The 288358-nt window shown below is 39.2% G+C and overlaps 1 protein-coding gene and 2 long non-coding RNA genes across 6 annotated transcripts; 1 reads left to right on the top strand and 2 right to left on the bottom strand.

Moving 5' to 3' along the window:
• Positions 1-69582: 69582 nt before the first annotated feature.
• On the bottom strand, positions 69583-250687 carry kiaa1549lb (KIAA1549-like b). Of its 3 annotated transcripts, XM_082182861.1 has the most exons (23): positions 250096-250687; positions 210179-210520; positions 201777-202265; positions 200848-200963; positions 191548-191767; positions 189786-189919; positions 189441-189609; positions 166436-166495; positions 165340-165491; positions 160316-160487; positions 158252-158415; positions 157967-158002; positions 154227-154417; positions 132891-133021; positions 122656-122780; positions 121983-122212; positions 100187-100319; positions 85113-85493; positions 82676-82773; positions 79853-79989; positions 78111-78262; positions 77718-77792; positions 71247-71373 (listed from the first exon to the last, which is right to left on the bottom strand). In XM_082182861.1, exons 1-22 carry the CDS (start codon positions 250274-250276, stop codon positions 77763-77765), a joined length of 3843 nt encoding a protein of 1280 aa, XP_082038987.1. In that variant the 5' UTR covers positions 250277-250687; the 3' UTR covers positions 71247-71373; positions 77718-77762. The 3 variants fall into 3 exon arrangements, with proteins under 3 accessions (XP_082038985.1, XP_082038986.1, XP_082038987.1); XM_082182859.1 differs by lacking the exon at positions 77718-77792 and having other exon boundaries at positions 69583-71373; positions 250096-250686; XM_082182860.1 differs by lacking the exons at positions 77718-77792; positions 157967-158002 and having other exon boundaries at positions 69583-71373.
• On the top strand, positions 114271-117495 carry LOC309508547. Of its 2 annotated transcripts, XR_014209532.1 has the most exons (4): positions 114271-114638; positions 115211-115328; positions 115475-115637; positions 116160-117495. It is a non-coding gene; the product is annotated as an uncharacterized lncRNA (long non-coding RNA). The 2 variants fall into 2 exon arrangements; XR_014209533.1 differs by lacking the exon at positions 114271-114638 and having other exon boundaries at positions 114836-115328.
• On the bottom strand, positions 218794-219725 carry LOC309508713. Its single transcript, XR_014209686.1, has 2 exons — positions 219292-219725; positions 218794-218931 (listed from the first exon to the last, which is right to left on the bottom strand). It is a non-coding gene; the product is annotated as an uncharacterized lncRNA (long non-coding RNA).
• Positions 250688-288358: the final 37671 nt, after the last annotated feature.

Here is a 288358-nt window from a genome sequence, read left to right as displayed (position 1 = left end):
CTTATTTGGAAATGAGACATTTGTACCAGTCGCACTGTGACATTTTAAATGATACTAAACATGAAACATACTCTGTGATAATCATTCACATTAAACTATACATTTTCTTGTGTTTCTTGTGATAAGGATCTCAAGTACGTATACCCACTTGATTTTTTTGCGTCAAAATTCCATAATCTACTGTCATGTTAGCTACTCCTTGAACTGTGTGTCCAATGCTGTTGCGTAAACTCGCGATTCTTTGATGTAATTGGTACATTAGCACCTCTATCATTCTACCTTTTTCCACACATTATCAACTGACAATTCGCGCTGCAGTGAGAGAACTCCGCTCAATGCCGCTCTGTATGCATAAAAAGGAGACGACGACAGTGAGGGACGAGGTAGGACCAGGCCTGTACTTTTACGTTATGCCACCTTTACTTTCGTTTTGTTCCATAATTCCATAATAAAAAAACACAAAACGAAAGTAAAGGCAGCAGCCCCTCATGGACGACTGCTACACACACATAAACAAAACATAATGTAAAGGTACAGGCCTGGTCCTTCCACATCCTTCACTGTCATCACTCCTCCTTTTATGTTTCTGAAGCTCCTTCATGAGAGATATGAGACCGGTGCAGCGTGCAGGTGGCACTAATCAATCACACCACCGAACAATCCTCTTGTTCGTTAACATTGTCAGGGTCTGAATTGGGCTCGAAATGGTTTCTGCCAATCACAACACACTGGGACAGCTAACCAATCACAGCACATTTAGTATTTCAGAAGGAGGGGCTTCATCAAAAATGACACGTTCAAACAGATTGGGGAGAAAGGAGATGTAATAATATAAAATATGTGAAAAATAATGCGTTTTTCGAACAATCAAGCATGAAAACATTTTAGAACTCCCAAAAACAAAATCAAGACTTCATAAAAGGGCATAATAGGACCCCTTTAAACACTTTAAATCAGTATTTAGTATAAAATATAGCACTTAGAGACATATATTTCCAAGATTTAAACAATGTCAATCAATAGCCGATAGGATTTGAGTGTTCTTCTTGGCTGCGCTCACTGAGAGAAACCAAAAGTAAACTGCATAAATATAGTGCAGTACCTTAAATGTCCAGTGGGAGGTGGAAAAAAAACACAGCTAGACATAAACAACAGCACATTGAGTATGTCATCCTGTGGCCCCCTTAGAAGTTTGCTGAGGCCCACTGGTTGAGAATGAGAAATACTGATTTAATAGAGCACCTTTAACCCTCTGGGGACCAAAACCGCCCGCGCGTTTTGCTCGTTTTTTTTTTTAGCAATGAAAAATAAACACAAAATGCTCTGTTAATTTTGATCTTTCATTTTCGTGTAATACATCAATCGATCCTGTTCAGTTTCTATTTTTTTTCTGTATACTCACAATACAAATAAAGTGTTTTGCTTTTTGACAAATAAAGAAAAACTAACATGATGCTATTTCTGCCTTCTCTCTGTCAGTAAACTCCCATTTGAAACGCGTTCGAAAATTATCTATAACTCCGCGAAAATTCAGTCAAACAGGCAAACAGACCCACGGGCATAAAGCTTGAGATCGCAGCTTTTAAATGAAGTAATTTATATAAAAAACAAATATTATCAGCTTCTGTAATCTGTATAAAAAGAGAGCGACTCCAGTCGAGCTCATTAGGAGCCATTCAAAAGTAATTTGACCACGCCCCGGAGAGCGCGTGCTATTCAAACGCAAATTCTGAGAACCATTTCAGTCTGTGAAACGCCCCCACATCAGCTGTAAACAAAGAGGCATAATATAGCCTACCTTATGGAGAAAATTTTCCGTGCTGATATGAGGAGCAGATCCCGCTGAGGAGTGAGGTAGGCTAAGTTATCCTTTCTCAAGTGTTAATGTGGAATAACGTTATGGAATAACGTTGTAGGCTTATGTAAACAAAAAGATGAATCGCGTTTCTATAATATGAATAGCGTTTCTGTGAGATGAATGAAGGGTACATATTTGTAAAGACTGTTTAGCCTAAATATGAATCGCGCGTCTGTGTGTGAAAGAATAAACTGCTTTTACAGTTACAGTTACTGCGTAACAGTCAGGCGAAGTATGAAAGACAACATTTTGTTGACTAGATTTGGGTACAGTTTTTACTGTAGAATATACTGTCACATCAAATAAGCTTTTCTGCTCATATATATAAAATACTATTTTGTCAAAAATAAAGTCATAGACTAAGATGTTCCAATGTTGGCTATATTCAAACTAATGAATACATATGATAAAATGTAGGCCTATAATCTTTTTTTTTTTTTTTTACAAAGAAAGAGTACTTTTTTTGCAGAAATATTGCTGAAATTGTAATTATTGTTGTAATTGTAACCTTTTTAATAAAATAGCAAAACATATTTACAAGATAGATGTAAGCAAAATCTTAAATGGTCAATATAAGTCTTCTTCTAAATATATAGGCTATTTTGTCCTTGCATTGTGGCTCAGTCAGTGTCACACCTGAATGAATGGCTAATTATGCAGAGTCATTATGCAGAGTGGGTGGGACTGGGTAATCTAAGGTGTAAACTACTCCTCCCCCTCGCATATTGGCTTTCCAAGCAAAACCTGTTTTACACCATTTAAATCAATGTATTTTTTTTTTGTGAACGATAAAGCAAGACTATTTTCACATAATTTTGAAGCTAGAACTCCAAGAGAAAACATCCATTAGTCAAAAGTCTTGTGGGCACATATTTTGTATGAGTTTTGTGGTCTTATTTCAGCAACTTTCATTTTTATTTTTTTAAATAACCACGCATAAACATTATTCTCTTAAAAATACAAACATCTACATACATGTTGCTCGCATATTATGGTAGGCCTGTTTGTGCTATATAGAGTGAATTTACACCTTTGCCATTAACATGTTTATAAATAACTGAAAAAAGCACAAATGTCAGAGCATGTCAGAACATCTCAAGGGCCCCAAAAACAGCTTGGTCCCCAGAGGGTTAACTTAAATTTGCCTGTTAGAGTAAGAATTATGTTGATGATTACATAACATTTGACATTACCCATAAACATGAATGCTAACCTATATCGCACACCTCTATGTTTTGTCTTTGTATTCCATCAACAGTTGTATACATACTTATATGAATTTGACTATCATCTTATCTCATGCAGTTTTATTAGAAACCTGAAGCAGGTCATCAATTCTGATTCTATTTTGATTCTATTTTGAAGAAATCATTGTGCTAATGAACTTAATAGAAGCCTACCGTATCATTGTGGACTGCCAAAGCAAGTGGAAGGTGAAAGCCTTGCAAGAGGAGACTGTCCAGCCAGAGACATCTTGCACAGCAAATTTCTGGAGTTGAAAAATCAGGAGTTAGGCAAAAAAAAAAGTGTGAAAGAGTTAGATTAGAGTTTATTTTTATGGGATACTCCCTGGTTGTGTTGTATTTTGGAGTTCATTCATTGGTGTTCAGGAGCGTGTTTTAACACTACATCCAGAGTTAAATGTTGAGAAGTGCGCCACACGACCCTGGTTCTTCAGCACAAAAGTCACATATGTAACCCTCGTTCCCTGAAACAGGGAACAGAGACGTAATCGACATGTCAACTGATTGGGATCGCGCTTAGGGAGCCTGTCATCTTTGAGTATTGTTAGAACAAGCCAATGCACATTGGCGTGTGCGAGAATTGCATCACACGCTCCGCCCTGCAGCGCGGGAATAAATATGGAAGTGGATGCACGCACAAGTTGTTTTTTGCTGAGGAGTCGAGCGGAGCCTGGAGTCAGCGATGGTCCAGCAATAGTGGCAACGGGACTACATCTCCATTCCCTCCTTCAGGGAACGAGGGTTACATACGTAACTGAGACGTTCCCTATTAGTTCGGTCACGTTCGACATAGTTCGACTGATTGGGATCCTCTATTAAAACGCCACTAGAGCTGCTACCTCCCAGTGCCTAGACAAAAGCCTTCTGATCCCCCCGCATTGAGTCGGAGATAGGACAGGGCTTAGGACAGGGCTTAGGCCAGGGAAGTCACCGCTGGTCCACAAGACCAATGGGAAAGCATTCCCCTTTCGTTGGAAGAAATATGCTGCAGAAGCCACATCTTGCCGTAGGGAGGTAGCATGTGGGGGTTGCACATATGGACTGGGCGATTACCGGGCAGTACAACATATGAAATGTCACTGAGGTGACTCTAGCCTATAACGGGGGGAGACTCAACCGGTCAGTGACAGCAGAGCAGGCTCTGCCAAGGGAAGACACAGCCTCGCCGCAGGGAGCCATACCGTAGGAGAATACACATATGGGATCGCCGTAGGGATCACAACATATGGACCCTGCCTAGCACAGGTTCCACCAGTGCATACGAGTGTTAGGCCGGGCATCGGACGCTCCGCCACGTCCATTGCCGAAGGGTGTGGAGGAACTCAACAGGGTTCGGCTAAAGAGGAACTCTACTGGAGCAAGAATGGCGCACGTATCCAGTCCATAGGAGGGGAATGGCGCAGCAAGCCGACACTTCGAACCGGGCTCACAGTGAAACTGGCTTCATGTGAAGGGAGCCCACGGGAAGCAACCGGCTCAACACATAGGCTATTTTTCTAGCGAAAGTGTTGGTGTCGCCCAGCCCACAGCCCTAAAAACATCAGTCAGCGAGCCACCCTGTGTCAACACCCAGGAAGGAGCTACACCCTCTCTTTAGAGAGGCTCACCACCCAGGGGGCACCTTGGATAATACACAAGAAGATGATGGCAACCACTATCCAGTGGGCCAATCTCTGCTTGGAAACAGCCTTCCGTTCTGCTGGTCTCCGTAACAGACAAGAGCTGGTCTGAGGTCTTGAGACTTTGCATTCTGTCCAGTTATAACCGCAAGGAGCGGAAGGGACAGAGAAAAGCCAGGGCTGGGTCTGCCTCCTCCGGGGCAGTGCTTGCAGGCTCACCACCTAGTCCCGTTTTAAGGGAGAGGTAGGAACCTTGGGCACATATCCAGGCCGGGGTCTCAAGATACTGTGAGAGTTGGTCGGCCCGAATTCCAGGCACGATTCATTGACCGAAAATGCGTGCAGGTCCCCCTACCTTCTTCATAGAGGCAAAGCCAAAAATGGTTTATTCAAAAACAGGATTTTTAACTCAGCTGCCTGCAGTGTCTCAAAGGGAGGTATTTGCAGTACAGTAGCACCAGAGATAAGTCCCAATAGGGTATAGAGGGGGTTGCAAAGCGGATTCAGTCTCCTTGCTCCCCTCAGGAACCTGACGATCAAGTTGTGCTTCCCCATGGATTTGCATCCACTGCATCATGATGTGCGTTAATATAAAGGCAACATACATTTTGAGGGTGGAGGGAGACAGCCCTCGCTCCGATCCATCTTGCAGGAAAGAAATCACGGAAGTGATCTAACATCTTCGGGGGTCTTCTCGGTGAGAAGAACACCACTCAACGAACAGGTTCCACTTCAGGGCGTAAGCAAGCCTCATCTTTAGAGGGTGCTCTCACAGAAGTGATGGTGTCTATGACATGTTTGTGGTAGATCACCTAGAACCTCTGCTTCGGGACCAGACATGGAGTTTCCAGAGGTCTGGATGTTGATGCCAATGGTGCCCTGTCCCTGAGATGTCTCAGAGGAATGGGTCAGGAAGGGGCTGTCGAGAGGAGCACAAGTTCGGGGGAACTAGGTCTGGTTGGGCCAATAAGGGGCAACTAGGAAGACCTGCTCCTTCTCCTCTCTGACTTAGAACAGTGTTGTGCAAGAAGGCACACTGGGAAAGTGCATCTTTGCGTAGGCCCCGGGGCCAGCTGTGTGCCAGAGTCTCCGTGCCAAGGTTTTTCCGCTCAATCAGGGAGAAGAACAACTGGAAAAGGGAGAAGAACAACTGGAAAAGGGACAAGTCCGGAGAGGCAAACAGATGTAACTGTGTGGTCCCGAAGTGATCTCCAACTAGCTGGACCGCCTGGGGATAGAGTCTCATTCTCCCTGGCCACAGGCTGTCTTGAGGCCTCGTCGGTGGCACAATTGAGCAGGCCGGAAAAATAAGTGGAATGAAGTGACCTCAGAAGCTTCTGATTACAAGGAGGAGGTGGCGGGCGAGTAGCAACATGTGAGGGAAGCATAGCGCAATGGTCGAAGTGTTGTCTGTACAGACCAGTACAGGCTTGCTGAGTAGCGGCGTCTCAAAGCAACTCAAGGCAAGTGATGCCAATGCAGTTGGAGGCCCGCCCAGATCCCCGCTACTGCAAGCCCGTTGTACGTGGCCCCTCAGCCGGTGTTGGTGGACACTTGTTCTAGGGGTGGCTGGCAGTGCTTGAAGTGGGGGCCAGGTGTTGAAACCATGGACTCAAACACCCGGATCTCCCGAAACAGCATATTGTCTGCTTCAGGCAGTGTTGTGCCTCTCTTTTGAAGCATTCTTGAGAGATCACTCAGTTCTGTTAGGGCATCGTACATAACTCCAAGATTAAACACGAAAGACACCGAGGTGAGAACGTCAAGGAGTCCCTTATATTTTGCTCTCTCTGTTGAATCCCTGGTGACATCATGAGCAGCACTAGAAAAGTGTGTCTGAAGCGCTCTGTAATTCTCCCAAACAGCCTTTACAGTCCTCTCACTTGAAAGCTACCCAGCGGATTGACAAAACATGGCCAATGACAAGGAGACGCTGCCCAACACATTGTATGTTGACGCAATTCTCTTTGGTTTCTGGGTGAGGCATGATATAAAGTGTATAGCTTATCAAAAAAAAAGTGTCTTGAAGTGATTAAGACCACTCACCTCCTTGAGAACATCCCCAACTGCCAATTCTAGGCAATGATTTAAACAGTGCCACACAAACAAGTCTGGGAATCCATCACATACAAAGGCCACAAAACACTCACTCAAAAAGTGGTCATCGAATCCATATTTGTTGACATATTAAATAAACGATTTTTTTTACTTCTTTCTAATTTTTTTCAGTTTAAAACAACAAACGTAGAAAAGGTCTCTACCTAAACCGTGGCCAAATGGCATTGTTAAACATGTTGCCTAGTAACCATACGTCCTTACGTTCCCGCGCAAGGAAAAAAATGTCGAAGCGAGTGGCTCCTGATAAGATTACGGTCTCGAAAAAATTAAGAAATTCTCAATTGAGTGCTAAATACCGGGCTGAACAATACCCCAACGACTACTATGAGTCTGGACAACAACTTTTTTGTAGGTTTTGTCAACATACTGTTGACTGGACCCGCAAAGACACATGTAACGACCATTTGATATCAAAAGTTCATCTCAAGAACAAAGCTAAATCCACAGCGGGCAAATCCCTCCAGGTTACCATTGAGGCAACGACTAAATCAACAGAAGCAAGGCGTGAGTTTGTGGAAGATTTTGTTGCAATGTGTGCTGAAGCTGACATACCGCTTGAGAAAATGAAGAGGATACGTCCGTTTCTTGTTAAACATTGCAAGCAGGGAGGTGCACTCCCAGAAAACACCAGCAGCCTTAGGCAGACCCACTTGCCACGGGTCTTTGACCAGCACATGCAAAAAGTGCTGCAAGAGATCCGTGGAAATAAATTCTTCGTTGTTGTCGACGAAACCTCTGACAACCGAGATCGCAGTGTCCTCAACATTGTTATAGGTGAGCATCCAATTAACTTTTATTTTAACTAGGGCTTATATTACATTTTAATATACAGGGATGCAAACAGCGCGCTTTTCAGTATGCGCGCAAGCGCGAACCACTAGTGTTTCTTCTTGCTGCGTATCTTTTACGGTCTATGGCAGGGGTCTCCGTGGCCTGATTGGCGGTAACTAGCTCGTCAAGGGGCCGTTCACATGTCGTGTCTTTTGCGTGCTCAAGTTCATTATTTAAAATGTAGGCGCGCGGTAAGTGCGCTCATAATTGAAGCGACACGCTCATTTTTTCCAGGCACAGCGAGATGAAATCACCTCAACTTTTCAGAATGCCGCAAACGTACTGCAGTTCATGTGACAAAAACCAACATATCAACTTCACCCTTTCCGTAACAACATTGAAAGCTCAGTCAACATAAAGGATGGGGGTGCACTACAAACACTACGGGTGTTTTTCTCTTTTCCATAAATAAATCTTGTAGCAGAGCAACAGCAAGCGTTTTTCGGTAGTGGAAAGCTATTAGCTACTAAAACTTCTTTGTCGTTGTGGAGAGTGCAGTGCACGGTTGCATAGCAACGACAGACGCCTCGGGAAAATCGGACATAATTTTACTATTAATAATAAAAGATAAGCTAATGTGCATTGTATTTGTAAATGTCAGTAATGTATCTTTTTTGACTCTTTCTTTTTATAAAAAGGATTTAAAGGATTAAATATGTGAGGTTTATCTTTTTATAAAACATTTTTTTGTGAAAAATTATTTAAAGGCTGAAATATGAGAGGTTTATCTTTTTTATAAAACCTTTTTTGTCAAAACTTATCTGAATTTCATTTTACCATATGTGCCTACTAGGGGTGGGTATCTGGATATTTGCCGCAGGGCGAGGGCTTCGATAACCTCTCTCTTTTTTGACCATACATGTGTTTGCATCCCTAAATATAGTAATATAATAATTATATATACTATTCTACTAGCCTAACCTACTACATTCATCATTTTAGGAGCAAAGATAGGCAAAATAAATAAATAAATAAATAGATAGATAGATAGATAGATAGATAGATAGATAACTTTCTTCCCTTTTCAATTCAACAGGCACTGAGGGAAAATACTTTCTAACTGATGTCATCTTCATGGAAAGCTGCAATTTTTCGACATTTTCACAGGCAGTACTGCAGTCACTTCATACCAGTCAGTTGAACTTGAATGACATTCTGGCAGTGGTGACTGATAATGCATCATACTGTCTGAAAGCCTACAGAGAAGTGCTAAAGGGAGTCATGCCTCACAGTGTCCATACAACCTGCTTATGTCATGTCATCAATTTGGTGGGAGAGACCTGGCAACACTACAAATTCTTCAGTAAGGCTACAGCTCTTGTGATGTGGGTTAAGTCTGCCTTCTTCAAAAAGCCTGCAAGGAAGAGAAGATGGTTGTACTTCTTGACAATGAAGGAGGCTGAGAAACCCAAGGTACCCCCTGAGCCTGTAAGCACAAGGTGGAATAGCTGGTTTGAAGCAGTTCAATACCATGCTGAACATGTCCACCTTTACAAGGAGTTCTTCTTAGCCGAGAAGTCTTCTGCTCAGGCAGTAAGAAACATAATTGAGCTGGTTGAAACCGATGAAAAACAAGAGGCCCTCCACTTCAAGCTGACCTTCATCTCTGAAGGGTGTGGGAAACTGGTGACAGCTCTGACAGTGCTGGAGGGCACCCACACTCCTGTAGCAGTCTCTGCATACAACATCATGGAAGAGCTTGGTTCCTTTTTAGTCAATGGAACAGCCAAAACCCTTGGCTTTGGGGTCAAAACTGATGAGCTGCTGAACCAAATGAGAATGCCAAAGAAAAGGGATATGTTGGATCACCTTCATGATGTATTTCACATTGCATTTGAACATTTTTCAAAGCACTGGGATGTCCATCCTGCCAAAAAAATATACAAGATGATCAGAGGTCATGATGATCAGATGATCAAGATGCCAGCAGCCCTATCACCCTGTAGCCCAAGACTGGTTGCCCACTGAAGCTAAGCAGGGTTGAGCCTGGTTAATACCTGGATGGGAGACCTCCTGAGAAAACCAGGTTGCTGCTGGAAGAGGTGTTAGTGAGGCCAGCAGGGGGCGCTCACCCTGTGGTCTCTGTGGGTCCTAACGCCCCAGTGTAGTGACGGGGACACTATACTGTCAAAGAGCACCGTCCTTCGGATGAGACGTAAAACCGAGGTCCTGACTCTCTGTGGTCATTAAAAATCCCATGGCATTTCTCGTAAAGAGTAGGGGTGTAACCCCGGTGTCCTGGCCACATTCCACTCATTGGCCCTTACCAATCATGGTCTCCTAATAATCCCCTTTCATTGAATTGGCTCTATCACTCTCTCTCCTCTCTCCACCTATAGCTGGTGTGTGGTGAGCGAACTGGCGCCGTTGTACTGTGGCTGCCGTCGCATCATCCAAGTGGATGCTGCACACTGGTGGTGGTTGAGGAGAGATCCCCTGATATGATTGTAAAGCGCTTTGGGTGTACAGTAGTACATATGAAAGCGCTATATAAATGCCTCATTCATTCATTCATTCATTCATTCATTCAGAGTGTTTGATCCCAGACAGGCTCCTGCTATGGAAAGGCATATTGAAGCCTATGGCACACTGTGGGAATTGAGGACCCCGGCATCTCCAGAGCTCAGTGAGCAGTGGGCCGCATATCAACACTGTGTCAGAAATGAAGGCATCTCAGCTTCCTTGGACCTTGCTGACTACTGGAAAGGTACAAGCCAAAGATTTCCAGGCATTGCAAACATTGCCATGTCCTACATATACTTCCCAGTCAGTTCTGTGGACTGTGAGAGGAGTTTCAGCAAGTACAAGACACTGCTCACTGACAAGAGAGAGTCTCTTACTGAGCTAAACACCAAGTGCCTTACCATCATGTACTTCAATGGAGATGTGGGCAAAAGATGGGAAATGCCTTAGAAAGCAACACATGCCTGCTTGTATCCTCAAGAAAGTACTTTTAAGTTATGAAATATTCTATTTTGTCTGTGTTCTTTGGACATCGATCTGCACATACATGAAGAAAAGTACTTTGCTAAATGTTAAATCGATGTGAAATCGATATGTACTTATTACACAGTGTAATCCGGCCTCTTTCCCCTGATGCCCAGTTACAGAGAGCCATGTTGGAGCACTAATGTAATGGAAAAGGCCAGTTGATTCAAATATGATGTGATTTTTTTTGTAGATAGAAAATAAATTGTTCTGCTTACATGGAGGGGTCACTGATGATGATGGGTTAACACTGTACTTTTAGGCTGTAATGTCATTGTGTTGGCTTTCTGTCAAGCACATATCGTTGTTTCAATGTTTCTGTCTCCCTGCAGCATGGTTACAATTATTCTTTAATTTAATATTCATCAATCCTACCTTGTAACTGTTACCTTCAGGTAACTGTTATTTTTGGCCAGAGAGTTGTTGAAGGTTTGGCAAAATTTTAGAGAATTTTGAATGTGCTTTGCTGAATATATTGACAGTTTAAATAAAAAAAGCTGAATTGTGAGTTTGTGTAACTGATTTTTTAAAGGTCAATACTGCTTAGAAGTGAAAAGAAAACAAGCAAATCCGAAAAATCCGAAAGGGCTAAAAATAAATGTAAAAAAAAAACAAAACAAAAAAAACAAAAACGGAATTTGAGAAAAAATAAAACGGATTTCATAGGGCCCTAAGCATGACAACGTCTCTGTGATAGCATTTGCTGTGGTCCCTTCCAACTCCAGCAGGTCAAAAAAAAAGTGTCAGGTTCTTTAATAGCTGTCCGCAAACAGACAACCAACACAGTTTTCCCACTGATCGTCGTAGACTCGATCAAAAAGCACACTTTTCTTTTGTTTACAATGATGTCATCGACCATCTTTTTCCTCATCTCCGTTGCAATATGGTCAACAATGTCGGCACGTCTTGTCGGAGTGCAGAACTCGGCCCATGTTCACTCCATTCAACTCTTGCAAGATTTCATCCATTCGCATGTCTTTGAATGAACGCCTGTGCTTGCCAATTTTGTATGCAGTTCGGAACACTGAGATGTAGTTTCGTGTTCAGCCCTGTGCATCCTGCACAGCTCATTGCGGGATGCCATCTCCGCTATTTCGGCTGCCTTAATGTGTGCTTTTGAATCTCTGTGGTCTTTCAATTTTTTGCGCAGTGACTGCTGTTGCTTCGCCTTGTCTGTACCAAAGGCTTGAATTAAACATTCCCTCCATTCTCTTGACAGCTTCAGTCCCCTCTCTGTCTGGGCAGCAAGTGACGGGATGCTGCTACATGTTTTGCAGCCCAGTTTGTTATCTTTAAAAACGAGCCAGCTGTTCGTGGAGCAAAAATACATAATTTGGTCCCTTCCTTGACCAACAGTCAGGCCATCCATGTGCTCTGTTACTCACGTTATTGTTGACGTCGGTGTTCTTGACTAAGGTAACGTTAAAGTTGGTAGCTGCAGACTCCTCATTAACGCTAGCTGTTCCACCCACATCAACGCTAACGTTAATTTGAAGCTCATGAATTGTACCCAATGTTTCTGTTGACGTGTCTGGCTCTGGCACACACATTATTTTAGTACCTTTATGAAGCCAGGCTAACATATTGACTTAAACTCAACACACTTCTTTTTCTAGGTTTCTAGGTTTTCAATTTCAGCAGTGAAAAATCTGTTACGGTCAGGCGGAAGCCGCAGGCATCAGACAGCTTCTGATAGGGTGGGCCGACTGCTTGCCTTTACGTGATTCGTCAAGATCTGAAATAAGTCACATAGTGCCCTCTGGGTAGCGCAGTTTATGTAACGTTAGGTCATTAGCAATCTCTCTGACACTGACGCTTTTTCTGTCATCTTGACTTCTGTCATTTCACTGTCATACTGAAGCTGCATCTACCATATGCCCCAGGAGCCTCTGAAAAGTTTCAGTAGGACCCTTTTCTCACTTCTGAACAGCACCGACCAGACACGCTCCTCTCAGGAGACGTGTTGGACCGAATCCATCTCCATACTGGAAAAAGAGATCCTCAGCCCGTGGAAGAGTTTACTGTTTTCCCAGTTGACCTGAATACCCAACTGGCTGTGTAGCACTCAAAGGGAAGGACTTTGTACTGAAACTTTGACCCCTCGAATGCAAGAACACAGGTATGGCCTGCGTTGCGGAAGGAAGTACGCGTCCTATATACGTTAAAAAATAAATTCATTTTATTGAAGACTGGGAAATGAAAACTGCGTGTCTCCAGACCAGCTATTTTCCCCAAGACCACACCGGGGAGCATATAGCTGAAACCCTACAAGATGCACTTACGAAGCTCAACGAAAAGGGATTGGTTGCTATAATGACCGACAATGGCAGCAACGTTATCAAAGCGGTGGAACTGCAGAAGTGGCTGAGGATGCAGTGGTTTGGTCACTGACTTCATCTGGGCATTGGTAAGTGCTAAGTTCGTATTTGATTCGGGAAAAAATTGTTTTGAACTTGAAGCATATTGTGCTTAGTAAAATAATTGTTTGCAGTAGTAACTGCTTAGTATGCCTAACCGGTATAACAAAAAAATATTTGAAATGTTAAAGCAACATTTAAACATGTAGTAGTTTTATCACACAAGTCTATATTAAACACAGGTGATGATCTTCCTATTCAAATAAATTAAAAAAAGTAAAGAAATATATATTTTTAACCTCTCACTTGCATATCTCTGATGTTTTCACTACTTTGTTACATCAGATGTACAAATGTAAATGTGTGACTACAAATGCATATACAACTGCTGTAAGTGTTGTTTATAAACTGCTGTATAGCTCAATTAGTTATAAATTATTTGAACATAACATTACTATAGTTGATATAGATTGGTGTGCATTTCAAACTTGCCTCCAATGTTTGGTTATTTTTTATTTTTCATTTTATTAATGTATTTCTTTTGTTTTAAGGGCATGGCATGAATGACAACTGCATCACCCAGGTCATTTCTCTGTGTAAGAAAGTTGTCAGCAGCTTCTCATATAGCTGGAGGAAGAGAAGAGAGCTTGCTGAAGTCCAGATTCAGCTGGGTCTGCCAGCTCATCACTGAGTCAGCCACACGCTGGGGATCACGGCAGCAAATGATTGAGAGGTTCCTGGAGTAGCAGGGAGCAATCACAAAAGTCTTGTCTGCTGACAAAAAGTCTAGACATCTTGCTCCTACATGGCAGGACATTGAGGTCCTGGAGTCAATCCAAAAGGCTCTGAAACCCCTTCAGGACTTCACAGATGCTCTGTCAGGTGAGGAGTATGTCACCATCTCATATGTCAGACCTGTACTTCACCTTTTCAACACAAGTCTCCTGGCACATGAAGAGGGTGACAGCGAGCTGTGCAAATCAATCAAGACCTGCATTGTTGATTATCTTAATGCCAAGTATGCTGACCCAGCAACTAGTGACCTGTTGGACATGGCCTCACTTGTGGATCCACGGTTCAGGGCAAATACATACCAAGTGAAAAGATCAATGCAGTGAAAAAACAAGCTGTCTTAGAGAATCTTTGCTGGCCGATCAGGGCAGCTGTCAGCCTGACCCAGCGGTGCCCACTGTGGCTATGCCTACAGACCAATTAGAAATAATACCACCAGCAAAGAAGTAGTTGTCACTGGCTAGCTTCTTCAAGCAGAGCACAGCAACCACAATCAGCACAGCACTGACAAGGAGGGAGCCAATTGAAACAGAACTTTCAGTTAACCCTCTGAGGTCGGCAAACGTGCCCCCGTGTTTTGCTGGATTTTCTTCACATTGTAGCACAATAAACTTAAATTACTCCGTAATTTATGGTCATACAGAAAAAAGAAATAGATTCTTTTTTTATGTGATATTTCTACTTTTGTATGTGTCCACTTACAATCAACTCAAAACATTGTGCTTTTGTAAAATAAAGAAAACAAACAGGGTGTGCTTTCTGCCTCTCCGTCGCGGTGAACTTTTTTTTCTTTGTGCACGTCTATAAACTGAAACAAAACTCAGCGAATACTTGTCACACATTTATGAGCCATATACCTTTATAAACATTTAAGTGTGTACTTTTAAATGATCGGATTCAAACTGAAAACAAATAATCTCTGTTTATGTAATTTGTATAAAACCAACAGGATGTTCAGTATCTCAAACGCTTGCTAATTATTTTTAATTCGACCACGCCCACTCGCGCAAAAGTGATTCACATGCAAATCTCCACATGGAACGCGATCGCGCTCATTACCTCAAACACAAAACACCAAAAAACTTCACAAGTCTCTGCTTTTCGTCGAGTTTAGAAGACACGCTGTGAGCTTACATTGGATTTACCTCAGAAGAAGAAGAACGCGATTTGAAGACAAGAAAGATGTAAGGTAAGAAATTCGTACTTATTAGTTTATGGTATTGTTGCATAAACTTCACATTGCAGTTGAACTGTTGCTAGATATATGGTGAATATTATAATATTTAGACCCGTGTTTACTGTTAAATACTGTTTGTGGATATCTGCTCAAACGTAGATATGTATAATATGGTAACCATAATGTTTCATATTTTGGAGCGCAATCGCGTTTGAATGTATATTTTGGAGCGCGATCGCGTTTGAATGTATCATATTTTGGAGCATGATCGCGTTTGAAAAGCAAAATGCACCAAACAATAGGCTTTATATTTTTATTATTATCTCATTTCATATCATCATAACGAATGGAAACATTTGAAGTAACGTACGACAGCACTGCGCATAGCCTATGCCTACAAGGCACAACAAACCTGGTGTTCAGTATATTATATATTGTTGGAAACATTTGTGTGTGTGTGTGTGTGTGTGTATTCTGTGAATTTTTAAAAAGCAATTTTAACCAGAAAAATCTAAAATTAATTCCCAAAATCGTGCAGGCCTAGTTTCTCTTGATACCAGTATGTTCACTTTTTTTCTTTTATTTCAGGGACCAGATGCAACTGAGTCCTGCTGACTTCAACATTCACATGAGTCTCTGTACATGAACATGGTAAAGTGAAAATCAAACACCTTGGAAATGGTATGTACAATGTTTTTAGGAATGGCACAAAGGTCTCTGTCTTTGGATCATTGTTTTCAATGTGCTCTTTTGTCATTTGTTGTGTATCTTTGGATTATGTTGTGTTGTAAATAAATCCAAACAATCTAAAAGCCATTCTTTTTTAAATCTCCTCATTCTTTGTGCAAGGTTGCTCTGAATGACAGGGCCTGATCGCTCCTAATAGGGCAGTTAGGGGAGTGTCTTTGTCTTTCTCAGGTGTTAAAGGCTTACATATTAATGAGATGATCACGCCTCTTCGCATATGGCTTTCTCACACAAAACACGTCTTAGAAATTTTAAATCAATATATTGTCTTATCTGAATGAGCAGTCAGGGTGATTTTCACATAGTTTTGGAGCAAATATTCTAGGCTACGTGATACAATTTTCAAAAGTCTTGTGAAGAAATAATCAGTATGGGTTTCATGGCCTTATTTCAGTGACAATTTTTTTTTGGTATTTTCACAAACCACGCATAAATGTCATTATCTCAAAACTACAAACTTTTACATACATGCTGCTGATATATTATTGTAGCAGAGTTTGTGCTAAATACAGTGTAATAAGACTTTAGCCATGACAATGTTACAAGTAAAAGAAATAAGCACAAATGTCAGAGTATGTCAGAACACCTCCAGGGCCAGAAAACAGCTCAGACCTCAGAGGGTTAATGCAGAGAGTGACACCGATCCTCTCAAATGGTGGAAGGAACATGAAACACTCTTTCCAGCACTGAGCCACCTGGCAAAGAAGTATCTTTTGGTACCAGCCACCAGTTCCCCTTCTGAAAGGGTTTTCAGTTGAAGTGGTAACATTGTTACCTGCCACAGGACATCTCTAAAGCCTGAAGCTGTTGATAGGCTAGTTTTCCTTGCACAAAATAGGCTAGTTTTCCTTGCACAAAATCTTTAAGTGATACTATAAATAACCTACTTGTTCTGACTACATAGTTAAGTTTTCTACTGTTCTGTTTACATTATTTGCACATCAGAGCTATGTATTTAGTTAACCCTCTGGGGTCTGAGCTGTTTTCTGGCCCTGGAGGTGTTCTGACATGCTCTGACATTTGTGCTCATTTCTGTTACTTGTGACATTTTCATGGCTAAAGTCTTATTACACTGTATTTAGCACAAACTTTGCTACAATATGTCAGCAGCATGTATGTAAAAGTTTGTAGTTTTGAGATAATGACATTTATGCGTGGTTTGTGAAAATACAAAAAAAATTGTCACTGAAATAAGGCCATGAAACCCATAATGATTATTTCTTCACAAGACTTTTGAAAATTGTATCACGTAGCCTATAATATTTGCTTCAAAACTATGTGAAAATCACCCTGACTGCTCATTCAGATAAGACAATATATTGATTTAAAATTTCTAAGACGTGTTTTGTGTGAGAAAGCCTTATGCGAGAGGTGTGATCATCTCATTAATATGTATGGATTTTCACACCTGAGAAAGACAAAGACCCTCCCCTAACGGCCCTATTAGGAGTGATCAGGCCCTATCATTCTGAGCAACCTTGCACAAAGAATGAGGAGATTTAAAAAAGAATGGCTTTTAGATTGTTTGGATTTATTTACAACACAACATAATCCAAAGATACACAACAAATGACAAAAAAGCACATTATTGAAAACAATGATCCAAATACAGAAACCTTTGTGCCATTCCTAAAAACATTGTACATACCTTTCATTTCCAAGGTGTTTGATTTTCACTTTACCATGTTCATGTACAGAGACTCATGTGAATGTTGAAGTCAGCAGGACTCAGTGGCATCTGGTCCCTGAAATAAAAGAAAAAAAGTGAACATACTGGTATCAAGAGAAACTAGGCCTGCACGATTTTGGGAATACATTTTAGATTTTTCTGGTTAAAATTGCTTTTAAAAATTCACAGAATACACACACACACACACAAATGTTTCCAACAATATATAATATAATGAACACCAGGTTTGTTGTGCCTTGTAGGCATAGGCTATGCGCAGTGCTGCATAAAATAATAATAACAATAACCTATAGCAGCCTATAAATCTTCCAAAAGATTTCAGTAACAACTACGCTAGAGAAAAATATATTGATTATCATATGTTACTTCAAATGTTTCCATTCGTTATGATGATATGAAATGAGATAATAGTAAAAACATAAAGCCTAATGTTTGGTGCGTTTTGCTTTTCAAACGCGATCGCGCTCCAAAATATGATACATTCAAACGCGATCGCGCTCGAAAATATGATACATTCAAACGCACAGCATGCTGCAAAATATGATACATTCAAATGCACAGCATGCTCCAAAATATAATACATTCAAACGCACAGCATGCTCCAAAATATAAAACATTATGGTTTAGGGATGGGCATGATTAATCGACGATCGATAATTGATCGTTAAGAATTTCGTCGATCACGTTTATTTGTTATCGATTAAACTAATGCAGGTTGCGTTGCGTAGTGTGAGTCTTGAAGCAATGGAATTAATTTTGGCGCGGAGGTACCTGCGCATCCCGGCAACGTCAGTCCCCTCAGAGCGGGTGTTTTCGGTGGCTGGACTGGCTGTCACCAGGTTGCGGTCGCGTCTGATCCCAGATCATGTCAACATGCTTATCTTTCTCAACAGAAATCAGTAGACTGGTGCAGAAGTTCTATGGGAACTTCATGCGTTTTCTCAGATCGGATAGCTATCTGATTTATCAAAACGATTCCATTTTCACCTGGTCACATAAATGTGTTTTTGCAAAACGGATATAAATCCGATCTTGAATTCCCGCGCTATATGCATATTTAAATTGTTGCACGTCATCGAAAGCAACTGATATGAGCTGCATTTTATTGATCATCAGCGAAAATTTCTAAATCAAAGACCGCAACAAGATATTGCAGCAACAGCCCTGGTAAGATCATTTCGGTTCTTTACTTTTAATGAAGATGATTGTGTGTTGATGAATGACTTTAACTTTGATTTGCGATAGTTTGCACGTTGGCTTGATGAATAGATGCTCATCTGTGGTGATGTGTGTTGAAGTAGCGTCGTCATATCTGGATATAACATGACATATAGCCTATAACACGCTCTCACACGTTTATTTCTTATCATTTTTGGGATAAGTCAAATTTACATATGTGGTTTCAACAACCAGATGCATTTACTCTTGTCCAGTTTCGTCTGGAATGCGTCTCAGATCTCCTCCTGAAGTGGTTTGAGCGATCGGATTTAAATCCGTCTCGAATGCGTTTCGGAGGGCATTTAGATTTGGTCTTTTCACGACCGGATAGCTATCCGATCACAGAAAACGGATGAAGTGGCCATGGGTCTCTGTTTAAGAACGCCGGCTCGCAGCTGCAGGTTCCGCTGGTTTAGAGCACCGCAGGAATCTTCAAGTCTACCGAACGTCCAGTTTCACTGCCACAAGTTGATCTTCTTGTAATAAAGATCTCATCGAGGACAAACAAACTGTATTTTTGTATTTTCATTGCATTTTTAATTTACAAAAAGTTAAAGAAATAATTAATTTCAATATAAAAATATTAATGATTAATCGATAGTCGATCGTTAATTCTCCCGACGATCGACTAAGAAAATTTTATCGAATGCCCATCCCTATTATGGTTACCATATTATACATATCTACGTTTGAGCAGATATCCACAAACAGTATTTAACAGTAAACACGGGTCTAAATATTATAATATTCACCATATATCTAGCAACAGTTCAACTGCAATGTGAAGTTTATGCAACAATAACAAACTGATAAGTAAGAATTTCTTACCTTACATCTTTCTTGTCTTCAAATCGCGTTCTTCTTCTTCAGAGGTAAATCCAATGTATGAATATCGCGTCTTTCAAACTCGACGAAAAGCAGAGACTTGTAAAGTTTTTTGGTGTTTTGTTTTTGAGGTAACGAGCGCGTTCGCGTTCCATGTGGAGATTTGCATGTGAATCTCTTTTGCACGAGTGGGCGTGGCCAAATTAAAAATTATGTGCAAGCGTTTGAGATACTGGACATCTTGTTGGTTTTATACAAATTACTTTAACAGAGAATATTTGTTTTCAGTTTGAATCCGATCATTTAAAAGTACACACTTAAATGTTTATAAAGGTATATGGCTCATAAATGTGTGACAAGTATTCGCTGAGTTTTGTTTCAGTTTATAGACGTGCTCAAGAAAAGAAAAGAAAAGTTCACCGCGGGCAGAACGCACACCCTGTTTATTTTCTTTATTTTACAAAAGCACAATGTTTTGATTTGATTGTAAGTGGACACATACAAAAGTAGAAATATCACAGATTATTTTTTTATATTTCTTTTTTCTGTATGACCATAAATAACGGAGTAATTTAAGTTTATTGTGCTACAATATGAAGAAAATCCAGCAAAACGCGGGGGCGCGTTTGCCGACCCCAGAGGGTTAAGCATAGCTGTCATCTCTGGATCAGGCAATCAATCTCAACATTGCGATGGTGTAACCTCTGTCCTCATCCACAAAAGCTGCCTCAGCGTGCTTTAAGCCCAAACACGTGATACAACTATTGTGACCGTCAGAGGGGGACAGAGCCCTACCGCACCCAGAAACAAACGGATGGAATGGCATCTTGAAAAAGACGCAAACGCACCCGTGTTGCTCTGTCAGGAAATGGGACCCGTCACCAGTGCCGGAGCACACAGGGAAATGACCGCGGCAAGACTGAGTAACAGTGAAGCACTAACTTCTTTTGCCCTCAACCAACCACCAACAAACACAGAAATTTGATCAGAAAGTTGAGAGCTTCAGAAGCTTGCGATCACCGCTGCACTCTCGCTGTAGAAACCACCAGCACTGGGAGAGCCTTCCAGAAGAACACCGACACACTCGCTCATTGTACACAACAACACTCTTCAGAGACATCGACACTGATTGGCTCCAAAGCGAAAGACAACTGGTGCGTGCATCCACTTCCGTATTTATTCCCGCGCGTGTGATGCAATTCTCGCACGCCAGTGTGCATTGGCTCGTTTTAATAATACTCAAAGATGACAGGCTCCCTAAGCGTGATCCCAATCAGTCGACACGTCGACTATGTCAAACGTGACCGAACTGATAGGGAACTAATGGACTTAAGTACTGTGTCGTGAGGTAGGTTAAAGCGAATTTATATATAAAACAAAACTATTTCAAAATGTTCAATATTTTCTGACAGAAACACGTTTTGTCATAGCTGTTACGTTATATACTGTGTACTATATATAGTGTATAGAACTTCTATACACTATACTTCTATACACTGAACTTCTATAATAGAAGTGGTGACTCAGCTCAAGACACCTTTTATTTGGCTTCCATAAACTAATGCCGGTAATATCTTTTATCCAGCAATGCAGCCTTATGTCTGTCAGATAACCTAATGTTTTACAGACGTGGCTACTAAACTGCAGTGTCTGCCATGGCTAATAAGATCATAATTGAGCAGTGAAAGTGTAGGCCTGCAATGTTTTGAATTGTAACAGCTATGATAAATAAGTTGTGACCCATCATGAGAGTGCATGGTTTTCAGCTTAATTTTTTTTTGCATTCTCAATCACACTAACATTACCTGTTAACTTAAATTAGCCTACATGTTTTCTCTTTAATATCAGGTCACGATGTTGATAAAAGTGCAACATGGAGGGAAGAAGAAATGAGTGAAAACCTACCAAGGAAGATACTGATCATAAAGGGAAAGATTAAGACATTTCAAATCTTTTGATGACCAAATGTCATACGGGTGTAATTTACAATTTTATGTTGTATCAGAGAGTTGTATTATCTGATTTCTTATTAAATGAGTTCAATGTAAAGTTGTTCCTTGTTACTTTATCTGATGTGTCTACCCAGAGACAATTTATATAAGAGACATGCCACTTCCTCAATCCTCAATACAACTATATAAGGAAAACCCATAACGGCAAAGATGGCGGTTGTATGCACATGTCCCGCCCCTCCCGCTGGAAAGCCAATCATCTGTTTTTAACAATCAAGCCGGGAAATATTTAAGCCTATCGTCTGGTTCCACTGACGCATGCGCACAGTTGAGGTTTTGCGACAGCGGAGACGATTTGGCGACAGCGAGTTGTGGTGTGTGCAAGATCAGATGGAATCCACATGGAAGAGAGTGATAACAACGCGAAAATAAAGCATTTTATATCGACCACAAATGTGTTACCTTACACTCTAAGTAAAAGACACAAAATATGTCTTATTTGATCGGTGAGTAATGTAGATGAACTGCTGCGCTTGTGACAGGGTGCATATTTAACTGAAAGAACGAGCAGAGAGATAGAGAGAGAGCCAGTCGCGCGCGCGCACTCTCTCTCTCTCTCTCTCTCTCTCTCTCTCTCTCTCTCTCTCTCTCTCTCTCTCTCTCTCTTCGGAGCCAGGCGAAAGTGTAAACAAGACTTCACCGTCTCCAAATTAAGCGCTGTCTTGCTCTCTCTCCCTCGCACATATTAATCAAAATAAAACGACATGATGGTAAAAGGTCGGAAGTCCAACGTTTCATGTGGAGCATTCGGAGATTTTTTTTTTTCCTGAATTACCGCTGGGTGTGAATTGTGCTAAAATACGTTGCCTTATCTTCTCTGAAATGCGTTCCGTTCAGCTGGCATAAAATTACTCTCTAAATAAACGAAAAAACCTATCCAGTGATGTAATGTTTTCTGTGTTGACACTAACCTTGTGGGATTGACGTCCAATTCGCGAACTAATGACTCCTTTGAACCGATTCATTTTAATGAATAGTTAAAACAACTGATCTATACAATACATTGTTATTACTGATAAAGTGCAAACCTGCTTATATTTAAATAATGGAGAACAATATTGACATTGAATATTGCACAACACCGGCATTCTGGATAGAGACGTAAATTAAGTTGGTGTCGTGAACCCTTGCGCATGCGTAGTAAAAGTATAACCTGTGGGGAAAAAGGCGTTTTAAACCTTATTTTCGGGCAAAGTCATCAAACTTTTTCAGCGATTTTTATCATATTTTACTGCTGTTTCTATACATGCAGTTTTTATGTCCCGGTGACCAGTGAAAATGCAGTTCTGACTCTGCCCATTCATTTAGATAGGAGCCTGGTCTTGTTAGTCCGAAACAGCTGCCTGGAGGCGTTGCCAAGATGGCGGCCGAGTGGCACGACTTGCCTAAAAGGACTTTGGTCTACCTAAGGTTACACAATCATATGCTGCACTACTGTTTTTCTTTTATAATCATGCAGGCTTGATTTTATATAATTCAGTGATGAGTTGTTGACAATGTTTTATACAATAGTACTAAACATATTTAGCTGGCACTCTATCATGTATTAAATGTAAATGTTTTGCTGTTATATTTTACAGTATTTTATGACATAAATTCATTTCAAAGTGTGTCCATGCATGGAATTTCTAAGCCTAATGTGGATTTGCTCTGAAGGGGCTGGATTGGAATCCACTGCTGCTTCAATGTATATGAGTGATTAATAATCAAGTATAAGCATTTCTACATAAATAATTTCTATATTCAATGAGTGATTCAAATAGGCTATACTTTTAATCATGTTTGCTATGAATGATAACCAGCTGCTTTTAGGTAGCCTACATTCTTATGTGACCCTCAAACAAGTGTTTTCTATATATCTGTTTCTAGCTGACGAGTTAAGGTTACAGGGGTCCAACTATACGTGACTTCACCTGATTTACAGAATTGTACCTCTTTCATGTGTATTTCTCTACAAACTAAAGTGAATAGTAGGCTATCTGTACTTCTTCCTGAGGAGGGAATGTATTATCAGTATGTTTTGGTAGTTTGTCCTGATGATAGTTAGCTCAGGCCCTCTTCAACCTTGGAGAAACTGCGATTCCCTAGTGCTTTTGTGTGTGCGTTGGATGTTCTGTGCAGATCTTTTATAAGAGCTATGGGACACTTCGGCATGCAACAACAGACCCAAAGACGCCTTTCTCCGACCTCCGAGGTCACCGCAGACCTAAATCTAGGAATTGTGCGACAACTACCTTGACTAATGGCGACATGTTCTCCTATCTATCCATGTGTGGAAATTTGCTTAGACTATATGTGTTCTTAGCCAATCAGAAACTGCAACCTTAAGCAAGGACATAGCTTAGACCTTGGTGAAGGCAGCCTACAAACTCTGAGTATTGAAGCAAACTTCTGCTGATGAAACTGCAAAATATCTTCAGTAAATCTTTTCTTTAAGTTATAAGGCTATAATTCTGACTCCGGGTCTTCATTCATCATATCTGGTTCTGGGTCTTTGACTGCAAAACCCCTTACAGCTCAGATAAAAGCAGTAAGTCGAGAGTATGGCGTTCAGTGAAGTAATTTTCACATAAAACATTATATTGTGTTAACTAAATGTTAACTCTAAGAAGTGTTAAATGAAATATTTTTACACTCGTAAGGAGTTCATATTATAAATAACTCGATTTTAGAGTTACAATTACTCTCCGCAGGATTAGTATTTTAACTCAGGACTCATAAGTATTTTAAAAAGTGTTAAAGATTCAACTCCAAGAGCAGAGTTATTTTAACTCTGCGCTGGAGTCTTTTTGATGGTCACGCATGTACACTCAATTTGAGTTGTTTTTAACTAACAGGGAGTTTATTCCAAAGACCAGAATTTGCTAGAATTAATTTATAGTCAACCACACAAAAAAGCAAACACATAGGAACACTCTAAATTCCCTATTTTCCCTATAAACTGCTCACTAGACACAACAATGTACACACATGCATTAACACACTTTACAAGTATTAACATCATTCAACAGACTCTTGTGCAAAGTCAAAGAATACACAGTCCAGACATAAGCACTCTCAAGCAGGCAGTGCACTTGCCCATTTCTGCACACAGTTCAATAGCTAATTATAAAGCTGATAAATGGCATAGACAAAACTGATAAATAGCATTGTGAGTCCGCTCTCAGCCATACTATAATGGGTCATGAACTACAGCACTTCTGTCAAGCACACTGGCTGCAATCTCTTTCCAAACAAAAGGAGTTAAATTACTTATAATGTGTAATCTGAGAAGCATATAATGTGTTTGCTGTAATTCCCATTTGATTACCAAGATATTAGATTTAGATTTGCTAATGTAAAGATAGTTTAGTTTATGAAGCAGAGCAATTTGCACTAAAGTGATCATCTGTGAGGTTAAAACAGTAGGTTACAAAGATTTAGAAGCTGTGTATGGCAAAAGGCGCTAGGGATGCGCGGTATACCGGTACTGCAAAAATACCGGTATATATTATATTTCAAACGGTACAATATCATAATTTTGCTCAATTCGGTATTTGATGCGCTGCTGTTTCGAAGTTCACCGCTAGGCGGCAGTGCGCTACCCAAACTGACGCGGGTCACGCAAAACCGGCAAACGTGACAACGGAGGAACACGATGGATCAAACAGATGAAGCTCATTCTACACATACTGTCTATGATTCTACACGCCCGAAATTAATAAATAAAGAGAGCAGTAGGAGTGAAATATAGCATTACTTTGCTTACAAAAGTAATGAGAAAGGTGAAGCAACAGACCTCAATGCACCACTCTACAAACGCTGCTTTAAATTAGCCACGGGAGGCAACACAGTCTGGCTAAGCACTTGTCACTTGCTCATCCTGACTTGTTCAAAGAGTTCAGAGATCGACAGGTGAGCATCATTCAACTGATTTAATTTAGACTTCTATTCACAACACTGATCAGCGCACATACATAAGAGCTTATCAATTAAATATGATACGGTAAACACGAAAGCTCAAATGTGCTTGCATGACACGCTAGAACCAATGAAGTTTAGGTCTCATAATTTTTGCACATTCAAACAATCATATATTAATTGAATTTGAATGAATAAAGAGATTAGTAATATTCATTTTAGTATTAGTGCTAGTAAAATTGCTAGTGTGGCGACCCCTAGGAATCAGCCGAGAGAGAAAGAGTAATAGTAGTAATATGGATATTACTAATATGAATGTTAGAATAACACTTTACAATTAAGCTACATTTGTCAACATTCATTAGGTAACCTGACCTAACAGTATTATAACATGTATTAATCTAGATCAATCAGTAATTATTATTTAAATATACTAATACATGTTTAGCATGTTAACATTAGCCTACTTTATGCAATGCATTAAACTAATATGAACCCAAACAGTACTCAAACCAAGATGAATAAATGCTATAAATGTTGATAATTCTCTGTTGACAGCTAATGGTTAACATGTCATTTCATTATTCTATTATTATTCTATATTAATTTATTATTATAGATATTAACCTATTTTAATTGTATCATTTCAGGTTTTTTCTTTTCTTTCCAAAATCAAAATTTAACCTAGGCTACTGTATGTTCCCTGACTGTTTTTTTTTTATTTATTTTTAATTTTTTACATTTTGATACTTTTTGTTTGCATATTCGGTACTGCAGAGTTTCAAGCAGTGTTTTTTAATAAAATAGTTTCAATTCACTTAAATTTTGAGGCCGGTTATTTGTCACCTGTGGTATCGATTTAGTATCGATACCGAGGTATTAGGTTCTGGTATCGTACCGAAACCAAAATTGTGGTATCGAGCCATCCCTAAAAGGCGCTGATGTATTGTTCTTCAAGGAAGACAACTATTGTTACAATTATCATTGAAAGCCAGTGTGTTGCAGAATAACAGTACAGTTTGTTTGAACTTAACATTTAGAATTCACTGCTTTAACACAGTGTTGTGAAACATGTTAAATGAATTTGAGAAGTATGAAAACATAACGTCTGTTAACTTCAAAATTTCTGACAGAAACCTAGTACTGCACCAATGATATCGAATTACTTTTGTGCCAATAATAATGAACGCAACTTTTCAAGAAACTAATGAAAATATAAATTGAAACTGAATAAAATAGCTTTGAAACTGAAAAAGAATAGCCTAAATTGCATGCAAACTTTTTGACTTCATGTTTTTTAATAAAATGCATGTTTTGCTAACCGTTTTCTCATCTTTCTTTCTTTCATCTTTCGATCTAAACTTACAAATGCGCTTCCAGAGTTTTCATTTTCGGTTCTGAAGTTTTCGTTTACGCTCCCTGAGTTTTCGTTCGCTGTTCTGGCACATAGCTCTCGTGGGGGTGGGGCTAGCAGCAGTGTGTTCTCATTGGCTACTGAGTTTTTGATTGACAGCTTCTTGACCTGGAAGTGAAGACATCAGTGTTGTGTATGTGTGGATGTGAGCATCTGTAAGCTCAGCTTTCTATTTAATTTTAGTGATATTAAGTTTATATCTGTATTTATTTGCTGCTACACTATTGTTGAGATGATTTCTTATAGAAGGAATAGTACAGACGAATGATATCATTATCATTAGTCATCGTCGCTATCAGGATACTGGATAGCCTACTCGTGGCAAGTCTGATTTTTTATTTTTATTAATACTATACTAATACTATTTATAATACAGTACTTGCTTTTTTCAGGTGGAGAGGCATTTTAGAGCTCAGTGAGAGCCCATAACATTATACAGCTGTGTTGTCTTGATTTAACTGTTAGCCCAATCATTACATGACGATTTGGTTACAGTCTTCGATTAGATCATATTTGCTTCAATTAGATCATATTTCCCCCCAGCCACCCCAAACAACATGGGGCAGCTAGAGCAGGGGTTTTCAAACTGGGGGCCGCGGCCCCCTGGGGGGCCGCCAGGGGGCGCCAGGGGGGCCGCAGAAAGTTGAAAAAAAAAGCGGAAAAAAAAGTTTAAAACGTCAAAAAAAATAAAGTGTTAATATGAGTATTGTTATGAAATAACATTATAATAATTTGTTGCATAGCCTATCTGAACATTATACTTTTAATGCTAATCTTTTAGAGATGAACTGATTGATCGGCTGGTGACCAGAATTTGCCGATTTTCGGGCGATTTTCAGTCTGACATATGCCGATTCAAATGCACTTGGGCGCCGCATGATTAACATCGCGTAACATCAGCATCACACGTGCACAGAACGCACATGTAGGAAACCTTGTGAATTACGGCCGTTTCAGACCGCAAGCGGCGCGTGAGCAGCGCAAATTTTTTTTCGCCGTGCATGTTCATTGAGTGCGTTCACACCGCGAGCAGGAGCAGCGCGTGAAGGCCAATTTATACTTCTGCGTCGGGTGCGCGTAGAAGGTACGGCGTAGCATACGCATTGACGTGTACCATACGTCGTACCCTTCGCCGTACCCTGACGCGCACCTCAAAAATGTAACTACGCGTCGCGGCGACGCGGACCGCAAGATCTGTGATTGGTCGGCTGGATAGCATCGCGTTTCCTCCTACGCATTTCCGGAATGATCTTCTGCACTCTGCACCGCCCGCCCGCCATTTTTAAATTCCGAAGATCAGTGAAGAGCCATGGAAATAGACCAAATGACCGAGAGATTGCTTGAAGAAGTGCGGAAATACAGCCATCTGTATGACTCCTTCAGTCGCCATTGCTCGTAGAAACCTAAACTCAAAACAGCCGCGAGGAATGTAAACACAGTGGAACTGGAACATTAAAACCCACCCGCGCCAACTAGCGTTTCGGCGGTGTAACTGCAGAGCAACACAGACATTCGCAGAAGTATAAATGCTCACGACGGCGTCGCCTACGTGCGTATCCTACGACGTACACTACGGCGCACACTCGACGCAGAAGTATAAATTGGCCTTGAGCGTCAAGCAGGAGCGTCGCGTGCCGTGAGCAGCGGAGGGTTTCGGCGCCGTCTATTTTTGCTGCGCTGCTCACGCTCAATTAAAGCGAAAGCACACTTTTGATGGACAAAATAAATATGATTTCACACAAAAAGTACCAAAAATGCACATAATTTGCATGTAGGCTATAGTGTGTTTTAACAAGAACTGGAGTAGGCTATGTCAGAAAAGAAAATGAAGACTCAAAAATATTTATAGAAAATGTACCCATTTAAACTTGTTTTTATTAATCAGTTTGGGTAAAAGTGGTGTTTTATAAAAAATATATTTATAGAAAATAAATATTTGTGTGTGCTGTAAAGTGGTTAGAAAAAATGAAATCAGAATCGGCTAAAATCTGTATCTGCAGGTCAAACTCAATGAAAAATCGGAATCGGTCTTGAAAATTGTAATCGGTTCATCTCTATAATCTTTCTGATTGGCTGGTATCAAACACCATCACATAATCTGATGTTCACCTAGATGTTTTATTTATTAGGGGTTCAAGCACGAAGTGCTGAAACCCTATTGTAATCGTCCTGATTTTTAGGGGTTCAAGCACGAAGTGCTGAACACCTATTGTTATTGTAAGGATTTTTAGGGGTTCAAGCACGAAGTGCTGAAACCCTATTGTAATTGTAAGGATTTTTATTATTAGGGGTTCAAGCACGAAGTGCTGAAACCCTATTGTAATTGTCCTGATTTTTATTATTATTTTTCTTCTGCCGTAAAACGCATCGTGCAGCCTAAACCGTAAGTGCTGGAAATTTGAAACTTTGCCAAATGGTAGTACAAAAATCGAGGAGAGGTTCAGAGAGTATGACCCCGATTGGCCCATAGGTGGCGCTATAGCAACCAAAAGCGCGAAACTGCTCATAACTCCTAGACCATATGTCGTAGACTCAAGTGTCTTATATCATTGGAAAGCTGGAACACTGAAGAACAAAACGTATATCTCCGATTTCATTTCCGGTATGCAAATTTTTCCGCCATTTTGAATTTTGTCAAAAACCTACTTTTGCGAACTAGTCCTAGGTTTTTCGTTCGATCGGAACCAAACCAGTGCAGAAATGTTCTCTGGAGTCTGAATATCAATAATTATCGAAAAAAAGTTGAAATTTCGATTCTCGGTCGCTAGGGGGCGCAAAACTATTGTTGTGGGAGGAGCCTATTTTACTAAATGGGCTACAACTCAAGATGTAAATGAGGTATCTTCACCAAACTCGGTCCACATGTGTAGGAGTTCAATCTTGGGTCACAGTAAAAAAATCGCGACGATTGAACACTAGGTGGCGCTATAACATGAAAAAAACATGAAAAGGGCTATGACGACCTGACCGTTAGTCCGATTGACTTGAAAATTGGTATGCAGTGTCTTGGTCCAAGGTGCCATGTATGTCTATGAGGACATTGGCGTATCTCAAAAAACATGGCCGCCATCGGCCAATGAAATTTGAGCACCTATTAGACAAGGTTTACGGAGGCTGATCGGAACAAAACTCGGTAGGCATGTTCGACTCATGGCCCTAGAGGTCTGTAAGAATTTTGAAAGAAATCGGCCACTAGTTGGCGCTAACGAGTTTAATGGCTCTGTAATCACGTGGTGTTACACTTATTGTCACAAAATGCATACCATTTGATAGATCTCCTCTTGTTGAACAACTTTGCCTCAAGAACCATTGCTGTCAATCAAACCGTTCATTAAATATTCGTAATTATGTTAAAAACCTACTTTTGCGAACTAGTCCCTGGTTTTTCGCCCGATCAGAACCAAACCAGTCTAGGACAATTCTATGGACTCTCTAGGTCAATAATTATCAAAAAAAAGTTGAACTTTTGCATTTTTCGCATGGGTATATTGGGTCATAAAGAAAATGGGCGTGGCAAAATGCACTCAAAAGCCTATAAAACCTAAACGAAAACACAGAACTTCACAAAAATGTATGCGCATATTTGTCATAACATGCTAAAGAAGCCTGGAAATTTGTATGGAGATCGGACCAAAGGTGGCGCTATAACTGTTAAAACACTTTAAAACCATATATTTCCTATGGTAAATTGCCTGTATTGGCTGTGAATGGTCTTTTCCTATGAAAAATTCCATAGGAAATAATTTGATCAAAATGAAATAATTTTCATATAATAATGTTCATGACTCTTAATAAGCATGAAACATTTCAGACAGATCAGACAAAATTTGCCTCTATAACAGTCAAAAAGGTAAAAATTATATAACATGTCATTAAGCCAATCAGTGGTATTTTACTGCTTTTATTCATGCCTGGTGTAAAAATTATGACTAGTACTATTATACAAAAGTTGAGAGTACAGGACATTAGGAACTTTAGACACAGAGATATTTCTTATAAAATAAAGCAGAGAGACAATCCTTGAGAGACCAGTGCATTCTTAGTATATTAGCTCTTCTATAACAGTTTAAATTGAGTCGTGTCGATCTGTTCTGGACAAATTATATTTTTCAATCAGTTCTTTTTTTTTTTCTTTACTTGATGCACTCGATTACACCACTGGGCAATAACACACGATTCATCCAATCACTGATTGTGCTGCTGTGACTGACACCCCTGAGAGCCAACAGAAGCGGCATATTCATAAGGCCCGCCCACAGGTCGCGCAGGCGCTGCCGCTGTCAGCATAAACAGAGAATCAGATGAGAACAGATCAAATGAGACACGGAGCATTTCTCCAGAAACTCCTTGCACTAAATGATAATCATAATCTATCGAGAACTGTGATTGTGTGCACTTGTAAACTTTGGATGCTTCAGCCTGGAGTGTTGTCGTCAGAGAGAGGTGAAGTGGAAATCGGAGTAAAGATTTAGTGGATCCCAGAGCGGTAATCTTTATTGAATAGTCTTTTTTTTATTGAATATGTGATGCAATCTCGTTTTGGTGAGTGACATTTTTTTATCATATGTTATCTTATGAAAGATATGTCAATTTCAGAAATGATTTGATATGAGCTGAGTGTAGGCCGCACAGCGCGAGCTGAACTAATTAGCCGTAGGCTAAAGCTATCACGTATAACAATGATCATTGTGTCATGAGTTGAGACAATGGGTCTTATTCATGAAACACGAGCAGAACGAATTTTTGTGTAAATCGTGTGTAAAGTGGTTCTGACGTAAATTTTCGGATTCATTAAAATGTTCGTATTTTCCAAACGTTAGTTGGTACGAAAGAGATCTACACCTGCTCCCAGCCACGCGTAAATAGTGCGTTTAACATCCGAACGTTTTGCTCATTAATAAGGCTGCATTTTAATTCACCTTAATCGTGTACATATTTACACAGCGTTTTGAAAAAATATTAGGTAACACTTTACAATACGGGTGCACTAATCTGCATTAATTCATATTTAACTAATGCACAGATAATCATGTGTTAATGTATGACTCATGAAGAACTAAACCATTAATTAATGATTACTGCATCAGCAACTAATAAAGATTCTAAATGATTAATAGATTAAGTAATATATGAATTGTTATTAATTAAATGTGTCAATGTATTAATTAATTAATAACTTATTTTATTAACTAAAAGTGTAAATGAATGCGTTAATTACCACAGTTGGTCAAAGCAATGTACTTCAACTTCCAGTTGTCTGCTTTAATTAATCATTAACTAATGATTTGCAAATGCATCATTATGTTATGACTTTACTTGTTGAGGCACATGACTATTAACTAATTGTTAAGTAATATGCCATTTATGGGTTTTGACAGTTTGCACATGCAGTTAATGTAATGTCGGTGAATGTGTTTGAAGGATGGGTGAGTTGGGCTGCACACAAATATCAGCACACCAGAATCTGAACTCCTGAAGCTGTTATACTGTGTTTACACTGGACGAGACCAGCTGTCTACACCTGGACATGACAGACCATCGCAAGTCCATTAGTCCTTCGTAACAGAACTAGCACAAGGGCTCTGAGTGCGTCAGTAATAGAGTGTGGCATCGGTTTACTGACTGGGTTTTGTCGTGTAGTGTCGCGACGCATCCAGTGTAGTATCACTGACTATAATGGACGTTCTATTGTCTTTGTCCAGTCTAGACACAGTGTTATGAACTAGCAGCGCTTAACCGCATGTTCTCAGTGTATGTTAACCTGACATAGTCCTGTGCCATGAACAACAAAGTTCATCGGACTCAGTGAAATCTTGGTTGTACATGGTTGGAAATTGAAATCCATGGCTTAGTGTGGATGTCAAAACCAAAATGGCATATTACTTAACAATTAGTTAATAGTCATGTGCCTCAACAAGTAAAGTCATAAGATAATGATGCATTTGCAAATCATTAGTTAATGATTAATTAAAGCAGACAACTGGAAGTTGAAGTACATTGCCTTGACCAATTGTGGTAATTAACGCATTGATTTAGACTTTTAGTTAATAAAATAAGTTATTAATGAATTAATACATTATGACACATTTAATTAATAACAATTCATATATTACTTTATATTAATCATTTAGAATCTTCATGATGCAGTAATCATTAATTAATGGTTTAGTTCTTCATGAGTCATACATTAACACATGATTATCTGTGCATTAGTTAAGCATGAATTAATGGTTATTAGTGCACCCGTATTGTAAAGTGTTACCAAATATTATATATAGTAATTACATACGGTTTTTCTTTTTACTTTTATTACGACAGCCAGTAATTACGAGAGCCATCTGCAAACGGAACAAAAGTCCGCAAGTTTTTTTTATTAAATTTTTTTATTCAAGCTGTTTATTCTTTTACAAGTCCGCAAGTCACAAATAATGCAGTCAAGCTTCATGTCAAACCATTTTCTTTTCACTTCTAGGACTGTTCGATTAACAGATGAAACTCCATTAACTGCATCTATGCTGCCAAGCTTCCTATTTTTTAGGCCTGATACGCCACTATGTACGCTTGAAAACAAAATGTGGCGTTTTGAATGAACTTCTGATAATAAACTTCAATTTCTGCATCTGAGAAATTTCTCTTCTTCATTCGTTTTTGAGAAGACAAGTTGAAATCCTTCGTTTGGTGTCATAATATGATGCCCATATAGCCTATAGTTTTCAGTCGGTTTTAATGGGCGGGATTTATGGTAATTTAGAGAATGAGCGTGCACACGCGTCCCATTTACAACTGATTGGAATTCATTAACACACACACACACACACACACACACACACACACACACACACACACATTTCACTATCACATCTGACGTTTACGAAGTATTTCTGAATCAGGAGAAGAATTTTCGGGAATGTCGCCTTTACGCGCAAATCACTCACATATTTACTCGTATATTTACGATTTCATGAATGAGACCCATTGAGTGATTAATGAGTGTCTGTGTTAAGTAACTGTCGAAAAGTTCGATTAATGTGTCATTTGAACTGTGCATGTATATGATTTGTTACTGAAATGTTGAATCAGAAATGAATTATTGTACGTTTGCCTTGTGTTTTCCAAGGCTGCGTTTTCTTGTTCTCTGTTTTTTTTCCTATGTGAACGTGATCGGCAAGTGTATCCTGTTTTGTGCCATAAATAATCCTGTGGAGGTGAATCGCCTGCCTATTGAATACAATTAAATATGCACAAATGGCTAGCTGACCAGTGCCCATGGACCGGTTTCCACTTTGAACCATAATTTGAAACCATCAACTGGTAGGATAATTACAATTTTCTTTTGTTTTTCGGACTCACAGGACTTTTAATTTGTGAAATAAATTTATTTATTTTTACATCTGAAATGGAGAGACTTCAACTGATCGAGAGAAGTCTGAACAACTCTTTAAACTGAATCATTTGATTCACGAACTCTGGTCAGCTACGTCGTTATTCATGTTGTTGAACATACTATTTTACTATACAAAGATAAGGTGGTTAATTGGAAGGAATGATGAATCACATTGTCTTTTGAGTCAAATCCGATATCGGATTACTAGTATTTCTTTCGTCAACAAAAATTATAACTAAATATTGTCGTCAACGAACCACGTGACGAAAACGAGACGCAACGTAAATGCTGGTCATGTGACAATAACTATAATTAAATGTATAATGCAATATTGTTGACGAATAAAAACGAGACTAAATGTGGTTTACAAAATAAAAACTATGTTAAAATGTCTCTTCATTTTCGTTGACCAAAACGAGATGAAATGTTATGACGCTATTTCGTCTTGTTTAGTCACATTATTATTATTATTATTATTATTATTTTGCAGTATTTCTGTTTCCCGTGTCTCACTTCAGGGGCTGCATCAGGGCGCACTGCGCAGACGACGTCACTTCCTCAAGCCCCACTCGCGGCATTATTTAGAAGATGCAGCTGCGGTGAGTTAGCGTAAACGACAACAAACAAAGTTAAGTCTGACGCCCGTTTCACACATAGGGCCCGATTTTAACGATCTGAAACGCAAGTATCAAGCGCGAAACGCAAGTAACTTTGTGGCCGGGTCTTGGGCGCTGTTGCTATTATACCGGCGGGATAAATTACTCTTGCGCTCAACGCAAATCTAAAATGTGTTGGTCTGCAGTAGCTTCATTACTCATAGGTGTGGTTTGGGCGTAACGTGAAATAAACCAATCAGAGCGTCATCTCACATTCCCTTTAAGAGCAGACGCGCTTATTCTATAGCGGATTCCTATTATAACGGTGGATTTGCCAGACGCGCGCCAGCAGCGATTCACAGCCAAGGAGACCGACGTTCTCATCAGGGCCGTAAAACACAGAGAAGTGACATTGGGGATGGAGAAACACACCCAAATTAACTTCGGTTAAACAGGCGTATGATAATTTGGGTAAATGTGTAAACTAGAAGTATGCTTTTATAATTATCTATCTATCTATCTATCTATCTATCTATCTATCTATCTATCGTAATGTATGATTTGCAAAAATGAAAACGGCTGCTTCTGTGTGAGAGAATCAAAGTGTATGTGCGTTGTGCACACGCTACATTGATTATGGCCAAGCATGCGCCCTTAAAATAGCATAAGAATAACATGTGCAACGCGCCACTGACTTTAAACTAGATTTTTTCAGTTAGTGGCGGAATTGTTTTCTAAACGTGCAAAATAGCATGAGGGAACGTTTGCGCCGGAACACGCCTCCTCTTTGCGCTGAACCGCCCCCTGGAGCGCAAGTGTATTTCTTAGTTAACCGACGTGCGTCTGTGGAGGGAAAAGTCCGCTGTGCGCGGGTGCAAAATAGGAATGATACATGCGTCGGTGTACAAAGTCAATTGCGCTGGGTGCAAGATAGGGCCCATACTCCGTGTGCAGTGCATATGCGGTGCAGGAGCAGCACTCGCTATAGTGCTTTCACATATGCTGCGTTTGCAGTGCGTAACTGATCCACGGCTGAACCACAAACACATACTCACTATTTTTATTTCAAATCCAGAAGTTATCAAATACTTCTATTTAAAAAAAGTTTTGTCAGCATTACGATTCTCTTTGTACACACATACTCTTTAATGGTCGTAATTCACTTTTAAGCACAATTTAAACAATGTATTCAATGCACTACTTCTATCTAGATTTATTAGCAAGTGGTAAAATATTTAGCCATATAGTTATATTAAAATGACAAATATTTTAAATTAAAACTTAAAATTGACAAAAACAACCGACTCTCATGCCTTTTCTTTTGCATTTAAATTAATACAGTAAATCTTGGATGTCAGAAAGAACTTGTTTTTCAACCTCCACGAATGAGACGAGTGTTACTTTTCTGTTCACTATTTTCGCTATTTTTCCATAGTGATACACTATATTGACTGGGTTAAATAGAATTGCATTTCTAAAAAGAGACTAAAATACAATTTTCATTGACTAAAACTAGACTAAGGGCGCTTTCACACTTGGTTCGATTGCCTGTTCCTAACCCGAGTTCGATTGCTCCCCCCCCCTGCCCCCGATGGACTTGTGTTCACATATTATTTGTATCCGAACCGCAGTATGCTTGTGTCATCAAGTTGCAGCTGGTGCGTAATCGTGTTGCTTGGTAACCGCTATGAATGAAAAGGCGTCAAAATGGATAGAATTGCTCGCTTCACATTTGTTCTTTTTTTTTTTTTAACCTTTGGTTTTGTTTTCAAAGAAAAGATCCAGAAAGAGAAACACATGTGTTTGTCTGCCGCAAAAGTACTAAAATCGTTCCAAAGACAGCGGGCTGTCCGCCGAAGACAATTTTTGCGGAGGTAGCCAGAAATCATCTCTCTGCTTGCAGTGCGTCAATCCCGCTTTTCATCAAGTTAAGTGTATACATGACGAGAATAATTCCTGTTAGTGATCCAGAGCGCGATCCATTTAGACGCCGACAAACTTTATTGCTGCGGATAAAACAATAAACCTCCGCAGAAGCATTCCAGAGGTACTCCGCGAGGAACAAAACATGTTCCAAACATAAAACAGGCTATAACCACCTGACCGTTAGTCCAATTGACTTGAAAATTGGTATGCAGTGTCTTGGTCCAAGGTGCCATGTATGTCTATGAGGACGTTGGCGTATCTCGAAAAACATGGCCGCCATCGACCAATGAAATTTGAGCACCTATTAGACAAGGTTAACGGAGGCCAATCGGAACGAAACTCGATGGGCATGTTCGACTCATGGCCCTAGAGGTCTGTAAGAGTTTTGAAAGAAATCGGCCACTAGTTGGCGCTAATGAGTTTTATGGCTCTGTAATCACGTGGTGTAAAACTTAACAACTTTTGATGCTTTTGTGCTTAAAGTCCTTAAAGGCCTTAACTGCTTGAACCCCGATAAATGCTGCTTGTTATTATTATTATTATTATTATTATTATTATTCCGCCCTAAAACGCATCGTGCAGCCCAAACCGTCAGAGCTGGAACCTTGACACTTGGCCAAATGATAGTGCTCAATTTGGGGAGAACCTATCAAAATATGGCCCAGATTGGCCAATAGGTGGCGCCATAATGACCACATTTACTAAATTGGTCATAACTCCTACATAGTTTGTCCTAGAGGCTCAAATTTAGCATCACTGTGATCCCTGGCTCCAGACGAACAACCTGGCTATCTCCAAATCCCGATTTGAGCAAAAAAAAATTTATATGGCCACTTTTGTCCAAAGCCTACTTTGGCAAACTAGTCCCTGGTTTTTGGTCCAATCGGAACCAGACCAGTCTAGGACAATTCTCTGGACTGTCTAGATAAATAATTATCAAAAAAAAGTTGAACTTTTGCATTTGCCTGGCTGTAACAGGCTCATTTAGGAAAGGGGAGGGACAAAAAAACACTCAAAAGCCTATACAACCTAAGGGAAAACCCCAAACTTCACAAAAATCGATGAGCATATGTGTCCTAACATGGTGAAGAAGCATGCCAAGTTTCGTGAAGATCGGACCATTTTTATTAGGGGTTCAAGCACGAAGTGCTGAAACCCTATTGTAATTGTACTGATTTTTATTATTATTATTAGGGGTTCAAGCACGAAGTGCTGAAACCCTATTGTAATTGTACTGATTTTTATTATTATTATTAGGGGTTCAAGCACGAAGTGCTGAAACCCTATTGTAATTGTACTGATTTTTATTATTATTTTTCTTCTCCGCTAAAACGCATCGTGCAGCCCAAACCGTAAGAGCTGGAACCTTGAAACTTTGCCAGATGGTAGTACAAAAATCGAGGAGAGGTTCAGAGAGTATGACCCCGATTGGCCCATAGGTGGCGCTATAGCAACCAAAAGCGCGAAACTGTTCATAACTCCTAGACCGTATGTCGTAGACTCAAGTGTCTTATATCATTGGAAAGCTGGACACTTGAAGAACAAAACGTATATCTCCGATTTCATTTCCGGTATGCAAATTTTTCCGCCATTTTGAATTTTGTTATAAACCTACTTTTGCGAACTAGTCCTAGGTTTTTCGTCCGATCGGAACCAAACCAGTGCAGAAATGTTCTCTGGAGTCTGAATATCAATAATTATCGAAAAAAAGTCGAAATTTCGATTCACGGTCGCTAAGGGGCGCCAAAATGTATGTTGTGGGAGGAGCCTATTGTACTAAAACAGCTATAACTCCAGAAATGAATGAGGTATCTTCACCAAACTCGGTACGTATATGTAAGAGGTCAATCTGAGGTCACAGTAAAAAAATCGTGGCGATTGGCCACATGGTGGCGCTATAACATGAAAAAAACATAAAACAGGCTATAACCACCTGACCGTTAGTCCGATTGACTTGAAAATTGGCATGCAGTGTCTTGGTCCAAGGCCCCATGTATGTCTATGAGGACATTGGTGTATCTCAAAAAACATGGCCGCCATCGGCCAATGAAGTTTGAGCACCTATTAGACAAGGTTAACGGAGGCCGATCGGAACGAAACTCGGTGGGCATGTTCGACTCATGGCCCTAGAGGTCTGTAAGAATTTTGAAAGAAATCGGCCACTAGTTGGCGCTAACGAGTTTTATGGCTCTGTAATCACGTGGTGTTACACTTATTGTCACAAAATGCATATCATTTAATAGATCTGCTCATGCTGAACAACTTTGCCTCAAGAACCATTGCTGTCAATCAAACCGTTCATTAATTATTCGCGAATATGTTAAAAACCTACTTTTGCGAACTAGTCCTAGGTTTTTCGCCCGATCGGAACCAGACCAGTCTAGGACAATTCTATGGACTCTCTAGATCAATAATTATCAAAAAAAAGTTGAACTTTTGCATTTTGCGCATGGCTATAATAGGGTCATAAAGAAAATGGGTGTGGCAAAATGCACTAAAAAGCCTATAAATCATAAATGAAAACTCAGAACTTCACAAAAATTGGTGGGAATATGTGCCATAACATCTTTAACAAGCATGCCAAATTTTATGGAGATCGGACCATAGTTGGCGCTATAATTGTTAAAAAGCTTTAAAACCATATATTTCCTATGGTAAATTGCCTGTATTGGCTGCAAATGGTCTGTTTCATCTATGATCAAATAATTTTCATATCATAATGTTCAAAACTAGTGCAGTACAATTCTCTGGACTCTCTAGATCAATAATTATCAGAAAAAGTTGAACTACTTCATTTGGATGACTATAATAGGGTCACTTCAATACGTGGCCTTGACCAAGTGTCCCCGAAAGCTTATATCTTTTAAGATGCTCAGACCTTCTTAAAAACAAGTCAGAACATGTGAAATATCACTCTAAACATGCATGAACATTTTCAGACAGATCACACACACACACACACACACACACAAATGTTGTTTTTTCAATGCTATTGGGATATGTCATTATGAAAATATATTTGAATGGTCTATAAACACTTCACAAAGTCTTTGTAAACTATTAATCAGATTATTCAGAATTTATTCAGAAACCTAACTTCACATAATTGCTAACAATGTGGTAAATCATGGTAAATCACGCTAAAAACATGGTAAATCATAGTAAATAATACTAGAATGTGGTGTATCAAGGTAAATCATACTATAATCCTGGTACATCATTCTAGAACATGGTATATCATGGTACATCATGCTAGAACATGGTAAATCATGGTAAACGTTGCTAGAACAGGGTAAATCATGGTAAACTATGATAAATCATGATAAACTATGGTGAACCATGCTAGAATCACAGTAAACAATGGTAAATTATACTAGAATGTATGGTAAATCATACTAGAATGTAGTATATCATGGTAAATCCTGCTAGAATATGGCAAATCATGCTAGAATCATAGTAAATAATACTAGAATGTGGTAAATTGTTGTGGGAGGAGCCTATTTTACTAAAATGGCTATAACTCAAGAAGTAAATGAGATATCTTCACCAAACTCAGTACACATGTGTATGGGTTCAATTTGAGGTCACAGTAAACAATTTTATGGAGATCGGACCATAGGTGTCGCTATAACTGTTAAAAAGCTTTAAAACCATATATTTCCTATGGTACATTGCCTGTATTGGCTGTAAATTGTCTTTTTCATCTATTATGTCAGTGGTTACATGCTTGCTAAATAAAACTAATAACTTTTGATGCTTTTGTGCTTAAAGGCCTTAAAGGCCTTAACTGCTTGAACCCCGATAAATGCTGCTTGCAGCTTTAATTAGGGGTTCAAGCACGAAGTGCTGAAACCCTATTGTAATTGTCCTGATTTTTATTATTATTTTTCTTCTGCCGTAAAACGCATCGTGCAGCCCAAACCGTAAGAGCTGGAACTTTGAAACTTTGCCATATGGTAGTACAAAAATCGAGGAGAGGTTATCAAATTATGACCTCGAATGGCCCATAGGTGGCGCTATAGCGACCAAAAGCGCGAAACTGCTCATAACTCCTAGACCGTATGTCGTAGACTCAAGTGTCTTATATCATTGGAAAGCTGGATGCCTGACGAACAAAACGTATATCTCCGATTTCATTTCCGCCATGATAGATTTTCCGCCATTTAGAATTTTGTCAAAAACCTACTTTTGCGAACTAGTCCCTGGTTTTTCGCCCGATCGGAACCAAACCAGTGCAGAAATGTTCTCTAGAAACTGAAGATCAATAATTATCGAAAAAAAGTCGAAATTTCGATTCACGGACGCTAAGGGGTGCCAAAACGTACGTTGTGGGAGGGGCCTATTTTACTAAAATGGCTATAACTCCAGAAGTAAATGAGGTATCTTCACCAAACTCGGTACACATATGTATGAGCTCAATATGAGGTAACAGTAAAAGAATCGCGGCGATTGGCCACATGGTGGCGCTATAATATGAAAAAAACATAAAACAGGCTTTAACCACCTGACCGTTAGTCCGATTGACTTGAAAATTGGTATGCAGTGTCTTGGTCCAAGGTGTCATGTATGTGTATGAGGACATTGGCGTATCTAAAAAAACATGGCCGCCATCGGGCAATGAAGTTTGAGCACCTATTAGACAAGGTTAACGGAGGCCGATCGGAACGAAACTCGGTGGGCATGTTCTACTCATGGCCCTAGAGGTCTGTAAGAATTTTAAAAGAAATCGGCCACTAGTTGGCGCTAACGAGTTTTATGGCTCTGTAATCACGTGGTGTTACACTTATTGTCACAAAATGCATACCATTTGATAGATCTCCTCTTGTTGAACAACTTTGCCTCAAGAACCATTGCTGTCAATCAAACCGTTCATTAAATATTCGTAATTATGTTAAAAACCTACTTTTGCGAACTAGTCCTAGGTTTTTCGCCCGATCGGAACCAAACCAGTCTAGGACAATTCTATGGACTCTCTAGGTCAATAATTATCAAAAAAAAGTTGAACTTTTGCATTTTTCGCATGGCTAACAGGGTCATTTAGAAAATGGGCGTGGTAAAATGCACTCAAAAGCCTATAAATCCTAAACGAAAACTCAGAACTTCACGAAAATTGATGAGCATATGTGTCATAACCTTCTTAAGAAGCATGGAAAATTTTATGGAGAGCGGACCATAGTTGGCGCTATAACTGTTAAAACGCTTTAAAACCATATATTTCCTATGGTAAATTGCCTGTATTTGCTGTAAATGGTGTCTTCTATCATATAATGTTCATATCATAATGTTCAAAACCAGTGCAGCACAATTCTCTGAACTCTCTAGATCAATAATTATCAGAAAAAAAGTTTAACTTCTTCAAAAGGTGATTTTATATGAATATAATGACATATTAAGCCAATAAGTGGTATTTTACTGCCCCCTGCTGTCATTTCATCATACTACTCCCTAATATTGTTATAAAATTCATATTTAGACTTTATAAAATCATTATTTTAACATTTACAATCACATTTTGTCAAAACTCATCTATTGAGTATTACTATTGACAATTGTGTTACACTGAGATATGGAAATGGACGAAAGTAAATGAATGAAATGAAACGAAAGTATAACGGCATTTAAGCCACGCCCCCAAATACAAATTCATTCATAACTTGAAAACGGAAAGTCGTTGCGCGCTCAAATTTTGATGGTGAGGACCTCTCGGGGCTCTTGATCGAAACGTGTCGTCGCGGGCCTCGGGAGCGCGCCCCCCCGCGCATCGCAAGCCCGCGGACCCCCGACTTTGAACGACCGCAACTCCCGACCCAAACCACCCCGAACCTTGTGTGAGAGCTCGTTGGAAAGGGCGCGTCCTTGGCTAGCTTCGATTCAAATGTGGTGTTATTTGCCCTGGGCATTCCAGAGATAATAGCCCGAACAGATATGCCTTATAACAGTCGTAACTCCCAGCTCCAATCGCCCAAAAACACCTTGATGGTCTCATTCAACAGGGCTCCTCAAGCACTATCTATGCTCTGAGTTTCAGAATTTTTCGCCTTTTGGTTCCTGAGATATAAGTAAAAAAACAAATTCCCATTCATTCATTCAAACACTTCAACTGTAAAAAAAGCTAAAATACCACTGTTGTCCACTAGAGGGAGCAGCAGGATTACGCATGATCTTTTAATTCGCTTTCAGTATTGGGAAATAAACAAATGCTTTAAGAAGCAATCTTTTTTATTACGATGTTTTTTGTTTTATTATGATATTTGTATATATTTTATTTTTTTATTATGATTATGAACGGTTTGATTGACATTAGTGATTCTTGAGGCAAAGTTGTTCAAGATGAGGAGATGAAGATATTTTCACAATATCACATCATAAAAACATTGAAAACATATTTGTCTTTGTGTGTGTGTGTGTGTGTGTGTGTGTGTGTGGATGGATGTGTTTGTGTTTGTGTGTCTGTGTGTGTAAGCATGCTTAATGGAAAGAACATGGAGAAACTGCTTTGTTTTACTGGTGGATAAAAAAGTCTTTCAAATGAAAGTGAGTCAATTAGTGGTCTTCTACTGCCCTCTGCAGGACATTCTACTTAATAAAATATTTTCATCTGTGCTTTTGCATTAGTTTTTGGACTATATAAAATTACTTGCATGAAAATCACCTATTATAACACAGTCATGTTTTGTCAAAGTTTATCACTTCATTTTTACTGAGCTCTCAGTTTGAACAATTCTGCCTCTCAGTGATTAATTTGAAATCTGAAAATGGTGTTATACAGAGGAGATTTGCAATTATCATTTTGTTACCTATCTTTTATTTTAAATATCTACAACTACAAAAAAAATGTATGTGTGTGTTCAAGCATGGTTAGTGTATTAAGTATTATTGTTTAAGTATTATTGTTTTCATTTACATTTTAACCACCAGAAGAACACTCATTGGTTCATTCTGCTCACTAAAATATTATTTTTCATTTTTTTTTCCATTTGAAATATTGTTTAAACTTAATAAAATCATTAAAATAACATTTCAAATCATATTTTGTCTGTTTATAAATCCCACAGACTCACATTGGCTGCAATACTAATGTTTTTGTAAAACACAGACCTGATAGTCTAATCTGTGTGTATTGTGCATATATTATTGATATTATTACTATTGCAAATCATGTTATTGTAACTCATATCTTAATAGAATATTATTTGTAATTTTAATTCTTTATTTCTTAATTGTTTTTTTATGATTACTACAGATATTATCACCAAAGATATCAACTACACCTTCACTTTTAGTATTGACACGCTGCACACACAGCACAATCACACACTCACTAATGCATTCAAATAAATGTAATCTTACTGTGCTACTTTATTTGTACATGATTAGAATGAACAGAAATCTAAGACTATTTTTCTTCTTTTGTTAAAGCCATTTCAGACTCCAAGTAAGCATTATATTACTAATCATCTATTTTAAAGGTGCCATACAATTGAAAACTGTATTTATCTTGGCATAGTTGAATGATAAGAGTTCTGGACATGGAACTGACATACCGTGAGCCTCAAACACCATTGTTTCCTCCTTCATGTGTAAATCTCCTGTTTGCAAAAGACCGCTGAAAAATGAGTGAATCCCACCATAACACCGACTGTGACGTTGGAGTCAGGATCATTAATATTTATACCCCCCAAATTTGCATTTTCCAGTCCATGTTCTAGGCCAGGCAGTGTTAATGTGGACATGCACAGCCGAATCATCAGAAGATCTGCAGGTATTGTGAAGAAGCAAGCAAGGACAATAGTGAAAATGGCAGATCATGGATATAAATGCTATGTCTGAGGCTGTGCTGCGGATTTGAGAACTTTTCATTCCCTTCCCACAAAAGAGAACTGTCAACAGGCATGGTTGATGTTTACAACAGGATACCTCACCATTTTAATTCAAAGCTGTTAGTTTGCTCTTAACGGAGGCCGATCAGAATGAAACTCGGTGGGCATGTTTATATGGCCACTTTTGTCCAAAGCCTACTTTGGCGAACTAGTCCCTGGTTTTTGGTCCAATCGGAACAAGACCAGTCTAGGACAATTCTCTGGACTCTCTAGATAAATAATTATCGAAAAAAAGTTGAACTTTAGCATTTGCCTGGCTGTAACAGGGTCATTTAGGAAAGTGGAGGGACAAAAAACACTCAAAAGCCTATACAACCTAAGGGAAAACACCAAACTTCACAAAAATCGATGAGCATATGTGTCCTAACATGGTGAAGAAGCATGCCAAGTTTCGTGAAGATCGGACAATAGGTGGCGCTATAACTGGCAAAAACGTCTCTTCTTATTAGGGGTTCAAGCACGAAGTGCTGAAACCCTATTGTTATTGCCCTGATTTTTATTAGGGGTTCAAGCACGAAGTGCTGAAACCCTATTGTAATTGTACTGATTTTTATTAGGGGTTCAAGCACGAAGTGCTGAAACCCTATTGTAATTGTACTGATTTTTTTAGGGGTTCAAGCATGAAATGCTGAAACCCTATTGTAATTGTAAGGATTCGTAAAACGCATCGTGCAGGACAAACCGTAAGGCCTAGAGACGTGAAACCTGGCCAGATGGTAGGCCTCAATTTGGGGACAACCTATCAGAGTATGACCCCAATTGGCCCATAGGTGGCGCTACAGCAACCAAAAGTACTAAATCGCTCATAACTCTTAGACCGTTTGTCCCAGGATCAAGTGTCTTATATCGTTGGAATCCTTGGCTCAAGGCGGACAAGATGGCTATCTCCGATTTGGATGTAGGCAGGGGAAATTTTCTGCTATGTCGGATTTTGTCCAAAACCTACTTTTGCGAACTAGTCCCTGGTTTTTGGCCCGATCGGAACCAAACCAGTCTAGGACAATTCTCTGGACTCTCTAGATAAATAATTATCGAAAAAAAGTTGAACTTTAGCATTTGCCTGGCTGTAACAGGGTCATTTAGGAAAGTGGAGGGACAAAAAACACTCAAAAGCCTATACAACCTAAGGGAAAACACCAAACTTCACAAAAATCGATGAGCATATGTGTCCTAACATGGTGAAGAAGCATGCCAAGTTTCGTGAAGATCGGACAATAGGTGGCGCTATAACTGGCAAAAACGTCTCTTCTTATTAGGGGTTCAAGCACGAAGTGCTGAAACCCTATTGTTATTGCCCTGATTTTTATTAGGGGTTCAAGCACGAAGTGCTGAAACCCTATTGTAATTGTACTGATTTTTATTAGGGGTTCAAGCACGAAGTGCTGAAACCCTATTGTAATTGTACTGATTTTTTTAGGGGTTCAAGCATGAAATGCTGAAACCCTATTGTAATTGTAAGGATTCGTAAAACGCATCGTGCAGGACAAACCGTAAGGCCTAGAGACGTGAAACCTGGCCAGATGGTAGGCCTCAATTTGGGGACAACCTATCAGAGTATGACCCCAATTGGCCCATAGGTGGCGCTACAGCAACCAAAAGTACTAAATCGCTCATAACTCTTAGACCGTTTGTCCCAGGATCAAGTGTCTTATATCGTTGGAATCCTTGGCTCAAGGCGGACAAGATGGCTATCTCCGATTTGGATGTAGGCAGGGGAAATTTTCTGCTATGTCGGATTTTGCCAAAACCTACTTTTGCGAACTAGTCCCTGGTTTTTGGCCCGATCGGAACCAAACCAGTCTAGGACAATTCTCTGGACTCTCTAGATCAATAATTATCGAAAAAAAGTTGAACTTTTGCATTTGGGTGGCTGTAACAGGGTCATTTAGAAAAGGGGCGTGGCAAAATACACTAAAAAGCCTATAAATCCCAAATGAAAACTCAGAACTTCACAAAAATTGATGAGCATATGTGTCAGAACATGGTGAGGAAGCATGCAGAGTTTCATGGAGATCGGACCATAGGTGGCGCTATAACTGGCAAAAAGCCTTCATTCTTATTAGGGGTTCAAGCATGAAATGCTGAAGTCTCACCTTTCAAATGTAGTCACTTTTTAGAGACATTTAAACAATAAATACTGTTTTGTGACTCTTTAATGTGTCTGACAGATCGCTGTAGACTCGAGGCTCAGTTAAAGCTGCTCGTGAACCAATCATCTCTTCCTTCTAGTTAATTTATAGCATTAAAATAAACATGAATGAACATAAAAGGAATGTTGTTTTAAAGTGCTAAGACGTCAGTACACTTTGTTTTTCAAATTTAAATCCTCCAATGTTAATCTACTAACTCTCCTGACTGCTTTGTGGGACAAAATGGCGGATTATGATTAGTCAGATCGCCTGTCAATCAAACTCCCTGCAAATGGTCAATTGAGAATGCCCGTGCGCACAATCCTGATCTAATCGACAACTTTGCAGTTGCACATAGGAAAGCCCGGAAAATCCCGCTATAATGTAAGAGAGCATCTTTTTTATGTATTTGGACCTAGGCCTAACAATGTGTTATGGTGCGCTATCACCAGTGTTTTTTTTGTTTTTTGGTGAGCGTAGGCTCCTCCTGATTTTGTTAGTCATCTCATCTCTTATATGCTGTGTATGATCATATCCTGCCCTATTTATGGTAGCCTACTCGCTGACATTGCGTCATCAATGTCATCAATTGCGTCATCAAGGGGCCCGCCTTGATAATCCTACTTAAAGGAGCTGTATGTAAGAAATGTATTTCAATTAATCATAAAATGGCCCTGATATATCACTAGACATTAAGAAATCATGTTCATTTCAAATACTTATATCACTGACAACAGTAGTCCGGGCAGAATATTGTCATTTTAAAATTGAAGTTGCAGCCCTCAACTGATGTTGATGTTGTCATGTTGTGTTTTGGCCTGAAGCGCCACCCTCCACCTATCTACCAATCACGAAGTCAGTAGTGTTTCGGCCTCAGGGTTGCCAGTTCTGCTCTAGTTACCACAGCTACGTAGTAGCCTACGTTCCTGCTGGATCCTGCAGCCTATCTGGCAACCTCGAGTCAGGGGGAGGGGGAGGGGATACACCGCTCTACAGTAATTTGAAAGTGATTGCAGTACCAGTTTTGGCCACAATCTTAGGAGCCGTATGCCGTGTGTTGGCTCGTTATGCCACTGAATATAATTGTCTAAACTCCTTATCAAAATTACATATTTACAACAAATTTGACACATATATATGGGCACACTTTGAGTACTACTAATAAAAGTGGTGGAGATCAGGCAAGACTGTAAGAAGACTCAGGCAAAAAGGTGCAATACCTGTCAAAAAGCTTTGAAAACCATATATTTCCTATGTTAAATGGCCTGTATTGGCTGTAAATGGTCTTTTCCATCATATATGTCAGTGGTTAAATGCTTGCTAAATAAAACTTAATAACTTTTGATGCTTTTGTTCTTAAAGGCCTTAAAGGCCTTAACTGCTTGAACCCCGATAAATGCTGCTTGCAGCTTTAATTATTATTATTATTATTATTCTTCCGCCGTAAAACGCATCGTGCAGCCCAAACCGTAAGTGCTAGAGACATGAAACTTGGCCAGATGGTAGTACAAAAATCGAGGAGAGGTTATCAAATTATGACGCTGATTGGCCCATAGGTGGCGCTATAGCAACCAAAAGCGCGAAACTGGTCATAACTCCTAGACGGTAAGTCATAGACTCAAGTGTCTTATATCATTGGAAAGCTGGACGCCTGACGAACAAAACGTATATCTCCGATTTTATTTCCGTCATGATAGATTTTCCGCCATTTTGAATTTTGTCAAAAACCTACTTTTGCAAACTAGTCCCTGGTTTTTCGTCCGATCGGAACCAAACCAGAGCAGAATTGTTCTCTGGAGTCTGACGATCAATAATTATCGAAAAAAAGTCGAAATTCCGATTCCTGGTCGCTAGGGGGTGATAAATTAAGGTTGTGGGAGGAGCCTATTTTACTAAAATGGCTATAACTCGAGAAGTAAATGAGATATCTTCACCAAACTTGGCACACATGTTTAAGAGGTCAATCTGAGGTCACAGTAAAAAAAATTGCGTCGATTGGCCACATGGTGGCGCTATAAACAAAAAAAAACATATAGACACCTGACCGTTTTTCCGAATGACTTGAAATTTGGTATGCAGTGTCTTGGCCCAAGGGGCCACCTATGTCTAAAAGGATATTGGCGTATCTCGAAAAACATGGCCGCCATTGGCCAATGAGGTTTGAGCACCGTTAACGAAGTCCGATCGGAGCGAAACTCGGTGGGCATGTTCGGCTCAAGCCCCTAGAGGTCTGTAAGAATTTTGAAAGAAATCGGCCACTAGTTGGCGCTAACGAGTTTTATGGCTCTGTAATCACGTGGTGTTACACTGATCATCACAAAATCCATATCATCTTATAGATCTGCTCATGCTGAACAACTTTGCCTCAAGAACCATTGCTGTCAATCAAACACTTAATTAAATATTCATGAATATGTTAAAAACCTACTTTTGCGAACTAGTCCTTGGTTTTTCGCCCGATCGGAACCAGACCAGTCTAGGACAATTCTCTGGACTCTCTAGATCAATAATTATTGAAAAAAAATTTAACTTTTGCATTTGGGTAGCTGTAATAGGGTAATTTATAAAAGGGGCGTGGCAAAATACACTAAAATGCCTATAAATCATAAATGAAAACTCAAAACTTCACAAAAATTGGTGAGCATATGTGACATAACATCATTAACAAGCATGCCAAATTTTATGGAGATCGGACCAAAGGTGGCGCTATAACTGTTAAAAAGCTTTAAAACCATATATTTCCCATGGTAAACTGCCTGTATTGGCTGTAAATGGTCTTTTCCGTCTATTATGTCAGTTGTTAAATGCTTTCTAAATAAAACTTAATGTCTTTTGATACTTGTGTGCTTAAAGGCCTTAAAGGCGTTAACTGCTTGAACCCCGATAAATGCTGCTTGCAGCTTTAATTATTATTATTATTCTTCTCCGCTAAAACGCATCGTGCAGCCCAAACCGTAAGAGCTAGAGACTTGAAACTTGGCCACAAGGTAGTACAAAAATCGAGGAGAGGTTATCAAAGTATGAGCCCGATTGGCCAATAGGTGGCGCTATAGCGCAAAAAACAAAAAAAAATCACTATTTTGCTCATATCTCAATAACCATTTGTCTCAGCTTCAAGTGTCATACATCATTGGAATCCTTGGCTAAAGCCGAACAAGAAATATAGGAGGTATTTTATTTCCGGTATGCAAATTTTTCCGCCATTTTGGATTTTGTCCAAAACCTACTTTTGCGAACTAGTCCCTGGTTTTTCGCCCGATCGGAACCAAACCAGTGCAGAAATGTTCACAGTAGTCTGAATATCAATAATTATCGAAAAAAAGTTGAAATTTCGATTCACGGTCGCTAAGGGGTGCCAAAACGTTTGAAGAAGGCGGAGCCTATTTTACTAAAATGGCTATAACTCCAGAAGTAAATGAGGTATCTTCACCAAACTCGGTACACATGTGTAAGAGGTCAATCTGAGGTCACAGTAAAAAAATCGCGGCGATTGGCCACATGGTGGCGCTATAACATGAAAAAAACATAAAATGGGCTATAACCACCTGACCGTTAGTCCGATTGACTTGAAAATTGGTATGCAGTGTCTTGGTCCAAGGTGCCATGTATATCTATGAGGACATTAGTGTATCTCAAAAAACATGGCCGCCATCAGCCAATGAAGTTTGAGCACCTATTAGACAAGGTTAACGGAGGCCGATCGGAACGAAACTCGATGGGCATGTTCGACTCATGGCCCTAAAGGTCTGTAAGAATTTTGAAAGAAATCGGCCACTAGTTGGCGCTAACGAGTTTTATGGCTCTGTAATCACGTGGTGTTACACTTATCGTCACAAAATGCATATCATTTGATAGAGCTGCTCATCCTGAACAACTTTGCCTCTAGAACCATTCCTGTCAATCAAACCGTTCATTAAATATTCATGAATATGTTAAAAACCTACTTTTGCGAACTAGTCCCTGGTTTTTCGCCCGATCGGAACCAGACCAGTCTAGGACAATTCTCTGGACTCTCTAGATCAATAATTATCAAAAAAAAGTTGAACTTTTGCATTTGTATGGCTGTAATAGGGTCATTTATAAAATGGGCGTGGCAAAATACACTAAAAAGCCTATAAATCCTAAATGAAAACTCAGAACTTCACAAAAGTTGGTGAGCATATGTGACATGACATCATTAACAAGCATGCAACATTTTATGGAGATTGGACCAAAGGTGGCGCTATAACTGTTAAAAAGCTTTAAAACCATATATTTCCTATGGTAAACTGCCTGTATTGGCTGTAAATGGTCTTTTCCATCTCTGATCATATAGTTTTCATATCATAATGTTCAAAACTAGTGCAATACAATTCTCTGGACTCACTAGGTCAATAATTGTCAGAAAAAGTTGAACTACTTCATTTGGATAGATATAATAGGTTCACTTCAAAATGTAGCCTTTACCAAGTGTCCCCGAAAGCCTATATCTCTTTAATGAATGACTCAGACCTTCTTAAAAAGCCAGTGAAATATCACTCTGAACATGCATGAAAATTTTCAGACCGATCGGACAAAATTTGCCTCTATAACAGTTAAAAAGGTGAAAATTATATGAATATAATGGCATATTAAGCCAATAAGTTGTATTTTACTGCCCCCTGCTGTTTAAAATTTATAAAATCACTATTTTAACATTTACAATTACATTTAGTCAAAATCCGTCCGTTAAAGTATTAGTATTGACAGTTTTATCACATCATATATTTCAAATGTCTGTATCTACAACATAATGTGTTTGTGTAGTCTTAGGTTTCTGAATAAATTCTGAATCTTCTGATTAATAGCTAACAAAGACTTTGTGAAATGTTTATAGACCATTCAAATATATTTTCATTATGACATATCCCAATAGCATTGAAAAAACAACAACAACATTTGTCTTCGTGTGTGTGTGTGTGTGTGCATGCATGATTGAGTTAACATGGAAAAACTGGTTTGCTTTAGTGCAGAAAACTGCTTAACTATATAGTTATAACTATAAATCCTAAACGAAAACTCAGAACTTCACAAAAATTGATGAGCATATGTGTCATAACCTGCTAAAGAAGCATGGAAAATTTTATGGAGATCGGACCATAGTTGGCGCTATAACTGTTAAAACGCTTTAAAACCATATATTTCCTATATGGTAAATTGCCTGTATTTGCTGTAAATGGTGTCTTCTATCTATTATCGTATAATGTTCATATCATAATGTTCAAAACCAGTGCAGCACAATTCTCTGAACTCTCTAGATCAATAATTATCAGAAAAAAAGTTTAACTTCTTCAAAAGGTGATTTTATATGAATATAATGACATATTAAGCCAATAAGTGGTATTTTACTGCCCCCTGCTGTCATTTCATCATACTACTCCCTAATATTGTTATAAAATTCATATTTAGACTTTATAAAATCATTATTTTAACATTTACAATCACATTTTGTCAAAACTCATCTATTGGAGTATTATTATTGACAATTGTGTCACACTGTCTGTCTGAGATATGGAAATTGAAAATGAAAGTAAAACGGCATTTAGGCCACGCCCCCCCAGTACAAATTCATTCATAACTCGAAAACGGAAAGTCGTTGCGCGCTCAAATTTTGATGGTAAGGTCCTCTCCGGGCTCTTGATCGAAACGTGTCATCGCGGGCCTCGGGAGCGCGCCCCCCACGAATCGCAAATTCGTGGGACCCCCGATTTTGAACGGCCGAAACTCCCGACCCAGACCACCCCGAACCTTGTGTGAGAGCTCGTTGGAAAGGGCCAGTTCTTGGCTAGCTTCGATTCAAATGTGGTGTAATTTGCCCTGGGCATTCCAGAGATAAAAGCCCCAATAGATATGCCTTTGAACGGTCATATTTCCGGGCTCCAATCGCCCAAAAACACCGCGATGGTCTCATTCAACAGGGCTCCTCAAGAACTATCTATGCTCTGAATTTCAGAATTTTTCGCCTTCTGGTTCCCGAGATATAAGTGAAAAACCAAATTCCCATTCATTCATTCAAACACTTCAACTGTAAGATGGAGGCTGTAATTCCACTGTTGTCAACTAGAGGGAGCAGCAGTATTAGACATAGTATTAATCTTTTTATCAGCTTTCAGCTTTGGCCAACAAACAAATGGTTAAAGCTATTTTTTTTTGTATTATTATTATTGGACTGATAATATAGATCACAATGAAATATATGAAATGGTTAGACCATTAAAATATTTTTTTCACAATAACACATCCTAAAGACATTGAAAACATATTTGTATATGTGTGTGTGTGTGTGTGTGTGTGTGTGTGTAAGCATGCATTATTGAGTTAACATGGAAAACACTTATATTACAATAACTATTATAACACAGTCATATTTTGTCAGTGTTTATCACTTCATTTGCACTGACACTTCACATAATTGCTAGTAATGTGGTAAATCACGCTAGAAACATGGTAAATCATAGTAAATAATTGATGGTCTCATTCAACAGGGCTCCTCAAGCACTCTCTATGCTCTGAGTTTCAGAATTTTTCGCCTTCTGGTTCCCGAGATATAAGTGAAATACCAAATTCCCATTCATTAATTCATTCAAACACTTCAACTGTAAGATGGAAGCTGTAATACCACTGTCCACTGGAGGGAGCAGCAGGATTACGCATGACCTTTTCATTAGTTTTCAGTATTGGGAAACAAACAAATGCTTTAAAAAGCAATCTTTTTTAAAAAAAATTTTTTTTAATATTATTAGATCACAAAGGAATTCTAATAGACCAATAAATATATTTTCTCAATAACATATTCCAAAACATTAAAAACATATTTGCATTTGTGTATGTTTATTTCTGTGTGTGTGTGTGTGTGTGTGTGTGTGTGTGTGTGTGTGTGTGTGTGTGTGTGTGTGTGTGTGTGTGCGTGTGTGTGTGTGCGTGTGTGTGCGTGTGTGTGCGTGTGTGTGCGTGTGTGTGCGTGTGTGTGCGTGTGTGTGCGTGTGTGTGCGTGTGTGTGCGTGTGTGTGCGTGTGTGTGCGTGTGTGTGCGTGTGTGTGTGTGTGTGTATTGAGTTAACATGGAAAAACTGGTTTGCTTTAGTCCAGAAAACTGGTGAAAATCATGAAGTTTAAAGTGAAAGTGAGCCAATAAGTGGTCTTCTTCTGCCCTCTGCTGGCCATTCTACTTATTAATGAAGTCTTTTCACATGTGCTCACATTCATATTTAGACTCTAAAAATCACTTATATAACAATAACTATTATAACACAATCAGATTTTGTCAGTGTTTATCACTTCATTTGCACTGACACTTCACATAATTGCTAGAAACATGGTAAATCATAGTGAATAATACTATAATGTGGTGTATGAAGGTAAACCATGCTAGAATCCTGGCAAATCATTCTAGAACGTGGTAAATCATGGTAAACTATGCTAAAACAGGGTAAATCATGGTAAACCATGATAAACTATGGTAAATCATGTTAGAATGTGGTATATCATGGTAAATCATGCTAGAACAGGGTAAATCATGGTAAACTATGATAAATCATGATAAACTATGGTAAACCATGCTAGAATCACAGTAAACAATGGTAAATCATACTAGAATGTAGTATATCATGGTAAATCATGCTAGAATATGGTAAATCAAGGTAAACTAAGATAAAATCATGGTAAACTATGTAAATCATGCTAGAATCATAGTAAATAATACTAGAATGTGGTAAATTATTGTGGGAGGAGCCTATTTTACTAAAATGGCTATAACTCAAGAAGTAAATGAGATATCTTCACCAAACTCAGTACACATGTGTATGGGTTCAATTTGAGGTCACAGTAAACAATTTTATGGAGATCGGTCCATAGATGGCACTATAACTCCTATAAAAAGCTTTAAAACCACATATTTCCTATGGTACATTGCCTGTATTGGCTGTAAATGGTCTTTTATGCCATCTATTATGTCAGTGGTTACATGCTTGCTAAATAAAACTTAATAACTTTTGATGCTTTTGTGCTTAAAGGCCTTAAATGCTTGAACCCCGATAAATGCTGCTTGCAGCTTTAATTATTATTATTATTTTCCCCTAAAACGCATCGTGCAGCCCAAACCGTAAATGCTGGAGACTTGAAACTCAGCCAAATGGTAGTCCTCAATTTGGGGAGAACCTATCAAAGTATGACAACGATTGGCCAATAGGTGGCGCTACAGCAAGCAAAAGTATGAAATCAGCCATAACTCCTAGACCGTTTGTCATAGACTCAAGTATCTTATATCACTGTAATCCTTGGCTCAAGACGGACAAAATGTATATCTCCGATTTCATTTCCGCCTGGAAAAATTTTCCGCCATTTTGAATTTTGTCCAAAACCTACTTTTGCGAACTAGTCCCTGGTTTTTTGCCTGATCGGAACCCAAAAAGTGCATACATGTTCTCTGGAGTCTGGTTATCAATAATTATCGAAAAAAAGTTGAAATTTCGATCCACGGTTACTAAGGGGCGTCAAAACGTTTGCAGGAGGCGGAGCTCATTTTACTAAAATGGCTATAACTCGTAAACGAAATGAGATATTTTCACCAAACTCGGTACACATGTGTAAGAGGTCAATCTGAGGTCACAGTAAAAAAATAGCGGCGATTGGCCACATGGTGGCGCTATAACATGAAAAAAACATAAAACAGGCTATAACCACCTGACCGTTAGTCCGATTGACTTGGAAATTGGTATGCAGTGTCTTGGTCCAAGGTGTCATGTATGTCTATGAGGACATTGGTGTATCTAAAAAAACATGGCCGCCATCGGCCAATGAAGTTTGAGCACCTATTAGACAAGGTTAACGGTGGCTGATTGAAACAAAACTCAGTGGGCATGTTCGACTCATGGCCCTAGAGGTCTGTAAGAATTTTGAAAGAAATCGACCACTAGTTGGCGCTAACAAGGTTTACGCCCTCTGTAATCACGTGGTGTTGCACACATCAACACAATATGCATATCATTTGATAGATCTGCTCATGCTGAACAACTTTGCCTCAAGAGCCACTGCTGTCAATCAAACCGTTCATTAAATATTCGCAAACATGTTAAAAACCTACTTTTGCGAACTAGTCCCTGGTTTTTCGCCCGATCAGAACCAGACCAGTCTAGGGCAATTCTCTGGACTCTCTAGATCAATAATTATCGAAAAAAAGTTGAACTTTTGCATTTGAATGGCTGTAATAGGGTCATTTAGAAAATGGGCGTGGCAAAATACACTAAAAAGCCTATAAATCCTTAATAAAAACTCAGAACTTCACAAAAATTGATGAGCATATGTGACATAACATGCTAAAGAAGCATGGAAATTTTTATGGAGATCGGACCATAGGTGGCGCTATAACTGTTAAAAAGCTTTAAAACCATATATTTCCCATGGTAAACTACCTGTATTGGCTGTAAATGGTCTTTTCCGTCTATTATGTCATGCTTGCTAAATAAAACGTAATAACTTTTGATGCTTTTGTGCTTAAAGGCCTTAATTGCTTGAACCCCGCTAAATGCTGCTTGCAGCTTTAATTATTATTATTCTTCCGCCGTAAAACGCATCGTGCAGCCCAAACCGTAAGTGCTGGAGACTTGAGACTTTGCCAGAAGGTAGTACAAAAATCGAGGAGAGGTTATCAAATTATGACCCCGATTGGCCAATAGGTGGCGCTATAGTAAGCAAAAGTATAAAATCGCTAATTACTCCTAGACGGTTTGTCGTAGACTCAAGTGTCTTATATCACTGTAATCCTTGGCTCAAGACGGAAAAAACGTATATCTCCGATTTCATTTCCGGTATGCAAATTTTTCCGCCATTTTGAATTTTGTCAAAAACCTACTTTTGCGAACTAGTCTGTGGTTTTTTGTCCGATCGGAACCAAACCAGTGCAGAAATGTTCTCTGGAGTCTGAAGATCAATAATTATCGAAAAAAAGTTGAAATTTCGATTCAAGGTCGCTATGGGGTGCCAAAATGTTCGAAGGAGGCGGAGTCAGTTTTACTAAAATTGTTATAACTCGTGAACGAAATGAGATATCTTCACCAAACTTGGTACATATATGTAGGAGGTCAATTTGAGATCACAGTAAAAAAATTGCGTCGATTGGCCTCATGGTGGCGCTATAAAACAATAAAAACGTATAGACACCTGACCGTTTTTCCGAATGACTTGAAATTTGGTATGCAGTGTCTTGGCCCAAGGGGCCATGTATGTCTAAAAGGATATTGGCGTATCTCGAAAAACATGGCCGCCATTGGCCAATGAAATTTGAGCACCGTTAACGAAGTCCGATCGGAGCGAAACTCGGTGGGCATGTTCGGCTCAAGCCCCTAGAGGTCTGTAAGAATTTTGAAAGAAATCGGCCACTAGTTGGCGCTAACGAGTTTTATGGCTCTGTAATCACGTGGTGTTACACTTATCATCACAAAATGCATATCATTTGATAGATCTGCTCATGCTGAACAACTTTGCCTCAAGAACCATTGCTGTCAATCAAACCGTTCATTAAATATTCATGAATATGTTAAAAACCTACTTTTGCGAACTAGTCCCTGGTTTTTCGCCCGATCGGAACCAGACCAGTCTAGGACAATTCTCTGGACTCTCTAGATCAATAATTATCGAAAAAAAGTTGAACTTTTGCATTTGGGTGGCTGTAATAGGGTAATTTATAAAAGGGGCTTGGCAAAATACATTAAAATGCCTATAAATCATAAATAAAAACTCAGAACTTCACGAAAATTGGTGGGCATATGTGTCATAACATGGTGAAGAAGCATGCAGAGTTTCATGGAGATTGGACAATAGGTGGCGCTATAACTGGCAAAAAGGTTTGAAAACCATGTATTTCCTATGGTAAATTGCCTGTATTAGCTGTAAATGGATTTTTCCATCTATTATTTCAGTGGTTAAAAGCTTGCTAAATAAAACGTAATGTCTTAAATGCTTATGTGCTTAAAGGCCTTAAATGCTTGAACCCCGATAAATGCTGCTTGCAGCTTTATTAGGGGTTCAAGCACGAAGTGCTGAAACCCTATTGTAATTGTACTGATTTTTAGGGGTTCAAGCACGAAGTGCTGAACACCTATTGTATTTGTACTGATTTTTATTATTAGGGGTTCAAGCACGAAGTGCTGAAACCCTATTGTAATTGTCCTGATTTTTAGGGGTTCAAGCACGAAGTGCTGAAACCCTATTGTTATTGTAAGGATTTTTAGGGGTTCAAGCACGAAGTGCTGAAACCCTATTGTAATTGTCCTGATTTTTAGGGGTTCAAGCACGAAGTGCTGAAACCCTATTGTAATTGTACCGATTTTTATTATTATTCTTCTCCGCTAAAACGCATCGTCCAGACCAAACCTTAAGAGCTGGAACCTTGAAACTTTGCCAAATGGTAGTACAAAAATCGAGGAGAGGTTATCAAAATATGACCCCGATTGGCCCATAGGTGGCGCTATAGCAAGCAAAAGTATTTAATCACTAATAACTCCTAGACGGTTCATCGTAGACTCAAGTGTCTTATATCAATGTAATCCTTGGCTCAAGACGGACAAAACGTATATCTCCGATTTCATTTCCGGTATGCAAATTTTTCCGCTATTTTGAATTTTGTCTAAAACCTACTTTTGCGAACTAGTCCTAGGCTTTTCGCCCGATCGGAACCAAACCTGTGCAGAATTGTTCACTGGAGTCTGAAGATCAATAATTATCGAAAAAAAGTTGAAATTTCGATTCACGGTCGCTAGGGGGTGCAAAATTAACGTTGTGGGAGGAGCCTATTTTACTAAAATGGCTATAACTCAAGAAGTAATTTAGTTAACTTCACCAAACTTGGTACACCTGTGTAGGAGGTCAATCTGAGGTCACAGTAAAAAAATTGCATCGATTGGCCACATGGTGGCGCTATAAAATAAAATAAACATATAGACACCTGACCGTTTTTCCGAATGACTTGAAATTTGGTATGCAGTGTCTTGGCCCAAGGGGCCATGTATGTCCAAAAGGATATTGGCGTATCTCGAAAAACATGGCCGCCATTGGCCAATGAGGTTTGAGCACCTATTAACGAAGTCCGATCGGAACGAAACTCGGTGGGCATGTTCGGCTCAAGCCCCTAAAGGTCTGTAAGAATTTTGAAAGAAATCGGCCACTAGTTGGCGCTAACGAGTTTTAAGGCTCTGTAATCACGTGGTGTTACACTTATTGTCACAAAATGCATATCATTTGATAGATCTCCTCATGCTGAACAACTTTGCCTCAAGAACCATTGCTGTCAATCAGACCGTTCATTAAATATTCACGAACATGTTAAAAACCTACTTTTGCGAACTAGTCCTAGGTTTTTTGCCCGATTGGAACCAGACCAGTCTAGGACAATTCTATGGACTCTCTAGATCAATAATTATCAAAAAAAAGTTGAACTTTTGCATTTTGCGCATGGGTATATTTGGTCATAAAGAAAATGGACGTGGCAAAATGCACTAAAAAGCCTATAAATCATATATAAAAACTCAGAACTTCACAAAAATTGACGAGCATATGTGACATAACATCATTAATAACCATGCAAAATTTTGTGGAGATCGGACCATAGGTTGCGCTATAACTGTTAAAAAACTTTAAAACCATATATTTCCTATGGTAAATTGCCTGTATTGGCTGTAAATTGTCTTTTCCATCTATGATCATATAATTTTCATATAATAATGTTCAAAACTAGTGCAGTACAATTCTCTGGACTCTCTAGATCAGTAATTATCAGAAAAAGTTGAACTACTTCATTTGGATGGCTATAATAGGGTCCCTTCAAAATGTGGCCTTGACCAAGTGTCCCCGAAAGCTTATATCTTTTAAGATGCTCAGATCTTCTTAAAAACAAGTCAGAACATGTGAAATATCACTCTGAACAAGCATGAGAAATTTCAGACAGATCGGACAAAATTTGCCTCTACAACAGTTAAAAAGGGGAAAATGATATGAATGTAATGGCATATTAAGCCAATAAGTGGTATTTTACTGCCCCCTGCTGTTAAAAAATTGTCATTTTGTCAATTCATATTTAGACTTTATAAAATCACTCTTTTAACATTTACAATCACATGTAGTCAGAATTCATCTATTGAAGTATTACTACTGACAATTGTGTCACATTTAGAAATGTGATTCCTGAAGGAGACTTGCAGTAAACAGTTTTGATCACATCATATAGTTGAAATGTAGTCTTAGGTTTCTGAATAAATTTTGAATAATCTGATTAATAGTTTACAAAGACTTTGTGAAATGTTTATAGACCATTCAAATATATTTTCATAATGACATGTCCCAATAGTATTGAAAAAACAACAACATTTGTCTTTGTGTGTGTGTGTGTGTGTGTGTGTGTGTGTGTGTGTGTGTGTGTGTGTGTGTGTGTGTGTGTGTGTGTGTGTGTGTGTGTGTGTAAGCATGCATTATGGAGTTAAAATGGAAAAACTGGTTTGCTTTAGTGCAGAAAAATGGTGAAAATCAAGAAGTTTAAAGTGAAAGTGAGCCAATAAGTGGTCTTCTACTGCCCTCTGGTGGCCATTCTACTCATTAATGAAGTCTACTCACATATGCTTTTGCATTCATTAGACACTAAAAAATCACTTATATAACAATTACCATTGTAGCACAATCATATTTTGTCAGAGTTTATCACTTAATTTGTACTGATATTTCACATAATTGCTAGCAATGTGGTAAATCATGGTAAATCACGCTAAAAACATGGTAAATCATAATAAATAATACTAGAATGTGGTGTATATCATGGTAAATTATGGTAAATCATGCTAGAATCATAGTAAATAATACTAGAATGTGGTAAATTGTTGTGGGAGGAGCCTATTTTTTACTAAAATGGCTATAACTCAAGAAGTAAATGAGATATCTTCACCAAACTCAGTACACATGTGTATGGGTTCAATTTGAGGTCAAAGAAAAAAAAATTATGGAGATCGGACCATAGGTGGTGCTATAACTGTTAAAAAGCTTTAAAACCATATATTTCCCATGGTAAACTGCCTGTATTGGCTGTAAATGGTCTTTTCCATCTATTTTGTCAGTGGTTACATGCTTGCTAAATAAATCTTAATAACTTTTGATGCTTTTGTGCTTAAATGCCTTAAAGGCCTTAACTGCTTGAACCCCGATAAATGCTGCTTGCAGCTTTAATTTATTTCTACATTTGCCGCAGTATTGTCGATGGGTTCAATAACACATCCTGCAAAAGGGGGGCCTTGGCCAGAACCTAGTAGTATTTGGGGGGCCTTGTCATGGAAAAGTTTGGGAACCACTGAGCAAGAGTACTGTACAGTATCTGTACTGTAGCCTACAGTACAAAAAGTATTGTATCAGACAATGACCGATGCCATTGAACCAGAGCACTGTCAATCACTGCCTGATTCAACTTTGGCAATGTAAAGCCTTTTTTTTTTTTTTGAATTTTTTTTTTTTACTGTCAATAAAGCAATTTAAACCTGAATTTAATGCAGTTTTTGAAAGAGGAGAGACACGACTTGACCACAGACCACAGTTCATAATATGTAAACACTATTATTTTGAAGTATCGCCCTGGTCGCAATATTTTGATTACTTTTGAGTGATAAAGATGACTGATAAAGCTATTGTATGTAGCTAATATGAGTAACAAAAATTAATGCTTTTTCTGTGTCCATATTTGACTAATAATAATAATAATAATAATAATAATGCAAGAAATTGCACTTCAAATGAACATTTCAGAGAATTTTTATTAATCTTTAATAGTCTTTAATAATAAATATATATCCAAATGCAAAACCTAATACAAGTAATTATGACTGAAAACCTCCAGTAACTAGGGAATACACAGCCATGGATATATATATTTATATATAGTGCTATACAGCCATCTACTGGTTACACAACAGTATTACAGATGATAAATGGTGCATGACTCAGAGAAAAATATTTAATACTGTAAAATCCCTTAAAAAAAAATATATATAATATAATTTGTTTGAAATAAATATTTAAAGCCTGCAATTTGTAACTGTATGTGGGAATTCAAAGCAGTTTGTATTGTTAGATTATTATTTTTCCAGGGAGTGGAGCAACTTTTCCATTAACAAAATTGTAATGCTGACACAGAGGATGAAGTGGTAGTACTAGAGATCCACTGTCCCCATCAGACAAGAACCTTCCTTTGTTCAGACGCATCCCCTTTGAATGACTGGGATCTTGATCTTCAGACACCTGATTTTTATATATATATATATATATATATATATACACTATATAAAAATAGCAAATATTTTAATTTCTTTGGAGCTCTAGATTAAAACAAACACAGTTCACAAGTACACACGAGGTTTCGCTTTATTCTTTCTAGTCTATGCTGATCTTGGATTAGCATACCAACAGCATATGAATGTTAAGGGGATAGTTCACCCAAAAATAAAAATTCTCACTTATTTTACTCACCTAATGTATTTTACTTTCTACAGATAAACACGAATTAAGATTATAAGGAAAGTAATCCATCTCTGCGAGTCCTATAAAAACCACACATAGTGACCGTGATATCCATGCGACCTCAGTGGATGAATCACTGCCTTCTGAAGTGAAACAATAGGCTAGATAAGAAAAATACTAATAATGTAACTGTTTTAACTATTAAAAATCACTTTCGACCAACTGTCATACGTACATGGGTTACAATCCACTTGTATTATATGGACTCACAGAGATGGATTATTTCCTTAAAGGTGCAGTGTGTAATTTTTAGCGGCATCTAGTAGTGAGGTTTGCGAATTGCAAACAGCCAGTCACTCACTGCCTATCCCTCCCTTTGCAAACTCAAAGGAGAAGCTACGGTGGCCGACGTAGGATCGGAAGATGTCGTCGTCTGAGTCAGCAGAGAGTAGCAAGTCAAGCAATGAGGTTTCTTTAAATTATATTTTATATTAAATTATATGTACTTAATTATTCAGTAAAAAGACATGTTATTGCGATTGTTATTTTTACTTGTTCATCATTGTGTTAGTCTTTTATTCACTGACTTTACCATAGCTTGTTTCCATGCTAGTTAGTATAAGATAAGAGCTATGGATAAGAGCATCAAAGCAGCTAGGTAAGGGGAAATAGCTAACGTTACGAGGCGTCGTTCAGACAGCATGTTTTTCTCCACGTTTGCAGAGTCAGGGACAACCTGAGTATTCTGCTGCATATTTTTTTGCTGCTTCTCATTCAAGTTAGTGATGAAACGCGCTCTGTAGCGCTGTTTGTTCGCTGTCGGCTACGGTAGAAACATGACGTAACAATATGTTGACCTTCATAGAAGAGGGTGGCCGCGGTTATGTAGATATAAATGACTCATTCTAAGGTAATAAAAACATAACGGTTCATTAAGTAAGGTCTTTATACACCACTGAAAACATAGTTATGGATCTTATATTGCATTTCTGTCAATAGATCCTCAGAAATATTACACATTACACCTTTAAAAATCTTTGTTTGTTTATGTGAAGAAAGAAAGTCATACATCTGGGATGGCATGAAGGTGAGTAAATGATGAGATAATTCATCAACAAGAACATTCTTTGTGTGAAATATGTAATGAAATTCCCTTTGAGGTCTGTATCATCTGACAGCAAGTTACGATTGTAATTTTCATATTGTTTAAATTCCTCTTATTTAAGTGATCATTCATTTTGATGGTGTAAATGCATATGCTAACAATGAGTAGTGTGATGGCCATGGTTGCCAACCCTGATTACCTGGTTGAAGTAAGACTTTCTTGACGGCTGAATATATCACATACGTATGATAATATTCTCTTTAAATTGTAACAGCACAACCTAATCAGAGCCTAACATGCAAAATAATCATCCTGAATAAACAAATATTCTCCAAAAACAGTGGATATTATATAATATGTCCAGTATTATATACAGTACTTCAATGTACAATTACACCTGAACAGACTGAACAGATCTCTTGCGCTCCTAAAAGCTTCTGTCGACAAAGTAGTAGCAGCAGGTAAATAAGATAAAATTCAAAAACAAACATAACTTAATATCACTAAAATAAAATAGAAAGCTGCACTCACAGACGCTCACATCCACACATAAACACAACACTGACGTCTGCACTTCCAGGTCAAGAAGCTGTCAATCAAAAACTCAGTAGCCAATGAGAACACACTGCTGCTAGCCCCGCCCCCACGAGAGCTATGTGCCAGAACGGCGAACGAAAACTCAGGGAGCGTAAATTAAAACTCTGGAAGTGCATTTGTAAGTTCAGATCAGCGAAAGAAAGATGAGAAAACAGTTAGCAAAACATGCATTGTATTAAAAACGAAGTAAAAAAAATTGCCTGCGATGTATTCTTTTTCAGTTTCAAAGATATTTTATTCAGTTTCAATATTTTCATTAGTTTCTTGAAAAGTTACGTTCTCCTATTATTGGCACAAAAATAATTCCATACAATTGACGGTGTTGGATTAGTTTGACATTTGAATGGTTTTGGTTGAAAAAGACAAGTGGGATTTCAGAAGACATTAGAAACTGAGTTTAAAGCTGGAGTTTGGAACAGGTAATAAGCCAGGATAAAGATTATTACAGGGATTGATGTGTCAGGGTATACGTTTTTTTATTTTTTTTATTACATCTTTTTCCAACCTTAGGCTATTTATGAGACACATCTTTATAAACCAAACCGTGAGGGTGATCTTGAATACATTCATTTCAAGGCAATTTCTCTACTACAGAACAAAACAAGAAAGATCATGGATGACATCTACTGGCAATGGGGGTAAATGCATTAGTTAGTAACAAACAGAAATAAGCACTGAAAAAGAAGACTTGTGATATTGTAGTAATCACTCATTTTCATAGTAAATAAGATAAAATAACTAGAAAAATACAAAAATATAAATGTATGATCTGTAACTTTCCATGCAGCTGGAAAACAAAATCATACCCGTTATTATACGATAGTGTGTTGTGGTAGCAAAAATGTAAAAAATAACAGTTACCCTCAGGAATATTTAAAGATCATCACAGTTTTTTCTGCATTCAATAAAAGATTGCAATTTTAATGCTGCCTATCCATTTCTGTCCATTAGATATTAATTAATAGGGTGACTTTTTAAAATATTTTTTATAGTAAATCATCAAGTCTAAACAGAGCTACACCTCTCTTAATTCCCTTAAACCCACACACAGGCTAAAATGCTCACCAGCATGGGGCAAAAGGTATAGCCTATTTTATAAATAGTTTTGCTAAAATAATATGTGTTTAATAATGTCTAAGTTAATACTTGTTAGAAATAGGCCTAATCACTTTAGAATCACTTTAAAGTTTGCACTATTTTCTGTTTATTTTGATAAATAAAATAATACATTTTTGTTCAATAAATATATATAAATATAAAATATATTTAAAAAATACATAAAGAAAATTATTATTTAAAAAAAAATAAAGATTATTAAAGCATTGAATGAGATCCCATAATAATTTAATATAGTGTAGGGTTTCGCTACTAGGAGTAACCAGGCGGGTAATTTCTTCTTCTGAGACTTTAACACGCTTTTTGGATATGTGCGTCATAATAAACAGACTTTTCCAATGAATGTGTCATACATCACTGAAAATGGGAGAAGCTCAGCTTTTATGTGGTATATGGAACATCGTTATGATGATTATGGTTCAAATGTGTTGCGCAAGTTTTAAAAATAAGTTTCAATACTCAGTCAATATTAAAGAAATCAAGGTTATATTTTCACAGAATGTTCTTTACATTATGTTGGATGATATATGTTATATGATGATACAAATGTCACATATGTTGAGAGTGTGTATAAGGTTGATTGACAGGCCAGTTTACATTGACAGCATGCATGTAACTATGAAAAAGAGCACAGTTTTATGACATGGTAGTATGTCCCAAAGCTTGCCTATGTTACCGGTCTCAAACAGGGAAGGATGATAAATGGTAACTGATTAGTGTCTGCAGCGTTCTGGTGCTTTATTTAACAACTTTTCTCTTTATAACCTTTTCAGCTAACAGGTAAGCACAACGCATTCAAAACAGGTCATGTATACATATAACACATTATTTTGCAGGTCATGTTCTCTGTGCAATTCAATTCACAGCATTTAGATGTAGGCCTATGTCCATTAAGGGTTAAGTCAGCTAAATGTAATACATTTGACCATTTCTCTTCTATATTACACTTTTAAGCAACTTCAATAAACATCTGGATACAACTATGTATGTGTCTTTGTCTCTTACCATCACCCTATGTGTTCACTCAACACTTCAATTGGTCTTTGACGTTTCACTTTATCTATTTAAGATATAGCCTAGTGAAGTTCTATACAAAGAGAAATCAGAATAACTCCAATGCAACAAACATTATATCACTTCGATAGAATAACCAATTAATAATTATTAACAGTCTCACTTGCTGTAGATATGCTGTTTTAACCCTTACGAGATATTTTTAGAGAAAAACACCATTTTACATTTCACTTTTCCACATAAAAAAAAAAATGGTGTGAATAAACACAATATAACACACTAAACAGCTCAACCTGGAAAATCTATTAAGATTACAAAGGAAATATAGTTGATAGTTTCAAATCTCTTACTTATACATCACATTTTTACAAGTAGGCCTATCGTGAATTCTGAACTGTTTCAGCTGGAAATATCATCGACTGAATCACAAATCAAATAATTATTTGAACACTCGCCAAAATCTGAAAACATTTATGAATCTCTCAAGTATCACTATTGATGGATATTGGTCCATAAAAAAAAAACACATTTTACATACCTTAAGAAAATGATGAAAGAACACAGATTAGTGTCTGCAGCGTTCTGGCGCTTTAATGACTTTGCCCTTTGACCAGAACGTCAATTCCTCATCACTCTAGTAGTGTAATGCGCCACCTACAGGCCTCTTTCAGAAGACACTTAAATCCATGTAACATTAGAACACCTTTTTAGACTCTTTTAAATACTTAAAACAATAATAATTTTGGGGCACCTATTATTACTCAATACTTTTATCTTTCACTGTAATAGTTTCAGTCCGTCACACTACTTTTGGAGACTCACTCCAAAGTATCTACTTTTTCTTCTTAAAAAGACTAGTTTTAGGGCATAGTAGCCTGTAAGTAGGCTTATTGGGACGCAGCAATTGACTGCTTGGTACTGTGTTCCGTCCACATTGGAAGAAGGATACAGATAACAGTTAACAAAACCAAAATTAATAAACTTACTTCCTTATCCCTGCCAGATAGGTTGCAGATATTTAATGCAATGACTTCCACACATTTTTAAGTGTAACATAAGTGTTCCATTATATTATTGGGTCACTTTGTCAAAAATTTTAACTCAACCTTGCAACAACGCTATAAACTTAAAATGCCTTAAAATGATTGATTGTAGATTATGCCACATATCACACAATTACAATTGATAATTCCTGAACCAAAGAAACAGAGGCTGGAAACAAAATAAAATGAAAAACAATTTAAAGAGTTCAATAAACAAGAATCATGTTCATTCTGTTACCTTTTTTTTGCAAAATGTCTCATCAAAAAATGACTCAAACACACTTTTTAATAGCGCTTTATTAGACATGTGGTTCCAAATCAGAATAACATCAGAATGTTGATTTTATAATACTTAAATTAACTAATTAAAATAAATGCAAATTCATTTTAAAAAGTTACTTTGACAATAGTGAAATTGCACAGGATTTGAGTGTGACCACCAGATGTTACTATGATTATAATTGCCTGCAACTGACTATAGCCAGCTATCAAAGTTTTCAATGTTAATAGTATGATTTAAACAATGTTTAAGAAAGTAAGTAAACTTTATATTAAGAAGCTTATTGAAGCTGCCTCCAAACAAATATGGAGAAAACTAAATCCAGTGTGAAAATAATCTAAACTAATCAAACTGATTTAAAAGGAAAACAAATTTTTTTTTATTTTTTTTTTTTTTTTTTAACAAAATGGACTACATTTTAAACATCTAAATGATGTTAATTGAAGAAAAGTTTGGGAGAGAATGTTGGGATTATAGTAAAAAAAAAAAAAAAAAAAAAAAAAAACGTATTAATTGTAGGTAATACAAGTATAATGCATTGCTGTTGCCGCTTCAGCTGTGATATACAGCTGTGGGGACGTCCTATAAAACTCAATTTACTTACAATAAATACACAAAAACTGTCAAACACTCTTGTTTTCTTTAGCCACTTCAGGGTACATACAGCATGCTCAAGATAATGAATAGTTAATTGCTTATAGTTTTATTTGGGAAGATAATGTGGACTACTTTCAGACCCATGTTGGCAATGAAAATACTGGATTTTTCTTGAGATCTTACTGCAATCATCAAACTTCTGGCAATTTTTTTAGACATGTTTGCAGAAGAGACATGAGTAAAGTGCATGTCAAAGTTACAGTCAAATCAATTCCTTCATGTGGAATTTTGATCTATGAATATCTGACTCATAAACTGATAAAAAGTTGCTTTAAAGGAAATAGATAAATTGTGTCAGTATATGAATAAAAGACTTGTCTACTTAAAATGCAGTCTGTTACAATAAAGAAAGCCCTTATGTCCAACAAACAACAAGTTAAATAATTATATATATAAAAAAAAAAATTGTAGTGTGATTGTTATAAAGCTTTTTCATATTTCACTTTCACCCACAATAGCACCTTTGACACATTTTTTAAGGGTATATTGTTATATCTCAACTTATTAAAGCATAGCACATTCCATTTGTTGTAATTTGTGGAATGAAAATGATACTGCGAGGCCCCTATCTGAACAGACACAGATGCATAAACCACTCAGTAGGATTGGATGCCCTTAACATCTAATTTTTACAAACAATGTATTCTAAAGTTGTTTGTGCACAGTAACATAGTATTTGAAGAGACTATTTCTGTCTCTTCATTGCCTCATTTTTGTTTGCCTCAAGTTAAATATAGGCTCTACCCTGACAAAGGTCCTCACAAATGTGTCTACATGGGAAGTACCCAATGCGGCGCATCACCTTTAGTTGGCCTAGTTTAGATTTTTTTGACATGTTGCAAAGCTACTGCAGGCCAATATTTTCCTGTCTGAATTGTATTATGATTTGTTTTACAACTATCACTTGTGAATTGATTGATATGATTCTTTTCTTTTTTTATATGTTTTTATATTTTACCATATTTTTATGTTAGTATACTATATTTTTATGTTTTATTTTATGTTATTACACGGCTCTGTAGAATACTTAAAAAACGCAGGCTCATCCGGGTCAAGTCAGCAGCGCTAGGAACGGTTTTTCTTCTTGGAAGTTTTGCCTTTGGTGAGCTAATTAAGTATTAAAACTCAGTCAAATCAATACTTTGTGTATAGTTTTTTAATTATGCCATCCAGAATCGTGGACTCGCTCTCTCTTGTTTGTTTCACACAAACGCAGCTGCTGCCATTTTGTGACTATTGTTTTGTACACTGTTGGATTATGAGATACAAACAGGTACGATTTTAAAACAGTTTAATCTGAAATCAATATCTCTTATCCCCATAATTATTTATGTGGCGAAATGCTGTTTAATAAGTGGCATGACTGTATAGGCTACCGTATCTCTTAAATGTCCGTCTACACTCTAAAAACTGCTGGGCTATTTCAACCCAACTTTGGGTCAAATATGGAAAAACCCAGCCGTTGGGTTAATTTTTTTAATTACATTTTTAACCCAACGTTTGGGTTTGACCATATTTGACCCAAATTGGGTTAAAACAACCCAGCATTTTTTAGAGTGTAGTTTGAACTTGCCGCACAACTGCTCTCTCCGCGGAAGCATTGCGTTTAAAGACCTAATAAAATATTTAGACTCAGACCAATATTTCGTGTCTAATTATTTACTTATGGCAAGTAGCCGTGTAATAAGTGGGATAATGTAGGCTACGTCCAGCCGGTTGTTCTCAGAATATATAACTTCTTACGTATAACTTCTGACCATTCCATGAACTAAATTCATTTACATTATTTTAACCATAGAAATACACTTACCCTTGTAAAATTACAAATATAATAATAATAATAATAATATAAAATAATAACAATAATAATGTAAATTTTTATATCAGTGAATCTCCATAAAGCTTTAAACATTCTGGATAACATCTGAGAGATGACATGCGGATTTGACACTTCCACTGTAGACAACCTCAAGACAACATTTTGACAGTTACACCCAATTGTGGCAATGCGTTCCAAATTATACATTCAGGTTCTGAGCCTTGAAAATGACTTTGTTGTTTCAAATTGTGTTTTGTTTGCAGAACCTGATTTTACCAATCAGATTTGAGGGACAAGTTTACAGTTTATATCAAGTTTAGGCTTACAACCAGGGTTAGCTGCTTCTGCATCAGTATTATTCTCCTATCATTTTCCTCTGTTTTTAGGGATAACATATGGGTAGGGTTAGGTTTAGGGATATGATTATGATTACATTTTCAGACAGGAATGTTGTTCCAGGATCAACAAAATATGTTGACCCAGGAATACATCTAACTCTGCAAAATCAGGATGTGCATTCTGCATGCTGTAATTTGTTGTGTCAGTTTGTTTCTGGTTTAAAGAGATGGTTCACTCCAGAAAGAAAATTCTCTCATCATTTACACACCCTCATATTGTTCCAAACTCAAAATAACACAAATGAAGATATTAATAATCTCTCATAATTTTTTCAGTTGTACTTGCTAGATTTGCAAGAAAAAAAATATTTTGTTCTCCTGTTGACCATATTTGATGTGCTATTTGTATGTATTTTATGTAAATAAAACACTAAATTAAATCTGTTTACCATATAAATTGACCGTGTCTCTTCAGAAGACTTGGATTAAACCGCTTGATTCATATGGATTACTTTTAGAATGTCTTTACGTACTTTTTGAAGCTTGACAATTTTGGTTGCGTGGACAAAAAGAACGAGAGAGTATTAAAAATATCTTAATTAGTGCTCAGAAAAATCAACAACATGACAGTGAGTAAATGTTTAATTACCGTATCAGGTTTCATAATTAAACCTAACACAGCTAAAATGGGAAAATGGTGTAAATGTTCATATTGTCTGATTAAATTAAATCTTTAATTGTATATTAATGTAAAACTACAATAAAGAAAAACTTTAATTACAAAATGTTATATAGTACAATGGCAAAGAGAACCACACAAAACTTGTTTTGAAAACAGACAGGTGTTTCATTGAAGGAAAAAAAAAATGTATCAGTGAAATATGATTAAGTGCAGATGGTCCATGAATCCATTGGAAGTTCTACACCTGGAACTCAAAAATGTCTGCTTGTTTCTTGGCTAGTTTGGCCACCTCATCACGGATGGCTTTGACCAAGGTTGAAGTGGAAAGGCTGCTGAGAGGGATGCTGCTGATCGGATCTCCAGGCTCTGCTAGACTCTGCTGGGATGCTGCGGTGGAGGAAGAGGGTGGATGGTCTGGACCACCCTGAATGGCCTGGCGGTGGTGCCACAGGAGAGGGCTGCCCTGAGGATAGTGAGGGTGAGGAAAGGCCTCTGCGTAGCCTGGTAAGGGCATCTGAAATAGAAACCAGGTAACATTCAACAATGCCTGTGCTAAAACCAGTCAGCAAGGGTGTAATGTTATTTTTTATTGAGTCTTGATCTGTGCTGCAGTTGACCAAACTCTACACTTAAAAAAGGGAACCAATAGACAAATGCACAAGAAAGAGACACTCACGATAAGGAAAACAAAAAGCTTAAGGATCTACTAATATAATAAGTATTATTAGTGACACTCCATTCAAACAAGTTTGAATTGTGTGATTTGATCATTTTCATTAAACTATGAATTATGAAATCATAAACAAATCACAAACTCTGAACAAGGGTCACATTGTCACCAGGGTTGGGCATAGTTCAAAATTTAAGAATTGACTCCTCGAGTGTAAATTTGAATTGAATTGGCCACCCTGTCAAAATGCTTAACCCCGCCATCAAAAAGAAATAAATATTGAAATGTTTTCAATTTAATTTATAAAACGAAATATTAATACCTAAAAATGTGCCAGTTCATTCTGGAATTTTTTTTTATTTATTTTTTTTATTTTATTTTTTTAATAATTACATTCTTCTGACTGGACAAGAAGGTAATTTCATTGTTTGTTTGTTTTACTCTTCTTGTCTGTGTTTACTGCAAACATTTTGAAACTTCTTGTTTATTGAACAGGGTTGATGAAAATCTTAGGGAAAAGTTAAGAAAGTTCTTAAGATAATTTCCAAGAAGTTTGTAAGGATGTTCCTAAGTGCAATTCATAAAAACTGAAAATTAATAAAGAATATAAAAAATATCTACATTTGTGTTTCAAAGATGAACATGGGTTTGGAATGACATGAGGGTGAGTAAATAATGGCATAATTTTCATGTTTTGGGTGAATTAATACTTTTAGAAGTTCTCAAATATTTTTTAGATATTTATCGATTTTAATACTTTTGAAGACAAGGCTTTGATGTGGTCTTATTGTATACTATCCTCTTAATGAGGCTGCTTTGTCTAATACAACAAATTCAAAACTTTACATTTAAATCTTAACCTATCTGATTGTTGTCTCGCCCATGGACCGCTGGCTGAACGTCCGATGCATATGGTACACTTAACTGGAAACAGTTAAGGATTTACAAAGTCGTCATCTGATTGGTTGAATTCTACAGGATGTCCGGGAGACGCGTGTTGCGTTTTTTAATGGTCCACCTGGAAACAAAGATGCTGTGACGCCAGACCCCCTCATAGAAGAAGAACGCTGTCGTGTTTACAGTTGTGACAATGGCCTTGTTTACACTGCAGGTCTTGATGCCCAATTCTGATTTGTTGCTTAAATCCGATTTTGTTGACCGTCCGTTTACACGTTCGTTCAATTGTGACCCATATCCGATTCATGTGTTCACACTTGACATACTATCTGAAACGTCGCGCATGCTTAAAGGGGGTTCTTGCACAGATGGACGAACATGAAATATGCTTGATGCTAGCTTTGTGATATAGCCTATGTGAAGTTCGCCAAACATCACCATGATTTTGAGGCGGAGGAGGACGAAAAGGGCCATCATTGCAGCCTGCGCATATGCTTCAGTTATTGTGTGCGAGAGAGATCTCAGGACTGGTGGGAACATACAACACGATCTCATGAAAGTGCATATCTATACCACTAATTTTATTTCTCGTGCCATTTATACGCCAAAAATAGTTTTTGCATGCAGATACACACTGTAAACCCCTTGGGTAGGATTAGGGTGTGGAGTGCGTGTGCATATCATATGCACGCGAAAACTGCGTATCATATGCACTCAAAAACTATTTTGGGCGTAAATGGCACAAGAAATAAAATTTGTGCTATAGATACGCACTTTCATGAGATCGTGGTGTGCTTTAACGAGGAGCAGCGGGTCTGAAATTGTAGGATGAGCAAGCCAACCTTTGATATGTTGTGTCAAGGTGTGTCCACATTCCTCTCCTACAACGACACAACGTTTCATCGGGCCATCCGTCCCTTTGCTGATGCGCGTCGGGGTTTCTCTCGTCAATAAACCGCGGAGACGTAGCCTAATGCCTCAGAAAATCCGATCTGACTATTAACATGACAGTCGCATTGGCATATATATGATTTATTTCCATATAGGCTATGAACGAGGCCTGAAACCGATCTCGAAATATCCAAATGCATGCGTTTTTTTCCTGTTTACTCTGTCATAGAACATATCCGATCTGTGTCACATTTGAGCAAAAAATCGGAATTGGGTCACATTTTACTGACAGTGTAAACGAGGCCAATGAGCGCTTTTCATGATCAACTAAACACTGGATTTTCAAAAGTATGTGAAGTATGTAAATTTTGCGGCATAGACTCTTCAAAATACGTCCAAGAGTTTTACACACTGGTCTGTTATTGTAGGGACATCAATGTTACATTTTCACGCCTGTACACATGACGCGAAACAAAACGAACTGTGATTGGTTGCTTTACATGTCAGTCAGATGGGTGGTCCTTGGCCAATGAAAGCTGCTATGGAGTCTAGACCTTCTGCCGTCAGACTTAAGGTCTGGCTATGCGAGACTAATTTGATTTTCTCTTAACTGTTTTTAAGTAGCAAGCACTGGCTATTTACTTGCTAGGTTATAAAAGTAAAATCTTGTAGTAATAGGCCTATGTGTTATATGCAGATATTTTATATACTTATTAATTCATTAAACATCTTACCCTTGGGGGTTTCAAGATAAATGGGAGATTATCCTAAATTTAAAGCATTATTTACTTAGATTTTTAAATCTTTCCCCACCAGGCACTATTTAAAAAAAGGTTGCCAGCCTTTTTGATCATTTTCATGAAAATGTAATGGCCCCCAGAATATTTTGTTGTGTGAATATTTGAACATGCAACGTATCAAAGGAAAGAACAGGGCCTTTGCTTTTAAACTTAAATTAAACTGTTTTATTCTAGCTTTTTGAACATTTTGAACAAAAAAGATGAGAAAATTGTGTTTTTGCTTAAGGTGCATAAGCAATGTTTTTATCGCTTGCTTCTGCTTCTTTTCTTTTTTTTTTTGCCTGTGTTTTGATCCGGGGTTCTATACTCTTTCAGAAGATGCGTAATAGCCCTACCCTACCATACAGTCATGGCCAAAAGTGTTGGCACCCCTGAAAAAAAGCTAATTTGACAATTTCACACAACACTCAGAATCTTCACACAAAATCATTGGCACCCTTTCAAAATTGTGGATAAATAAGTTTGTTTCAAGCATGTGATGCTCCTTTAAACTCACCTGGGGCAAGTAACAGGTGTGGACAATATAATAATCACACCTGAAAGCAGATAAAAATGAGAGAAGTTGACTCAGTCTTTGCATTGTGTTTCTGTGTGTGCCACACTAAGCATGGACAACAGAAAGAGGAGAAGAGAACTGTCTGAGGACTTGAGAACCAAAATTGTGGAAAAAGATCAACAATCTCAAGGTTACAAGTTCATCTCCAGAGATCTAGATGTTCCTTTGTCCACAGTGCACAACATGATCAAGAAGTTTGCAACCCATGGCACTGTAGCTAATCTCCCTGGACGTGGACGGAAGAGAAAAATGTATGAAAGGTTGCAACGCAGGATAGTCCGGATGGTGGATAAGCAGCCCCAAACAAGTTCCAAAGAAATTCAAGCTGTCCTGCAGGCTCAGGGTGCATCAGTGTCAGCGCGAACTATATGTCGACATTTGAATGAAATGAAACGCTATGGCAGGAGACCCAGGAGGACCCCACTGCTGACACAGAGACATAAAAAAGCAAGACTACAGTTTGCCAAAATGTACACGAGTAAGCAAAAATCCTTCTGGGAAAACGTCTTGTTGACAGATGAGACCAATATAGAGATTTTGGTAAAGCACATCATTCTACTGTTTGCCGAAAACGGAATGAAGCCTACAAAGAAAAGAACACAGTTCAAAGATGTTTTGGTGTTGTTTTGCTGCCTCTGGCACTGGGTGCCTTGACTGTGTGCAAGGCATCATGAAATCTGAGGATTACCAAAGGATTTTGGGTCGCAATGTAGGGCCCAGTGTCAGAAAGCTGGATTTGCGGCCGAGATCGCTGGAGAGTTCTGAAGTGGCCAGCAATGAGTCCAGATCTAAATCCCATTAAACACCTGTGGAGAGATCTTAAAATTGCTGTTGGGAAAAGGCGCCCTTCCAATATGAGAGACCTGGAGCAGTTTGCAAAAGAAGAGGGGTCCAAAATTCTGGGTGAGAGGTGTAAGAAGCTTAAGCCCCTTTCACACAGCGCTTTGAACCCGGCAAATTGCCGGCAAATTGCCAGAGCGCCTTCTGTGTGAACGCAAACTCGACCCGGGATTTATGCCGGGATCGATGCCGGGTCGGGACCTAGTAACATTGCCGTGTTCAGTCCCGGAACGCGCGCTGTGTGAACAAAAGCCGTAATAATGCCGTGTCGTAGTGATGACGCTGAAGCCGGGCTCGTTCTCCAGCTGTGAAACGGTACGTAATGCGCAAGTTTATGATCGAATCAGAGAAACAAATGCACAGGCGTGGTTTCTCGAGAGAGAGATCGCAGCTCATAAGAAAACTTAAGACGCTGCTGAGATAACAAGTCACATCGATGTCACGTGTCTTTACGGCATTTTTACGGGTTGTGTGTGAACGCACTCTCTGATTCCGGAAAATCACTGGCAGTGTGAATGACCAAAATCAAACGAACCCGGGTCAAATCCCGGGTCACTTTATCCGTGTATTTTCCGGAATCTCTGTGTGAAAGGGGCTTTATTGATGGTTATAGGAAGCGATTGATTTCAGTTATTTTTTCCAAAGGGTATGCAACCAAATATTAAGTTAAGGGTGCCAATCATTTTGTCCGGCCCATTTTTGGACTTTTGTGTGAAATTATGTCAAATTTGCTCTTTTCCCTCAGTTTTTTTGTGTTGTTCCAATACACACAAAGGAAATAAACACGTGTATAGCAAAACATGTGTAATTGCAATACTTTTCTGTGAGAAATACTGTGAGAATAAATTTCAGGGGTGCCAACACTTTTGGCCATGACTATATAACGGTGAAAACATGTTATATTCCACCAATGCCGGGGAAGCATTGTATCATAAATGACAGAAAATTCCATCAATGTCCAGGAAAGAGTTAAGAACATTATTTTTAATAACCTGAATTCTTATTAAGATCTAATAGAAGAAAATAGAGCTTAGGAAGAATTGTAATCGTAAGAATGTTTTGTGCCCATGTTGTATAAAAGAAGATTATCAGAATATATCTATAGGCTAAAGGAATTTCATTGAATTTCATTTTCATTTAATTATACTTCCTTACATTCTGCATAATATTTTCTACTTTAATTCAAATCAGGAATGTTAAGAGACCGTTCAGTATTTATGGAATGGACCACCAGAGGAAAATAGGGGAGGATCATGTCTTTTTATTCTTTGTTGAGGGGAGGGTCATCCAACTTTTTTTAGTGTAGGGGGAGGGTCACCCAACTTTTGTATTCATGAAAACAGCAAAATTTCAAAGTGGCTTGTTTGGTGCATATTTTTCCATGTAACTCCATGTAGCTCTCTCAGTCTCGGCCCCCCATCGCTAGCAGATGGGTCTGACCCAACAAAAATCCAGTTTTGCGCTGTTCGACAGTGCGCACGCGCTTCGGGCACACGCGCTCAGAAAAAGTGCATCATGTCAGAACAGAACTCCAATGAAATGCTTGCCCGGCAAAGCTTTAAAGCACAAGCAAATAAAATTTTTTTGTGATTGCGAATAAGTGCAGTGTCCTGTGAGTATAACTCTACCGCTGCATTAACATGTGATGTGAATGTACGTCGAGTTTTACAGTATTGGGATTGAGTCGCCAGAACTGCAGCTGATAGAATGTGCGCTGTAGCACGATACTACCATATTTTAGTTTCCATGCTTATTGTGTTTCCACAACAATTTTAGTGAGTAAATATACTGAAATGGCCACCATAACAGTGGAGTGTGATGTGTAAGATGAGAAAGCAGAGGTTAAGTCGTTTGTCATGGTTGTAAAAAAACAATGGCTATCTGAACATCTTTGCCAAGCGCAAACCAGTACAGAAGTAATCAATAAATTATCGGGGAGGGCCATGCCTTTTTTCACAATCATTTTGGAGGGTCATAGAAAAATGTATTGCTGGCAAAGGGAGGGTCAAGTCTATTTTGATTATAGATCTCAAAACTCCTCCGGTAGCCCCTTAAATAAAAAACGAACAGTCCCTAAAGGTTTAAATTTTTATTTTTATTTTTTTTATTTTAAGTCAATTCGATTCTGAATAGCACACAACCCTGCTTGTGACAGGAAAGAAAGAAAAAGAAAAGTGTTCATTTGAAGAAATGTGCTCAACTACCCCGGGAATTTGTTGTTTCCACTCAACGTCAGCGATAAATTCAGTTCAGCAAATGGTTTCTAAATGACACTGGTTCTGCAAAAAGACACCGTGTGAATGCAGGCACACACAAACAGGGATAAGAAGGACAATCCAAAAAGACGAGCCTTGCACCCAAGGGCAGGTCACATAAGCAGACAGAATGTACCCCAAATTCAGAACAATTTATAGAGGCACATGTGACAGACCAGTTCTGCTTCTCTTGGTTGCAGTCCATGAGGTTTACTCCACGTTAAGTTTTATTAGTGATGCATGCACTGTAACACTGGAGTCTTGGGATGCAACCCAGTTTGTGAAGCAGAATTGGACAACTGATAGAGAACCGATAAATAAATATGATAAATGTATTCTTACAGATTCTGCCCACTGAGGAGGCACGTCCTCGGGTTCAGGGGGGTAAGACATCCAGGATGGGCTGTGATAGGAGGAGGGTGGTGTAGAGATGAAATATCCTGTGCATCCTGGACGAGTGGCTGGGATGGCGTACACTGCTGTCATAGGATTTCCTGTGAGTCAAAAAAGGAAGAGATTTTAGGGTATATTTGAAATAAACACATGCTATTATTAATCATATTGGGATTAACTTATCTTTACATATTCTGAAGGAAATATGAGTAGTGTTGGGCTGGGCCATACTCATGGCCATGATGCTAAAAAGTTCCAAAGGTTTTCTGTGTGGTTGCTTTGTGATTGCTTGATATTTGACGTCAAAATAGCCCACCCAAAAATCTATGTTATTCTTTTCTAGATATGGGTCCAGTCCCTCCTTCAATATAAGTTTCTGATGTTTTCACATTTTATCATCAGCCAAGTCAGATCATTTAAAAAAGTAACAGCCCAACTCTCGTCAACAAGGTTCACAATTTGAGGTATCCTTCATGTCCAGATCACCAATGATCCAGGAAGGGTGTTAAACTTCCCTAACTTAAAATATAAGCATAGCTACACTCTATAACTATACTAAAATGAAGGTTCTTTATTGGCATCAATACATAGTTCAGGCATGAAACTCTAACCGAACGCTGAGGCACCAGCCAATCAGAAGTATTTCCACGTAACCATATATATCGTACCCTAGCTTGCGATCGGCATGCTGCGCGATGTGAAAGCTTCTGTTATCCATCCTCCTCCCAAGCGCCATCTGTAGAGATCTGCTACAGGGGTTCTAACATTTCTTGAAGCAGCCTTTCATTTGTTTGTTATTTTTGACTAAGCTGAACAAATTATTGTATTTGCTCAGTAGCAGCAGCAGCATAGCAGATCTCGTCTGCCAAAATCAAGCCTATTCCATGTTCTATGGAAAATAAAAACTGGTTGAAATGTATCCACTCTGAGAGTTGTCATGACTGAAATGGTTTTATGAAGAACCTTCAACATCCATGAAACCTTTCCATTGCACAAATGGATCTTTAAAGTGGAAAAAATTTCTCCAGATAAATAGAATGTTCTTCACACGAAAAAAAAAAAAAAAAAAAAAAAAAAAAAAGGTTTTCCCTGAAAGATTCTTTGTGGAACAAAAATGTTTTGTTCTATGGCATCACTGCAAAAATCTCTGGTTCACTTTATATTGAAGGTCCCTTTAACAATCTGTTGACTATAAGTAACGTTACACCTACTAACTCTCATTAGAGTGTTAGTAGAGTATTAGTAGAATGGTAGGGTTAGGGTTAGAATGAGCTGATATGTTGGCAAAGTTACTTATAGTCAACAGAATGTTAAAAAGGGACCATCAAAACAAAGTGTTACAAAATCCCAATTTGGAAACTTTATTTGAACAACATTTTGAAAGGAAAAAAAATGCACTGTGACACTGCTTGAAGAAAATATGAAAAATATGGACATAGTAAACTCCTGCTGAACTTCTCGTTTGCTGAATGTATGTTGAAAACATGAAATGGTAACATTGAACAGTATATATAAAAAAATATAAAAAATAAAAGATTACTCATATGGAAGTATAGTACAGGAATCCATCAATGTTCATGGACATACACGGCTGACATTTTACTGGCTATGAGGTGGGAAGGCCTTTGCATGAGAAAAGTCATTATTGAATGTTTGTAAACCATAGAAAAACAGTTGAAACACACACTAACCTGAGTGGTTGGGAATGGGCTCAGTAGTGACAGGAGCGAGTGGCGCTCTGCTGTTTGCCATGTAGGGAGCACTTTCATGCTGACTCTGCATTGACGATTCAGGACAATGACCCTTTGGACCAAGATCAGAAGATGACCTGAAGAACATAGCAACAATTTCATGCATTGGCATGGTTTTACCACCAGGTGATAGTGTTGATTTATGTGGAAAGTCAATATGCTGCCTTTGTACAGAGAGAATTAACTAGAATTAATTATAATTAAGTTATATGGCAGACTTCATGAAAATACATGATTTTGTTGAATATTTCACCAAAAATATGTCTTTCTTTTGAAATGTTGAAAATAATGTCCAGGCTGCTCTTTTCCAAACAATGAATGTGAATGGCTATTGATGCAATCAAGCTAAAAAAAAAAAAAAGCACAATTAACCCTATAAAGCCTACTGTTACTGTATAATATTTGATACACAAATTTTTAAGGCCTCAAAATTGTTAATGTGATCAAAACTTTGCTGAAGAACGTCTAGGTTACTAATATAACCCCCGTTCCCTGAAGGAGGGAAAAGAGACCTTGTGTCGGACTGACGTCATGGGGTTTCGCCTGGGAGCCCAGTCACCTCCCAAGTGGTAACAAAACGAGCCAATGGACTTGACGTCCAGCTCCCCCTCACTGGATGTAATGGGTTGAGCTAGATGGTCTAAATACACCTTAACCATTCTCATAAACCAGTGTCGAGTACTGAATTCTTTAACCGGGTATGCTGGATGTTGCACCATGTATATGTTGGACCTTTTATTGAAAGTAGCCTACATTTACCTGTTGAGACATGCCGTTACAAGCGTGATGTTTGAGTTGAGGGAAGAGCCGTTAGCAAAATATGCTGTATTTTTGTAATTCCTCTAGGTGCCATGGTGTCACAGAAACTACAAACTTCACCTTTAAATTGTATGGCGCTTTGTCTTAGGACATACAAAAGACTCAGATCTAAACCAGAGAGGAAAAATAAGAAACACCATGGCAGGTGTTCATTTAAATGTATGCAGGAAGTTGTTTTTTTATTAAAAAGATATATATATATATATATATATATATATATAGACTAGTCAGACTAGTCTGATAGTTTCTTTCATGACAGTATCTGTTTACAACAGTCAACATCCAATAAACATCGACGTACACTTGATCCACACAAAACAATTTACAATCACAAAAATTTCACAAATTATACATTACACTCCCTTAAACGTTACATTACACCTTACAATCCTATACTACACTATACAGTTACAACACTTCAACACTTGTCTGAGTCAATCCGTTACAGAAGACCAGACCCTATTTTAACACAGCATGAGCGCTCCAGATCCTTTTCAGGAGATAGTGGATGGACTCAAGCACGTGCTCAGCCCTTCCACAGCCACAACATCCGCCATTGCTTCTCCTTCTCCGGTAACGCACACCAGCCTGTGGCCATCATGGCGCCCTACTCTGGCTCGGCGGAGAATTGCAACGGATTCCTTTTACAATGCTCACTGGCTCTAGAGATGCAATGCAGCGTTTTGCCACAGATCGAGCCAAGATTGCCTTAATTATATCCTTGCGTTCAGGGCGAGCTTTACAGTGGGCCGAAATTCTCTAGACTCAAGCAGGACCGGTAACTCAGTCCCTGGATAGTTTCACTTTGGTTAACCACAATGAGATTCAACCACTGGTGAGCAACTATATCATCTTAAACAGGGAAAAATGCCCATTTCTGATTATTCCATGATGTTTCGCACCCTTGCAGCGGCCAGTGGATGGAACAAAAGCTCACTCCTGACCACCTATCGGCAGGGATTGGCTCCAGGTCTGCGGTTGCATCTCGCAATGACTCAATGGGACTTGAAAAGTTCATTCAACTATCACTCCAAGTGGCGCGCCATGTGCAGCATTGTCTGGATGAACAACCGAGCCAGTATTTCCCCCATCATCTCCGCCTGCCAGAGTTTCCCAGCGCTCCAGAACCAGACACCGAACCCATGCAACTTGGTAACACTCGTTTGCCTTTTTGCCTTTTGAAGGCTGGCCCAGGGTCTGTGTTTATACTGTGGCGCCTCAGGACACATCAGATACACATGTCCCATCCGTCCTACAACGGTCCTTACCATAGTTGTAGTACTGACTGCAGTCCATGTATCTGTTTCTATACCAGCTCTCATTTACTCTGGGTAAGCCGGAAATGTAATCTCCGAGGAGCTTTGCTGCCAGCTCAAGCTCAAGAAGAGGTTCATCGAAACCATTTACCAGGTTTACTCAGTGATTGGAAAACCACTCTGTAAACGCAATATTCACTTTTCACTAAACAGCTCTGTGAAATCTAGTGAGAAGGGTCTGAGTTTGCTGCTCTAAAAAGTTAGTCTGGAGCCCAGCAATAACTTTGCAAGAGGGACAGACCAAAATTTCTGTCATTAATCAAACTTGGCACGGTGCGTTGGTTACAACAATGACATTGTTGACATTATTTAAAAACAAATTTTTTAAGGAAGCTCTCCTTTTCAGTGCATAACTACTTAATAATGACAAGCTTAGAGGACTTATATAGTGCACAAGTCGTACATACTTTATTGGTACTTTAATGTCATTTTTGGAGCTTGATAGCTCTATCCACATTTACTTTAGCTGTTAGACTTGTGAACATCTCCTTTTGTGTTTCACGGAAGACAGAAAGTCATTTGGTTTTGAGTAAATGATGGAACAAAAATAAGTGCTGAATAAACTGATGCACTAGTCACTGCCATGAGTGGAAAAAAGGGGTGTAACAAGGTGTGTGTATGTTCTGACCGTCGCAGTGAGGACTCAGGTGGAGGGCCTGTTCTTGGTGGGACGGGGGGTGGAGGAGACCCAAGAGCCATGTCAGGAAGCTGAGTGAACCTGAATGTCTTTTTGAGAAATTAGCATATTACCGTTCACATAACGCTCAAGTGATATGGGTTTTGACCAAGGAAAGAAGTTTTGGTAACATTTTCTATGAAGCCTGCATTTATTATGTATCATAAGGGTATTCTTAAAGGGATAGTTCACCCAAAAATGAAAATTAGCCCATGATTTACTCACCCTCAAGTCATCCTAGGTGTATATGACATTCTTCTTTCAGACGAATACAATCGTAGTTATATTAAAAAATATCCTGGCTTTTCCAAGCTTTATGATGCCAGTGAATGGCTTTATATTTTTTGAAGTCCATCAAAGCGCATCCAACCATGATAAAAGTGCTCCACACGGCTCCAGGGGGTTAATAAAGGCCTTCTGAAGTGAAGTGATGCGCTCGTGTAAGAAAAATATTCATATTTAAAACTTTATCGACTAAAATAACTAGCTTCCGGCAGACGGCAGTACGCATTGATTTATGGCGAAAGAGTAACCCTTGACCTTGACACACAACGTAATGACGAACGCGGAAGCGCAGAGGATGGAGCAAAACAAAACACCGGTCACGAATTAGAAGTCTGAAAGGACAATTTTTAAAGAGAAATTTGTTTGTTGTCCAGCCCTGTGTGTTTGAACTGCGAGAGGCGTCAAAGCTTACGCTACTCCTACATCCTATGCCATACATACGTCACGGGTTACTGTTTTGACGCAAGTCGACTTGCGTAGGTCGTCTGCCGGAAGCTAGTTATTTTAGTCATTAAAGTTTTAAATACGGATATGTTTCTTACACGAACCCATCGCTTCACTTCCGAAGGCCTTTATAAACCCCCTGGAGCCGCGTGGAGCAGTTATATCATGGATGGATGCACTTTGATGGGCTTCAAAAAATATAAAGCCATTCACTGCCATTATAAAGCTTGGAAGATCCAGGAAATGTTTTAATATAACTCTGATTGTATTCAACTGAAAGAAGAATGTCACATTCACCTAGGATGACTTGAGGGTGAGTAAATCATGGGCTAATTTTCATTTTCAATGCCTTATGAACAACCTTATAATGTGTTGTGTCATCTCATGAATAATGGTAACAACAGTAATAAAACTTACCTATTTGTGGTTATAACTATTAAGAGTATGATGATTTATAACACACAATCAACATGATTTTATCCACACAGTTATAATGGATTATATATCCCATAGTTTCATATCTTTTACTTTCCCAAGTCTCATATCTTGACATTGTCTACTTAAGACCTGCACAATATCATACTACATCTTATGAGTGGTATTTTACTGCTTAAAGTATAGTGACAAAAACAAAGCCTTCTTTTAAACATCTAAAAAGCTTTATAATGTGGTCTTAATATTAATAAGTGGTCTTTGTCTGCTTTAAGTAAAGTTACAAAAGCTAAGTATTCTTTTCAACAGCCATAAGATATCAATTGGTTATAAGACATTTCCCTTAAAGTAAAATCAAAGTTTTGTGGAAAAGTACAAATAAAACAATACATTCAAAATGAAAATCATGTTCTATTCATAAAAATTGTAAAATTACAAGGCTTTACCAATTCTAATAAGTAGGTAGGTATTATTTCTGTTGTTAATAATGAAATGATAAACTCATTATAAGGTTGTTTATAAGGCATTATGTGTGCATTATAATGCATTAAGAATTCCCTTATTATGCATTATAAGTGCAGGCTTCATCTGGTGTTGTAATGCATTGTACTCTTAAAAGTTATAACCACAAATAAGTAAGTATTATAATGCATTGTAACTATTGTTATGATTAATTATCAGATGATACAAAACATTATAAAGTTGCTTTTAAGGCATTATGCATGTATTATAATGCATTAAGAATACCAATATAATGCATTATAAATACAGGCTTCAAAGAAAGTGTTACCGAAGTTTTTAACAAGGAAGCTTTTTGTTGATACATCTGTACATATATACACAAATCTTTACGACATTTGACTGATAATAAATTAGATTTCAGACATTGCTTGATTTTACACATGCACACAAAAAGGCTTTGTAATAACACTGTTAATCGGCACAATTACTTCACTACTTCTCACTAAAATGAGAAAATGTTAACTGATTAATCAGCAATAAAAAAAGAAAGAGAGATAATAGATTTCTTTAATAAAAATCATTAAACAATAGTAATTATTCCAAACTTTTGACCAGTAGTGTAAATCAAGCCATTTTACTTCCATAATCTTATTTAAGCAAGTTGTATGCAAGTAAATAAGGTCAATTTTGATTCCATGTTGACTTTAATACGAATAAGACTAATAAGTGTTTATAATGGCTTTAGTGACAGACTGTACAACTGTACCTGTTTGGCCAGACTGCACTGGTAAGGGTCTGGTTTATAGGCTGGCACCCACTGCAGGCCTCCCTGCCCTTGACTCTTGGTGACTGGCGCACTGGTCACCACCTCTGAGTATGGGATGACTGGACCCAGGTCATAGGGACCCAGCGACTGATGTTGATGGTGGGAGTGATAGTGGTGGTGGCTGGAGGTGGAGTGGCCAGCTGAAGCTAGGCTAAAGGCTTCCTCTAGCAGGAGATGCATCTGCTGACGAACCTCATCTATGGAAGGCTGAGAGCTCAGCGTTGATGTCTCAGATTGACCTTTGATTTGTCGACCACAGCCAAAATAATGGCGGGCTGCTAGACGGTCGACGTCAGTCTCTTCAATAATCTCCGGCTCAGTCTGCAACAGAAAAAGAAAACAAACACAAACAGACTCACATGTATTTAAAAGCTTCTGAATTGTGATGTTCAAAATAAATTTAAAGGAATCGTTCACATAAATATTTAAATTCCGTGATCTTCATTGTTCAGATGGTTTTCTTTCTTTTGTGGGAGATTGATTAGCATTCAATGTGTATCAAAAATGGGGTAATAAAGCTTCAAAATCTTATTTCTGCAGTTGCAGATTCAAACCTAGTGCATAAATAGTCCAGTGCACCAGGTTTGGCACAATGCTAAACACCATTGGCTCTCCATTGGCAGAGTAAAAGAAAAACTAAGGTATGTAATCATATGGACTACCTTTATGATGCTTTTATGTTGTTTTTGTCCCTGGTCACTGTATGGAAAGGAATTAACATTCTTCAAAACATCTGTTTTTGATCTACATCTGTCAGAAAATATCATACAGGTTTAGAAGAATATGAGGGTCAGTAAATGATGACAATTTTAACTGTTTTAAATATTCCTCTTCTTTTTCTTTTTTTTTTCACATCAAAGGGTCTAAACAGCTGAAACATTATGAAACTAACACAATATTAGCACAACCAGACAGGAACTCTCAGTGCCTGTTTTGAGCTCCTTGAGATCCTGCTGACATGCAGAAATTATTAGTCAAGTATGACAAAGAAAAAAGCCAAGAAAAAAATGAAAATGTTTACAATGACTCCAACCTGATATTTTACTAAGGAGCCCCTAAAAAGTCATGGTGATGGAAAAAAAAATATGAGATGTGAGAAAAAGTACATATATCTTTGCTTTCACGTTCTCTCGCAAAATCTTTGCATTCACCGAGAAACTTTGTGTTCCCTTTCAAAAGCTACTCTCAATGCTGCGCTGAGCACCATGGGAAAACTTTGTGTGTGACCGGCTGTAAATAATGAGTGTAACTGAAATTGGCCTTGAACTTGAAATGATGTTTTACTAACAAAGTTTGGGAGGAACACAATCAAATGATCTACCCAATCATCATGTCATTCCAACCAGCAGTCAGCAATCAGTAATCAACATGTCTACCCAATCAGCATAAGTGGAGGCCTATATACATAGTCGACCCACCTACGTTCCTTGACAGTTTTCAGCATTTGGCCCCTCCCTACTTTACCATCATATCCGAATCGAGCACTGCCCGTCCAATAAAGAATCTTTCATCCTTGAGGAATCTTTGCCACAACCCTCTGGTGTTATCTCATGGGCGTCAGGCCAAAAAAACGGGTCCCAGTACGCCGAAACGCCAAGGCCTACCTTCGCCACCACGGGCGAAACATCCGTGATCTCCTTCTGCGTCTTTCTCTAATCCGGCCCATTCAATAATTTATGCCATAGAGAAATGGACAATAAGGCCCGTCTAGCACCGAGCTCACGTCTCGGGCAATGCCGCCCTCTTCACGCAAAGGAATGGGACTTCCTCCAGCATCAGGTCACCGCAGCAGGCCCCCAGTAAGCCGCGCTGCAGATTCAGTCCCGGCCAGCTCACACTCTCAACCCCAGCTGGCTCAACTCCATGAGAGCACAGCTCAAACCCTTCTTGTTGTCTGTCCCTGGTTGAATTTCGCATCGCTTCAGTCGCTAAATCACGAGCACAGTTTATGCCATCTGGATACTTATTTTTACTGATAAACACCATTAAAAAAAAAAAAATTAGTTCCCGCAAAAATCAGTATTGTATCTGGTCAGTATTGAAAAGTACATTTTTAATTTTATGTAAAATGCGATATCCGCTGTGTTATTCTGTCATGTTTTCTCCCTTTCTTTCCAAACCACGACAAATGCCAGTCTCCCTTCTCTGCAGAATGCGTTACATCCGCTCAACCAATCACAGCGCACAATTCCATGCATTGTAAACAGTAACGGCGGCGATTTGAATACACCCTAGTTTTCATTATCTACTTTGTACTTTGTGATCAACAAACAAACAAAAAAATTATACATTTGATGGCATTGAATCTGTGGTGGTTTCTGCGGTGGGGAAGAAATGTAATCCATCGAAATCTAATCATTTACGTGAGGAAATTAAGAAGATGAGGCACTCGGGAGGAGGAAAAATGTTGGCTGTTGCTCACACGACAGCATCAAACTTATGTCACGCTGACACATTGACCCCAGGTGTTTTACTCAAAGTCAACGAAAACCGAGCAGAACCAAGCCATTTTACAGCTGATCGCCATCAAAAAAGTAGTGATGGGTCGTTCGCGAATGAGCCGGATCTAAGAACCGGCTCTTGTAGGTGAACGTCGGGAGCTGGCTCGCATATCTGAAGAGCCGACTCTATTTTTAAAAATATAGCCTATAGAAATTAAATCATTATGTAGGCTAATAATGAATGATTTTAATTGTATTTAAAATAATTGACTAATTCAAAGACCAACAACATTTTTTTTATATAGGCCTAAAGGTGCACACACATTTGTTTCGACTGTCTGATCAGCCTCACATTCTGTTCCTGTCAATCATACACGCGATGTCAACCAATTAAACTGCATGGGGGAGGGCCGAGCCAACTCACACACACACACACACACACACACACACACTAGATGCGGATAAACCGCGGATCGGGCGGATGACGTGACGAAAAATAATATTTTAATAAATTTGGGCGGGTGGCGGTTGAACCAGTCAAATTAAAAAAGTTTGCCACTAAGCAAACCTGCAAGCTATGAGCCCAGCTGTCAGTACTATTGGAGGAGGCCTAAACGTCTTGTAGATGAGACTGCCTGGGTTATTTTGTTTCGATATTAATTATATTTTAAAACAGCCAATAGTAGCCTACTACGGTGACCGGGAGGGGATATGTTCGGTTCACTTATTTTTGTCGTGGCCACAACATATAAACTCGTGGGAACGTGATATTGAGTCGTGGTATAGCCTGTCGTGATATTAATGTCTTAAAATGCTATTGAAGTTAGAAACGTTTATGCCAATGATCGCATGTAATTTTGAGACGGTCCCTAAATATGCGAATCTCGAACGTCCAACGTCAAACCAACTTCATGCCAGTGCAAAAGTGCGACAAAAAAGCCCATTCAATTTAAGAATGCGCTTCAGGTGTCTTTCACTTAGTAAAATGTTATTTCTTCTGTCATCTCCATCTCTGCTGTAGCCCAGTCAATGCTATGGCACGGTTACAGTATTGGCCGCTGTGGCTCCCTCAACATAACTCGTGGCCACGACAAATAGATGTCGTTCTCTCAAAATATGAAGTCGTGGCCACGAGAAAAATATATCGTTCCCTCAACATATGATCTCGAGGCTACGACTTTGCATCGTGTGGCCACGACATAATGATGTCGTTACCTCAACAAAATGATCACGTTCCCACGACTTAATATGACGTTCCCACGAGATATTATAACGTTCCCACGAGTTTATATGTTGTGGCCACGACAAAAATAAGTGAACTGAACATGTCCCCTCCCGGTCACCGCTAGTAGCCTACCACTCATGGAATAGACATTTAAAAGAGAGACAGATTAAGGTCTGATATGACTCAGAAATGACATTGGACAATTGCAGCGCACGATGTTCAGAAGAACGCAAGAGCTAAACTTCTACAAGCTCAATAACATCCACATAAAAAATAAATTAAAAAATAAACGAAAGTAAGAAAAATAGTCAGTCATAACTTTGGCCATTAATTAGATGTGCAAGGCAAGCAGACACTTTTTTGGGTTGTTATGGACAATTAAAAATGTGAATTCAACCGTTTCAATATGAAAAGTAACTTTTATATTGATTCAATGAATTGCATAAAAAAATTAATAAAAAAAAAGTGTCATGGATTTATTGCATTTTGGGGAAATTGTTTTTTTATTTTTACTCAAATTAATCAAAATGGATTTATTGCGTTTTGGAACCAAATACTTCAAATGATCATCTAAATCAGACTGTACTTTGCTGTTTGATGATCATCCAACATCAAACAATGATTACAGTATCAAACCAATGTGTCAGAGGTGAGTATATGCAGCTTATAAAGCGTTCTAGGCTTCTCATGTAAGCGCATGTTATCAATTCGAGAAACCAATGAAAAAAAAAAAAAGAACAGAGAAAATGAAGAATATTTATAAAAACGTTTAATAATCGATCTCTCAGCCCTGTAAGGTTTGCGCTGAGCTCAGGATTCCAATCACCCAGGATAAACCATGGGTCCAGCCATGTCCATCGAAGTATGGACATTAACTAGGATACAGTTAATTTCCAGGCCTCACTGCACAAGGAAAAAATCTATAGGATATTTCTGGTCTCGTCCACCTTCCCAGACAGTCTAAACTGTTCTAAATGCGAACTGCTATCTTTGCTCGGCCCCTTAAACTGCAGATGCGCATAATTCTGCAAGGTCGCCCTTTCATCTCTCACCTCCTCTTCCTCGCATGAACCAAAGACGCGACCAGGCCCCACTCTCCTAACCCTAACCAGGCCCCACTCTCCTCCTCCCTTCGCTTAGCCACACAACGTGGATTTTCCCGGCACCGCACCCCATACAACAATGCCCGCCCCCCTCAACAAATCGTGAGCTTAGAATTATAAGGTTCTATCTCCGTTTAGGGTAGTTCTGAGATATTGAGCATCAAAGTTTTTACATCCCAGCTGGCAATGGAGAGATGGAACCTTTTTATTTGATTAATAACTACTAACAAAATATTTTTTTACAAAAATAACACCACACAGGCATTAATAAACACCTAATGGATCAGATTATGTCAAGAACTCAATTTGACCAAAAGTGGAGATAGAACCTTATAATTCTAAGCTCACGAAATGCCTTCCCCTTAGCGTGAAATTGTCTACACCAATGGGGCAAGCTCAGTCGCCTCAGCCATTTCCTCCCGCCGTCTCTAACTCTTCCCATTGTCCGTGGCCTGCAGCTCCTATTGCGAGGCTGCCTCCACTAGTGGGGCCAAGATACTGTATGTTTCATTAACAAAGCTTGGGATAAACACGTTCAAATTATCTATCCAATCATCATGCATGTCATTCCAACCAGCTGTCAGCAATCAGTAATCAACATGTCTACCTAAACAGCATGAGTGGTGGCCTACATATAAACAGTCGACCCACCTATGTTCCTTGACAGTTTTCAGCATCCCTCCACCAACCCGTCTCCACACTCACCTGTGGCTCCAGTATCGCTAGCAAAGCATCAAACTGTTCCACTGACATTCTGAGGTAAATTTTGAATCGCTCGGGATAATTTCGCAACTCCATGATAAGGAGGTGAAACTCTCCTTCCTCTCGGCACAATCTCAGGATTGGATGGACCCAATATTTCCTCTTTCTTTTTCTCTTTTTAAGAAGAAAGAGGGCAACAAAATCATCCTTACTGCTTGATGAATCCATTTAGTATTTTTTGCGCTTTTTTCCCCAAAGGTTTAATAAATACACATCGGACGCATACTTTAACATAGAAATCCTACCACAACACAGGAAGTTTGTTTAGAACACTTTCTAAAATCCATGTTTATGGTAAGGGTTACATGCTGCGGCTTCGATCCCTTTCTATGTTGCTCAGACCCCGGTTCCTCACCTTGGGTCCCACTCTAGGTGGTAGTTGTCATCGCAAGATGCTAACAACAGACGCTACCCATATGGGCTGGGGAGTGGTCTTAGGTGGCAATCCAGCCCGGGGAATCTGGTGAGGTCATCATCTTGATTGGCACATCAATTGTATTTCTGGCCCTGAAGCATTCCTCCACCAGTAAAGAGGCTAGCATGTCCTATTGCGGGTGGACAACACTATGGTAGTCACCTACATTAATCGCCAGATGGATTGTGTTCCCGTCGTCTGCACAGGCTAGTGCAGCAGGTTCTGCTTTAGGTGCAAGTTCTGCTTTAAGTTCAGGTTCTGCTTTAAGTTCCTGTCCCTTAGGGCGATTTACACCCTTAGTAGCAGATTTGGGAGAGATTTTACGAAGCAGAGGTGTCCTCTTTGCCTATCATGGGACAGCACAATGTCCCCTCTGCTTCTCTCTGAATCACCCAGATGTCATAAAGACCACTCTCAGTGCTAGGAATCCCTCCACGAGAAGAATCTATGCCACTAAATGGGGTGTCTTTGAAAGGTGGTGTACTGCCCGCCATGCAGACCCAGTTAACTGCCAGATTGCTTCAGCACTGTAATTTCAGCAGGAGAAGTTATCATCCCCTGGTGGGACTAAGCAATAGTCCTCGAGGGGTTGGTAAGACCCCTTCCAACCTCTAGAGTCAGTGCCTGACAAGCTTTTATCACACCTGTGAGATGATGATGGGACGGCAAATGACACTGCCTCTCCACCTGCTCTACCAGCCAGGGGACATGAAGCTTGTCACGGCATATACCACCCACCAATATCTGGAGGAGTTGCATCACCACCTAAGAACTGCATTTACCTTTGCACAACAGCAACTCCAGAAAAGTGCAGAAGGACGCAAAGCCTATTATGACCAGAAAGAACACAAAGAACTTGACATTGGAGACAAAGTGTGGTACTACAGTTTTGTGCAGTCACGACAATCGACTCCCCATCGCCTGTCAAAGAAGTTTCTGCCTCACTTGACAGGACCCCATGAAATTACATTCAAAAACAAGACAAAACATTCAATTGTCTGCATTAACACCGACCTTACTATTATCCAAATCGAGATACACCCACTCTGTTGAGATTGTCCCCACTAACAAGAAGTAATTATTATCCCACAGGTGTCATTGCTAATGCTCAATTTCTTCATTTCCTCCTTTCTCTTTCATGCCCCACCCTTAAACAATTTTAAACCAACAGACACCTTAGTATAGGGCTAAACAGTAGGATTAACCAACTACGTCCATTGTGCCCAAAACGTGGATTGCAGAGTCCCATGAACTACCCGTCATGGCACTCTCGCAACCGATAAAAATACCAACCGATAAAAATACCAACCAAACGGTCCGACTGAATTAAAAGATTCACCGCTAACCATCTGTTCTTTTCTCTCTGTTATCAGGTATGATATTAAAACCCGCAATCCTGTCTAGCCCCGCAATTGAGGTAATGCCCCAACCCAAAGTTGCGTTGACAGGCCCAGTGTAGAGGGTTATACTCTGTAAACAGCCAGGGTTGCTACTAATGAACAGCAAACCCACCCCACTCTTTTGAACCAAACCATCAAAACAAATGAAAAACCCCTTTTTGGTAGTTCAAAGGGATCTCGTTCAAATGAAATTCGTAACCACTCTAATGTTCGAAATTCAGCGTGAAATTAGTTCCTCTATCGATAGCCTAGCCATGGGTAGAATCCCACTGTATATACTTTAATACCCTTTTGTCTACCCCTTTAGCTTTAAAATCTTTCACATTTTTCAAACAGCACTCCTCTCTTGATCCTGAGTTACTTGGAACAAAGGATCAAGAATGAGGGAACTCAGCTGATTGATATAACCCCCATCAACACAGTCTTGGAGGCAATTGCTCGCCTTCCGCCACTCAGTTCCCCCATAATTCGGTCCTGGTCTGCCGCCGACACCGCTCTATGCGCCTCTACTGTCGTAAGCTACATTGTAACATTTACCCTGGCCTTCCTCCTCTACAAAAGTGTTAATGTGATACAAGACTCAATGAGCAAATGCGGAATCTTCAGGAGGGACCAAGAGCGAGCAGAGCCAGAACCCTAACCTGAGAACTCGGCCAATGTAAATGAGATTACGCCCTTACCGGTGCATCACACCACCGAAAACTAGGGTAGCCAAGAAAAGAAAAAAAGTACAATCATCATCATAATTACCAACCAATCGCGCCATAGGCCCACAATATCCCAGTCTCAAAATCGAAATCTTGCATCAGAGCTCAGCTAAGTGATGAAGTGTTGTGCTGTGTTTGAATGTATGCCTGCCTCTCTCTCTCACTTGGAACATCACCGATCGAAGGGGGGAATATGTAGGATTATGAGAACCAGAGAACAGGGCTGTTGAGTTATGTTACACTATTGTTGCAGCTAGCGTTGCATTCGTAGGAAAAGAGTGGATGATAGAGATGAATCATCTTTAGCCGTTCTTGGCATTTTTTTTTTTTTTAAGCTGCAGACACATCAGTCTCTAGGTCAGACAGCTTTCAGTTTTAACTACGGCAAATCAACTGGGACAAACCAAATGACGCAAACGCTTCCTCTATAGCCTGCACCTTAGTGCCCCCCTGCGGCATAAACATATGCACAATACAGAACAGTACAGCTTTACATTACATAATATACAACTGAGGACATAATGAACATATTTTAACAAGGGCGTAGGACCCCAAGACAATATATGATTGGCTGACACAGTTGGAAGGACGAGTCAGATAGACATGGTTATAACCCAATGACAAGTAGTTTTGCTTTGCTTTTTTGCCTTAGGTTTTACAGTGACTTTAGCTCTTGCTTTGATTCGTGCTGACTTTTCCATCGTCCAGCTTGCTCGTTTACATGCTCCTCGGACCACCAAGAGCTCTCCCCAAACTCCTCAACTCTTCCGTATGAGCCTTTGTTGAACTTCGCCAAAGAAAACCCTCTCAGAGTACTTGCACTAGCAGCTCATCCAGACTCAGAGAAAACTCATAGCAACCCGCAATACAGGAAACCGGTACACGAGGCTCCACCAGGCAAAGCCATTCGAAATCTGCAACTGCAGTTATTCGCGGAATTATCAACTTTACGTGGGTTGTGCCTCGGCACGGCACAGCGTGGATGAATCCAATGTTTTGAGGAGAATGTGCGGATGTCACCGCACCAGTGTGGATACTGTCATTCGGAATTTTCACCCGAAAATGTAATCTGAACTAGTAAGTAACATACACTTCTGTTCTGACCAACTAAGGGAAAAAAAAGCATTGCAGTAAATCGCGCTGATTAAATCTAACATTCGCCAAACTGTGCAAATTAAACTTTATTCTCAAATTGTTAATGTTAACAACATCAGCATTGCATGACTACATTTAATGTGTATTAGGGCTACCTGTAGTTCAGTTTCCATTTCGGTTCCATTCCAGTTTCTAATTTCTAATTGTCATACCAACAAATTAATCTTCCTTAGAACTGGTTCTCTCTGAAATACAAACACACATATCTGTAATCAGATGAATATTCATTGCATTATTCAATATTCCGACGCATGGAAAAAAAAACACGTTTCACGCCACGTTTCAAAAGCCCTTCCGATATTTTTTCCTTGTTTTCGCATGGGCCCGGTTGCAGTCTCTTTTTTTCTGTAGCCACTCCGAAGTCCAAAGTCTTTTGCATTTTACAATGGTTGAATCTCCCGTTGTCACTGGTGATTGTTGTTTGAACCTTTCTGGATCCGCCATCAAATTGATAAGTTTAATTATATCAAGTGCTGTGAGAAGGATATAAATCTCCACCTCCAACATCCTCACACGTAATATAGCCTACTAGCCGGGACACATCTTTATGTGTACAGATGTGACATAATGATGCAAAGACATGCTCGAATTTCCCATGGAAATCCACCAGTACCACTAGAATTAAAAACATTATTACAAGCTTACCGTTTTGAATCGAGCTAATCGAGGCAAGCAGATAGTTTTGAACACTGGCTTTTTATGTACTTGCTCAAATTTATTTTGGATAATTTTTAACCCAAAAAAGTTACGGACTGCAGCTTTAAGTAAACAAACTAAGGTTGAATTGCTGGAGTAGTTATTAGAGTAGTTAATAAAGTCTTGTTTGATTTTACATATACACAAGTGTCTTGTGCTTACAAGTTACTGCCTTATACTGTCGATTTTGTTACCTTGCTCATTATCAGTGATCATAATTTTTATATTATTACTGTAGGCCACGGGATAATATTCCTAAATTGATAAAATACTCTAATCTCATATCATCGGTGGACAAATAGTTGTGTGAAGTGTCAAATATTAATTCTGAATCATTTACATATTAATTCGGATCTTATTTACTGTAATTCAATCACCTTTGAGATATTGTCACGGGTGGTTGAAGGAAGACAGACGGAGACGAGGATATATTTTCCAAAAACGAAGGTTTAATGTAATTGAATACAAGACAGCAGAACAGGTAGTAACACACACTAAGGGCGTTTTTCCACTGGGTTCGTTTGCTGCGGTCCGAACCCGAGTGCGCTAGTTCCCGGCGCCCCCCGCAGCGTTGGTCTGGTTTCACACTCAATTAGTTGTATCGAACCCAGGTGCGTTTGCAGTGATCTTACGTCATCGCAAACGCACACGGAAAACGCATGGAGAATACAACTCGACTGAGCATAGCTGTAATTTGTCTGTTTTTTTGGTGCTATTATGCACAACATAGTGAGAGACAACTACGTTTATGTTCATTACATGGTGTAATTCAGCACATATCCAGGGGACGCCGTGTTTCTGCTGCTCGCAGAAGATTTTTCACTGATGCGACAGTGATACGCATGCGCGGGATACTATACTTCCTGAACAAGCACGCACCCGAGTCCGTGTTGCTTGCACATTAACGCGAACCGCGCCACGGTTCGGGAGCAACCGAGCTCAGACCACCTCCTCCAGGTAGTCTCGGGTTCGGTACTCTAGTGCGCACCCGGGTCCGATGACAGCGTTCACATTAGCGATTTTTCATGCGAACCGTGCCCCGGTCCGCACTAAACTGCCAGTGTGAAAGCGCCCTAAATGTAACAGAGATAGGACCAAGACTGACTGAACAGACGGAAATTAAATACAAGCACAGATGACACTGATTAACAGACCACAGGTGATACAGATGACGATGATTGACTAAACAGGTGATACAACTGAAATGATAATGACAGTAACCATAGAAACAAAGGATCTTTACCTCTAATTCATGGGTTTCATCAGGTCCCTTTCCACAGGTGTATAAAATCAAGGACCTAGATTATGAATGCAGACTGCATTGTGCTTGATTAATACACCTGTGGAAAGGGACCTGATGAAACCCATGAATAGGTAAGATTAGAGTGGCGGGAAAAGAAAATAGGAAAACAGGAACCAATCAAAACACAGGCCATGTCCACACTAATGCCGAGTTCAGACTGCACGATTTTCAAAGTAGTCGGGTCACTGTTCTTTTCACACTGCGTGACTATCTGGGGTAACATTCAGTTGCTGGTTTGTTCACACTGTATGATGCATCGGCGACAGGAGGTTTCACACTGCATGACTTTCAGGAGGAAGAATCGCAGACAACTTCTGTCTGGTCCGCAAACTACGTTTCGCAACCAAACACACGCGAGAAGTGATAAGGAAATAGCGCAAAATCCCGCGTGCGTAAGACCGCAGTTCTCGCGCGAGACTGAAATTGTTATTAAAAATGATAGCCTGCAAGAAGCTTGCGATCCAAATTGTCTGTGCACTGATTTGCAGCGAAAAGGAGAAAAAGAAAAACATATTATGTATGAGGAAATGGCTGGGAAGACAAGGGGAGCAAGGACTGTATGTTCTGCAAAGAGAGTTGGGGGTAAATAAATAATTTTGCAATGTGCTGCTGTTGCTGCTGGTCAAGCAAATGTTTGTGCTTTGTTTCTGTTTGATATAATTGTAAATATATCTATTAAAATACTGATATTGTGACCTATAACTCCTCCCCGAACTCCCCGCTGCTCTGTATCTTGCTCTCTCATTGGCTGTCGGTCATCGCCGATGTAGTTTTCAGTCAGAACACTTTCACACAGCAGGATTTTGAATCGCCGACAGGTCCAGATATTTAGCACGCCAAATATCTCACGGGCGTCGGCGACTCGTCGGTGATTCTCTCAGCTCGCGTCTTAAATTTGCTCATTCACACTGCATGATTGTCACTCGCGTGAACGAGCACCGATTTGCCTGTGATTTCGGGCATTTGTCGGCGATTTCTCAAAACCTGTCGGCGAGCCAAAATCGGGGCTAAAATCGTGCAGTCTGAACTCGGCATAATACGTTTTCTTTTGAAAACGTATATTTTTCTCTCCGTTTTGGCCTCCCGTCCACACTGAGATGGCGTTTTTATTAATGAAAACGAAGCTTTTTTGAAAACGCACTCCAAAGTGGATACATTTGAAAACGCTGTTTTCACGTTGTAGTGTGGACTGTGAAACTGGTGGTATTTTAAAACTATGACGTAAATTTAGTCATGTGACGCATGTTGTATCTATAGATATTCATGTTTATACCAGTATTGTGCCTGTTATGTGCTATTCACTTTAACACTGTTGCTAAAAATATTCTACATTGCACACTCTTCATATCACAGTCCTGGAAAGATAACAGAATTTACTAACATTTGCTAACATTTGAGATCAGTTGCGTTTTAGACCAAACATGTGGTGACTACGTGCGACCTGGACCGCATCAGTGAATGGTAAGATATTCTACGAAATAAAATTATCCTGTCAGAAGAATTGCGCGATAACTTCATTATTTATTTTTCCATCTGAATCATATCGGTGATCTTTTGTGGGGTTTTACGCATGCGCAGTAAGGTGAATTTAGCGTTTTCAGGCGTTTTTCAAAAGTTTGATGAAGAGCACTTTAAACAAGAGCGTTTATAAACGAAAACGCCGTTTTCAAATGTATAGATACAGACGGTTGGTCTGGGAACGCCCCCGGGAACGCCCCGTCACATGATGTGAATTTAGCCCGTGGGGGAAAACATTGCCTTGGCGCTCATTGAAATACACGGGGCAATCATGCCGAAGAGTTGCTGTGTCGTTTTCTGTACCGCCAATAAACAAACAAATTATTAATTGATGTTCTACATCCTTCCTAATAAACACACAGAACCGGAAATGAGGACAAAATGGCTTTTGAGCTTTCTTTTTTGAGATTACTGTGTGAGTAGATCCCTGTGTGATACAGTAGTGGGTGTTAAACTCGTATTAGGCAGTGGTGGGCTAGTTTTGTCTAAATCCCTTACGAAAAAGAACTATAGTAATCCTATACGATTTCTATAGTAGGCTAGTGTATAATACTTATGTGATGTTCTGTAATACCTCTATAGTACTTCTATAGTATGTCCCAAAATACTATAGTATTCCTATAGGATTACTATAGTATTTTGTCTCAAAATACTACAAGATTCCTATAGTTGTTTTTCATAAGGGATGTCTCATTCACATTAGCGTTATCAGCTGAAGGCTCATGACGCGAGCCATGAACCTATGGAGTAGACTGTGAGTTACTAGAGGACTTTAGGGATAACTGTCAGCTCAGTCCCTCGGCAACTTCGTACTACTGATCACCGTTTTACAAAAGGATTAATAGTTTGGAGTGAAGTACAATTGGTAAGTGACAAGGTTTTATGGAGTTATAGTATGCAACATAAGTTGATTGAGTTATAGGCTAATGTTACCGCTACAGCTGCCGCGATGTCTTGGAGATTCAACCAGATCACAAAATATGTCTGGAAACGACACCTCCGGCCATTTGGTTGGGTCATTGACACAGTTTTTAATTAAATAAGGGCTATCATAACCTATTGCAGTTAATTTTACAATGTACCGTTGCCGGTCGGCAGGCGTCAATGACTCGGAATACCAAATTTTTGTCATTCAAATACACACGATGTTCGCAGTGTTTTCCCCCACGCCGACTCCACCCTCGCCACGCCCCCAACTATGACTAGATGCCGACTGTATGTATCCGGATTAATGTAGACGTAGCCACAAACTGAAGTCCAAACAAGCACTGACACGTGACAGTTATATTGATCCAAGTTCACTTACAGTGGCTACTGTAATCAATATAAAGCTATTTTTACACAGAGTCAGAATCCACATTAAGTACAGGGACACAGGTGAATCCACAACAGTATAACTCATATTACTAAATGCTTAGAGGCCAATTTTCATGCTCAAAATAGGTAAGCTTGTTTTCAGATAATACGTGTCAGCATGTTTACAATATCTGAGAGGTGCACCCAGTCAGCATACTACAGTTAATTAAGATCTGGGACACGACTGTGTGTGTGGCGCTGACTCTGTCTTGATAATGTCACATGTAAGCTTCATGCTTACATGCTTTATACATGCTTACATGCTTTATATTAAAAAAAAAATACAGTAAAGAAATAAGAATTTGTCAACATTTATTCCATTCTCCATTCCAAATCATAGTGACGAACATGCATCATGATTCAGATCACCTTATGATTCTTCTTACATTTAAAAAAATAAAGACCAGAGCTTTTTTACTTTATTAATTTTGCAATAAATAAATAAATAAATCAGTCAGTCAACAACAAACAACATATTCTGAGTCCGCTTGCCTGTTCCAATTTCTAGCCTACATCCCCAATAAGGTGGGAGTTGTCTTTTGTATTACTGTATTAGTCCATTAAGCGTTAAGTGTCCTGGCCGCAGGGGAATCCAGGAGTATGAGGTATTGAGGGAATCCCCAGTTCTGCAGCACATCACCACAATATAAAGTTAAGAAAACTAAACAACCGAGACATTTGTTATTATTTTTCTTCCATATAGCAGCATCTAACACTGAACTAACAAGCGTATCACAACCCACCCACAACCAAGAAAGGCCTTACAATATCATATGTAACTGTCTAGTATACATTTATACATTTATGCATTTGGCAGATGCATTTATCCAAAGCCACAACCTGTAGCTGACTCCATGCTCTGCCAGCTATTTTTGAACTCTTTCCATTTGATTTTGCTAATGCGTTATAATGCTTTTTACAGAAAACACTCACATCATAGCCACTGTTACGGATCCCCTTTCTGGGTCTCTCTCTCATGACCAGAAGATCCATCTCTGTTCCTCCAGGACTGGGACTATTTAGAGACTGTCTGCTGCGATGTGTGGGGTGACTCACCTGAGAGGGTCTGAAACCATCACAGACAGACACACACACATACATACAGTTTAGTACAATAGCATCAAATTCTGCAAACATCTGGACATATAAATATAAATGGTAATTTCTAGAGCCTACATACAATGTATGAGTTTGTCATGTCCATTGAAATAGATATTTATGTAAGGCAGTCTTCAACCAGGGGTTTGCGGCCCCTATGGGGATTACAGCGGTCATGCAGTGTGTCTGCCAATTAATGTTTAAAGGGGTGGTTCAGGATTTTCGACATCGGACCTCATTTTCAAGTGAGCCTGGTTGTTATTCATCAGTGGAGACAGTTTTCAAAAAAAATCATCCAGTCCTTACTTTTGGATAGTTTGCCGGTGCTAGGCTAGCGCGAGTCAACGGTGCACGTTAGCCTGCCATTAAAAACAGTTTTACCCACTCCACAGTACACCAAAAGCAAATAAATTATAACGCCAGACTATCGATGTAAATGTCTGTTGAGAGAATAATGTTAGAAATCAAACTACCCTTTCATCACATTGCATTAGTTATAATTTGTTCCCTGTATTTATAAGCAGTCTACAGCAGCGGCGGAGTTATATTTGGTTACCTAGGAAACCGAGAGAGCCGGTCCACATAACAATCACGCAAGTGTATTTACCTGCCGATGATGATGAGACTTTTGCCTGAGATGCAAGAGTACTTTGATTTCTAACATTATTCTCTCAACAGACATTTACATCGATAGTCTGGCGTTATCATTTATTTGCTTTTGGTGTACTGTGGAGTGGGTAAAACTGTTTTTAATGGCAGGCTAACGTGCACCGTTGACTCGCGCTAGCCTAGCACTGGCGAACTATCCAAAAGTAAGGACTGGATGAATTTTTTTGAAAACTGTCTCCACTGATGAATAACAACCAGGCTCACTTGAAAATGAGGTCCGATGTCAAAAATCCTGAACCACCCCTTTAATCACAAATCTTTTTTCTTTTTTTTTGTTAAAAAATTTAAACATTGATAAAAAACATCTCAATGTCAAATTTTAATATAAGCACCCTCAAACGAATGTATAAAAGCACCCTCAGTTGATACTGTAATAATATAATTTTATTGGTGAAACAGATTTGGCAAACGCTCCAGTGCGTATTTGTTTCTGCACGCTGGAGAACGTCAAATGTTTTTTCACACGTAAGTTTAAAATATTCTGGGTGACTCCCCAGCGTGAGTTTTTCAAGGCGACCGTTATTTAGAACGTGATACTTTATGGTTTCCATGGTGACGCGTCATTGGTTGTCACGTGACACATCGCAGCAACAACAGAGCTGAATGAATGATGATCTGCTTTTATGTAATTTTTCCTTTTTTATTCAAAATATTCACAAATTTGTTGGATATGACATGAAATATCTGATATTCCGATTGTCAAATATATGCATGTGGAAGTGTTTTGTTGTTTAAACGCCTTTATAACGATCGCGTTAATTGAGCTGTATGCGCGATGGGCGCCGCCATCTTAGTTTGTGCCGCAGACGCAGTTCAGAGAATCGGATCAGTTGGATTTACAACACGTGAATTCATCCACTTCTCCCGAAATACATAAAAGTAAGTGGCTGGTGAACTGGGAGAAGAATAGAGTAAACTTTAAATGTACTTACACAATGTGTATCTGATATGAATAAAACGTGTCTAATTATAATGGAAAGGATTATTATTGCCTCATCCTTTGACATCAGTGTGTATTTTACAAACTCTAAAGTATTGTTTGTTTTTTAGTACTTATATGTCTGAAAACTAAAATAAACATTATGTGGTTGAAAATACTGAAAAGTTGTGATATATGACAGCTCTGAGCGCGCCTGTCTCTGGCTCAGCGCCAGCCAACGGGCGAAAGCACATTTGAATTTAGCAGTTGATCACGTCATGCACTGACCAATCACACCGGTGTGATCGTACGCTCCAGGGACCAGCCAATGCTGCGTTCCAGTCCAAAATTAGGCTTGTTTGAGATGAGCTAAATCTGCGCAGAACCGATCACCGGTGATCAGCGCGAGATGCATGCCGGTTAGAAATGTGTCAGAGTGCGTCCTGCCTTGCTCTGATGTCATGCTGACGTATGTCGAAAAACCAGAGATATCCATCTTTGATCTCGCAGGTGTCAGATCCACTGCGAGAAGAGAGAACTGTCCGGCTTGCCTGCGCTTTTTTCACTCCTCCTCTAACTGCAGCCGCCTACTCTAGTGTCATGCCCTTCACTCGCTAACTTCCCTCGGATGTACGTCATTGCTTACGTTGCACGAGTGCCCACTACTGGCGGAAACTGCAATGGGCTGAATTGGAACGTCCTAAGCCATTGATCACTTGGAATCAGCTATAGAGTTGATTTATTTATTTTTTTAAATTCCCTTTAAGAATTTGTTTAATGCAGCATCCAAATGCATATAGGTGTGTGTGAGTTGTTTTCATTTAAAATATATATAATTAATAATATATCATAGAGTTGTTTGTTGTGGTGGTGATTAGACGAGATTTGTGGTGACGTCACAATCCGATCGTACTGCATTGTGGGACATATAGGTGTCTGAAGTGTACATATGAAGTAGACTCGCTCCCTTGGTCAAAATCGAGGGAACGAGGGTCTGTCCATAAACTTCCCTAGTCCACTTCATGAAGTGGAATGCACTTCAAAATGGTGGCGGGGATTCCCCCGAGGGGAAGTGCTTAGGAAAGTTTGCAAGTGCGTGTCTAAAAGTGGACTGGACCGAACCAACTAAAGATGCCTTTCCTGAATTATATACCTGTCTTGTATCGGCCAAGGAGGCTGTTTGTTGAATTATATGCCAAGGATTATGCATAATGGCCCTTCATATTATGGCCCTTCTATACTGCCTACACCAAACATTGTTTATCCGCCTTGGGCTTCTAGCTTGCAAGCTTAGCCCTGGAGTGTTGACCCTCAAGCTCCGCCTATAACCCCCAGGCCCCTCACTCCACCTCGGTCTGTCGACCTTTCGGCACTGCCTTGGATCCTTGCTCCCTCGGCTCCACCTGGGACCATCGTCCCTACAACTCCACTGGGCTTCCTTGTCCCACCGGCCCTGCCTTGGTTTGACTTCACCATAGACTTACGGGCTTTCATCGTTGACTCGTCCTTCCACCCCTGTGGCTCCGTCAGGCTCTGTCAGGCTCCTCCTTCCCTCCAGTTTCACCTCAGTCCTCCAATACCCTAGCTTCACCTTGGCCGCATGTCCCTGCAACTCCAGCTTTGGTCTCCAGAGCCTCTTCCACAAGCTCTGTTTCCATTAGTTGTCTCCCTGGTTTCGCCTGTCATCCACCATGGCTCCTCCCTCCATCTACTCCGCCGTGGGCCTGCGTCCTGGTGTTCCTGCTGAGGGTTCCTCCCTGGCTCCTCCTGCCATTGTCTTTTCTCTGGCTTCTGCCTCTGTCATCTCCTCCCAGGTTTCTCCCACTGTTGTCTCTGCCATGACTCCTGTGGTTGTCTATTGTTCCTGATCTGCATCCTGCAACAAAGCCCTGATCTGGAAATCCTGCATCCTGTCTGATTTCCTTGTGAGTTGCCTTGGTTACTTATTTGAGTTACACACCTGTCTAAGTGGTGTCCACAAAATAATATAGGGTTCATAGACAATTGGAAAGGTTTTTGGGGCAGACCTGAACTGTTGAAAAGAGATGGCATTCATCCCTTCTGGGATGGTGCTGCTCTTCTCTCTAGTAATATGGCACATAGTCTTAGAGCTCAAACATGACGATTTGGGGCTCAGGTCAGGAAGCAGACAGACTGGCTAAACCGACCATCTGCTAGCTGTCTCACGTCACTGAGGTCAGATAAATCCCATCACATAGAGACTCTTTCACCTAGATATTATCATATAGAGACTGTGTCTGTTCCCCGAATTAGGAAATAGCCTACAAAAAAACTCCCAAACCCATTTAAGGGTAAAAATTGTATTGATGTTCAACAAATAAAAAATAGATCTCTATGAACAAATGATAAAGCTCGGGTTGCTGAATATTTGATCCCTTACTTCATGCATTAATGTCCTCATATAGGCTGAAACATTGCAATCGTCATGCGTGCCTCAGTGTGTGGTAAATGAAACAGTGTGTCTACTCCATTCATTCACAGAGACACACAGAACATGCATGATTCCTATTTAAATAGTCTTTATGCAATTTAATATTCACAGACACTAGTCTCACGATTTTATTTAAGTTTACTGACCTACTTTTCATCCAAGATCTGACAAATTCCGTTTTTATGCCTGGATTCCGCGATTCCGTCCGTGTTTTTCCGCATCACAGGAATCAAATCATATGGTCCTATGGTCTAGTTTTCACTTTTATGCCGATGATACTTAGCTCTATATCTCTTCACGCCCCGACGAAACTTGCCAATTCAAGAAATTAATGGAATGCATAGCTGATATAAAAATTTGGATGACTACTAATTTCCTATTACTTAATTCTGAAAACAGAGTTTCTAATGATTGGACCAAACACCTCTGCACGTACTAACCTAGAATACTGTCTAACAATTGATTGCTGCTCTGTCAAGTCTTTGTCGTCGGTTAGGAACCTGGGTGTGCTCGATACCAGATACCAATCTTTCATTTGAAAGCCACGTCTCTAGCATCTGAAACACCGCATTCTTCCATCTTAAAATATATCTAAATTACGACATGCTTTCAATGAAAAATGCGGAAAAGTTAGTTCATGCGTTCATGACCTCAAGGCTAGATTATTGTAATGCTATTATGGGTGGTTGCCCTGCACGCATAATAAACAAACTACAGCTGTTCCAAAATGCAGCAGCTAGAGTTTTTACTAGAACCAGGAAGTATGACCATATTAACCCGATTCTGTCAACACTGCATTGGCTCCTATTAAACATTGTATAAATGTTAAAATATTGCTGATTACTTACAAAGCACTAGGTTTAGCTCCCCAGTACTTGAGCGAGCTCTTAACGCATTATAGTCCTTCAGGTCTATTGCGATCTCAAAACTCTGGCCAGTTAATAATCAAAATCAACTGCTGGCGGTAGATCCGTTTCCTATTTAGCACCTAAACTCTGGAACAGTCTCCCTAACATTGTCCGGGAAGCAGACACACTCTGTCAGTTTAAATCTAGACTAAAAACAAATCTCTTTAACCTGGCATACACATAGAAAATTATATTCCTATTATTCAAATCAGTTAAATGATTATTAGGCTGCATAAATTAGGTCAGCCGGAACCAGGATCACTTCCTATAACACCCAATGTACTCGTTACATCATAAGAAGAATGGCATCTACGCTAATGTTAGGCTTTCTGCTTATTCCGAGGTTTACTGTAATCAGCTGGATCTGGGCTGTATCCAGATCAGATGGTGGACCTGTAACTAGACACAACCACAACGCATGATGTAGTCAGCCGGATCCTTGCCGGATCCAAATCAGATGGAGGACCTGCGTCTAGACACGACCACAACGCATCCCTGAAGTGTCAAAAGAGGTTGTGTCAACTAGACTCTCCCCTGTGATGGCCTCATCGACACAACAGCCATCGGCACTGATCCACAACAAACCCGTCTCCATACCGGCGTGATGACTCCGATCTTAAACCAGATGGAACTGGATAATATTCTGATTGTTCCAATCCAATCTGACTTCTGACCTATAATGCTGCTTGAATCATAATCATACACTGTTGGTTCGTTGGCCAGAGGAGAACTGGCCCCCCGAATGAGCCTGGTTTCTTCCAAGGTTTTTTTCTCCATTCTGCCACCTGATGGAGTTTTGGTTCCTTGCCACTGTCGCCTTTTTCGCCTTTTTTCACCTTTGTTGCCATTGGCTTTTGGCTTGCTTAGTTGGGGACATTATATTTAACATTTAATTTAATTTTCAACAATAATATTGATCTGCCTGCATTCATTGACACCATTAACTGAACTGAATGAGCTGGAAGATGACATCACGGTTTTCTCCAGAGCGGCTATACTGTATAAATGAACTAAATTAATAACTTTTTTACAACAAAAATGAAACATCACTGAACTTATAAGCTGGACTGTGATGCTATTTTCTTCTGGAAACAAACTTTGTTGCATTATTTTCCTGTTTTCTCTGTAAAGCTGCTTTGAAACAATTTGTATTGTAAAAAGCGCTATATAAATAAATGTGACTTCACTTGACCTTTTTTGTGGTCGAGTTGTTTGTTATATTGATTCCTTCCTTTGTTGATTGATTGATTGATTGATCAAAAAAGAAAGGGAAGCTAAATACAACATGGTGGACAACTACCAAATTCATTCATTCATTCATTCATATCTTTTGCAAGGGCAACAGAACAAATTATTGAAGTTAGATTTTAAGCTGTGCCAGTGATCCCTGGCTACTGAGGATTCATCAAATGGAAAGCTAGAAGCAGCAGAAAGATACGCTATCCTTTATTATACAATGAGCAGCAAATTACACATGATTTGACAGAGTGCCAATCGATACAAAAAGGAAATTAAATATTTAAACTGAGACAAAACTCCAAAGTGAGGGCATTTTGGTCAGCTAATGAGACCGGGCAGAGGCTGTGCTAGATATCTGATACAGTCCTCTCTGTGACAGCGGCTTTTGTGTCTACTCCTGAACTCCAGGGCAAATAACAACAGACATTTCTGAGCACACAATGTTTTCATCATCAAGGCTCATGATTGCTAACAGCTAGTCAACAAAGCTCACTGCACATTGATTATACTGGTCCTTTGGCAAATGTTAGAAAAAGTCAGCTACAGTCCAACTATATTATTTAGTTCAGCCAGATATGAATTGTTAAAGCCTATCAATAAGGCACATTTTCATAGCACTGTCAGGAGGACAAGGGTTGGGAACCATTGGTACAGTAAATCATTAGCCTGGATGCCAGCCGAACTTAGCCCCGCCCACAACATTTGAGGTCGGGAAGTTCGGTCTGGAGGATTTGATCCGTTGTGGAGAAACTATGCTCGAACCAGAGCTGTTCGTACCAATCAAATTGTCAGGGCGGGCTTTATACGATATGTGATGGACAGATGATCAACAGTAACGTAATCACCCACGTCACCAAAGAGCGCTTGGCCTGAATTCGTTTACAACAAAGTTGACTGCTGCTGGAGAATTGAGATCTGTAGATTCCGCCATCGCGTCTGTTATAGAAGAAATCGGCAGCGCATTCATTTTAAAAGAGGAACAGAGAACCCCGATCAAGGCATTTGTCAATCGGAAAGATGTGAAGAGCATACGTCACTTACTCTGTTTCTCTGATTGGTTGTAGGTCTATCCAATTGAGTGCAGAGGCATTTTAATTACACACCCCTTAATTACAGCCCAATGGAGCAGTATTAGACTCATATTCTGACTAGAATCTGAGTATGATGATGCCATGTTAGTAAATCATATTAGAATACACAACATTTGATTAAATATGTTTTCAATACATCAAATGTTTTTTTAATATATATTTGTAATTTGAGATAATATGTTGTAAATTGAATTGCTGGTAAACTAAAAATGTAACTCTGTGGTAACTATTAACCACTTTTGCTGGAAAATGATGGCATAGAAAACATAAAAAATGTGTTTACCATTTTAATTGCTATTCTTCTTCACTTAATATTGGCTACAATTATTTATGGAAAATGATGTTGTAGGGGTTCTGGTTTAATAAATGATCACAAAAAGATAATAATAATAACAATACATTTAAAATTTGAAAATACGTCATCTAGGCCTACTCCACTTTCCCGCATTTAAATTAGTGTTCTTTTAATTTAACCAAGAGGTCAAACTGTGGTTTAGATCCACTATTAGTGAAATATTTATTTGCGCTTTCTGAACTTTGGTGTAGCAGAATGCTTCAAAGTCTAGTGTAATTTCATTAATTAAATAAATAAATGAATGAATGAATAAATGCAAATTTTGCATTTACTTTTAACCAACTGGTGTCAAGGTGATTTGGATGTATGCAGTCATTTATTTGCCTTTCATTTTGAACATTACATTGTTTTATCACTACAAACATCCTTCTGTGAAATGTTTTTTTTTTCTTTTCTTAATCTGTTTTAATTCTGTTTTATATTTCTTGTACTGCACTTTGGTTTCAACATCTGTTGTTTTAAAATGTGCTTTATAAATCAATAAACTAAACTAAACTTTCAAATGAATGCAACCCCCTGTAAAAAATAATAAAATAAATAAGTAAGAGTTCTTCACTACTTCAATACATCTTTACTGCCCGGTTTCACAGAAGGCTTAAGCATAGTACCAGACTAAAATGCATGTTTGAGTTGTCTGAACTGAAAGCATATTGCGCTGACATATATCAAAATATGTCAGTTCCATTGTTTTGCCTCAAGATGCACAACATAAATGTTTTTCTTTTCTAAGGCATGTTTATAAAAGCTACTTAAATGTCCTATTTTAACTGAGACCTACTACTGGCTTAATCTAAGCCCTGTCTGTGAAACCACCTTGGTAAAAAAAAAAAAAAATATGCTAAGTATACTTGCAGCCAGACTAATTACCAGTAGCCTATACTTCAAGTGTGTTAATGATTAGTTAACTTGAAGTGTGAAGTGTTTTGAAACAACAAATTTTGTACTAAGTATATTTTAGTAGTAATTCAATTGTAGTAAAGCATACCTTTAAGTGTATTTAGTGTACTTTTGTGTACTAAATTGGAACAACTTTTAAGTATACTTAGTATACTTTAAGTATATGCCTGTGTAGGGACTAATTACATGCTTGATTAGTGATATTAAAGTGTACTTTATTTTGTGTTACAAGTACATTACAAATTCATTATGAGTGTCTTCGAAACATACAAGCAATATACCCAGGTGAAAAATAAATATATATAAATTCTACTTTACTAAGTGCGTATTAAAATTTATTATTTTGAAACAACTTTAAGATCAATTTTAAGCTATTTGCACTATATTTTAATATATTAAATTGTGCTAAAATGGAATCACTTCAAGTACATTTAGTGCATTTAAGTGTATTTCTTTACAGTTAATTTCAAATATACTTTCATATCTTAAACTAGTTATAATATATTTGAAGCTTAATTTGAATGTACTTCAATAACATTTAAATAGCCTTTCAGCTCATTAAAAATGTATTAGCATTACACTAATAGTTTATTATAAAGCTATTTTATTCAGTATTCAAAATTGTATATTAAAAGTGCAAAAATTAAATATAAATGTTAAGACATACACAGACTTTGAAATCAAGAAAACTTTAATATAGTATCTTGTTGTGTACATTGCAAAATAAAAACATAAGAGTACATTAAAAAAGTACAGCAGCATGTATAATCTCTTGAACAAAATACATTATAACAAAGATCAGTGAAATACATTTCAGTTGTATTACTGAAAAGTACACTATGAATATTACATCACTAAATAAATAAGCATCACAATGCAATTTTCTGAAAAAATAAAAATAAAAATGGAAAAACAATGTGCAGAAGTGAATAATGCATTATTTACAAACTTAGGCCTATAAATGGCTGAACCAAAGAAACAGAAGAGTTTGAATGTCACATCTTCATCTTGAAGTGGACGATCACTTCTTTGAGTACGACTCATTTTTCTGCAACTGAGGGCTTATGGTTCAGACACTGTAGTATTTGAAGACTGCTTTATCACAAGATCTGTGAAAGAGAAGAATAATTTATATAAAATTAACCAATGATTATGTATTTGTATCCATGTTTGAATATATGTATAATAATTTACATAGAAATGCATTAGAATTCCGTTGACTTCTCAGTTTACCTTTCAAAGCTTTGACTATATCCTCATCAAGCTGGACATGAGTGTCCATTTTTATCCTCTTGTCTGTAATCACTATACAGCACTCTATGAGTTACATTGAAGAAGAGATTAGAAGAAGCCCAACACAACTTACAGTGAGCAAAGTTCAATTAAAAAGTCACTGATATAGTTATTTGCAGCAATAAAGCAACCTGTGAGTATTTGAGGGTATGTTGTATATTGATAATTTTGGTTTATTTAAACCTAGGGTATTTCCCATTAATGTGTCTATTGTGGCCATGCTAACATGCACTCTCTTCATCTCTGTTGCAAAGATTTAAGGAAATTAGAAGTTGTGCAAAATATTGCATGCCAGGACAACTAGGACAAGTGACTTGCAGCTTTACTAAAAAAACAATGAAATAAACAGAATTTTACATGAATGACTCAAAGGTAGCACAAATTAGACACCTGAAATGGACACATTGCTAACATTTTCCTAACTGTCAATCACCTTTCAATAAACCTGATTCAAAAATCTATATAACAGAGGTGATGTGAGATTAAACCATACTTACTACTCTCTTCTTTGCTTGTCTCTGCACTCAGATTTCATTTTTTCTTCTATAGCAGGTGGTCTGAAAAACAACAAATATTAGCCTAATATTATTTTTTTTTAAAAGAGAGAGATTATATATATATATATATATATATATATATATATATATATATATATATATATATATATATATATATATATATATAGCATATATATAATCTCTCTCTTTAAAAAAAAATATTAGGCTAATATTTGTTGTTTTTCATAGTGTACATATATATATATATATATATATATATATATATATATATATATATATATATATATATATATATATATATATATATATATATATATATATATGGCAGGCAAATTATGATGAATGATTTGTTTTCTTTTTAAAGGGGTCATATAATGGTACATGCACTTTTACAAGTTGAGTGTACTGAAATGTGTGTTGGCGGTGCCTGTACACAACCATCATATAATGATAAAAATCCATCCAGTGTTTTTTTAAATCTCCTTATATGTTTTCCCCATCTCAAATCAAGCCGTTCGACCTAGTCACACGGTTGGACGCCCCTCCCACGATTGTTGATTGACAGCAGCGTTTCAACACAGACCCGCCCTCGTGAGTGAGTGAGCTGTCAATCATAGTCCGCATTGTTGATACGCTGGAGCAGAATGGCGTCTAAGCGATTGTGGTGTTCTATTCTTGGGTGCAATAAGGAACACAGCAGTCATTTTGATGTTCCTAAATCCGAACCGCTGAAGACGCAGTGGCTGAGTTTTGTTTTCGAAGGGAATATTACCCACGATCAACGTCAATGCTTTCATGTTTGCGTGAATCATTTCACCAGACTGCTTTATAAACGAGAACATTGAAAAAGGTATTAGCTCCTGTCTGAGTAACTTATGTGTTGTTTATGTGCCTAATAACTGTCATAGTCTCACAGACAGTGGCGGCTGGTGCTAAACAAATTTGGGGGGGCGCAACAAACTGAATTATTAATCCAGGACTGAATGTAGGCTAATTGTTAAATAACAATTTAACAGTGATAATAATGTAGCTATCATTAGCCTAAAGTTTAGCTAAAACTTCAGCCAGTAGGGTTGGGAAATAGCCAATTGCCAAATAAATCTGAATTTTTGGGCTAAATGGCGATGTATGGTATAATCTGAGTATTTAATTATTATTTTTCTATTTGAATAAAAAAAAAAACTGTATTTAATTTTTTTTTTTTTTATATTTAATATCCTGATCAATATTGTCCTACAAACAATGTTCATATTGAAGGTTATAAAAACAAACATAGTGTAACCTTGCTGTCTATCTGCAGTCTATCCAAAAAAGGGGCCAAATCACATTACATTCTAACATTGCAACATTACAATCTAAAAACAATATAATGCTTTTTAAAGAAGTAGTTAAATTTACCGAACTTAAAATAAAAAATAAAAACAAATAAAAACAAAGCTAATATAAAAAAAAAATACACATGTAGGTTTGAAATTCAACAACAAATATTCAACAATATTTTAGCTAAATATATTTATAATTTAGTCCTAATGTATATTTTAGTCAGAATAATTGCGCTCCTATTCTATTGCGCTCCGTCTGTTCGGCGCGCATGCACGCGGCGGCGCTCGTTCACGGAAGTTTAGCTTGCAGAAAGCTCGCCCCCTCATGACAGCAAACTGGAAATATTGACTTTCTAACATTTACAGATGGAGAATATGTCCGTGAAATGTAAGTTATGCACTGAGGAAATTATTGGATGTCACTTCAGCTTATGGCTAAATATTATTAGAGGTATATTTGTTTCCAGCAATCGCTGCACAAGTGAAGTTTACGTATGATGACGAAAGCACGTTAGTGCGAGCCCTCCCGGAACCCATAGAGAATGCATTGCAGTGCCTGCAGTTCGAAAAAAAAATCTTTGAATGTAAGTCTATGGGAACACTCTGGGCGATTTTCGGCCATAGTGAAATTGCCCAAAAAGAGGCAGTACTCCACAGAACGTGACTTGGTGCTGATTGGACTATATCCAGAGGCAGAACAACAGTGAGTGACTGCTAGCGTAACTCTGTGGTTGAATGAGATTGTGATTGAAAAAGTCCCTTTCACACTTTGGTGGTGCGTCGCCCGATCGCCCTAATGAAGAAACCGCCGCTGCTCACAGACTGGTTATTTTTTAAATAGATCAGTAAAATTTGAGTGCTTCAGCCCTGACAGTTGTACCTAACACTGCATAGATAACGTTACGCATCACGGACAAGCCTACATTTACCGAAAAAAAGTTTTTCATGACCATTAGCTGTAACATCAATCTGTCAATGAACTAACGTATACATTAGTAAACACATAGCGTTCATATCTCACTACTCTACCCTGCCAATACATACAAAGATAGATCAAAGTGACATTACGTTAACCAACCATTCAGAAACGTCCTGTTTTCCGACTCCGGTTCAAATTGACACGGTTGCACAGTGTCCTCAGAGACTCCCGCTGCCATTCTTCAAAATATACCCTCAACTGTTGTCAAGGCAACACTCCACCTGTGTTTTTGTGTCAAAACCCCCCACAGAACAGAGAGGTGGGGTGGGCAAAGCTCATTATCATTTAAAGACACATGCACTTAAACGGCGTGCTGAAAACAGAGCTGTTTTTGACCAGGTAAAATGAGTGTTTTCTTACGATACTAATGAGAATTTTTTATTAAAGTATATTACAAACTTTTAATTTAGACCCTAAAGAATCATATTAGCTTGTACAAAAATGGCATTATATGACCCCTTTAAGAATGACGTGTGAGTACAATGTACAATGTGCTGAGTATAATGTACAGACTCAGCAGTTTCAAATTTATGCTCTCTTATAAGCATCCCTTTTAACAATGTAATCTTTGTACTTATTTGTAATTAGAAATATATATTAGAAAGTAATCAAAAAGGCAATAAGGTTGTCAAGCTTGAACAAATATAAACACCAATCAACACACACTACCGTAATTGGCTGGTCAGCTCAAGACGAAGTAACTTTATGTTCATAACATGCTTTTTTCAAACTTTTCAAAGATCATTTACATCATAATAATGAAGCCAAATTTTTTCAGGAAATCAGAAATAAATACACAGCTTCATTTTGCAAATAAAAATAATGTTAATGTAATGTCGTACATGTTATAATGACTAATTCAGTTTTTTGTAGATGCATTGGACAATGTTTTATAGTTATTTTAAGACAGACAAATTTCTCCACATTGATTTTAAACAGATTTATCAAAGACTTTAGACTTTGACTATACTGTATACCCAGTGCTGAAGTTGCTAGAAATCAGTGTCAGCATCATGTTACAGCGGTTAACGTCAGTATTCCAAGTGTAAGTCATATTAGCAAATGCATAGCAGACCTATCCACCTAGGGAAAACAACTAAACAGTGAGCTATTTATTTATGCAAATGGAAACTAAAACTTACCAGTAACTTCTGAGGGCAGTATCTTCATCTCTTCGAGTCTGCTTCGACTTCGACTTGAAAAGCTTGGCTCTGATTGGTCAAATTGAATGTAGCTGAACTGAAAAAGACGTGCTGTTACCCTTTGTCAAAAAAATCCAATAGCTTTCCTGACTCACATATACTTAGTAAACTTTACTCAGCAATATAAAATACGTACTTCTTACTAGGTTTTGTTGAGTTACAGTCAATTGCAGGGTGAAAATTACAAGTTACTCAATCGTTTGAGTGACGCTTACTTGAAATAAGCAAGTAACAACAAAGGATGCAATGACGTTACTAAACCAGTGAGAGGCAGCAGTACATTAAAGCGTGCCTAATGTGCAGAAAAAACAAAGAAGAAGAAGAAGCGGCACTTGTGAGAGCATGCGCAATAGATTCTGTGCGTATTTCATTTTCGGCGCCAATTTTGCAGATGTGGAAAGACTTTGACAGACTGCCTACGTTTTTGGCATAATAATAATAAGGTGAGTAATCAAGTATGCGACTTTTGTGTGAATGTTTTTTTTAACTGTCTGTCGCTAATTTTTACTGATCTCCTTAATGTCTACCAAATAATTGTGATATTCGGAGCTTGAAGAATATGGTTTGGCCTGTTGTTGTTTTTTTGCGCATAAAACTATCAGGTACCATAACAGTTCCTGGAATGCCTGAAAACCGATTTACTTGTCCCAAATGTAAGAATTATGGTTTTCTATTTTACCATTCTCACTGATGCATTCTCCTCTGGCATTGGTTTAAATTATTAAGGTTCCAAATCTGGTGAAATGGCGCACATCTAAGTTACAGTTAAATGTAACCTGCAGCTTATGCAGAGATGAAGTATATGATGCTTTTTGACAGTATTTGTGATTTCACAACAGCATTAAACTATTATTGTTTAAATTGAGTAAATTCAGATTGTAATGCATGCAAGCACTGTAAAAGTTTTTTTTTTTTTTTTTTTTACTCAAACTCAAATGCTTTATCACTGCTGATAAAATTAGCCATTTTTTAACAAGATGAGAAACTTAGTAATGTAAAGTGATGTTATCCCTAGTGATGTTACCCTAGTGGAACTCTCATTGCATCAAAGATGGACCAGACCTTCTCAATGCAAAGACGTGAAATTGTGGATGCAGATGGAGCAGTGGCCAGCTCTTTTTACAGAGAGACAAGTAAGTACTTATTCATACCGTTTCCACCATGAGAAACCACATTCTGTTTAGGTTTGGCTTTAGAATTGGCCTGTTGGCCTGACCATGCATTGAAAAGATTTCCACACTGTCCCATGCCTTTTTTTTTTTTTTGGCCTGTGTTGTAGGTGTTTTCAGAGTTTAACAGGATAGTCCCCAGAGATCTGCAGACTGCAGAGTAACTTTTATGGTGCTGTGGATCGCTACACACCACGCTTTGTCACAATCTTCAAGTCTTCAAGAAGCATTGGAGAGAAATTAGATGAGCTTATGCAGCAAATTAATACAGGGGTGAGTTTACTGCAGCCTTAATTTTTTATTATTATTCTGAGTTGATCATGGTTTTGCTTACAATCTATCTAGCTGTTGTACAATCAGAGTTATATTAGAAAATGTCCTGTCTCATCCAAGCTTGATAATGGCAGTGAATGGCTGTATATATTTTTTAAGTCCATCAGAATGCATCCATCCATGATAAAAGTGCATCTATCCATCAATATACGGCCATTCACTTGCATTGTAAAGCTTGGATAAGACAGGACATTTTCTTTTACATAACTCTGATTGTATTCATCTGAAAGAAAAATGTAATATACACACAGGATAACTTGAGGGTGAGTAAATCATGTGCTAATTTTCATTTTTGGGTGAACTATCCCTAAGAGTCGGCATAAAATAAAAAAATATATAAATTATATAAACTTAATGGGACATTTTAATTAAAGGCAGTGTATTCAGGGCAGATAACTGTCAATTAATCAAGCCTTTTCACTTTTCCCTGTTGTAATATTTTTATTTTTTGGTTTCATTCAGGTATGTGATGTTGATGAAGCCTGGGCACAACTATCTGTTGGGGTGCTGACTGTCATTGATGAGGAAGAACTTCCCTCTCTAACTTTGCCCAGTGTCTACTGACATCATTGTTGAGAGAGGTATTGTAATGGATAATCTGCAGAACCTGCCTCAGACAATTTGAATCTATTTTGGTCATTCTTATGCTTTAAATTTGGATTACCCAAAAGACTTGAAAAATACTTTTAACTTCATTCAGAAATTGATGCTTGGTTTGGGACAGAACAAACTCCCACCAAAACTGTAATCTCTAAAAAATCTCCTGTTGAGTAATCAAATGTGCAAAATAAAAGGGAAACGAAGCCATTTGTTTAAAATTGTCTACCCATTAGTTAATGAGCAAGTTAAAGGGTTAGTTCACCCAAAAATGAAAATTCTGTCAGTAATTACTCACCTTCATGTCATTCAAAACCTGTAAGACCTTTGTTCATCTTCAAAACACAAATAAAGATATTTTTGATGAAATCTGAGAGCTTTCTACCCCCCAATGACCGTAACGTCATTGCAACTTTCAAGGCCCAGAAAGGTAGTAAAAATATTGTTACAATAGTCCATGTGACTACAGTAGTTCAACCTTAATATTATGAAGCGACGAGAATACTTTTTGTGCGCAAAAACCCCCCAAATAATGACATTATTCAACAATCTCTTCTCTTCCACGTCATTCTCCTACGCTGCCTGTTGACATAGTGTAAACAGCCCAGTGCTTCTGGGTTCTACGTTAGAACGTAGGCTTATTATTGGCCAGCATCACACATGACCAGCGTCAGCCAATAATAAGCCTCAATCTGACGTAGAACCCAGAAGCACTTTACACTACGTCAACAGCATAGGAGAATGAAGTGGAAGAGAAGAGATTATTGAATAATGTCGTAATGGTGGAGTTTTTACACACAAAAAGTATTCTTGTCGCTTCATAACATTAAGGTTGAAGTACTGTAGTCACATGGACTATTTTAACGATGTCTTTACTACCTTTCTGGGCCTTGAAAGTTGCAATGACATTGCAGTCTATGGAGGGACAGACAGCTCTCAGATTTCATCAGATATCTTCATTTGTGTTCCAAAGATGAACGAAAGTCTTACGGAGTTGGAACAACTTGAGGGTGAGTAATGACTGACAGAATTAAATTTTTTGGGTGAACTAACCCTTTAAGATGCTGTCAGCGTATTCATTCAGCGTATGTGTGTCAGAGACATTGCTTTTTCATCGTTTAGGCTAATGAATGTAGCCACTTTTTTTGCACTTCTATATACCAAGTTTGGTCTTCGAATTATTATTGATTAAAGTGAGTAATTGTTATGTATTGAACTGTTTGTTGAGAATGTAGTAGAGTCAGGGTATGGTTTTAAATATATTTATTTTGATTCAGATTTTATATACATTTACTAATACGTTATTAAAATCAAAGGTTGTATTTGTTAACATTAGTTAATGCACTGTAAACTAACATGAACAATGAATAGCTGTATTTTTATTAACTAACATTAACAAAGATTAATAAATACTGTAACAAATGTATTGCTCATTGTTAGTTCATGTTAGTTAATACACTGACTAATGTTAACTAATGAACCTTATAACGTGTTTCTGTTTTTTTGTTTTAAAAAAAATTAAAAAAACTAAAGTGACTACATAAATTGTATACCCCAATGCAAACTTGTGTGGACCACCCCTGTGTCAGTTGTTAAGAAAACAAATACAATAAATTTACCTTTGAACTGTATCATTGCCTTAGATTTATTTGTCCAGTTGTAAATGTTATCTTTGTAAAATTGTGAAAGTATTCTCAATGATATATAATAGATGATTGATAGCACTTAAGTTATTGGAGTAAAGCTTACTTGCTATTTTAAGTGCAATCGGTTTGCATGGTTTTAACAAGTAAACTGGATTGCTTTTGAAGTAAAGTAAACTCAGTAATTCCAAGTTGTATGCAGAAAACATCAGAGTTAACACAACTAGCATAAATGAGTACATCTAAAGTAAATGATCAAGTATACTATACAAATTAGTTTTAAGTTACTAGAACTCTCTTGTAAGTGTACACTACTAGACATGCACTTGTTAGTACTACATACTATTCCTATTTCACGTTACTTAGTTTTTTAAGTGCAATCGGTTTGCATGCTTTTTTTGAGTAAGCTGAACTAATCGGATTTTACAGTGTGGCAGAGACAAGTAACGTTAATGTAATACAAATCTTACCTAGAATCACAATATAATGAGGTTCCAAATGTCACACGCCATGCAAACTTGAAGAAGCTGGGTAAAATTAAAAACAACACTACGTTTTCTATTAAATAATAAAAAATTTAACTAAGCATTTATTACCAAAGTACTTGTAGTGTACTTTTTAGAAATATATTAAAAGTATGCTTGTGTTTAGCATATTTCTTAAAAGTGTAACTAAGCATATGTATTACCAATGTACTTATAGTGCACATTTTAGAAAAGTATGCTTGTGTTTAGCATATTTCAAAAGTGTAACTAAGCATATATTTATTACCAATGTACTTCTAGTATACTTTTAAAAATATATTAAAATGCAATTCAATGTATTTTTAATGCACTTCAAATAAGCATGTTGGGAATACATATTATAAACATACTACTTGAATTTTAAGTATATTTAATATATTTGATACCACATTGTCACGGTGTGGTGCAGGCAGACAAAGAGGAGTCAAAAGTTCCAATACAAACTTTTACTTACAACATAATTCAAACAGGTACAGACAGGCAGAAGGTTCACACACACATTTAATAGGACTGAGAATGGACGATGAACAAGGCAAAACACTGGGCTTAGATAAATGGGGAAACAGATCAGGAAAACGAGACACAGCTGACAAGACTAACAAGACTATCTGTGTGACAGATGAACTAATGAGGGTTACCAAGGAAACAGATGAGTGGAGGGAAAACAGAACAAAGGAAGGAAGACCAGGGTGGAGCCGGAGAACCGACGAGCCCAGGCTCTGGCGACTGAGGTGCAGGCGGGACACAGAAGGGCGCGGCGGAGTCAGAGAGAGTGAGGACCAAGGAGGAACAGAAGGGAGTGAGGAGTCCAATGGAGCCGGGGGGACGAAGGGACGAGATGTAGCCAGAGGAGTGCAGTCCAGAGGTGAGGGTAGGTTGACGAGCGACCAAGGTGGATCCGGGGGGACGAGGGGGCCTGGCGAAACTGGTGAACTGATGGGCCATGGTGGAGCTGAGGGAGATAGGAGCCAAGGTTGAGCTGATGGATCGACGGGCAGAGGTAGAGTCCTGGTCGCGGAGGTTGGAGGCGGAGACTGGGGATCCACCGACCAGGCTGGAGCTGCAGGCTGGCAGACCCACGGCAACTCCACCTCCCCGAAGGTGGTTTGAAGAGCTGAGGGGCTGACAGGCAGTGGCAGAAGAAGGGTTGAGAGGTGGTAGATGGGAGGTGGGAGAGGGAGGCTTGGGGACAGAAGACTCTGGACGGGCGGTCTCGGCGGGACGAGACTCTGGAACGGGGACTGGAACAGGTCTGGGAATTTGGATAGTCCTTGGGGCAGGAACAGGTCTGGGAACATGGACAGTCCTTGGGGCGGGAACAGGTCTAGGAACAGAACGGGGAACAGGAATCGCCGTGGCGGCGGCCATCTTGGCTGAGGACTCAGACGGCAAGGCGGCGGCCATCTTGGCTGAAGGCTCAGGCTGCGACGTGGTGGCCATCTTGGCTGAAGACGAGGGCATTGCGTGAAGAAGCTCAGGCTAGTTAGGCGTGGCGCGAAAAAGTCTTGGGTCTGACTGTGTATCGGATTGAGGCACGATGCTCTCCAGACACCAGATGACGATCTCCCTCCAATTCAGTCCGGTGGTGTCTGGGAGGTCAATAGGATGATTAAATGTGGCCCTGATCCAGAACAAGGTACTCAGGCTCACGTCATCGAGGGTGCTGGTGACAGCAAGGCGGCAAAAGTCCTTTGTAAAGGAAAAAAACGTTTGCTCTCCTGAGCCATGATGATAATTTTTACCCTATCATCCATTTTGGCCGGTCCGTTCTTCTGTCACGGTGTGGTGCAGGCAGAAGAAGACGAAGAGGAGTCAAAAGTTCCAATACAAACTTTTACTTACAATATAATTCAAACAGGTACAGACAGGATATATATATATCCCTCATTTTCAGTTGTTTATTTATATTGCGACATTGCTGAATTGAAGATCCGACCAACAACAAAAACGGATCCAGCAGCAGTTTAGATCCTCCTTCTCTCCCATGGGGATCTGTCCTCAGCACAAAGAGGTTTCGTTATCTACCCTCCTTCACTATGATGGCATCAGCCTCTGAGTGTATTTCTGGGCAGGTCTAAATCAACAGACAAATGCGTGCCTGTCTAGAGACTGCCCTCAAGGCACATTCCACAATTACATAAAGAGGGTATTACATCTGTACGGATCCCCCAACACCATTGGTGAGAGTGAGAGTGAGAGTGAGGAGGATCGAGCCCAGCTTGCGTCTGCTTTTGCCATGCCCCCAACAGAGCACAACGCGACAGAGCCAACCACAGACCCAATATATATATACTGTATATGTATATATATATATATATATATATATATATATATAGATAGATAGATAGATAGATAGATAGATAATGTTGATATGTGTGTGTGTGTGTGTGTGTGTGTGTGTGTGTGTGTGTGTGTGTGTGTGTGTGTGTGAAGAAAAAGTACATACTTTTGAGTGTGTAGCAAAAGAGTAGGCAAGCTTTGGGACATACTACTTCGTCATCGACAGCTCTGTTGCTTAGTTACGTGCATCCTGTCACCATAAACTGCCCTGTCAATCAGCTTGTCACAGTTAAAATCCTCCATTCAATCTAATATAATTTCCTACCGTTTTGGAGAGAAATGTTGTAGCACATTGATCTGCCAGTCGTGGGTCTTTCATGCGGAGACTCTCCTCATGTGTTTGCAATTTGAATATAATGATTCATTTAAAAGTTAATGGCTAAACGTATCTTTACAAAAGTTCACAATGCTGCATTATGAAATATAATGTGGACAACAATTAATACAAAATTTTTTGTCATGTAAGATACTGATAATTAATCACTCAAACCCCTTTATATAAACCTCTCTACATCACCGCACATCCTCCATGTCTGTAGTTTTTTAACACTTTTTACTCGTGTTTGTAGTTCTAATCGAATCCTCGTCCAACGCGCAATGGGTTGTGGGCAATATTGTCTGTTAGAGTGTGCAACGATCTGCACTTCGGATTCTGACCGGAAATAGTAGACCATCCGGTTATCTTTGGAATACTCATTTCAACATACTATGATTTGAGACGTACTAATTCTATTTTCGAATACTATTTAAGACGGATAGTATGCGATGCACCGTCTGTTTCACCCTTCAGTTGTCGGTTGTTGTTCGTATTTTCGTGTAGACAAGCTGTTATTTAGCCTTCATCTTCGTTGATTACCTCCCTCAGTTACAGTTGTTGTTTGTCAGACATAAATCATGCAAAAGATCCTTAAAACATAATTATTTAAAATTAAAGCTTTTTACTTTGACATTATTGCAAAGCGAACTTTTCAAAACTGTGCTAAAGGTTAAAAAATGCAGGCCTAGTTTCACAGACTTAAGCCAGGATTAAGTATAAAGTACACATTCAATACAATTAATAGAGATATAATTTGTGTAGATCAACAAATCTGAGAGACAGAGTCATACGGTAACTATTAAAGTACACAAACAACCTTATCTTGTTTAAAAATACAAGCTCCCATTCAAGCAAAATCACTCACCTCCTGCGATACTTCACAAACGTGGAGCCTCTGTCGTCCTCTTGTTCCAGAGCTCTGCTGTGAGGGTGTGGAGGCCTGTCGTGGCTGTACCTGTGTCGCTGACTCAGATCTTTAGTGCTGCCTTTCCCCTCAGCGGAAGGGAAGTCATAATATCCCTTCCTCTTAGCCTTCAGTCTTAGCTTATTCCTGTAGTGCTCAATGTCTGACTTCTGCTTCAGAGCCAAATTCACCTGTATACACAGAGAGAAAGAGAGAAGGTGGACTGGCTAATCATCCAAAAAAAAAAAAAAAAAAAAAACTTCCATTAAAATTGTGTCTCAAATTGATTTCCCATTGGTAAAGTGATAGTCTAAAAGAAATCTGTGTCAGGTTTCTTTGAAACCCAAATTTGATAAATTAAGCAAGCGAGATTGTCCATTGAGATATAATAGGAATAGATTTTTGGTTGACTAGCCTATGCCTATATGTTAAATAAAGTCTTTGTATAGTTACAGTCTTGCAGAGGCTTGTTTCCTGCCGGTCTAGTAAACCTGTGCGCTCTGACTTGCAGAAACTGCGTAACAGTCATCCAATTAGCAATTCTGGAATTTTTTGTGTGTAAAATGCATCAGAAGGTCAGTCAACAGACTGTGGTCTGTCAGTGGTTGCCGTCTCTAATAAAATCAAGTCTTACCTCTCCATTTAATATGGCAGAGTCCTGACTGCGGTCGGAGGATGCAGGGTGCGAGTAGGTGGGTGGAGCTGCCATTGGTTTTATGGAAATGAGCTGAAGTGATCCTGAAGAACTATCATACTGATCTGCCAAAGACAAAAACTTTTGATTTTCATGGCAGCAAAGAATCAGTGATAAGATTTAAGCGTAACTTTTGATTTTAATTAACTGGGTCCATTTATCAAGACAACTTAGCTTATAGATGTCCACTTCTGAGAGAATATAAATTATAAGAATATAATTAATATACAAATATAGGCTATTCATTATGGAAGTGGGAAAGAAAATACTGAAGGATAAGCAACATTTTACATTTTGTCCAAACTATAAAGAATTACACTCAATGTGAGTAGAATAAGAAGTATCTGTGGAATGGGTCTTACAGCCCATTTTCTTTTAAAATAATAGTTCACCATACAACATTTTTAATTCTATCATCATTCACCGATATTATTTATACTTCATAGATCAATAATATAAAGTAGAATGTAATGACTCTTCATGCAGCTCTTTTACATATCACAGTTCATAGTGGCCACATCTGTCAAGCACTGATAAAAAACACCATGAATGTAGTGGATATAGGTAAATTATGACAGAATTTTCATTTTTAGAGACCAGTTGCTTTAAACTTTGAGAAAGATTTCGATTTGTGTTGGCATCACTAAACTACAGTTTACAGATTATTTTAAATTGCAGTGGCACAATTTCCACAAGCAATTGGTACGAAACTCTTAGTACTAATATCACAACAGATCATCAAAAGTGCATTGATGTTGCAAGTGCAAGTTATATAGTAATATTTAAAAAAATATATATACAATAATATAATAAAAATATAAATGTATAATTGTGTGAAATGTATTATGAAAATTGGCTAGCAATTTCGACAAACAAATACCAAGAAATAGGTTGCAGCAGTTTGAAAATTCCGCGATGGGACTGAGCTCGAATAGCTTCAGCGTCAGCGACTTTTTATTGTATGAAATCACTGTCAATCAAAAGGAGACGCAGCCTTTCGACAGACCCTCCAATCATCACGCAGAAGCCCGGAGTCCAGGCCAGCCCACTCCTCATTCACCCCCAGAGAAGCGGAGCGTCATTTATCCAATGACCATCTAGTTTCGAAGCACTGAAAAAAACTGTTCAAAGCAGCCCCATTGAAGTCAATGGACGCTGGGCTTCAACAGGGAAATGCACTGAGACGCTACGGGAATGTATGAGAAGGAAATCGAGTCAGCCGACCTGCTATATGTAACTGATTCTGAACGAACTCGTCTTTGAGATGAACGTGTTCTAACGCATTTTTAGTTAATAAAATGTTAACACAATAGTACATATTTGACCATTATTTTTGTGACATTACAGGGGAAGCCGAGCTTCCCTTGCAGTCTTAAAGAAATCCCCACTGAAATATATATATATATTACATGGCTTGGTGGTTGAATTCTAATGTAGAATGCGGTCTGTTATTTCTTGATAACAGACCGCTGCTAAGTATAACACACCGTTGCCATGAAAAACAGAGTGTTGCTATGGACGCAGGATTCTAACCGTAGAGACGGAATGGACTATTTTCTTTAGCGGAAGCAATACAATCGTTTTTAAATCAATAAACTCTTTTTTAAATCAATATTTTGTGTCAAATTGTTGATTTATTTGGTAGGTAGCCATGTAATAAGCGGGATAATATAGACTGAGGTGGTTGTTATAGCGAATACAACCCCTTTAGGCTGATTCAAGACCCCGATGCGAAATCAGCCTGTCGGGGTTGTATTCGCTATAACAACCGCCTCGCTCTACATTATCCCTTGTCATATATATATATATATATATATATATATATATATATATATATATAATAACAACCGCCTCGCCCTACATTATCCCTGGACATATATATACTTTTTTTTTTTTTTTTTTACTACACAAAGAAAGTGTTTCATCTATATAATTGTTTCATTCACAGTAACTGTGAAAGCTCTTACTATCAAACTTTTGATTTACATCCCTTCTCGTATTATTTAATCCAACTGAACTTAATGGTTAATTAATCATTTGGTACACCTATAGATTTCTATAGATATTGATTCTATAGGCATAGGTTCTATAGGACTTGTTTGCATTTTCCAATATGGATTACCAAATGTAATGAATTCTTTTTACATAGGTGATTTATATTAGATGTTAACCACAATGTTCGAGAGAGAGAGAGAGAGAGAGAGAGAGAGAGAGAGAGAGAGAGAGAGAGAGAGAGAGAGAGAGAGAGAGAGAGAGAGAGAGAGAGAGAGAGATTTGCAATTTGTGAACAGCTCACAGAGTTCAAAGTTGAAGGGAGAGGAACATTAGATTGAGGAGAGATGTCATCAAAAACAGCATTTTAAGACCCAATACTTGAACAGTTTAAAGTGTAATCCGCCACTTCAGGACGCAGCCTCTGAATTGGGACGCAGCAAACCAGCTTAATTTATCTGCCCATGGTCTTGGCTAAGCCAAAAATACATGACCTGGCAGCGCCGGGGCTGAAACATCCTCACCATGTCCTCCAGTAAAATATAAAACATAAAAATGACAATAGCAAATTCTGGCTCCATAGCTGTTTACTCAATTATATCAAATGAATTATCAGGATGGCAGCTGTCCTCTCGCACCTTTGCTTGGCGCTAGGAGCAGTAATCGGGAACACCTGTTGCGCAATTAGGAAATCCTATGAAGGCTACATGATACGTCCTTCGAAGGACGCATAGGTTGCATCCTTGAAGTCTGCGGCCTTCGAATGATGCAGCCTTCACATTGGGACACAGCTATGGACTGGCCAAGGGGGCAGTGCAACATATGGAAGTCTCTGGGGTAGCTCCAGCCCAGTTAGGGGGGAGACAATACCGGACAGAGATGGCAGAGCAGACTCTGCCAAGGAAAAGACACGGGCTCACCGATAGGGAAGCCATACCGTGGGGGAATCCACATATGAGATCACTCATAGGGTAATCACAACATATGGGCACCTAGCCTAACACAGGGGTCAACCAGTGGGCATACTTACCAGTGATAGGCTTGGCGCCGGACGTCTCCGCCACATCTGACTGCAGGGGGTGTTGGAGGAACTCCAGCAAGGTTCGCTAAGCAGGGGAACTCTCCTGAAGAGCAGAATGAGCACACTCAGAATGAGCCAGGTCATTAAGAGGGGAATGGCGGGGGCCCTCCTCATGACCGGCTACTGGTAGCGAGTACATGGGAGGACACTGGCCCTATACGGAGATAATAGAATCTCGCAAACGTGTCAGGTTTCACCCAGCCCACAGCTCTACAGATATCTGTCAGCGAGGTGCCATGCGCCAGCACCCAGGAGGAAGCAACACTCCTGGTCGAGTGGGCTCTCACCCCAAGGGGCACAGGTTGTCTTGGGACTAATAAGCCAAGACGATGGCATCCACTATCCAAGTGAGCCAAACTCTGCTTGGAGACAGCCTTTCTCTTCTGCTGGCCTCCATAGAAGGCAAAGAGCTGATCTGAGGTCCTGACGCTCAGTGTTCGGTCCACGTATAGGCGCAAAGCGCGGTCGGGACAGAGCAAAGCAAGGACTGGGTCTGCCTCCTCCAAGGACAGCACTTGCAGGTTCACCACCTGGTGCCTGAAAGGCATGGGATCCTTGGGCACATATCAGGGCCAGGTTCTCAGGATTACGTGAGATGATGCTGTCCCGAAATGACGATTTTTGCGTTATCTGAGGATTTTTTCCAGACAAAAAATACATAAATCTCTCGTCTCAGGGGGATATGAGAGTGGAAAGCATGGTAATTCGAAAATACTACAGGTTTTCTACTAATACAAAGCTTAATGCTAAATCCTGAATTATCCCTTTAACCCCCTGAGGTCGGCTATCACGCCTGCACGATAGGCTCGCTTTTTTTCTTATCAGTGCAAGAGAGACTCAAAATACTCTGACGACTTTGATCTTACAAACAAGTTTCATACATCAATCAATCCTGTTAAGTGTGCATTTTTTTGTGTGTATACTCACAATAAAAACAAAGTGTTGTGCTTTTTGCCAAATAAAGAAAAATAAACATGATGTGAGTTCTGCCTTCTCTCTGCCAGTGAAGTCCATTCTGAAACCCGGCCGGAAATGAACTATTACTCAACGAATACTCAGTCACACAGGCATGAAGCTTGAATTCTCTTCTTTTAAATTAAGTAATTTTTATAAAAAACAAATATTCTCAGTTTATGTAATATGTATGAAAAGAGAGAGATGTCAGTCGTTCTCATCTCATCTCATTAAGTTTTAATGTGACCCCGCCCACGGAGAGCGCACGCTATTCAAACACAAATTATCTGAGGCGATACAAACCTGTGAAACGCCCACATCAGCTGGATAACACACACGAGTTCACTTTCAGACTCGTGTACTTTACGACGCTGTGAGGAATAATACTATCTTAATAATAATCCTGGAAAATTTACCTCAGAAGTGCAGGAAGTTTCATTTCGAGGATCAACGGATCCAGCTGAGGAATAGGTCAGTTCAATATTTGCTTTGTTCTAATCGCAAGTGTCTGTACACGCAAAAAGACTGTTTAAATATGAATCGCGTTTTTGTGTGTGAATGAATGAACAGCTTTTACCAAACTACCAAATTATAAAGTTTTTACTGTAAAATACTGCCACATCAAATAAGCTTATAATGTTGCCAATTTCTGCTCATGTTATATATATATATATATATATATATATATATATATATATATATATATATTTATTATGTTTTGTCAAAAATAAAGTAATCAACTAAGATGTTATTACAGTGTTTGTTCCAATGTAGGCTATATTCAAACTAATGAATCCTTAACTTTGAAATACGTATGATTAAATATATACTTTAGTTTTTACAAAGAAAGATTACACTGTAAATATTGTTAACATTTTAATTGTTGTTGTAATTGTATAACCTTTTTAATAAAATAGCAAATATATATATATATATATATATATATATATATATATATATATATATATATATATATATATATATATATATATATATATATATATACAAGGATAGATGTAAACTAAATCTTAAAAGGTCAATATAAGCCTTCTCTTTAAATTATTTTTATTGTGCTTTATTAGTGACACATTTGGGTAGATAATATATTCCAAAACTTTCTGAAAATACAGTGAGAACAATAACTGCACTATTACTAGAAATGTTTACCTTGGATATTATACAATTTGCAAGCACAATTTGTAAAAAAACAACAACAACTGTGTTTCCAATTGTGAACCAATTTTATATTTATTTTTTTATTTTGTCCTTGCATTCTTTCTTGTGGCTCAGTGACACACCTGAATGAAAGGCTAATTATGGGGCTGAACTTCTCAGGTGTGAACCACTCAATATTCATGATGGTGTTGGATCGTTTACGCACACCCGCATATTGCCTTTCCAAACAAAAAGTGTCTTACAAAATTTAAATCAATGTATTGTTTTATGTGAATGATTAGGCAGGATGATTTTCACATCATTTTGAAGAAAAAACTCTAGGCGACAAAATGCATTATTCAGAAGTCTTATGAACACATATTTAGTATGTGTTTTGTGGCCTTATTTCAGAAACTTAAATTTTTTGTTTTTTCAATAACCATGCATAAACATTATTCTCTCAAAAATACAAACATGTACATACATGTTGCTCACATATTATGGTAGCCCTGTTTGTGCTAAATAGAGTGTAATTACACCTTTGCCATTAATATGTTTATAAGCAACTGAAAAAAGCACAAATGTCAGGGCATGTCAGAACATCTCAAGGACACCAAAAACACCTTAGACCCCAGAGGGTTAATGATCTATAATGAGCTGAACTGAGAACGAATGACATCTCTCACTTTTCATACAGATTAAATAAACAGAGAATGTTTTTTTTTTATATATATATATATAAATTACTTAATTTAAAAGAAGATAATTCAAGCTTTATACAGACATATCACTCGTTCCTGTGTGACAAGTATTCGCTGAGTTACAGTTAATTTCCAGACGCCTTTCAGAATGGACTTCACTGACAGAGAGAAGGCAGAACTCGCATCATGTTTATTTTTCTTTATTTGGCGAAAAGCACAACACTTTGTTTTTATTGTGAGTATACACAAAAAAATAGACACTTAACATAATCGAATGATGTATAACACTTATATGTAAGATCAAAATCAACAGAGTATTTTGAGTCTCTTTTGCACTGATAAGAAAAAAAGCGAGCTGGTATCGCCGGCGATACCGCCGATCCCGGGGATCCCAAGAGGGCACATGGTGAGGACGAGGAGGATTTAGACTTTTCGCGCCTCTTAGGAACCTGCCGATCAGTACGTGCTTACCCAGGGACTTACCATCTATTGTATCATGATGTGTGGCGATAGCTGCAACACATGCTTTCAGGGTGGAGGAAGACAGCCTTTGCTCCAGTCCTTGTTGTAGGAAGGCTCTGACTGGGCATCTCCGAGGGTCCAAGAGCACCACTCGACGAACAGGTTCCACTTCAGAGCATAAGTGTGCCTCGTAGAGGGCGCTCGTGCTGAAGTGATGGTGTCTACTACCATAGGGGGTAGGTCACCAAAGTCCTCCGTGTCTCGTCCAGAGATGACACGTGGAGGTTCCAGAGGTCCGAATGCTGGTGCCATGAGGTGCAGGTCCTTCCTCAGAATAATGCGCCAGGGAGGGACTGTCGCAAGGATCATGAGTTTTGGGAACCAGGTCCGGCTGGGCGTATAATGGGCAACTAGCAGGACCTGCTCCTCGTCCTACCCAACTTTGAACTACCCAACTACCCACAGGGTCTGTGTTAGAAGGCTCACTTGGGGAAACGCATACTTGTGTCAGGGAGTAAAACAACTGGCAGTGGGACATGTCCAGAGAAGCAAACAGGTCTACCTGAGCAGCCCCAAAGCGTATGGATTGAGCTGCCACTCTCCTGGGAACACTGGTTGTCATCAGAGCTCAACGGTTACACGTTTGAGCTGGCCCGGAATATAAATGGCACGAAGCGACCTCAGATGCTTCTGGCTCCAGAGGAGGAGATGACGGGCGAAATGCATCATGCGATGGGAGCGTAGACCACCTTCATGATTGATGTACACAATAATCGTAGTGTTGTTCGTTCGGACCAGTCCGTGTTTGCCTAGTAGCAGCTGTTTGAAGCGGCCCAATGCAAGACGTAGTGCTAACAACTCGAGGCAGTTGATGTGCCACTGCAGTCGGGGCCCTGTCCAAATGCCTGAGGCTGCATGCGTGTTGTACGTTACCATATGAAGCAATCTGAGTGGCGTTACTGCAGCTGCGGATGCCACATGCCCCAGGAGCCTCTGAAATAATTTCAGTGAAACCGCTGTTCTGCCTCTCAGTGAGTTCAGGCAATTCAGCACCGACTGAGCTCGCTTGTTGGTGAGACGAGCTGTCAGGCTCGCCCCAGATGGCAAATTTGCACTCTTTCAAGTGACAATCACTGCAACGCTGTCACATCAACACCAACGAAGAGCTTCCCAGACTCGTAGACACTTCAAATGATTAGAGCTGAGGAGAAACACTCGGCTCGGAAGCAAAAATATGAATGGACTAGATTTGCAAGCCTCCATATATACCCGCTTCACGGGGCATGGTTTGTGATGCAAATCTCTGCCAATGGCTCGTTAAGTTACACGTGGAGATGATTGGGCTCTCAGATTAGATCCCAATTCATCTGTATGTTCCGACATGACGTTCAACGTGACCGACTGAAAGGGAACTTGAACTTTATGTTGTTATTGTGAGGGACGTATTTATTTATGCGTGCATGTCGATTTGAAGGTTGTATATTGATAAGTCAATGTGATCTAGGCCAGTCTTCAAATTCAGTTGAATATATGTGTTTTATGCCAAGCAAAATGTTATAAAATAGTTAAATTAGGCATCAAAAGGTGATCCTTTATCTGTGTAAGTCTGTATGTCTTTGGGGATGCATGTGTCTGCAAAAATGTGCATGTGACCCTGTTGCTCCCCAGTGATGCTGGTAGCCAAAGTGACAGACTGGATCATGTCAGAAGAGAGGGTCTCATTCATATTCATGAGCTCCATCACTCTTTTCCAGCTGAGGATGGTCATTTGTGGACAAGGTCCTATAAAACCCCATTTACCATGTAGGGAGACACCCCAACAACCTCACACTGTACCCAAACCAGGGCCGGCCTTAGGGCGGTGCAACGAGTGAGACCGCAATGTGCCCCGTGCTTGAGGGGGCCCCGCGGCGGATGGACAACATTGATAATTTTGTACTATTCTTTGCTTTTCGAAATTTTATATGAAAGTAATCATGCCAGTAAAGACCTTGGAGATAAAATATGTGATGTGTAAAGGTAAATATCACTTGTGAATGGAACTTGTACATCATTTCCAATAAATATGCTTTTTTTTTTTTTATTAAGCAAACATTGTGAAAATACAATTTAATTATATATATTTAGGATTCATATAATCAGATCATGGCTATAAATTTAGGTGGAGCAAATTCTGAGTCATAGCGATATCTTAAGCTATATAATTATGATTAACCACATGTACGCTGAACACATGCAGTGTGTCAACAATTATGTTCTGTCTTGTCTGCACCTGTTCTTGTTAGTCACTGATTAGTTAACCTTCATCCACCTGTGTCTAATTAGTTCCCTCGTTTACCCATTCTCCCCGTTCAGTTCAGTCACTTGTTGGGTATTGTTTGTGTTTATGTTATACATGCTGTTGCATCCTGTTTACCTGCTTGTGTACATTAAAGCTTTGTTATATTTTGGAATCAAGCTTCGTCTGTCTGCTTCGTCAGCCAAAGCGTGACACAGTGGTGCGGTGGCGATCTAATATTGATTGACAGACTTTGTTCACACAGGTAAAATGTTATCTTAGAATTACCTTAATGTAGTATATAATGTTTTATTTATAATCATTAATAAAGTGTTGCATTGTTGAAGAATTCAGGAGAGGAAAAGAAAGTCATGTCAACTCTCAGAACAAACACAACAGAAAGATTAACAGGTTATTCACATAACAGTTTAAACTAAAGGATTTATACTTTCACTAATTTGGTAGACTACTACATACATACTGGGGGGGTGGTGGTGGCGCAATGGATAAGACACATGCCTTTGGTGTGAGAGACCCGGGTTCGAATCCACTGTGAGACACCAATGTGTCCCCAAGCAAGACACTTAACCCCTAGTTGCTCCAGAGGCGTGCGACCTCTGACATATATAGCAATTGTAAGTCGCTTTGGATAAAAGTGTCAGCTAAATGAATAAATGTAAATGTAAACAAACTCTGCCCATGATAAAAGAAGAACAGATGTATCCACAATCTGACTTACTAATTGCTGAACTGACGCAGACTGATATACATATGTTGCTGATGTGGGTGATTGTATGGAAGGTTCACAAAAGTACCATAAAATCTGGCTGGGCAGAATGAATTTGCCTCAAAGGCTCTCAATTGGGGAATGCTACATTTTCATTTTTTACCATAGATTTACTTTGGAAATACGTGGGGTGCTGCTGAACTTGGGAGGGCAGTGGCGGGCACCTGCTGCCCCTTTTGGTATGCCCATTACATAGCCTACCTTCCAGCCAAAGTTATAAGGTACATTTTTATATAAAAAAACTCAATTTACGACTAAAAATAGTCTAGAATAGGTTTAAGTTTACATAAAGCTGTCTTCAAGTGGATGAATATTTTGCCCCACCATTTATATATATATATATATATATATATATATATATATATATATATATATATATATATATATATATATATATATATATATATATATATATAATTAACATTTGTTCGCTTTGCTTACCATCATGGATTTATTCTATCCAAAGAGCTTGCAATGCAATGTGGGATTGAACTCTTCACAGTGGATACAATACCTACCAAAAGTAGGTCTTTTTGGAGCCTAATTATTCATACCTTTTGGAGTCCTGCCATTTCAAATCAAGAACACACCTCCTTTCAAATATTTATGGAGGCAGCTCACTATCGGTTTTTTTTAAGAGTGACTATTTTCTTCACAAGATCAGGACATAAAAACAAAATAAATAAAAAACTGTAATTTAACAGATGGCTTGTGGCCTAACAGCACAAGTGCAAAACAAACTGAAACAGTGGAGGCATTTCTCACCATTACTCTTTTTCGTATCTTCCTTTGTGAGTTTCTGCTGTGTTGTGGCTTTTTGCACACTCAAGCCCTTTCCCGAGACCTCCTTCACCGATTCGCTGCTGATGACGGAACCGTCCTCACTTGGCAACCTACTGCAAGTAACCATAGCAACAAGGAGCAGTGGTGAGTCTTTGCATGTGTAAAATGTCATTTTCTTTGTCTGCATCATCATTTCATACACACACATATAAATGCAACGACACATTATCAAACACACACACACACACACACACACACACATACTTATTGCCACATTCTGAGTGGTTTTGAGATATTCAGCTTCAAAGTTTTTGCATTCCATTCGACTTTGAAGATAGAACATTTTTGTTGTTCTAAAAAAGTCCCAAAATGTACACACAAAAAAAAAAAAACATCACATAATGTAAATAAGTTATCACTGAATAAGAATTTGTGAATAACAAAATTGAGAAAAATGTCAGACAGAACCTTAATACTTCCAAGGAGACATCAAAAACTAGAGCTAAAAGAACAGTAGCTTTAGTAGCTGTGCTAAAGCTTGAACTATATGAATAGTATAGTGTTGATGTTTTGATTTTGAAGATTCCACAGACTTCTTAATATATTTCGTTTTTATATTTTAGAATCATAAAAAAATACAAATAATGACATATTGCATGCTGTAATATATTAAGGAAATGCTATAGTACTAGAAAAGCCTTATTTTATAGCCAGTTGATGGTATGTATGTATCTATGTATTTAGTGAAAATGGAGAAAGTGTAACATTGGCATTTATTTTTTTATTTCTGTTCTTGTTGGTGTCTGGTTATCTGTTTATTAGTTCAGTTTAGTCTTCCTCCGCCCCTGCCTGTTTGTTTCTATGATTACATATTGATTAGTTAGTTCTGTTCAGGGGCTCGTTCTTCGTACGTTGCTTATTACATCCGAGATCAAATGACACATCCAAGATAATATCATCGTGCTAATCATGATCTGGCTAACTCGGTTCTTCGAACCTCTTCGAATCCGGATAGGATTAGTATCGCTGGATTGAGTTATCCGAGATAATTGCGCGTTCATGCGCTGGGTTAAAAGGGGACATGTATCGATAGTAGAAACATTGATCAGCAACGCTGCTATTGGCTGCTCAGCGTGGCCAAAGAGCGCGCTCAGTTTTTCTCCGCAGCAGAGCAAGAACTAATAGTCGAAGTTTATTCGGAATTTTAATGTTTTAATGCAAAACGCCAGGGAACACCTCAAAGTCTGCAAAAGCCAGGAGAGAGGGCTGGCAAAAAGTAGCAGACAATTTAAATCCGTTAGAAGTGGCCATGTTAGATGTTTTTTATCACTTATTAGCCTATATTTTTGTATTTGAATAATTGCATAATTACTCACCACACTAGAACATGGGAACAAACAAAAGTGAAGTACAAAAATATTCTACATAATGGTAATTTTTTTGTTATATTATAGTCTCTTTTATAAAAGACACTGTTAAATAAATGGTTGGCTGTTTATAAAAGCAACCAAGAAAAAGGCTGAGCAAAAAAAAAAAAAAGAAGAAAAGATCTTAGTAGCCTACACTGTAAAATAATTTTTGCTGCATTAAATTAAGGCCGTATAGTCATTTCAACTGTTAAATCTTGAGTAATGATGAATTGCTTTGACTTGTGAAAGTGAAAACTAATAAACTTATATTAATGTAAAAATATTTTTCCAGAGTGTAGTTCATATAATGACATTGTGTTTTCCTCTTTTGTGCACTTTTACATAATACACCAACACTTGTATCTGTTCCCAAGAAATTGGTGGCTGAAATATGTGCAGTAAGTGGACATTTTTTTTATAACTTTCCAAAGGAAAGAAAGTATAAGACTTTGTAATGTCCTTTTTTTTTTTTGGCAATGTTGTGTAATATGGCACATGCAGCAATGTCACAGGCCCTGTCAGGTGTGCAAACCTCAGTCTTATCAGACACTGAAATCTTCCCTTTAGTTAGCCAAAGTTCATTTCATTGTGTGCCCTTGTCCTGGCTACTGCATTGTAACTGGTTTGGGTCAGGGAATGGGGTCATAAAACACCTGTCTGCTGGCAGGAACATGTCATAATCACCTATGAAGAAATGCAGTTCTGTTAGGATCAGCATAAGTGCAGTGAGCTTGATATTTAATTGTGGAACTTTTCTTACCACTTTCAAATAATGTGCATAAATGTGAATCTCTGAAAATTCTTAAGTCATGCACAGATCCTGGCCATTTTGCTTTCACATTTGTGATATGGAAGATTTTAGTCAACTGACTTTTTTTATTTGATATAATATTATTAATCTGGAATATTAAGACTCCCAATAGTAACTGGGCTGCACATTTACATTGTGAACCCCCTTTCTGTTCACATAATCCCCTTCATTGAGGCCTTGATGGCAGTCTATGGAAGCCTATAGTCTATGGTACCAATCACATTAGTGAAGCCTGAGTGACATACTGTAATCGGCATGGTCATGATTGCATGATCTTCATAAAAAATGATAGCCAAAAAAAAAAAAAAAAAAAAAAAAAAAAACTGCTTTAAAAAAACTGCTTTACAACATTGGGTCTTAAAAACCTAAAACTGTTTTTTAAACCGCCAGGTTTAGCGCCAGGTAAACTCCGAATGACACGACAGACAGCACTTTCCATCAAGTTCTCTGCTCCAATAGTGTAAAGGAAAGAGCCACTCGCAAATAATCATAGGGCAATGCAAACAGTTTGTGCTGTAGTTAAAGCCCGACTCCGACAAGTCGAAAATAATGTGCGTTTCCAACAAATTAATAATGTAAACGACAATCTCACGAGTCACGAGAAAAAAAATTCAATCTCAGAAAGTGCACTATCGCGCTGCGCTGGACTTCCCGTATCAGCTCCGCTTATAAAGCTGCCATCTAATCCTGTTTACATGAAATAAGCCTGCACCCGAGCAGGTTCAAGTTTGCGCACCTGTTGCTATGACAGCAAGTCCAGGATGAGCGTCGAAGAACCAAACAATCCAAGATCATGCCAAATCGTCAACAATCAAATCCAGCTAACTGAGTTAGCGACGTACGAAGAACGGGCCCCAGGTGTGTCTCGTCTTATCTTGTTAGCTCTCCGGTTTGTTTGTGTATTTAAGCCCTGTGTCTAGTTCAGTCTTTGTCAGTTCTTAATGTTGTACTATGTTAGTCTGAGTTGTTGTGAGTTTATTTAATAAAGACTACTGGACATGGATCCTGCTTCCTCCTCTGCTTCAACCAACATGACAGAAAGGTTGTTGAGGGATCAGACTTCAACTTACAGACTATTAATATGCACATAGCTGTATGGTCAGTACAGACATTTTGAATAAAATAATCTTATTGCTGTGAGTATATGCTTATCCTATTTTGTGTTGGTTTTATAGAGATCGCAGAATAAAACAATTTAAAAAGAAGCATTTCTTTTCATGCTTCCTTCACTCTCTGTCCTCTTACTTAACTTTGTGATGATTGAGTATTTCAAAAAAGCCTAACTATTGAAATTGGAGAAATAGCTACTATAGTGTGTCCTTTAGAGACACTCATGTCAAAAGTTTGGAATAATTGTTTTTAATGTTTTTGAAAGACGTCTCTTATGCTCACCAAGGTTACATTTATTTGATCAAAACACAATAATTAATAATAACAGAGAGTGAGAACAAAGCACATATACTATAACACTAATGTAAGACAAATAACTAAGAAACCAGAAGGCTTAAATACACAGAGGATAGTCATAAACAGAAACAGGGTAAAGGTGTGTGACTAATCAGAAATAAATGAATGAACAAGAACACAGGCAAATACTATGAAAAAGAAAACTATGACTAGAAACTAAATAGAACAAGATAACGTGACATTGCAGATGGTCGGTGGGTCAAGGTGCAGCTGGAGACTCAGAAAGTCTGAGGCGGAGCCAGAGCAACGATTGACCAAGGTGGAGCCAGAGGGATGACAGAGCTGGGCTGGGCTGGGCTGGGCCGGGCCGGGCTGGGCCGGGCCGGGCCATTCATAATAAAAGAGACTTGGGGCTGGGCAGAGGCAATGGCAATGAAGGTGACTTGGAACTGGGCAGAATAAGCAGAGACTGAGATGACTTGGAACTGGACTGAACCATCAGAAACAAAGATGACTTGGGACTGGGTGGAAACAGCAAAGACGAAGACCACTTGGGACTAGGCTGAACCGACGACTTAGGACTAGGAATGTGGCCTCTGTTAATCGCTGGCTCTTCATTTGCGGCAGGATCGGGCACAGAATAAGCGGTGGGCTCTGGCGTGTCATCCATGGCAAGTGTGGCAAGCAGGTTGGGGCACGGTGGCGTGAGTTTTAATGAACGACACCTGCTCACCGCGAAGGAGCTCCAGAAGGATTAAATTATTGACAACAGTCAAGGACGAGAGAGGGCCTGGGGCCCGTTCTTCGTACGTTGCTTGAAACATCCGAGATCTAATGAGACATCCAAGATGATATCATCGTGGTAATCATGATCTGGCTAATTAGGTTCTTCGAACACACCTGCCGGTTATGATTAGTATAGCTGGATTGAGTTAGTGAGATAATTGCGCGTTCATGCGCTGGTTGAAAAGGGGATATGTATCGATAGTAGAAACATTGATCAGCAACGCTGCTATTGGCTGTTCAGCGTGGCCAAAGAGCGCGCTCAGTTTTTCTCCTCAGCAGAGCAAGAACTAATAGTCGAAGTTTATTCTGAATTTTAATGTTTAATTAAAACGCCAGCGAACACCTCAAAGTCTGCAAAAGCCAGGCGAGAGGGCTGGCAAAAAGTAGCAGACAATTTAAATCCGTTAGATGGGGCCATGTTAGATGTTTTTATCACTTATTAGCCTATATATTTGTATTTTAATAATTGCATAATTACTTTGTTCATTGTAATGTCAGAGTCACCACACTAGAACATGGGAACAAATAAAAGTGAAGTACAAAAATATTCTACATAATGGTAATTTTTAGTTAGCCTATATTATAGTCTCTTTTATAAAAGGCTGTCACGTTACACGTTCAGGAATTAGGACCCAAAAGCACTTCAAGATCAACAGTTCTTTAATGGAAATTAGGCAGGCTGCGTAGCTGTCAAACAGAATGTCTCTTGTTGTAGAAAATAGGATGAACTCAAAGTCTCTTAATAAATCAACTGAGGAACAGTCCCGCAAAGGTACTCAGCATTCAACTCAGCATTCAGCAGCATCAAATCAAACTGGGCTCGGGGTCCGTCTCTCGTCATCAGATGCAGAGTAGCTGGGCAGAGAAAAGCTTCAGCATTAAACAGTCCAGACAGCGCGTAGCTTCCAGAAACACGTGTACCAATACCGGACTTGGACAAGACAGGACAAGACAAGATTCTAGCAGGTAAGCTCCGTGACGTAAGAAACATTGACAATAATCTGGCAGAGGAAAATGGGAAAAGGGGTACTAGAAGTAGGAACGCTAATTAGAAGAAAGTGGAAGCAGGTGAGGAGATAGATTGAGGAAAGAGAAGAATGATGGAAAACAGCTGGCGTAGAATGAGCGTAATAGTAAGTGGGTGTGTCCGGGCGTGGTGTGTGTGAATGAAGAGCGAGCGTGTGTGTGTGTGGGTGTGTCAGAGAGAGATGAATGAATCAAAGAAACAAAAGCCACAAGGGGGAGACAGAGACAGGAGAGAATACCGGGATCATGACAGTACTCCCTCCTCAACGAGCGCCTCCTGGCGCTCCCGAGGATTGAGACTGGCGAGCGCGGTAGAAGTCCTCAATCAGCGAGCGGTCCAAGACGTTCCGGGAGGGGATCCAGCTCCTCTCCTCAGGCCCGTATCCCTCCCAGTCGACGAGGTACTGGTGGCCACGACCCCGTGGTCGGACATCAAGTAATTTATGTACGCGATAGACAGGACCTCCATCAACATGAATAGGAGGGGAAACCTGGCGAGGGGGGGCGCGGACGACGGGCTTGATGCACGAGACATGAAACACTGGATGGATGCGCCGGAGGTTGGGGGGCAATCTAAGCTTAACCGCGACAGGACTGATGATCTTGGAGATAGAATATGGCCCAATGAATTTAGGGGCCAACTTGCGGGAAGGAGATCGTAACGGAAGGTTAAGAGTGGAGAGCCATACCTTTTGTCCGCAGGTGTATCTAGGGCTCTTAGTACGACGACGATTAGCAGCACGACGAGTGCGAGAACGAGTATGACATAGTGCAGACCTCACCCTTCTCCAGGTCTTCTTACAACGCTGAATAAACGCCTCGACGGACGGGACATTGGTTTCGGTTTCTTGGGAAGGAAATAGAGGCGGTTGGTATCCAAGACAGCTGTGGAAGGGAGACAAGCCAGTGGCGGAGGACGGAGAAGAATTGTAAGCATACTCTGCCCATGGGAGTTGGTCTGCCCATGAGGAGGGGTTACGGAACGCGAGACTGCGGAGAATACGACCAATAACCTGATTAGCGCGCTCGGCCTGACCGTTAGTCTGCGGGTGAAAACCAGAGGACAGACTGGGTGAGGCACCGATCTGACGGCAAAATTCCTTCCAGAACAATGACGCAAATTGAGGTCCACGATCGGACACGACATCCGAGGGGAGTCCGTGAATTTTGAAAACATGATTCACGACAACTTGAGCGGTCTCTTTAGCGGACGGAAGCTTGGGAAGTGGAATGAAGTGAGCTGCTTTTGAAAAGCGGTCTATGACAGTGAGAATTACAGTGTTGTCTCTGGACACCGGCAGTCCAGTAATGAAATCCAACGCGATGTGCGACCACGGGCGAGAAGGAATGGGTAAGGGTCTAAGCAGACCAGCAGGTGGCGAATTACTAGGCTTGGTCTGAGCACAAATAGAACAGGCGGCCACAAATCGACGAATATCGCGCTCGCGGGTAGGCCACCAGAATTTCTGACGGATTACTGCAATGGTACCCCTGACTCCAGGATGGGCAAACAGCTTGGAGGAGTGACCCCATTGCATGACGGCTAAACGAGTGGAGACAGGAACAAAGAGTAGGTCTTGTGGGCATTGGCGAGGAATGATAACCCGAGAAAGAGCTCGTTTAACCATACGTTCGATTCCCCAGATGGAGGAGCCAACGATACAACCCTGTGGGAGGATCTCTTCCCTAACAGGGGTTCCCTCGGGGGAATCGAATTGGCGTGAGAGGGCGTCGGGCTTAACGTTCTTAGAGCCAGGGCGATACGAAATGGAAAAATCAAAACGATCGAAGAATAGGGACCAACGTGCCTGACGAGCATTAAGTCGTTTAGCAGATCGAATGTACTCGAGGTTTTTATGATCGGTCCAGACAATGAATGGGACAGGGGAACCCTCGAGCCAATGACGCCATTCCCCCAAGGCCAATCGGATGGCTAGAAGCTCACGATTACCAACGTCATAGTTTCGCTCGGACGGAGAGAGACGGTGAGAATAGAATGCGCACGGGTGAATCTTATCATCAGTGGATGAACGTTGTGAAAGAATGGCTCCAACGCCCACCTCTGATGCATCAACCTCCACGATAAATTGCTTGGAGGGATCGGGGGTCGCAAGAATGGGAGCTGACGTAAACAAGGATTTTAAACGATCAAAAGCGGACTGGGCTGAGTGCGTCCATTCAAAACATGACTTGACCGACGTGAGTGCGGTAAGGGGGGCGGCGACCTGGCTAAAGTTGCGGATAAATCTTCGATAAAAATTTGCAAAACCCAGGAAACGCTGTAGGGCGACTCGTGAGTCGGGAACCGGCCAATCAGTGACAGCACGAACCTTGGCAAGGTCCATGCTGACCCCGTCAGCAGAAATGACCGATCCTAAAAACGTGACAGACTGGGCATGAAAGGTACACTTCTCGGCCTTTACAAAAAGACGATTCTCCAACAACCGTTGGAGTACACGGCGTACGTGCTGTACGTGAACCTGGAGAGATGGGGAGAAGATTAATATGTCATCAATATAGACAAAAACAAAGATGTTTAACATATCTCTTAAAACGTCGTTGACCAGGGCTTGAAAAACTGAGGGAGCGTTGACGAGGCCGAACGGAAGAACCTTATATTCAAAGTGCCCGAGGGGGGTATTAAACGCGGTCTTCCACTCATCCCCCTCTCTTATACGCACCAAATGATACGCGTTACGCAGATCTAGTTTCGTGAAAACCTTTGCGCCCTGAAGGATCTCGAACGCCGATGACACAAGGGGAAGAGGGTAGCGGTTTTTGACCGTTATGTCATTGAGCCCACGATAATCTATACAAGGGCGCAAAGAGCCGTCTTTCTTTTTCACGAAAAAGAAACCTGCGCCAGCGGGGGAGGAGGACGGAACAATAGTTCCCGCGGCAAGAGACTCAGAGAGGTATTTCTCCAGGGCTTCGCGCTCTGGTGCGGACAACGAAAATAGTCTGCCCCGCGGCGGGGTCGTGCCAGGGAGGAGATCAATACAACAGTCATACGGGCGATGGGGAGGGAGAGAAGCGGCCCGTGAACGACTAAAGACCGCCCGCAGATCCAGGTACTCCTCCGGGACTCCAGACAAATCCCCTGGATCCTCCTGAAACACAGAAACAGAAGAGACAGGAGGAACAGCAGACACTAAACACTTCACATGACAAGATAACTTCCACGAGAGAATGGACCCCTTGCCCCAGTCAATATGTGGATTGTGTTCCACGAGCCAAGGATGGCCCAAAACAACAGGAGTGTAGGGCGAATGAAAAATAAAAAAGGTAATTGTCTCTCTGTGATTTCCAGAAATCGTGAGACTCACCGGAATGGTAGCGCGGCTGACTCTTTCCAGCTCGCTTCCGTCGAGGGCAAAAACAGGCGTACAGTCATTCAAATTAACTAAAGGAATGCCCTGTTCAATGGCCCAGGTCTCATCCAAAAAACTTGCCTCCGCTCCCGAATCGATTAGGGCTCGACAGGTAACCGAGGATCCCGACCATTGGAGAGTGGCAGGGAAGGTAGTGCGTGAACTTGGCGGAGGGACAAAAGCAGTAGTGCTCGCCAGAAGCCCTCTCCTTACTGACGAGCGTTGGCTTTTAACTTGCATGATGCTGCGAAATGACCGGCAGATCCGCAGTAAAGGCAGAGTCTGTTAATGATGCGACGCTCTCGTTCAGCCGTAGTGATGCGAATTCCTCCCAACTGCATGGGTTCGGGAGCCGAGCTGACAGAAGGAGTGATAGAAGAGACAGAGGGTGAGGCGAGCAGAGTCCTCTCCATGCCGCGTGCTCGACGCCGAAGCTCGAAACGTTTATCTATGCGGATGGCTTGGTCAATGAGAGAGTCAAGATGGGTCGGCATCTCACGGGAGAGGATCTCGTCCTTGATGTCTGTGTTAAGCCCCTCAATGAATCGAGCAACGAGCGCTGGCTCATTCCATCCGCAGGTAGTGGCGAGCGTACGAAACTCTATGGAAAAATCTGGAACTGACCGTTTGCCTTGACGGAGGGATGAGAGCAGGCGGGAGGCTTCAACGCCATGTGAAGAACGATCAAACACTCGAGTCATCTCCTCCTTGAATGTCGAGTAACAACTGGTGCAATCCGAGTCGGCGTTCCAGACCGCCGTTCCCCATTCACGAGCCCTCCCGGTGAGAAGAGAAACAACGTAGGCGATCCGGGTACGGTCCAGCGAATAGGTAAACGGCTGTAGAGTGAAAACCACCTCACATTGAGTAAGGAATGAACGGCATTCTGAAGGGTCGCCGGAGTAGCAGGGCGGATTGTTTATTCTGGGTTCTTGGGTTCCAGAGAAGCGAGGGTGAGGCTCCGAGCGAAGATCGTGGACCTGCTCCGAGAGATCCGACAGCTGACTCGCCAAGGATTCGACTGCTCGACGAGTAGTGGACAGCTCGTCCTATTGGCGGCCCAGCATGGCTCCCTGGAATTCCACCGCTGACTGGAAGGAATGATCAGTTGCTGGGTCCATAGCTGGCCAGATTATTCTGTCACGTTACACGTTCAGGAATTAGGACCCAAAAGCAATTCAAGATCAACAGTTCTTTAATGGAAATTAGGCAGGCTGCGTAGCTGTCAAACAGAATGTCTCTTGTTGTAGAAAATAGGATGAACTCAAAGTCTCTTAATAAATCAACTGAGGAACAGTCCCGCAAAGGTACTCAGCATTCAACTCAGCATTCAGCAGCATCAAATCAAACTGGGCTCGGGGTCCGTCTCTCGTCATCAGATGCAGAGTAGCTGGGCAGAGAAAAGCTTCAGCATTAAACAGTCCAGACAGCGCGTAGCTTCCAGAAACACGTGTACCAATACCGGACTTGGACAAGACAGGACAAGACAAGATTCTAGCAGGTAAGCTCCGTGACGTAAGAAACATTGACAATAATCTGTCAGAGGAAAATGGGAAAAGGGGTACTAGAAGTAGGAACGCTAATTAGAAGAAAGTGGAAGCAGGTGAGGAGATAGATTGAGGAAAGAGAAGAATGATGGAAAACAGCTGGCGTAGAATGAGCGTAATAGTAAGTGGGTGTGTCCGGGCGTGGTGTGTGTGAATGAAGAGCGAGCGTGTGTGTGTGGGGGTGTGTCAGAGAGAGATGAATGAATCAAAGAAACAAAAGCCACAAGGGGGAGACAGAGACAGGAGAGAGTACCGGGATCATGACAAAGGCACTGTTAAATAAATGGTTGTCTGTTTATAAAAACAACCAAGAAAAAGGCTGAGAAAAAAAGAAGAAAAGATCTTAGTAGCATACACTGTAAAATTATTTTTGCTGCATAAAAATTAAGGCCGTATAGTCATTTCAACTGTTAAATCTTGAGTAATGATGAATTGCTTTGACTTGAAAGTGAAAACTGATAAACTTATGTTAATGTAAAAATATTTTGCCATGAGTTATTGATCACATTTTTCCCGAGTGTAGTTCATTGTGTTTGACATTGTGTTTTCCTCTTTTGTGCACTTTTACATAATACACCAACACTTGTATCTGTTCCCAAGAAAGTGGTGGCTGAAATATGTGCAGTAAGTGGACATTTTCTAACTTTCCAAAGGAAAGAAAGTATAAGACTTTGTAATGTCTATTTGTTTCCATTGCACTGGACAGTGAATAAACCCTGTCAGATAACTGTCATATGGAGGAACTAGCCTACCTGCAAGTGCATAAATAACTTTACTTAATTTATACTTGTATGCTTTATGGCTGCAATATAAGTTGCAGGATTCCACATCTACAGAAAGGCCTACAGAAGAGTCTGCACAGACAGAGGAGACATAGGCCTATAGGTGGGCAGTGCATAGCCAACTTTTCCTTTTTATTTGTTGCATGAGGCATGTGTCTAATATCTCTTGTTGCAGGCACTTGACCACTGGCTTTTCTTTACAAAGAACAATTGAAATAAAACTCAAGGAACTAAGCATATTTGTCTTTTATTAAACATTTAATGAAAAGTTTTTTTTTTTTTTTGTGCAATGTTGTGTAATATGGCACATGCAACAATGTCACAGGCCCTGTCAGCTGTGCAACCCTCAGACTTTTCAGACACTGAAATCTTCACTTTAGCCAAAGTTCATTTCATTGTGTGCCCTTGTCCTGGCTAGAGCTGCATTGTAACTGGTTTGGGTCAGGGAATGGGGTCATAAAACACCTGTCTGCAGGCAGGAACATGTCATAATCACCTATGAAAAAATGCAGTTCTGTTAGGATCAGCATAAGTGTATGTAATACAGTGAGCTTGATATTTAATTGTGGAACTTTCCTTACCACTTTCAAATAATGTGCATAATGTGAATCTCTGAAAATTCTTAAGTCATGCACAGATCCTGGCCATTTTGCTTTCACATTTGTGATATGGAAGATTTTAGTCAACTGCCTTTTTTTATTTGATATAATATTACTAATGTGGAATATTAAGAATCACAATAGTAACTGGGCTGCACATTTACATTGTGAACCCCCTTTCTGTTCACATAATTCCCTTCATTGAGGCCTTGATGGCAGTCTATGGTCTACCTATAGTCTATGGTACCAGTCACGTTAGTGAAGCCTGAGTGACACATACTGTAATCGGCATGGTCATGATTGCATGATCTTCATAAAAAAATGATGATAGCCTAAAAAACTGCTTTAAAAAAAACTGCTTTACAACATTGGGTCTTAAGTGGCTTGGAAATGCCACAAAAAAACCCCTAAAACTGTTTTTTAAACCTAAAAGCGCCAGGTAAACTCCGAATGACACGACAGACACTTTCCATCAAGTTCTCCGCATCTCCAATAGTGTAAAGGAAAGAGCCACTCGCAAATAATCTTAGGGCAATGCAAACAGTTTGTGCTGTAGTTAAAGCCAGACTCCGACAAGTCGAACATAAATGTGCGTTTCCAACAAATTAATAATGTAAACGACAATCTCACGAGTCACGAGAAAAAATATATATCTCTGAAAGTGCACTATCGCGCTGCGCTGGACTTCCCGTATCAGCTCCGCTTATAAAGCTGCCATCTAATCCTGTTTACATGAAATAAGCCTGCTCGCGAGCAGGTTTAAGATTGTGCACCTGTTGCTATGACAGCAAGTCCAGGATGAGCGTCGAAGAACCAAACAATCCAAGATCATGCCAAATCGCCAACAATCAAATCCAGCTAACTGAGTTAGCGACGTACGAAGAACGGGCCCCAGGCCTGGAACATTTGTTGTTGTTGTTTTGTTATGTTTATATACGACAGTTGTCCGTGAGGGGCTGCCACTTTACTTTTGTTTTGTTGTTTGTTTATTTTGTGGGGGGTGCTGTGCAAGAGGGGACGGAGGAGTCACCACCGAACTGAATCGCATAGTGAATCGCATTCATTCGTCTGATGGTGCGAATTAGCCAGCGAGACAGGCTGGGGAGCCCTACCCAGGCCCCCAAGACCGTACAAGCCGGACCAGAGGGACCACAGACAGTGGGGCAGCAAAGTGGGGTGCAGGGACCCGACTCGGAAGGCAGAGCGTCCTGAAGTTGGGTCATACCGCCATCCACGCCCTCTTGGGACCCAGAGATAGAGGAAACTGCTCGTTTAGTTTGGGAACAGAAACAAAACTAAACAAAATATTCTTCACCCACCCTCCTCCGGGGAGAGAGTGAAGCGGTCACCATCTCCCTGTGAACGGCTCCACGCTGTGGCTTGGGTGTAAGCTGCTGCTAAGGCTGACCAGGAGCAGAGGGAGATGCAGGGATGAAGGGGGCGCCCTAAGCGACGAACAGGCGGGGGGCTGCAGCCAGCGGCAGGATGTGTCTTATCACCTCTGTCTGCTTCTGTGCAGCTGAAAACTGCTTGGTGAAGTTCTCAACTGCGTCGCCGAAGAGGCAGGCCTGGGAGATAGGGGAGTCGAGGAATCGATACTTTTCAGACTCCCTCATATCCATCAAGTTCAGCCAGAGATGGCATTCCTGGACCACCAAGGTGGACATCGTCTGACCGAGGGAGCGCGCAGTGACTTTCGTGGCACGCGAGGCGAGGTCTATCGCTGTGCACAGCTCCTGCATCAGCCCTCGATTAAAACTACCCTTGTGCAGCTCTTTAAGTGCCTTGGCTTGGTACACTTGCAGGAGAGCCATGGCGTGCAGGACGGAGGCAGCCTGTCCACGGAGACTGACTCTGTGGGTTAGCCCCCACTGTGATCCTCAGGTCATCCTGGCTATTCACCGAAGTAGCCCTCTTCCTTTCAGAAGATGAGTTAGATCGAGATATAGGCGAGGGGATTACTCGAGTCTCGACTGCAACACCGTGATGGTAATCTTCCCGCAGTGGGCACATGACTCATCCATGAAAGCTACCTCAGCGTGATTGACGCCCAGACACATGAGGCAACTACCGTGAGGCACTTGAAGTCTTCACTCTTGCATGACAGGATAGAGCAAGGAGCAGAAGAACCGCTCAGCTCCAAGCAAAAAGCTGAATGTGCGTTGCATCTGCTTCCATATTTATACCCATGCTGCGGGGAGGAGCGCGAGATGCAAATCTCGCACGGCAATGTGCATTGGCTTGTTTAGTTTACACTCGACAACAGTCCGCCGATCTCAGGCAAGATCCCAATTCGTCAGATCACTTCTGACGTAACGTAGCACGTGACTGACTGATAGGTAAAACAAGGCTGCATTCATTCTTTATCCTGTAATACAGTCAGTAAAATGAAACAAATCTTATTCTTATCATATAATGAATATTAATGTGAAAAAAATCATTCAAACTTTAAAAACAAAAGTTCATGAACCAATACCAAAATGTATTTAAAATAAATGCATTTCATACTAAGTATACTACAAATTCATTAACATTACTGACATATCACGTGAGACTTATTGGTATAAAAAAATATAATTAAACTTTATTTGGAGTACTTCTTTATTGCACAATGCACATTTCTTAATATTAGAGCTGTAGCGGTGCGTCGATGACGTCGACGCGTCGACGCCAAAATTACGTCGACGTCATATTTTTTGCGTCGACGCTTCTTTATTTATTATCTATTTATTTTTTTGCACCATTCCCGGAGGTACAGCTCGCCACACACACACGTCTCCTTTCTCTGCAGAATGCCACAAATCCGCTCAACCAATCACAGCGCACCATTCCACGCATTGTAAACAGTAACGGTGGCGCTCTGACACCCGGCATCCTAGTTTTCCTTATCTACTTTGCACTTTTTGATCAACAAACAAACAAAAAAAATAATACATTGATGAACCTGTGGTGGATTCTGCCGCAGGGAAGAAACGTAAGCCATCGAAATCTAATCATTTACGTGAGGAGATTAAGAAGATGAGGCACGCGGGAGGGAGAAATGCCGACTGATGCTTGTTCTCACACGACAGCGTCAAACTTCTGTCGAATGCTGACACGTTAACCCCAGGGGATCTTTTAAAAAACTTTCAATTCTTGTACTCAAAGTCAACGAAAACCGAGCAGGACCTAAGCCATTTTACAGCTGATCGCCGTCAAAAAAGAAGGTCGCCGTCGTTCAGAAGGTATTTCTAGCGATGGCTGATTGAATGTAGCCTATGTTTAGTCCAGATTAGTATTGACCGAGTTCAGAGGCTGTCATATGTGGATCAACTTACTTTGTTGTGTATTTTCAACAGTTTCAATGTGAAAATTAACTTTTATATTGATTCAATGGATTAATTGCATGAAAAAAAAAAGGATTTATCACATTTATACTATATTATTCAGAAGTAAACATTGTAGCTGACAGTGTGTTTATGTCAGAATGTTTATTTTTAAACCACAACCTTCTAAGTGCTTCTTTTACCAATATATTTAACATATCTTTTGCATTTGTCATCCAAACAACGTCAAACTTGGCTCTGCACTTACTCGTGCCCAGACAGCTGTCGAGTTTGAAATCCATCGGAGTAACGGCTCGACAGAGATATGCGAATAACAGACAGGATAAATAATTCCAATTAGTCGTTAGATTAGTCGACTAATCGATAAAATAATCGCCCGACTAATCGTTTAATTAATAATCGTTTACCCCAGCCCTACTTAATATTAAGCCTAAATGTGATTTATTATCAATAGTAGTAAGGATAGTATGATCTCTGTATAATATCAGTCTTGAAATACTAGATATTTAAAGTGTGCCTAAAGTGTACTTGCAATAGTTCCACTTTAGCACAATCAAATATACTTAAATATATATTTAATTGGACCTCAGCACTATTTCTGGATAACTAAAGTACATTAATTACAAAATTAGTTCCAATTTAGCAGACTTGAAGTATACCAATTTAGTATACCAAAAGTACAATTGCAGGGTTTTTATATTAAGTACGTAATTAGGGGTTCAAGCATGATGTTAAAATTATGATAGGAACTGACAAAAAAAATGAATTAAATCCAATAAATTTCACCCATGGATCATTTTGATGCTCTCACATGTTTGAAACGAACAATGATGGATTGTGATGAAATTTGTTTTGAATTGGGACTGGCGAATCCCCGTCCATACTGTCAATGACCATTCGCAAAGACCCGCCCACTTTAGTTACTGTTGCTATGTCTGACAAGCGACGCCACTCTCACACCACACCAAGTTCTCACGCAGTGAAAAATACATTGCGGATCAGAGAGGAGACTGCGCGCTGACAGACAAGTACTTTGGATATGAAACAAATGGCGCTTTTCCACTACACAGTGTAACACAGTGTACTTTTTTTTTCCACTGTGTAAAAGTTGTACCTGTACCTGCTTCCAGGTACTTTTTTTCGTACCACCTCCGGCGAGGTTCTAAGCGAGCTGAGGCGATACTAAAATGTGACATGAAAACACGGCAGACTGCTGACTGGTCAGAGAGAATCGTCACTATTCACTGCGTCATCATTGCACGCGCCAGACGGAGTATCCTGAATAAAAAACAGCAAAAACAAAAACATCCAAAAACAGCATACACTCGATTTCCTCCATTGTCCTGTGTGTGTGGCAGCGGATGTATCTCGCGTAGAAGATTAAGTCACAGCAGTTTCCTGCGGCGTCGCTATGACGACCAGGTACTATTGTGGAGGTACTATCTGCAATGGAAAAAGGAGCGAAAAGCGAGCCGAGCCGAGTCGAGTCGAGTTGAGCTGGTACTGGTAATGGAAAAGCGCCAAAAGTCTCACCTTTCAAATGTAGTCATTTTTTAGAGACATTTAAACAATAAATACTGTTTTGTGACTCTTTAAAGCGACACTATGTAACTTTTCAACCTTCATAATATATTTCCAAGATCCTTGTGATGGTACATCGACTTACAATAGGTTGAATGACACGTCTGCCATAGCCTGACAGGGTCTGTATCGCTTTTACTGGCACTATGTAACTTCGGTGTTCGGGTAGTAACCAGAGCACAAAAAGAACTACAAAATTCGACTGCTTTACGGCATACGTCACTTCCCCCACCACTTCGTCAAATTTGGACGTGAGAGGCCAACCAGCGTTTGTTTTCGGCTTTCGTGCGTATGTTTTTGTCATGGGGGTTGTTTACACCTGGCCACTTCATGCATTTTCTCAGATCGGATAGCTATCCGATCGTGAATAGTCCAGGTTTAAATGCCCTCCGAAACGCATTTGAGACGGATTTGAATCCGATCCCTCAAACCACTTCAGGAGGAGATCTGAGACGCATTCCAGACGAAACTGGACAAGTGTAAATGCATATGGTTTTTGAAACCACATATGTAAATTGTACTCCTCCCAAAAATGCTAAAAAAAAAATTAAAAAAACGTGTGAGAGCGTTGTATAGGCTATATGTTATATCCAGATATGACGACGCGCTGGAACACGCATCACCGCAGATGAGCAACTGCATCAAGCCAACGTGCAAACTATCGCAAATCAAAGTGAAAGTAAGTCGCAGACGCTTAACACACAATCTTCATCATTAAAAGTAAAGAAACGAAATGATCTTACCAGGGCTGTTACTGCTCTCTCTTATTGCGGTCTTTGATTTTGAAATTTTAGCTGATGATCTATAAAATGCAGCTCATATCTGTTGCTTTCGGTGATGTGAACTCCATTAAATCTGCATAAAGCGCAAGAATTGAAGATCGAATTTAAATCCGTTTCGCAAAAATAAATTTATGTGACCAGGTGTAAATGGAATCGTTTTGATAAATCAGATAGCTATGCCTCACGAATTAGTTTGCCAGCTGAACTGGTGTTGTGAGGTGTATTTATCACGTAGTCCTGAGGGATATCAGACAACGCTGTTGACGTTGATTCCTGCGATTATCATGAGAACAGCTTTCAATATCTCACATAATTATCATAAATAAGCCTAACGTAGAGGTTGTAAATAGTGTAAACGAGCACAATTTGCAAACTATTATGATAAATTGCAATAATCATGTCTAATGACATCATAACGGCCAATGTTATGAAATAATGCGACATACATTTAACTTAATTGATGTTATCTGGCATTTTGTAATGTTTACATTCCAATAAAAACAACACAAATTAAATTATACAGTAGGCCTAGACTATAGACTATTTACTTGTGATTTAGCTGCAATCATGTAAAAATGTTATATTTACGACAGTGCAAGTATTCCACAGCGACTCTAGGGGTCGCTGTTTGACAAAAAGACAATTTCTACTTAGTGTGGCTTTAATGTGTCTGACAGATCGCTGTAGACTCGAGGCTCAGTTAAAGGACAAGTTCGGTATTTTACACTTAAAGCCCTGTTTACAGATCGTATCTGATGAAATAGAACGGTTAAGATTAAAATTTGGACACATGCTCCTGTCCCGAGAATTGTAGGTTTATTTTTTATTTTATTTTATTTTATTTTATTTTATTTTTTTTTACTTATTTTTTTTTTTAATCTTAACCGTTCTATTTCATCAGATACGATCTGTAAACAGGGCTTTAAGTGTAAAATACCGAACTTGTCCTTTAAAGCTGCTCGTGAACCAATCATCTCTTCCTTCTAGTTAATTTATAGCATTAAAATAAACATGAATGGACATAAAAGGAATGTTGTTTTAAAGTGCTAAGACGTCAGTACACTTTGTTTTTCAAATTTAAATCCTCCAATGTTAATCTACTAACTCTCCTGACTGCTTTGTGGGACAAAATGGCGGATTATGATTAGTCAGATCGCCTGTCAATCAAACTCCCTGCAAAGGGTCAATTGAGAATGCCCGTGCGCACAATCCTGATCTAATCGACAACTGTGCAGTTGCACATAGGAAAGCCCGGAAAATCCCGCTATAATGTAAGAGAGCATCTTTTGTATGTATTTGGACCTTGGCCTAACAATGTGTTATGGTGCGCTGTCACCAGTGTTTTTTTTTTGTTTGTTTTTTTTGGTGAGCGTAGGCTCCTCCTGATTTTGTTAGTCATCTCATCTCTTATATGCTGTATATGATCATATCCTGCCCTATTCATGGTAGCCTACTCGCGGACATTGCGTCATCAATGTCATCAATTGCGTCATCAAGGGGCCCGCCTTGATAATCCTACTTAAGGGCCCGGTGTTGGCTCGTTACGCCACTGAATGTAATTGTCTAAACTCCTTATCAAAATTACATATTTACAACAAATTTCACACATATATATGGGCACACTTTGAGTACTACTAATAAAAGTGGTGGAGATCAGGCAAGACTGTAAGAAGACTCAGGCAAAAAGGTGCTATAACTGTCAAAAAGCTTTGAAAACCATATATTTCCTATGTTAAATGGCCTGTATTGGCTGTAAATGGTATTTTCTATCATATATGTCAGTGGTTAAATGCTTGCTAAATAAAACTTAATAACTTTTGATGCTTTTGTTCTTAAAGGCCTTAACTGCTTGAACCCCGATAAATGCTGCTTGCAGCTTTAATATGTAAATGTATTTGTAGTATACAGTACTGAGCATTAAATAAATGTATTTCAAATATATCTTAGTATATTTATTTTTCACTAGGGTAGTACTTTTTTTGGTCAGTATGTTATAAATGACATGTTTTCTGAATGAGAATTGTTTTCTGAATGAGAATTGTTGCCAGAGTTTATTTTGAGACATACAGTATATGCAGTGTCTTGTTAGTCTGAGTGAGTTTTGGAGGTGAGATTAACTGTTTAGCCAAGATTCATGTTGGTAATACAGACTGTATGAAGAGTTTTGAAAATGTGGCTTCAGTATTGACTAATGCTTGTTAGCAATAAAAATAAAAAATAAAATAAAAACTGTAATCTGCAATCATTGAATCAGTGAACTTTATAGACCTTGCCTTTCATTTACTGTACATCTGGTCAAAGAATTTCATCAACATAACAGCACATATTTTCACGTGTCATGCATCGTGGGGGGAAAAAAGCCGTGAATGCTAGATCCATCCTTTTGCCTCTACTTCTCCACAGGCCTCTTCCATTGCTTGAAGAATACTAACTTGGTTGTAAGGGTTGCGATTATATACTTTCCATCTCCAAAAAAAAGAATATGCTGGAAGGAACATCATCCTGAAATGCTGATGCTCAAACCACCCTTGCACCAGTGCTGAAGGGTAAAACTGGACATTGTCCCACACAACTACACAATTTCCCTCAATTTGCTCCTGATCACCCTGCGGAAAGTGGATTTCATTGAGGGAGTTTAAAAAATGTAGGAGCCTTTCTGTGTTGTGCGGCCCCTAGACAGCGTTGTGTGCAACAACACCAGTGGATTGCAGCACTTGTTGTCCAGGGACATTGACTGTGGCACAATGTATATATTGGGCTGAACTCTCTGTCCAGCTTCTCTCAAGGAAATACCATAATTTATGACATGTTTGTTCAATTAGGTTGGCTCTGATTTCATTTGAAACCCATCTGTACTTTATCCTTTTACATCTCCTCCCTCCTCTTACACCTTGTTCTCCCCTTCCCCTCTGTCCATGTCTTATTATATTTTCTTCTCTTGCTCTTTCCATCAATACCATTGCCCTCCACTCTAACCATCTCTTCCCCATATACTCCTCCCTCTTCTCCTCTTCCAACATCTTCAGCTCTTCTTGCTTCTCCGACCTACATCATCAACTCTTCTTACTCCATCTCCTCTTCCTTTACCATCTATTTATTTCCCCTCATCTCTTTCTAAAAAGAGCTGCAATTGTTTTTTCCTGATATATTAAAGTTTTGGTTGGCTGTATGATCTACTGTGAAATCATTTGATAATTTTGTCCACAGAGTTTTGAGAAAATGATACATATGATTTGTAATTTGCATGAAATTAAGGAAAATATACAACATGTTTAGGACAATTACAAAGTGTTCAGATGACTGTGTTAACTGTTTTGAGAACAGTGACCTGAGTTTGGAGAAATGTGTCAAATCGTTTGAGAAAAACTGTAATTAGCGGAAACAGGGCTGGAAAATGAAAAATACATTTCTCCAGGAATTACATCTTAACTTTTTCAGAGATAAATGTTCAACATCAAGAACATATCCACATATTAACTCAAACAGTTTCTGCTCTGAGAACATTTTGCCTCAAGCAAGATCCATTTATCATACTCCTTCATGAAACTAACTAAAAGCTACAGTATGCTCATCCAACCATTTGAAATTCATTAACTGATAGTCAACTTAAAAATATGACAACATTTTAGAACTCATTAACTGTGTTAAGATCATACTGACATCCTGGGCACGTGTTTGATTTAAAAAGCAATTAGCAAACAAGTCTCTGTCGCAATTATCTCGCCATCTCTTGCACACTGTATAGTGTCTACTTTAGGTTATGTCTTCCATGACAAGTAGTTTTGTGGACCTGTGCCAAATCACAGCAAACAACAGCATCACTGATAGGGCTGTGACATAAATATTGAGCAATTCCAGCATGCCATAAGTATTAGCTTTCTTCACAAATACCTTTTCCTCATCTCACTGGTCAGACTCTTCTTGGAAGTTGATCCATCCTGGCGTGCAGGCTTATCTAAAGACAGAGGGGCATCTCGAATGGGATGGGGCAGAACCATAGTCTCCTGAGTAACCGGAAGGGTCTCCTCATCACCACCCTGCTGACCCAGGTGTTGCTTGGCATAGTCAAACCCCTGGACAGGCTAAGCAACAAGCAAACATTCACATATTTGATTACAAGCATGAAGGTTATTCTTATACACCACACTGTAAAAAAATTGGTAACATCTAAATGAACTTCTTTTTAAGTCAAAAATAACATTTAACATCACTAAATGAATCTGAATACCAACAAAAAAAAAGTATATTTTTTTTTATAAAAAAGTAAAAAGTATAAATAGCTCTTTATGATAAAAATGGCAGGTTACCACTTTTTACAGTGCATAATGGGGTTTCCATAAAATGGGGTTTCCATTTAAGACAGATAAAAGAGTGTTTTGTTTTGTTTTGTTTTGTTTTGTTACCAAATCAATAATTTGGTGTTCCCTTGAAATAATTAATTTGAAGAAATGTTTTGACTATATATTTCAGGCATGAAAAGTGTATGTGCTGTCAGAAATATGACTGCTACATTAAAATGAGAATTTACGAGGATAGTTCATTGTATCAAGTGCAATTAATACAGTCTTATCACTGAACACAACTAAGATACACTAAATATAAATAGATGATCAATATTATGATATCTGTCAACAGATGAAGAGTAAAATGCTTTTTCTACTAAACTTTGTTCTCCCCCAATTAAAAAACAAAACAATTTTAATGAGTTTAATACTCAGTGATGACTTTAAAATGTAATTAAAATAAAAAACTATAAAATAAAAATTCATTTAGGTGTTAAACCCCATTTTACTTCCCCTGACAAAAAAAATATAATAATTAGTTTTTTTTTAATGTTTTGTCTGGGGACGACCTTAACACCTAAATTATTTTATTAAAATGAATAAAGGAATAATTTGATCTGACTGCATTAGATTAGAAAAAGGAAAGTTCACGAGTTCACATGTTAATATAATCCTTAAATCTAATGAAGGTAAACCGATTTGGCAGTGGATGGGCTTGAAGATGAGACTTGACTCAAATTCTAATTAATTAAGTAGTCTGAAGGGAATTTGAATGAACAAATTTATGATGAATGAATGGGTAACACTTTATAATAATGTTCAGTTGTAAGTCATTTATAAGTGGTTAGTTAATGATGAACTAATCATTTACAAAACATTCATAAATGATTAGCAAGTGATATACTAACATTTTATGTATGTTTTGTAAATTCTGTTACAAGTCATTTACAAGTGATTAGTAAATGATTAACTAATAATTTATGAAACATGACTATGCATTCATAAATGATTAATAAGTGATATGTTCATTATTTTATGTATGTTTTGTAGATTCAATTATAAGTCATTTACATTTCATTAGTTAATGATTAATTTATCATTTACAAAACATGACTATGCATTTCATAAATGTTTAATAAATTGTTTAAAAAATTTTTTTATGTTTTGCTCACATCAGGTGCACAGTGGTTAAAGGCTCCATATGTTTCAGAGAAGACAGCTGTCTATACCCTCACCAGTCAGCACTTACACTGCAGTACACACTACAGTGTTCAACATCGGTTATAGATGTGTAAACGCATGAATGAATCATTTACAACACTTTCTGCAACCCTTAATCTAAAGTGTAAACTATTCATCACTTGTAAATGTGTTACACATCATTCGTAGATAAGATTCATTGATCTTATGCCTTATTGATTCTTGAAGTGGTAATCTACGAATGATGTGTCACACATTTACAAGTGATGAATAGTTTACACTTTAGAGGATGCAGAAAGTGTTGTAAATGATTTATTCATGCGTTTACACATCACTGTGTTGAACTTACCTGTTACAAATGATCTGTACGTGTATACAAGGCATTTACAACACTTTCTGCACCCTCTAATTGCTACATACATACAAATAATAATAATAATAATAATAATTTATTAAACATTTATGAAACGCATATTCATGTTTTGTAAATGATTAGTTAATCATTAACTAATCAATTGTAAATGACTTATAACTGAATCTACAAAACACACAATTATTAACATATCACTTAATGTTTCATAAAATATTAGTTAATCATTTACTAATCACTTGTAAATGACTTGTTACAGAATTTACACAACATACATCAAATGTTAGTATATCACTTGCTAATCATTTATGAATGTTTTGTAAACAATTAGTTCATCATTAACTAACCACTTATAAATGACTTACAACTGAATGTTATTATAAAGTGTTACCGGCAACAATATGCAATAATACTAAGTTATGTCACAATGCAGTCATATACATTTATCTTAAGCATTGTTTCTGTTGAGCTGTCCTCACCGCTGTCCTGGCACTGATCTCCGGGAAACCATTGTGAAGAATGGCTGTGCGCCTGTTTTTTTGGTTGGTTTTGGCATTCTGGTCAGTTTCCTATAGTTTCCCCGCTCTGTTTAGTTTTCTTGATTACTCATTACTCCCTAGTTTGTCACTAGGTTACTCTTTAAATATTGATTATGTTTACCTGTTCTGTATATATGTTTCTTTTGTTTGTATCATGTATACCAACTGCTGGTATATCCTGTGTTTTACTCACTCGTATGGTGGTTTTTGTTCCTGTGATTATTCTAGTGTTCTCTTGAGTGTTGAAGTTTAATAAAGACTGTTATTTGTATCTTCTTTGTCTTCTTCGTGCACTGCTACCACCACATTGTAACACTAATGCACTGCATATGATTTAGCAAATAGCAAATCCACAGTTGCTGGATAACTGAAGGCAAGGATGCGTTCTATAATGGTCAAGCAGAATTCAGGGCAGTCAGTAGTTTTTCAGTAATAGTGGATGACAAACTAAAGGCCAGAGGTTGTATTGGGGAAAGCAGGTCAGATCATTATACCTAATAAATAAGACATATTTGACATGTTTAAAAGAGAGCTGCTGCCTGCATTTCTTTTAGTGAGGAGGATACATGTTTTATGCTTTTTCAAAGAGGTTTCTGTCCCTTCCATAGTCCATCTAGCCTACTTTCAAGTAAATCATCAGAGAATTTCTGACCTTATTCCTAAAATATTCAGCTTAGGCATACAAGCACGATGGAACACACACATACAGTATACACACACGCACACACACATACACACATACATTCAGATCCTAATTTGAAAAAATAAAAATACTGCTATTCTATTGACATAATTCAACATAATCTTCATATTTATGTAATCCAACATTTTGTGTCTGAGATTTTAAAGAAACAATTCACTCAAAAATTCTGTGCAATTTATACTTCCCATTGTGCTAATCTGAATCTGTATGATTTTCTTTACTTTTTGTAGAATGTCAAGGCTGCCTTCATTCACATTCATTATATGGAAAAAGCAGCCCGGACACTTTGCCTAAAAAAATGTGTGCGATTCACAAAAGAAATGCAGTCTTACATGTTTAAAATAAAAGGGCTTGTGTGCATGTGTGTGTGTGTGTGTGTGTGTGTGAGTGTGTGTGTGTGTAAACTAACCCTTTAATTGTGCAAGATCATTAGTATTTGTCCCTGAGACCTGTCTACACTACACATCATCCTTAACACTGTGTGTACATCAGGATCCAGTGCAGCAGGTGAGATGATTGAAGAGCTGAATAACTACCTGAGGGTAATAACCCACGTCTCTCCAGTAAGCAGTCTAAATGAGAGAAAACAGCATGAAGAGTCATCAATCATTTCTAGCTCTCTCTCATACGCTCTCTCGGGATGTATTCCCAGAGGCAAGCAACCAAAGCATGTAAGCATTTGAGGAAAACTGTTGATGAAGCCACTGTAAAATATGCTGAGTGTACAAAATACCATAATGAGTTATAATGAGAGTGTTAAGAGCAAAGCAGTGCCTTATGGGAAATGGTCAAGCAGGATATGTGTCTAGTCACTGCCATACCTTGACTCGAGGGTTGAAGTTGCTGATTGGATCGCTTTTGAAATCGCTCTTGTTTTTATGACACAGCACCGTGGTGATGATAATGATGATGAGGGTCACCACACCGATGGGTGCAAGCACCGCAGCAATGATCCAAAGGTTGTTGGGTGGATTCTTCACCACAGCTGCATGGTGGGAAAAATATTTAGTTTGCATAACAATAATTTTGTTATTGATTACATTAGCAGCATTTCAGTCCTCATTCTTTTTCTTCTTTCAGTGGATCGTACTGTACTTAGTTAACTTAAAGAATTGCAATGAAAGCAATATGTTGAGTTTTAGTCCATGTCTGTTAGCTTTGATGCCTCAATATGCTATTCCGTAAAGCTGATCAAAATAACCTTTAGCAAATATGGCTGCCTCCGAAATCACATACTCTCGTGTAGGTACTTATTTTGAATAATTACTTTGCAACCGCTAAAAAGGACTTTCTATATAGGATGAATGTGTGTAGGAATGTAGTCCGGATGTTCTACATCTGCCAATTTGTCATCATCATGTGACCTTCACTGCCATTCACAATTCCTCTCTCGTGGCCTCATGCGATAGTAAAGTGTCCATCATATGCACACTTCAGAATCTCACTGGAAGTAGTAGGCAGTAGTAATAAAAGCAATATGTGATAAAGAACTATGTCCGAATTCACAGTACTCATTCAAATATTGTTTTTCGCCTACTGTATTGTAGAAAAGTGTGCAATTTTGGATGCAGCCAACATATCTATTTCAGACATGAAACTTTAGATGGCACGGGCTGATAGGTCATTTGTATGCAGTCTGCTAGGAATCACATAATTTACTGCATGGCACAAGCTGATATGCCCTTTGCTGATTCTGCAGCCAATGAGATTGCTTGCTCACCATTTAAATATTCTGTTTAATAGTTTGTTATAAGCTGGTCCTGCAATCAGAGTTCCTCTGAAATTGTCCACCTCCCCCAGCTCCACCTGTCTAGATCTGCTACAAGATGCATGTATGCCTATTATATATAATAATCATAATTATATAATAATCATAATTATATTTATATAATTTTATATTACGAAATAAAGGCGGTATATTTTAAATATTTGTTTAAAGGCATCTTTTTTCTAAGTACTATGAATGAAGGCCAGTACCACCAATACCAATACTGCTACTGATGTCTTTATTAAATGTATGTATATATATATATATATATATATATATATATATATATATATATATATATAAGTGACAAATCATGTTTTAGATGGACTGTGATGTCATTGAAATGTTATTTTCTAGTAAAAAAAAAGGATGAGACCTTAAATATTACACAACTTTCTGTTTCAATAGGAAATACCCCAGTGAAAAATAAATTTACTAAAATGTGTTTGAAATGCATTTATTTATGCTAAGTATACTACAAATACATTTACATATTTATGTAATTAATATAAATACCTAGCAATGTACTTTTAGTATACTAAATTGGTATACTTAAAGTAGCCAATGCTAAATTGGAACAACTAATTTTGTACTTAATGCAATTTAGTTATCCAAAAATAGTGCTGAGGCTGATATTATACAGAGATCATACTATCCTTACTAATAGTGATATTAAAACACATTTTAGGGTTAATATTAAGAAATGTACATTGTGCAATAAAGAATAACTCCAAATAAAGTTGAATTCTAATATTTATATAAGTAAGTCTCAAGCGATATATCAGTAAATATGTTAAGGATTTGTATTATACTTAGTATAAATAAATGTATTTTAAATACATTTTGGTACAGGCTTTTTTCACTAGGGTATGTCAACATTGTGTTCAGTAAAACATTTCATTTGAAAGAAATGTCCTGGTTTTGATTCAAGTTAAGCGTTACCCAAAGCATATCTATCATAATGTTGATTATTACCAAAAAATACTTTGATCATATTTTTCCATGTCTCAGTTGTAAAAAAAGTATCCTTAGTTACATATCCATATTTTGTAACTAATTTAACTATTTTTGCATATGGTAAAATTTCTATAATTAAAATAGAAAACGTAATATTGACCTTCAGCCTGCTGTTGGACAAAGTATCCCAGCGTGAGCGCCATGGTCTGCGAGTCCACTGTGTTCAGAAGCTTGGCTGCAGATGTGCCAAGCAGTGGGGTCTCGTTTTGCTGGGCATAGTAGGTCATCTCAGCTGGGTTTTTTGGCCCATGCACACGCCTGATACTAACCATCTGAATGCAATGAAACACAGCTTGATCACTTCCAGTAGACACAGTTTTATTTGGTAAACCTAAATGTTAAACATTTTCCATCAAACAATCTACAGGGGGGGACGGGACTTGGGGTTTTGTGACACTGTGGCTGCGTCCGAAATCGCATACTCTGTTAAGTATACTTATTTTGAATAAGTAATTACTTCACGACTGCGTTCTTTATAGTATGAATGTAAGCTGGACAAACTATATTCGCCATGTTGTCATTATCATGTGACCTACCAACGTACACAATTCCTCTCCTGTGGCCTCATGGGATAATAAAGTGTCCATTGTATGCACACTTCAGAATATCGCCAGAAGTAGTAGGTCATCTGGGTACTTTTTGCCTACTCTTTTATGAGTACTGTACTATTTTGTAAAAAAAAATTACAAAAAATTGTCTACTATAATAGTAGGGAAGAATGCGATTTCAGATGCAGCCTGTAAGATTAATTAATTAGAAATGAGCAACAAGGATGAAATCAATATCATACATGAATTCCTCCTGATGTAACAGTAGATGTACAGTAGAAGATTTTGTGTAAAAACATATTCAGGATAAATTTTGCAGGATAAAAAAAAATATCAAGAAAATTTAAAAATAGGTAAGACAATTATATAATAATACCCCTTTTGGATTATAATTTGTGATCATGTTAATGTTAAATGTTAATAGTATAATGTTAAATGACAAAACTGGTTTAATCTGAATTAGCAATTTTTTCTTGTTTAAAGGTGCAATGCGCAAGTCTCTGAGTTTTTGCAGAACTATGCCCACTCTGGCGACAAGCGAAACTGCAACCAGAGGTGTGCACGCTCATGGACCACACGCACACGCACGCTTGCACGAGCAACTGATAAACTTTTTATGTAGCACTCCTGTAAGGGAGCACGTTTATCAATAAACAGTCAGACGAGATGCTTCATATCCAGAGTTTTTACTTAGAATGAATTGTGGCAATAAATGAACAATTATTACACTCAACAATGCATGAGCTCTCTTATTTATATAATGTTATACACAAGTGCATGAGCTCGTATGTACTTCCCCTTTAAATCAACGCATCCCAAGTTCACCGTGAATAAATGAGTGCACTTAAAGTAGTGCGCATCCTAAAACCGTGACACTCTCTATATTCACAAGCCCCAATCTCACATAAAACACATGTGACAACACAGATCATACATCGACCTTTAACTAAACAGGGCAATTTAAATAAATTCAACCGTATACATTTAACCACCCTACCGTTACATACACACATGAACGATTTGCGCGCGAACCGTGTGCTCCCCAGCTGGTAACTCTATCATTTTACATTGGATTTGCCCCGTATCGCACTTCACCCAATAATACAACACAATACCTAGCAAAAATACATTTAGCCAACTAAAAGCCAACTGAGGATCCCGTTTGAGCCCTAGAGCAGACCGAAGATCTCTCCATTTGTTGAAAGCCTTCCCGATGTTGACTCTCGTCTTATTCCGACGCCTGTCTGACTCCAATTTGGCCCTTTTGGTGGCACTAGACAAAAGTTTTCTTTTCTTTGTCTTACGTGGAGTTTGCGTTGGGGTTTGGAATGAACTACAAGCCGGTCTCTTTGAATCCATCTTCTACTTTTGTCGAAAGTTGACTAAAGTTTTGTCGCTCGAGTTGTCTTCGCTGATACGGAAAATGGCGGCAAATACACAAACCTGCCAGACATAGCCAGGTGAGCGTGAACGCGCATGACGTCACGCCCAGTCTCAAATTCCGTCCCGAATCCCTCTTATTTATTTTACTGTACAGGATTATAGAGGCAATCGCAGTGATCAGAGAAGGGCTCATTCAGCCCATCAGGCAATTGTTTAAACATGTATGGGTTAGAAAAACGGGTATTTTTAACATGAAATGTTGCGCAATGCACCTTTAATGTGAAATATAACATTCAGCCACGCTTTTCATCTACATGTTACCAAAAGCAAATAAATAAATAAATAAATAGATAAAATTCTATATTTCTTTTCCTCAATTTCTATATTTGTTTACATTTTTGTTTGCTGTTTTAAATGTGTACCATTTTGCATTTGAATGTGTAGAATTAATAGAGGTGGTGATGGGGAAAAATTTGAACAAGGAAATTTGATTACCACAATGAATTCATGCTAAAAATCTAAAATGTCCATGTTTTCTATTAGTGTTACATCCCACCCCGCATACTGTTACAACTTACCCCAGTAATCAGGTAGGTTGTTACAACAGCACTCTTTGTAACTGACAATAATTTACACAGTTTAAGCATACATTCTAGACAGGGTTTGAAATGAACTCACCAGCCAATTTGCCTACACAATTTTTTGTAAAAGTTTTGGTAAAAGTTACCAGCGATTCAGAACTTCTGCTAGCCAAAAACAAAAATATCAGAAATAAACCAGATTATCAAAGTCACAGATTTAAATATATTTATTATTAAATCTGAATTTGAATCTTTGCATTGCTTTCAGCTTTACAACAGTCAATCACTTCCGGGTACCATTCAAATAAAATAAAATAGAAATAAAAACAAAATTCTCTGTGTCATCTCTTATAATTGCCATGAGTTTACCAGCACTGTCAAGGTCACCAGCCTAGTCACCACCTCCTTCACTACATTTCCCAGCATCCTCCTTGGCCCACACCTCCACAATCACCTGCACCTGTCAGCGATCCCCTCATTAATTTCACCATAAAACCACTCACCTTGTGTTCCCTCATCGTCCAGTCTTGATTATCTCGAGTGTGTGGAACGTTTGGACCCATACCTCCCGTGTCTTTACCAGTGATTCCTCCAGTGATTCCTCCAGTGATTCCTCCAGTGATTCCTCCAGTGATTCCTCCAGTGATTCCTCCAGTGATTCCTCCAGTGATTCCTCCAGTGATTCCTCCAGTGATTCCTCCAGTGATTCCTCCAGTGATTCCTCCAGTGATTCCTCCAGTGATTCCTCCAGTGATTCCTCCAGTGATTCCTCCAGTGATTCCTCCAGTGATTCCCCCAGTGATTCCTCTCCAGCGATCCTCTCCAGCGTCTGTGTCCTGTGCTCTCCTCTACCTTGTGTTTGCCATTTACATGTTTGTCTGCCCACTGCTGTTATATAAACTCTTTCACCTACTCTTCTGTCTCCAGGTCCCTGATACGTAACAGAAGACTGGACCAAGACAGATTGCAGCATGATGGGCATCCTCCTCAACACACAAGATCCCACCGACGTACTCCTCACCATCACCCAGGATCACCGAGGACTATATCGAGGAGTTCCTCGACTTCGCGTCTCGGGTGCCATGGAATGATGGGACCCTTAAGACCATCTTTTGGAGCAGTTTGGACGATCCGCTCTTCCAGCAATTACCAGCTGCTGCCACCATGTGTTCCTTAAAAAGGCACATAGATTACATTCTGTGGTTGAGTGGATCCTCCTACACCATTGAGGAAGCAGTTCCAGATCTCTCTTCCGTCCCTGTCTCCCCACTGTGTCCTGAGCCTGAGTCTGTTCCTGCGCCTGAGCCCTCGTCTCTGGCCAAGATGGCCGCCATCACGGCTGAGAGTTTGTCTCCAGCCACGCCTGAGCCCTCGTCTCTGGCCAAGATGGCCGCCGCCACGCTTGAGAGTTTGTCTCCGGCCAAGATGGCCACCGCCACGCCTGAGAGTTTGTCTCTGACCAAGATGGCCGCCGCCACGCCTGAGAGTTCGTGGGGAGGCTATAGGTCCCCGGCCGGAGTGGCCAAAGCTGGACCTCATGGAAAGGCCACGATGGTCGATCTGCCCTGGCCACCGAACTGCAGGCTCCGCCCTGGCCGCCTGCTTCGCCTGTTCTGCCCTGGAATCTGCATACCCTGCTCACCCTCTGGATTTAGACTCCAGGATGCCCGCTCCATTCCTCTCCAGCGTCTGTGTCCTGTGCTCTCCTCTACCTTGTGTTTGCCATTTACCTGTTTGTCTGCCCACTGCTGTTAAATAAGCTCTTTCACCTGCTCTCCTGTCCCTATTACGTAACAAGCACGTAGCAATAAAGACGGTAGGTATTTATGAGAACGGGTTGGAAAAAGTAGTCTCTTAATTGTCTTCAAGGGCTCTGGCGGAATGTTAACTGGTCGAACAGCGGTGTGGACATCTCACAGGTAGGCTTATCACACACTGGCGCATCATTCTGTATTCGCGTTCTCAAGTTCAAGGCGGCAGTCCAAAACAGTGAATCTAAATACGTAAATATATTCGCCCTAAATTGTTGTATTTTAATAGAAAACTGTGAGTGGCGGTGCTGTGGTGCGGCATGATTTGAACAGTTGGAGTCATAGTTGGGTGTGCGTACAGTCATAGAAAACAACGTGTTCGAATTTTAAAGGCATGGCCTCTTTACGTGTTGTTTTGCTATTGTTTGAGGCTCCTTTTGGGGGAAGGGCTCTGATAGCGATGCCATGCAAAGTGATACATAGAATATGAATCATAACCCACCAAATTGGCTAGTGTGTTGATATGCATTACCTGACACAGTGGATTGTCAACCGCATTTGGCGGGTTGGCGGTGTTAATTTCAAATCATGATTATAGATCTCTAAATAAATTTAATTTGAAGGAAAAACATATGGAAGTATTATTGTTTGGCCAATTTCCAAATTAACTATGATATTTTCACATCTTCAGCTAAAACTAATTCAAGTAAGAAATTACTATACTGTTGGGCCAAACTATGGCCATTTCTTACATAGGGTTTGTGAATCTGTCTTCAATAATTTTTATTTTTTATAATTATTTATTTGTTTGCAATAAATTTGCTCAATACATTAGCACTTGGAAGTTCCATTAGGTCGTACCTGGACAGTGTAACTGCCCACCGTTGTTGCCCTTTTGAAGCGAACACCTTGCTGATGTGCCACCATGAAGAGCTCAGCCAACCGCTCCTCCATCAGACTGGCAAAGCTCTGGTACTGTCCTTCCAGAGAGGAGTTTTCCACATCCTGAATCACTGGAGAGATAAAGAGCGGGAGAGGGAAAGACATTAAATGAAAGAGTCTTGCTGTAGAGCAGAGTTTCTCAGTGCTGGCCCTCAAGTTCTGCAGAATTTAGGTTCATAAAACACCTGAACAAGCTAATTGATGTCTTCTGGATTGCTAAAAAGTTATGGGCAGATGAGTTTGATCAGGGTTGGAGCTATACTCTTCAGGACGGAGGGACCTCGAGGGCCAGAGTTGCTGCTGAACCACTGCTGTAGAGTCTTGCTCACAGTAGTTACTTCTCAATTATGTTGTACTTGGTCAACGATATGATGAAAATGATGACCAAAACGATGATGAAACCGATGACAAAAATGTCTTTGTTGTTTTGTTTGTTTTTGCTCTGCCAATAATTTAATTTTTTTTAAAGTCAAAGCAGGATCAATTAATATGTGTCCCGTACCAATTCATGAATATTAGCATTATTCAACACACTCAGATCTTGATTAACTGATCAATTACAGAGACAGAACAGGAGATGGGTTGCTGTGTTTACACAGAATGGAAAGAAATGTAAAATTATCTAATCTTGCCATAGAATGGCAGCATGTTATTATACGTATTATACAAACTCAATGGAGCAAATGGTTTAAGTATTTGTTATGCATGTTATGTGAAAATGCTTGTAATATAACACAACAAAAACATTTCCCAGATGTTTCCCACATGTTCTAACAGTTTGTTTATGTGATGTTTTAGGAGTATTCTAGCATATAGAGGACCTTAAAGCAAACATATACAGAGTAAAAACACAATTTGATTTTACACCACATCCCTCCATATAATGGGAACAAAAGTCGTGGGTGGATGTCAGAAAAGTCAACAGAGCAAACAGAAAAGAATCAAATTCTTCTTTCTAAATGAAGTTCTTTAATTGATATGGTTATTAATGAACATTCATCAATAAGATGATTACCTGTGATTATCCAAAATGGCCTGGTTTCTACTGATGTGTTGAGGTTATGGTATTCCAGAGCTGCAGAGGAAAGATAGTGAGAGGGGAGAGAAAGAAAGCAAGAGAAACTGTTGTAGAGAGGAAGGGTAGATAAGAAAGCTTGTATCCAGAGACATTGCTTTGATCCTGGGTCTAGAGGCTTAGCTGAGCACATCTACTCTCCAACAGACAGTACAGAGAGTCTAGCCGCATTCCCCAAATGAAACCTTTACTCGATTGCATACTGGCAGTGTGATTAAAGGCTCTGGCTGACATCCTGTTTTGAAGGCAGAATCACTAAGCAGCCTGTAAAATTCCAACAGCTGTTGAATTACTCCACTAAGGTCTTCTAGGGTCTAATCTGAGGAACAACAGCCTAAGTGTTTTGACCAGCGTTTCATTTTTACAAGCATATCATTTTTCATATAAAATGTATTTTTCAAAACCCATCCATCAATTCCTCAAACTGCTTTATCCTCTACAGGGTCACAGGTCCCATTTTTTTAAATGATAAATAAATAAAATTCTATATTTGATGACTAAAACAATGATGAAACCAATTTTAAAAATGATCAAAGCAGGATCAATGCAGTGGGGGTGTTTTTGTCTTGATGGTTTGTAGTGGTGGTTTCAGTGTCTTGTATGAATCAGTTTTAAACAAATAATTGGTTGGGTGAATGACTCAATGAATGACTCAATGACTCTAAATATGATGTCAATGATGTCTAAATATGACTACTTCACTACCTTATTCGGAAAGGCATGGATACGGAATAACAAATTCTACCTTATAATAGGAAAAATATTCTGTAGACAGTGTTTGCTGGATAAAAGGTGCTCCAGGGGATATCACATAACTACAAAATAATGAGTGTGTGAAGTGAATGAGTGTAAACTTTATGAATGAAATTAGTATTATCAACCTTGATAAGAAGGGCATTCTAAGAGATGTAAATGTGAAAACCTACCCTAACTACCCAGTCTCAACTGTGAAGCCTGTCCAAAGAGATAAAAGTTAAGAACCTGTCAACTAAAATCCCTGCTACAATCCTTCATAGGGATGTCAGACGACTGATTGTTTTTCTTCCTGTAGAGGAACAAAAGCAAGAACAAAAGTAAAAGTTATAACAAGGTGATCGGAGTGACCTCCTTGGGTTCGTGAACCAGGAGGTCAAGTGGGAGGTGTTTCGTCAAGAAAAAATTAGCATTTACTTCAAGTTCCTCCATGTAAAGAAATTCCTGAAGAGGGCAGTGCAGTGTGATGGCTGAGCTGGAACCTGAGAAGTTGTGTTTCCAGGGGGGAACAATATAGTGGTGCACCTCTGAGAGCACATGCAGGCATAGATATCCATATAAGGCTAGATGTCTTAAGGCGGAGTCTCGAACGGCATCTTGTCACAGGGAAGCTTTCTGGCCAGCTCTGTGGTATCTGAAGTAAGGTGAGTGATCAGCATGAACACAAATCCTCTTATCTCGCTGAAATCTGGACGGATTTACAAACGGTTTGGTTTCTTACAAACGTTATTAACGTGGCTATAATTCTGAACGCTGGAACATGTTGAAATTGCAGATTTTCTTAATTATTCATTAGGGATGTCCCGATCCGATCCACGTCATCGGTATCGTGCCGATACTCAGGGGCGTAGCACCAAATTTTGGGCCCTGGGTACAAACCATCTTGCTGGGCCCCCGTACCAAATACCATAGTGATACCAATGGGTGGGGTATTGCATTTTTATCATAAAAACACTTAAAATGTAAACAAAATAAGCCACACTCTGATTAATATATTTTTGTTTTATTGTCAAAAGTACAAGATAATTGATGATTATTTGACTGTTTAAAATAAATGCAGACTATAGAATCACAGGGTACACTAACCGCCAAACTAGACATTCAGTCTTTGAATTACGTTTTTAAAATAAGTCATTTTCAATCATTAAGATGTGCATTAAACTGAGAACAATCCTGTACTTAATGTAAGAGCGTGCGCGAGCTAATTTGCATAACATTGCGGTAAAATAGGCGCTAACGATCTGTGTTTTCGCGGGTGTTCGATTTTGACAATGGAGGGAAATATACAGTGTTTTCATGTAAACTTCTGACTCTGGGGAGAACTGCAGCAGAAGAGGAGACAAGCTGCGCAGCTGCCTGGAGTGGCAGTGTGTTGAGCTCCCAGCTCCGCCTCCGTCTGCTTCTCACTCCGTTATTTACCCAGAAACATTGTTTGCTCGCTATGTAGGTTGTGATACTATAAAGTATTGATATATAATTCAAATAGAGTACGAACATAAATGTATGCTATTCTACCTGGAGTAGATATTTATGTTAAAACAATGTCAATGCTCGATGATGCATTTGGAGCTCACCTTTCTTTTCAAAAAACTAAAAAGAAGAGAAAAAAATATGATCCGATCCGATACCTATTAGGGGTGGAACGGTACATGTATTCGTATTGAATATTGAACCGAAACGGTACGTGCGTCACAGTTCGGTGCATGGATTTACACGGAGAATACACGGTATAAATATAAATAAAACTCGCGTACACATTAATTAATGTAATGCGGAACTACTGTTAGATACACGCATGATAGACATATGCGGGCCTTAGCTCTGAAAGCGCGTCTATTTTGCTTCAAATGCTCGCTTTATACGCACGTCCTATTCGCTTTGGACGCGCGAATGGATTAAAAATGTTCAAGCGTCGAACTAGACGCGATAGATGCGAATTTGACGCTCTATTCGCGTTTTGTGTGAACGCAGCATAATGAACAGACTGCGATGTCAAGATTGCAATGCTGGTGTGTGTGTGTGTCAGAGAGAGAGAGAGAGGCACGGGCGCGATCGAACAGTGGAAACATAAAAACATACTCCGTAATTTTGTTCAAACAAGACAGCATTAAAACTGCAAAGTGTTTAGCCTACTTATATTTGTGTAAAACACAACATTGTGCTTTTGTCAAACTGTAACCTACAACTGTCACCCAACCAAAATCACACACACACACACACACACACACACACACACACACACACACTGTTTAAAAGCAAAAATTATCTCATATTTTGGACATTCATCATATTGCATTGGTTTTCATTTCTTGTCCTCAGAGCACTAATCTGTTTATTTTTAAGTTTACACATTCTACATTGATTAAAAAAGAAAATCAAATGTGTTTTTAATGGTAGTATTATTTTACACAGAAATAAATTATTTATAATTCAGATGAGAATAAAGTTAAAGTTAATGAAAATTTTAAAGAAACAAATATATTGATCTGAAATATAGCAAATTAATTTTAAATTAATTCAGGTACAATTACCAAACATAGCTCAAGGTCTTTTGAATAAAGGGTGGCAGTCTTTCATTATCAGCTGATGTTGTGGACTATATACTGGATAAGTATTTGTTCTCCATTTGAGTGAGATGTTTTTATGTGGCTAATTGAGCAAAGTGCTTCCATATATTTTATTTTTAGTAGTATTAGTTCAAGAATCAAATAAAAATATCGGATTGATTTGGGTATCGGCAAATAGCCAAAGCTGCGGCATCGGTATCGTATCGGAAGTGAAAAAGTGGTATCGGGACATCCCTAATATTCATATGTATACAGATGTATATGTATAACTACATCTCTGACGTTTATAACAAACCAAACCGTTTGAAAAGCGGTCGAAAATTTAGCAAGTAATGGTTATTTAAAAGTACATGCACCATTAAAACACAATGTTACGAGTGAGCAAGCTCCCTGTGGCAAGATGGCTGCCGTGTGCGGACGTCGACCTCCATTGGCAAGCAGCGTGGACGGGACATCTAGCCTTTATTATATGATATCTATGCATGCAGGTGAAAAAGTTTGGAGAAGATCTCTTGATTGATTAACAAGGACTTTCACACATTCAACTCAAATTCAAGCTTGACGCAACTGGTATGAACATTAACTTAAATTATGTTGATGTCAAATATCAACTTTGAAGTTGTATAATGTCAGTATTGTGTTTAAGCTTATTTGATGGAATCTGCTACAGTACTGATTGATGCTAAGCTTTGTATGATTTGTGTTGACCAATTATTTGAGTGTGAAAGGTGTGTTTTAAGTTTGTTAACATTTATAATTAATTGTCAAGGCATTTGATTTAGTTGATTATACTGTAGTTAACCCCCTGAGGTCGGCTATCACGCCGGCGCGATAGGCTCGCTTTTTTTCTTATCAGTGCAAGAGAGACTCAAAATACTCTGTTGACTTTGATCTTACAAACAAGTTTCATTCGACTGGGTTTTTATTGTGAGTTTACACAAAAAAAATGCACACTTAACAGGATCGATTGATGATCGATTGATCGAGTTGGCAGAACTCGCATCATGTTTATTTTTCTTTATTTGGCAAAAAGCACAACGCTTTGTTTTTATTGTGAGTTTACACAAAAAAAATGCACACTTAACAGGATCGATTGATGTCATCAATCGATCCTATTAAGTGTGCATTTTTTTTGTGTAAACTCACAATAAAAACAAAGCGTTGTGCTTTTTGCCAAATAAAGAAAAATAAACATGATGAGAGTTCTGCCAACTCTCTGTCAACTCTCTGTCAGTGTAGTCCATTCTGAAACGCATCCGAAAATGAACTGTAACTCAGCGAATACTCAGTCACACAGGCATACAGACACACAGGCATGAAGCTTGAATTCTCTTCTTTTAAATTAAGTAATTTTTATAAAAAACAAATATTCTCAGTTTATGTAATATGTATGAAAAGAGAGAGATGTCAGTCGTTCTCATCTCATCTCATTAAGTTTTAATGTGACCCCGCCCACGGAGAGCGCGCGCTATTCAAACGCAAATTATCTGAGGCGATACAAACCTGTGAAACGCCCACATCAGCTGGATAACACACACGCGAGTTCACTTTCAGACTCGTGTAGCCTACTTTACAACGCTGTGAGGAATAACACTATCTTAATAATAATCCTGGAAAATTTACCTCAGAAGTGCTGGAAGTTAACAACTGTGTTTCCAACTGTGAACCAATTTTATATATATATACATACACTCACCTAAAGGATTATTAGGAACACCTGTTCAATTTCTCATTAATGCAATTATCTAATCAACCAATCACATGGCAGTTGCTTCAATGCATTTAGGGGTGTGGTCCTGGTCAAGACAATCTCCTGAACTCCAAACTGAATGTCAGAATGGGAAAGAAAGGTGATTTAAGCAATTTTGAGTGTGGCATGGTTGTTGGTGCCAGACGGGCCGGTCTGAGTATTTCACAATCTGCTCAGTTACTGGGATTTTCACGCACAACCATTTCTAGGGTTTACAAAGAATGGTGTGAAAAGGGAAAAACATCCAGTATGCGGCAGTCCTGTGGGCGAAAATGCCTTGTTGATGCTAGAGGTCAGAGGAGAATGGGCCGACTGATTCAAGCTGATAGAAGAGCAACTTTGACTGAAATAACCACTCGTTACAACCGAGGTATGCAGCAAAGCATTTGTGAAGCCACAACACGCACAACCTTGAGGCGGATGGGCTACAACAGCAGAAGACCCTACCGGGTACCACTCATCTCCACTACAAATAGGAAAAAGAGGCTACAATTTGCACGAGCTCACCAAAATTGGACAGTTGAAGACTGGAAAAATGTTGCCTGGTCTGATGAGTCTCGATTTCTGTTGAGACATTCAGATGGTAGAGTCAGAATTTGGCGTAAACAGAATGAGAACATGGATCCATCATGCCTTGTTACCACTGTGCAGGCTGGTGGTGGTGGTGTAATGGTGTGGGGGATGTTTTCTTGGCACACTTTAGGCCCCTTAGTGCCAATTGGGCATCGTTTAAATGCCACGGCCTACCTGAGCATTGTTTCTGACCATGTCCATCCCTTTATGACCACCATGTACCCATCCTCTGATGGCTACTTCTAGCAGGATAATGCACCATGTCACAAAGCTCGAATCATTTCAAATTGGTTTCTTGAACATGACAATGAGTTCACTGTACTAAAATGGCCCCCACAGTCACCAGATCTCAACCCAATAGAGCATCTTTGGGATGTGGTGGAACGGGAGCTTCGTGCCCTGGATGTGCATCCCACAAATCTCCATCAACTGCAAGATGCTATCCTATCAATATGGGCCAACATTTCTAAAGAATGCTTTCAGCACCTTGTTGAATCAATGCCACGTAGAATTAAGGCAGTTCTGAAGGCGAAAGGGGGTCAAACACAGTATTAGTATGGTGTTCCTTATAATCCTTTAGGTGAGTGTATATTTTGTCCTTGCATTCTTTATTGTGGCTCAGTGACACACCTGAATGAAAGGCTAATTATGGGTGTGAACTACTCAGGTGTGAACCACTCAATATTCATGATGGTGTTGGATCGTTTACGCCCACCCGCATATTGCCTTTCCAAACAAAAAGTGTCTTACAAAATTTAAATCAATGTATTGTTTTATGTGAATGATTAGGCAGGATGATTTTCACATCATTTTGAAGAAAAAACTCTAGGCGACAAAATGCATTATTCAGAAGTCTTATGGACACATATTTAGTATGTGTTTTGTGGCCTTATTTCAGAAACTTTCATTTTTAGTTTTTTCAATAAGCATGCATAAACATTCTCTCAAAAATACAAACATGTACATACTATGTACATCACTGCTCACATATTATGGTAGCCCTGTTTGTGCTAAATAGTGTAATTACACCTTTGCCATTAATATGTTTATAAGCAACTGAAAAAAGCACAAATATCAGGGCATGTCAGAACATCTCAAGGACCCCAAAAACACCTTAGACCCCAGACGGTTAACCCTCTGGGGTCTGAGGGGAAACACTTAAGTTAAGATAAAAATGTTGTCTTCTAATATTATTTATATATATTATATATATATATATATATATATATATTATATATCAATTATATTACATATTATATATTATAGACTTTTACAAAACAGAGAAATATCTGACACTGAGCAGAAATATTTAACACACAAAGTATAGCCTCATATAAATATACTTGATATAGGCTACTTCATACTTGATATGCAAGATTTGCAGTTGGTATTAAAATACTAGACTTACCCGAAGAGGAACACTGCAGCTGAACTTGAACTTTAGTCAAGAATGTCAGAGGTTTTGGGTTCTAATCCGCATGCATAGTTTTTTTAAACCGATAATGCTCATCAGTGGTTGTATATCAAGCAGGGACACTTTGTGTGCATTATATGTTGTGATTTCACCAGAACGAATAGATATGAGGCGCCGTCTAGGGCTTAAATCGAACTTCATTCACGCACACATAAAACGCTTGCATACACATATACTAAGTAGTCACACATGCATGTATACTGCTGAATGCTCCAACTATATGAAATGCACAACGTCACATCTAAAGTCGCTCACGCACACACACACACAAACTCATCTGAGACGCGAGCACACACACACACACACACACACACACACACACACACACACACACACACACACAAACTCGCGCACATACTCATCTGAGACGCGAGCACACACACACACACTATGGCAAGCCAAGAGGCTCAGAAATACGCCATAGATTAATCGCGTTTAAAGCCAAACGCCGTAAAATACGGCGTTTTAAACCGTATTGGACGCCGTAAAATACGCCGTTTTAATTACAAACGCCGTAAAAGACGCGCGAAATACCTCAATGACGCCGTATTTGACGGCGTTTTAGTGTGCATGGAAAGCGCCGCTTTTTACGCCGTTCATCTCGCCATATGACGCCGTAAAAAACGCCGTTTTGGTTGCACAGAGCGCACGCTATTTTACGGCGTTTTGCTTATAGTATAATGAGACACGCCCGCTGATTTCCACAGCCAGTAAGTTTGAACTGTTCTCTCCCAATCAATGATGAACTGAGTCAGACCAGACGAATTCAGCACGGATCATTTAATCCAATTCTTATGCTCATATAGGCCTATGAGGAGTTATTAAACAAGGAAAAGAATCCAGGTCGTATTGGCTTAACTCGGCACATTTCCATCTAAGTGCTGAATAACACAAAATATTATAACCCATAGAATGCCCTATGAATTTGTGTGTTTTAAATAGGCCTATTTGAAAAAAATAAGACGAATGTATTTTTTGCTATTTCTAAAAAATGTGGCAGGTTTGGTATGTCTATAAGCTTCTCCTTTCAGAATTAAATAGTGTTTCGATTTTTGTAGGCTAATTAAATTCGTGTTTTATTCATATTACATTGATTATATATTAATTAAATACTTAGCATTATTACATTTCGTTATATCCAATATATTTTTGTAAAATGAAGATTCAAATATTTTGCCCTTTCGTTCGTCCAGTTCATAGTGAAATAAACGACTTGGGGGAAAAAGTCAACCGTTTGTGGGTATAGAAGTTCAGTGAGTAAAGCCGTTTTTAAAATACGAATTTTGAAATAATTTCCGTCATTTTAAAAGATAAAACACAAGGTGCAAGGGGAGCAAACTCAGCAAATGACAATAAATAAATAAATAAAAATAACATAGCCTAGTTATTTCTTTCCCACATTTGAGTCATTATTCTTAAAAGAAATGTAAATTATGCTTGCAACAATAGCTGTAGGTTAATTGGCCTGGGCTGCGTTTCCCAAAAGCATCGTAAGCCTAAGTAGTTCGTAAAAACGATCGTACGACTGATCTTAATATTACGGTCTGTTTCCCAAAAGCATCGTAACTTAAGTAGCACTTAAAAATCATCGTAGATCTACGAGTGCTCTGAAGTAATCGTAAATCCCCAAGTGCATCGTAAGAAGACAAGAGTTATGAGGACACCTGCAGGACAACCAGCAGATTACACTTTTATCTAGATTTAATAGATTACACTGCAAAGTGAGTACAAATATAAGATTTTGATTGTACTTTTTTATTGTACACTTTATTGTACTTGTTTTTTGTTTAAATGAATGTATAAATTAAATAATACAAAAGGGAAGAAAAAATACACATCTAAATTAAATGAATGAACAAAAACAAAAAAATCATAAAATAACGAAGTAATGTGGGAAATATGCTTCAAAGACTGGGCAAAATATGTAGTAGCAAGTAGCACGTAAAACGCGTTCTCGCGCGTTCATGTTAAGTGCATTTTTGGGAAACGCTAGTGGAATTGCTGCGAGCGTTCGTAACCTTGCACGTAGAGAGCGCTCTTAAGAGCTAAGATACATCGTTATCGGGAAACCCGGCCCTGGATGAGTGTGATTGGCCTAATATTGTGTCCCAGACCGGCATTAAATAATTCGTGAATATTTGTAAAAATTCGTGGCTTGAAAGAGTTGGAAAATTGACAGTTCTGTTGATGTTTTGCGTAAAGTACGCAAAACAAGTACGCGTAAAGTACGTTGAGGGTTAGTAAAGTAAAACTAAAACTATTAAAAACATTTAAATGCTAATCGAAATAAACCTGATATAAAGGAAAATATAACTATTAGTTGAAAAACTTAAACTAAACGGACATGAGAATTATAATTTTTTTATCAACAAACTGGATTCATTTCGGGCGTATCCGGCGACTCAAAACGGGGGTTGGAGGTAACGAAAAAAAAAAATAATAATTACACTGCCTACTGCAGGGGCGGCGCCAGAGAATTTTTAACGCATGTGCTGAGGGGGTGCTAGATCATTGACGGGGAGCAGCGCAAAACTTGGCCCCTAAATATTTAATATTCAATTATTTTAATGATCACAATTAAAGTTTTATTAAATTGAACAAGCGCAACATTCAGCATTCAGCACAATCAAATATTCAAAAAGATGTACGCTCTAAACAAAAATGGTGCTAAATAGCACTAAAAGTGGTTCATTGGCTTGTAATCATAGGGGAACCACTTTAAGTGCCATATAGCACCTACCTTTGTCAAATGGTGCTATGTAGAACCATAAGAGGTGCCATATAGCACCTTAACCACCCCAAAGAACCGCTAAAGAACCGCTGAAGAACCAAACTGGGCTTAACAGGTTCTTTAAATGGTAGTGGTGCTATATAGCACCTTAACCACCGCAAAGAACCGCTGAAGAACCATTTTTTTTAGTGTTTAGGCTATTATTAATAATAATGTTATATCAACATAATATCTCGTTATTTCGACATAATATGTGTGCGTGCAACAAGCAAGATGTGCATTTGTAAATCCGGTGACGTGTGCATTGATTTTTATTAATAAACTAGTGTTTCTGACTGTCTGCTGCAAACATGAAGTTGACGATCGCCATATTCGTAGTGAACGCACCTAGAGAGAAATGCACATAATGGATTACATAATCAGAGAGTAGGCCAAGCCTTTTTTATTTTTTTATTTATTATTTCGTTTAAAGACATTTCAAGCTTTGTGTATTTGATGTATTTCTCATGTCTGTGAGGCATACACTGAGTTTCGTTAAGTATTAGGATGAGATGCGCTCCAGTTAACGTGCAATGCAAGAGACCGCGCGGGCGCCTTCATGATTATATTGTCCGTTATATTTGCTTCATATATAATGTTGACCAGGCAATTGGTTGATGAAAAATGTATTAAAATTAAGATACAATTTATACAAAACGAAATTCACTTTAAAGAAAGGTTTTCTACAAAACAAAACAAAACTTAATGAAGTGGTCAAAATCATGTCTGAACCACTCCATGTCTCATATTGCGCATCCTATCTTACTGGTGCTGTTCACTTTTCATAAATCAACATAAATGGAAAAAAAAAAACATATATTTATATATAATATTTTAACAAATATGAAACTAAATGCGCTTATTTAACGGCTACAACAGTACAGTAGGCCTACAGACTCTCTATTTGTACAAATTGCTGCACATTCATTTAATTCTGAATTTTGCACACACAAGTTGAAAGGCATTTGTTCAAATCAAGTTCATGGGTAATTGTGCGTGCATTTATTAATCATTATGATACTAAAATCATAACAATGTGGGCTATGCTATGTACAAAAAAAAATAGAAAACCCCCATAGAAAACCATTATAAGAACGCTTAATGTGGCTTATTGCAGATTAGAATGTCCCCTTATTATGTCGAAATAACGAGATATTATGTCGATACTACTGCTGTGTCCACCATGGTCTCCACATTCTTGATCAGCGGAAACGATTTTTGCTTGTTTGGGATCTGACTGGCCAGCGTATTTGAAAAAGTCAAGCAAACTTTGCTGTCTTTTTGGCATTTTTCCCCTGAGTGAAACGATCGAGGCTAACAGCAATCTCAACTAGCACAACAAGCGGGCAAGTCATGTGTCACCCATGTTCACATGTTCCGGCTCAAATTAAGCCCTGTGTGACACCCTTTTCAAATGTGAAAATCTTATTCATTTTGCTTTATTGATTTGAATGTTATTTAATATTTTTCTTTAATTTCAGTTTATTATTTAGCTTGGATTATTTTAATACATAAAATTAATAATTCCTTGGGAGCATACGAATTGGATTACCACAAATGATCCGTGCTGAATTCGTCTGGTCTGACTCAGTTCATCATTGATTGGGAGAGAACAGTTCAAACTTACTGGCTGTGGAAATCAGCGGGCGTGTCTCATTATACTATAAGCAAAACGCCGTAAAATAGCGCGCGCTCTGTGTAACCAAAACGGCGTTTTTTACGGCGTCATATGGCGAGATGAACGGCGTAAAAAGCGGCGCTTTCCATACACACTAAAACGCCGTCAAATACGGCGTCATTGACGTATTTCGCGCGTCTTTTACGGCGTTTGTAATTACAACGGCGTATTTTACGGCGTCCAATACGGTTTAAAACGCCGTATTTGACGGCGTTTGGCTTTAAACGCGATTAATCTATGGCGTATTTCTGAGCCTCTTGGCTTGCCATAACACACACACAAACTGGCGCACATGCTCATCTGAGACGCGAGCACACACACACACACACACACACACACAAACTCGCGCACATACTCATCTGAGACGCGAGCACACACATTTTTTTGCGTCACGATTTTTGCGTCATATATGAATACTGTTAAAAGACTTATATGAGTTTTACATGAAAAAAGTATGCAAATGTGTATGGTATTAGTAGAAATATATAAAATTCATAATCATTTAAAGTTCTTATATTGAATCATATGCTATTCAAATTAAAGTCATATAGAATCTATACACATTTTGTGTCATTTGTTTATGTGTTTCATACAGATTTCATGTTTTGATGACCAACATCTGATTCACTGATATGCAGTTGGGCAAATTTTTAAAGGGATACTCCACTTTAAAATGAGAATTTTGTCATCATATACTCACCCTCATGTTGTTTCAATCCTTTATGAATTTCTTTCTTCTGCTGAACAGAAAGGAAGATATTTAGAAGAATGTCAGTAACCAGACAGTTTCTGGTCTCATTGACTTCCATAGTATATTTTTTTCCTAATATGGAAGTCAATGAGACCAGAAACTGTCTGGTTACTGACATTCTTCTAAATATCTTCCTTTCTGTTCAGCAGAAGAAAGAAATTCATACAGGTTTGAAACAACATGAGGGTGAGTATATGATGACAAACCTTTATGAAGACTGTTCATTTTCCTACAGGATTTGAAAGAGCAGTTATAAAGCAATGACATTGTAAGACCGTGTATTTACATTAATTGTGAACTGTCTGGGCCTGTTGTTTGTGAACAAATCATAACATATTATTGCAAATGAACAAAGTTGAGTCAAATATGTTTCTAGAACAGTGATTAAAATGTTGAAAATTGGCTGGAATATGTTTTTGTATATGTGACATGAACTCTGGTGGTGATGCACTCTAAAAACTTTTAATATGATTTACTCAATTTTTTGGTTAAACATTTTTACACTTAGAATTGATTAGATTTGTAAGCAGTGAAATCAATTACATACACTGTATTAACTGAGTAAATGTAAGTGAAACAAATTAAATAGATCTGAGTAACTGCATTTGGTACATTAACAAATTAAATTGAATAGAAATAATTGGGGGGGGGGGGGGGGGGGGACATTTAAAAACAAATATTTATGAGTAATATTAACTGTGTTTATATGCCAGTAATATTAACTTTTTTTTATTTCCTCTAAACCTTTGTAAAAATATTCCATACAACCACCGGTATAACTACATGACATAGGCCTTTATTGTCGATGAGTAGCCTACAGCAATACAGCATATTTTATACTATTTTAAACACATATGTGACCCTGGATAACAAAACCAGTCTTAAGTAGCACGGGTATATTTGTGGCAATAGCCAACAAAACATTGTATGGGTAAAAATTATCGATTTTTCTTTTATGCCAAAAATCATCAGGATATTAAGTAAAGATCATGATCCATGAAGATATTTAGTCAATTTCCCACCTTAAATATATAAAAAAATTATTTTTGTGAGTGGATGCAGCACAATCGCCTATAGAAATGGACAACTTTAAAGGCGATTTTCTCAATATTTCGATTTTTCTGCACCCTCAGTTTCCAGATTTTCAAATAGTTGTATCTTGGCCAAATATTGTCATATCCTAACAAACCTAATATCAATGGAAAGATTATGTATTTAGCTTTCAGATGATGTATAAATCTCAATTTAAAAAAAAATACACATAAGACTGATTTTGTGGTCCAGGGTCACATATACAATATTGCCTACATTTAAACTCATGTAAGAAACATTTTCTAAGTAAAAATTAAACATTTAGGCCTAAACATTCAAGTGTAATCAACCGGTCTGTTATCCAGTATCCACCGGATCAGCGCTGGTTCCTATGCCGGAGATGGGCTCGCCTCTGCGGGGTATCCTCTAACTTTACACCGCCGTCCTGCGTCACTCACGGCCGAGAGATGCTGCGACGCGAATGACTCAATCACCTGCCAATAAACAAACAGTGCACAGTTCTGAGGACAGTTTATCATCCAAATTAGTTATTCATTATCTTTAGGAATATAGTCGTGTGTTTTATATGCAAGGCGTTACAATCATGCGAAAAGGCAGGCGCGAGTCGACACTCGTTTAACTCGTGAGTAACATTGTGTCTCTGTATGTTCTTTCGCATTAAATAAAATGATTTGAAGCACATTAATGATTATACAGATAAAATAAAACATACACACACCTGAATTTCACAGAGGAAATGCACCAATTCTGCGCCGCTGAGAAGAGAAGAGGAGAACTGTGCTGGACTGGAGAGAGTTCATACAGCGCGCGCTCACTCAACCGTTGAGCTGTCGTCGTCACGTCAGAGGGTGGGGGAGGGGTGCATTGTTTTAATTTAGTAAACTTAATCAATTTCTTATGCGTGTTAAATATTAATAATATTGATTTTATTTAAGTAATATTTGTGGTTCTTGAAACAGATCAGTTTAATTATCCATTCTCAAATATGGTGATGGAAATTTCACAAATATATTAGCTCAGTGTATTTTAAATAAATAATTGGTTAGTCAAATACTAAATTATTTTAGTGAAAAACTTCTTTTTATTAACTGTAAATTTCAGACAAAATTAATTGTTGGAGTTTTAGTCAATTATTTCGGTATGTTCAACTCAAACTATCAAGTAAATGATATTCAGAGATTTTATTAAGTGAATAAAGTTAATTATTTCTGTGATATTTACTAAGCCACTGAATTATTTTTTTTAGACTTTAGAATTTTTATTTTATTTTACCCATAAGAATCACTTCGACATTTAGGAAAGTTTTATGTTTGTAGGTTAAGAATAGAACTGCATGTTGTATACCATAGTAGTACTGTGATAAAGTTTAGAGAAATTGTCACAAATGAAAATGAAAACAGGTGATGCAGGATTTAAAATGAAAACTATTTATATGTGAAATATGCAACTGTATCTTGTAGAACACACTCTAATAAATGTGTGCTTGTGTGTGTAGTTTAAATGTTGTGTTTCATCTAAGGCTGATTATACAGTATATACAGTAACCATGATTGACTACAGGCATAGGGCTTGACTTAGGACAAGATAAGAACAAGCATGAGTGAAGTAAAGCCTTATACTGATTGGTAAACTGCACTGTGTTTTATACACGTCCATGCTGGACATTCATATTAAATTAGCATTATTTTCCTATGTTTTTACATCATGAAAATCTATATGGAATCTCTATGCTTCAGTTGTATGTAGGACATATATGACATAATATGATTAAAAATATACTAATATTATACAATTTATATATGTGGTTTTTGCAGCATATATGTCCCTTACAATATTCTGTTGGAACATATAAGAATCACGGGAGTTTTTAGCAAACCTTTTCCATATGGGCATACTCATCTGAGACGCGAGCACGCACACACAAACTCTCCAAGCACATAACGTTACTCATATAGACGGCGCCTCATAAATAGATCGATCTCTGCAACATATTGAAGCGCGCGTCCGAGACGAGTGCGGTGTGCGTGAGCCACAAGAGAAAATAATTTTCAGCGCTAGATCGTCTCTTATTTAACAAACGAACGAAATGAATGCTCTGCTGGTTAACTGGAGATGTTTTGTTATTGGATCATTCGTGCCGCGAGATGTTTTATAGGGGGCGGTGAAAAAAGTCAGGCACACCGAAATCAGGCACCGAAAGTTGCGTTCTTATTCGGTCTGGTTACTACCGTTTACGTCGGAACCGGTTCCCTATTGGAACCGGGTTTCGGTACCCAACCCTACTTGGTAGCACCTTACCAACATTCTGTGACAACACCTGTGCGTCTCGTATGCAGAGGTGTCAAAAGTATTCACATTCATCACTCAAGTAGATGTATAGATACTAGGGTTTAAAAAGACTTTTGTAGAAGTTGAAGTATCAACTCAAGCTTTTTACTCAAGTAAAAGTGTAAAAGTACTGGTTTCAAAACTACTTAAAGCGTAAAAGTAATGTAAGGGGAAAAAATGGCATAAAGGACAAAATGTTAGGCCGCGTCACATGGGCCTATAGTGCACTACCCCACCTCCAAAAAAAAAAAAAAACATTTTTCTAAAGGCCATAATGACTATAATGATTTTTTACTATAATACAAATTTGGGATGCACTAGGCTACTGTTTCAGCCGCATATATGCCCATTGTAAATGAACACATTTTAGTACAATGCAAATTCATTAAAGAACCATATGTGTACTACTGAGCATTAACGTGTTTCATGGAGCGGAAGATATGATGACTAGTTGCATATAAGTATTGTAATGGTGCACAGTGTTGCCAGATTGGGACGGTGATTCCCTGCCCAAAAGGCAAGGCAAGGCAAGGCAAGATTATTTATATAGCACATTTCATACACAATGGCAATTCAAAGTGCTTTACATAGAAGAAATTAAAATAATAAAAAGAAATAAGAATAATTAAAACAGTTTAGAAAAATAAAATAAAATAAAATACAGTACAGTACAAACAGTCGGACGAACAGTGGCACAGTGCTCATTCAGTAAATGCATAGCTAAACAGATGTGTTTTGAGTCTGGATTTGAATGTGACTACTGTAGGAGCACATCTGATCTCTTCTGGAAGCTGGATCCAGCTGCGGCTGGCATAATAGCTAAAAGCGGACTCGCCATGCTTAGAGTGAACCCTTGGTATTTCTAGCTGATATGATCCTAATGATCTGAGTGATCTGTTGGGTTTATATTCAGTGAGCATATCTGCAATGTACTGAGGTCCTAGGCCATTGAATGATTTATATACCAGTAATAATACTTTAAAATCAATCAAGACCTGAGGACTGGTGTGATATGTTCATATTTTCTGGTTCTGCTCATAATCCTGGTGGCAGCGTTCTGTATGAGCTGCAACTGTCTTATGGTCTTTTTGGGAAGGCCAGTGAGGAGTCCATTACAATAATCCACCCTGCTGGTGATGAAAGCATGCACAAGTCTTGTCTGGAAACAAAGCATCTAATTCTTGCAATATTTTTCAGATGATAGTATGCTGATTTAGTTATTGCTTTGACATGACTACTGAAACTAAGATCTGACTCTAGTGTCACACCAAGATTCCTGACTTGATTTTTAGTTATTTGATCCCTAGAGTGAAGGTATGCGTTCACCTTGAGAACTTCATCTTTGTTTCCAAACGAAATGACTTCAGTTTTGTTTTTGTTTAACTGAAGAAAATGTTGGCACATCCAACTGTTGACTTCATCAATGCATTGGCACAGGGAGTCAATGGGGCTGTAATCGTTAGGTGATAGGGCTAAGTAAGTAGATCTGTGTGTCATCTGCATAGTTGTGGTAAGCAATTTGGTTCTTTCTCATTATTTGGCTCATTGGGAGCATATACAGGTTGAACAGGAGTGGCACAAGAATTGAGCCTTGAGGGACTCTGCATGTCATGGATGTCCACTCAGACTTATGGTATCCTATACTCACATAATAACCTCTCCCATCTAAGTATGACCTGAACCATTTTAGGACTATCCCAGAAAGCCCCACCCAGAAGTATGTTATGATCGACAGTGTCAAATGCAGCACTGAGGTCGAGTAGTACCAGCACTGATAATTTGCCTGAATCAGTATTTAAGCGAATATCGTTTATTATCTTTATGAGCGCTGTGCTGTGGCGCGGTCTGAAACCAGATTGAAAATTGTCAAAGTATCCATTTGAGCATAAGAATTTGTTCAGCTGATTGAAGACAACTTTTTCAATGATCTTGCCTATGAAAGGAAGATTTGAGATTGGTCAATAGTTGCTTAATATGGTCTTATCCAGATTGCTCTTTTTCAGGAGGGGCTTGACAACTGCAGTTTTCAGGGAGTTTGGAAAACTTCCAGAGAGAAGTGAGGCATTTACCACTTCTAGAAGATCTGCTTCTAAACTGTTTAACACACTTTTGAAAAAAGATGTGTGAAGTCTGTCAAGAGTGCAGGTTGATGTTTTAAGGTGCTGTACGGTTTCTTCCAAAATGTTGCCATCAATTTCTTTGAAATCAGACATAGTAACTACTTTCTCAGGTGGTCTGATCTGTCTGACCCCAGCGCAACTCAAGGATGTGCTGATCGCCTTTCTGATATTATTGATTTTCTCAGAGAAGAAAGAAGCAAACTCACTGCACTTGCTGTCTGAGAGCATTTCACTGGGAATCTGGCTTGGGGGGTTTGTCAGTCTCTCTACAGTAGCACAAAGAGTGCGTGTGTTGTTTAAATTGCTGTTTATAATATTTGAGAAGAAAGTCTGTCTAGCTTTGCCTAGTTCCATATTGAAAGCATGAAGGCTGTCTTTGTAGATGTTATAATGGACTACAAGTTTTGTCTTCCAACACATGCACTCTGCTTTTCTGCATTGCCATTACCCAAGTTAATATTGGTGATCGACCAGCTGGGTGCATCGCACAACTGGCCATGAGAGAAACAGCAAAGCTACCTGAGTTTGCTCATCTGAAGGAGGAGCGTAGGATCCTGGAAGAGGATACATATGTTGGTGATATCTTGACTTCCCACAATGACAGGAAAAGGCTGGACAAGATCACTGAAGGGGTTGAAGTAATCCTAAAGGCTGGTGAGTTTTTCCTCATACCATGGGTCCGATCAGGCCAAAGTGGGAGGCAGGAGCATGTACCAGAAATGGCTAAAGCATCAGTGGGAAAAGAGCTTATTTTCCCAAATCAAATGAGGAGAGAAGATAATAAAGCCCTGGGAGTTGGATACCTGATTGAAGAGGACAAACTGTATCCAATGACCTCAATCAACTTCTCAAAGAGGAAAAATAAAATGAGAGTTGGAAAAAATCTCCTTGGAGAAGAGGTGAGAGGAAACACTCCTAACCCACTAAATAGAAGAGAGCTGCTAAGCCAAGTAGCTAGCCTTTATGATCCAATAGGTCTCATCACACCAGCTAAGCAAAAGGGTGCCATTCTGGTAAGAAAAGCATTTCAGGAAGCTGGGAGCAGATGTCTGACCCGAGACACTTGGGACAAGCCACTTTCTGAAAAGTTAAGGGAAGAAGCCATTCAGCTCTTTGAGGAATATGTCCGCCTCAATCAAGTTACTTTCCATTGGAGCCTCACACCATCCAACTGAATTGGGAAACCTTGTGGAGTAACATTTTCTGATGGAAGTGACAAGAGCTATAGAGCTGTGGTGTACTTCAGGTGGGAGACTGAAAAAGGTGTCCAAATTCGATTGGATGAGTCCAAAGCAAAGCTGTCACCATTAGATCAAAAAGGATAAGCAGTAAAAGCTGAAATATGCGGTGCAGTCTCGTGACTCAGAAGATACATTGAAAGGCACAGTCAAATAGAGATTGATCGGAGAGCTGCAATGAAATGGAAGATGGTATTGAAAAAGAAATTAACCTCAGGTAAGCCAAAGTTGGAGGAATTTCCGTCAACAGAGGATGTGAGGTCTGGAGTCAAACATGCTGTACATACTGTTGGAGAATGTGAAGACGCATTGAGAGATCTCTTACTTTGCGACTCAGGAGGGCATAACCTTCCAAAACACCACTCTCAACAGACTTGCAGTGTTTAGAGATGAAGATACATGACTCTTATCACCGCGTGTATCATCCATTTATAGTAGGAGCAACACTGGAAACCTACAGGTTGCCTATTTACATCAGGCCTAGGACTGCAGATGAAAACTAGCCTTTTGGCTAACTCTGGCATATTTTGACTTGTCATGTTAATATGCAATGTCCTTGTAATAAATAAACTAAAATCAAGTTACTTAGTTAGTGGAGGAAGGTTCCAAATCTTCGATAATGAAGAAACAGCAGTACCCATTCTACCATCTGAAGCATGGATATCCACTCTTCTAGCTCAAGAAGCCCACAGTGTGAACCATGAAGAAATAGCAGGTACTCTCCTGCGGATGAGAAAGAAGGCTTGGGTGATAAAAGGATGAAAATTGGAAAAAAGAGTTGTTGACAACTGTGTAGCATGTAGAAAAGCAAGAGCAAGAAAGTGTCAGCAGACCATGAGTGACCTTCCACCAGAGCGAACGACACCAGCAAGACCATTTGAATACACAACAGTAGACTTATGTGGACCTTATGAAGTGAAGGATGAGGTAAAGAAGAAAGTAAGGCTGAAGGTAGGGGGGATTGTCTTCTGTTGGCATCCAGAGCTATGCACACAGATGTTGTCAGTGACCAGTCAACTGAAAGTTTCCTCCTGGCCTACCAAAGATTCACAGCATTGAGAGGGCATCCAAGAAAGCTGTGGTCCGACCCTGGAAAAAACTTTGTGGGAGCCAGACCTGCCCTGAAGGAACTCTACATGTTCTTGGACGAGTCCCAGAGGTCAGAACTCGAGAATGAGGTTTCCAAGCTTGGAACAGAATGGAGTTGGAAAATCCATCCAGCAGACACGCTCCACAGGAAAGGACCTGCAGAAGCAGCTGTTCACATTGTGAAACGAGCCTTGCATAACCTAGGAGGAGACGGAATCTTCACATGGAGTGAGTTCCAAACATTTCTATACATAGCGGCTAACCTTGCTAATGAAAGGCCCATTGATGCAAGAACTCAGAGCCGGGAAGACTGTGTGGACTATATCAGCCCAAATGCTCTCCTGCTCGGAAGAACCAGACCTAAAGGAGATCTGGGTAGCTTTGAGTTTGAAGGCTATTCCTACAAAAGGCTAAGGGTAATTCAAGCTGAAGTGAACCGGTTCTGGAAGAAGTGGAGTCAATTGGCTGGACTTAACTTATTTGTGAGGAGTAAGTGGCACACAAAACAGCTAAATGTGGCCATAGGAGACATCGTCTGGCTAGCTGACCAGAACGCATTAAGGGGTCAGTATAGGCTTGCCAGAGTCATTAGCATCAACCTTGATAAGAAGGGCATTGTAAGAGTTGTAAATGTGAAAACCTACCCTAGCTACCTAGTCTCAACGGTGAAGCCTGTCCAGAGAGATAAAGGTTAAGAACTTGTCAACTAAAATCCCTGCTACAATCCTTCATAGGGATGTCAGACAACTGATTGTTTTTCTTCCTGTAGAGGAACAAAAGCAAGAAAAAAAAGTTAAAGTTATAACAAGGAGATTGGAGTGACCTCCTTGGGTTCGTGAACCAGGAGGTCAAGTGGGAAGTGTTTCGTCAAGAAAAAATTAGCATTAACTTCAAGTTCCTCCATGTAAAGAATTTCCTGAAGAGGGCAGTGCAGTGTGGTGGCTGAGCTGGAACCTGAGAAGTTGTGTTTCCAGGGGGGAACAACATAGGGGTACACCTCTGAGAGCACATGCAGTGCTGCGTTCCAGTCCACTTTTAGACACGCACTCGCGAACTTCCCTAAGCACTTCCCCTCGGGGGAATCCCCGCCGCCATTTTGAAGTGCGTTCCACTTCGTGAAGTGGACGAGGGAAGTTTAGATGGACAGACCCTCGTTCCCTCGATTTTGACTGAGGGAGCGAGTCTACTTCATATGTACACTTCAGGCACCTATATGTCCCACAATGCAGTACGATTGTGACGTCCCCACAGATCTCATCTAATCACCACCACAACAAACAACTCTATTATATATTATTCAAATTTTTTTAACTAAAACATTTATTTAAAACAACTCAAAGTTGTTTGTTTTTTTGCACACCTATAAACATTTGGATGCTGCATTAAACAAATTCTTAAAGGGAAAAATAAATAAATAAATTAATAAACCAACTCCACAGCTGATCCAAGTGATCAAGAGCTGAGGACGTTCCAGTTCAGCCCATTGCAGTTTCCTCCAGTAGTGGGCACTCATGCAACGTAAGCAATGACGTACATCTGAGTGAACGAGACGGAGGGAAGTTAGCGAGTGAAGGGCACGACAATTTTGGACTGGAACGCAGCACCAGTGAAAAAGTTTGGAGAAGATCTCTTGACTGATTAACAAGGACTTTCACACATTCAGCTCAAATTCAAGCTTGAAGACGCAACTGGTATGAACATTAACTTAAATTATGTTGATGTAAAATATCAACTTCGAAGTTGTATAATGTCAGTATTGTGTTTAAGATTATTTGATGGAATTTGCTACAGTACTGATTGATGCTAAGCTTTGTATGATTTGTGTTGACCAATTATTTGAGTTTGAAAGGTGTGTTTTAAGTTGGTTAACATTTATAATTAATTGTCAAGGTATTTGATTGTAGTTAATATGGTGATGGTGAATGAGATGTTAAATGTTAGTTTAAATATCTGTATTTATATTCATGTATATTTGTTGTGTTTCAATTTATCTTTGAAAGATTATCAACCTACTGCAACTACTGCTTCTACTATTGCTTCTGCCAATACCTCTGCAAACAGAAGTAAATCAAAAACAGGAAAACTCAATGAGTTGTCCTCTTGCGTCCTTCATAGTCTGAATGCCATCTCAAGTTTGGGCAGAGCTGAAAAATTATTCTGGAAAACTTGGCAAACACCGTTCTGTAAATAAATGCATTTCAACTTAAGAACATTTAAATAAAAACTTCATCAAAGCAAGGACAAAGCAGACAAGAGAATGGACTGTGAGGAGAAAGCAAACAACCCACAGGCAGCATAAGCAAAAGTGTGACAGCGAGGTGTGTGATATTCTCACCATCGCATTACAGTTGCTTGTGGAACCGTGTTCTTTCCACACAGACACAAACACAAGTGTATATGGGATTCCCAACTGTTAATTATTTTTCTGTGTAATTGGCTTTGATGTGCATGCTGTGCCCAGGCCCATGTATGCATGAACCTGTGAAGACTACAAACCAAACAGAAAATGCTTTACCTCTCTGAAGAGAATCATCAATGTCATTATGCCTCTATCATGTTTAGATAATTATGTCCCAAAAAACATTTTAACATTAATGCTGTTTATATGTTTGTTTGTTTGTTTGTTTGTTTTTTAATTAATGTGACAGTTCAGATTTATAAATATAAACCCAAAATGAAATGAATTGTCAGTTTTGCATACTATACTCATACTATACTATCTAAAAAGGAAATACAAATTGTAACAAACTGCATTTGTTACATCTTAATTGTATAACTGAGGAACGCCAGAAAGCACTTACGCTCAGCAGTGATCAGTGGAGGGTAAAACAGGAAGTAGCCGACAAGCTCAGCGGTCAGGTGGCTGAGGAGGTTACTGGCTGTTGTGCCATTGAGAGAGACACTGCCATTATGTACCACATATATCAGAGATACAGCTGGAGTACCCAAAGACTGAGAAGTGCTCAAGATCTGTGAGAAAAGAGAGAGAGAAACTAAAAAAATATGACAGAAAATGAAATGCATTATAAACTTTTTTCCCCCCCAAAAAATGTGAATGCATTGAATCCAACAAACCTCATTTGACATGCAAAAGTTATAAATTTAGAGGTTAATAAAGTAGTTTAAAGTAGTTAAAGCCTTCCCACCTGTACAGTGAGGCCGCTATGAGAGTTCATCACTATGGCCTCGGCTTCAGCAAAAGCATTCTCCAGTCTCTGCTCCATCATCTGAGTAAATCTGCAGGACCTGAGGTCATATCCTGGCCCTACAAACCTCAGAACTACACACAAACATAAAGACATGCACAGAGAAGACACCATATGAAAAGTAGTTGCTGAAACATGCAGAACATTCTCTGTACCATCAGGATACCATTCTTAAAAGTATTATATTTTATATACCATGGCATTGCTAAATGCTTGATTAATTTCGGATTTATTAAAGATCTAATTAAGCAATATCACATGCAGTGTTTTGGGTAACGCATTACTAGTTACGTAATTAGATTACTTTTTTGAAGTAACTAGTAAAGTAATGCATTACTTTAAAATTTATAACAAACTATTTGAGTTACTTTTTCAAATAAGTAACGCAAGTTACTTTGTTTTCCCATTTATTTACTGACACCTCTTTTCTTAAAAGAAATACAAAGTCTGTGGTGCACCCATAAAAGGGGTCCATGCCAGTATGCCATATTCCAAGCCATATGATAGCTTTGAAGAACAGACCAAAAGTTATTCACTAAAAAATCTTCACCGCTTCCGCAGCTCTCAAATTAAATATGGCAGCATGACATGATGTTTCGCTTACAAGACACTTGAGAACCAATTTGCCATATTCTAATTCTGTTTGAGACTCTTATAGTGAGGTTCTTTTCTTCTCTTTGTTTCTGTGTTCATAGTTCAGGGGTGCTTATCATTTCGTATTTGTGCATCCTCGTTTTCTTTCCTCGCGTCTCAGCTCATCCCCCTGTAGGATACGAGGGAAGGCTGCAAGGAAAGAAAAGGAGGACAGAGGAATCGAATGAAAGCTTTTTTTATACATTGGAATACTTGATCACTCGAGCGTCACTTCACCGCGTCATCAGCAGCACTCAAAGGATCTGCCCTTATGTTGTTTAAGTTTGTTTATTTAAGAAATTCATAATAAATATTAATAAAGCAAGATACCCTGTTGAAATATGTGAAATGTTTGGTTTATATAAACTGCAAAGGTAAAGTATAAATAAAAATTATTGTGATCGATGTGAAGGGGGAGGAGAATTTATACTGTACGTGCGTCACGTTTAGTCGATAAAACACTTCCGCAGCGGATACACCTGTGTATCCTCACTCATAACTCTTTGGGAAGCCTTCTCACTCCTCGATCCTCGACTCCTCACGGTGCAATTAGAGAATTGAGATGTCCTTCAAGATGGCTGAGCTCGATCGGTTTCCGGGTCATAGGATGGAGGACGGAGGAGAGAGGAGACGAGGAGGGATATTGTGAGGTACACCATATGTTTAGTTCCCGTTTCCTTAGTTGCCTAGCTCCCTGTTTGTTTATATGGTTACTGATTATGTTGTTCACCTGTATATTGTTTTGTTCCTTGTTATCCTGTGTATTTATTTACCCTTGGTTTGCTCAGTTCTCAGTCTGCTTCTTGTTTAACTGCAAGCTGTAATGCTGCCTTTTGTTTCTCATGTGCCTTTTTTTTCTCGTTATATTTGATTGAACTGCCATCTTCATTTCTGCTGCATCATGATTCAATTAAGCTTAATTTAAATTACATCCAACATGAGTTGGACAAATAGTATTAGGTCTCACAATGACAATGGCTGTATTATTAAATTGATATGGAAAGAAAAAAATATGTATGGCAGCGTTGACACATTAGTGTGGTGACAGAGATTGAGCTGTGAGACTGACCTGTCTTCAGCATCAATGAGATGGCAGGGCTGGGTCTCCAGGGGACTGCTGGGATGGGAACCGCCTGCACCAGCGGCACAAACTGCCGAATGTCTGCCATCAATCTCTCAATTCCATAGATGCTAAGAGCCTCCACCACCACTGAGGCAGTGTACACCATCTCTCCATGGGTCACATAGTAACCGACCGTCACGTTAGGCACACTGGAGATGCTCTCAATCTGGGGAAGGTGGAGAAATTTACAAGAAACACTGATATTAAAGGTGCATTCAGTAGTTTGGTGATCATTTTAAAAGTTGTATACATTGAGATAAATACGTTCACACTGGAATGAATAATTTACGGAAAATTGAATGTGAGTCACTATTCTCTCTGCCATCTATTTTTCTCTGCATCAGTGCTATTTGGGACTGACTGCTTGGATGTACAACACAAAGTACAACGGCAGACAAATCAAGATCGAACCAAAATAAAGTCAGATGAAGATGCCGATGTCATGCTTGATGACAATCTCATAAAGGTTATCCGCAGGACACTCTGTTGTAGCGGCGCTTGCATTTATGTAAGGAAGAGGACCATTTACATCCAAATGTTATTTAATTTACACAGAACAAAACTTAAACAAAGATTGTAGAATATAAACAGCTTAATAAGCCATTTTCAGGATGTTTTGCTAAATATGAAGTGTTTGTGTGTCTGTTGTGTGTTTAACTTTAATCATGCCCAACATACAGTTAGGTCCATATATATTTGGACACAGGCACAATTTTTCTTTTTTCAGGTATTTACCGAAACATATTCAAGCTATAGTTATTTAATGGATATGGGCTGAAAGTGCACACTCTCAGGATTAATTTGAGGGTATTTACATCCAAATTGGAGGACGGGTTTAGGAATTACAGCTCTTGAGAGAGCCATCCCCCCTTTTTCAAGGGACCAAAAGTAATTGGACAATTGAATCAAAAGCGATTTCATGGACAGGTGTGGGCTATTTCTTCGTTATTTCTTCATCAATTAAGCAGGTAAAAGGTCTGGAGTTGATTCTAAGTGTAGTATTGGCATTTGGAATCTATTGCTGTGAACCTACATCAAATGAGCACTCCATGCAAGTCAAACAGACCATCATTAGGCTTCAAAAACAAAATAAATCCATCCGAGAGATAGCAGGAATATTAGGAGTGGCCAAATCAACAGTTTGGTGCATTCTGAGAAAAAAAGAATGCACTGGTGAGCTCAGCAACATAAAAAGGCCTGGACGTCCACGGAAGACAACAGTGGTAGATGATCGCAGGATCCTCTCCATGGTAAAGAAAAGCCCATTCACAACATCCAGCCAAGTGAAGGACACTCTCCAGGAGGTAGGCGTGTCATTGTCAAAGTCTACAATCAAGAGAAGACTTCACGAGAGCAAATACAGAGGGTTCACCACAAGGTGCAAACCATTCATAAGCATCAAGAATAGAAAGGCCAGATTAGACTTTGCCAAAAAGCATCTAAAAAAGCCTGACCAGTTCTGGAAAAGCATTCTTTGGACGGATGAAACTAAGATCAACCTGTACCAAAATGACGGGAAGAAAAAAGTATGGAGAAGGCTTGGAACAGCTCATGATCCAAGAATACAACATCATCTGTAAAACATGGTGGAGGCAGTGTGGCGGCATGGGCATGCATGGCTTCCAGTGGCACTGGATCACTGGTGTTTGTTGATGATGTGACAGAAGACAGAAGCAGCCGGATGGATTCTGAAGTGTATAGGAATATACTGTCTGCCCAGATTGAGCCAAATGCAGCAAAGTTGGTTGGACGGCGCTTCACGGTACAGATGGACAATGATCCAAAACACACTGCAAAAGCAACCCAGGATTTTTTTAAGGAAAAGAAGTGGAATATTCTGCAATGGCCGAGTCAATCACCTGATCTCAACCAGATTGAGCATGCATTTCACTTGCTGAAGGCAAAACTAAAGTCAGAAAGACCTACGAACAAACAACAACTGAAGAAAGCTGCAGTTAAGGCCTGGCAAAGCATCACAAAGCAGGAAACCCAGTCTTTGGTGATGTCCATGGGTTCCAGACTTCAGGCAGTCATTGCCTGCAAAGGATTCTCAACAAATTATTAAAAATTAACATTTTATTTATGATTATATTAATTTGTCCAATTACATTTGAGCCCCTGAAAATGGGGGTACTGTGTAAAAAAATGGTTGCAGTTCCTAAAATGTTTACTTGATATTTTTGTTCAACCCCTTGAATTAAAGCTGAAAGTCTGCACTTCAAATTTATCTTGATTGTTTCATTTTAATTTGATTCTGTTAGCATACAGAACCAAAAGTATGAAAATTGTGTCTGTGTCCAAATATATATGGACCTAACTGTATATCTGTTTCCCCTTGCGAAAAATAAGTTTAAAAAAAGGGCTACAAGTATTTGACTAGTAAGTTTACTTGTAGTATAGTTGCAGTACACACAAAAAACTTAGTTGTAAACTAGTTATGTACTCAAAGTTTACTACTGTTACACAAATATACTTTTATACACTAAAAAGTGGGCCAATTTAGTCCCCAAGTTGTCATGGTGTGGTGCTGAAGAAGACGAGGGAGAATCAAAAGTTCTAATGCAAACTTTTGCTAACAATATTATCCAAACAGGTACAGACAGGCAGAAGGTACACACACTTAATACAACGGAGATCGGACAAGGACAGACTGAACAGAACGGAACTAAATTGAAACACTGATTAACAGAACACAGGTGAGTGAGACAAATGACAATAATGACTAAACAGGTGATATAACTGAACTGATAACGAGAGTAACCATAGATACAAATGAGTGGCGGGAAAACAGAACAAAGGAAGACATGACTAAAGAAAACAAGACTCAGACAGAACACAAAGTAGTATTGAACTTTAAGTATACTTATTTTTTTCTAAGGGTAAAGGCAGTGGGTGAGCAATTCACTCTTTGATTTGCTTAAAGGGGTGGTTGAGTATGATTTCACTTTTCTAACATTAGTTAGTGTGTAATGTTGCTTTTTGAGCATAAACAACATCTGCAAAGTTACAACGCCCAAAGTTCAAAGCAAAGGGAGATATTTGCTTTTAAAGAAATAATTTTTTTAAGGACTACAACAAATGGCTGGTAGGGACTACACGACATTCTTCCAATTTACATAAAAATGTACATAAACCCCGCCCCCGGGAACACGCAGTCCATGTTGAGAAGAGGAAGGCCCTGTCCCGAATGGCACACTCCGAACTTGTGGACTTCCTCCGGACTTGTGGACTTGTGGAGTCCACACTTTGGTGACGTCATGTAGTGCAGACCTATAGGGCCCTTGGCGCGAGTCCATGAGGGCGCATTGAGAGGTATTTTTGGGACAGACTCGATCGTCACGTCGGAAATAACGGTCTGGTTGTTGTTGAATAGGAGAAATCACATTTTTGCTTATCTCCATGTCAACTACACAGACTAATTTTACAGTTCTATATTTTGATATTATGCATGCCACCTGGGCATTAAACAATAGATAGGCCTACATCATGCTTATTTAAATGATGTATACAGTTGTACATAATAATACATAATGTTCCATTTGAACTAAGATTACAATTTTAACACATAATGAAAATGTGCATGAGTTTCAGATGAATTTACAGGTTTTAATATTCATACTATGTGATATGACTCAGTAAAGCCCTGACATTCAGTTCTATTTATTTAATGAATCATAATGCGATCCGCGCTATTATTATGTTTGAGACATCAACCACTGCTCGATGACCATAATGTTTGTATAAACTGTAGGTAACAACTGGTAAAATGTACATCAAGGTCATAAAAACCGTAATATTTTCTTCTCAGCCATGTCAACAATTGTCTGTGAGCGAAATCTCCTCCCATCCGTTGTCTGATTGGCCTTTCGCAAGGATTCCTGGGTAGTTAAAGTGTGTGGAGCCTGCATCATCTATGCGGGCTTCGCAGAAGACCGCTTCAAGGGTACAAAGGGGGCGCTGCTGAGCACACTTCAGAGCGTTAAAATGCTGAATGGGACGGCCTACGGACTCGTAGACTCAGCGAGCGCACGCAATTTAAGTCCACGAGACCGAAAGTCCTCATGAAGTGCGCCATTTGGGACAGGGCCGAAGAGTTGTTGTAGTCGAGCTCATTTGTGAGTCAGCTCAAACTGTAGCATCCATCTTTTCACATGCAATCAAAAGTCACTCTGTGTGCATCTCACAACAGTTCCTATACGAGCGATTTATAGATTATCATGACAGAATATGCTAATTGAAGATAGTTAACTCTACATCAGCAACATAAATTCATCAACTAACCATTCAGAGACGTTGCATTCTATGTGTTGTCACTTCTTCTTGAGTCCTTCCATCTTTGTCTGACTCCGTTTAAACATAAAAGACAGAACAGTTTCTGTCATTGTAGTGTGTGTCTGCGTAATGGGAGCTGCTAACACACGAGCTCTTGAAACCCCGCCCTCTGTGTCAGGAGCAGCAGCTCATTTGCATTTAAAGGGCCAGACAAAAACGGTGCGTTTTTGCTCACCCTCAAAAAGTAACAACTTTAAAATGCTATATAAAAATGTGGGGTATTTTGAGCTAAAACTTCTCTCACACACACACACACACACACACACACACACACACACACACACACACACACACACACACACTCTGGGGACATCAGAGATTTATTTTACATTTTGTGAAAAGGGCATTATACCACCCCTTTAATAACTTTGAATTTTCTGCTACATCCTCCACACCATATAGTCAGAACCAGCCTGATCGGGAGTTACGGAGTGCAAATTAAAGTTTAGCACAGATTCTGTGGTCGAATTTGGTTTGTTACCTGAATTGCATAATTCCTTTAGCAAATCAAGTTCCTATTTTATTCACTTATATGTCTTATATTTCACTTCTTTGTTATATATTTCAAGGAGAGCAGGTTTTCAAAAACCTTTTTATTTTTTGTCTGGTTCAATTAAAATAAGGTCAGTCATGTTTGGCCAGTTAGCATGCCATAAATACACCATTATTTAGACATAGCCATGTATTGTATCATGTGCCAGCAACTGTTAATGAGAATGGAAAATCTAATACACAGTTCTAATGCACAATCTAAGGAGGTTTGTTAGATCTCCTTGATTAAAATAAAAGATGCAGACATGGGCACCAAAAACATACAAAGACAAAATAATGGAGAATAAGCTGTGCTTTGGGCGCAGGTTTCCCAAAGAAAGGACAGCTTCGCTAGAAAAATCATGATTTGAACAGTTTTACCAACCAATGGTAAACAAGCATAAATCAGCCTGATCTAGCATGGTTGGAGTACTGGCAGTAAATGCCAATATCAGTCTGTATTGAGAAACTGTGTTTTATTTAGCTTCTGAGTGAAAGCAGAATCTAAAATACACAGGGGTTCTCTATTCTTACATAAAAAAAATTATATATATATATATATGTCTAAGTCCAAACCCATGTAGCTCCTTCAAACAACACTTTGATGGGCCACAAACGTTTGAGTTTTCCCTGGATTGCTTTCAACATGAGTATTGCATTGACATCACAGCCTTAATCTTTAAAGACCCACTCCGATGAAAATCATGTTTTTTAGGTGTTAACATGTTCTTGTGGTATTTTTCTGATGTTAGAGGACATATCTTGAGAAAAATAAATTCAAAGTTGTATTTCTGAGTATTTCTGCATTCAAATGGCTGTGAATCAGTAGCAGACGCTAAAATGCCGGCTAAAATAGACTGGAGTTGTGACGTAGTAACTCCACTGGGCGGGGCCACAAGCTCATACTCCCCTCCGCCCCGCCCGCTCAGGTTCTGATGAGTAGAGAAGACGATGGCGGATCAATACCTATGTGCGGTAGCGGGTTGCAATGCTAAGAGGAGAGATATTGGTATTAGCTTTCATGCTTTACCAAAACATGTTGCTGTGAGAGATGAATGGATTACGTTCCAGGGTTCCAGACTGCGACCATTTTTTGAGAATGTGCGAGTTAAAATTTTATGTGGTCGCATTTGTGCGAGTGCATGGTCATGTACTACTCAGTTAAATTCACGCATGAATTTTCCTGCATTGAACTTGTTTTAGCGCCCGCCAAAGTGAATGTTTGTCCCGCCAAAGTCTTATTTGATCGGTGAGTAATGTAGATGAACTGCTGCGCTTGTTTAAATGAAAGAACGAGCAGAGAGAGAGACCCGGACGCGCGCGCGCGCACTCTCTGTCTTCGGAGCCAGGCGAAAATGTAAACAAGACCTCACCGTCTCCAAACTAAGCGCTGTCTTGCTCTCTCTCCCTCGCACATATTAATCAAAATAAATCGACACGGCGGTAAAAGGTCGGAAGACCAAAGTTTCATGTGGAGCATTCAGAGATTTTTTTTTTTCTTTTTCTGAATTGCCGCTGGGTGTGAATTGTGCTAAATAAGTTGCCTTATCTTCTCTGAAAAGCGTTCCGGACATTCAGCTGACATAAAACAACACTTTAATTAAACGAAAAAAACTATCCAGTGATGAAATGTTTTCTGTGTTGACAGAAAGAAAGAAAGAAAGAAAGAAAGAAAGAAAGAAAGAAAGAAAGAAAGAAAGAAAGAAAGAAAGAAAGAAAGAAAGAAAGAAAGAAAGAAAGAAGCAGAAAGAGGCTGTTGCTGCCTATGTATCTCGCTTCAGCCAACGGCTCCGCCCACAACGCAGAGGCGAATTGCTAATGAGCTACTGCCGCTCTGCTGAAGCGAAGTCCCAGAAAACTGCACAGGTTTTGTGATTTTGGCTAAAAACGGCATAATCATCATTTAAAGACCACTGAGAATGTTTAAAAATAGCTCAAAATATGATCGGAGTGGGACTTTAACAAGTTAACAGGCAGAAAAGGTTTAGAAACTGTATAGCCTAAGTGATAGTAGGTGTATTCCACTTCAGCCAATCAGAGTCACAACATAATTTTCCTACAGTTCCATAGTGATCTTTTGCATGGCATTTACAGCTTAAGGTGAATGGATAAAAAATGTACTCTTCAAGTACACTAAGGGCCCTATCTTGCACCCAGCGCAATTGACTTTGTACACCGACGCATTAGGGGTGGAACACAGAAGTCACGGTTCGGTTCATACCTCGGTTCAGACATCACGGTTCGGTACGAGTTCGGTACAATGGAGGGAAAAGCAAAACAAAAATGTAGAAGGCAATTTTTTTTTATTGTGCATGTCTGTAGGCTGTACCACCAAAGGAAAATAAATGTTTTAAGACTTGTATTTTTTAAATACGTTTTATTAATAAAGTAAAGGCATAGAACCAGTTTATTTGTAGTGCATTGCCAATAGTTTTATATAATTAGTTTATTAATTAAATTAATAAAAAGACAAATAGACCTTGAGATATGTTTGGTAATTGTACCTGAATGAATTTAAAATTCATTTGCTATATTTCAGATCAATATATTTGTTTTCCTTCAAATTTTAATAACACTAACTTTATTCTCATCTGAATTATAAATAATTTATTTCTGTATAAAATAATACTACCATTAAAAACAAATTTGATTTTCTTTTAATCAATGTGTGTGTAACTTACTGTGTTGGGTGACAGTTGTAGGTTACAGTTTGACAAGAGTTTACAGTTTGACAAAAGCACAATGTTGTGTTTTATTACGAGTGTACACAAATATAAGTAAACACTTTGCAGTTTGAATGATGTCCAATGAACAAAATGAGTATGTTTTTATGTTTCCACTATTCGATCGCGTCCGCGCCTCTCTGAACACACACACACACACGCGCACGCACGCACGCACGCAGGCGCACACACACAACATTTTCCAGCATTGCAAACTTGACATCGCAGCCTGTCCATTATAGCCTGTCTATGATTATAGCCATAGATATTATGTCTATGATTATAGCCCATAAGTTATAGCCACGGAGCTTCAGAGCTAAGGCGGAGCTACAGATTAGGTGTCCCTAAATCTAACAGTAGTTCCGCATTACATCAATTAATTTGCACGCGAGTTTTATTTATTTTTATACCGTGTATTCTCCGTGTGTATCCATGCACCGAACCGTGACGCCCGTACCGTCTCGGTTCAATACGAATACATGTACCGTTCCACCCCTACGACGCATGTATCATTCCTATTTTGCACCCGCGCAAAGGGGACTTTTCCCTCCACAGACGCACGTCGGTAAGTTAGGAAATACACTTGCGCTCCCCAGGGTGGTTCAGCGCAAAGAGGAGGCGTGTTCCGGCGCAAACGTTCCTTCATGCTATTTTGCAGGTTTAGAAAACAATTGCGCCACTAACCAGGAAAAAAAAATGTTAAAGTCAGTGGCGCGTTGCGCATGTTATTCATATGCTATTTTAAGGGCGCATGCTTGGCCATAATCAATGTAGCGTGTGCACAACGCGCACTTTGATTCTCTCATCTACACAGAAGCAGCAGTTTTCATTTTTGCAAATCATACATTATTACGATAGATAGATAGATAGATAGATAGATAGATAGATAGATAGATAGATAGATAGATAGATAGATAGATAGATAGACTATTTATTATAAAATCATACATCTAGCTTACACATTTACCCAAATTATCATACGCCTGTTTAACCGAAGTTAATTTGGGTGGGTTTCTTCATCCCCAATGTCCCTGACGAGAACATCGGTCTCCTCGGCTGCTGGCCCGCGTCTGGCAAATCCGCCGTTATAATAGGAATCCGTTTTAGAACAAGCGCGCCTGCTCTTAAAGGGAATGTGAGATGTCGCTCTGATTGGTTTATTTCACGTTACGCCCAAACCACACCTATGAATAATGAAGCTACTTCAGACCAACCCCTTTTAGATTTGCGCCTGGAGCAAGAGTCATTTGTCCCGTCGGGAAAATAGCAACAGCGCCGAGACCCGCCCACAAAGTTACTTGCGCTTTGCGCTTGACACTTGCGTTTCAGATCGTTAAAATAGGGCCCAATAACTCCTTTAGTCTAAATTTGCTTACATTAAGAGAGGGAGATTTCAAAGAGAGGGAAGTGTGATTGAAGTAATTTGGGGAGTGGTTCAATTCAGTAGCTAGGTCTGGTGGAAGTTATAGCAAGACAGCAAACATTCCTTAAAGCAGAATGAAGTAATTTGGGGAGTGGTTCAATTCAGTAGCTAGGTCTGGTGGAAGTTATAGCAAGACAGCAAACATTCCTTAAAGCAGAATGTAATTTGTGTTGCTGCATATTGGATTCTGAACAAACTGTAAATGATGATTTTGTTAAAAATTCTTGAATTGCAAACCTTAGCTTGAACCGTGCTGTCATTCAAGGCCTTCTTCAGAGCTTGAGTAAACCCTCGAGGGAGATTCTGCTTCAAAATACTGTCTAGACGACGACTCCGTAACTGTACGGACAACACTGTCATAGACAGAAAAATAAAGAGTTATAGTATTTTCTTTGAAGAATATAAGTTGATTTTATGTTTCTTATCTAATCAACAGAAACAATTTAATCAGGAAGGAACTTTGTAAAAAAATTACCATGGTAGCCTATAGTTTTTGCCAAAAATAAACTAGTGTTACTCTTCATAAATTAATATCAATAAGATATATACTGTATTGTATTTATCAACTAAGGGAATTGAACAGAGGGAAATGGATGAGACTAGAAAATGTTCCCGAATCCATAATAAGACCAAGACCGTGGAAATATGTTCTACAAGTTGATTATTGAGTAACTACGACATTGTAATTTCAGAATCTCCTACATGAACTGTTATGATAACAAATAGTATTCATTATTCATTATTATTCAATAACTGAGAGTAGGACTTTACATGTACAGAAGATTTATTCAAGGTATGTTAAGCATGTACAGTATGACGGCAGCAGTAGCAAATTACACTACATGTTGTGGTACTGGACCAGATTCAATCTCAAATCCAAGACAATATTTTCATCGCTTGGTCTTGCCATGGACTTGGGAGTATGTGGACTAGGATTTGACTTCTGGTCTCGGTCTTGACCCAAAGGAGCTGGTCTCGACTATACACTGAAAAAAAAAAACTTTTTGTATGAATGATTTTCACTTTTAGGAAAGATATATTTTTTTGATTAATATAAAATCAAAATTTAGGCTTTGAACCAAACCATAAATATAATTTGAGAAAAGTATTGAGTATTATTATTAGTATTATTATTACGTTTTTAAGTGACTTCTGAGCAATCACACCTGTTTTTATCCACATCTTGTCCGTGATGTTACATCTCAGCAGTGTGCCCTCAGTAGCAGCAGCTCTTGGAGGACCTAAAGTGCTTTTTGAAGGGTCCAATTTAGCACTCTTTGAGGTGGAAGAAGATGGGATTCTAGGTGTTGTCTTTGGAGATTCTGGGAGAATAGTTATAGTTCTAATAGTGGTCCTAGGTGTTTTAGGGTGTCGTTTAGCAGCCGATGACTTGGTAGTGCTAATCTGATTTGTGGTTGTCGTAAAAGGGATGCTGGTTGTGGTAGCAGTATTGCTGGTAAATGTACTAGGTTGAGATATGAAAGTAGTTGTAATGTCTGGCCGTTCTTGTTGTGTGTCCACAGCTGTAGCTGAAGGTCTACTGGGTGGAGCTGTGCTTTCCTGCTCAGATGGGTATCTGCTGGAATCACTGGTTTTATGGTGAGGGTCTGCAACTATGGATGTGGCCACAGGTTCCACCAGCTCAGATATCCACACTGAAACAACAAAATATTTGAGGTGAGGGAGGTGAGACGGTGATTGTAGAGGGCAATGAAGATAGTGAATGTGAAGTAATGATTATGTTGATGGTGACAATGATTAAGATGATGATGGTGAGGATGATGGTAACAATGATGGTTACGAAGTGTATAAAATGTAATAAGGACATTAATTTAATAAGCATTAGTGATCATAGGTATTTTATGTGAAATCCTGATTTTTTTCATGTTTTTGAAAGCAATATCTTATGTTCACAATGCTGAGCATCAAATCAGCATTTTAGAATGATGATAAAAGACTGTGTGACACTGAAGACTGAAAATTCAACTTTGCCATCACAGGCCATTACATTTCAAAATATATTAAAACAGAAAACAGTTATTTTAAATTGTAATAATATTTCACAAAATGGCTGTTTATACTGTATTTTCAATCAAATACTGTAAATGCAGCCTTGATAAATTTAAGAGACTTTATTCAGACAATTATTCAAAATTATTACAGTCCTATACATTTTCATACGTTAACATCAACACTGAAATGTATCTAATGTATTGACAGTATCTAAAACAAAAGAATTATTTGCATTAACAAATTGCAAATGCTTTTGAATCCTTTTAGGTACATAGAATATTAATTTCATGTGATTAATATGGTTGAAACATATCACTTAAATTGTCAAATAAAGCAATAAGCCTCAAGAACTTGTGGTTTACAGTGATTTTAGGAGGTGTTGTTAGGCACGACACAGAGCAGAGCACCTAAAACCCCCTTAGCTGTTATAAAATTACTGTAAACTATGGCTTCAGAGGACTTTTTTTCAAAGTGTTCAGTGTCACTTCAGAATACCTAATGCTGCATTTACAGTAACAACATCAGTCAAAGACATATTCATCTTAGAATAAACAAGCAAACATGTTAATTGTGTAGCAAATTAGCTCTATGAAATATTAATAATCAATAATAACTTGTTAATAATTGATTATGAATATTTGGATCAGTTAATAGAATTAACTTAATGTTGTAAATTAATATTACAATCCATTGACCTGTTTGTCCCGTGTTAATTGTTTATTAATTCTAAGAAATGTGCATTTCCAGGGCATGGGAAATGTATTTCTCACTTTACAGTACTACTAAGAGCAAGTAGTCAAAATCTATGATTAGAGACTCCGGTATGAGCTTGAGACACGGACAACTTTATGTGTGACATGAACAAGCCTTTATTAACTAGACTAAACACTTAAACTAACATACACATACATACATGAATACGGTTTACCAAGGGAAAGAGAACTGAAGCAGAATACAGGAAAGCAAGTAGTTATAACATTGTTTGAAATTCAGCAGATCAACAGCCTTGAGCAAACCATCAGGTTGTTCTAACACGCCCTTCTTTAAAAGGGGTAAGGTTACTTAATGTATCAAATAATGAGACTAAGTTTGCAAGATACTTGCATGTCTCGCCCATTTGAATTAAACTGTCCTGATGCAATTTGTTGAGGCTCCAGTTGATCTTTGCTGATGTGGTCTTGATGAGAGAGAACCAGTGGGAGTCAGAGGATCTTTGGTGAATAGAAAGACAAGGCCGCAGCCTGGCACAAGCTTGGGGGGGTCCTTAGAAAACTTCTAGTTCAGCATCATCTTCACATCAGGATTCCAGAAAAGGACTAAGAGAGTAAGTGGCTTAGAGGCTAGGAGGCGTGATCTTGTGATCAGAGATTTTTAAAGCGTGAAGATGTCACACCCTCTGGAGGTGTGTGAGCCAATAAGAAGTATTCCCTTTGGAGGGAGATTTTTACGACCCTTTCTGTTCTAGCAGGGCATTTGAATATGTAATTTCATAAGGTGTCTTATAATACTAATGCGTTACAAAGTTAGCAAAATGTAATGTAAATTAACAAATGGGGAATGAAGATTGGAGTTTATAGAGACTAAACATGCCACACATATGATTTTGGTTAACCATAGTATGCAACAAAGTCTGAAACATTAATCCAAAAGAGTTTAGAAGAGAAAATGAAGACATAGACCAAACCACATAAAAGGAAAATCATGAGATGGGAAAATTAGATATATGTTAATACATTTCTCACGTGGATATATATAGAATATAAAGGATTAAAAGGGTTTATTTCTCCTTCTCAGCAAGAATTAAGAGAGAGTCACAATTCCCTGCAAATTCCTGTTTCACTTTATTTTGATGGTCCCTTTAACACATTCTGTTGACTATAAGTAGCATCGCACCTACATGTCTACTCACTCTCATTAGAGTGTTAGTAGAGTATTAGTAGACTGGTAGGGTTAGGGTTAGAATAAGTTGACATGTAGTTGCAAAGTTACTTATAGTCAGTAGAATGTCTGTTGGAGGAGCATCACAATAAAGAGTTAGTAGATATTAAGCAGACACTCCACTAATACTCTAATGAAAGTTAGTTGACATGTAGTTGCAAAGCTACTTATAGTCAATAGAATGTTCAAAAGGGACCATCAAAATAAAGTGTTACCCAAATTCCTTTTGGGGGTCGTACAATTCTTATCAGTCTCAATGTGTCCTGTAACAGGACACCGGGCCAGTGTGTTAGCTTCATGTGGGATGTTAGTTTTTGGGGGAAGTTTCATAGACCTTTGTTGAGTGAGTGAGTTTGCTGGATTATTCATTAAATATAATGAATAATTTAAGTGTGTCTGATTGGTCCAGATGTTACAATTGCTAAAAACTAAATTTAACAATTTACATATTTATAGTCTATTTCAATGCTGTCATGGAATCCTATAGCTCTGTCTACCTCTCTGTCATCTATTAAAATAAATGAGAGGCATAATGTAACTCTTCTGAGAGGTATTTTGAAGAGAGTTACTCAGTCTGATCAAAGTGCCTAGTCATTAGCATAAAGTGAGCTGTCTCTGATCTGGTATTTGATATAAAAAGCAGTATAAATGTCCAGAGTGTTCAATGACCCATCTTTCTCTCGGTGGTCCTGGCAGCCTGTCCCTTTTGAACATTTGAGTCAGCAGTTGTCTCTATTCTCTAAGTGCATTTCCAGGTAGCTTTGTTTTGGTCACTAAATAAATAATTTACAGCAAATGCATCAATAATGTGCTTCAGGCTGAGAATGCATGCTTCAGGTCGAATACCTGCAGAAAACCTGCAACTGCTTCAGAACACTGAAGTAAACTGCTGGAAGACAGATATGTCATACTGTAGCTTGACCAGATGTATAAGACATTAAATGCTGTTTTCCAGAAAAAAATCAGAAAAATGTTGTCACTTTCTCGAACAGAGTGTTGTAAAAGGGGGGGTATGGGAGACCCTAGTTCCCTATTTGTCACTCACTTCGACAAGTGTCGATGTAGTGACACTAGGGGTCACAATAGGGAGCGGAGCCCCAGACACCTCTGATACTTTGAGATAAGGCCAATGAGAATTGGCGAGTGGAATTTGCATGTGCCACTGGGGCCACTCCCCCAGACATACGAGTATAAAAGGAGCTGGTGTGCATCCACTCATTCAGATTTGTTCTTTGGAGCTGAGTGCATGTGTTTACAACCATCGCTCATTCCATTCACCTCTACACAAGGAAATCTTCCGCCGAAACTGGTGTACAAAGCGTATTTCAGCGGTCTCTCTCCCCTCTCTAAGGCACAGTTAAGTGCAGAGAGCTCCCCTGGGCACTTCAGCAATAAAAGAGCAGATTTCCCAAAAAGAGCAGATTTGTTCAAGAATGGTTCAGTGTTCTCACTGCGAGAACACGATCATGGCAACATTGTGGACACGACCTTTTCTGGCTAGAGAGAGATTCACCTCAACTTGTTTTCTGTCTCGGTCCTTCTTCTATGCACAAGGGCGCGGCAACAATCGCTGAGGGCAATATAAAGGCAACAATTGGAGCCTTTGTGCTGTGTCATTCCTCACGGACCTCCTATTCCTTGCATTTTCCACCCAGTCGAGTTCTTGGATGGGTTGGCGGTTCGTCTCAGGGCGAACAAAATTTATTTGGGCTCGAGAAGAGGATGAACTGTCAATTGCAGTATTAACAGGGCAGGTTTATGCCTTCCGACGCTGAAGACTCCACTGAAGAATCCGCTGGACTTCCACTGTCAAATCTGGTAGCTCAGTTTGATGCAGAGTTAGCAACCATCCTTGCCCCGGCCGCCTAGAGCATCGGCCTGCAGTGTAATCCTCCGGCCCGGTCCCGAGTGTTATCAGCTGGATTATTGTTATCTGGGTTCGGGGCACAACTCACAGTCGCACCCCGCACCAGTGCCCTTCTTCCCAGAAGAGCTTGCGAAGTCGTGAAAGGCACCTTTTACTGCCAGGGCCCTCTTCATGAGCTCTTCCACCCTCACTACCCTTGACGGTGGGGCAGCCAGGGGGTATACAGAGGTTACACAGATGGAGCATGCAATTGTGGTACATTTATGCCTGCAAAACCGCAAAATCGTCCCAGACTCCCTTCCAGGGCCTGTATGTTAACTTTGTCTCTAACGGGGAAAGGCTTACAGTGCTGCTGGACAGGCCACCTTCGCCCTGCATGCTATAGCCATTCTGCAGGTTCATCAGGCCAAAGCTCTAAAGACCTGAACCAGGGTAGTTCTGAGCCAGGATTTATGCAGGAACTGTGCTCGGCAAACTGAAAGTTACGGCGTGGGCTCTCAGCCAGGCCATGTCCACCATGGTAGTCCAGGAGCGCCATCACTGACTCAGCCTTGCGGAGATGAGGGAGGTTGACAAAGTCTGCTTTATTGATACCCCCATCTCGCAAGGTGGCCTATTCAGTAACACTGTCAAGGACTTTGCCCAACAGTTCTCTGCAGTCAAGCAACAGACTGAGGCGATAAACACACCTTGCCTCAGCGTGACTCAACCGTCACTTCCGGGCTGCTGTGGTCACATTTTTGTGGCATCTGTCTGCGACTGTTTCCTTTTCTTTTTGTTTGACCCACATTTTCAAAGAAAGAGTAGCTTCCTCAATCCCTGGGTTGCACAGTCTGTAGCCCGAAAATGCGAGATTGTTGCCTCCCCATGTCCGGCCGTGACACACACAAAGTCCTGCACAGGTGAGTGTGGCGCATTCCGAGGACACGCAGCTTTTTCACCCCTTACCAGCCGGTTCCGGTTGGGGTTTACAGAGCATGGTAGGTGTTCCTGTATAACCACAGTCACAGCCACAGGATCACGATGCACAGCTTCCCGACATGGCGGTCAATGCTTCAACAGCTTAAACATCAATGCATACCCGCTTCGGTTTCCTAAAGCAGGTATGTCAAAAATGTAAAGTTTGGAGGCCTGGCTAGCGCTTCCTGATCCGTCGCGCTGGCTCATCAGGACAGTAAGACTCAGCTATATGACTCAGCTTACCAGGTGCCTGTCCAGGTTCAATGGCATCTTCTTTACCTCGGTTGCAGGTGTAAGGACCACCCACTGGCCCAACGACAAAATCAAACAGTATGAGCGAAGATATAATGCGTGTTTGATCTTTTAAGTAATCCTGAAATTCACTTATTTTATTAGAATTTAGTTTCAATTTTACTTCAGCTCTGTGCTTAATTTATCTTAATTTAGACTGTGTTTTTAATTAGGAATGAACCATAAATATTGGTTATGTGTTAATTTAGATATTTGATTATTCAGGGTATTTAACTTTGCTGTGTCCAGTACGCACCCTGCATGTTTACTTGGACCGCATGGAGAGTTTTAGAAGCTCTGAGCAGCTCTTTGTCTGTTTTGGGGGACAGCAGAAAGAGAAAGCAAGGGTTCAGCTTGTTGTGTTTTTCATCGAGACCGCATGTTTCATCGGTGGCGCATGTAAATTCCAATCGCCAATTTTCATTGGCCTTTTCTCAAAGTATCAGAGGTATTTGGGGCTCCCAAGTATGACCCCTTGTCACTACATAGACACTATGTCTTGTTCCCTTTATCAGGGAACGGAGGTGACAATAGTAGTCAAGACATTCTCAAATATTGTTCAACATTTACATATCCTGTGTTGATGATAGACATGAGAACCAACAAGGTTTGTGTGCAGTTTCTTCTTCCTTATATGGTGCTCACTGCACTGTGCACTGTGCTTCTCAATGAAAAAAATTATTGTTGTTAACTTAAAAAAGTAAGTAACCTGTCTGCTAACCAGTAAAATATCTGGAAAGACATAATGCTAAGTAAATTACAGAATTAATTATATATATATATATCTTATTTTTTTCAAGGAATGAAAGATGTAGAATGGAATGTACTGCATGTTAGCTTGCTTATTGTACCCAAGAGCCACATGTAATAGAAACAAGAATATGGAAGTAATGACAAATGTTTTTGAAACAAAAAAAGCTTGTATAATTCCACTACTTGAAAAAATATGCATTGCATTAACCCTGCTTGCATTTTAATGCATTGTATTTTTAGGGCTTGCATATTTATGGGCTGAAATTCAACATGGTTGTATATTTAAGCTGTGAATATTTCAATTCAAAACATTTCACACACGTTTCACAAACGTTTTTATTATTAAAACATTTAATAATCTATATTCACCTTTCAGATTTCACTTCCAAAATATTCATTCTGTTTAAAAAATTTTTTTTTCCATTTTATTTCGCTTTACAAATTCACTTCCACAAATTCAGTGGTTCAAATTCGACAGAAAATTCAACATTTGACATCTGGGAACGGCAGGAATATCAGTAGATTACCGATTGATAATCTCCAGAGCTGTTAGTCGACCTCACCAGCAGGTGGTGCAAGCGGCTGTTGACGAAGAAAACTATAGAGCAACGGGTGAGAGAGTCATTCATTCATAAAAATAGATTTACAGAAATGGAGCAAGCAGTAAGTATTTGTGATGATTATCAGGGCCAGAATATATTTGGAAAAGCTGGTAAAGACACAAAAGCTGTGAAACATTTAAGTCTTCACAGTTAGTTTTGCACATGTAAGCCGCTCTACCGTGAACGAGATTATAATGTTATTCCCCGATGCTGATGTACAGATAAAAAGTTAAATCTGAGGTAGTAGACATATATTTCTCTCAGTTGTTTAGTTTTCTTTACTTTATATCGCTGCGCTGTGCTGCAGAACTGGGGATTCCCTCAAAAGGTCATTCTCAAGGATCCCCCTGCGGCCAGGACAAAAATCTAAAAAGTGTGCATCATGCCTGGCACCTACATGAACAATTTACAGTTGGTTTTATGACTGCAAGTCATTCTCTTCAAATGCTATTGAAGTTAGAAACATGTGTACCAATGTCGTATGTAACTTTAGAGACGTCGTCAACAGGTGCTTGCACCACCTGCTGGTGAGGTCGACTAACAGCTATGGAGATTATCAATCGGCAATCTGCTGATATTCCTGCCGTTCCCGGATGTCAAATGTTGAATTTTCTGTCGAAATTTGTATTTGTATTTTTAAACAGAATGAATATTTTGGAAGTGAAATCTGAACGGTGAATATGGATTATTTAATTTTTAAGAATGAAAACGTGTGTGAAATGTTTTGAATTGAAATATTCACAGCTTAAATATACAACCATGTTGAATTTCAGCCCATAAAAGTGCAAGCCTTAAAAATAAAATTGTATTAAAATGCAAGCAGGTTTAATGAAATATTTTTTCATGTAGTCCAATTCAACAAGCTTTTTTGTTTCAAAAACATTTGTCATTATTTTACTTACATACAATAAACTATGCTTCTAACCATATGTTGAGAGCTGAAGTTCCAGCCACATAAGTTTTCAATGCTGTTTGCGAATGTTAGTTGGGATTATGGTTTTGGGAAACACTGAATCGTAGAACTATGTTGGTAACAACGGAACTTGCAACCATATGTGTCTAACAATGCTTTTGGGAAACGTATCCCTGATTGACTAGTCTAGTCCCTATTGACTAGAATTAAGCAGCATGCAGAGAAACAAACCTGAGCTGGAGGATTGATTGTTGACCAGCACAGAAAATGGAGGAGTGAATGAAGACTCCACTCTCTCCAAAGACCCGTTTGAAAGCCATTGGTGTGTTTTGTTGTCACGCACAACAATTTTCAATGGGTATTCGGGAGGCTTTTGGGCTGTGCTGGCAAGTAATGCAAGTATGGAGGAAAATGCTGGTTGTTCTCTGGTTCCCTTTGACAAGCCTGTTGAATCTGATTGGATTATGGAGGCAGGATTCCTGTCTGTCATAAGGAAGCCACTCAACAAATGGGTTGAGGAGGGTGAAGTGGCCACATCCAGAAATGATCCAGAGGCTTCACGACTCAAATCATCTGAAAAGAGAAAAAGAGAATTATATAAATGTATCCCAAGGCAGTTCAATCCTCCTATTTACACATATCACAGTTTGTTCATTTTGAGGAAAACTTTTCCATGCTGTAATTTTCATTTTCTCTCTACAGAAAGAGTTTCCTTGGTGAGATTAAGGCACTCGAAATTACAGCTCTCAACAAACTTTTTACAAAACAAAAGACTTTTCAATACACCAATAAATATGCTGATCCTCGAAGCTTTACAGTCTCATATAAAGATCTAAGTGGTGTAACATGAGGCTAGAAATTGTACATTGCCCAAAATTCCATCATAAAAAAATATAAATAAAATGTTAATCAGTCATAATTTATACAGAAGTTTCTCAGCTACCATTAGTTTGGAAAAATGTATGATAGTCAATATATTTGTGATTTTACATATCAAGAGTTATATTAGCAGTTATACCAGCATGTTGAATTTAACCAAAACATTAAAAATGTATGCATGCAAAATGCATTAATTTAATTAATTAATTAATTAAAGAGAATTTACGGATCACTAATCACAAAATTAAAAAAATAATCACTTTTTTCAAAAACATGTTTCTCTAACACTCTTCCTGTCTTCAAACGGATAGGCACGGCCAAAACTTGCGTCCAAACGTATCTGTCTATGTACCGCAAGACTACAAACTACAGTCAATATCATTGCAGAGAATGCTAATACAAAGTATTTATAGCATTTACACAAGCACAATTAAAATGTAATAAACCTACAAACTTACCAGTTGACATATAGCTAACATATGTAGCTAGTTTGTATAGTTATTAGCAATATTTTGTGTCAATATTTTAACACCTATACATTAGCTTTAGATAAATAATAATGAAACCTAATTTTGGTCAGAATATGAAACATTGGGTAGAGTATATGTGTCACCATAGAGTAGATGCTACAAGATGTAAAGCTGATATAAAATTCTAATTTATATGGTGACTGAACAGAGACTCTTCAAAGGATTTTTGCTGGCACCGATCCACAATTACTTTACCAGTTCCACCCGTCGCTCTGATATGCTCAATATCTTGAGGCCAGTATAATTTTCACAGGAAAATGCAAGCCCTACATATTCTTCAGACAGAGTAAAGTAGTTATTTATGAATACATGACTCTAGCAAAATGAACTGCTTCATACTCCATTCTGAATTGACATGTTCCTCTGTAGCATGCAATAATGGCAGAAATTACTGACAGAAATTCCGTAAAATTGCAGCATTGATTAGTTAATAAACACAATAACATGCAAGTCCAATAAGAGTTGTGATATAACATGTATAACATCTCTGTGTTTTTAGGCTGAATGGTGATTCAGAGCCTATGTCTCTGTATTTTCTACGAAGCAGGATAAATGTTCAATTTTCTTTTCATAATGCACACCAAATTCTATTTTCTGTATTTTATTATAAAATATGTCACTCCTCATCCTGCCCAATGTTGTGCTCCAAACAATGTGCAAATTGAAGGCAATGAAAACATAGTGAATGTGTCCACGTAGATATGTGCTATAAATTATGAGCATAAAAAGGGATAAAATATAACTATTACGTTAAAAACAAAACAAAAATCTATTGCTTTTTAAGTTACAATCCCTAAATCCCTAGAAAAGAACCAAGATGGCGGCGCGAGTACATCGCGAGGCTCGCGGTCTCTCCAGATTCTGCAATTTTGCGGTATTTTTCTTGCTCATTTCGGGTCTGTTCATGCAGAACAGTCGTGCCTTAACATCGTATACCCGATGTGAGCTTTTGGATATTGGTTTGCGAATTTCCGACAGTTTTATGGACAACCTTCGACTCCTTCCTGAGATCGCCAGAACACCCGAGGCTATGCACTCTGCCCGGCCTGGCGGAAGTGCTCGCAGGCAGCGTCGAGATCGTAAACAAAGGCGGGGGAAGCGCGGAGGACTAAGAGCTAAGCTAAAGCTAACACCACACCGGCTCTCTTTACCCAGCATTTTCCTTGCCAATGTACGGTCGCTGTTGAACAAAATGGAGGAGATTCGACTCAACATCACATACAGCAAGAGACTTTTGAACTGTAATGTCCTAATTTTCACGGAAACATGGTTAAACAGCGGAATACCGGACAACGCTATTGAGCTAGCGGAACGCCATACATTCCGGGCGAATAGAACATTAGATGGCTCCGGTAAGACCAGAGGTGGTGGATTGTGCATTTACATTAACAAAGCTTGGTGCACAAACTATACTATTGTTGGGAGACATTGTTCAGCTAACCTTGAGTTTCTCATGGTTAAATGTAGACCGTTTTATCTACCGCGGGAGTTCACTTCCACTATTATAACTGCAGCCTATATTCCCCTGGATGCTGATGCCAAGCTTGCTATGAAAGAACTTCACGCAGCCATCAGTAAACAACAGACCGTTCACCCGGAAGCTGCGTTTATTGTTTATTGTTGCGGGTGATTTTAATCATTCAAACTTAAAGTCAGTGCTACCGAAATTTCACCAGCATGTTTCCTGTTTCCTGTTTCCAGAGGAAACAAAACCTTAGACCATGTTTACACAAACATGGCTGGAGCTTACGTCGCGACACCCCTCCCCCACCTAGGACAGTCAGATCACCTTTCTTTGTACCTCACCCCCAAATATGCACCTCTCATCAATCGCGTGAAGCCATCAGTGAAGACCATCAAGGTGTGGCCTGCGGGGGCAGATTTCTCACTCCAGGAAAGGTTTCTACACACAGACTGGAGTATGTTTGCTTCTCAAGCCACCAGTGGCTCTCACACGGACATTGACTGCTACACCTCCTCTGTACTGGATTATATTAATACCACCATTGACAGTGTTACAACCCAGAAGCAGATCACCACATACCCAAATCAGAAGCCATGGATGAACGGGGAAGTGCGACTCCTATTGAAGACACGCAATCAGGGCCTGAAATTAACACCCGACCACGCGCCAAATGCGGGTGAATTTTGCAATTGGCGGGTAAAACTGTCAATCTACCTGCCACATTGGCGGGTAGCCAATGAGAATTGAGTGATTCATTAGTTGTTGGGTTTTTTTGCGTCTGTTTTTTTATTTATTTATTTTTTAAGTCCGCAACGTAAAATACGATGTTTTGGATGTGCGAGTAACAGTATTAAACTGTTGGTGAGATGGGATGAGATGAGATAAAGCAAAGCTGACGTTGGTTATGGTACAATGACAGTTACACAGATGTGTGTGCGTGTGTATGTTGAGTTGGGAACCAGTGAAAAAATGTCCGGTACCCGGTAACTTTACCAGTAATATTAATATTAATTTAGTTCTGCTTAACGGTTCAATTGACTTTGATGAATATGCGCGAGTGAGAGAGCGCAAGACAGCGCTCGACGTGTTGTTTGAAGACGTGAGAGTGCGCGCGCGCGGCCGGGGCTCTCTCTGCTCGTTGTCGCCCTGTCAGGCGCAGCAGTCATTCTATTCTACATCACTTACCGATCAAATAAGGCTTTGGCGGGACAAAAATCGAGACGGCTTTGGCGGGACAAAAATCGAGACGGCTTTGGCGGGACAAAAATCTTCGGCCGCCCAAAAAATGTAAATGCAGGAAAACTCCTGACAATGCTCGTAAGCGTTTGCTGCGCTGTTTCTTACCTTGCTTTACGTTGACTTTACTAGTTCCAGCTTCACCGTCACCGCTTTTTTTTTTTTTTAGAAAACCTCTATTTTCTTCTTCTCTTTTCTTTCCTCTTCTGAGCACCGGACTTGTGCTGACCGGACATTTTGAGCGTACTGAACTTCAAATTAAATGACAATATCAAATTTTGATCAGTGGCCAAACCATTTTTGTCTTGGGTGTGGGGGGCCCCAGTTCTGGTGGGGGTGGGGACATGTCAAGGAGACCAGACCTCATGAAGATGCGGCAGCAGTGGAGGAAGAGGAGTGCATCTGCTCCTTTTTTGTGGACTCAGATTAGCAGCAGTCAGTGAATATGACATATGACTATGTCTGTGACACAGCAAATCAATGAATAAAAAGATGCAGCACTTAAATGTGTATTCTTACAAGTTAAAGAACAATGTTTGTGTGATTTCTATTTTTCACCTTTATGAAAAAAAAAAAAAAAAACTGGCTGGTAAAAAGTTACTGTGGCAGGTGAATTTTTAAATCCACCTGCCACAGTGGCTGGTGGTCAAAAAAGTTAACTTCAGGCCCTGCACGCAATACTGCCTTCAGATCAGGAGATGCACAAGCCTATAGCACATCCAGAAAAGTTTCATCCAGAAAGTTTCAGTCTGGATTCAGACCGCATCATAGCACTGAAACTGCGCTCGTTAAAATCACAAATGATTTACTTTTAGCTTCTGACCAAGGCTGTATCTCAATACTAGTTTTACTTGATCTTAGTGCTGCGTTCGATACTATAGATCACACAATACTCTTAGATCGACTACAAAATTATACTGGTGTTCAAGGACAAGCACTAAGCTGCCATTTTGTCTATTTAAATGGAGAAAAATCGATCATAACTCCAGTAAACTATGGAGTGCCGCAGGGATCTGTGTTAGGCCCTCTGTTATTTTCAATATATATGATGCCACTTGGAAATATTATAAGGAAACATGGAATTAGTTTCCATTGTTATGCTGATGACACTCAAATATATATTTCATCAAGGCCGGATGAAAACACTAAATTTTCCAAATTGACAGAGTGTGTTAAAGATATAAAAGATTGGATGACGCGTAATTTTCTTTGATTAAATCCAGACAAGACAGAGGTAATACTTATCGGTTCAAAAAACCGCCCACAAAACCTCGCACAATACAACTTTAACATCATAGGATGTCCTGTTACTTTATCCGCTACAGTAAAAGACCTGGGTGTTATACTCGATTGCAACCTGTCTTTTGAAAATCATATTTCATATGTTACAAAAACAGCCTTTTTCCACCTTAGAAACATTGCTAAGCTACGTAATATGCTATCAGTTTCTGATGCAGAAAAGTTAGTTCATGCATTCATGACCTCGAGACTGGATTACTGTAATGCCTTATTAGCTGGTTGTCCTGCATCCTCAATAAACAAGCTACAGTTAGTCCAAAATGCCGCCGCTAGAGTTCTTACGAGATCAAGAAAATATGATCATATAACACCGATTTTATCATCACTGCATTGGTTACCTATAAAGTTCCGTATTAATTACAAGGTATTGCTACTGACTTATAAAGCCCTAAACGGCTTAGCTCCAGTCTATTTAACGGATCTTCTATCGCCCTATAATCCATCGCGCTCTTTAAGATCACTAAATTCAAGGCTTTTGGTCATACCTAGGATATTCAGAACCACCAAAGGAGGGAGAGCATTTTCACATTTGGCTCCAAAACTCTGGAATAGTCTTCCTGATACTGCTCGTTGCTCAGACTCGCTCTCCCAGTTTAAAACTAGATTAAAGTCGCATCTCTTCAGCCAGGCATTCATATAATCCCACAGTTCAAACTACAATCCGGCCTCTAGCTCATAAATGCCAGAGGAGAACTGGCCCCCGACTGAGCCTGGGTTCTCCCAAGGTTTTTTTTCTCCATTAGGTCACCTGATGGAGTTTTAGGACACCATTAGGTCACTTGATGGAGTTTTTCGGTTCCTTGCCACTGTTGCCTTTGGCTTGCTCAGTTGGGGATATTTTGGGGATATTTAATTTAATTTTATCAATCAATAAATTCCTCTTGAAATAAACTTTGTTGTATTATTTAAATGTAATACTGTGAAGCTGCTTTGATACAATCTGTATTGTGAAAAGCGCTATACAAATAAACTTGACTTGACTTGACTTGACATCCAGAGCAAATCTGAAAAGGGGCATCAAAGAGGCCAAGCACTGCTACAAGCTTAAGATAGAGGGACACTTTTCCAACGCTGACCCTCGGCGCATGTGGCAGGGCATTCAGGCCATCAGTGACTACAAACCCACTCACTCCACCCCCGCAGCCACTGATGTCAACTTCCTGAACGAGCTAAATTACTTTTATGCTCGCTTTGAAAGAGACAACAGAGAAACTGCCACCAAGCTCAAATCCTCAGCTGACCACCCGCCGATCACACTCTCCTCCACAGATGTCTGCAATGCACTGAGCAGGATCAGCGCGCACAAGGCTGCTGGACCAGACAACATCCCTGGACGCGTACTCAGGGCATGTGCGGAGCAGCTCGCTGGGGTTTTTACAGACATTTTCAACCTGTCTCTTGCCCAAAGTGAAAAAAAAAGTGAAAGTGACACGTGACGGCCAAGTATGGTAACCCATACTTGGAATTTGACCTCTGCATTTAACCCATCCAAGTTAATGCACACACATTAGGAGCAGAGTAGTGAGTAGTTAACACACACACACTGCAAACGTGGATGCACACACCCAGAGCAGCGGGCAGCCTTTGTGTGGCGCCCGGGGAGCGATTAGGGGTTAGGTGCCTTGCTCAAGGGCACCTCAGTCATTTCCCACCGGTTCTGCAATCGAACCAGCAACCTTCGGGTTACCAGTTCAACGCCCTAACCACCAGGCCATGACTGCCCCTTAGCAGCTGTACCAACATGCTTTAAATGCACTTCCATTGTGCCAGTGCCAAAATCGTGTGTGCCAAAACACTCCAGCCCGAAGTGCCTTAACGACTACCGCCCTGTAGCACTCACACCCATCGTAATGAAGTGCTTTGAGCGGCTGGTCCTGGCACACCTAAAAGACTCTCTACCATCCACATTGGATTCACACCAGTTTGCCTACCGTAGCAATAGGAGCACAGAGGATGCAGTTTCCATGGCACTGCACTCTGTGCTCACACATCTGGACAATAAGAACACTTATGCACGCATGCTGTTTGTTGACTTCAGCTCAGCATTCAACACTGTCATCCCAACTAAGTTAATAGCCAAACTTGGAGACCTGGGCATTAACACCTCCATGTGCAACTGGATTTTGGACTTTTTGACCAACAGACCCCAGAATGTTCGATCAGGCTCCAACTGCTCCACGTCCATCACACTCAACACTGGTGTACCACAGGGCTGTGTGCTAAGCCCGTTTCTCTACTCCCTCTTCACCTCCGACTGCAAGCCTGTGTACGGATCTAATTCCATCGTCAAGTTTGCGGACGACACTACGGTGATTGGTCTCATCAGCAACAGCGATGAGACTGCCTATAGGGAGGAGATCAAGCACCTGGCCACATGGTGCACTGAAAATAACCAGCTCCTCAACACCACCAAAACGAAGGAGCTCATCGTGGACTTCAGGAAAGTGTCAAGAGACACACACGACACCATCCACATCAATGGAATGGCTGTTGAGCGTGTCTCCAGTTTCAAGTTCCTGGGGACCCACATCTCGGCGGACATGTCCTGGACAACCAACACCTCCAGCCTGGTCAAGAAGGCTCACCAGCGCCTTTTCTTCCTGAGGAGACTGAGGAAGAATCAGCTTTCCTCGACTATCCGGGTGAACTTCTATCGCTGTGCAATAGAAAGCATCCTGACCAACTGTGCTACAGTGTGGTATGGGAGCTGTTCTGTTGCAGAGCGCAAGGCACTGCAGCGGGTGGTGAAAACCGCCCAGCGCATCACTGGGACTCCACTACCTGCCATCGAGCACATCCAGAGGAAACGCTGTCTGTATCGAGCTTGCAGCATCCTTAAGGACTCCTCTCACCCAGCCCACAGACTGTTTTCTCTCCTGCCCTCCGGCAGGCGTTTCAGGTGCCTCCGGACCAGGACCAGCAGACTAAAGAACAGTTTTTTCCCCAGAGCTGTCTCTTTATTAAACTCTAACCCTCATTGATCCCACTCCCCTCATATACTGACTGACTCTCCTCTCCCTCCTCACACCTGCCTCCATTTTGTTATTTGTAATACTATAATGTTCATTTGCACTGCTGACTGTTACTATAGTAACAACTGTTTACATATGCATCTTGCACTACTTACCTACTACCTTGACTGGAATATGCTCAATTTGCACTGCCGACTGTTATTTACAGTACCATTGTTTACATATACATTTGCAATACCGTACTTTAACTGTAATATGCAATTACTTTCCACTGCACTTTTACTTGGATAGCTTCTGTCCAAACTTTATTTGCACTACTTTAATTCCATTGTTATACTGCTCATCTTAGCCTAACTTTTACATATATCTATCTGTAAAACTCTGTTTATAGTAATAGCCATCTATATATTATGCTCACATTCTGTTTATAGTAACAGCCATCTGTATATCACTGATTCTTGAGAGTCGGGACAAAACATGTCCCACATAGAAAAGTCTAATTTATAGCAAAAATTAAGAAATTCATCATGATTGACATACTTACAAAGTTAAATCTAAAGGAATTCTATATACCTATCTGATTTTTAGAATAACCCTTTTTATCTTTTTGGGGAAAATTTGTTTAAATGTATGGTCTGTGGTTAGAAGGTCCATGTTATTGCACTTGTCCTCAGCAAGAGGTCACAATATTAACCATCCCAAAAAACTTTTAAAAAGCTCTACAATTATGAAAACATATATATCAAATAAAAAATAAGGGGTATAAATATAAAAAACAATGCATGGAGTGAACATCAAACAATATTTTCTATAAAAATCTGCCTATTAAAGTTGTGTCCTCAGTTTCTGTCAACTCCGTCAGATTTTTTCATAAAGCTCTTTAAATCAGGAAATAGCATGGTCAGCTATATCCCTGAGGACCCCTTTTCATCTCCCTGCCTGTGGTGAATGCAGCACTACCACACATGCTCTGGTACATTTTACATTTTTTTATATTTTAGACAAACAATGTCAATATTCCTATGGTCACAGCTGCACCATGTCAATACCATCTTTCTGTTAAGATACTTTTTTTTAAACCATAGTGGATTGAATTTAAGCATTTTAGTGAGGATATTGGGACATCTAGCAACTGAGGATAAACTACCTAGCTGCAGTGTACAATACATGTTTTGGCAGGAAAATACATGCCCTTACGTCAACTCCGTCAGACGTCAACTCCGTCAGGTTCTATGTCTGACGGAGTTGACCTGTAAGCTGACGGAGTTGACAAATCCACCAATAACCTCTTAATGTGCGAATATAATATTATTTGTGAATATAGTGAAGGGTTAAACTGTTATTTCAGGGTTTTATTTACACATAAATGCACATACATAGCATGCATTACATTATTTAACCATTCGTATCTGACTTGTAGATAATGGGCAGGCAGTGGTCTACTTATTATTATGTAACGTGTAACTTTGCCAGCACTTTAATATATATATTTATATATGTAGAGACAGAGATAGAAAAATGAGAAGCCAGTGTAGGGCTGGGCGATATGACCAAAAAAAATTATCACGATCTTTTTTTTTATATCAGTCGATATCGATAATTATCACGATAAATGTCTTTCAAGTTTAAAGGAAGATTTTTGCTCCTAAGTGAAAGTTGTAGAAAACAGAGCGTTAATTGTGGTTTTAAACTACTCTTTATTGTCAGAACATATCATGACAAACAGGTGAACACTTCACAAATCTGAGGTAAAACATTCAAACATTTTCCGTCAACACCGTCAGTTTTTCCGTCAACACTGTCAGTTTTTCCGTCAACACCGTCAGTTTTTCGTCAACACCGTCAGATCTTCGTCAACAGCGTTGGATGTTTGTATGTTTTTGTTAATTTTTTGGGGGGAAAAAATATTCTTCCTTCAGTTTATGTTGTTTTTGTAATAAAGGACCATCTGATCTACATCCTCTTATGTTTTATTTATTTAAGGAATTTGTTTTTACAATATTGAAATTAAAATCAAAGTTTGAAAATGCAAATATTTAGAAATCTGAGTTTTCAGAATAGTGTGAAATCACAACTTAAGTTTATATATTGTATTTTTTTTACATATCAGAGTAACTAAACACTATTACAATATACTTCAGAACTTTAGATTCTTGTTGGATTTGAAGAATTAAAATTGTATACTTTTTAGTGTGTCTGACGGAGTTGACACAAATCCAGTTCTGAAGGGAAACTTTATTTAGAACCTGTTCCTTTACATGGTTAAATAGCTAAGACCTTTCTCTGCAGAAACATATAACTCTAATTGATATAGTGTGTATTTTTTTTTAAAGTTTTTTAAAAAGTGTTTTGTCCTGACTCTCAAGAATCAGTGATATATATTCATAGTACATATTCACCTGTATACTCTGTTTATAGTAATAACCATCTGTATATTATGTTCACTGTACATATCTATCTGTAAAAACTCTGTTTATAGTAATAGCCATCTGTATATTATATTCAGTACATATCTAGCTGTAAATTCTGTTCACAGTAATAGTTATCTGTATATTATATTCATAGGACAAATCTATCTGTAAAATTCTGTTTATAATAGTATTTAACTCTATATTTATTCAGTACATATCCATGTCCTGCACTTATGGAACCACTGTATATCCTGCACTTGCTGCTATTGCACTTCTGGTTAGACCTAAACTGCATTTCGTTGCCTTGTACCTGTACTTGTGTAATGACAATAAAGTTGAATCTAATCTAATCTAATCTAAATAAAGTTTAACTGGACGTAGGAGAAACACATTCACTCATAAACATAAATAGTAATATAACATAAATAATAGATTTATTTTTATTTTTATATACATTATACGAAATGTATATTGTAGTCCAAATCATTGCACTCCCATTCTATCTGCTTGTGAAGTCATTACGTATCAAAAATGTCCAAATTGTGCAATGAATGGGCCTTTGCAGGTTGGTTGTGTATATGAATTGCATGACGAAGGTGAATCAAATAAACTGAATAACAAAAGCTCTGGAGAACACACGGAGTTACAACCAAACTATCACAAAAGAGAACGGACAAAGAACTAAGGAGAACTCAGGGAGGGAGGAGCCAAGGGGGAGCCAACAGGCCGCATGTGAAGTGATGGGCTCGTAGGCTTGAAGCAGAGCCAGGGGAACCTCCTTACTGGGCGGAGCTGTGGAGCTGACTGTCAGAGGAGGTGGGAGAGAGAGGCTGGGCAGAACCAGAGGGGTACCAGGAAATTCAGGGCTGGGCGGGACCAGCGGGGGTAGGAGAACCAGGGAATTTACCTCCTCAACCACCTCCAATAGTTCATCCATATAATTTCCAGAGGCCATATTCATGGGTTTCATCAGGTCCCTTTCCACAGGTGTATAAAATCAAGCACCTAGATTATGAATGCAGACTGCATTGTGCTTGATTAATACACCTGTGGAAAGGGACCTGATGAAATCCATGAATAGCGGCAGGGTTGTGGGCGGGGCTTCCCTCCAAGCCTTTGAACGCCACAAACTCTTCCTTCAAAGACGCACGGTGTTGCAGGCTCACGCACCTGGTCAGACTTTCCATGCGGCTCAGGCTCCGGGGCGATGTCCTTTTCCTTCCCCTTTGCGGGCTCGGGCTCGTCCATCTCGGCAGGCCGATCTCCACAGTCTGCGGTGGGATCTGGTGAATGTCCCGTGCAGCTTGCGGGGTGTGGTTGGCTGGTCTCTGGATGTGCAGGAGTGGGGCTGGTTAAGTTGTCATCTTCAGCGGGGCCGACGGTGAATGCTGAATTGCTGTTCACCAGCACCGAATCCACAAAAGCAATGAAATCCGCCTTTGGACTGTCCACTGGAAGGCATGTTTTAGACTGTTTCTTTTACCACACCAGCCTGAGCAAGCGGTCTAAGGCATGCCTTCCAGCGGACCAGGTAGTGCAGTTGGCATGTTAGATGGATGAAGTCCCAGGTGTGGTTTTCCAGTGAACGGTCTCCCTGCTCCAGACACAGAAGATGTATAGCAGGCAGGTTCATGGAGAAAAAAAAAAGAAAAGAAAAAAAACAACAAAGAAAGGGGGAAGAAAATGCTGCAAAATTGAACTGTTTAGGTCTGTTCTTCAGTGACGGGTTGATTGTGTATAGAATCAAATAAACAGTCTTTATTGACAAAAGCTCAGGAGAAAATAGAGAGATACAACCAAATTATCACAAACAAGAACAGACAAAGAACTAAGGAGAACTCAGGGTTTAAATACATGGAACAAACAGAAGGAACTAATTAGGAAACAGCTGAACAGAGGGACAATCTAGGAGATTAATGAGAATTCAGGCAGGCAGGCAGGTAACAGAAACAAAGCACGACTCAAACTGAATATAACAGAATATACACGTTACAGAAGCATTGAAACTTGAACTGTTTTCTCCTCCAGTTAGACCTGTTCTGTCTGCCCACTAAGGCCTTGTCCACACTAATACGTTATCGTTTGAAAACGCTTTTTTTTTTTCTGTTTTGGCCTTCCGTCCACACTGAGGACTTTTTGAAAACGCTCTCCAAAGTGGATAAATTCAAAAATGCCGTTTTCGCATTGCAGTGTGGACTGTCAAAACAGAGGTATTTAAAACTATAACGTAAGTTTAGTAATGTGACGCATATTTTACCAATAGATATTCATGTTTATACCGGTATTGTGCCCGTTATGTGCCAGGGTTTTTCCTGCATAGAGAATTACGAGGCGGCTGCCTCCGTCAAATTTCGTGCCGCCTCCGGCTCTCGACAAAACTCGGACAGACAGTCACATGGTCATACACTTTTTCCACCGTGACGGTTCTGTTGCGGTTACCGCTTGTGTCCATTCTCAAACCGTATAGTGCTGCACGGATCGTGGATAATCCGCGGCCAAGTAATAAAAACATTCCATTCCAATTAATCGAGGGTCGATGACATCATTGTAATGTGATAATGCATTGAGTTTAATAAAGACACAGAACTCTCATCACAGTAAAACGCAATGAATGTGTGTCACTCTTTTACTTTAGTTTTCAACAACATAATTCTCTTCAGGAGAAGCCAATCAAGGAAAACATATCAGGGCTCGACAATAGCGCTGTCCGGGACACGTGTGTTTTTTTCTTCTTTTGAAAGGAAAAGTGAGAGAGAATTGTACTACTTGCCCAACCGGACAAATGCCCTGATTATTGTTTTTAAAATATAAAATAAAAAATAACTAGGGAATCACCGAAAACATGAGGATGATTCTGTTTTATTTCCTTTAATGTAAGTGGCGATTAATAGCCTATAGTTGATAATAATATAGACCTACCTAATGTACTGACAGTAACAAAGTTGCGCTGTTGAGGCTCGCGCAGTTATTTAGGCCTATAACATATTATAGTTAAGAAACAATATATAGCGTAGGCTACACACGACCAGAGTGCTGTTTTCCTGAATGCCATCATGATTGAAACCGAGACTGATTTCATAACAGTTCAATAAATAAATAGTTAAAATTAAGTCACTTACATTTTAGACGCAATGACTGTTTTTGTTCTGTTTCAGCAGCGAAAATAGTTCCAAACTAGCCTGGCTAACGTCAGACCTCTTTCTCATTGAGACGTGGTCTGGGAACCACATGTTCATTTTCTCGTATTTGAGGCATGGTTTGCAAATGCCCGGAGCCGTTTATTGGGCACTACGAATGTCTATCAAATGCGCCTGTACGTAGCTCATAGCCAATCGTTTCAATTATACCAGATGACGTATGTAGAGCGACAGAAATTCGACGAGGAAGAAGACGATGGCTGAAGAAGACTAAACTACTTAGAACACTATCTAAGGCTGCATCGAAAGGTAACTTTGCGTCTGCTGCCATGTTGGATCCATAGATATAAACAAACTGCTTCGGTGTGTCGCATAGACGTCGTCATCGTCTTGCTGCTCCCTCCCCGTTCTGTGATTGGTCCCCTCGCTGAGGTGAAAATCTGGTCCATGGTATCCAGGCTGCCTAGCAGCGTGAATAAAAGCGAGCTGCGCTCAAGGCAGCATGGGGAAACCCAGGCTAGTTCCAAACAAAGATCACAGCAGAACCATACGCATCTCACTGCAACACTCAGCCATGTTTCATTACTGAATGATTCAGCGTTTTGAACGAAACGGTTGAGTCAAAGATTCAATTACCCATTCATAAACTGCCTCATTCTGAATAAATCAGCCGTTTGAACGAATCGTTTGAATGAATGACTCGCTCATTAAGACGGTCGCCTGCTGCCTCTTACTGGCGGTTTAGTTTCAAAGTATCATTCTTTTCAACATTCCTTATTTGTATATTCAAAAATATTTAAAATAATCTCATTTAATACAGTTATAATTTGTCAATGTAAATTATTTAATTGTAATTGTAATTTGTAACAGCCTAGTGTCTTATTATTTTGAATAGTGAAGTGATGTAATGAAACACTGACAATTTAATTTTGAAGGGAGTAAAGCCTCTGTTTAGGCTATTAAGGAAATGTAATTTTGCCAAAAGAAGAACTTTTATTTTAAATAAATGTTCATTTTAAATAAGCCTACTTCAGTGTGATATGTTACCATATTCTCATGCTTAACACTGAGAATTTGAATAATTGTAATGATGATCAGATGCAGATATCTAAATCAAAGAATATGGGCGGTTTGCGGGCGGATTATTTATTTTTAACAGTGGATTTGGGTGACTCAAAGTGCACCAGATTAATGAATTTATCTTTAAAATGTACAAAATGTTCTTCCGGGGGGGCATTCCCCCGGACCCCCCTAGAGGAACCAAGCTACACCCACAAAAATAATGTGGGAAACACATTAGGCTGTATGATGATCTACGAAAAATACAAATTTAATTACCTTATTATTAAAATACATTATTAGGATTTTACCACCTCCGCCTCATTTTGAGCCAGGACACTGTTGCTAAATATATGTTACTTTGCACACTCTTCACATCACAGTCCTGCAAAGATTACAGAAAATGTACTCACATTTGCTGTCCTGCGGTAATACATGAGACCAGTTGCGTTTTAGACCAAACATATGGTGACTGAGTGCGACCTGGATGCATCAGTGAATGGTGAGATATTATGCTAAATAAAATTATCCCGTCAGAAGAATTGCGCGATAACTTTATTATTTATTTTTCCATCTGTATCATCTTAGTGAGCTTTTGTTTTAGAAGGTTTTACGCATGCGCAGTAAGGTGAATTTAGCGCTTTCAGCAGGGGGGGTAATCATTCGGAAAAAATTGAAGCTTCTCCAGGCGCCGCCATTGATTAGCAGACCATCACCTGCTGTTAGCACATTTACATTTTACATTTACATTTATTCATTTAGCTGACGCTTTTATCCAAAGCGACTTACAATTGCTATATATGTCAGAGGTCGCACGCCTCTGGAGCAACTAGGGGTTAAGTGTCTTGCTCAGGGACACATTGGTGTCTCACAGTGGATTCGAACCCGGGTCTCTCACACCAAAGGCATGTGTCTTATCCATTGCGCCACTACCACCCCGCATTCCATTGACTCCCATTCAGTAATGAAATGGGAGTCTTTAAAACGTGAAACGTTGGAAAACGCCTAGTGTGGATGGAGAGCGTTTTAAAACGAAAACACCATTTTCAAATGTATCCGGATTAATTAAGACGTAGCCAAAGAAAGACTTAGTATACTGAAAATACTGTTTTCTGTCACTCTCTCAAACACACACACACACGAGAATACAACACAAGCAAGATAATAAAATATATTTATTAGATATCTACAGATATTTAGGACAATGTTAAAATGTATTTACCTGACAAATATGTATGTTCAATATATGAAATATTTGTTAACACACTTATGTATTTATGTATTGAGTTCATTAATTTAGACCTATTAATTAATTAAGAGACCATTTTGACTCTATACAAATGGCATAACATTTTCCAGCTGCTTATTCCTGCTTGAACCACCAGGCCACCACTGAACCTTAAACTGAATCGCTCTTATTAAACATTGTCCTCTTATTACCCAAAAATGTATTCCATTTAATTTTCAGAATTGGTGCTGAACAATAACTTCAACTGAGTCAACAATGCCATTAAACACCCATTAATATCATCATCACCGAGGAGACGCAGAGGAATCTTGAATTTATTTTTTCAGAAAATATATAATTATGTAATAATTATGTTCTGGCTTAATGTTTAAAAAATATATATATATATATTGCAATAAAAGATAAATGAAGATAGAAAGAATTTGGTGAATGTCATAAACTAAAAACAATGTCATATAAAAAAGGACAGTAATACAGATTTATGAGTAAAGGCAAAGTTGGACATGACACTCTGTTTTTCAAAGACCTCCAACTGTAGTGGTCACCAAGCATCAGAAGGTTAAAGAACTGTCACCATAATAAAACTGAAGCAGCCTAGTGTGACTTAAAGGGAAGAGAGTGTGAGACTAAAGACAGCATAACTACTGGGATAAACGCATCTGACAACATGATTGATATTTCTGTGCTTAAATTACCATTTAGCAGAAAGCAACTTCTATAAGCCAACCACAGTATTCATTCATTCATTCATTCATTCATTTATTTATTTATTTATTTATTTCATAGGCCTGTAGTTTTTAATATTAATACACGCCTAAATAACATACTGGCACATTTGCAACTTTTCATAATTTTATTACAAAGTTATTGGTTATTATATTACAGTTATTGGCTGAACAAAATGTAAATGAAAATGAACAACTAAAATGTAATAATGTAATAACAATAACTAACGTAAGCGCTGGGGATGAGAAAGGCTTATATTTCCCAAAAATACATGTCAACTAATTCTCATTAGAATACTGTTATATTTAGAGACTATTATACTGTAGGTTCGTAGGATAAGCTGACTTGCAAAGTTACTTATAATCGATTTTGGAGGACCATCAAAATAAATTGTTTATTTAACTGTTTATTATTATAATTATTATTATCAAACTTGACAAATTAAAAGGGATTTCAATGAGTAAAGAAAAAAGAAATTAGAACGGTAAAATAAATTCTAGGTCTAGATGTGAATTAATCAATTTGAAAATAATATTTTATTTTAAAATATGCAAACCTTCACTGGGTAACACTTTATAATGATGTTCAGTTAGAAGTCATTTAAAAGTTATTAGTTAATCAATTACAAAACATGACTATTCACGTTCATAAATTATTATAATGATAATAATAATTGATATGCTAACCCTCTATGTGACCTCGTCATTTATAAATGACAACACAATTCTTCTTTGGAACAATAAAAGGGTGGTTAAATACTGACAGAATTTTAATTTTCAGGTGAATTACTCCTCTCCAGATCTCCATCTGCATCCCACTCTCTGTTTGCCTCTAGAGGACACTTGTAGGTGCTCATAGAACGGTATTGAGGACTGGAGGGCTCGGGTTGGCGATTATGCAATCAGCCTAGAAGGTTCCATTGTTCAGAGTTTTATTTCATACGCTGAGGAACAGTGAAGGTCATGGTGTCACTCTGTCCCATACTTCACACCATCTGACACACTTCTCTCTTTCCCTATGGAGTGTGTGCTTTTTCTCTGCAGTTTATAACACACTGCACTCGCTAATGAAAATACATTCTAACAGACAATTTCTGCAAAGGACAAAACCCACAGGAGAGAAAAATGGCAAATGAGATCTTTTTAATAGCTCAGTTGTTTCTCGACATCCATTGTATTCTATATTAATGCGGCAAATGACTACTTTGCTCAGCAAGCATAAATGACTGAACTCATGACTGCTCAAAAGATGGCTGTTGACATAGTGATCTCACTTAAAAACAGAGTAGAGGCTTGTGAATTTGACCAAGCCGATTTCATCTGTTCTCCAGATGCAAAGAGTGAGTCTCCATGTTGGCCAATCAGAAGCCTGTAAAAAAAGGTTATTACCGGTTCCAGTTCTGACGTTACAAGCTAAAATTTACACGACAACACTGCAACCGGAGTTTCTAAAAAACTTTATCCTGGCAGGAGTTTTCAAAAAAGTGCGGTTTCAGTGACCGGATACTAGTGATGTTACATTTGACACTGAAGCTTCAAAGCGCGTATCGAGTACGCAGCGCAATTTGTCATGAAGCTCCGTGCCGGAGCGCGTATTGTTTTCAGAGAAACATGTGATCAACGAAAAACGAAGCCTCAATTTTTTCCAGTCACGTGAATGCTTCACTTTGCGTGTCGGAATGTTTGAACCCAAACCACTACTCTACAGGTTTTTGGAAGTTTAATTCAATTTACTAACATTTTTTTTTTATATAAATAAACCTATAGCCTATGTTACATAATCATATATTCTGACACATAAACAGCATAGAAACATTTGACCAACATTTGACCAACATTTACTTGCATCAAGCAACTCTGTTGGAATTTTTATAATTAGTATTAATATAATTGTTATATTTATTTTATTGCCACACTTTAATATGTTAATTATATTATCAGAAAACTGAACATTTAGCGTTGTCTGGCTTTTATTTGTGCTTAATGGATAAAACAATGGCGCTGCGCACTCAGTTGCTCATAAACATGGCTGCTATAAATTTGACCTGCCACAAGATGGCGCTGTTTTCGACACTCTTGATGCTTCGAATCTTTTCATTCAGGGAAAGCCTCAGTGAGGCTTCATTTGCACATCCCTACCGGATACTGCGTTTGCATGTAGACGAACGACCAAACCGCACAGAAAAAGCTGCGGTTTTGCAAATACCCGTATTTGTGTGGACAGGGTCTTGGTCTGGCCTTCTGTAACAACTTGTAGGACATACAAACTCAAACTGAAACAAGGAGAACTAAATACAAGAGATAACGAGTTGCACAGCTGAATGGAATGATTAATTTAACTAGGTCACTATGGTAACAAACTCAGGCAGGGGAAAAAGTGCAAACAGACAACCTAATCCAACTGAACATTAAATCACATAAAATGATGGGTAACCAAACAGTTGATGAGCCCCATTGATTTCCATAATAGGAAGAACAACTTGAGAGCAAGTAAGTGATGGCAGAATTAACATTTTGGTTGTAACTATCCCATTAAGCCCTGTGTGTACTTTTACTCAAGTACTTGGTTTGTGTTCTTCATCCACCACTGAGTACATGTTGTTAATTAATATTACTTATTTGTATAATTACACAGTAATTGAAAAATGTGTCAGTGGCAACATTTCTGCAAAATGATATCACGTTGATTCTTGCACGTTTCACATCACTTTAAAAGTGAAATGTCCGGTGAGTGGAGATTTTATTTAGCAGACTATTCAGTTCATCAGTATGTTATATAAATTAGGCAGTATTTTTTGTTAGTTATATTTTGGATAATTTGATATTTATAGTGCAGCTAACTACTTTTTTTATTATTATTTTTTAAAGTACTTTTAAATCAAAATAGTAGCTTGACTGTAGTTTAACTACTTTTAAATTATGAGTACTCTAGCTTGAAGCTTGACAAGTTACAGTTTAAAAGTAGTTTTGAAAAAAGACAAAGAATAGAGGTCCACCTTATTTCACCAAGGTCCAACTACTTGGAGATTTCAGGCCTTATCACTGACTGGAAAATATCGGAAAACTGTATTAAGTAATGAAACAGCAATACAATTTTCTTTCAGTAAGTCTTTTTTTCCCATCTCCAAGCATTTCTCTTTCACACATAATCCCTTTCTTATTACCTCAGGGAGGACAAGCTTGCTGGCTTGAAAATGAACTAATGAACGAAAAGTATTTCTCCCACATATCATCATCTTTATTCAGTAAGAAAACGCTCAAGCATTGAGACCCTGGAGTTCAGTCTCTCCATAACAGATCACACACACTTATAAACTTTACAAACACAAATATCTATGACAAGAGGCAGCAGGCAGTAGATTGATAGCTAGCTCAACCAGCTCAGATGTTAGAGCTATGCTCAGCAGTTTATTAAAAATGAAGATGTAAGAAACTAAACTGTGTGAGGGTCCTTTATCCGCAGGTTTCTTTAAATCACACTTTCACAAGTCAAATATCTTGGGACAGGACAGAAGATCTGGGCTAGTACATGTTCAAACCCTGCACCAGTTGCTCAATGAACTATCACCATTGATGTGAACTTTGAATAAACGTGTCAGATAAATATTAAATTAATAATAGTAATTAGCACTGTGGTGATGAATACACAGACCAGAGGGCTGAACAAAAAGCCTATCTAAAGATTCTACTCATTTGGGAGATGTGTGGGGTATGTTAAAGCTATCGTTGGTACTATATCAAAGTAAAGAAATTCAGTTTACCAAGATGAAAATGTGTTGCTTTATTACAATTTTAAACAGAAACTACAAAGAATATATTGAGAGATGCTTGCTCAAAGTTAAATAATTAGGGTTAGGGGGTAGTAATAGTTACATTGAGGGGGATGGGCAGCTGGATCAGAAAGCAAAGGACAGATTTTCGATGGAAACTAGCTCAACCTTGAATCCAGCGGAGAGACGAATGTACTGCACATCAACACAGTGGAATCTGTGCCACAGTACACTGACCCAAATAATATAAAATAAATCTATCAGAACTTTAGCCTACTTTGGTACCATGCTGAGTTTAAATGAGAGAACAGGCCTGAAGGAGACAGATATCCAGTGATAGACATATGTGTTGGATCCCACTATATCAGCTTAACAACTGCGCTGAATCTGAGGGAGACTTCATGGATGGTGGGCTACTTTTCCCTCTTGTCTTGAAAGTGATTTGTTTTTTTGTTTTTTTTTGTACATTGTTTCATTAGGTTTCAAACTGAATCTGAATTATGTAACTGTTATTGATAATGCAGACACAGGAGAGGAAGATGAATGGTGAATAGTGATTTCGTCGTCAATCCCTCTGCAATATGCAATCCCTCGTTAGTCGAGTATGATGTCTGCTTGCATTAGTTGTGTATTCTCAGATGATTGACAAGTCCAATCTGAGATCGGCATATCTTGTGGCAGTGAGGGAAGGTGTTGCTTGGATCAGCTACAGCAGGTGTCATGACAGCAGCGCTTTGCCTAGCTTTACGAGATGCCCTCTTTTCTTCTCTTTTGTTTCTGTCTGTGTTGCTCTTCAAATATTTTAACACCACAATGGATAGTGCTCTTCCATAATTTCCTGTCCCGAGCTTGTTGCTCCCAGTTGTTGGCTTTGATGAAACACTGTTTAAGGCTGTGATGTAGAGTACATGATCTGCTTGGGAATCCTAGTGTCCTCTACATGACACTACATGGTTTCACTACATGACCCGCCCATCGCAGCTGGTTCTTTATTACCATCGTCTCAATGCTTGTGGTGTTGGCTTGCGCAAATACAATATTAGTAGTTTGTTGATCTTGCCACTTAATTCCAAGAATCTTTCGTACGCTGCGGTCATGGAATTTCTCATTTCAGATTGTGACTATAGGTTACCCAGGTCTCAGATGCATATAAAAGTGTTGGAAGGATAACAGCTTTGTACACTTTCATTTTAGTACTCTTATAGATGTCCTTGTTGCTAAAGACATGTGTCTGTAGCTTCCCAACAGCTGATCCTGCGGCTTGTAGCCTCCGGTTGATCTCAGCATCAATATTAGCCTTTGCTGATAGATTGCTTCCTAGATAGTTGAAGTTCTCTACATTTTCCAGATCTTGTCCATTTACCTTGATTGATACCTTTGGCTGTCCTTGAGTATGGAAGTTTGGTTGTGGTTGGTATAGAACCTGTGTCTTTTGGGCATTTAGTTTGAGGCCAAGAGCAGAGAAAGCACTATTGAAGGCGTCCATCGCATGCTGAGGGTCCTCTTTGGTGTGGGCGACAATGGCATTGTCATCTGCATACTGCAGTTCGCACACTGTTGTGATTGTGATTGTGATTGTGGTCTTCGTCTTAGCTTTAAGGCGTCGGAGATTGAAGATTTCATCAAATCTGTACCTGAGTCTTATTCCAGCTGGCATATTCTTCCTGACCAAATGCAGCACTGCTGTTAGGTATATTGAGAATAATGGGGTGGGTGCTATTACACAACCCTGCTTGACTGTTTTCACCTCGAAATTCTTGGTGTATTCTCCATCAACTAGTACAGATGCTTTCATCCCATCATGTAGTCTACGCACAATGTTGATTAGCTTTTCAGGACAACCTATCTTGTTCAAAACCTTCCAAAGTGTTGGATGGTGTCAAACGCCTTGGTAAGGTCAATAAACGGCATATAGAGGTCTCTATGTTGTTCTCTGCATTTCTCTTGGATCTGTCTTGCAGCAAAGATCATGTCTACCGTCCCGCGATTAGGCCTGAATCCACATTGACTTTCAGGTAGACATCTCTCTGTCAGTTCTCACAGTCGGTAGCTTACTATTCTGGCCAGTATTTTTCCAGCGATTGAAAGCAGAGAAATACCCGATAGTTTCCGCATTCTGCCTTGTTTCCCTTCTTGAAAATAGTTACAATGTTGGCATCTCTGAGATCAGTAGAAAGTGTTTCCCTCTCTCCCATATCTTATGGAAAAGATCCAGAAGTTTTTGGGTGAGTTCAGGTCCTCATTCTTAAAGATCTCGGCAGGGATTCCATCAGGCCTTGCAGCCTTCCCTTGCTTCGTCTTTTTGATTGCTTTCTGTAATTCTTCCATAGTTGGTGGGTCTGCTAGACTAATCTTAGTCTTGAGTTGTGGTAATCCATCCAGAACATTTTCATCCACTTGAGCTTCTTGGTTGAGTAGCTCGGAGAAGTGCTCACCCCAATTTTCTCTGATCTGTTCCTTCTCCTTGTAGATAGTTCCATCTTTCGCAGCTATTGTTCAAGTTTCCAGTTTCAAGTTCCTGGGGACCCACATCTCGGCGGACATGACCTGGACAACCAACACCTCCAGCCTGGTCAAGAAGGCTCACCAGCGCCTTTTCTTCCTGAGGACACTGAGGAAGAATCAGCTTTCCTCCACTATCCTGGTGAACTTCTATCGCTGTGCAATAGAAAGCATCCTGACCAACTGTGCTACAGTGTGGTATGGGAGCTGTTCTGTTGCAGAGCGCAAGGCACTGCAGCGGGTGGTGAAAACCGCCCAGCGCATCACTGGGACTCCACTACCTGCCATCGAGCACATCCAGAGGAAACGCTGTCTGCATCGAGCTCGCAGCATCCTTAAGGACTCCTCTCACCCAGCCCACAGACTGTTTTCTCTCCTGCCCTCCGGCAGGCGTTTCAGGTGCCTCCGGACCAGGACCAGCAGACTAAAGAACAGTTTTTTCCCCAGAGCTGTCTCTTTATTAAACTCTAACCCTCATTGATCCCACTCCCCTCATATACTGATTGACTCTCCTCTCCCTCCTCACACCTGCCTCCATTTTGTTATTTGCAATACTATAATGTTCATTTGCACTGCTGACTGTTATTATAGTAACAACTGTTTACATATGCATCTTGCACTACTACCTTGACTGGAATATGCTCAATTTGCACTGCCGACTGTTTATTTACAGTACCGACTGTTTACATATACATTTGCAATACCGTACTTTAACTGTAATATGCAATTACTTCCACTGCACTTTCACTCGGATAGCTTCTGTCCAAACTTTATTTGCACTACTTTAAATCCATTGTTATACTGCTCATTTTAGCCTAACTTATACATATATCTATTTGTAAAATTCTGTTTATAGTAATAGCATCTGTATATTATGCTCACATTCTGTTTATAGTAACAGCCATCTGTATATATATTCATAGTACATATCTATCTGTAAAATTCTGTTTATAGTAATAGCCATCTGTATATTATATTCAGTACATATCTAGCTGTAAATTCTGTTCACAGTAATAGTTATCTGTATATTATATTCATAGGACAAATCTATCTGTAAATTTTTGTTTATAATAGTATTCAACTCTATATTTATTCAGTACATATCCATGTTCTGCACTTATGGAACCACTGTATATCCTGCACTTGCTGCTATTGCACTTCTGGTTAGACCTAAACTGCATTTCGTTGCCTTGTACCTGTACTTGTGTAATGACAATAAAGTTGAATCTAATCTAATCTAATCTAATCTATTGGTCGGGCTCCGCTAGAGAATGGTCCATACAGTTTGAGTAGCAGCAAAGAATTCCCTGCTGTTATGCATGTCAACTAGTCTCTGCAACTCCTCCGATTTTCTTACCCACCAGTCATTCTTCAGTTTTCTGACTCTATTCTGAATGTTAGATCTTACGCTGTAGAAATGTTTCCATTTCTGTCTATTTCTGAAGTCGCTCTGCCAATGGACTTTATCTCTTCATCATTGTTGTAGAACCAGTCTTCGTTATGCCTTTTCTGTTTTCCAAGTTCTGTGTGGCAAGTCTGTATGATTGCCTCTTTCAGACCATTCCAGGTGTTATCAACAGTGTCAGTTTCAATGTCTTTTATACTCTCTGCAATCTTCTTCTGAAACTTCTCCTTGATCTCAGGTTGGTTTAGAAGACAGGTGTTGAATTTAGTTAACTTCCTTTTCTGTGTTTTGTGCTGCTTTGGTTGTATCTGGATGTTCATTAGAGACAATATCAACCGGTGATCTGTCCAGCATGCATCTGAAGATTCCATTGCACGTGTGAGGTGAACATCATGAGCATCAGCTTGCCTCACAATAATAACATCTATAAGGTGCCAGTGGCCAGACCTTGGATGTCTCCATGATGTCTTCAGTCGATCTTTCTGTCTAAATAGGGTGTTTGTTATGGTCAGGTTGTGCTCTGCACATTTTGTCAGTAGCATCTCCTCATTACTGTTAGTCTTTCCCACTCCATCCTTGCTGATAACTTTGCGTTAAAATCTCCCAGGAGCACGATTTTGTTTCTCCGAGGAACTTGAGGGAGCAGAGAATCTTGGTTCGAGTAGAATACTTCTTTGTCAAGTTGATCAGCGAGGAGGGTGGGAGAATAAGCAGAAATGATAGTTGGCTTTTCTGTTGTTACGCAGGTTCAGTTGTAGAATCATTGCTCATTAACACCAACTGGAAGTTGATCGAGTTTCCTCACTATTTCAGTCTTGATGGCAAAACCAACACCATGGATCCTCTTCTCTGTGGTAGGTTTCCCCATCCAGAAAAAGGTATAGCCTCCGCCATCCTCTGTGAGTTGACCTTCCTCTGGTAGACGTGTTTCTTCGGAGTTCGCGAGCTAAGAAAGCTGTGCGTCTCTCTGGTCTCTCTGATCTTTCATTGTCCATCATCGTCCGCACATTCCAGGTTGCAAATTTCATTGTAATTTTCTGACCGCTGAGTAGGTGAACCCGCTGGATGTGGTCTTCCGGCCAGGTTAAGAGGAGACAGACTATGTTTAGGGCACCTTTTCTAGCCCTTTCCTCGAGTTGAGGTGAGCAGAGTGGCTCCTGAAAAGGCCTGCTCAGACATGGAGGTGACTACCGAACCACTTTACTGTCTCCAATCCTAAGTTGAGCGACTGATAAGCCTCCATCACCTACGTGCTGATTTGTGACTAGGAACCTCCAGGCTTCACTTCCCTGTTCCTGTCGCCACTCCCCAATTGTCGCAGGACTTTTCTTGGGTGCAAGCAGAAGCTGTGCGTGGTTAAGAGCAGTGTCACACAACAGAGCTCTGTAGTCTTGGCCAACCATTTCTGAGCCCGATGGCAAGAGAACCTCGACGAGCGGAGAAACACCTAGCTGCAGTGAACAGCCGTTGATCCATTCGGATTCATCTGCCCTTACAGTTATCTGACGAGTGTTCACAGACCCCCTGCGTTTAGATCAGGACCGCCTCCTTTAGCCTTTGTGCCTAACAAGGCACTGCCCACAAGGCAGTAGATTGCTCAGCCAGCAACTCTATAGGCCATGGTGAATCGTTTTGGTAGATGGACACAAGAACCTAGGAGCATGTGCCCTTAAAGACAGGTATTGTGCTTATCCTGCCAGGGTGTCTACCCACCCTCCCACTCCCCAAAGGGCCAGTGGGTTTACCAGTTTAGTCGCCGGTGGCTCGACCATGAAACAGGTGGTACTGGATTGCATGTTACCAGTAGCAGGCTTTGGAACAAGCTTTCAGCTTTCCGAACAAGCCTGACCTGACCTAATAATAGTGATTTATTGATAATATAAAGGTGCAGTGATGAGGTAAGCTGGGTAGTGGAGTCCAAAGGATGATCTTAATAGAGACACAGAGGAAAGGAAGACGCTGGAGACGTGGAGATTGCTGGAGACAGGGGAATAGTCCACATGGCATGAACGAGGTCGGACAATGAACTGTGGTGAGGAGTGTGCATTTGTAGGGGCAGTGATGAGGGTGATGATGATGTGCAGGTGTGTGTGATTGGAGATGACGTGCAGGTGGGGACCAGGATGGATGCTGGGAAATGAAGTGCAGAGGATGGTGAATAGGTAGATCTAGGTAGATTTGTGACAGAAGCCCCGGGAGACCAGGGCGATTCAGGCGCGGCGGCGGCCATCTCAGACGAGGGCTCAGGCACAGCGGCGGCCATCTTGGCAGAGGACTCTGGCACGGTGGCGGCCATCTTGGCAGAGGACTCTGGAACGACGGCGGCCATCCTGGGACAGGACAAGGCCCTGGAAGGGCAGCGGCCACGACAAGACAAGGCTCTGGAAAGGCGGCGGCCACGACGGGACAGGATTTAGGAATGACGGGCATCCTGGGACAAAAAATCAGGAGTGGCCGCCATCTTGGCTGGAGACTCTGACATGGGGAATAGTCCACATGGCATTAACTACGTCAGACAATGAACTGTGGTGAGGAGTGTGCATTTGTAGTGGCAGTGATGAGGGTGATGATGACGTGCACGTGTGTTTGATTGGAGATGACATGCAGGTGGGGACCAGGAGGGATGCTGGGAAATGAAGTGCAGAGGATGGTGACTAGGTAGATTTTTGACAGTAATCAGTTACTCATAATTCGACAACATTTTATCAATGAAATATAACAAGAATATAGTTGTTAGATTACATGATTACATATTTGATTACCTATCACTATTACAAATTAATTTACTGATTTTATTACTTTAAAAGAATGGTCTGGTAGAAATATTGGCACAGAACTAGAGTGTGTATACTTTTTCTTTTCTTTTTTTTACTAACACAGTATTAATGTGGCTAGTAATGAGGCATTGTCAGCATGCTCTGTTTTCAGAGTGTTATGAAATATAAGCTATAATCTATTAATATCAGAGACTCTTTGCTAGCACATGCAGCTCTGAGAGTATTTAGAGTGCAATGTGTGGGTGGAGAAGAGGGAAGAATGCCAGATTTTTCTAAAAGAAAAGTATTAGAGAATAAGTATTTTCATATTGAATGCAGGTGCCTCTTATGTAATGAACATTTTCTGACCCCATATATTTTAAAGCACTATGCATACACAGTAGTACAATAAATATGATAATAATATACGATGGCAATAATATATTCACAGATGAGATAGACTGAAAAAAATTAAAGTACTTTTTTATGTATTTTAATTGCTAGGACCAATTTCTCAAAACTAAGGTCACTTTTTAAAAATTCTTCACACAGTGAGCACAACAACAGTCTATGGGCCAGATTTACTAAACAGGGCAAATTAGTGTGAGAGCGCAATTCCATAAAAGTGCCAATGGGAGTGGAAAGTTCTGCGTGTGATCTACGCAAATTAAAGAACACAGAAGCAGTCAGATCATTTCCATAATGCCCAGTGCAATCTATCAAGAGCAGCGCAAATAAGCGTCCGGTTTAAAAAAATGTATAATTTGGGAGGTAAATAATGTCGCAAATATATGAAGGTGAAATTATGCCATAAAGAATTGCATGTGCAGGGTAAGATTTGTGAAAGTGTACACAAGATTGCAAGTGTAAATGTTTTTATTTATTATTTATTTAACACGTATTTGTGCATTAAAAGTACCATTTCGGCAACGATAACGATGCTGAGCCAAGTGAAGACAAAGATGTGTTCTGGCATCTGCCGTGTTTATTGAATCAATCAGATAAGAGTAAATCGAGAGTCAGCGAGGAGCTAATTTGATTGGCTACATGACGAATGTGGACCCGCCCTCTACCTCACACTTGCAAAGCTCAATGAGTAAGAGAATCGTGCCAAAACTGAAAGTGCAGAAAAGAGAAAGACGGAACTGTACAAATCTGGTTATTTCTGGAACTTTTTGGCCCCATGTACACAAGAAGTCATTTAGACATTTGTGCCAAAAGTGTAAGCACAGAAAATGGAAGTCAGAAGAATACAGATCATATTTATTTTGCGTTAGCATGAAGCTGCAGTTTCACAATACATGAATTACACTTACGAATAATAGTAAAATGCTGCAAATATTTCTTTATGGCATCATTTTACCTTCATACAAATACCAGTAAATTGACTAGCGCAAACCTCAGTAAATCACCTGGCATGATATGTCAGTAAAAATGTTAATATATTTGTAGTATACTTAGTATGAAATAAATGTATTTAAAATACATTTTGGTAGTTTTTTTTTTTTTTTTTTTGTTCATTTTTCAATTTAACTAGAACTATGCAGGGAAACTATAATAATAGTATATATAATATATAAAATATATATAAATATAATATAATAAATATAATAACAATAAATATATAAATATATAAAAATATAGTAACTATAATAATTTTGCTCTATTATGTAAACATGGACAATGTAACAACATACAGTCACATGTATGTTCTGTGTTCCCTCCATTGTGTTTTTGGTTCTGTCCTGTGACCTAGTTTTCCTCAGTCTGTTTTTTATTTTTATTTAGTCAATACATTCGCCTGTGTCCTATTAATTATTATCTCATCAGCTCCCTCATTTGTTCTAGTATTTATACTCCTTCTTTCTTTCAGTTGGTGTCTGTTCTGCTTCCCTGAGTTCTCCTTTAGTATATATTTGGATTAAAGACTATTTTGTTTAAATCTTCGTCTCTGTGCACTTCCTGCCAGCAGCACCCGTGACACATACTAGTGATGGGATGTCCGGCTCTTTTGGCTCAGCTCCCTTAGAAGAGCCGGCTCTTACGGCTTCCAAATGGCTCTTCATTTAGTATCACTCTGAGCTTTCAATTTTAGCCCAAATTAGCAATTGTGAATGATTTGTGTGTTGTTAAGCAATTTTATTATAAATATTTATTTTATATATATAAATATTATTCAGTGTTTTCATAAAAGCCTTATTTTTATGAATTTTTTCGATACAAAAAAATAGCCTACAGTTACAAGGCTATTATGTACGGTGACGCATTGCTGCCACATAGGCTACATATTATTTTTTCCCCTCAATTATGTCGTAATAACGAGATCTTATGTCGTTTTAACGACATCTTTTCTCGTAATAACTTATGTCGTTTTAACGACATCTTTTCTCGTAATAACGAGATCTTATGTCGTTAAAACGACATCTTTTTCTCGTAATAACGATATCTTATGTCGTTAAAACGACATCCTTTTCTCGTAATAACGAGATATAATGTCGTTAAAACGTTTTTTTGCCCTTATAAGGACATGTGTAGTCATGTACAAAATATGCCTTTATCCATATAAAATTGACAGCCTATCGCGCCTTTATCACGTTCAAAAAGCTTAAGCAAATAGTAGCAGACCCCAATCATGCACAATTAATCAATGAGGCCCTTTTTTGAAAATATATTTCAATTAGGCCTGTAAGTTTTTTTATAGGCCTATATATAATATATTATATATAATATTTATTTTTGTTAATAGGCTATATCTCCATTCATTACCTAGAGATATAGTAAAAACACAACAGAACATTTTACAACATTGTGTTCTTATTTTGTTTAATTAACGAAATGTCAATCTTCGTCTTTATAACAGAAGATACAATATAGGCTAATACAAAAATCTTCAAGATACAGCCTACAATCTTCACATGTATAACGGATTGTCACCTTATAAACAGTCCTTTGTGTGGTGGAATAAGCAATGCTATATAGAAATATATGGTTAGTATCTTAATTTAAATTGTATTTTATTATTTTATTAGTTCATTAATTATGCTAACTCAACTAATTAAATGTGAAGGGCTGGATACTAATTACTAATGAAATAATGTCAAATATTAAATGTAGGCTATTGATTAGAGTTGCCATAGACTAAAGGATTTTTCTAGACTAGTCATTCATTTAAGCAATTAGGACTAATCGCACGTTTATTCAATCCTTGGGTGCACGTAGGCTATAGCCTATATTCCGCGCTCAAGCGCATGCATAAAACTTGCCGCAAAGCGCCGGCAAAAGTAGGCTAATGATATAATAAATGTATCTGAAAAAAATAACGAAGCATTTTAATTGTTTATTAATGAACTAGTCTTTTCTAAATCAGTGTAGGCTGCCTGCATACATATCTCCGCTGTAATGTAGCCTAGATGCGCCTTTCATACGGACAGGATTACATAATCAGATGGTAGCTACCGTATTTGCTTTCGATTGGATTTTTTTCCGTTGGTGGACATTTTTTTTAATAAACTTTATATACTTCATGTCTGTGAGGCTTGTCTATACACTGTTTTTCAGTTCATTTTTGAGGCGCGCTCCAATTCACAGAGATCATGAAAGCGCGCCCTGTTCGTTTTCTTTTACTTTGCAAAAGCACACCGTTTTCTTGTTGTTGTGAGTTTACACAAATAAAAGTAGTTGCGACTGATGTATTATTATTTTCTGTATGACCAGAAATGATGGAGTATTTTAAGTTGTTTCCACTGTTGATAGGAAAATGCGAGTGATGGCACCGGCGCCTTCATCCATGTCATAGTGCGCGCTCCACACTCCGCACAAACACTTGGATATGCGCTTAATAATAGCAAACATTTATCTAGGTTACCGTTAGAGCGAGCGGCCATGCCAGACGGATAATCCTCTTCATGTTTAACTAATCAAATTCTGTTGCATTTTATTGCGCCAGTTTGAAAAGGGTGGCTGAAACACTTAGCCTGCAGATAAACGCCCAACGCTGGTGTTTTTCTTTAAACAAATTCGTTTAGGCTTTAAAATAAATATTGTTTATGGGCTAATTAATGCCACAATAATTTGTTTATTTTATTGGCTACTTGTATTTTTCATTTTTGTTTTGCATTGAATACCATTGAATATTTGCATTGCATGCATTGAATATTTGCTGTGCACCGCAATGCCATCCTCCCATAGAAAGACACGTTAAGAGCCACGTATTTTCTTTATAATAAAGGGTTTCTATGGAAGGAAAACGCTTAACGTATAATTAAATGCATTGCGTTCATATTCTTTATCACTGAAGCTTTTTCTTTATTATAAGGGTGTATTATTCCATTAAAAAAGGACTGTTTATAAGGTGACAATCCATCTTGAAGATTTTTGTATTGTATTGTATCTTCTGTTATAAAGGCGAAGATTGACATTTCGTTAATTAAACAAAATAAGAACACAATGTTGTAAAATGTTCTGTTGTGTTTTGACTACTTATATCTCTAGGTAATGAATGGAGATATAGCCTATTAACAAAAATAAATCTTATATAATATATTATATATATATAAAAAAAAACGTATAGGCCTATTTAAAATATATTTTCAAAAAAGGGCCTCATTGATTAATTTTGCATGATTGGGGGCTGCTACTATTTGCTTAAGCTTTTTGAACGTGTGATAAAGGCGCGATATAGGCTGTCAATTTTATGTGAATAAAGGCATATTTTGTAGCCTACCATAACACCACAGACTGTAAAAAGGCACTACACTCGCTATCTTCGGAGCGTGTGTCCCTCTTCCTTTCACATAATGGTATGATATAGTCTGTCCTCCATGTGATTGGCCGCATGGTGTGCCCATCCAAATAAAGTCCCACCCTAAATAAAGATTTGGCTCTTAGAGCCGGCTCGTTCGCGAACGACACTTCACTAACACATACAACTTGTTTCGTAAAAATATTTAACAAAAGAAAACATAGTATAATGCTACCTGTTAGTGTTTTTTAGGTCATTGAGTGTTTTAGTGCATTTTGAATGTGAAATTAACTGCTGTGCCAAGCTGAAAGTTGGTTAGGAGAACTGTGGGAAGAGTTTGAGAAAAGCATTGAGAAATGGGTCCTAGCAATTGACCGGCCTATACTGACCGACCGTTTAATTTCTGGGTGGACTGTGTCTTTATGTACAGTATCTGCATGATGTACAATAACAACACAACCCTGTGATATATCCTGAAAACATTGATTAATTTGCATTTTTCAGTAACAAATATAATTCCATAAATCGTGGATCCTCCTGTCACCCCTATCTAATAAATGCATTAGTTTGCATAGTGATACAGGTTCCACAACCTGCCATAACAGAGTTTGAGGCTCTACTGGCCAATCCTATTTAATACAATAATAAGCAGTGGCAAAGCATGACACGCACAGAGAAAGAAAGTTGAGATGAGCGACCATCTGCATCTCTCACACCCAAACACTAACTGTATACCAGCACATCCAGCTTGCTCCTTTCATGGATAAGAATTCCAACAAGACAGATAGATGGGCTACATTTCATCTAATCCCATGAAGCTTTTTTGCCTGCCCATGAAGAGCAATTGAACTTCCTCTTCCTGTAAGGACTTCACAAAGGACCAAAGGAAATTGTCTTCATAGAGTTGAGAAAAAAAAAGTAGGCTACATGCAGAAATATATATCCGGCACTCTTCCCTGAGAATAAAAATGAGCGTACCAAACACTCTGTAATCACTTTAAATTGTCATAGATAATCCCATTTCAAAGCAACATTCTCCACATGAACGTGTTGAGCAGAAGCTGTTAGTAATCCAATGAGAATCTGCCTTCAATCTCTAAATCCTAAAAAAAATGTGCTTTCATACAACCTGAGAGTTTTCATTGCTCTCTCTCTCTATCATCTATCTAACTATGAGGAAAATATCTAAACATTCTTGAGAAGCAAAACTGTCTGAAAATATGTATGTATAATATCTGAAAAGCAGACATGGTTATCATCTAGCAGTTTGACTGAAATATCAGTCTATCACTAAATGTCATTTTCTAGCCTTTTAATAATAATATTTTAGATCTCTGTCCTATTCAGCCACAACTTATTGCACCAGTCCTCCACAATAATATAGATGTATCACTACCATTGCTTTTCTGTCAGCAACAGTATCAACAATCTGTCACTTTATCTCCATTACGTGAAAGGGCAAAGTTAGAATTTTAAGAGAGGCATTGTACATCAGCACATTGGGGTTACATCAATATACTGGGTAAGATAAGCATTCCTGAGCCACGGGGACTAGTAGCGTAGCCTGATTTACCCCTGCGATGACCAGGGGGACAATGTGCTGTTTATAAAAGTCTGTGGAGAGGTTTGACAGTTCAGAAGGAGAGACAGACTTATGGGATGGACATCAATATAGAAATGCATGTGTTGCTTTGATAGGAATTAATCTAGCCAGTCCTCTCTCTGAGCTCAAGGTCAGTCTCACTGGTTTCATCAAACCCCATTGGTGCTTGTGTACTATAAAGTTTCAAGTTCATAAAAACTTATATTGTATAACTTGTATATAGTATATAACTTTGTGTAGTATAAGCATTGTTTTAATTTCAAATAACTGTATTAGTTATACCGTAACAGTGAAAGTGTTCAGCAGCGGGAAAGGATTACTGTACCTCTGTTTGCATATATGTTTCTGATTCACTAAAATAATCAATTCACAAAAGTCATTGCTTTGGGACTGGAACACACTGGTTGGACTAATTATGATTTTCATGCTAGGATCAGCTAAAAGATGTTAACCCACTAAATCTTTTTAAAATGAAACAAGACAAAACACATTTGTTATCTTTTGATTTTCATTTAAGTTTTAGATTTTCTTTAAGTTGTCTTGGGGGTAAAATATGACTGGTACATATTCTTGACAGATTTTGTTAGAATCAATCTTTGAGTTCATTCATTATCAGCATTTATTATTTGATCATATAATATCATACATACATCAAGTTTTTTTGTTTGCTTGTTTTGTTTTTTTTCTTACCAAGCAAACTTTTGGAGTGTACTGCTCGGGAAAAATGATAACGTTTAGTTATGGTTGTAACCTTGGTTCTCTGAGGGAGATAAGTGAAACATCTCACTGTGGGAAAGGCCTCTTGCATGCCCAAAATAGGCCCAATATAGCCCAAAATAGCATATTTTACAGCTCTTTCAAGCAGAATAATGGGCCTTCTGATGACATATCTCACTCATCTCCCTCAGGGAAGCGAAGTTACAACCATAACCAAACGTTCTCTTTCGGTTGCTTTATTTGACATCTCACTATAAGGATATAGAAACGCCCAATATTCAGGCATCCCATAATCTATACTCAGGGCACCTGGACTTCAGCAGGGTCAAAGCAGGCCCCTCTTTCTTCTTCTTCTTCTTCTTCTTCTTATATATATATATATATATATATATATATATATATATATATATATATATACAGTACTGTGCAAAAGTCTTAGGCATGTTAATGCCGCCAGATACACTTTGATCGTAGAGAAGGCCTACCCTTCATCTTGTATCTCCTGAAGGAAGGTAAGAATATCTGGTACTGAGGAATGGAACGGTATCTTTTGCCTTTCCTTTTGCCCCAATGGTATTGCCACTTCCACACATTTTGTGAAAATGTGGGGTGCTAGAGCAAGGCCAAATGGGTGAACCCTAAACTCATCCATCTTACCTTTGAATGCAAACCGCCTGAGCGCAGGACTTTCAATGCCAGGAGGGAGGTAGTTGTTCCTGGTCATACGGAACTCCCCCTGCAAGAATCTATTTCCCCTCCTCGGGCCCTGCCAAATTGATTGTTCTCCTCCCACTCCCGCTTCTGTAAAAGCAGGACGACGTGTTGCCTGTGACGTGTTGCCTGTCGTTGCATTGGTTTGGGGGCTCTGCAAGGCATGAACGACCTGAAGGCTTCCCTCTTCTTTGCCTCGAACCGCTGCTGTATTGTAGCCAAAGCTGGCCTGAACAGACCTTTACCCCTCATTTACACCGCACACGTCTGCGGCGCATTACGGCTGCGACACGGCTACCGGAGCTGATCGCGCCCATTCTAGTCAATGCTTGTGTTTACACCGGCCGCGACGCGGCGCGTTTCAGAAGCTTCCCAGAAGCGGCTCTCCGCGCCGCTTCGCTATATATAGGCGCCTAGTCTATTTTTGACGGACGCGCGTCCAAGTCGCACCGGAAATACAAACTAAAAGTAAAAAAAACATTGTCAAATTCAAAATAAACACCATGTGCAAACTCCCAAACGTATTACACACCAATATCCTTGGTAGAAACCATAGACTGTATGGTAGAAACCCAAAAATCAAGAAAAACCACGTCGGACAGGCAAATCACGTGGTCTCGCGCATCCAGTCGCTCCGCTACTGAAATGCTTCTGGTGTGAGTTGGCACAGCGTGGAGGACGGAATAAAACCTTGTCGCAGACGCAATGCACCGCACACGTGTGCTGTGTAAATGAGGGGTTAGGGTCTACAGGCTGATCCAGGAAGTGAGCCTTATCCTTTACTGCCATCGTGGACAAATTCAGCCACTCTCTGACCAACCAGCACCAGTCCCAGAGTCCCCCCTGTGGACTGTGCCAGGCAGTATGGAAAGGCAAAATTAGGTATGTCAAGGTGCGGATTTCCATCTACAGCTTAGTGACAACCTTTTCCCTGTGACAAAACCCCTAACATCTCTTCCTCTAACTCAGCGATGTAAACCAAAAAAAGAGTGATCGCGTAGCATGCCCTGTCTGAGCTGTAGATTAATTATTACAGATAATCCAAACGAGGATTCAGATGGCCTGCCAACGAGGCCTCCATTGGCAGCATGTGAGACCAGCCCATCTCCTGCATACCCGCCATGTCTAGCGAGGAAAAGCCATACACCGGGACTCTGGATGACAGTGATCTTTCCCAGTATTTAATCAAATAATCCATGCAACAGCTGAAGACCAATCAATGACCAACCGGTTCGCCGCTCGAAGGGCAAGCCTCATGCAGAGTTTCACACCCTGCTGCAATCTGCCATTTGTCTATCCCTGTTGGGTAACCAGGGGACAGACTCCATTTGGGGAACAAACGGATCTTCCTCGTCCTCCTTGCCCTTGTCTGGCAGGTATCTGTAATATCTGTTTTGGCATCCTCTGGGCCCAGAAATGCCAGGCATACCACATGCAGATCCCTAGCTGCAATAGAGAATCCACATCCCTTTGGACAAGTGCAAGAAGGTGCTCTGGACTTAATAGATTTCATAGAAGAAGCCATGTTAAACTGGTAAGTTAACCTTGTATTTATTTTATTTGCTTGGAAAAGCATTTCAGTACACTTCTAGCTTTATTCAGCCTGAATCCCTACGACAAGTGGTTGCTTGTCTTTTTTTGGACAGTTTAGTCTTGCCAAACTAACAAATGTACTGAAAAAGAGCTTGTAGCTTGGATGCTGCAAGTGCAGAGATGTACTGTAGGATGCCATTTTGGGACAGTGCTGCTGGCCTGATAGGCATGATTGCATAGGGCTTCACGGATGGCCAAGTAAGAGGCGTTTCCCATAGTGAGATGTTGACAGAAAGAGTACCACTGATTCCTAATTAACAGTTTCCAGAAGGCCAAACAAAGGGATTGTGCTTTCGCATCGAAACACTGTCTAGGCAACACTACAATTAACTGAAGCTTTATGTTATTTATTTTTGCTTATGCCTTTTATTCATCGACTTTTATTCTGCTGTGCGGAACCAAGGAAGAATTGATGACGGAACAGTTTGATCTTCAGCTGACAAATCAGAGGAAAGGGGCGTTTCATTCCCGCCCACATGTAGAAATCGAATATTCAAGCTGTTTTTTTTCTACCTGAGAACGAAAAAGGAAAAATCAAGCTGAATACTTGTTTTTCGTTTTTTTGAAAAAAAAATTTAAACGAAAAAGGAACTGTTTTCTCGTTTTTCTACTTTCAATATTAAATCAAAAAACGAATGAACGCAACGTACACGAATCCGTGTATCATTCGTTCAGTCGTTTTTTTTATTTAATATTGAAAGTAGAAAAATGAGAAAACAGTTCCTTTTTCGATTTTTCATTTTTTCCCAAAAAACAAAAAACAAGAATTCAGGTAGCAAAATTAATAAACAGCTTGATATTCGATTTCTACACATGGGCGGGAATGAAACGCCCCTTTCCTCTGATTTGTCAGCCGAAGATCAAACTGTCCCGTCATCAGTTCTTCCTCAGTTCTGCACTGCAGAATAAGAGTCCTCCGTTGTGCGGATTCTTAACGCGTTTATTGCAACTTTTTCATATTTTTTCCATCAACCAGACTAACGAATGGCTCGACACAACCCGTACTGGGAAATAGACTAGACAGGGCTTTCTTCTGTGTAGACCAGAGTTCTCAAGTGCCAGGGGGTTGCTATTTTCCGAACTGTAAAGTTTTTTATTTTTTTATTTTTTTATTTACATTTACATTTACATTTATTCATTTAGCTGACGCTTTTATACAAAGCGACTTACAATTGCTATATATGTCAGAGGTCGCACACCTCTGGAGCAACTAGGGGTTAAGTGTCTTGCTCAGGGACACATTGGTGTCTCACAGTGGATTCGAACCCGGGTCTCTCACACCAAAGGCATGTGTCTTATCCATTGCGCCACTACCACCCCTTTTTATTTATCATGAACCACGCTGTGTTTTAATCCTAAGTGACTATATAATGCATTTTACTTAAAATAATCTAAATGTTGACTTTCAAAAGTAGGCGCGTCAGAAGGCTATTCACTCTATTTTGGTTCATTTTTGGTGTGCGCCAGAAAGATATTCAGTTTGAGACGCAGCGCATCATGTTGTTTTCTTTATTTTTTAAAGGCCATTTGTAGTCATTTTGAATGTACACAAATAAAAATATAAATTTTACTGCTTCGAATGACAGAGTATTAAACGACAGAATATTAAGTTATTTCCCCTGCTGAGCAACAAATCCAACACAATCTCATGAAAGTGCGTATCTATAGCACTAATGATAATTCTCGTATAATTTATACGCCAAAACGAGTTTTAGCGTTCAAATGATACGCACTGCAAACCCCTTGGGTAGGATTACGGTACGTTCACACGCTTGACGGAAGGCGTGGCTGAAGTTTGGCACTAACGCCATGGTCATAGCAGCGTCAGCCAATGATTTATCCTCAGTTTGCTGCTCTTGAACAGGATGAACGTGATGAACGTGATTGGCTGCCGCCTGGCTACTGTATTTGCATAGAGCGATCCTGATTGGCTGACGCTTCCGTCTGCGGCGCTTCACTGGCGTTGCTCGCGGCAGAAGTTGAAAAATTCTCAACCAACCCCAAATCAAGTATACCATCGATCCACAATCTGATGATATCCAGATATCATAATTTATCACAGGTTTCAAAATCTTATAAAAACATATGGCTTGTTTTTTGTTTTGTTTTGTTTTGTTTTTTGACTGATCAAATAAGCATTTGTCTTTAGCTTGACAGGTTTGACTTTTTAATGCCTTGATTAAATCATTGTTGGTCAAGACAGAGGGCATCATTTGTGTGACAACATAAAATTATGACCCAAAAACAACCCTGTTTGGAACCCTGTACCAACCAAGCCTGGTCTCTCCTATATGTTTGGAAGAAATATTCAAACAGGTCAAACACAAATCTATCTCACTCAAAGTGACCCAGTTAAAGCAGATCCCCACTTAACTGGACTTTTTATAAGCTAAATGCATGTTCAACCTCTCTGCATTTTTATTTAGACATTTTTAATATCAAGCCATTACTAAACTGTTAGCTGCTCTCCACGATGTAGGTGATTATTTTTGGTCACATTCATTCACAATGTAGAACAACTGGATATTTGCAGATGCTCTTCCTGTATTTTCAGGACCAGCAAACCTCAGCATCTAAAACCAGCCCATGCTGCTGTGGACAGTTTTAATGCTCCTTTGCAATGGTTGATTTATGACGCTACTGTGCTCTTTTACTCAAAACATGAATATTCACAAGATTAGACGCTTGTATGTTTCATAATATTTCATGCAATTAAATGATGCATGTAATGATATGCCGTTGTGTCAGGAAACAGATCTGGTTTAAGCATGTTAGGTGTGTTTTAAAGACAATAGAGTGCTGCAATCTCGTGTAGAGCTGCAGTATCCATCAGCGCGCGCCTACACACTTCACTGCGTTACTGCTGGACACTCACGTGCGGTTGATCACATTATCACATACAGTTCACAAAAGTCAAGCCAAAGTAGTGTATTGTCATTTGTTTGCCTATTAGACACATGCAATGAGTAAGCGCATACAAAAAAAGTATCAAATTATAAACACTGACAATATAAATAAGCATATGGGTTATTTGAAAACACTGAGGTAGATATTGTAACGCAACGGCTTAAAAAATGGGTAGAATAAAAAGGAAGATCTAAAACAGCTAAAAGTGAGATATGCCTACATTTAACCACATTTTAAAAAGATGTTCTAATGCTCTAATGGTGTAAGTTCCATACGATGTGTTTTTGATGTAAAGAAATCATAATCAGACTTTCAATGCATGTGCCATCAGTCGATTTATGTGCAAGCTTGAGGCTATATTTATTTTATTTTTTTTCAACAAAATCATTGTTCACCTCATTGCCTTGAGCTGAATCTCAACTCGCGTGAGAAATACAGTATTTTAAGACGCTAGTATAGGCTAGATGAGATGTCGCCTTACCGTCAGAAGCCTGTGCGCTGTGTAATAAAAGTAGAAATATTGCTAAAGATGAGAGTTTAGTGCCCCGCATTCCTCCAGACGCGTGTGTGAAAAAGCATCCTCTTCTCCTCTCTCCAGAGCGCAAAATTCTGCAGCTCAATCTGTGCAAATCTCTCCAGATTCCCGCGACACGACCAGCCATTTGTGTTTGCAGAGGAGATGGCTCGATATCGGTTCTGGACCAGACATCTGCTCAGACCCGTGAGTCAGTGGGACGTGCGGTGGTCACGCCGCTCCAAGTGCCAGAGCAGAGCCGCATTCGTGGAAATGCCCATATAGTCCACCATCACTGCGACACTGGGGAAGCGAGAGAGGTCTGCATTTTTTTACTGTTTTTTATCTAGGCTATGGCTCACACTCCTCCTTAACGCCCAAAATGTGATCGGATGTTGGAAGGGATGCATGTAATTCTGTCCGTTGTTCAGTGAAGCTGTCTAATGGAAAAAGAGCTCGCATGCAGGGAGGCGAAGCTGTAGTTTTGTGCCATGTGCATGCTCTAGTGGTCAATGGAGTATATTACCATTAGATTGGTTTATAATACAACAGTTTCCAATAAAAACGAACAAAACAGAAACATACTTTGAAAACACTTGTGTCTGGTTGACTGCTCTTCTGGTCTATCCTCTTACGAAAAAGGTGTGTTTTCAAGTGTGCTAGAGTATAGCCAACTATACTTTTTTTTTTTAAATAAAAATTAAGTCTACAGTCTACTTTCAGTCTACTTTTTATGCACTTCTCAGAAATATATGTACTTCTCAGAACTATAATTATTACACTTGACTTATCGTGAGCTTAGAATTATAAGGTTCTATCTCCGTTTAGGGTAGTTCTGAGATATTGAGCATCAAAGTTTTTACATCCCAGCTGGCAAAACTGTTATGTAGTATAATCTACTATTATAGCTCAACAAGACCATCACCCTACAGGTACTTTGAGGATAGAATATCAAAATCCTGGCACATTTGGAAATGGGATTTTTTAAGATGGCCCAAATGGAGATAGAACCTTATAATTCTGAGAGCTCTGATTCTGTTTGGAATTATAAGGTTCTATCTCCACTTTTACAAATAAAACCCCACATTTCAAAGAATAAATGTATATAACCATTGATTTTAATCAATCTATATATTTATAATACAAACACACAGCTTGATTGGATTTTTGATTTTGATTGGATATTGAATCTACTGGAGATAGAACCTTATAATCCCAACTCGGTTTATGTTTTTGCGAGATAGAACCTTTTTATTTGATTAATTATTAATAACTACAAATTTTTTATTTTTTTTTACAAAAATAACACCACACAGGCATTAATAAAGACCTAATGGATCAGATTATGTCAAAAACTCAATTTCGACCAAAAGTGGAGATAGAACCTTATAATTCTAAGCTCACGTTATACTGACAGAAAAGTCTCAGTAGGCCTATATTTGGCATAGGGGGAGACCGGGGACAGTTGCAACACTTTTTGCATTTCTCTCAGTTACTCAGAGACTATTTGGACTAGACCAACCAAATTTGTATATATTAAACTTGCATCTGTCTGCTAATTACCCATACCATTTAAAGATGATTATATATGACATATCGTTCACAGTATTTATTTGAATGGAAGAAGTCAGATGTTGCAGACCCAGGGACGGTTGCAACACGGTAAAAATACCATTTTTTTATTTTTTTGCTTTTTGTCTCAATGAGCATATAATTCTGAAAATATTAACTGTTTTAGGCCTACTATAATATTATAGTATTATTTATTTCAATAATATTATTGTAGCCTATCATTTATTTATTTAGTCATATTTAACAAGTAACAGTTATTGAGGGTTTTTTTTGTTTATGTGTAGAACATAGGCCTACATAGATTCAGTGTGCAGGTGTTACAAATGCTATTCAGTCTCTCCATATTTCAGTGTCAGACAGGAAGAATTGAACAATTTGCAATGCAACAAACCTTTATTAAACATGCAATTTATAACTTGTTGCAACTGTCCCAAACCCTATGAGCCATGACAGAACATCATGTGCCTACTAGACACACTGACTTTGACACATGCTAACCATGTCACTTAGAAGTCAACAAAACAATAATTCAAACTAAGTAAGTTTTGATTAATTCATACAAAATGTCTGGACAGTATATGACAAAAAATATATCTCATGAAAAAATTTACTTTCATGCCTCCAAAACAAGTTTTGTTCAATAAATGCAGCAGCAAATGTTGAATATGTCTACTGTCTTCTTGGTGGGGGGAGGGTCTAACTGTGCATGTACAGTATGAGTGTCATCACTCTAGCTTGTTTCTGATTGGAGAAAAATGACATGTTGCAACCATCCCCATGTTGCAACTGTCCCCGGTCTCCCCTACTTGTACTAACATTTTTGATCGAGATATACATGTTTTTTCCTTTACTTGCGGTCTTTGCACCACTTGTCTACTTAGATGACGTATTTCCTGTATTTGGACCAAGTGTTCAAGTAGGCGCGAAGACTGCAAGTGTGTGTAGAACGTTTGATTACCCTATGGGACAAGCAAAAATGCAAGTGTTTACGGAGCTTTATTTTGATTTTCAATACTTTGCATTTTAAAATAAACTTCTAACTGTCTGGCAGTAGGCTAGTCCCATGTAAAATTGTGGTGATTCTAATTAGGTTATAAAAAGCAGTTGCAAATGTTGTACAAAATACACATAGCCTACTCATATTTGCACTAATAAAATGACACTTTAACTATTTGTTTTACTACCAAATTACATGTAATATCGAATTAATTTAACTTACAGTGGAATGTTTTCCTCGCTCTCGCGATTTCGGCGCACTCGATTTCCCGAAACTAATGCATGATGGGATATGCTTAGCCTCGAATAAGCATGCGGTAGGCCTACCTCGCTCCGATGGGGTATTTAAGATTTAGTGTGCATTCAGGGCACTGCGCTTTGCCTTTTTTTTTTGGACACGGGACAGTTTTGCGCAATTACTTCCTGTCGCGTGCACTCGCTCTCAAGTGGCCAAGAACGCAAGTGAGGGGATTGAATGGCCCATACTTAAAGGTGCTCTAAGCAATGTCATGCGTTTTTTAGGCCAAAACACATACAGCAAACATCTCCTCACTATCCGCTAGCTGCCTGTTCCCTGAACACACTGTAAAACAACGCGGTCTCTGTAGACAAGAGAGCTCCACAAACGGCAACAAAAACAAACTGGGCTCACCCGCACCACGAAACACAACAAACAGTGTTCCAGCCAATAGCTGGCAAGAAGTATTTGAGGGTGGGGTTTGGGGGGTTAGTGCGCGTACACATGAAGGGGGTGTGGAGGAGAGAGAAGCATGAAGAGGGAAGTTTGAATTATGGCCGACACACGACCAAAGAGACGACGTTCCGATGAACAAATTGCAAAGAAGAGGGACAAGGATAAGGAACGCGCGAAGTACCTAATTTACATCGGAAAAACATTCGAGAAGGTGGCGAGAACTCCGCCAGCAGAAGGGATTCCAATCCGACATTCATATATATATACAGTATATACACCATTTCTTTGTAATATAACAAACCTATAGTTTTGCTGGGCAATCAACTTTCTTGCTGCTTTGAATGTGAAATCTTCTTCTGCTGATATATTCATGTTCAGTATGCTGCAGATTGAAAGACAAATGATTTCTACATCACTACATTTCATTTCTAAGGCCAGGCAAAAAAATTGTAGTAATAATAAAAAATAGGTATGCATATAACATTTTGTCTAGAAGTAAATTAAAGCAATAAGCCCCATGAAGCAGTGTTTTACAGAGAATTGAAGTGCCCCTTAGCTGTTCTAAATGCGCTCTATGCTGCTGACCTATTTCCGGTAGAATCTCAGCCAGCGTCTTTACTTTGGCATAGCGCTTTCTATAGCAAAGTGTACTAGCGTCAAAACTTTCATAAAATTCATTTTCTCAGAAACGTAGACAATGATTTTAGAAACCGATTCGCTAGTCGGATTTTGCATGATATGAGAGAATACTCACCCTCAAAGTTGTCGATGTAGCTCGAAATATATAATTTAAAGCCCTTCTCTTTCTTACTCTTAGGTGTGACAGCTAACTGCCTCACAATATTGTTAACATCATTCACGTTAACCGCTGGAAGTTCTTGTAAACAGCGAGTTAAATTTGCCATTATATCCACCTAATGCAAAAACGGCTTTGGGCGAAGCACCGGATGTAAATGGGCGGGCTGAGACAAAACGCGGGAGCGATCGTGCATAGAGCCTATTCACTGTAAAACACGGCTATCTTACATACCTTATTGCTTTTATACAAAGGTTAGTCCATAAAAAATTTTTTTTTTTCATGCACAAACGGAGTGCAGCAGAAATACTGAAATAATTAGGTTAGGTCACAGATGTGTTTATCGAGTAACTTACAACGGCTTCAAACGCAGCTTAACAAATCAGAATCAAGGACTTGAAGAATTACCCGTTTTATAAGTATATTTTGCCACTCTCATACAACATACATTAAGCTCATGAATATGTGTGCAGACTTTAGAACATACCAACTCATCTGTTTTTGGTGCCCCTTTGTAGTTTTTTTCCATGCTGGCAAGCATATATCACTCTTCTTTTCACAGAGAGAGGAATGTGTTTTGAATAGGCTAGTCTTCCACTTTCCAGAGAAATCGGGGTGTGATTTTTTTTTTTTTTTACCGTCACCTGACCTGTCACCTGGAAGTAAATAAAAGAAAAAGGCATTTAATACTTTTCATAGCACATTCCCTTTCTTTTACTTGCTCATATTTCATGCAAAATAGGGTTCAATTATGAGAAAACTGTAAATAAAGATTGTTTAATGAAAGCAGCTGTCTTAAGTGCATAGCTATAAAACGCAACAAATGTTCTTAATCTGTTATCTGCTTTTCTGATGTATCAAATACTTATGTCATGCAATAAAATGCAAATTAATTACTTAAAAATCATACAATGTGATTTTCTGGATTTTTGTTTTAGATTCCGTCACTCACAGTTGAAGAGTACCTATGATAAAAATTACAGACTTCTACATGCTTTGTAAGTGGGAAAACCTGCAAAATTGGCAGTGTATCAAATACTTGTTCTCCCCACTGTATGTATGTATGTATATATAACTTGTATATATATATATAGTATATATATATATATATAACTTTGATCTTGTAGCATTACTGTGCTATACAATCAGTGTTTGCCAAAGGGTTATTTTTTTTATTTTTTTTACTATTTTATTTCCTGTTTTGTTTTGTTGACCTGTCAACTTGGTGTATAGTACACATGACTTGTCTTGGCATTTGGCAACCTTTTATTAGTTCATTGTTGAAAAGGTCTCTATGTGCTATACATATGTTGTGTTTTCTCTATGCTTTATCTGTTCTGTTCTGTTTGTTTGTTTATTTATATAGCACTGTTAAAAACACAACCAAGGTTGAACCAAAGTGCTTTACATACAGATTCCAATAAGGAATAAAAATAACGACATACCTAGACCAGTCAATAAATAACATATAGAATGTCACATCTACTCATTATAGGCTAACAACATCAGATGTGATTTACACAAATGCTTAAAAATCGACAGCGATTTTGCCGACCTGATAGATAGCGGCAGCTCATTCCACTGTCTCGGCCCTGTTACCGCAAACGCCCGATCACCCTTATGAAGGCGTTTTGTTCTAGGCACTATCAGTAGTTCCTGATTCTCTGAGCGTAGTGTTCTGGAGGGGGTATAAAAAGTTAAAAGATTCACCAAATATGGTGGGGCCTGGTTATTTAGCGATTTATAAACAAACAGTAAAATTTTGTATCTTATTCTGTACTGTACTGGAAGCCAATTTAGAGACTCCAGTGCAGGTGTGATCGACTCATATTTCTTTATCCTCATTAAAAGCCTCCCCGCCGCATTTTGGACCGATTGCAGTCGAGACAGAGATGCGGCGGTGATGCCACAATACAGTGAATTACAAAAGTCGAGCCTTGAAAAGATAAAAGTGTGGATAACTCTTTCAAAGTCTTTATTTGATAGAAATGGTTTGGTTTTAGCTAGTAGACGCAGATTGTAAAAACAAGCCCGGACCACAGAATTTATTTGCTTGTCCATTTTTAGGTTATTGTCAATTAAAAAGCCTAAATCTCTAACTGTAGATTTCGTGTAAGATGCTAGAGGACTTGAATCTAATATAATTTCTGCGGATTTATTTTGATGGCCAAATACAATAACCTCTGTTTTGTCCTCATTTAACATTAAAAAGTTTTTAGCCATCCAGTTTTTAACGTCCTTTAAACACTCTAAAAGCGACTCGAATGAACTGGTAGAGCTGAGTGGTAGGTACATTTGCGTGTCGTCGGCGTAACAATGAAATGACACTCCATACTTTCTAAAAATGCTTCCCAGAGGAGCAAATATAATGAGAATAGTATAGGAGAAAGGATAGACCCTTGCGGGACCCCCCACGGAAGTTAATTTTTTCCTGAGGTCATATCATTATAGTTAACTGAAAAACATCTATCACTCAAGTAGGACTGAAACCATTTTCAAAACTGTGCCTTTTAAACCTACTGAGTGTTCCAGACGGGAAATAAGGATGTCATGGTCAATCATGTCAAAATCTGTGCTTAAATCAAGCAGCACTAGAACAACATCATCTCCTTTGTCTAAGGCCAAAAATATGTCACTTAACACTTTCAATAGCGCCGACTCTGTGCTGTGGGCAGTTTTAAACCCTGATTGAAACATTTCTCCTATTACATTTTTATTTAGAAATGATAATAGTTGCTGCAGCACAACTTTTTCTAAAATTTTAGAAACGAAAGAAATCTGAGAAATTGGCCTGTAATTTTTCATATCGTCCTGGCACAAGTTTGGCCGCTTCAACCGAGGTGTCACCACAGCATGTTTAAATTCTTGAGGATATGTCCCACTGGACAGGCTCTTATTAAACAAATGTGCGATACTCAGTGCTACACAGTCAAAGGTCTGCTTTAACAAATGACTAGGCATCAGATCATTTGCACCGCAAGTTGGTTTCAGTTTTTGTACAATATCCTCCAAGACTGTCAAGGTGATAGGTTCAAAGGCACCCCATTCAGCAGTGCAGGCAGAATAGTTAGATGGATCTGTATTTACCAAAGAAATCTGGGAGCGTTGATTAACAATTTTTTGGCTGAAGAAATTAAGAAAGTCCTCACAAGAAATAAGTGATGACTTTTGATGTATGTTATTTAAAGGTTGCATTACAGAGTTAATAATAGAAAATAGGAGTTTTGAGTTATTACTATTGGCCCTAATTATATTGGAGAAGTAAGTATTTTTGGCCTTGGTTACAGCTTTTTGATAACTAAATAGAGCGTCTCTAAGAGCGTCATAGTGGACTTGTAGTTTACTCTTTTTCCATTTCCTCTCACTCTGCCTACATTGCTTTCTGAGGTCCCGAGTGTTATCATTTAACCATGGATTTATTTTTCTTTTATTGCTTGTCAGTCTGAGCGGAGCGATAGCGTCTAAAATGTCCATGCAAGTTGAGTATAGTAAAGTCCAATGCTCATCAACACTTAAAAGCTGAAGCGGGGTTTCCAGCATCAAAATATTGCACTTAGTTTTAAACAGTGCTGAGAAGTCAGTACTAGAGGTGCTGCTTAATCTCCTTGACCAACGCCTAGAGTCCCCCTGGGTGACAGGTTTGATGGTAGTAGAAGTCTTGAAGATTATTGGCATGTGGTCAGAAAAGTTAGTTAAATCCTTAACCGGACATTTCACATGGCGCAAACTGCAGAGATTCTTGAGATCCACACCTCTCCCCTTTAAGCGTGTTGGCACGAACCTTCGGGGAACTCCAGGAGAGCTCATCCCCACCGGTTGACAGCCGCATGGTCCCTCCAAGAAGCGTCGCGAGACAAAGCGGCCATGAACACCTGCCTGCAGGAACGATGATATCCATCCCCTGGACATCAGATGGGGTGTCCGCAGCGTCTTCAATTTGACCGCGAAGCCGCCTCGACATCCTCTTTTACGGCGGCGCTTTTTGCGTGACGCGTCGTATACCGGGTGCCAGAGATAGCTAGGAACGCTGGCCAGGAAGGGAGGGGGATCACGGCCCTCTCCTGTACAATCCGCTGTCAGCGTATCATTCCACGTTGACTTGATGGACAGAAGTTGGTCCCGGTCATAAGATAAGAGTCCACAGATTTGTTTGGTAAAACAAGTTAAGCACAGTAAAAACAACACACCAACATATCCCCCAGACAGACGGCTAGCCACACACATCGGCGCCATCTTGGTCAGAAGAATAACAAAAGAATATTGTTATTCTTTTTCATATTCTGTTAATTTCCTTAGCAGGGGATGGCCATTTCCGTAAAAAGTCTAAGAAGACAGAGATTGACAAAGACTTGCTTAAGGCAATATACAGTTACTATACTATTAATGAATCTGCTATTACTGCATGAAATTAAGTTGTTTGTGATTTTTCTCTTCAGTCATGTGGTGTGGAGGTCTCTGTGGAAGAAACACGGAAAGCATCCACACTGATACACGCTGACTTGTGAACCATAGTGAAAACTTACCTAGGTTAACAAAGGTAAGAATATGATTGTGAAATAAAATGTTCTGTCAATAACATCTGTCCACTGAGCAAATTATTTGAGCTTGTTTATATGTATGTTGCATTTTTTTTAGGACATGGCATCAGAAGTGAGACATATTCTGGAACAATTCTGGAACAACGCTGGAGGAAGGTTCCTGGCTCAATGACATGGTAAGAGTGTAAGTGAACATACAGTAAGATTAAAAAATACCCTTATTCACTGTCTTATTTATGATTATTCAGTACACTTTCTTTCTCAAAAAAGAAAGAAAATATTTGTTCATAATGAATCAAAATGCAACTACTTGCTTGATGTCTGAAGTGGCTTTTTTCTTTTTTTTTTTTGATGATGACTGCACATATTTCGCTTACTTTTCAACCCTTCCCCTCTGACCAACTACAATCTCAGTTAGGTACATCACTTTTCATGATCTATGCAATTCCTTGTAGATAAAATCAGGTCACTTTTTTTTCCTGTGTAATTTTTTCTTTCTTTCTCAGTCACATTATATAAGTAAAATCAGTTGGGTACATTCACATAGACTTCATCCAGCATAATTCTTTAAGTTAAGTTGTCATGCTTTTTATCGTGCAATAAATATATTACAAACATTTGGATAAATTATACTAATAATATTGTAGCTAATAATCTTTGTTATATCTATCACTGTTTTGCTTGTTTGCTTTAAAATCCCTCAGTCATCAAGTTGGACACAACAATCTCTGATTTCTTTAAATATTGGCATTGGTCTGATTAATCTGATCATTTTAAAAAGCTCTAATGTTGGCCGTCATGGATATGTGTATCATGATTATTTTTACTCTTATGTTCTCAAGGTTATCAACTTCTATTTGTCTCTGATAATGAAGAGGAGCAATGATCAGCTGGAAGGCCTTAAAGTGTACTGTTTGAGCACATTTTTCTACCTAAAGCTTCTGAGTAGTGAAAAAACAGTGGATCTCTTCCTCTGTGATCTAGTTCTTGTTCCTTTGCACCTTGGCTTGCACTGGGCTTTGGCTGTAAGTAATTTATGAATAGCAATGCCTTTGTAACCAAATCCCAGACCATCCAGTGCTATGACTCCATGGGTCAGAGACATGATGAGTTCTGCCACATATTGTTGTGAGTTCTGTCTAATTGCAACTTTGGTTTTAACCTCAAACTGCTTTGAAGGCATGTATGCATGTCTCATGTGTGATTAATTAACCGGATATACCTCATGGAGGAAAACAAATTCATAAAAACGCCTGCTGCTTTGAGGCTTCCAGATGAACCATCGGCCGAATGAGAACCAACGTATGCATACCACCATATAATAAGTTATACAAATATTCTTTAAACTGTGTCCTTTTGTTAACCATTATACTTGGAATTTTGCTTCTAGGCAATTTCCAAACAGACTAATGGAAATGACTGTGGTGTTTTTATCTGCAAATATGCAGACTTCCTTTTTCAAGGAAAGCCACTTACTTTCAGACAGGAACCATGACCAAGCTACAATATTTATATTTCTCACAAACCTGATTCTTAACACTTTTTTGACTTTATCAATAACCATATATATCCACTAACACACTAGTATCTACATCACTCTAAACTTAGGACTTACACTTAGTATAGTAACAACATGGAACACCTTAGCAACTGTATCACTGTCTCACTGATAAATCTTCAAATGAACAACTAGTTGTCAGTATGTTGTTTTAAAATAGCAGTGTACAAAAGTTAGTGTAAGTAAAGTAAGTTAGTAAAAACCTAGGTTTTAAAGTTTAACTCACAGACTTTACACAAGTTCTATGAGGATTTCAAATAAAATCTATATTTCTTCAGGTAATGAGTTATCTCAATTTATTTGTTTTTGTTTGGTTCAAATCCAGAGCTAAAAAGTGAATGAAATATACATCTCAATATAGTGATGTATAAAGGTGTGTGTGTTCCTTTAAGAACGTAGTTCCTATTTCAAGTGTGAATGCTATGTACATGTGAAAAACGTGGCATTAACAAACAAGTTAGGTGTTTCATTATTTTATTGGTTTATGTTGCTTAAGTCCCGCCCTCACTGGTGTTTTGTGTAACATGAGTGGTTGTTCTGGAGGGAGATGAGAGAAGATATTGACAAGTGAGGCCGATCGGAAAGACACTGAGAGATTGCGGTAACAAAAAGTTGTTAAATCGATAATTCATCTGATTAAAACAATAATTGTGCATAGTAACGTGTGCAAGACACGCAAGTTTTGGAATGAGTGTTATTTTACTAACTTCAACATCTGTAGGCATATCCTTAATGAATCTGGAGCGCTGTCCTACTTAATTACAAGAAAGACAGGTAGGGGGCGCTACATAAAGTGGGGGCTCGTCTGGGATACCCCTTTGGCAAGTCACAAAATAGTTGCTGAAAGAAGAATTAAGCTCAACGCATACCCTGTAATTGCAATATAAGTAACTGAAAAGTGCATCAAGTGTTATCATGGCTCTAACAAAAGACCCCTGTCTCCAATCAGAGTTGAACAACTGGTGCAAAGATGCTAGCATTGATGAGACTCATGCTTTAATGCTGTTAAACGTACCTGTTCACACAGAAGTGGCCGAAATTGAAGAGGTGATGGAAGCAGTAAAAGCTCTAGGAAGAGTTTGTGTAAGAGACACGAGAGAAGGACCTAATTCACATTCTCTGCTGGTGTTGTGTGAGTGCAGACAAGCCATTGACCCAAAGTGCATACCTCCTGAAGTGTCAAGGGGAGAAAAGAAAGAGCCATGGTCAGTCATAGTAATCCAGACAAAGGAATCTGCGTCTGACACAGCTTCTGCAGGTTTTACTGAAAAGTTTGTAAAGTTCCTGATGGAAGAAGGAAAGTCTCTCAGTGAGGTACAAGCTTTGATTTCTCCCTACAGTGTCACAGACAGTTCCCCGGAGTCAATTATACGCGCCATGGGTGAGGTCCTGGAAAAGACAGTAAAGCACCCGAGTGACGGCAACACATACCGACGCCTGCGCGCATTTTCAGCCGTAGTTCCAACCCCCATGGACGGGAAGAATATGGAAAATTGGTTTGACCAAGCCAGGCTGATGATAACTGAGTGTGACAGCTCTGAAAAAGAAAAACGAAGCAGAATTGTGGAAAGCCTTAAGGGACCTGCACTGGATATTGTAAGAGCTGTCAGATTCTCCGATCCTAAAGCAAGTGCTTCGCAGTACTTGGAAGCGTTGGAAAGCACCTTTGGATCAACTGAGTCTGGTGAGGATTTATACTTCAAGTTTCGTCTTATGTGCCAGGGCACAGGGGAGGTCTTGTCTGAATTCCTGAGAAAGATGGAGAAAGACCCTCAGCAAAGTAGTGGAAAGAGATGGACTGACCCTCAGTCTGGTCGATAAAGTACGAGTGGAACAGCTGATTCCACTGATGTTGCTCCAACTGAGGCTGAGAGAAAGAAAAAAATCACCCACCTTCTTTTCTGAGTCTGTTGAAGGAAATACGTCTGCAAAAGCTAAGGCCATACAATTCCATGAAGAGGAAAGAGCCATCACGTCTGTTATCCAGGAACTCAAGGCCGAGCTTCAAGAATTGAGAACCCAAATAAGCGGAGTTGAGCACAAAACTGTTTCTACTTCATCATTAGTGATTAAAACCAATAAAGAAGACTGAAAAAACTGATGATTCAGAGGTTCATGAATTAAGGAAACAGGTCCAACACTTACAACAGCAGTTGGCAGTTCTGAGTGTCAGTTCTTCTCAATACTCACCTCATGTTCCAGAGCAGCAGCCAAAGCCATCACAGTCCCAGTCCGTTTCCACACCTTTAAGATACAAGCCAGCCAGAACAAGAGATGACTACTGCTACAGGTGTGGAAAAGAGGGTCATATTGCAACGAAGAGTTAAGCTCCACCAAATTCTGATCAGGTGATTCAGAAACTGATTCGTTCTCTGCGGCAGGCAAAGAGAGGGAAACACGAGGTGGATGACAATATCACTGCTTCAAACCAAGCCTGTTTCTCCAAAAAGAGCCAGACAGCCATCCAGGAATCCAGCCATCTTCCTAAAGGACTAGTAGGACCGGCATCCACTGTAGAAGTGAAGCTTGATGGCCGTCTATGTCAAGCACTGTTAGACAGCGGATCACAAGTGACGATTGTGTTTGAAAGCTGGTATTCCAAGAACCTGCCTGAGGTGCCCATTCACCCCTTGACTGGATTATCCATATGGGGCCTCAGTTCTTCCAGGTACCCTTATAAGGGCTATATCATAGTGGATGTCACCTTTCTCGCCTCTGTCACTGGTGTGGAGGAGCCGTTGTCCATCTGCCACAGCAGCAGGAGACTGAAACTCTTCCTGATAAACCTGAAGGAAAAATAAGATGGATAGGACCTGGTGATTGCATAGTTCCATCAAGGGGTGAAGTATGTGCTGTCTGTAAAATGGAGACTGACAAGGCTTTAACCCTCTAGGGTCTGAGCTGTTTTCTGGCCCTGGAAAAGCATGTTCTGACATGCTCTGACATTTGTGCTTATTTTTGTTACTTGTGAGATTTTCATGGCTAAAGTCTGATTACACTGTATTTAGCACAAACTCTGCTACAATAATATATCAGCAGCATGTATGTAAAAGTTTGTAGTTTTGAGATAATGACATTTATGCGTGGTTTGTGAAAATACCAAAAACAATTGTCACTGAAATAAGGCCATGAAACCCATACTGATTATTTCTTCACAAGACTTTTGAAAATTATATCACGTAGCCTAGAATATTTGCTCCAAAACTATGAGAAAATCATCCTGACTGCTCATTCAGATAAGACAATATATTGATTTAAAATTTGTAAGACGTGTTTTCTGTAAGAAAGCTTTATGCGAAGAGTTTATGTGTATTATTACACATCATTAATATGTATGGCTTTCACACCTGAGAAAGACAAAGACACTCCCCTAATGCCCTATTAGGAGCTATCAGGCCCTATCATTCTGAGCAACCTTGCACAAAGAATGAGGAGATTTAAAAAAGAATGGCTTTTAGATTGTTTGGAATTATTTACAACTCAACATAATCCAAAGATACACAACAAATGACAAAAAAAGCACATTATTGAAAACAATGATCCAAAGACAGAAACCTTTGTGCCATTCCTAAAAACATTGTACATACCTTTCATTTCCAAGGTGTTTGATTTTCACTTTACCATGTTCATGTACAGAGACTCATGTGAATGTTGAAGTCAACAGGACTCATCTGTGGGGCATCTGGTCCCTGTATAAAAAAAAAAAATAAAAAAAAAAAAAACTGTGAACATACTGATATCAAGAGAAACTATAGGGCTGCATGATTTTGGGAATAGATTTTAGATTTTTCTGGTTAAAATTGCTTTTTAAAATTCACACAATACACACACAAATGTTTCCAATAATGTATAATGAACACCAGGTTCGTTGTGCCTTGTAGGCATAGGCTACGCGCAGTGCTGCATAAAATAATAATAACTATAGCCTAAGCAGCCTATAAATCTTCCAAAATATTTCAGTAACAACTACGTTAGAGAAAAATATATTGATTATCATATGTTACTTCAAATGTTTCCATTCGTTATGATGATATGAAATGAGATTAGAGTAAAACATGAAGCCTTTGTTTGGTGCGTTTTGCTTTTCAAACCCACAGCGCGCTCCAAAATATGATACATTCAAACGCAGAGCGCGCTCCAAAATATGATACATTCAAACGCACAGCGCGCTTCAAAATATGATACATTCAAACGCAGAGCGCGCTCCAAAATATGATACATTCAACGCAGAGCGTGCTCCAAAATAAGATACATTCAATCGCAGAGCGCGCTCCAAAATATGATGCATTCAATCGCAGAGCGCGCTCCAAAATATGATACATGAAACACACGGCGCGCTCCAAAATATGAAACATTATGGTTACCATATTATACATATCTACGTTTGAGCAGATATCCACAAACACAGTATAGTAAACACGGGTCTAAATATTATAATATTCACCTTATATCTAGCAACAGTTCAACTGCAATGTGAAGTTTATGCAACAATAACATAAACTAATAATTAAGAATTTCTTACCTTACATCTTTCTTGTCTTCAAATCGCGTTCTTCTAATTCTTCTGAGGTAAATCCAAGTGAAACAGCAGAGCACAGCACAAACACAGTCTTCCAAACTCGATCAAAAGCAGAGTAAGTTACCGAAGTCTCTGATTCTTTGTTTTGAGGTAATGAGGGCGTTTACAGGTCTGCGTTCGTCCGCGTGGATCATTAGCATGTCAATCGCTCGTGCGCGCGTGGGCGTGATCACATTAGAGTTAATTAGGACGCGTTTGAGAAACTGTACGCCGCTGCTTTCATATGGATTACTTAAACAGAGAATATTTGTTTTTTAAATAATTTATATACTTTAAAAATAGAGACTCCAAGCATTGTATAGACATGCATTTCAAGTCTATGTGACAAACATTCGCTGAGTTACAGGTCATTTTCTGTCGCGTTTCAGAATGAGTTTCACATTGAGAGAGACAGCAGAACGCGCATCATGTTTATTTTCTCTGTTTTACGAAAAACACAACATTTTGTTTTTATTATGAGTGTACACAAATAAAAGAAGACATTTAACAGTTTTGAATTATGTACAACACAAGCATGTAAGATCAAAATCAACAGAGTATTTTGAATCTCTTTTGCAGTGATCTGAAAAAAAACTAGCCTATCGCGCCGGCGCGATAGCCGACCTCAGGGGGTTAAGAAAAAAATAGATTTGTGGTTGACACGCCTGAGGACGCTAGTCTTCCAGCTGGAACATTCATAACCCCAGTGGTACTCCCATCTTCAGCAGTAGAAGGACAAAATATCCAAGTGTTGGTCCATAATGAAACATCCATCTCCATTCCTGCTGGAACAGTAATTGCCAATGTGTATCCGACGGACACACTCACCGTAAGTTCTGGAGAACAGAGCTCCCAAGCAATAGACCCGAGCTTGTTTCATTTTGGCGAGTCATCCATTCCTGAGGCCTGGGAACGGAGACTACGTCAAAAGTTGTCGACCAGAGGTGATGTGTTTTCTACCGAGGAATGGGATGTTGGATTAGGTCGCGGGGTTGAACATCCCATCAGACTGAAAGACACCAAACCATTCGGAGAACGCTCCAGAAGTATCGCTCCAGCAGACATCGAGGATGTACGACGTCACATCAAAGACCTGTTAACAGCGGGAATAATTAAGGAGTCAAGGAGTCCGTACGCATTGCCCATTGTAGTAGTACGAAAGAAGAATGGGGCAATCAGAATGTGCATCGACTATCGAACTCTAAATGCTCGTACCATCTCTGATCAGTACACCACTCCCAGGATCGATGATGCCCTGGACAGTTTGGCTGGTAAGTAGATGGTTTTCTGTACCGGACCTCCGCAGTGGATACTATCAAATAGCTATGGCGGAGGAAGATAAAGAGAAGACAGCGTTTATCTGTCCCCTGGGATTCTTCCAGTTTGAACGGATGCCTCAAGGAATTACTGGAGCTCCAGCCACATTCCAACGGCTAATGGAGAAAGCTGTTGGCGACATGCACCTCCTCCAAGTAATAGTCTACCTCGATGACATCATCGTGTTCGGGTGCACACTTGAACAACACGAATAGAGGCTGTTAAAAGTCCTGGCCTGAAAGTGTCGATTGACAAGTGGCAGTTTTGACAGCCTCATGTTCGGTACGTGGGGCACATTGTGTCAGCTGCGGGCGTATCACCAGACCCAGCCAAGATTGAAGCCGCAATGCGCTGGAAAAGGCCCACCGACCTAAAGATGTTGAGGTCGTTCCTGGGGTTTCGTGGTTTTTACCGGCGATTCATAAAGGATTAATCCGCCATTGTGAGGCCTTTGACGGAGCTCACCAAAGGTTACCCACCAACATCTGGGCAAAACAACAAGTCAATAGATGGTAAGAAATACTACAGAGTATCTGAGCCATTCTGAGCCATTTGGTGAGTGACACATGTACAGCAGCTTTCCATAAATTCATTTACTGTCTCACACATGCCCCAGTACTTGCTTTCACTGATCTTGCCAAATCATATGTACTGCATGTAGACGCCAGTCTGAGTGGACTGGGTGCCGTTTTGAATCAGGAGCATTCTGGAGGACTGAGGCCCGTAGCCTACTCAAGCCGCAAACTAAGTGCATCCGAGAAACGTTACCACATTCATCAGCTAGAGTTCTTGGCACTCACGTGGGAGGTTGTGGACAAGTTTCACGACTATCTATATGGAGCCCAGTTTGTGGTGAAGACCGACAACAATCCACTTACCTTTGTGTTGTCTAGTGCCAAGCTGAGTGCGACGGGTCATCATTGGTTAGCTGCATTAGCTACCTACAACTTCAGCTTGCAATACAAACCAGGAAGTCACAACATCGACGCGGATGTATTGTCTCGCTACCCCTGTGAATCGACTGCTTGCTCCGAATGGAAGGAAATACCCAAGTCAGGAGTAAGAGCCATCTGTCAGTTAGCTGTGGTTACTGAATGTGAAGGTTCATCATTCAGACCGGTGGATCACTTAGGTGTTTTACCTCATTCTCTTGTCCCACAGCTTTGGGTCTTGGTCAAATGGAACAGCTGACTAATGCAGAGTTGAGGAAAGCTCAGGAGGAAGACCGGATTGTGGGTGAAGTGAAGAGAGAAGTGGAGTCAGGAAACATACTTAACATCGCTAGGAGTTCCGATTCTACCATTGCTCTGTTACAACGACAGGGACCCAAGTTAAAAATAAAGAGTAAACTTCTGTACAGAGTCAACAAAAGGTCCTGCGGTAGAGAAAAAAACACAACTCGTCTTACCTGAGAGGTACTGGTCCGATGTGTTGCACTCCTTGCACGACAACTCTGGTCATTTGGGAGTAGAGAAAACTACGGAACTCCTGAAAGATCGGTTCTATTGGCCTAGAATGTCCGCATACATAGAGCAGTATGTTAAAGATTGTGGCCGTTGTGTAACAAGAAAGACATTACCCAAGAAGGTTGCACCACTGAACCACATAACCAGCAGTGGGCCGTTTGACTTAGTGTGCATCGACTTCTTGTCAATCGAGCCTGACTCAAAAGGTATTGGCTATGTGCTCATCGTAACGGACCATTTCACACGCTACGCTCAAGCTTTCACCACAAAGGACCAGAAAGCTCTGACTGTGGCCAAGATACTGTGTGACAAATTTTCGTCCACTATGGCTTACCCTCCCGCATCCATTCAGATCAGGGTCGAGATTTTGAGAGTGGTCTCATAAAAGAGCTACCAAGCATGTTGGGAATCCGAAAATCCTATCATCCACAAGGAGACCCACAGCCAGAAAGGTTCAACAGAACACTTCTTTCCATGGTGGGTACGCTGAATCCCGCAGAGAAAAACAGATGGAGTCAACACATTAACAGATTAGTACATGCCTACAATTGTACTAAGAACGAAGCAAAAGGGTTTTAACCATATTATCTTCTGTTTGGAAGAGAGGCTTGTCTGCCGGTGGATGTGTGTTTCAGGACTTCGCCTGATGGAAAGGAAGCTGGTAGCAATCAACTGTATGTGGAAAGAATGAAATCAAAATTACAGAGAGCATATCAGTTAGCCACTGAAACTGCCCAGAAAAGTCAACAGAGGAACAAACGGTTGTATGACAAGCGAGTGAAACACCAGAGTCTGACTGTGGGAGATCGTGTGCTGATAAGAAATCGGGCCTTGACTGGAAAGAACAAACTTGGAGACAAGTGGAATTCTGTTCCTTACCTGGTGGTGGAAAAGCTAAATAACTCACCGGTGTATCGCCTGAAACCCGAATCCGGCATGGGAAGTGCAAAAACATTACACCGAGACCATCTCTTACCAGTTGGGGACCAAGTGAGGTTGGCAGATCCTGGAGAACCAACAAAAGTTTCTGCTCCGCCGAAGACCGGGACAAGATCTGTGGAGAGACAACGGAGAAGAGGATTAGGAGAAAGGAATGTGGCCCAGACGTGAAGTGAATTGAGGAACCAATCTGAAAGTGAAGAAGATGACCTGTGGTATTACTACTCGGATGGAATCTACAGTGGAGGAGGAAACTGTTAGCGACCCCTTGCAGAAATGGTAGAGCCGATGTTCACTGAAGAAGGCCATGGAGAGCTCTCAGATCAGAGTTCAGATGAAATGGGAACCAATAATTTTGTTTGTGGTTTAGAAGGGGGAGAGCCTGAAACAGTTAATGCTACTAAAGAGGTAGTAGAGACTGTTCATTTCCGCCCAAAAAGAGACATAAGACCAGTAGTCAAGTTGAGCTATGATAATCTGGGCCAGCCCACTAACCGACCCTTAACTTTATGGTTCATAGAGGGATGGTCATAAATGTAGAGGGTGGGGTAGAGTCAGAAACAAAACCCTGTAACACCATGTGGTGTCAGCCAATGGCACAGTGTGCTCATGGTACTCAAGTAAACTCTTATACTGAGCCTAAAGTCACCATTAAAGTGTTGAGAAGTATCTCATGGGGTGAATGAGATGTTTAGAAGAGGGAGCATGTAACCCAGTAGAATACGAATTGTTTTTGTTTGGTTCTAATCCAGAGCTAAAAAGTGAATGAAATATACATCTCAATATAGTGATGTATAAAGGTGTGTGTGTTCCTTTAAGAACGTCGTTCCTATTTCAAGTTTGATTGCTATGTACATGTGAAAAACCTGGCATTAACAAACAAGTTGGGTGTTTCATTATTTTATTGGTTTATGTGACTTAAGTCCCGCCCTCACTGGTGTTTTGTGTAACGTGAGTGGTTGTTCTGGAGGGAGATGAGAAAAGATATTGACAAGTGCGGCCGATCGGAAAGACACTGAGAGATTGCGGTAACAAAAAGTTGTTAAATCGATAATTCATCTGATTAAAACAATAATTGTGCATAGTAACGTGTGTAAGACACACACGTTTTGGAATGAGTGTTATTTTGTTTCGTAACTGAGTTCTCCGTGCAGGGCCGGATTAACAATTTCCTGGGCCCTGGGCAACAAGACTCAAGGCCCCCCGTAGTTAGGGGGGTTCGGGGGCATGCTCCCCCGAGAAAATTTGGATTTCTCTGACCTACATATGTGCAATTTAGGACTTTTGAAGGCCAAAAAATTATAAGAAATAGGCTAGCTTTAAAATCTTGTCATTAGATTATTTGTCGATACCTGCTCTCTCCTCATCTTCATATTTCTTATTCTCTCAGTATTCTTATCCTGGCCTATTCTACCTCTCCTAAAGCTGAACTTTGACTGATAGTCTTTTCATTTTCGTCTGTGTCAGTGACGAAAATAAACATAGGCTCAACTGATATTTATACGTTTTATGAATCATTTTCTTGTTAATTTTAATGTTAAATGTTAATTTACTCAAGGCTACCAGGAAAGCTGTAGCCTAAGTCAGTATTGCCATTAGGAACCTTCTGCAAGCTTTGGGATTTGAAAACGTCTGTTTTTAAATGTTAAAAGTAATTTTAAATAATACAAATTATAGACTACGTTTACCGCAGTTGGTGGAATTGGCAGACCTTAAGCATCGCGCGCTGTGGAAACGCGTCAAAGCATTTTCAGGTATAATTATGCAGCATTAATGCACAAATGATTTTGAATGAATATTTTAATCATGTCGATATACAATGGTCACATAATGTTAAAACTAATCTTGCTATGGATATCTTTGTTAGACTACCGACCCTATAGAACAAATGTCCGGCTAATATCGAACCTGAAATGAACTTTACTGCGCTCAACCAGCGGGAGTGCATTTCACGAATTAGTAATCGCTGGCGTTCAGCGGGAGGAAAGTCTGCGTGAACCTGCGTAGATGCAGTTTATGCAGTGAAGACTGTAAAGAGTTTGATACCTGTATTTCCTACCTGTCAGGGCCCCCTAGATGTCATGGGCCCCTGGGCAAGATCCCAGTTGCCCTAATGGTTAATCCGGCCCTGTCTCCGTGTACACTGGACATCGCAGCCATTTTCTTTTTTCTTTTGTGGTAAGTTACAGAACACCAATACAGACAGTGTTTCAAGTTATTCTAAAGATAACTAGCGACAGACTCAAAGACTGAAGACACTCACTTTAGTTGTTGTTTGTTGATGTGTGTGAGGACCACATAGTGCTCAATTTTAACGTGAGAATCAGGAGTTTGCCTGCCGAGACCGAGGAGTCTGTGGCTCGTGTTCAGAGTGAGCTCAGCTGCGCACCGGAGGACGATATCCCAGAGGCCTACTACAGTGCAGAGGAGTCGTTGGTCCGTGTTCAGAGGGCGTGCAGCAACGCACATGACGAAGATTTCCTGAGATTTCTTCAGGTGCAGCTGAGTCACTTATGGTTCCAAACTGAATTCAGGTACCTTTGTGTAGGCTAAGCCTCAGGCCTGCAACCGTGTGTGTGGGGACTAACTGTTGTATGTATGTGTGTGTGTGTGTGTGTGTGTGTGTGTGTGTGTGTGTGTGGGCCCACAGTGTTTCCTTATCATTCATATGTTGTTATTCAGTGCACTTAAAAACTGTGTTTTTATACCATTTCATCTATAGTTGAAGTGTGACAGACACATTCATTGATTTTGACATTACTGCATTGCATATTCGGTGTGATATTGTGTCCATTGGTGATTTGAGATAAAATGTGACTGTGTGAATTAATCTCATACTGTTAATTTGTTCATAGGAACTAATTTGACTTTTTATTTTATACAAATTAAATTCTTTCAATTTTGCTACTTTCAAAGAGTTTTATTCTTTCAAAAGAGATTATACCAGTCCGTTTAGGCATAAGTGAGTATAGATTTTTATTATAATTTTCTACAGGAAAATTAATTCATTTAGTGACACCAGAGGGGCCTAACTTCAACATCTGTGGGCATATCATTAATGAATCTGGAGTGCTGTCCTACTTAATTACAAGAAAGACAGGTATAGGGGGTGCTACATTTATATTCTAATACACATACAAATATGTTATTTGAATGTGTATTAGAATATAAATATAGATTTTATTTGAAATTATAAGTCTGTGAGCTAATTAAAGTGAAGCAGGTGTATAATAATCATGCAATTATCAGTGAAAACAAGTGCAGCACTTTTATTCATATTGTATTACATTAATAGATCTCTGGGGTGACAAATATTTCTGGTCAGTAGAGAAAGTTTTAGTTAATCCACTCTTACCTTTACTATACACAACACAGTTTATTTTACTTTCGTTTCTTTTATATTTTTGTTAAAGGTGTGACCGTGAATCATGGTGTATTTCAATATTTCAGATTGTTTTAATGACGCGATTATATAATATATTAGCGTGTGACTTAGTTTGAAATAATTTAGGGTGATATCAGGTAAAATGGGCCATCAGGTAAAATGGGCAATTTAAGGTTTGTGAGTCCCAGCCCCTCTGGAATTTAAAGCCAATGACTGCAAAGGATTTCAAACTGTTGTCATAACTGTGCTTAACAAGTAACAGGTGATTTGATTGGTTTATGGTTGCTATGGTGGGCTGGGCAATCATTCTAATCAAGACTGCACCAGAAAGTTGCATGGTAAGTAGTCTGGCATACCAAATGTGACTAAACTATTATAAGGATGATAAATCTATAAATAAAAAAAACATGCACATAAAAAAATATGCATAATATCTGTCTTGATGGCATCAATCAGAAATAATGTTGTTAGTTTGGTATCTGAACATATTTTTTGATAAGGAGATGATTTTCTTGGTAGCCCAATTTACCTTTACCAGTGAACTGATGTGTGTGTGTGTGTGTGTGTGTGTGTGTGTGTGTGTGTGTGTGTGTGTGTGTGTGTGTGTGAGAATGTTTTATTACACACATTTTTTATATATTTAAATTGATAATAGGCTATATTATTTATAAAAATGTATAAATGTAGTGCATGTCACACACACACACACACACACACACACACACACACACACACACCAATTATCAATTTTGAATGAGATTTTTTTTTATTTGTACATTTTGTTCTAAATGTGTTCACACACACACACACACACACACACACACACACACACACACACACACACACACACACACACACACACACACACACACATCAGTTCACTGATCTATGCTGTTCCAAAATGACTTTGTTTAATTGCAATTGCAATTTGAATATGGGTTTGACTTTGCACCCAAAATGGTTTTTTTTTTTAATAGCACAATATTAATATGTTTGTTTAATACAGTTTAAATGTTATGTGGCTGTATAAGCAATTGTGTTTTAAAATTAAATTTGATTGTAAATAAATATTTCCCTTTGTAGTTTGACTGGCCCATTTTACCTGAAACTGCTGCCCATTTTACCTGAAACTGCTCATGCAAAAAAAGTTGGCACAGCTAATGTTTCAAGAACTGTAGGGCATAAATAAATATATTTTATTACATAATTTTAGCACAAAATTATCAAAAACAGTCATTATTAATCATAAAAACACATGGAAAAGACATATATGGTATTGTATTATTGTCCCAAACGATTTACCAAAAAGTGGCCCAATTTAGCTGATATCACCCCTACTTTGACAGAAATAATCAATTTTAACCTTGTTTCTATTAGCGGCTAAAAAGAAAACACCGTTGGTGTATCCTCATACACTTAGAGTGCATGACCGGTGACCTATTATTGCATAAAATAAAATAAAATTGCATAAAAGTTTGCGATTTTAATATAAGTACATGGTTAAATATTTGACCACTTGCTTGAGTAATGCATGGAATAATAGGCCTACGTTGTTTAAATTGTGTTTAAACGTGCATACGTCCATTAAAGTATGTATATGTGTACAAAGAGAATCGCAATGCTGACAAAACTTTTTTTTTAATAAAAGTTGCTGCATAACTTCTGGATTTGAAATAAAAATAGTGAGTATGTGTTTGTGGTACAGCCGCGGATCAGTTCCGCACTGCAGCATATGTGAAAGCACTATAGCGCGTGCTGCTCCTGTACCGCATACACACTGCAAAACGCTCCGCATTGATTGATTGATTGAAAACTTTATTGAACAACAATAATCAACACGAAGTGTTCAAAAGGATAAAAACACAAAAAAGCCCAAAGGCTTGTTTCCATTGTGGTCCTTAAGATGGAAGATGAGTAACAGTAGGCTACATAGACTAAAAACATTGAGGACAATGAAGAAAGGGGGCATAAAAATGACTAAATTCCCAGATAGACAAGCAGACAATACATTTGGCATACGCACTGCACACGGTTGTATGTGTGAAACGGGCGTCAGTGCGGAAACGATCGCTGCACTGCTGTGTACGCACCGCAACTGGAACGGATCGATGGACTGCAACCGCGTGCAGTGTGAAAGCTCTAACCTGTTAACATGGGTACGGAAAAAAATACGCACTGCAAACGGAATATGTGTGAAACGGGCGTAACATTAGCTTAACGCATGATGGCTGAGCACGAAATCCGAACGGCACCCTCTTCGTTAAAAGCTGGAAAATTGGCAGTTACGTTGTGACCTTTTTTTGTATTTTCCACAGTCACAGTGTGTATCAGTGCAATGCCAGTCATAAAAAGTTTAATTTTGACTGTGCTCTCTGCTGACGTTCATTTACTTACAGGCCTAAGCTGTTTTTAATTGTGGTATGTACAGCAACAATTTCTAGTCATAACTCTTTGTTATTTAGTTGTGTATTACGGCTTTGTATGTTACTAATTAGTCAGAATATCCACAAGCATTATTTTTATATGAGAGCTGCTGGTACATAATTCTATATTTTTTAATGAAAGCTTTTTGTGATTTTGCTACAGCAAAATGTGTATTTGTTTTTGTTGTTTTTTTGTCTGAAGGATTGTATTGCTCATTGCACATAACAGGAGGATGTTGGATAGAAGTCTAGCCTATTTTTAAATGTTAGAGATTCAGAATATGCTGAAGTTTGTATTCATTTACTACAAGTATGCTGCTAGTACAGGCACACATTTCTTTTCCTGTTGGTTCTTTGCAATGTTAGGACATATGCTGGCAAATGTAACCTTTCAGTTGACTTGCCAAATCACTTCCATTTGTTTTATTTATAAAATTAATATAGGAAGTATTGTAAGTAAATTCTTTATGGGTCATTATAAATACTTTGCTTTAAAAGTACCAAGTAGTCACACACAAAAAAGATGCATTGATAAACGTTTTAGCATCGTATCGCAGCCCTCTGAATCGCAATCGAATCGAATCGAATCGAATCGTGTTGTGTTTGCCTGGAAGAGGACATGTGTCTATATTGTCTTAATGCATGGAGAGGAAGTTTGAGTGGCCAAAGACTCTCCAAGGATCACTGATGGAGAATTGCAGAGAATAGTTGAGTCTTGGGCACAGAAAGCCAAGAAAAAAAGAAAAAAGAAAAAAAAAATCATAATATTTTCAAACAACCCCTACATCACCACATGTTGTTTGGGAGTTATTCAAGAAAAACCCACCTTGGTGCACACAGGGATAAAAAGTACCCCATGCCCAGGGTTAAATATACTGCTGGATCTTTAATGATGTGGGCCTATTTTGTTTCAATACATTTTATTGTAATAAAAGCTTGTTTTATTTGAGCCTTTGTTGGGTGTTGTTTTTGCACTGTTCCTTCCCTCGATAAAGAACATTGTTAGTATTGAGTTTGGTGGGGTCGAACCCACCGAAAAGGGCCATTTTATTATTCATCCTTCCACAAAACACATTCTTGAATTGATTATATTTTTGTTTCACCCCAACTTGATGGTTGCATTGTGTCCACACAGATATTGCCTATTTTTATATCTGACCATGGTGCGATACTCAATAAACTTCTTATAGAATGACTAGGTGTTGGCTCTTTAGAAAAACAGTGACTACATCTCACATCTTAATTCTAATCTTGCTGACTTTATTCTTCGTAACAAGGATTCTGCTTCAAATCCACAATCCCTGTGGGAAGTAATTAAATGTTTTCAAGGGGGGCACTGCTAATTTCTTTTCATCGCGTCGCTATTCATCTAGGAATAGGACTTTATCTGATTCACAAATTTGATCTTTCTAATAGAAAATAGTCTAGAGAGAAACAGCTGACAGCGCCTAAAAAATATATAACTCAGCTATGCATCATATTGCTGAATTTATATTTCATAGAAGTCAACTATAACGAGAGGTCAAGCAGACTTCTTGCATTAAAAATGAAGGAAGGGGAGTCTTTATATTAGTAGTATTCAAACACCTCAGAGGCTGATCACTCACAACCAGCAATCAATAAATTATACAATTAAATAATTTTATTACACTGAGAGCTTCCGGTTCCAGTTCGCGGTAGGCTACACGCATGCTACTTGCACGCAGGTCTTTGTTGGAGGAAAAATAAATAAGAAAACTGGAAAGTTTGTCCGAATAAGAAAAATACTTCCGAGCAGACTATTGATTTAACTTGTTGTTCGTATGCGCCCGGTGCGGTCTGCTTATGTCCAAAGAAAGCGGCAGAGCGCTGAGAAGTGGAGCTAAGAACAGACTCAATTGCCACAGATATGGAAAACAAAGAACTTACGCACGAACTTAGAAAACTCGCTGATAAAATGGATGAGATGGGCGGTAATATTACAAAGGAGTTGAACAGCAAAGTTGGACGCTTTGAATCCACTATTCAGAAAAGTCAAAGCCAAGTTCTGTCTGAACTGGCGAAACAAAGTAAGGAGATACGTGCGCATATGGATCTGGAAATCGGGCGATTGGAGGCGCGGATTGACACTCTAGAAATAAAGATAAACGTGGATACCAAGGCATCTAAGGCACAGTTTGATCCAGACGTGTCGATCGTCATTTTGGGTTTACCAGAAGAAGAAGAGAAGGACATCCAGATGAAGGTGCAGCAGCTCGTTATCAAGGGTCTTGGCAGTGAGGCGGTGCCGATTGCGGTAGAGAGGATGCGGGCCTACGGCAGAGCACCGGGAGTGGTGAAAGCGGAGTTCAGATCTGTTCATGAGAAGGTTGCTATTCTACGGCGAAAGCAGCAACTACGAGAGCAACAGGAGTTCAGCAGAGTGTATATACGCTCGGCGAAGTCTCATACTGAGAGACTGATAGAAACAAACTTTAAGACGCTTCTCAAGGAAATCCCGGGGGGATCAGAGTTCTATGTCGCTGGAAATGGACGATTACGGAGGAAAGAACAGCCGCAAGTAGACGGACATGGGAAACAACGCCACAAGGATACCCCGTGAAATGCTGCAATTCCTCTTCAGACTCTTTAACTTTGGCACATTGGAACATTAATGGTTGGACTGACCTGAACAGAGGTTTGCGATCTACAATTCTAACAGCACTTGCACCTGATTTGATTGCTCTAAATGAAACGCACTTAATGGGAGATTTAGTAATACATTTAGAGGGTTATGTAGCCTGACGTCGTCATACTCAGATTCTAGTCAGAATGTGAGTCTGATACTGCTCCATTGAGCTTTGATTATGGGGCGTGTTTCAACCGAACCAGGAAGGAAAATGCCTCTGCACTCAATTGGATAGACCTATAACCAATCAGAGCAACGGAGTAAGTGATGTATGTTTTTCATTCATGTTTCCGATCGACAAATGCCTTGATCGTGGTTCTCTGTTCCTCTTTTAAAATGAATGCGCTGTCGATATCTTCTATAACAGATGCGATGGCGGAATCTACACATAATGTTTTATAAACAAAGTTCGAGAGGAGCACGTTCAAATAATCAATCCAATCAACTTGTCATCAAACAATGACCGTCTGGTCTACACTATCAGTATGAGAGGAAGCATATATTTATTCACTTTGTCAACTCACCTAACATTCCATGACAGTTTTCAGCATCCCTCCACTCACTCTCGGCCTGTTCTTCCACAGCCTGGAATACTGGGGGAGCACTTTGGGTTCGGGCCGAATACCGAGCCCGCCCTCTCCTCGGACAGCACGCCAAATATGCATTTATTCTATCTGACTTATTTGTAAGTGTGAACTCGTGAAATAACAATTCTCCAGCGGCAGTCATCTGTGTTGTAAACGAATTCAACCCAAGCGCTCGTTGGTGACGTGGATGATTACGTTACGTTGCTCATCTGTCCATCATCGTATAAAGCCCGCCCTGACAATTTGATTGGTCCGAACAATTTTTGTTCGGGCATAATAGCTCCTCAACGGAACGAGTCCAGACCGAACTTCCCGACCAAAAAATGTTGTGGGCGGGGCTAAGTTCGGCTGGCATCCAGGCTAAGGGTTATGTATGGTTTGGGCAGAATAGGATGACACATAATAAAGCACCAAGAGGCTCGGGTGGAGTATGCATATTTGTTAAATCATGTCTTTTTAGAGAATATGAAATAGAAATAGTTGACAAAACAGTTGATGGGATTATAGGGATTTGTTTTACGCACAGATATTCAGATTATGGTTTTGCTGTGTACTCCTGTTATTTACCCCCCGAGACATCTTTTTGGGGCAGGGATGCATCCACTTTTTTTGCTCATTTATCAAGTCAGATGTATTTATTTTCAAATTTGGATGCAATTTATGTTGTTGGTGACGTCTTCAATAGTCGAATTGGTGATAAGTTGGACTATGTGAAAGAGGTGGACAATATCCCTATGCGTATTGCTATTGATGACTATGTGAATCGTCATGGTGAGGCCTTTTTGGAATTTCTAGTAGACGCTAAAATGTGTGTTTTAAATGGCCGGATAAGTCCCCTTAGTGACAACTTTACTTCTATTTCAACCAAAGGGAAGGCGGTTGTAGACTATATAGTTATACCCTTTGATTGTCTTGAAACCTGTCTTGATTTTAAAGTTATATCTCCATCCCAACTCATTTCAGACTGTCAATGTTACGACTTGATCAGTGACAGGTGTCATGTTCCAGACCATTCATTATTATTACTTGAATTAAGTGTACGGCAACAAATTGGTATTAACATAGAGGAGATTAATCAGGAGGCTTATAAAATGTCTACCTGCAAGTTAGGTAGGCATGATCTAAAGCGACCCTCAGAGAAATTAATTAAAGGTATAATGGAACTAGTTGACAAATTGCAAGTAGCACAAAACAAACAAGATGTCATAGATAATTGGTATAGTAGGGTATGTAATTTGTTGTATGATGAATTAGGAGGAGTAGAAATAAGACCAAAGTCATCTCACAAAATTCACAGGTTAAATAAACCTTTCTGGAATGAAGAGCTTAAAAAATTGTGGAAGTTAATGCGTAAAGCAGAGCATATTTATCTGAAATGTAAAGGTGGAAAAGAATTAAAACAACAATGCAGAGCTAAATTTAAATTGAGACAAAATCAGTTTGACAAAAGGTTAAGATATTTTAAAAGACAGTATAATAAGGGTTGTATTTTACAGCTAGAGGATATGCATGCTTCCAACCCGCAACGATTTTGGGATCAGATTAGAAAACTCTGGAAAATAAAATACCATTTGAAATATATGACAATAAGGGTCAAATAGTTTCAGATGTCTCACAGGTATTGCAGGAATGGGAAAAGTGTTTTTCAGATTTGTTTTCGGGTAACCAAGAAATGGATTGCTTTGATTCAGTTTTTCTAAATGAAATTTGTCTTTTTAATTGGAAGTTAGAAAGAGAAGCATCTCACTCCTCTGATCATGAAAATGTGCTAAACGCAGATATTAACGAAGAGGAGGTGCAAAAAGCTATTGATGCCCTGAAAGTGGGAAAGGCTTCTGGTATTGATATGTTGACAAATTAAATATGGAAATGTCCGTTATTTAAAGATCTCCTTTCTATTTTATTCAAATTTTGTTTTGAAAATGGGCTCATTCCCTCTATGTGGTACAAGTCGATTATTAGTCCAATACCGAAATCTATAAAAAATGATCCTAGAGTACCAGCTAATTACCGGGGAATTAGCTTATTGAGTACAACATACAAATTATATACATCTATTCTTAAAGGGATAGTTCACTTTAAAATTAAATTTTGGTATGTTTTAGCTTACCTCAAGGGCATCCAAGATGTAGGTGTCTTTTTTTCCGCAGTAGTTTCAATTTTGGTATTTTTAGGTCAAACCGTTCTTGTCTGTCAGTCATATAATGCAGGTCGATGGTCACTGTCTCAAAGAGCATGCACAGAGTCCAAATTAAAACAATTCCCCATCGTCCAAATTAAACAATTCCCCATCGTAAGTACACATTGATGGCCCAAGACACGAAACGAGCGGTTTGTGTGAGAAACCCGCCCGCGCTCTCAGATCATTTGGACGCAGCTGTGTTCAAGAGGTTTTCTCACACAAACCGCTCGTTTCGTGTCTTGGGCCATCAATGTGTACTTACGATGGGGAATTGTTTAATTCATATCAAAATTGAAATATCAATATCAAAATTGAAACTACTGCGGAAAAAAAGACACCTACATCTTGGATGCCCTTGAGGTAAGCTAAAACATACCAAAATTTAATTTCAAAGTGAACTATCCATTTAATAACAGGCTCATGGCCTACCTGGAAGAAAATGATCGTTTAGTAGAGGAGCAGAACGGTTTCAGAAAGGCAAGAGCTTGTGTGGATCATGTATTTTCTATCACTACTGTAGTTAGAAATAGATTAATGCAAGACAAACCATCATTTGTTTGCTATATTGATTTTTATTGAGCCTTACAATCATTGTATAAAGATCCTCAAGCTTGTGTTAAAGTCAGTGAGTACTATTCAGAGTGGTTTCCTACACCACAAGGGGTTAAACAGGGGGACTGTCTCTCCCCTACCCTGTTTGCCATATTTATTAATAATTTGGCACAGGAAATAAAAGCGCTTGGATTGGGTATAAATTATGATGGGGATAACACACTAGACATATTACTTTATGCAGATGATATAATCTTGGTGGCGGAAAATGAAGAATATCTTCAGAAGATGTTAAAGTGTGCCGAAAAATGGTGTGGGAAGTGGAGACTTAAGAGTTAACCATAGTAAAACACAGATTATGCATTTTAGAAAATCTGGGCATAGAAGAAGTATAAGTTTCAGTTTTATTTTGGGGGTCACAAGTTGGATTATGTTGAACATTATAAATATCTGGCCTTTATTTTGGATGAGTATTTGAATTACAAGTATGGTATAGGTATATTGGCCGAATCTGCTAGTAGAGCGCTTGGGGGTGTAATAGCAAAAACAAAACAGTTGGGAAACCTGGGGTATGCTACCTATTCCAAATTATTCCAGGTCTGTGTTTGCCCTGTTATGGACTATATGGCAGGAATATGGGGTTCAAAAATAAATGTGAGAGGAGAGATGGTACAAAATAGAGCAATACGTTATTTTCTAGGAGTCCACAAATTTACCCCAATCTTAGCAATAACGGGTGATATGGGTTGGGAACCAAGTGAAGTAAGGTGGAAAGGTAGTATGATGGCTTTATGGAATAGATTGGTGAAAATGCCTGAGAACCGAGTTGCTAAGAAAATATTCAACTGGGATGTGTCTGTAAAGGGTGCATGGGCATGTGAAGTACAAGATATATTTACACAAATTGGAGCTCCTGATCTTTTTCAAAATATTAACACAGTACATATACTTGCTACAAAGGAAGTTTTATTAGATACATATAAAAGTAAATGGTCACAAGATATATTTCTTAAACCAAAATTAAGAACATATAGAATAATAAAGAGTTGTTTTGGAAATAAAAAATATGTATGTGCTCCCCTATCAAAAAAACAGAGATCATTGTGCGCTCAGCTCCGCTCTGGAGTTTTGCCCCTGTACCTGGAAACAGAACGTTACAGGGGAGTGCCAGAGGAAGAAAGAATCTGTGATTATTGTACTATTGATATAGAGAATGAGTTTCATTTTGTGTTTTACTGCCCTTTATACCATGAGATGCGGCTGAAGCTGTTTAAAAAGTGTAAAACTACATATTTGATGTGGTTGAATGATGCGGATAGACTAAAGTGTTTTTTTGATTATAAGATATTCGCCCTTGCTGATTATCTAGAAAAAGCCTGGGCAAAGAGAACAAAAAGTACATTTAGGTGAAACACTAAATCTGTAATTCTTTATTTTATTTTTTCACTTTTATGTACTTCTTTATTTATTTATGCATGTGTTAACCTACTGTGAAGTATTTTACCATCTACAGGAAGTGAATGTTATCATTTGAAGTGATTTGTGGTGTCTTATAATCCCGAAAGGGATGGGTCCTATATGGACATGACACAATAATAAAATGTATTCATTCATTCATTCGTTCATTTATTCATACACATTATACTCCTCAGAAGCAAATCCGAATGATTGTACAAGGATGGGATTTTTAACTGACCTAAATCTTCCCTCTTTATCTCCAAAGGAAGCTATGGCTCTAGGCGCTCCTATCACATTAGAGGAATTGACTAGAGCTGTCAAATCTATGAAACTGGGTAAGTCTCCTGGTTTAGGTGTGCATCCTGAACTTTTTCAGGAGGTATGGGATCAGGTGGGATCATTGATTCTGGCTTCAATAAATTATGCCGTTGGCCATGGGAGGTTTCAGAGAGACCAAAATACATATATTTAACCCTCTACAGCACAGCATTGCCCTTAGACAACGGGATGTTTTCTTAAGCCCCATGTTCAGTACATGTTTCTTTAAATGAATGCAACCAATTAGAATGGTCAAAAAAAAGTACCAAAGTATAGTCCAATAAGGTGTGGGAGTCACTGTCAAGCACCATTTAAAGGTGGGACTTCTTCTTCTGACACATGGTCACAGCCAGGAGCACATGGTGTGAGGAGAAGGTAAGATTATTTGCTTTACATTTGCATTTATTCATTTAGCAGACACTTTTATCCAAAGCGACTTACAATTGAGAACAATAGAAGCAGTTAAACACAATAGGACAACAATATGCAAGTGCTATGACCCTTCCCAGTTTAATCTAACGCAGTACGTGTGTACTTTTTTCTATTTTATTTTTTTATAAAGATAATAGATATAGAAGATAAAGTGTTAGTATTAATGGATCAATTGTTGCTGAAAAAGATGTGTCTTCAGCCGTTTCTTTAAAATGGTCACAGACTCAGCAGCTCTGGTTGATTTGGCAGATCATTCCACCAGCATGGAACAGACCAGAAAAAGGTCAGAGAAAGAGATTTTGTGCCTCTTTGAGATGGCACCACAAGACGGCGTTCACTTGCAGAGCGCAAGTTTCTGGATGGCTTTAGTAATCTTATTTAAAATGACATGTACTGTACATAAAATATTTGTGTGTGTATTAAGGTTGTTTTTTTTATTTTTTTATTTAGCATGTTCAGAAATGGAGTTTTTCTTTTCATTGCCTAAGTGCGATAAGGGGTACTTTTCAAGGATGTCTTTGCTGACAATGTGTTAGGGCGTTATCACATGTATTAATGCACAATATAAGCTCTAAATATAGTTGTATTTATTTATTTTTGATTTATTTATTTTTTGATTTTTGTATTTCTCTCTGAGCATTGTCTTATGATATGTGAATCAACAATTTTCTTTATGATTCTGTTCCATTGTTTCACAACGTTTGCCCTAAGGCAACAAAAAATATTTTCAGGGAGGGTCAAAAAAAGTTATCAATAAAAGGTCCCCAAATGAACCAATAAATTATGTGGAATCATTTTTTATCATGTACCATCAAAATGTTTGCAGTAGAGCCTTAATTACTCTACTCTTAAAAAAGACAAGGCAAATCTTTGATATCCTCAGAATTAAAACTTTTTGCAAAAGTACTTGTAAATCAAATTGAACCACTGATGGGTAAACTGAAAAAATGAGGACCAGACAGGTTTTATTAAAGGCAGACAGGCATCTGATAATGTCAGACAACTTTTTCGCATTCTTAATATCCTTGAAACATCTAATAATCCAGCAGCACTTTTCAGCTATAGATGCTGAAAAAGCCTTTCACTGGCTTGAGGTATTTATATGCGCTTAATGTATTCGACTTGTAATTTTATACAGATGATAAAAAAATTATAGGCATACAGCTGCTCTCAGGCAGTGGTTCAAACAGGGCAGGTTATCTCCAATCCTTTTCCTCTTAATAGAGGGTCTCGTCAATGAAGTCCACTATCTCCAATCTTATTTGCTTTGTACTTAGAACCTTTAGCACAGGCCATAATACCACATGATTGCCCCAATAATTATTTAAGATACCAGTCATAAAATCTTACTATATGCTGATGACATAATCCTTTAGTTCCCTATCAGTTCGGTCCCATTCGATGTAGTCGACGTGTCGACTGATTGGGATCACGCTTAGGGAGCCTGTCATCCTCAAGTATTGTTAAAACAAGCCAATGCACATTGGCGTGTGAGAATTGCATTACATGCTCCGCCTCGCAGCGCAGGAATAAATACGGAAGTGGATGCACGCACCAGTTGTCTTTCGCTTCGGAGCCGAACGGTGTCGATGTCTCTAAAGAGTGTTGTGTTCAACGAGCGAGTGTGTCGGTGTTCTTCTGTGAGACTCTCCCAGTGCTGGTGTTTCTACAGCGAGAGTGCAGCGGTGATCGCGAGCTTCTGAAGCTCTCAACTGCTGTTTTAACAGCATCAAATTTCTAAAGTGTTTGTTGACGGTTGGTTTAGGGCGAAAGAAGTGAGTGCTTCACTGTTTCTGTAACCGTGTTGCCTCGGTCATTCCCGTTTGCTCCGGCACTGGTGACGGGTCCCATTTCCCGAAAGAGCAACGAAAGAGTGAGTTTGTGTCTTTTTCAAGATACCATTCCATTCGTGCGTTTTTGGGTGCGGTAGGGCTCTGTCCCCCCTCTGATGGTCACAATAGCTGTATTACGTGTTTGGGCTTAACGCACACTGAGGCAGCTTTTGTGGATGAGTCATGTTCCTGCAGTATAAAGTCCTACCCTTTGAGTGCTATACAGCCAGTTGGGTCTTAACGTCAACTGGGAAAAGAGTAAACTAGTCCACGGGCTTAGGATCTCTTTTTCCACGGAAACTTTTCAGAGGCTCCTGGGGCATATGGCAGATGCAGCCGCAATAGAACGGCTTCCTCCATATGAAGACCGCTTCAGCACTGGCTTCATGGCCGAGTCCCGAGGTGGCCGTGGCAGAGCAGCACACTCCGTGTGACAATCACCCTGGCCTGCCGCCAAACCCTCAGCCCGTGATCAGACCTTTTGTTTCTCCGGGCCAGCCGCCCCTAGAACAAGTGTCCACCAACACCGGCTGAGGGGCCACGTACAATGGACATGCAGTAGCGGGGGTCAGGACAGGCCTCCAACTGCATTGGCATCTATTGCATCGAGTTGCTAGCAGTACACCTTGCTTTGAGACGCTGCAGCTCAGCAAGCCTGTACTGGTCTGTACAGACAACAGACCGTTGCACTACGCTTCCCTTGCATGTTGCAACTCGCCCGCCACCTCCTCCTTGGAGTCAGAAGCTTCTGAGGTCGCTTCATTCCACTTTTTACCGGCCTGCTCAATCGTGCCGCCAACGAGGCCTCACGACAGCCTGCGGCCAGGTAGAGTGAAACTCCTTCCCCAGGCGGTCCAGCTGATCGGGGACCACTTCGGGGCCGCACAGTTACATCTGTTTGCCTATCCGGACTTGTCCCTTTACCAGTTGTTCTTCTCCCTGATTGAGCGGAAAACCCTCGGCACGGAGACATTGGCACACAGCTGGCCCCGGGGCCTACGCAAAGATGCGTTTCCCCAGTGAGCCTTCTTGCACAGCACCGTGTTAAGTCAGGGAGGAGGAGCATGGCTGCGTTCCAGTCCAAAATTGTCATGCCCTTCACTTGCTAACTTCCCTCAGTCTCGTTCACTCGGATGTACATCATTGCTTACGTTGCACGAGTGCCCACAACTGGCGGAAACTGCAATGGGCTGAATTGGAACGTCCTAAGCCCTGGATCACTTGGAATCAGCTATGGAGTTGATTTATTATTTATTAATTTTTTCCTTTAAGAATTTGTTTAATGCAGCATCCAAATGTATATAGGTGTGTTTGGGTTGTTTTAAATAAAAAATATATATAATTAATATATCATAGAGTTGTTTGTTGTGGTGGTGATTAGACGAGATCTGTGGTGACGTCACAATCGTACTGCATTGTGGGACATATGGGTGCCTGAAGTGTACATATGAAGTAGACTCGCTCCCTCTGTCAAAAGATCTTTTTCGTTGAGTGATGTTTGTTGCGTGGTGTTCAAGTTCGTTCAAGTTCAGTTCGTTGACCCGTTCGTTGAGTGGTGTTCTTCTCACTGAGAAGACCCCCGAAGGTGTCCGATCACTTCTGTGCTTTCTTTCCTGCAAGATGGGTCGGAGCGAGGACTGTCTCCCTCCGCCCTCAAAATGTATGTTGCCTTTATATTAACACACATCATGATGCAGTGGATCCAAATCTGTGGGGAAGCACAACTTGATTGTCAGGTTCCTGAGGGGAGCAAGGAGACTGAATCCACCTTGCGCCCCCTCTATACCTTCTTGGGACTTATCTCTGGTGCTACTGCACTCAGAGACCTCCCCTTGAGCCACTGTAGGCAGCTGAGTTAAAAATCCTGTTTTTAAAGAAACAGTTCTCCTGCTTGCTTTGCCTCTATCAAGAAGGTAGGGGACCTGCACGCATTTTCGATCGACGAATCGTGCCTGGAATTCAGGCCGGCCAACTCTCACGTTATCTTGAGACCCCGGCCTGGATATGTGCCCAAGGTTCCTACCTCTCCCTTAAAACGGGACCAGGTGGTGAGCCTGCAAGGCCTGCCCCGGAGGAGGCAGACCCAGCCCTGGCTTTTCTCTGTCCCTTCCGCTCCTTGCGGTTATAACTGGACAGAATGCAAAGCCTCAAGACCTCAGACCAGCTCTTGTCTTTCACGGAGATCAGCAGAAGGGAAGGCTGTTTCCAAGCAGAGGTTGGCTCACTGGATAGTGTTTGCCATCATCTTGGTGTGCATTATCCAAGGTGCACCACGCTCCCTGGGTGGTGAGCCTCTCCAAAGAGAGAGTGTAGCTCCTTCCTGGGCATTGACACAGGGTGCCTGGCTGACAGATGTTTTTAGGGCTGCGGGCTGGGCGACACCAACACATTCGCTAGAAAAATAGCCTGTGCCGAGCCGGTTGCTTCCCGTGTGCTCCCTTCACATGAAGCCAGTTTCACTGTAAGCCCGGTTCGAAGTGTCAGCTTGTTGCGCCATTCCCCTCCTATGGACTGGATACGTTCGCCATTCTTGCTCCAGTAGAGTTCCTCTTTAGCCGAACCCTGTTGAGTTCCTCCACACCATTTGGCAACGGACGTGGCGGAGCGTCCGATGCCAGGCCTAACACTCGTATGCACTGGTGGAACCTGTGCTAGGCTGGGTCCATATGTTGTGATCCCTACGGCGATCCCATATGTGTATTCTTCCACAGTACGGCTCCCTGCGGTAAGCCCGTGTCTTTCCTTGGCAGAGCCTGCTCTGCTGTCACTGACCGGTTGAGTCTCCCCGTTATAGGCTGGAGCCACCTCACTGACATTCCATATGTTGTACTGCCCGGTAAATCGCCCAGTCCATATGTGTAACCCCCGCGTTACCTCCCTACGGGCAGGATGTGGCTTCCGCAGCATATTCCTTCAAATGAAAGGGCAACGCTTTCCCAGTGGTCTTGTGGAACAGCAGTGACTTCGCTGGCCTCAATAATGCAGGGGGATCAGAAGGCTTTTATCTAGGCACTGGAAGGTGGCAGCTCTAGTGGCGTTTTAATAGAGGATCCCAATCAGTCGACACGTCGACTACGTCTAGGTTATGTATGTCCCATCGCCACTATTGCTGGACCACCACTAACTCCGGGCTCCGCTCGGCCCCTCAGCAAAAAACAACTGGTGTGCGCACCCACTTCCGTATTTATTCCCGCACTGCAGGGCGGAGTAATGTGATGCAATTCTTGCACACCAATGTGCAGTGGCTCGTTTTAACAATACTTGAAGATGACAGGCTCCCTAAGCACGATCCCAATCAGTCGACACGTCAACTTTGTCTCCGTTCCCTCCTTCAGGGAATGAGGTTTAAATATGTAACCGAGACGTTTACAGACATTACTAATTCGCTCCCTCAGATCATGAACCTTTTTTCTAGATTTAGTTTTTTTTTTTCAGGATATAAACAAATTGGGAGAAGTCTCCATTAGTTCCTTTAAATGATGTAGAGAAGAAGACTCCCCTCCCTATAGCTTACCTCTTGAGTGGCACACTTCAAAATGTACTTACCTTGGTGTATGCATTCCTCCATGTCAGCTTTGAGAATTGTGTCACACTTAAGAATAAAATAATCAGATTTACAAAGATGGTCGTCTTTGAAATTGACGTTGCAAGGGATGATTGCGTTAGTAAAGATGAATGTAGGCTACTTGGCCATTTAATTTTCTATTCTAAAGATTATTTCTCAGACCTCACTTCAAATTGGATACCTTACACATGCTAAGTCTGTGGGTGGCCTATCACTGCTGGATTTGATGTTGTACTATTGGTCTTTTCATTTAGTCTTTAAACTCTTGGCTAGATGTACAACCTTCCCTTAATCCTGTTCTGCACACACACAGTAATTTACGGGAGTGACAACCACACTCTACACTAGAAAACACATGGAATGATAATTTAGAGGACTTACTCCTGCATTTAAATGTGGTTGTTACTCCTGAAAC

The sequence above is a fragment of the Leuciscus leuciscus genome (genome assembly GCF_965113295.1).
Source record: "Leuciscus leuciscus genome assembly, chromosome: 10".
Classification (NCBI taxonomy): Eukaryota; Metazoa; Chordata; class Actinopteri; order Cypriniformes; family Leuciscidae; genus Leuciscus; species Leuciscus leuciscus.
The sequence above is the reverse complement of the archived record's forward strand: the minus strand, read 5'-3'. Positions and strand labels throughout refer to the sequence as shown.

Coding starts and splice junctions, on each gene's coding strand:
- kiaa1549lb (XM_082182859.1), bottom strand. CDS start 250,276: ATGGCTGGTCGTGTCGCGGGAATCTGGAGAGATTTGCACAGATTGAGC. Junction 122,213..122,655: donor CTGCCATATTAAATGGAGAG/GTAAGACTTGAT, acceptor CTGTGTATACAG/GTGAATTTGGCTCTGAAGCA. Junction 79,990..82,675: donor CCTGAGTCCTCACTGCGACG/GTCAGAACATAC, acceptor TATGTTCTTCAG/GTCATCTTCTGATCTTGGTC.